Here is a 258,577-nt window from a genome sequence, read left to right on the forward strand (position 1 = left end):
ACATAGGAGGGGTGGGTGCAGAGTCCTCCCAGCAGTGCCCAGACATAGGAGGGGTGGGTGCCTATCACTCCCAGCAGTGCCCAGACACAGGAGGGGTGGGTGCAGAGTCCTCCCAGCAGTGCCCAGACATAGGAGGGGTGGGTGCCTTTCACTCCCAGCAGTGCCCAGACACAGGAGGGGTGGGTGCAGAGTCCTCCCAGCAGTGCCCAGACATAGGAGGGGTGGGTGCAGAGTCCTCCCAGCAGTGCCCAGACATAGGAGGGGTGGGTGCCTATCACTCCCAGCAGTGCCCAGACATAGGAGGGGTGGGTGCAGAGTCCTCCCAGCAGTGCCCAGACATAGGAGGGGTGGGTGCCTATTACTCCCAGCAGTGCCCAGACACAGGAGGGGTGGGTGCAGAGTCCTCCCAGCAGTGCCCAGACATAGGAGGGGTGGGTGCAGAGTCCTCCCAGCAGTGCCCAGACATAGGAGGGGTGGGTGCCTATCACTCCCAGCAGTGCCCAGACACAGGAGGGGTGGGTTCAGAGTCCTCCCAGCAGTGCCCAGACATAGGAGGGGTGGGTGCCTATCACTCCCAGCAGTGCCCAGACACAGGAGGGGTGGGTGCAGAGTCCTCCCAGCAGTGCCCAGACATAGGAGGGGTGGGTGCAGAGTCCTCCCAGCAGTGCCCAGACATAGGAGGGGTGGGTGCCTATTACTCCCAGCAGTGCCCAGACACAGGAGGGGTGGGTGCAGAGTCCTCCCAGCAGTGCCCAGACATAGGAGGGGTGGGTGCAGAGTCCTCCCAGCAGTGCCCAGACATAGGAGGGGTGGGTGCCTATCACTCCCAGCAGTGCCCAGACACAGGAGGGGTGGGTTCAGAGTCCTCCCAGCAGTGCCCAGACATAGGAGGGGTGGGTGCCTATCACTCCCAGCAGTGCCCAGACACAGGAGGGGTGGGTGCAGAGTCCTCCCAGCAGTGCCCAGACATAGGAGGGGTGGGTGCAGAGTCCTCCCAGCAGTGCCCAGACATAGGAGGGGTGGGTGCAGAGTCCTCCCAGCAGTGGACAGAGACATGGTGGTGTGTACACCATCCTACAATTAGCAAAACTCCATGGGTGCATGAAGGCATAAACAAAGTGTGACTATATTGAGAGTGGCATGCCAACACATCACTGACAGCAGTGTCCTACTCCCATGAGGGTGGATGTCCATCCCCCACTGCATGACACACCACATGTGGGTGTGATGACAAATGACACATGCTTACCCACCCCTGGCGCTGGCAGCACAATACACACACTGAGAGCATGCAACAAGACTGTATATTCATGTGCCGCCCAACTAAACTAAGAGACCCAAAGGGAACACACACTGTCACGCACATTCCAGGACTGATAGGAATGTACAGGTGCTGGGGCAGCCAACAAGTTGTTGCCTCCCATGGAAGGAAAAGGGTGGAGTACCCACAGATACAATGCCCACAATTGTCAGTCAGGTGCCCAAATACCCTGCAGAACAAGTAACACATGTGTGCTAGGCTGGGAGTACACACATGCAGAGTGCAGAAAAGGGACCATGTCCACATGAAGCCATGGCAACATACTCCATACACAAGTACAGTGACTACCAAGGATGGCACAGACGATGCAGGCGGAGACATTGCTGAGCAGGCATGGGCAAAGTTTAAGGGATCCCTCACACAGCAAGGAAATGTAGACAGAGCTCAGCACAACAATTGGGAAACACCCTGCAGGGAAGATGTCAGGGTCCACAGAGGAAGGAACACACCTTGGGACAATGTCACCATACAGTAAGAGCTTACATGACCAAAGATTATTTGCAGATACCTTGTGATGGCACACAGATACCAGGGTCCACCCCATGAGCAGCACACTACAACATTTCCCAGACACCTAACACATTATCACCACCCCAAAGCATGGAGCAGCACCACCAACAGCAAGACCAGAAAAGCATTTGTGTGCAAATGAAAACCAAAATGCTTTATTCAGCATAAAAAATTATAGCAAAAGAAATGTCCACTATATACAGGGCCCATAGGCCAGGCCATGTGCGAAGTCCTGGTGGGGGACACTTTGGGACGCGTCTCCCCTAGCTTGCCTGCACAGTTCACTCTTCCATATCATCCACAGAAGGGGGGGCATCATGTGGGGCGGGAAGGACCAGGCACCGCAGGGACAGGAGGGGCAAGGGTAGGTGTTGTGGGTGCAGGGACAGATGACTCCACCACAGGGGGTGGGGCAGCGCCAAAGGTGGTGGTTAGCAGGGCGCTGCACACGGTTGCAAGCTCTACCAGTGTCTCCCCTGCACCCGAATGAACCACAGGCCCCAAGGAGGGGGGGGGGGTGTCGGAGGGATGGGTTGCAGCGCTACTGGGGGAGGGTGTGGACAGGGGGGGGGACTCAACCGCTTGCGGGGTGGTGCCACACTGGGGCTGAGGGACACACTGGCAGTGAATGACTCTTTGTCTGACTGTTGGGCAGGAGAGCTAAGGGAAGTGGTTTTGGAGGAAGTGGGTCGTGAGGACTGCGGACTCCCACTGTGGCTGCGTGGCTGCCGTTTGCCCCCCGACCCAGTGGGTGTGCCTACTTCCCCCTGTGTGTGCGTGACAGGAGGTGTGCGCTTGCCCTTTTTCTGGTGGTGTGCTGCCTGTGTCTGGTGGGGTGCGTGCATGCGGACGTCTGGGTGTGCTTGGGACAGGCATGGGAGTGGGAAGTGTGGATGGTGCAGGGGTAGGGGGGACGGAGCGCTGCAGGAGACACACTGCTGCAGTCAGTGACGAGTCTATGGACCTCAGCAACCTCCGTTGGTCAGACATCGCTGCTGACATGCCCTCCATGTACGACAGCAGTCTGGTGTGGCCATGGAGGACATTAAGCTGCGATGTCTGACCAACCTGCAACTGCCGCAGTATGTCCACAGACTCGGCATTGACGGCAGCAGGGGAGACAGGGGCAGGGGCTGCGGTGCCTGGCAGGAAGGAGACATGTTGGCGCCTAGCATGAACGGAAGTGACCCGAGCAAGTGGGAGGCCGGTGATGGGAATGGAGGGGGCAGCGAGAGATGCAGTGCTGCTTTCAGCTCTGGGAGCAGCCTCCGCCCCCTCTGGGAGCTCAGCCTCGGACCCGTCAGCGTCATAGTCGGTGGTGGGACTGGACAGGTCCTCCGCCTCACTCCCCTCGGCCTCCGTGCCACTCGCTGCGCCAGACTCGCCAGCACTGGTGGCACTGGTGCTGGATCCCTCCTCAAGTTCCGTGCCAGTTTCTCCCTTGGTTTCCCCCGACGATGCTGTGGGCAAGGTGAAGAGACAGGAATAATCAGACACCTGTATACATATGACACATGATTCAAAACTACATAGGTCACAGTGCATAGCATGAAAAACAACATGAGTAACATCTACAATACTACGCACATATGTAGGCCCTGCACCACACAGTTGGTTGACCCACCATGCCACTGGGAAACAATGGAGAGCATGACACAACAGCAAATAACTTGATATCAAATTAGACAGAGGAGCCAGTCTCTGGGGACAGTCGAGCACAGCATCTGGACCACACACCGTTGCCAAAAAAGGGATGAGCAGGAACCATGTCTCCTAACTTTTGGCACATGCTGCTTAGCAAATACATTAAACCATGCCCAACATGACTGGGTCACTGCATGTTGAGTGTATGTGCAGACAATCATCACACACAGGCCAGACCTGGCAAGGAGACATAAGGTTTGGACATGTAGGCCTTTCCTGCACACCCCCCCCCTACCTGAGACAATGTGATTGAGACAGAGGAAGTACTTACACCTCCTACTCGGGGATTACAAACATGCCCTTCAATAAATCCTGAGTGTACACAAAGTACCCCTTGTGCGCCTGTCCACACATATAATTGACAAACAACCATCATCAGATAGTTGTACCAAGACACACAGGCACTGGCCACTGTGAGTATGCACAAGCGAAATTGGGTCACCCTGTACAGTGGACACATGTAGCACACTTTACGTAAATACAAATTAGGCCAGAGTACAATGCCACAGAGCCCAACCTATGCTGAAGACACAGAGAATGTCCACATTGTTGGATGACACACATGATACCTAGGAAAAGGTGCCCCAGGGAACTGTAGTGGCCACACTCCTCCATGGTCCTGTATGGATATGACTGCAACAGAAGCGACCGTCCCTGCACTATGCATATCTCACACTCATGCACATCATGTCTGAGGGCACAACATTGGTCATGCATGCTGTGAGGCAGTACACTTTTAAGACACACTCCTATGTCGGGACTCAGCAGCAGTGCCAACTAACATGGACCCCACAATAACTGAACTGGCCAGGGCACAGGCAAGCTCACAACACATGTAACACACCACCCCCACACATGATGTTGCAAGCATTGGGCACTTGGATTAACTGCCAGCATAGATAATCTTGTGCAAGAGTGACTACCCACTGACCCGGGAACACATGTCAAGGAGGGGAAGGGAGGAAGAAGAGCACGGGTTGACTTTGTGGAACAGTGTTAGAATTGGGAATCTCTAGTTGGCACAGGTATGCACTTGCGACAAGCAGGGACTCTCAATTCTAAGTCAGGATAAGGGGATCACCCTTTCAAATAACCCCTGCTCACCCTTTAGGTAGTGTGGCGCAAGCAGTCAAGACTATTCTCAGGGCGTCATAGGTTAAGCATTTGTGAACACATACAGTAATACAATGACACACCACAAATGGACACCAGTCAAGGTTATATCAAAAATAGTTCTCTTTATATAAGGTTTAGCACAAGACCAGAATAACGAATAAAATGACCACAGTATTATTTTAAAGTTCAATGTTCTTGTAAAAAGGCTTAAAATGCAAAAATGGGCTTCTTTCAGTTAAATCCGCTTCTTTCACATAAATACGCTTCTTTCAAGGCTCTGTACGGTTCGTACCTGGATGTGCGACTCGTTGGCATTCAAAACAAGGAAAGTACGAGTCTAACAATCGTTGCGGACTCAGGGGTCCGTGGCATGCACGCTGCGGTGCGAACAGAACAATGTACCTTGGTTTTGTAGAGTCCGCGACGGACAGTGCGGGACAAGTCGATGGGTCCGGGTCGTAGCTCGGCAGCGTATTCGGATGCTGGTCGGGTCGCGGCGTCGGTACACGGCATTGATACGGGACCTTCAGGGATACGTGGCGGATGACCCGGATCGGCTTGCAGAGTCCGTGGCGTTCGGCGGTTGAGCCGTACCTTCGGTGCGGATAGGCGGCAACACTTCTCGGCGAGCCGTACAGCGTACGGGGAGGATCTGTGTGATGCGGCTTCTCGGCTCTGAGCACGGCATGGTGCAGTACAAACCTAGCAATATTGCTGGTGAACAGCAGTACAAACCTATACATTTTTGAAAACTAGACACCCAGGGGAATCCAGGATGGGGTGACTTGACTGCCTCCCTCCATGGTCTGTTACCCAGAATCCCTTGCAAACGTAAAAAAATGACAAGAAAAACACATTTTCCCCACATTTCTGGGATGGAAAGTTCTGGAATCTGCGTGGATCCACAAATTTCCACCCACCCCGCGTTCCCCAAAGTCCTACGAGAAAAATGGTACCTCACTTGTGCGGGTCGGCCTAGTGCCCACGACAGGAAACGGCGCAAAACGCAACGTGGTCACACCTCCATCTTGCAGTGAAAAATGACCCTTTTTTGGCAAAGTGACTAGCTGTAGTTTTTGAACCCTAGCCCTGCCGGCACCTAGGGAAACCTAGCAAACCTATACATTTTTGAAAACTAGACACCCAGGGGAATCCAGGATGGGGTGACTTGACTGCCTCCCACCATGGTCTGTTACCCAGAATCCCTTGCAAACGTAAAAAAATGACAAAAAAAACACATTTTCCCCACATTTCTGGGATGGAAAGTTCTGGAATCTGCGTGGATCCACAAATTTCCACCCACCCCGCGTTCCCCAAAGTCCTACGAGAAAAATGGTACCTCACTTGTGCGGGTCGGCCTAGTGCCCGCGACAGGAAACGGCGCAAAACGCAACGTGGTCACACCTCCATTTTGCAGTGAAAAATGACCCTTTTTTGGCAAAGTGACTAGCTGTAGTTTTTGAACCCTAGCCCTGCCGGCACCTAGGGAAACCTAGCAAACCTATACATTTTTGAAAACTAGACACCCAGGGGAATCCAGGATGGGGTGACTTGACTGCCTCCCACCATGGTCTGTTACCCAGAATCCCTTGCAAACGTAAAAAAATGACAAAAAAAACACATTTTCCCCACATTTCTGGGATGGAAAGTTCTGGAATCTGCGTGGATCCACAAATTTCCACCCACCCCGCGTTCCCCAAAGTCCTACGAGAAAAATGGTACCTCACTTGTGTGGGTCGGCCTAGTGCCCGCGACAGGAAACGGCGCAAAACGCAACGTGGTCACACCTCCATTTTGCAGTGAAAAATGACCCTTTTTTTGGCAAAGTGACTAGCTGTAGTTTTTGAACCCTAGCCCTGCCGGCACCTAGGGAAACCTAGCAAACCTATACATTTTTGAAAACTAGACACCCAGGGGAATCCAGGATGGGGTGACTTGACTGCCTCCCACCATGGTCTGTTACCCAGAATCCCTTGCAAATGTAAAAAAATGACAAAAAAAACACATTTTCCCCACATTTCTGGGATGGAAAGTTCTGGAATCTGCGTGGATCTACAAATTTCCACCCACCCCGCGTTCCCCAAAGTCCTACGAGAAAAATGGTACCTCACTTTTGCGGGTCGGCCTAGTGCCCGCGACAGGAAACTGCGCAAAACGCAACGTGGTCACACCTCCATTTTGCAGTGAAAAATGACCCTTTTTTGGCAAAGTGACTAGCTGTAGTTTTTGAACCCTAGCCCTGCCGGCACCTAGGGAAACCTAGCAAACCTATACATTTTTGAAAACTAGACACCCAGGGGAATCCAGGATGGGGTGACTTGACTGCCTCCCACCATGGTCTGTTACCCAGAATCCCTTGCAAACGTAAAAAAATGACAAAAAAACCAAATTTTCCCCACATTTCTGGGATGGAAAGTTCTGGAATCTGCGTGGATCCACAAATTTCCACCCACCCCGCGTTCCCCAAAGTCCTACGAGAAAAATGGTACCTCACTTGTGCGGGTAGGCCTAGTGCCCGCAACAGGAAACGGCGCAAAACGCAACGTGGTCACACCTCCATTTTGCAGTGAAAAATGACCCTTTTTTGGCAAAGTGACTAGCTGTAGTTTTTGAACCCTAGCCCTGCCGGCACCTAGGGAAACCTAGCAAACCTATACATTTTTGAAAACTAGACACCCAGGGGAATCCAGGATGGGGTGACTTGACTGCCTCCCACCATGGTCTGTTACCCAGAATCCCTTGCAAACGTAAAAAAATGACAAAAAAAACACATTTTCCCCACTTTTCTGGGATGGAAAGTTCTGGAATCTGCGTGGATCCACAAATTTCCACCCACCCCGCGTTCCCCACAGTCCTACGAGAAAAATGGTACCTCACTTGTGCGGGTCGGCCTAGTGCCCGCGACAGGAAACGGCGCAAAACGCAACGTGGTCACACCTCCATTTTGCAGTGAAAAATGACCCTTTTTTGGCAAAGTGACTAGCTGTAGTTTTTGAACCCTAGCCCTGCCGGCACCCATTGAAACCTAGCAAACCTAAACATTTTTGAAAACGAGACACCCAGGGGAATCCAAGATGGGGTGACTTGACTGCCTCCCACCATGGTCTGTTACCCAGAATCCCTTGCAAACGTAAAAAAATGACAAAAAAAACACATTTTCCCCACATTTCTGGGATGGAAAGTTCTGGAATCTGCGTGGATCCACAAATTTCTACCCACCCCGCGTTCCCCAAAGTCCTACGAGAAAAATGGTACCTCACTTGTGCGGGTCGGCCTAGTGCCCGCGACAGGAAACGGCGCAAAACGCAACGTGGTCACACCTCCATTTTGCAGTGAAAAATGACCCTTTTTTGGCAAAGTGACTAGCTGTAGTTTTTTAACCCTAGCCCTGCCGGCACCTAGGGAAAGCTACCAAACCCAGACATTTCTGAAAACTGGACACCTGGCGGCTTCCAAGGAGGTATGGCTTGCGTGGATCCCCCAACGTTTCCTTACCCAGAATCCCCTGCAAACCTCAATTTTAGCTGAAAAAATTACTTTTTTCACACATTTTGGGGTGGGAAAGTAGTGGCATCACCGGGCTCACACAAATTTACCACCACCCAGCGTTCCCCCAGGTCTCCCGGTAAAAATGGTGCCTCACTTGTGTGGGAGGCCCAAGTACCCGCGGCAGGCAAGGGCCCAAAACGCAGTGAGGCGACATCAAAATGGCCTGTCGCAAAACCACCTGGTTTTGCAAGGGGGGTCACTTAGGTTTTTGGCCCGGTGCTCGGCGGCCATCTAGGGAAACCTACCAAACCCACGCATTTCTGAAAACTAGACACCCGGCGGCTTCCAGGGAGGTATGGCTTGCGTGGATCCCCCAACGTTACCTTACCCAGAATCCCCTGCAAACCTCAATTTTTGCTGAAAAAATCACTTTTTTCACACATTTTGGGGTGGGAAAGTAGTGGCATCACCGGGCTCACACAAATTTACCACCACCCAGCGTTCCCCCAGGTCTCCCAGTAAAAATGGTGCCTCAGCTAAAATTGAGGTTTGCAGGGGATTCTGGGTAATGAAACGTTGGGGGATCCACGCAGGCCATAACTCCCTGGAAGCCCCCGAGTGTATAGTTTTCAGAAATGTATGGGTTTGGTAGGTTTCCCTAGATGGCCGCCGAGCACGGGCCAAAAAGACAGTTGACCCCCTTGCAAAACCAGAACGTTTTGACATTGTTTCTACAACGTGAGAATTTTGGCACAATATTGCATGGACAATGTGACCGATATTTTGAGGTTTGCAGGACATTGAGGATAAAAAACCTTTTTGGAATTCGCAAGAGAGACATCACCATGAACTCCCATGGGTTTACGACAATATCTACAGTTGGGGGGTTATTTTTACATGGAACATACACCTTGGCAGAGAAACTAAAAAGACAAAGAATCCTGCACAGCCACCTATTCCTCAAACGCACACACATACTGGTTGGATTTGGCACGAGGGCGAGTGATGGTTCAGTATATTAAATTTTATTAACAAGAGATTTCACAAAAATGAAATGCACTGTCAATAATTCAATGGAGAAAAAACTGAACCAATGACTCACAGCTCGTGAGCTGTAAAGCCACGGCAAGGCACCAACCGCTTTACAGGCCATTCACACACCTTTCATACGTGATACAAACAAGACCATTCGCACCACCAGGCACAAAAACAACACATTACAAAATTCACAAAAGGGACAAGGTACACCCTGCTTCAGAAAGGCAAATATTACTGCACAGCCATCTAATCCTCAAGCACACACACATACTGGTTGGATTTGGCACGAGAGTGAGTGATGGTTCAGAATATACAATTGTATTAGCAAGTGATTTCACAAAAATGAAATGCACTGTTAATAATTGAAAGGGCGAGAAACTGAACCATTGACTCACAGCTCGTGAGCTATAAAGCCACGACAAGGCACCAACCTCTTTACAGGCCATTCATACACCTTCCATACGCGTGAGACACAAAACCATTCATACCGCCAGCCGCGGGCCCATCACATAACAAAACTCACACCAGCACACAGCGCCATTTAAGGGCCCATCACTTTCACACGCCCACATTCCTGACACAGCAACTACACAAGCAGATGGATTGCGTGGAGTGGCACTCAGCTAGCAGTGTGTGTAGTGACCAGCAGCAAGTCACTACTCACACAGCCAGCCGAGCGCCAGTCCACGCACACCGCTAGCCGAGCACCAGTCCACGCACACCGCTAGCCAAACACCAGTCCACGCACACCGCTAGCAAAGCGCCAGTCTACGCACACCGCCAGCCAAGCACCAGTCCACGCACACCGCCAGCCAAGCACCAGTCCACACACACCGCCAGCCAAGCACCAGTCCACACACACCGCCAGCCAAGCACCAGTCCACGCACACCGCCAGCCAAGCACCAGTCCACGCACACCGCCAGCCAAGCACCAGTCCACGCACACCGCCAGCCAAGCACCAGTCCACGCACACCGCTAGCCAAGCACCAGTCCACGCACACCGCCAGCCAAGCACCAGTCCACGCACACCGCCAGCCAAGCACCAGTCCACGCACACCACCAGCCAAGCACCAGTCCATGCACACCGCCAGCCAAGCACCATTCCACGTACACCACCAAAGAAGTGCCAGTCCACACACACTGCCAACACATTTAGGATTTTTTTAGACAAAAATAAAAACACAAACAAATCACAAATAGATACAAATCTACAAACACAAAATCAGAAACTAAACACATTGCACTAACGCCAACCTTGAAACAGAATCAAATTTTTCAAAGAATACAAACCAATCAGTTACCTTTACCACTCATGATTGCTCCCAAAAATTATTTTGTGTATGGTACGCTCTAAAACAAGCAGGGACACACAGCCCAGGTTTAGATGGACAGTCGGAGCAGTACATACGAGACTCCTTCCGCTTATCTCTTCGCCAACAGACTCTACATCTCCTAGTGGGAAAATCTTTTGCCGGTGTGGGAGGGATGAAATCAGGAAAGTGGCGATCTTTCAATCGAACCACATCCTCCACCACTCCAAATCTAGGAACACTTGCCTGTTCCACAACAACAAGGCTAGCTATCACAGAGTGCTGAAAATGAAGAAATGTCAACTTTGACGCAGGAGAACACTCCTTGAACACAATAAAAGCATTGAACATTGCTAATTCGAAGAAATGGATGGCCAACTTCTTATACCAAACATAAGCCTTCCGAATAGCAGAGTAAGGTTCCAACCTCTGATCTACTCTGTCAACACCACCCATGTGCTTATTGTAGTCTAGAATGCACACAGGTTTGCGTACTTCAGCAACGTGACCCCAAACAGCCACAGGTGAAGTACTCTCATCATGGATGGTAGTCAGCATGTACACATCCCTCCTGTCCACAAATTTTACAGCTAGTAGTTCATCACTATGCAAGGAACTGCACTGCCCCCTCTGAAGTTTTTTGCAAACAAGCTCTTTCGGATAAGCTTTACGGTTAGAGCGGATTGTGCCACATGCAAAAGTGTCCACTTTATACAATTCCTTAAATAATTGCACAGCAGTATAGAAGTTATCAAGGTACAAATGGTGGCCTCTGTTAAACAGTCTCCTAGCAAGATCCCACACAATTTTCTCTGCAACTCCAAAAGTGGACGGACAACCTGGGGGGTCAATAGCAGAATCTCTACCAGTGTACACACGAAAATTAAAAACATATCCTGTCCTACTCTCAGACAACATATACAGCTTAATTCCATAGCGTGCCCTCTTGCTAGGGATGTACTGCCTAAAAACCAAACGGCCCTTGAACAAGACCAAAGACTCATCAATAGATATTTCTTTCCCTGGAGTACAGATCTCAGAAAATCGATCCACAAAGTGATCAAGAACGGGCCGAATCTTAAAAAGACGGTCACAGTCAGGGTGATCTCGTGGCAACGCCATAGAATTATCAACAAAATGTAGCAAAAGTAAATACCGATTACGAGTCATAACTGCAGGAAATATGGCAGTTGCCAACAAGGGGCTAGTAGACCAATATGAAGCCAAGGTTGGCTTCCTTACCACACCCATCAATAAAGTCAAACCCAAAAACTTCTTAATCTCTTCCAGATATGTGGGAGTCCACCGGGTAGCTCTAGACTGGGGCCTAAGTTTGTCGCTGTTGTTCCTCAAAAACTGTTCAGCATACAAATTCGTCTGCTCAACAATCTCACCCAAAAATACATCATCCATAAACAACTGAAAAAACTGTATAGGCAAAAAGTTTTCACAATTCACTGTACACCCTGCATCACCGCTAAAGGCAGGCAACACCGGCTGCACCATGTTTGGATCAACCCAAAGTCCAGCACTTCCAGTAGGAAGCCTAGCAGCCTCAGACTGCAATCCAGATGCCTCTTGCACCATCGGCACAGCAGTTTCCTCCTCTAAGACAGGCACTTCATCCGCACTGAGAGTTGCTTCATCCACACCAAGAGTACCTTCATCTGCACTGAGAGTACCTTCATCATCCGATGATTCCATGTTGAGTGAAAACTCACTGCCAGAGTCTTCCCCTCCCTCCTCTCCCTCAGACGCACTGTCAGTCTCATAATCATGCTCAGAGGAAGATTCAAGAAGCATACCGACCACCTGTTGAGCAGTCATTCTACGGCTAGCCATATTGCTTACTAATAAAGGTAACTTGTCAACAACAACAAACTCTTTGTAAAATAAGTAATAAGCAAAAAGCACCTTTATCAAAAACTCAAATATACTCCAAAACAATACCACTCACTTGCCAGAGGCAGCTAAACTACTCACCACCACCAACTCTGTACAGACACAGTATGGATCAACAATATCCCACTAAAAAAGAAAGAGAAAAGCAATTACACATAAGACTATGCAAAACACATCGCAAAGAATTTCATGCTCAAACCACTAACTAAATATGCCGCCATTATGACATCACTTACAAAAAAATGCATTCAGACATTAAATTATTACTCATTTGGTGTAAATACAACAACAAAAAATTTCTTACCAACACAATGCAACTACACAAAACTGCAGAACAGCCACCGTCGAAAAGCTTTAGACTAGAATAAAAAGAAGAAAAAAAACTTTATTGTAACATATGCATATAATGCTCTAGACCATCACGTACTGCGCAAAATGTATTGCTTGACCCTCCCACTTTCAAAAAGGAAAGATCGATGGCCCAATCCTTTACAAGCAACGCGGCGTGAATCTGGAACTGAGCCTCAGCTCCGGACCACCCCCTCCCTCTTCCCAGTCCTTCAAAACTAACCTCAAAGTTCTCCTCCTGCAAAGACACTTCCAAACTTAATTCACACCCTCTCTATTGTGTGAAGGAAGTCTTTACATTATAGGAAATTCTGTTCTCCATGCCCGTAGAAGTGCCTACCCAGTGTGTTCCTGTGTTTTGCGTGTCTGCCATTTATTGCACTTTTATACCTCTACTTGTACTTTGTACTCTTTTGTAAGTTGACACCACTACAGTACACCTGCTTGTGCTAAGACATCAAGCCTTCTAAGGTCTAGTGGGGCCTTCTACGGTGTAGCATGGGAATGTGCTCCCTCAGTACAGTGGTGTGGTGGACTGGTCATGAATGCAGAACCCGGTTCCCCATTTCCAAATTCAACAGCTCCGGCCATAGTGCCACATCCCCACTGAACGCCATACTTGCCCACTGAGAGAAACTTGCACTGCCTTCAGCTATAACCTAATTGTGCTCGCTATAAACACTTGGATGTGGCTCAATTCAAATTATGCACTTGATAAGAGTAATACACTGCCTAAAAAAAAAAAAAACACTCCTAGGGAATGCAAAGCATGTGCAATGTAAGCAGAAACAACATGGTTACCTAAACGATCTCTCACTAACTATTCAGAAATCAGCGAGGGGTTTCACCGGAAAAGTTATGGACATGACTAGAGGGCCCTGAAGGGAACCGTTTCACTGTCCATTGCTTACATCCTTACAAAACATAAGCAGTATGGTAGACCACATCCATAAAAACAGAACCATGGTGCACATTGTGTTTTCCAATTCACCCATCAACCAGGTATTGCAGTACCTCCAGAAATGGTACACTCTCCCACCCTAGAAACAACAATGCTGTTCAAAGGAAGACGAGAAAACGAAAGTAGCAATACACTGGCAAACTCTGATGCTGGTGTACTTGGATGCAAATGAAATCAATCTGGCCACTTTGCAACCCCTCTGTCTTACTTTATTTCGCCCCCCCTGGGAACAACAATGCTGTTCCAAGTTAGATGAGAAAACGAAAGTAGCAATACACTGGCAAACTCTGATGCTGGTGTACTTGGATGCAAATAAAAACAATCTGGCCACTTGGCAACCCCTCTGTCTTACTTTATTTCGCCCCCCCTGGGAACAACAATACTGTTCAAAGTTAGACGAGAAAACGAAAGTCGCACTGCACTGGCAAACTCTGATGCTGGTGTACTTGGATGCAAATAAAATCAATCTGGCCACTTTGCAATCCCTCTGTCTAACTTTATTTTGCCCCCGGGGAACAACAATGCTGTTCAAAGGAAGACCAGAAAACGAAAGTAGCACTTCACTGGAAAACTATGTGATGCTGGTGTACTTGGATGCACATAACATCAATCTGGCCACTTTGCAACCCCTATGGCTTACTTTATTTCGCCCCCCCTGGGAACAACAATACTGTTCAAAGGAAGACAAAAAAACGAAAGAAGCACATCACTGGCAAACTCTGATGCTGGTGTACTTGGAAGCAAATAAAATCAATCTGGCCACTTTGCAACCCCTCTGTCTTACTTTCTTTCGCCCCCCCCCTTGGTACAACAATACTGTTCAAAGTTACACGAGAAAACGAAAGTCGCACTGCACTGGCAAACTCTGATGCTGGTGTATTTGGATGCAAATAAAATCAATCTGGCCACTTTGCAACCCCTATGGCTGACTTTATTTCGCCCCCCCTGGGAACAACAATGCTGCTCAAAGGAAGACGAGAAAACGAAAGTAGCAATACACTGGCAAACTCTGATGCTGGTGTACTTGGATGCAAATAAAAACAATCTGGCCACTTGGCAACCCCTCTGTCTTACTTTATTTCGCCCCCCCTGGGAACAACAATACTGTTCAAAGTTAGACGAGAAAACGAAAGTCGCACTGCACTGGCAAACTCTGATGCTGGTGTACTTGGATGCAAATAAAATCAATCTGGCCACTTTGCAATCCCTCTGTCTAACTTTATTTTGCCCCCGGGGAACAACAATGCTGTTCAAAGGAAAACCAGAAAACGAAAGTAGCACTTCACTGGAAAACTATGTGATGCTGGTGTACTTGGATGCACATAAAATCAATTTGGCCACTTTGCAACCCCTATGGCTTACTTTATTTCGCCCCCCCTGGGAACAACAATACTGTTCAAAGGAAGACAAAAAAACGAAAGAAGCACATCACTGGCAAACTCTGATGCTCTTGTACTTGGAAGCAAATAAAATCAATCTGGCCACTTTGCAACCCCTCTGTCTTACTTTCTTTCGCCCCCCCTTGGTACAACAATACTGTTCAAAGTTAGACGAGAAAACGAAAGTCGCACTGCACTGGCAAACTCTGATGCTGGTGTACTTGGATGCAAATAAAATCAATCTGGCCACTTTGCAATCCCTCTGTCTAACTTTATTTTGCCCCCAGGGAACAACAATGCTGTTCAAAGGAAAACCAGAAAACGAAAGTAGCACTTCACTGGAAAACTATGTGATGCTGGTGTACTTGGATGCACATAAAATCAATCTGGCCACTTTGCAACCCCTATGGCTTACTTTATTTCGCCCCCCCTGGGAACAACAATACTGTTCAAAGGAAGACAAAAAAACGAAAGAAGCACACCCTTGGTACAACAATGCTGTTCAAAGTTACACGAGAAAACGAAAGTCAAACTGCACTGGCAAACTCTGATGCTGGTGTATTTGGATGCAAATAAAATCAATCTGGCCACTTTGCAACCCCTATGGCTGACTTTATTTCGCCCCCCACCCCCATCCCACGCTAGCAGCACCCATCACAATGAAAACGAGACAAAAACGAAAACGAGCGTTTCTTTTTTGGATCCATTTCACATAGAAGCCCCTGCACTTGGAAGATCCAAGCGCAGGAACAAAGCGGAGCCTACATAAAAACATTTGTACACCCCCCAACATTGTGCCCCCACCCTACCGAACCCACCGATGCAATCATACCCCCTCCCCAGCCCCAAAACTGACCTTTACTCTCCGACGCACAGGAAGCAAATGGCTTCCTGCGCCTCGGAGAGCAAAGGGGAAGCCTCCGGTGACGTCAGCGCGGCTCGCGCGCTGACGTCATTGATGACGCGGGCGGGGGGGCGGGGGGAGGCAGGGGAAAGTCTTCCCCTGCCTCCCCAGTAAAAAAAATAAAATCGACGAATCACGGGGGGAGCGCCAGCGCTTCCCCCAAGGGTGGGTCCCATGACGAGCTGGACTCGTCATGGGCACAGCGCGACTGTGCTCCATGACGAGTCCAGCTCGTCATGGGCACAGAAGGGGTTAAAGATGGCCACCACGTAGGTGCAAGTATGACGTTGTCTTGACGTCTCTAACTTGCCATCAAACATTTGTTTCTATTCTTCACTTCCGGGCGGGGAGTTTAAATAAATCTGTTCGGTGAGTGTTTGGTTTCAACTCGGAATGAAGGAAGCAGAAACGCCACGGGTTACCATGCCATTACGGGTGAGTGAATTAACAACGCGGTAGAAAACACTCGTTTAACGAGTAAAATTGTTTGCGTGTGTTTCGGATCTCTCGTTTGAGAATTAAAATTTTTCTCTCCTCTAGAATAAAGATTTGGAATTTTCTATTGGAACCAATGTTAAATAAATGGAGCCATGAAGCTCGTGATATAATATGCTTTAAAATTATAGAAACGCTGAGGTTTATAGCAATGAGTATGTATCGTGGCATGCCCAAGATGGCCGCCGCATTTGTTCAGCACTGTTATAGAATGACGTTTATTCTGTCTGCTTGCGCTATAAACTTGATGATAACTAGGGTGCACTTTTCAGTCCGCGACACGACATGCCCTAAAAAACCGTAGCAGTGTCTAGGCTCTTATTAATGAGCGTTAGAGACGCAGACCTGTGATACGCCTAAGAAGCTGCCGTATTTGTTTAGTATTCACACAGAAATGATGTTCCCTCCTTTGGTTTGGGCTACAAATACAATGTTGTTTGCACTTTATAACGTTGAACGCACATAATATAATCATTACTAGACTGCACGATTTGTGGACTCCTCCATCATGCACAGTGATCATGTTATATTGTGATGTATTGATGGCGGCTTTAATATATAACCGCTTGTGACATGAACATGCATCTTGTATAATGGTATTTTGTTGCTTGTATCGTCTTGAGTGTCCCTGAGAAAAATAGAATATCGTGTTTTTAAATGAAGAATTGTGCTTTTCTCTATGCCATCATTTAACCGTCGATATTAGGGGACACTAGTATAAAATATGGAACTAGCAATTTTAGAATACGGTTTCTTGGGTTATCTGCTTTTTCCCATAAGAGATCGTGCTTTTAAACGAGAATATATGATAATAACTGTGAAAAAATGATTTCCTTGATCTGTGCTGGTTCTAAGAATTTGACATGAAATTCAATTATGAATAGCACTTGTTGAAGCCATACAACAATGGATATAGATGAAAATGAAGCTTGTTTTTAATGTATACATAATAATTTGATAAACATTTTTTTCATATTGTAAATATTTGTTATTCTAGAAACTGTACACTGCATAGAAGCTTTGGAACTTTGAAAACTCTTGAAACCTGAACTGTAAATTCAATATACGAAATCACGTTTTGTCAGACTGTGAAGGTATGAAGTAAACAATACTTATATTTCTTAGCTCCCTGTTAATATTTGAAGGATGTTTTATTATAATTTTTGATCTATAAGAAAAAAATGCCCATAAGGATATGGTTTTCCATATCAACTTTGTCTTTAAACACATGGACACCTAAGATACGTATGCTCAAATATGATAGCTACATTAGAACAAACAAATAACAAATGTATTTCTCATACGTTATAGACCCTCGTGTTAAATATTATATGTGTGCTTTTTTGTTTAATGTATTGTATTTGTTACTGTATGTTGAAACACAAAGAAATGTTTGAATCCTTTTTAAAACAATTTATTTGTATTCTATTTTTAAATAGCCCTGAAGAAGTCTCTCCAAGAGACGAAACGCGTTGGCTATGGCTAGGATCTCTTGATCTCTGGAACATAAAGAAAATATTTTAAAGGAAAATAAAGAAGAATTACCTCAAGAACAACATATCTTGGATGCTTTATTCATTTGGAAAATCATTGTGATCTCTGACTTTATATATATATTCTATATAGCGCTGAACCATTGTGCATCAAGAGACATCAGATGCTCCCCAGGGGATGGAGCCAGTATTGTGGTGGCAGAGCACAGCCCTATTCAGAGTCAAGGTGCACTCCTCCCACCCATCCTGGTGTAATCTCTCTATTCACCACCTGGCAGCCCCAGCCTGTCTCCTGGAACTTCCCAGCCCTGTCACTCAAGCTACACACAAAGAAGATATCCCCTCCCAGCAGAGGCGGACTGAAATGGTTTAGGCAAGCAAATGCTAACTTTCTAAAAGTAGCATTTGCAAACACAGGATATTAAAATAAACTTTACTAAAAGATGTATTTTATTATTCTGAGTTCAGGCATACTAAACATGAAGTTCTACCATGCTTCCTGAGCCAGCTAGGATTATAGAGTGTTATAATCTAGCAGTCCATTCTGGCCTATGGAGAGCAGGTAGCCTTACAATAGTGAAAAACGAAAATGGCTGTAATTCACTATTAGGACATGCCACACACTTCAGGGCATGTCCTACCTTATCCTTACAATGCACCCTGCCCTAGGGCCTACCATAGGGGTGACTAACATGAAGGGAAGGGAAGGTTTAGGGACTGGCAAGTGGGGACACTTGCCCAGTCAGCATGACAGTACCAGACTGCATGCAGGTTCTGCAATGGCAGACCTTAGACACATTTTACCAGGCTGCTTCTGTGGGTGGCACAACCAGTGCTGCAAGCCCACTAGCAGCATTTGGATATACAAGCCCTTGGCACCCCTGGTGCACTCTACTAGGGACTGATAGTAAACCAAATAAGCCAAACATGGAAGTCAATTCACATAATACATTTTCCCATAGGGAGCACTTGCCCTGTGTCACTGGATGGCAGTGGCACAGGGCCCTGAGCAGCTAACACCAGCACAAAAATACATTGAGGCACAGACAAAAATGGGAGGGTGACCCACGCCAATGGTGCCAGGTCTAGCACGTGTCCCCTCCAGCTGAAATGTGGGGAGAACTAACCTACCCCAGGGAGTTCTCATCACTAAGGCGGAAAAATCTGGAAAGACCATCAGCGTTGGCGTGGTCTATACCGGGGCGATGTTCCACCGTGAAATCCATCCCCTGTAGGCAAATGGACCACCTCAACAACTTAGGATTCTCACCCCTCATCTGCATCAACCACCTGAGGGTCCTGTGGTCTGTTTGAACCCGGAAGTGAGACCCAAACAAGTGGGGTCTTAGCTTCTTCAATGCCCACACCACAGCAAATGCTTCTCGCTCAATCGCACTCCACTTTTGTTCCCGGGGAAGTAACCTCCTACTGATGAAGGCTACGGGTAAGTCAAAGCCCTCCTCAGTGACCTGTGAGAGTACAGCCCCTACACCATGCTCTGAAGCGTCTGTTTGTACCAGGAACTCTTTGGAGAAACAAGGGGCCAGGAGCACGGGCGCCGTGCAAATGGCAGTCTTCAGGGTCTCAAATGCTTTCTGACAGGTGTCAGTCCAGATCACATTCCTGGGCTGCTTCTTAGAAGTCAGCTCTGTCAAGGGGGTAACAATGCTACCATACCCCTTGACAAACCTCCTGTAATACCCAGTGAGTCCTAGGAAGGCCCTCACCTCCGTTTGGGTTTTGGGGGGTTCCCAAGCCAGGATGGTTTCAATTTTGGGTTGCAGGGGTGCCACCTGGCCACTCCCTACTTGGTGCCCCAAGTACACCACAGAACCCTGCCCGATCTGTCACTTGCTTGCCTTGATCGTGAGGCCTGCCTTGCGCAGTGCCATCAACACTTCCCAGAGGTGATGCAGGTGTTCTTCCCATCCGACACTGAACACTGCTGTGTCGTCCAGGTAGGCGGCACCGAATTCCTCCAGCCCAACCAACACCTGGTTGACCAACCTCTGGAAGGGGGCAGGGGTATTCTTCACCCCAAATGGCATCACCCGGAATTGGAAATGCCCATCTGGTGTGGAGAATGCTGATCTCTCTTTTGCCCCGTCGGTCAAGGCGATCTGCCAGTACCCAGACGTTAAATCAAACGTACTGAGGTACTTGGCAGCCCCCAGCCGATCAATGAGCTCATCAGCTCTGGGGATGGGGTGCGCGTCAGTCTTGGTTACTGAATTGAGTCCTCTGTAGTCCACACAGAACCGGAGTTCGGGTGTGGCACCCGGCGCTGCAGCCTTTGGGACCAAGACCACTGGGCTGGCCCAAGGACTGCTGGAAGACTCAACCTCCCCAAGAGCAAGCATCTTTGAGACCTCCTCTTTGATGCAAGCCCTAACCCGGTCAGTTACCCTGTAGGCCTTGTGCCTCACAGGTAAGCTGTCCCCAGTATCCACATCATGGACGCACCAATCTGTGATACTGGGTACCAGGGAGAACAGGTCAGAAAACTGCCCCAGCAGCTGGCGGCAGTCATTCTGTTGTTCCTGGGTCAGGGAGGAAGAGAGGATGACACCATCCACTGACCCATCTTTCTCAGTGGCTTCCAGGAGGTCAGGAAGAGGCTCGCTCTCCTCTTCTGCCCCATCATCTGTTGCCAAGAGCATGCCCACTTCAGACCTCTCTAAGTGGGGCTTAAGGCGGTTGACATGCAGGACCCTCAAGGGGTTCCTGGGAGATTGAAGGTCCACCAAATAGGTAACAGAACTCTTCTTCTCCACAACCTCAAAGGGACCGGTCCACTTGTCCTGGAGCGCACAAGGCTCCACGGGGGCGAAGACCCACACTTTCTGACAAGGCTGAAGCTCGACCAGAGTGGCATTCTGGTCATACCACCGCTTCATCTCCTCCTGGCTGGCTTCCAGATTTGCCTGAGCAAGTGCTCTGAATCACCTAGTCTGGTTCCTGAAGGCCAGCATGTAACTGTATACATTCTGGGGAGGTTTCCTGGGAGATTGCTCCCAGCCTTCCTTGACCAAACTCAGAGGTCCTCTTACTGGGTGACCGTACAGGAGTTCAAAGGGGCTGAACCCTAGAGACTTCTGTGGCACCTCACGGTAAGCAAAGAGAAGGCATGGTAAGAGGACATCCCCCTTACGCCTCATGGGTTCTTCCAGAACCATAATCATACTCTTGAGGGTTCGGTTGAATCTCTCAAGCAACCCGTTTCCTTGAGGGTGGTACGGTGTGGTGAACTTGTAGGTTACCCCACACTCGTGCCAAAGAGATTTCATATTCTTAGATATGAAATTGGTACCTCGGTCAGACACCACCTCTAGAGGGAATCCTACTCGTGAGAAAACTCCCATCAGTGCTCGTCCCACCACGGGGGCCGTCACTGTCCGCAGAGGGATGGCTTCCGGGTACCTGGTAGCATGATCCACCAAGACCAGGATGAACCTGTTGCCCATGGCTGTCCTGGGGTCCAGAGACCCACTATATCAATGCCCACTCGCTGGAATAGGGTACTAACCACCGGGAAGGGTTGGAGAGGAGCCTTCTGCTTCCTTCCACTCTTCCCACTTGTCTGGCAAGTCTGGCAGGTCCTACAGTGAGCATCTGAGCTCCTGTGCATTTGAGGCCAATAGAAGTGGGTGACAAGCCTTTCATAGGTCTTGTCTTGCCCCAAATGCCCTGCCAATGGCACATCGTGAGCCAACCCCAGTAGGAAGGCTCTGAACTTCTGGGGTACCACCAGCGCACGGGCTGACCCAGGTTCAGCAACCTTAGGCTCAGAATGCAGGAGGTCGTTCTCCCAGTAGACTAAATGTGTTCCGGACTGATCACCATCAGCCTGGGTTGCAGCCTGCCGCCGCATACCCACAAGAGAGGGGCACTCTCTCTGCTCCTTGCAGAATTCCTCCCTGGAGGGGCCTTCTTCTTGCTGCCAATGGGTCAGCTCAGGCAGGCCCCCCAGTTCGGCTATCTGTTCCCCTGTAGGCTCCAGGGCATCCCCCTCAGGGTCTGCCTCCTGGACCGTGGGAACTTCAGGAGCCGGATTCCCGTGCCTCCTGTGCCCTCTCTCTAAGGCTGGTTCCTGGGCCTCTCCTTTCTGGCTCCAGAACTTCTTGAGCACCCTGTCTGACTGCCATGGACCGTGTTGTTACGCACGCCCAATCCGGCAGACCCACCATCCTCAGGTGAGCCCTCTTCTCCACCTTTTCCCAAGGGGAGCTCTCCAGGTCATTACCTAACAGACAATCAACAGGCATGGCCGCTCTCACAGCCACTTGCAGAGTACCAGAGACCCCCCCCCCACTCAAAGGGAACCTGAGCCATTGGACACTGACTCTCTGTGTTGTCGGCGTTGACAACACGGCAGAATGCTTGTGGGACAACCTGCTCTTGAGACCCAAGATGTTGCTTGACAGCAGTCACACTGGCTCCTGTATCTCTAAGAGCCCCCACCCTTTGGCCATTTATGGTCACCCACTGCCCATACTTTTGAGTATTGGGGGGCAGTTGGGCCTCAGCGACCATCTAACTGTCTCCTAATGAGACTAGGGTCATCTGTACGGGATCCCCCTCCCCTTGGACATCTACCTCCCTCCCAAAGGCTATACTAGCCATCTGCCTGGGGGGTGGAGCACCAGGGGGTGCTGGTTTACCAAACATGGGGCACTTGGGATCCATGGAATAGTGCCCCAGGTTGTTACACTTGTAACATCTGGGGGGCCCTCTTTGAACAGGGTTACCTGTCGGGGCCCGGTCTGCTTCGGGGGTGGGGGTGGCTGAGAACCTTTCCCTTGGTTCCCCGGGGAATTACTTTGGGGCCCTCTGTAGAACTCCCTCTGTTTACCCTTGTCCCCCCACTCTTCTGCTGGGGTCCCTGACCACCCTTGGCGGGGCCTCCCACGTGACCCTTGTGGACCCTGGTGCTGATCCAGCGGTCCACCTCCTCAGCAAGCTTCCTAGGGTTAGTTAGCTTGCTACCGATCAGGTGCTGGCGTAGCTCAGGAAAACAATTATCAGACAAGTGCTCCCATGCAATTAGATCAAACAGCCCTTGGTAATCATTTACTTTGCTACCCTTCACCCAACCATCTAGCGCTCTGGAAAAAAAAGTCACATATTCTTCGTAAGTGGTACCATGCTTCTTGGTGCATTCCCTAAATCTCTGCCTGTACAATTCAGGAGTTAACCCATACCTTGTCATCAGAGCTTCCTTCATGTGTGGATAGGATGTGGTGACATCAGAGGGGAGATCTAGCAGTGTGTCCCGCCCCTTACTCAGGAACCTTCCCCACAACCCCGCTCCCCAATCTCTCTCAGGGACCCGGTGGGAGGACATGGCTACTTCATAGGCCCTGAACCACTGCCCAATATCATCCTGCTTGTAATACTCTTTCACCACTTCTTTAGGAATGTGCACCCTTGACTCTGTTAAATTGCTGCCACCAGAGGGAGAGCGGTCTAAACTCTTGGCCTTGAGATCCAACTCCCTCATTTTTACCTCATGCTCCATGGCCAGCCTTTGTCTTTCCATTTCCATTTGAAGCTTTGCCATCTCCACTTCATGTGCTCTTGCAGCAATCCTGTCGGCCATCTCCTCTGGCGACAGGCCTCTGCCAGGCTCAGAAGCACCTTCTGGGGGTATCACCTCCAGCACATTCTCTGGGAACTTGGATTCGTACCAGGCCCTAAGCGCCTTTGTATACTGCTCCTTGTTTTTCAATCCAGTTTGGTTAATTCTGTACTTGGAGAGGTATCCTTTCAAAACTTCACTTGTGCACCTCATCAGTGCCTTCTCATCCCAATCTATGTCATCAACCCCAGAGAATATAGAGGTCGCCCTGCCTCCATTGACTGAGCTAGGCATGGTTTCTTAAAGTGGAGATTCTTCATCAAAAACAAAAATCAATACTGTGTGGCTGCGTTATCGGTCTGAACTCACTACGTGGTGTTCACTCAATTACTGTGCATGAATCACAAATGCAAATTCAAATCCTCACCGCTGACCACCAATGTTAGAATTGGGAATCTCTAATTGGCACAGGTATGCACTTGCGACAAGCAGGGACTCTCAATTCTAAGTCAGGATAAGGGGATCACCCTTTCAAATAACCCTTGCTCACCCTTTAGATAGTGTGGCGCAAGCAGTCAAGACTATTCTCAGGGCGTCATAGGTTAAGCATTTGTGAACACATACAGTAATACAATGACACACCACAAATGGACACCAGTCAAGGTTATATCAAAAATAGTTCTCTTTATATAAGGTTTAGCACAAGACCAGAATAACGAATAAAATGACCACAGTATTATTTTAAATGTTCTTGTAAAAAGGCTTAAAATGCAAAAATAGGCTTCTTTCAGTTAATTCTGCTTCTTTCACATAAATACGCTTCTTTCAAGGCTCTGTACGCTTCGTACCTGGATGTGCGACTCGTTGGCATTCAAAACAAGGAAAGTATGAGTCTAACAATCGTTGCGGACTCAGGGGTCCGTGGCATGCACGCTGCGGTGCGAACAGAACAAAGTACCTTGGTTTTGTAGAGTCCGCGACGGACAGTGCGGGACAAGTTGATGGGTCCGGGTCGTAGCTCGGCAGCGTATTCGGATGCTGGTCGGGTCGCGGTGTCGGTGCGCGGCGTTGATACGGGACCTTCAGGGATATGTGGCGGATGGTCCGGATCGGCTTGCAGAGTCCGTGGCGTTCGGCGGTTGAGCCGTACCTTCGGTGCGGATAGGCGGCAACACTTCTCGGCGAGCCGTACACCGTACGGGGAGGATCTGTGTGATGCGGCTTCTCGGCTCTGAGCATGGCACGGTGCAGTACATTTTAGCAGCGTACGGACCGTACCTGCGGGACAACGAAGCTTGTGTCCGAGGTGTACAGGATTAGACAGCCAGGGCTGTACGACTCAAATCGGTGGGGAAGTTTAGGTGCGATGCGGCCGGGAGGGATACAGTGCGTACTAACGCTTTTAAATCAGCGTAGACACACGGTGCCGGGCGGCAAAGACACGGCTCCGCGGCGGATGGGGTACGAGTCATACTGGGGGCCAAATCCAGCAGGAAACAAGCAAGAATTGTCCAGGCAACTCAATTTTGGAAGGCAGGTGAGTCCAATGGTCCTGGGACTCAGTTCAGGGGGCAAGTTCTCTTCCAATCCCTTGGAGATTGTTTAATACAAAGTTGCAAAGTCTCTTTTAGTCCTTTCCTCTCCTTTCTCAGCAAGGCACCAACTGCAGGCCAATCCCCCAGGTTAGGGAAAGTTACTCCTCCTTCAGCTTCTTCCAGGTCCTTCTAGTCAGGCAGAGTTTCTTCGTGGTTCAATCAGGTTCTGATTTCTTAGGAGCAGGGCTCCTACATTTATACCAAGTTTCTTTTGTCTTTACAGGCCAGGGGGCCTTTGCCTAATCTCCGCCCAGTTCTTTTCAGTGAGGAGCACTTTGTTGTTGGGACTCTGGCTTCTTCTTTCAGCAGGCAGGGCAGAGACATCAGACGCTCCCCAGGGGGTGGAGCCAGCATTGTGGTGGCAGAGCACAGCCCTATTCAGAGTCAAGGTGCACTCCTCCCACCCATCCTGGTGTAATCTCTCTATTCACCACCTGGCAGCCACAGCCTGTCTCCTGGAACTTCCCAGCCCTGTCACTCAAGCTACACACAAAGAAGATATCCCCTCCCAGCAGAGGCAGACTGAAATGGTTTAGGCAAGCAAATGCTAACTTTCTAAAAGTAGCATTTGCAAACACAGGATATTAAAATAAACTTTACTAAAAGATGTATTTTATTATTCTGAGTTCAGGCATACTAAACATGGATTTCTACCATGCTTCCTGAGCCTGCTAGGATTATAGAGTGTTATAATCTAGCAGTTCATTCTGGCCTATGGAGAGCAGGTAGCCTTACAATAGTGAAAAACGAAAATGGCTGTAATTCACTATTAGGACATGCCACACACTTCAGGGCATGTCCTACCTTATCCTTACAATGCACCCTGCCCTAGGGCCTACCATAGGGGTGACTAACATGAAGGTAAGGGAAGGTTTAGGGACTGGCAAGTGGGGACACTTGCCCAGTCAGCATGACAGTACCAGACTGCATGCAGGTTCTGTAATGGCAGACCTTAGACACATTTTACCAGGCTGCTTCTGTGGGTGGCACAACCAGTGCTGCAAGCCCACTAGCAGCATTTGGATATACAAGCCCTTGGCACCCCTGGTGCACTCTACTAGGGACTGATAGTAAACCAAATAAGCCAAACATGGAAGTCAATTCACATAATACATTTTCCCATAGGGAGCACTTGCCCTGTGGCACTGGATGGCAGTGGCACAGGGCCCTGAGCAGCTAACACCAGCACAAAAATACATTGAGGCACAGACAAAAATGGGAGGGTGACCCACGCCAATGGTGCCAGGTCTAACAAACAGGATATGCACAGCACATATAAACCCTGGCAGTGTATCCATGCGACTGCGCACTTCCAAAAGCTGGTGACACACAACAAACACACATGTACCTACCCCCTTCCAGCTGCTGCTTCTCCAGTAAGCGCCTATCCAAGTCAGGGAAGACCACCGCCAGCACACGCTTCATGATGTGGGTCAGGCGCCGGCGCCCACGGTTCTTCTTCCCTTCCGGTGAGTCCCCCAGCAGGACCCGGGTAATCCTCCTGGTCCAGCACCGGATATCCTGCCAGCGTTTTCTCACCTGGGCCAGGCGCCGCTTCTGACCCTCCACCGACCTCACGGCCCTGACGGCCTCCTTACAGATCTCCCCCTTGGCATAGGCGCCTACCTGTGAGGATGACAAAGTGAGACAACATCAATACACCTGCTACATGTCACAGAGACACACATTTTAACAATTTGGCTGGTGTGAACAGGGCATAGTATGCAGTCAAGTCATTGCACCTTTGTCATAGGGACATTATCCTCTGGGGAAGGCCAAATTTACTACGTGGCATTGAAAGTACACAGGTGGAATGAGGGGTGCCACACAATCAATGATCCTGGCTCACACTGTGCATCACAAGCTACACCAGGATTATGTGCAGCACCTCAAAGCAGTCACATGCCCCAGGCCACTGACGCAACCTCAGCAGAGTACACAGACACACACAGGCACAGGACAATCACCTGCCATTGGCAACTGCAGGTACAAACCTCACTCTGCACATGTGCCACTTGACTGGGGGGTGTCACAGGTGTTGGGCTAGCCCAGCACGTCAGACACACAGCACTGCTCCCTGCTCACATCAGATGGGTAGGGTATATGCATCCCTCATGCATCTGGGCTGCAACACTCCACATAGACACTCACCCACATGACAGGGGACTTACACACACACCAATGTCCAGGGGACGAACACATAATTTGGACACTCTCACCACAGGTACACTCAACTCACACACCTCTGTGGGTGCAGTCACCTGTCACACTGGGGGGAACGCAGAATCACATCAGGACTGTAGAAACAACATTCCCAAGAAGATTAGCCAGGCTGAATGTGGCATGCACCATGCAGTGATTGTCACAGTCAGCACTATGCAAGTGAGGAGTGCAGACATGCACTACAGCATGCTCTGCATGGGAGACATGAGCCATCCCCCCCTTGGGACCCACTCTAAAGAACATTGCATGTCTGTCACACCTGGACACAATGCCAAAATTGACAGTCACAAAAAAGGGGCACAGTCTAAGCTAGTGGAGTCAGCACTCACCTGCTCCCCTGGTCTCCCATACAGGCTGGGGTACTGTGGGAGGATGACATCCAGCAATACCACATTCTCCTCCAGGGTGAATGGCTGAGCCCTCTCCACAGACCTGGACATGGTGCCAGAGGAATCACAAGCAGCAGCAGTGGTGTGGAATGAAAGGTTGTGCAGGCAAGTGCTCTCTCATGGGACCTGGCTGCCTTATATTGGCCTTGCTGGCCTGTTTCATTTACAGGAGTACAGAGTGATTGGTCAGTCTCATTTGCATCCTATGTTTCCTCCAATCCCTTTAAACCTTCCCCAGTGAGGGTCTTTGCATGATTAAAAAAATTGAGCATGATGTCAAGTCAACAACCACTTGGCAACATTGTATATTGTCTCCAACCGACTTTTGCTGGCCACCTGATGAATAATTTGAACTGAAAACTCGGTCTCCATGACAACCAGCATGCATTTAGGCCCTTATACTTGTCCCTCATGTGTCCCCTATGTAATTTCACTATACACACACAGGTACGGTGCGTTCCACGCCCCTAGGGCACCACTACTCCAGTGATATGGTCCGTACACGCATGTGTAGGGTCCCTATCACTATGGTAGTGTTGCCATAGGCGTATGTCATAGGGATACGGGCCGTACACGCGTGTGTATGGCCCGTATCACTATGGTAGTTTTGCCGTACGCGTACGCCATAGGGATCCGGTCCGTACACGTGTGTGTAGGGGCCGTATCACTATGGTAGTGTTGCCGTAGGCGTACGCCATAGGGATACGGGTCGTACACGCGTGTGTACGGCCCGTATCACTATGGTAGTGTTGCCGTACGCATACGCCATTGGGATACGGTCTGTACACGCGTGTGTAGGGGCCGTATCACTATGGCGTACGCGTACGGCTACACTACCATAGTGATACGGACCCTACACACGCGTGTACGGACCGTATCACTATGGCGTACGCGTACGGCTACACTACCATAGTGATACGGACCCTACACACGCGTGTACGGACCGTATCACCATGGCATACGTGTACGGCTACACTACCATAGTGATACGGACCCTACACACGCGAGTACGGACCGTATCCCCATGGCGTATGCGTACGACTACACTACCATAGTGATACGGACCCTACACACGCCCTCAGAGCGTGTGTACGGTGCGTTTCACAGCTTTCACTGGTGACAGGCGGCACACAGACAGGAATTGAGCTGTCATACTTGGCCAAGGCTGGACATCAAGTCATTGTCAGTGATACGGACCCTACACACGCGTGTATGGACCGTATCACCATGGCGTACGCGTACGGCTACACTACCATAGTGATACGGACCCTACACACGCGTGTACGGACCGTATCACCATGGCGTACGCGTACGGCTACACTACCATAGTGATACGGACCCTACACACGCGTGTACGGACCGTATCACTATGGTGTATGCGCACGACTACACTACCATAGTGATACGGACCCTACACACGCCCTCAGAGCATGTGTACGGTGCGTTTCACAGCTTTCACTGGTGACAGGCGGCACACAGACAGGAATTGAGCTGTCATACTTGGCCAAGGCTGGACATCAAGTCATTGTCAGTGCAGTCCTACATGTCTCGGGACTAGGTGTGTCAGGCTGTGATGTGGCACATATCGCCTCATGTTTGAACCCAATAGATGTGTGATGAGCTGTGTACACATGTCATGTGTGATGGTGCACTATGTGCCACACATCCCTTACACACCTTTGACATGTGTGCATGTAGTACAGACTTGTTGAGCAATGCATCACTGGCATGGCACAGTCACCAACACCCGCAACTGTCCCCTGATGCCAGGTACACTGATAATTACACCTGACATGTAACTACCGGCGTGCCACGATGTGACTATGTCATGTGTGTGTCATGTGTTCCCATAAGGTTGCTGTTGGTGTTCCGTCAAATGCATCTGCAGTTGCTGCATCCAAGATGTGTCTGTGTGTAGATGGGCATGGCACACCATTATGCACACCAGGACACATGTGGAATCAGACGAAACGTGTGTATGTATGCATCGAACATGGACTTGCGAGACAAGGACATATCTGCGTAGTCTCAATGAATGTGTGATCTGTCTTCACATGTACCCCTTCATGGCAAGGTGTGTGGTCTGTCCTTTTTTCAAGGACATGTGACCTGTGCCTCTAGTGTTCCGCAACCTGTCTGTATGATAAACATCCTTATTCTGCACATATGCGGATGTCTGTCACTCCTGTAATGCGTCTGCCTGTTCACTTACACTGGCCAACAGCTAGTTTCATGCCATGTCATGTTGACCTTGAGAATCCACGTTTGTAGCTGGCTCTTGGTAGGAGTGTCACCTGCCTGGCATACGTGTCCAGGATATATTACACAGACCTGACTCTGTATGTAGCATATGTGTATTGGCTGTTGAACATGTGCTCAGTACATTGACATTGTTGTTGTACTGTACTCACTCTTCGTTATCCCTTCCAAATTACTGCAGGGCTCCGCCTCTCCCCCGACCAATGCCAGACTTGGCTGCCCTGAGGGAACGTGACTGTATACGCCGCTACCGCTTCACCCAACGGTTGATTGTGAACTTTGTGGAAATGTGGATTTTCCTGATCAGTTATGTCCCCTATCTTGGACCCCAACGGTTCTATGTGCATGTTACAAACACATGTATGTTCCCTCCAGTTCCAGTTTCGAAGACGCAAACACATGTGCGTCCACCATCAACATGTCCTCTGTCAGATCCGCCATCAATGGGCTGGATATTCAATTCCTAAGTATGAAAGGCCACCGACTTTATATGGCTAAAGTTACTCCATTTTTGCAGTTCAGGCAGAGTAGGCCCGATTCTGTCCTCAAAGCCTTTCCCTGCTCTCTGCCTCTGACAGCATCAGTTTGAGCTCGCATCTGTATCCATGAACTTTGTCCTACTTCCTGTGCAGCTAACGGTGCCTGCCTCGGCCAGTTTCGCCTGCCTGCCAAGAAGCTGTATTTCACCTTCGAATTATCTACTTTGCTCCTCAGCCGATGCATTCCTGTCTAGTAGTTTAGGTAAACATTTCCTTTAGCTCCCAAGCAAAGGGCTCGGTTTTTTCCGTCCTCATGCAAGTAAATCATAGCCCTGTTGCCATGGAAAGTTTCTGCCTCTCGCATCTCATATAGACACTTAGACGCTTGTACACGCACACACACAGTCAGTATAGAATAGATTCTGTCCGAGAGTCCTTCCTTGTGGATAACATAGTTCTTTAAACATAGGATGTTAGATATGATTTGGGATTAGGTTGACTTGACCCCCTAGACTTTTTGTCTCCACATGTAGAGCTAAATGTCAAGTCCCCTTCACCCCCTAGTTACACTTCAATTACACGTCATGCTGCTGCGCGCGCATCTATGCCAAGTATTATCTTATAGATCCACCTATGCACAACATCATGACCAATCATGTTTCTTTTTACTCCTTATTACGCCCATTTTCGGTTACGCACTTACAGTATCGTTTCTCTTATCAATTGTTACGCCTTCTACATTGGTTTCATTGTAATGTATGATCTATAAAAGCAATTTCCTGTCAATAAAGTATGTACTTCACTTCCTGAACCCCCGTGGTGACGGAACCTGAAGGCCGCGACTCGAGTCGGCCATTTTGGAATAAAGCCCATTCAGAAACCTCTTATACCACGGATTCTGCCTCTTATTATTCTGAGCTATTTTATTTTAGATTCCGTATGAAATTCAGTCCAGGTAAAAGAATATTTACCACATAATGGCGCCCGAACAGGGACACTTTCTCATCTCACGCGCCGGCGGTGCGTTGCAGGCCCGGTCTCCTGCCACAGCTGGACGGACCATAACGCGTACCAGCAGGATTTCCTGTAGCTCCCTCCGGTCAAGCGGGGGCGACTGAGGCTGCGATCAACCCAGACGAGGCGGTGAGAAGTGCGAAGTATCCCGACCAGAGCCTAGCTGAGAGAGCAAGATCCGAGGTATACAGAGGCCCACCAGGTTTTCGAAGTCCCGATGTCCAGAGGGTCCGATGTCCGCAGTCATCGAGTCCAGTCCATTCTCCGAGGCCTTCCGTTTCAAGGAGCTACCCGGTGAGTACCATCGCCGGGGAGGCGTGTTGACGCGCACATAGGTTGTGCCGGTCAAGACGGATTTGGGTACACAAATCCGGTCTGCACTGTTTAGCAGTGTATATGTACTGTTTAGCAGTATATCAAGTATTCCGAAGTATCTAGTTATTGTCGAGAATTCTGCTTGGTGATTAGTTATGCAGACTGTCATCATTGTTGGTCATTTTTTTAATAATGTTTTATGTTCAATATTTAATGTGTTAAAATGTCCTGCATATTGTGGTATGAGTGATTGTTCATTATTGTGTTTTTCGTATTAAGTGTGTTCAAGACCAGGTATCAGATCAGTTGTCAATATGCCGCTCTTTTCGAAGTTAAGACAGATTACTACTAGAAAAGGGGTGCTTGAAGAAGCAGTTCCTATTCCTCCTAGGGACACTCCAGGGCACTTTATGTATCACAAGCATGGCTTAGATGCCATATTATTTCTTGATTTATGGGTAGATTACACCAAGGGATTGCCAGAAAGTCAAAGGTGGCCCGCAGCGGGAACCTGGGATGCAGAGTGCATCATGAAAGTCGAGGAAGAATTATGGAAAAGAAAAGTCAGACAGTCACAGAAAGACGCTGTTGAGTTATGGCGTAAAGAATCTCATAGACGTACAGAAAAAGCACGTAGACAAGAAGAGAAGAGTAAAGAAAGTTCAAATAAAGTTCAAGAAAATCTATTAATTGAGGAAGGTATCCGAGTGAAATCAGAACAAGCAGATAGACAAAGAAATGCCCTTATGAATGGTATGTATCCCCTTCTAGCCGAAGGATTACCTAAAGCTGCTCCAGAGATACCGAAAGACTTGCCACCCCCATTATTTCCAATTAAGGTACATCCTAAAGGACATCCCAGAACCGCAGAAGATGTTTTTCTTTCCTCATATCTAGATGACGCAGCTCCCGAGTATGCTAACCCCGCACCACATAGACCGTCTGCCGGGGGGGTTCAACGTCAGGATCAGGTATCTGTCCCTGTGCAACAGCAAGTCCCGACACAAGCTTCGGCAAGCACATCTGTTTCCGCATCTGTCTCCGCAACCGATTCTACAGTGGTGTCCACACCTATAGTTGCTGTGTCACGTTCGACGAATCCATTCACACCCGACGCCCCAGATGGGGCCACGGGAGGTGTTAGCAATACTTCTACGCCACCTAGAATAAATAAACTTGTTTTTCAAGAGTCAGCGCATTCACGTACACCCAAATTCGTAAGTGAACGTGCGCTTAAGGAACTTCTTATAGATTGTAGATATGACCCAGTGGTCGGTAAAGAGGACGAAATGGTCCTGGCATCATTACGCATCAGACGAGCCGCAGGGTATTTAGCGAAGTTACCAGGAATGACTGCGCATCTAGATAAAATATATCATTTTGTTCAAACAGGGCGAGATCCAGAATGTATTAATAGAGCTATGGAATTCCAGAAAGTAGAGATACAGGGGGAACTGTTACGTTTCCTCATAAACTGTGTGATCAGAAATCAAGACCGACCGGGGGTAGACCCGAATGCCATGCTTATTCTTACAAGATGGAGCCAGAATATATCAGAAGGGAGACACGATAAGCAAAATTGTATAATAGCCATGTGCCGAAAGATCCGTAAAGAAATAGAACGTATTCATGAAGAAAGATTGGAAACAGACGAGTTCGAGCAAGATGAAGTGTCCGAATCAGGGGATTCCGTAAGACAGTCAGACGCCATAGCCTATGTAGGTAGAGGAAGATCCTGTAATAATACTAGATGTTTTTCTGATCCAATACACTCTGTATGTCCAAATAATAGCAGAACGTATCCGACGCCAATAATAAATCTGAAGTCTCCTGAACATTTGTTTCAAGCCGCAGATAAAATACTCCGAGAACGAAGGGGTTACCACCTCCTCGATTCCATGGATGAGCAAGAATTAGCCAGATCAGCCGTCCACTGGATTGACAGTCCTGGAAAATACGGTGATGAGACCGTAGCACACACGTTTTTTAACCTCAGTCCAGATGAACAACGTTTAGCTGGAATCTATATGATTCAGCAACTCCTTATATTATATAAGAGCCAACATGCTGATCCTGGTCCTTTACCTGATATATTAACGGAACTACTCACGAATAGATGGAGAGGTTCTAGTAACAAGTTAATTAAAGAAATATTAGTGTCACGTAAACAGTACGTCCTTTTTGTAAGCCCAGATCCTTTCTCACTGCCCAGCAAGGAAAGAATGCCGTATTACATGGATAGACAAAATCCCTTACGAGAAGTGCACCCAATAAAAGGCGAAGACAATCAGTTTCACCGTGTATTTGTATACACACCCATAACAAAAATTGAATTGTTAGAAATGAAGAAAGTAGTACCGAGTCATGACAAAGACCCAGCGGGTTTTCACCGAGAAATTAAAGACATGTTACTGATGGGAGAGTATACCTATCCTGATATTATGACGATATTAAAGGTGCTAATGCCTGCTGGCATTTATGAAAAGCTGAAAGAAAAAGAGTGGGAAGTGGGAGACCAAAAAATAGATTGGACAGCATTAGAAGCAGAGGAAAGGGCCCGAACTGCAGGTTCAGGGCTCGGGGATAAAGTTAAAGCATTACCAGGTTTACTAGTACAAGTACTGCCACGTTTATTAACTACGAAAAAGGAAGATTGGGGTGCAATCTCAGCCTGTAAACAAAAGCATGATGAAGACACAAGTGATTATTATGCCCGATTTGAAAAATGTTTTGGTGTAAATAGTGGTATAAAAGCAAGTAGTGAGTCGTATCCACATTTATTTGTGACAAAATTAGTGGAAAATGCATTGCCTCCAGTGAAGAATAGAATATTGAAATTCGAGAGTACCTGGCAAAGTAACACTCCGTCACAAATGCTACAAATGTTACAGTATCATCACAATAGAATTAGAGATGAACAAGAACACGAACAAAGACGTATGAAGGATACAAAAATGAAAATGCTAGTTTCCCAGACAGTACCAGCGGATGGTCACAAAAAGGGTGTGACACATTCCGGAGATTCAGCAGTTCCTGTAAAAGGAACATGCAATTACTGTAAACAACTAGGCCATTATGTACACGATTGTCAAGTCCTGAAGCGTAATATAGCTATAGGTATTGCAAAAGAAAGACCACGACCACTCAGACAGGATCAGAATGAACAAGGAGCTACGCAGCATGGACAGTCCATGCCAGCTCAGCAACAGTCTATGCCAGCCTCACAACAACCCATACAGTTTGTGCCAGCTGCACCACCGTTGCCCACTACTGCCACACAAACCACAACACGACAAATGTATCAGACTGCACAGTATGAATATCCTGAGTATCAGCGTTACGCATGAACTAGCCTAGAGAGGGAAGTTGACTTACCCCTTATTGAGATTCCTGTAGATCAAGAAGGACCTTATGTACATAGTGAATTATTAGGTCAAGATAGAAAATTCTTACTCGATACAGGGGCAAGTCGAACAACAATAAAGCGTAGTGAAGTTCCAGGGGCACCCCTCTCAGGCTCTCAAAATGTTTCCCTTGGTTTCTCAGGAAAGCCTATTGTTAATGAGGTATCACAGCCACTTCCACTTACGATTGGTCCCTTGACACGAACCACAGATTTATTGCTTACCAAATCTTGTCCAGAAAACCTGTTAGGTATAAAGACATTGAAAGCCCTAGGGGCTATTATCTGTTGTTCTCCGGAAGGAGTAAGATTGTTTTTACGGGATTTTAAAGGTCATTATGTATCCAGAGACATGGATCACCGATTACAGACTTTACCAGCACATCTATGGGCACAAGGCCCTACTGATGTTGGTTGCATGAACATTACACCATACCGAGTCACATTAAAGGCAGGAGTGGTACTACCACGAATGCGACAATACAAGTTACCGCAAGATGCTGTAGTGGCTTTACTGAAAATCATTGACGAGTTAATTGCCCAAGGAGTAGTTGTAGAAACAGACTCCAATGTATGTAATTCACCGATAATTCCGATTCTTAAACGAACGGATCCTACAGCCCCGCCAGTATATCGATTGGTTATTGATTTACGCGAATTAAACAAATGCATTGTGCCACAATTTCCTGTGGTCCCCGATATCTCATCATTATTGACAGCCATTGATTCCGAAGCAACATTCTTTACTGTAATTGATCTCAAGAATGCCTTTTTCAGCGTCCCCATAGATCCGGAAAGCCAATATTTGTTCGGATTCAGTTTAAATGGGCGTAGCTTTAAATTCTCACGCGCACCTCAAGGATTTACAGAAAGCCCCAGCATCTATAGCCAAGCACTGAAACGAGAACTTGACAGTATCCACATGCCAGTTAATACCGCACTGCTTCAATACGTCGATGACCTGCTGATCACCGCCCGAAGCGAACCCGAATGTGAAAAGGCTTCTCTGACAGTTTTACATTTTCTAGCAGACAAGGGGCACAAGGTGTCTCCTTCTAAGCTGCAATTCTGTGTCCAGCGAGTTATTTATCTTGGTCACTCGCTGTCCAAGGAGGGAAGGCAGCTTACACCAGATCGCATTCAGTTAATTGCTAACATGTCAATACCCAAGACACAAAAGGAGGTGCGGGCTTTCATAGGCCTCACTTCATATTGTAGGCAGTGGATCCCTCAGTACGCATTTCTAGCAAAACCACTCATTCAGTTGACAACACAGGAGGCAGCCACATCGACTGTCCTCCCTTGGACCCAGGAACACACACAAGCTTTTGAAAGCTTAAAGAAAGCTCTATGTCAAGCACCTGTTTTAGCGACACCATGTTACAGCAAACATTTTACACTCTTTGTTACAGAACGCGAAGGTACTGCCTTGTCAGTACTCACGCAGGAACAAGCAGGATCACGCAAGCCATGTGCTTATTTTTCCAGTACATTAGATCCCGTAGCTCAGGCTTTGCCTGCGTGCCTGAAATCAGTGGCAGCAACAGCTTTAGCAATCAGACAAAGCGATGCCATAGTGTTAGGACATCCATTGACAGTACAAGTACCACATGCAGTAGAAGTCCTTGTGAACCGAACGCAAACACAACACTTGACCATAGCAAGACTTACCGGTTATGAACTGACATTGTTTCAGCCACACATAGAGATCCGACGTTGTAATACATTGAATCCTGCTACACTTTTACCTGTAATTGGAACAGACCCACTAGCTCATGATTGTGTTGAAGTTATTGAAATAAAGACGAAACCCAGACAAGACTTAACAGACGTTCCATTGTTAGATCCAGACCTGACGTTGTATGTAGATGGATCGTGCATGAGAACAAGTACAGGAGATTTAGTGGCCGCGTATGCAGTCACAACAGACACTGAAGTTATTGAAACAAACTGTATAGATACTTTGTCAGCCCAAGCAGCAGAACTTATTGCTCTAACACAAGCCTGTATTCAAGCCACAAGTAAGAAAGTTAACATATACACTGATTCACGTTATGCATTTGGAGTCGTACATGACTTCGGGGTGCTTTGGCGAGAGAGGGGTTATTTAACTTCTCATGGGACCCATATTCAGCATGGGTCTCTCATTCATGCTTTGTTAGACGCAATCCATCTGCCCACAGCTATATCGATTATGAAATGTAAAGCACACACGAAGGTTACTGATATCATTTCTCAAGGCAATGATTTAGCTGACAGAACAGCTAAACAGACTGCTCAGACTCGCACATCCGACATGACAAAGACAATAGTTCGGACACCAATACAGTGTATGACGATTAAGGATCCCGCACTTGATATAATTGACATACAGTCACATGCCACAACAGAAGAAATAAAGAAATGGACTGAACTAGGAGGGATCCAGACAGATCAGGGATGGGTGACAAAGGAGAAATCTGTATGGTTTCTTCCTGACTCTATGGTCCAAGCCATTATAGCTACAATTCACAGTCCGGCGCATTTAGGAGAGAAAGCCATGCTAGACAGCATTCAACACATTTGGTTTAATAAACATTTACGAACAGCAGCTAAACAAAAAGTCCGTACCTGTATGATATGTTGTCAGTTCAACCCAGGAAAAAGTGTTCCCGTAGAGCAGGGTGGATTTCAGCCTCCTAATCATCCTTTCGAAGCCCTCCAGATGGATTATATCCAGATGGAACGATGTCGAGGATTCAAATATGTTCTTGTAGTTGTCTGCGCTCTTTCCCGATGGACTGAGGCGTACCCAGTATCAGATTACACTGCCCCGACCACTGCCAAGCAGCTAGTTCGAGAATTCTTCCCACGGTACGGTTTACCACGTGTTGTATATTCAGATAACGGCCAGCCTTTCTCATCTGAATTAATGAAACATGTTTCACTTTTGCTGGGATATCAGTGGAAGTTTCATTGTGTCCGACACCCCGAGGCAGCAGGTCTCGTGGAACGACATAATCAAATTTTGAAAATCAGATTGTCAAAAATATGTCAGGAGAAAGGTGTTGACTGGATAGTAGCCTTACCAGTTGCACTATTTTACATAAGAATGGTAGCACACTCTCGAACAGGGCTATCCCCGTATGAGGTGATCTTCGGCAGACCACCGAATATGTGGGGGACGCCTATACCCCGTAAAATAACTGATGTTGATTGTAATATGCTGACAGATTACCTGGCTTCCTTGATGTCTGCACTACAATCTTGTCGTTCACAGGTAGCTGCAGCCTTTCCTGACAACACTGAGGTGAAACCCCATGACGTAATCCCGGGCGATTATGTCCTTGTGAGGAACTTTGACAGAAAGACTCAACTGGAGCCCAGGTGGAAGACACCTAAGCTAGTCCTGTTGACCACAAGGACAGCCGTGAAGATCGAAGGAAGAAAAGGTTGGATCCATTCAAGCCACATCAAGAAATTTCATGGACTTCCTTCAGATATAAACAGTCCTCCTCGTGTGTCTTCACCCATTGACTCAAAGCTACCTTTGGCTGAGGCCAGTAGCACAGACCTTTACAAACTGAAACTTAGACCCAGGCCGTCGGACGATTTGATTGTTTAAGTCCTCTCCTAGGTGAAGCGGTTGAATCTGTCCCGACATGTATCCCTTAGGTCTGAATCATGAACAATCAAGAACAATGTTGAAACGACATGCATACTGTAAAGCACTGCGTAGCCACTGTATAATGACATTATTAATTTTGTTTTTCTTGAGTTTTATAATAATTACTGCAAGTATATTGTTGCATATGTATTATCCTGTTTCTAAACATATTTTCAATATAACTGATGAACATTCTTTTAGTGACCTACCCCCACATGAATTATCCTATAGACTTGCGCTGCGTAATAACACTTTCATTAGTATGTTACATCATTCCCATCAGACTAGTAATGCCACTAATTGTTGGGTGTGTGGCCGACTCCCTCCCTATCAGAATAACAAAGGAGTTCTGCCTTTTTTCCCCCATCCGTTCACACATAATGGCTCCTGTGGAGCATGGTTTAGTTTACTAAATTCCATAGACTCAGACACAGCAGTTTATCAATACCATTGGATATGGGGAAATCTGAATCTAGTTTTATTCAAAGTCTGTTACCCTGATAAGGAGGGTCACCCCAGTAGAACAGGAACTGATCTAGAAAATGAAGTGTATGGATTAGGTAATTTTACACCTAATCTTATGATTCTGAATGTCGAATCCGAAGTTGAACTAATTCTGCCCACTATGTCAGTATTTTCAGTTAAGGGTGAATTATGTGTAAGAAAAGTTGGTTCCATACATATGGGCCATAGCAAATGCGTTACTACAGTAGAATATAGTGATCAAGGTAAATCTTCATTTAGAGCTTCTCGCCATTCCTACTTTATATGTGGTCAGACCGCATATATACGTCTGCCTCTAGATTGGGATGGTACCTGTTACATAGCATTCCTTTTGCCACCTGTTTTCCTAGCTCCTCCTGATTATTATCGAAATGTTCATTTAGTACACAATAGAGAGCGAAGAGATCTCCCAGTTGTCGATTATACTGAGACGGCATGGGACAAGTATGTAGATTTCAATAAAGGTATCTTTCCCTATATAGGTACAATTTCAAATAGTAAGCTGATACGTAGGCTAACCAAGACTCTTGAAGCTGTAGTGAATGAGACTATAGCCGCCCTAGGCAATCTGACAGAGGAGCAATCGGTGATGAGAATTGTTGTTCTTCAGAATCGTCTTGTCCTTGACGTCATCCTGGCCGATAGGGGCGGAGCTTGTAGGGTCATCGGATCCAGCTGCTGCATATTCATACCAGAAAATTCGCCATCTGTATATAAAGCTATAACCCGCCTTCATAAGATTGTGAGCCAGATACACGAGAATCCAGGCACTTGGACGTGGTCCGGGTGGTTTTGGAGTGTGATATCAGCCTGGGGATGGAGAGTTCTGTCCTTCCTAGGTATTGGCCTTCTTATACTATTCAGTTGCTGCTTATGCCTGCAATGTGGACCAGCGATTTGTGGTCTGTGTGCCACATCGTGTATTCCACATCAAGGTTTTCGTTCAAAATCCCGGAAGAAGAAAGAAGAAGAAATGATGCTCCATGAGCAAATCGATGGACTAATGAAGATTGATGTTTCTTGACGGGCAAGTAGGGGACAAGGAGGGAATGTGGAAATGTGGATTTTCCTGATCAGTTATGTCCCCTATCTTGGACCCCAACGGTTCTATGTGCATGTTACAAACACATGTATGTTCCCTCCAGTTCCAGTTTCGAAGACGCAAACACATGTGCGTCCACCATCAACATGTCCTCTGTCAGATACGCCATCAATGGGCTGGATATTCAATTCCTAAGTATGAAAGGCCACCGACTTTATATGGCTAAAGTTACTCCATTTTTGCAGTTCAGGCAGAGTAGGCCCGATTCTGTCCTCAAAGCCTTTCCCTGCTCTCTGCCTCTGACAGCATCAGTTTGAGCTCGCATCTGTATCCATGAACTTTGTCCTACTTCCTGTGCAGCTAACGGTGCCTGCCTCGGCCAGTTTCGCCTGCCTGCCAAGAAGCTGTATTTCACCTTCGAATTATCTACTTTGCTCCTCAGCCGATGCATTCCTGTCTAGTAGTTTAGGTAAACATTTCCTTTAGCTCCCAAGCAAAGGGCTCGGTTTTTTCCGTCCTCATGCAAGTAAATCATAGCCCTGTTGCCATGGAAAGTTTCTGCCTCTCGCATCTCATATAGACACTTAGACGCTTGTACACGCACACACACAGTCAGTATAGAATAGATTCTGTCCGAGAGTCCTTCCTTGTGGATAACATAGTTCTTTAAACATAGGATGTTAGATATGATTTGGGATTAGGTTGACTTGACCCCCTAGACTTTTTGTCTCCACATGTAGAGCTAAATGTCAAGTCCCCTTCACCCCCTAGTTACACGTCAATTACACGTCATGCTGCTGCGCGCGCATCTATGCCAAGTATTATCTTATAGATCCACCTATGCACAACATCATGACCAATCATGTTTCTTTTTACTCCTTATTACGCCCATTTTCGGTTACGCACTTACAGTATCGTTTCTCTTATCAATTGTTACGCCTTCTACATTTGTTTCATTGTAATGTATGATCTATAAAAGCAATTTCCTGTCAATAAAGTATGTACTTCACTTCCTGAACCCCCGTGGTGACGGAACCTGAAGGCCGCGACTCGAGTCGGCCATTTTGGAATAAAGCCCATTCAGAAACCTCTTATACCACGGATTCTGCCTCTTATTATTCTGAGCTATTTTATTTTAGATTCCGTATGAAATTCAGTCCAGGTAAAAGAATATTTACCACAACTTGACAGCAAGGCTGGCACCAAACCTCCAACCACTACACAGGTATCCTACTGCACTGACACCCATGATGAAGGTGATGGCAGCCCTACATTTCTTTGTCACGGGTACGTTTCAAGATACCATAGCTCATGTTGGTGGCATGTCCCAGACCATGTTCAGCCGTGTCCTGCATGATTTTTTAGAGGCCATGTTGGTTCACCTGGATGAGTTTATTCATTTCCCAACTCCTGAGCAGTTGACAGGTGTCAAGGGTGACTTCTATGGCCTGGGAGGGATGCCCCATGTCATTGGGTCTATTGATGGGACACATGTGGCTTTGGTACCACCACAGGCACAGGAGGTAGCCTTTCGCAACCGTAAACACTACCACTCCATGAATGCCCTTGTGGTGTGTCTTGCTAACATGGTGATTTCCCATGTCTGTGCTCGTTTTCCAGGATCAGCACACGATGCCTACATCATGAGGCGTAGCAGGGTACCTGAAATGATGCTGCAGCTGCGCAACGAACGAGCATGTCTTGTTGGTGGGTATACTCTGTTACTCCTGTATTTAGCGTAATCTTTCTGACTTACTGCTTCTCCTGACCCACTTCTGTCCATGATGTTTCCATGTAGGGGACTCTGGCTATCCCAACATGCCATGGCTGATCACGCCTCTCCGCAACCCCAGAACGACTGGCGATCACCGGTACAACAACGCCCATGGGCAGACCAGGCGAGTGATAGAGAGGACCTTTGGCCTCATGAAGAGCCGATTCCAGTGCCTCCACAAGACCGGCGGCGCACTCCCATATGCACCGGTGAAGGTCTGCAAAATCTTCCTCGTGTGCTGCATGCTGCACAACATGGCAATGGAGAAAGCTGTGCCACTCATCCTGGATCCGGATGAGCAGGAACATCCACCCGTGGAGGACGAGGGGCTTGGTGACGAGGCAAGTGATGTTGAGGAGGAGGAGGAAGAGGACATCCGGAGTTGGCTCATACGCAATTTACTTAGTGGTGAGTTGCAGTGTCTGAGTGTGCACGCATTGAGCCTTGTGTGGCATGTAATGCAATGTGTGGGTCCATCTGCATGTATGGCAAGTGAGTCAGAGATGTGTTTGGATGTGTCACTCAAGTGATGGTGTAATAAAAGAATGTCTTTCCTGAGACACTATTTTCACCTAGCATGTTGACAACCTTATACGTGTCGAGTACATGCCCATGCATGCGGATGTGCTTCTTTAGGCTCACTTCTTATGTGTCTCTCATCCCCAGGTATTTGCGCATGCTGTCTGCTGGTGGCATTGTTGTGCTCCTGCTATTCCTCATGAATACAGCAACGTGTGCTGAATCAGCGCAACATGCACGGACATGTCGAAAATTCTCCTTAGGGTAAGGGATGCAGCACGGCTTTTTGGGTGTGCTATTTGTTTGGAATGTGTGTGCACTGCTCCTGTTCATGTTTGGTTACTTTGCATACATGTAGAATCACCATGGGGCACATGACATGGAGCTGGATTCACCTGAATTGATAGTCACACTTGGTGACAGTCATCTGAATTGTGATTGTGGATTGGGATGAAGGCATTAATGTGTGTAACACTGCCCTCAGAAACATACGGGATGCACCGGGTTGACATAGTGTGGGACATCCCCATTAGAGGCTCAATGGTGAATAGCAGCCTCTCCGTGAGCAGCACGGGGTGTTTGCCTCAAACCCGTCACTTGTGTGCCAGTTCTATGGATTACCTGCATCTGTGGTGCAAAGGGGGGTGCCAGTGTAGGTCCCACATGTTCATCCACATGACCTGTGCATCTGTTAATATAGATGCATTTGCCTTCCGGCAAACATGACTAATAAAGGTGTCCCTCAGCCTCCAAGGTGCCTCATCTCTGTCAATGCAGGTCTCTTGCCACTGTGCATGCGGCATGTGTGGCATAGTTATCACAGATTGTGCATATGAGTCTATGTGTAGAGTAGCAAGATGCAAACTGTTTGTCAGGGATTATGATATGTATTGTGCATGATGTACATGGCTGTGTAGGTATTTTGGCATCTCAGTCCCCACAACGGCCACTTTGCTGCATGTGCATCCATTGTCTGTGTGTGTGCCATGTTGAACCAGACACTCCTTCCTTCTCATACACCTTTTGCAGTAGTCCTTTCTGACATGCTTGTGTTTGTGTGCAACTTGTGGCATGGTTTTCAGGACATGGCGCCTGCTGCTGCAGGCCCTGCAGCAAGGGCACACTGAGTTTCTATATTTGCCCTCACACACACGCCTCTAAGACGCACCCCCCTTCCTCCCTCCACCCATTCATTTTGGTGTAATCTGCTTGTGTGTGACAGAGTTGCGGTGGCAAAGGCTGGACCGTCTGCACATGCTACGTGTACATTGCACGTGCCTCATGTCCTTGCATGTGCCACATCACGCTACACCATGATGTTGAGGCCACCCACCAAGCAATGTCCATCAAATACATCTGTTGCATGCACTCAGGCATGCACTCATCGCCCACACAACACCTTTGCATAATGAGTGTGCAACTCCAACTGCCTACACAGCGCTGGCACGCCTTCCAGGCCCTGTCACACCAACCAGGTCATGTCCCTCCCACTCCCCACCGGCTCTGTACCCCAACAAGGCCATGGGAGTGGTACTCCAGGCCTCTGCATGTAGTATGGTGTCGTTGTGGGACACATGACACAGGTATCATGTCTCAGTGTGTCAGTCTACAATGTGTCCAGGATCCCCCTCTACACCATGACATGCGCACTGCATCTCATCATCATCTGGTGTCCCATTGCCAGCCAGGTGCTCCTCACCCTCCCCAAAGACGCAGTCCTTGCCAGTTCTCATATTGAATAATGCATGGTATCCATTGGCAGATGGCTGAACATCGGCCACCTGATGCTGGACTTGTACACGACTGAGGTGTTCATCTGCGGATTGTCCCCTTACAGCTGGGTCAACTGCTTGTGTCCCACCCACAAGGGCCCTGCACAGGCACACAGTGTCCACGCACACGAGCTGGTGTGCATCATGGATTGCTTGCTCACATGTGCTATGCTGATCACCAGCATCTGTACCTCAGGCTTCAGCACACTCTGCATTATGCACAAGATCCACAGTTCGATCCACCTCAAGGCAAGACAGACCATCCCCCAGGTCAACTACAACATCCGTGTCTAATCCTACCCTGCACTCTACGGAGAAGTACGTTGCAACTCCCATGATACTTGTCCACATCCAGGGTGCATCTGCACAGCTCTGCTTCAACATCCGGCAACCCAGCCACATCACCGTCCAACAGAGATAGCTGCAATGGATCACTGTCAGCTGCAGGATGACCTTCACAATCCACACCCACACTCAGGATGCAGCCCACGACCACGACCCCGACACAACCTTGTGGCACTGTCATCCAAGACCCCATTGTGCCATCTCCATGCATCCAACCTTGGCCTGGCCACCACCCTCCACATCCACCTGACTCCAGCATGCAGGACATAGTTCTCCCACCTGGCTACACATACCTGGGACTCCCACCCCAGGACACTCCACATGATCCCTGACCTCTGCGCATGACTGTTGCTCTTCGAAATAGGTCTGTCCGCACAGTTGTGCAGGCACTCCCTCAGCTGGTTGGGCCCATCACGGGTGAGTATGGTGCTCCATGTCTGTATTGGATGATACATTGTGACCCATGTGTGTCCTGTGCCAGACTCAGACCCCAGGGTATGCATGGTTGGAGTTACTTCAAAACTCAGGCATGGTTTGACTTTCCAACACACACATGTTATGGAATAATGCAAAATGACGGCATCATCTTGTGATTGTTATGATTTTTATTAGTGGTGGGGTACGTGTTTGGGGGGATGTGAAGAGGTGCTCGCCGGGTGTCTGTAATCCAAAGTTCACAGGGTGTGTTGGGATCCTTGCCATTGGAAGTCATCAGAGTCCATGCCACAGTCTTTGTCAACATTGGTCAGACAGTGACCAGCAAGTCCATGTGGCAGAGAATGGCATTGGATGAGGTGCTGTTGTTGCGCCAGAGGGCCAGGTGCCAGGCCAGGTGACCTGGGAGATGGTGATGGTCCGCTGACTCTCACGGTCTTTTGCGTGGACGACCCACCTTCCTCCGGGGACCCTCAGAAGCAGGCCGTGACGATGTCTGTGATGCTCCGTCGGACGAATCCTCCTCCTCCTCCTCCCTCCCTGTGGCTGGTGTTGATCTTCGCCTGGTGGCACAGGTAGGGTTGCCCATGTTTTCGGCAATCCGACAGAGTGAACGCCTCATGTCCGTTAGCACCGCCACGAGCTCAGCCCGTCTTGCCTCCATCCGTCCTTGGTGTTGCTGTTGACTGGCATATTGCTCGGCCTGCAGGTTCTTAATCTCATTGAGGGTCTCCACTACCTGGCTGATGCCCCTGGTGTCATGCCGGTATGTGTCCAGGATGTTGCGGACGTGTGACATAACGGGTTCCTCAGCTGTCTGGTCAGGTTCGCGCCTCCGCCATCCTCCACTCCCACCACCCCTGCCCACTTGAGCCTGGCCTGCTGTTGTGGGCATATCAGGTCTCCGGGACCCCTGAGGGATGGCATTTGCGGGGTCGCCTGCCTCCTCCTGGGTGCCCGGAGTACCTTGTCCCTCCTGGTCAGACTGGCTGCGTTGTTGTGTGCGAGCAGGGCTCCTGTGTGTATCCTGGGATGTGGCAGGAATGGGGGTGGTGGTTGGCACAGTTGTACCTGACGCAGGTGCTGCAGGTGCTTGGGCACCAGAGGGGCCAGGTTGGTCGGGGTCATCCACGGTGTAGTGAGAGTCGTCGCTGCTGGTGGGATCATTGTCACGCCGAACCTGGTCCTGTGATTCTTCCCCCACAGTGTTGGGGAGAGATCGACGACGTTGCCCTGTGTGTGAGAGAGAGACAATGTTAATGGTGTTTCATGCGTCATCCATGTTTCATACATATTCAAGTTGGCACAGTTCCTCTGGGTAGTTGGATATGTCTAGCATTCCTCTCACAGTGCACTTGTGGATGGGTATGTTGCGGGGGACAGATTGATATGTACTCCTGGTTATTTGGCCTGTCTAATGAGTGTTGGGATGCTTATTTGGCTATGGATTGGTCTTGTTGTGTCACATATCCATTGTGGGAGTGCCAATTTGCGTTGGCTGCCCCGGGGGTGTGTGCTTGTGTAAGGGGGGGGAGGGTGTGTGACCGGGCATGCTGTTGGGTGTGGTGTGATTTGTCATTGGGTCTACCAGGTGATGTGTCTATCCCCTCATGGTGCATGCTGGCATGACAAAGAATGTGAGTTCCTGTGGTAGGTAGGTGGCATGTGGAGTTGGTGTTTGAGTGTACAGTGGTCACAGGATTGCCTTGTGCTGTCTACAACAGGGCCAAGTGTCATCTACCTTGTCTGTACTTGGCAAGTCCCTGTGCATTGTGCATGGTGCATGGGTATGTCCCTTGGCCACAGCTTTCAACACTTTTCCTATGTGTTATACACCCTTTGTTGTTGCACCATTTTTTAACTCAGTGAGCAGTGTAGCGAGCGTGCGTAGCGAGCGATGCAGAACCGGCTTACGTGTTGCACTGTACGTGGGCAAATGGTGCTTTTTCATATCTATTGGAGAATGCAGGTAGGTAACTTATGCATTTGTGACTGGGTTCTAACAAACACAGTGAGTGGGTATACTGGGTGTTGGGTTAGGTTTGTGCCTGCAGCAAGGATCTACTCGTGCACAGTTTGACACATGGCCCAGTGATTTCCAAACGAAAAAGGGGTGTTTCACGCACTGCCAGACCTTGTCAACATGCACACAGTCCACCTGCTGACGAGCGGACATGCCCACACCACCCAAGGGTGATTTTGTCTCCCTCTGTCTCCCTCTCTCCCTCCCTCTGTCACCCTCCTCCCTCTGTCTGTCTCCCTCTGTCGCCCTCTGTCTCCCTCCCTCTCTCTCCCTCTCCCTCCCTCTGTCTGTCTCCCTCTGTCGCCCTCTGTCTCCCTCCCTCTCTTTCCCTCTCCCTCCGTCTGTCTGTTACCCTCTGTCACCTCAGCCCAGCTTCCTGGGCACACACACTTTGCAGGTCTTTCAAAGGCCATTGGCTTGTTCATGTGGCTTTGTTTAGATTCTCCCGGCCCCCATTGGGCAGAGTGTCTCTGAGTCTGCGCTGCTGCGGTGGTGTGTGCTGACACTCTTTCACAGTGATGCCTCTTCATTAGCTGCTGTTATGTGCAAATTGGGCCTTCATACCCATGTCATCCTGCGACGCGGCCACCATTTGCAGGCGACACAGTACAGTGTCGGGACACACTGTTTGCATAGCTCTGCCCTAGGCCATATGGGCTGAGGGCATTGGTGTCTGCTTCTGAGTTGCACAATGTTTTTTTGGAGGCCCACCCTCCCGGCATCACGGACATCCTGTCTTGTGTTGGTGTTCTGTGTGGCCTGTGACTTGGCATGGCCTTGCTTGGTGCATGGAGCATGGAGCCACTAGTGGCATGTGCGTGTTTTTGGAGTGTGGTTGTGTCCGGTGATGGCTTTGGGGTAGTTGCGTGCATTATTGTGAGTTGGGTTGTTGATGCGGTTCCCCCCATGTGGGGTGAGTTGTTTGTGTACTCACCAGGCTCGGCGACTCCTTCTACTCCATGTACTCCCACCGGCGGCAGCGTGCGCATCACCATCTCCTCCCAGGGATGGTAGTGTACCGGTCTGCGGGGCGGGCCACCTCCAGTGATGTTCCCCTGGTTATATTCGTCAGTCATTTTGCAGCGGACCGTCCTCCGCAGATCGTACCACCTGGCTTGGCATTCATGCCTGGTCCTTCTGATGGGCGCAACAACATTCACCCTCTCGACGATCCTCTGCCACATGGCTGATTTTGCTGCTATGCTGGTCTGTCTGACCAATGTTCCAAAGAGCTGTGGCTCGACTCTGATGATTTCGTTGACAAGGATCTCCAGCTCCGCTGTTGTGAACTTTGGATTCCTGTCTGTGGGCATGGTGTGGGGTGTGGGTGTGGATGGTTGTGGGTGTGTGGGTGTGGTTGTGAAGGTGTGTGTGTGAATGTGATGAGGGGGTGTTTGTGAAGGTGGTTGTGTGAAGGTGTGCAAGTGTAAGGTGTAGTCAAGGTTCAAGTATAGTGCTGTGGGTTGTCTGTGGGGTCTGGCAGCAGTGGGTCTGTTGCAAAGGCTCATGGTTTGTGTGTGTGGGCCCTTTTTATTGGTCCATTTGTGGGTGTGGCTGTGTTTGAACTTTGGGTGGGTGTGTTATAAGGAGTGGTTGTGTTTTGGGCCTCTGTTTACCTGTTTGGCTGTTGCAGGTCAGTGTATTGGATGTATTTGGGCTTGTTGGACGTGTTTTGTGGTGTTGTGCGATTCAAATTGACTCTCCTTGTTGTGTTTTGCAGTGTCCTGGTTCAGTACGTGTGTTTTTCGCGTCTGTGAGGTGCGTACATCGGCCATGTTGTTGTACAGTGCTCACACTTGCTGTGGCTTGGTACGACTCGTACATGCGCAAGGCTGGGTGAGGGTGCTGGTGTAGGGGCCTGGGGTAGGGTGCGTACAGGCATGGGCAGGGTGTAGGGGCCTGGGGGTACATGCCGTACATACGTGAACCGAGGGTACGGCGCGTACATACGGGGGGGCTGGGGGTACGGCGTGTACATACGGGGTGCTGGGGGTACAGTGTGTACCCCCACCCCCGTATGGACGGTGCATACCCCCACCTCCGTATGAACGGTGCGTACCCCCAGCCCCGTATGTAAGCACCGTCCGCCAGCACATACCCCCAGCCCCCCGTATGTATGCGCAGTACCCCCAGCCCCCGTATGTATGTGCCGTACACCCAGCCCCCGTATGTACGTGCTGTACCCCCAGCCCCCCCATATGGACGGTGCGTACCCCCACCCCCCTATGGACGGTGCCTACCCCCACCCCGTAGGTATGGAGCGTACCCCCAACCCTGTAGGTATGCTGCGGACCCCCAGCGCTACGCGCTGGGGGTCCACACCGTACATACGGGGGTGGGGGTATGCTCCGTACCTACGGGGTGGGGTGGGGGTACGCTCCGTACCTACACGGGGTGGGGGTACGCTCCGTACCTACGGGGTGGGGGTACACTCCGTACCTACGGGGGTGGTGGTACGCTCCGTACCTATGGGGGAGGGGTGGGGGTACGCTCCGTACCTACACGGGGTGGGGGTACGCTCCGTACCTACGGGGGGTGGTGGTATGCTCCGTACCTACGGGGGTGGGGTGGGGGTACGCGCCGTACCTACGGGGGTGGGGTGGGGGTACGGCACAGACATGGGGGGGTGCTGGGGTATGGCGCATACGTGGGGGGGGTGGGCTGGGGGGGTGTTCGGTGTGTATGCAGGCACATGTTTGGACGTCTCCATGGTTGCCATGGGAGTTCGCTCCGGACTGTGTTTTTTCCATACGGTTGTGCATTCGGACGGACGGGACGGATCGTACTTGCGCGCTCGGACTTCAGTTTACCGATTCGTACATAATACTGTCCGGGGACGTGTCGGACACTGTTTCCGACCCGAGGACGTGTCGGGGAATTTTCCCAATGCGATTCGTATGGATTTTTTAACATACGAATCGTACTTGCCAGTTTGTACGGGACTTGTACGATTCGTACGTTAAAAAATCCGTATACGATTTGTACGGGGAATATTTTTAACGGATCGGAATCGGCACCCAAATGTCCACAGACTGTTCCCAGACCTGGAGAGCATGGTTGAACATGACTGCATGCGACGGTACCGCATTTCCACTCTATAAATGCTCTTGTGGTTTGTTTGGCGGACATGACCATTTCCCATGTGTGTGCAAGGTTCCCGGGCTCGGCGCACCCTGCCTACATAATGAGGAGTAGTGGCATCCCAACGATGATGGCACAGATGCAGTACCAGCGTTCCTGACTTGTCGGTGTGTACTGACTTCTTAGCATTATGTTGGTTTGCTAAAGTTGATTCGCACCCTATCTCACGCTCAACTAATGTGCAATTGTCTCCCTGTAGGTGACTCCGGATACCCCAACATGCCATGGCTGTGACACCAGCAGAGATGCGCTACAATGAGGCACATGGTCGTACCAGGAGAGTGATTGAGCGGACATTTGGCCTGCTGAAAAGCAGATTCCGCTGCCTGGACAAGACAGGAGGGGCCCTCCCATATGCACCTGCGAAGGTGTGCAGGATCATCATTTTATGATGCATGCTACACAACCTGGCAGTGTGGAAGCGGTTGCCTCTCATCCTGGATGACGATGACCAACCTCCGCCAGCTGTGGAGGATCCTGGTCTGGGGCATGATGCCAGTGATGATGAGGGTGATGGTGATGTTCGGAGCCAGCTGATCCGGAACTTCTTCTCATGAATGTCAGTATACAGACTCAGTCACCCACAGCAGTCACGAACACCTGACCTATGATGATACCCCAACGATCTGATGTCACAAGAGACGCTCGGAGAGGAGTATGTCCCCCTGAGACCCTTGCCCACGCATGGTTGACACCCGGGTAAGCCACTGACGTGGCACTGAGCGGCAGACACTGAGCATCCGCCAGACAGCAGCGGCCTCCACACCTCACCCGGGAGGGACGCCGAGCTCTCAAAAGACTACACCGTTTTGTTTACTGTTAAAATATAAACCACAAGATACCCCCTAAGACTGTATAGTTTACGAGCTCACTCGAGCGTTTGGACGGCGACATGTTGTACAGCCGACCTTTTGGCATTTTTGACTTTGTTGCCATGTTGAGGCTATATGTTTTCCCTTTCTTCCCTATCCCCATGTACTGCTGGAGATCATGGCACTGCACACAAGGCACCAACAATAACCTTGCGGTGGGGGCGAAGCGCTGGACTTGGGGGAACACTGTGCTGGGCGTTCCACCTTGGGAGGGAGCGGGGGACGCTCACACACATGACTGCTATGGCTAGTGTACAAATATGCACCTGGAACGTCAGGGGAATGCACACACCGGCTAGAGGCTTCCACATTTACTCATATTTAAAGCGACATAAAATCAGCATAGCGCTACTCCAAAAAACGCACTTAAACAGGGCTGAGGTACGGGCACTGCACCGCAGATGGCGAGGGCAACTGTATGCCACGGACTATTCCTCATACGCTCGCGGAGCACTGATATGGATCCGCCCTGGGACCCCTTGGGAGGTCACAGATGTTGCAATAGACCGGGAGGGCAGATTTGCCGCTGCACAAGGTAGGCTAGATGGACAGCAAATTGCACTAGTGTCCCTATATTCCCCCAACGTCGATCAGGGCGGCTTCCTGACACGCCTTTCAGCGACTATGGCACCTTGGCATGCAACCTCGTGGATACTGGGGGGCGACTATAATTGCACACTGGACACAACACTGGATCGCTCCTCCCCACCCCCAGCTAACGCCTCCACATGGGGAGCCACGAAAGCACTACTGGAGTGGGCCAAACAGTGGGACCTGCAAGATGTTTGGAGAATACGCAACCCGGGGACACGGGCATATTCCTACTACTCAGGCGCTCATGGCTTGCACGTCCGCCTGGACAGGTTCATGGCGTCTACTGGCCTTCTACCCCACGTAACAGATACACATTACATGGGCCGCACGCACTCAGACCACAACCCACACTTTTTGTCCATATCCTGGGAACAACCGCACCCCCCTGTGCCCACATGGCGCCTGCAACCTGCATTGTTACTGGACGCGACTTTCCGCGGTTCCCTACTCATGTTTGCTGCACAGTACTTTGAAGACAATGCAGGCACGGCGTCCTCCCCTCAGGTGGAATGGGACGCCTTCAAGGTAGTGCTCCGAGGGCACTGTTTGAGAACACAGGGCCACATGAGACACCAACTGGAGAGTGACCTAACTAGGTTGGAGTCTGACTTGCTCGCCAGGGAGGAGGGGGCTATAGAAGGTGATGAGGACCCGTTACACGACGCCCACACAGAACATGCGCACTTATTAGAGCGACTCCGAAACATCAACTATGCTGCACACTCAGCGAGAACACACCACCTAAGCGACAGACCCGGCAAGCTTTTAGCCTGGCTGATTTCCCAAGAAGCCCGTTCAGCCCCAGTGGCAGCCATACGGACAGACAGAGGGGAACTAGTATACACACAACGTCGCATACACGACGCCTTCATCGCCCACTATGAGGTATTGTATCGCTCCCGCCTCCCAGTCCCCCACCCTGATATTGCTGGCTACCTCTCCCCCCTGCAAATGCCACAACTGACTATCGCACAGCAGGATGAACTGGGAGCCTCACTCGCACTGGACGAGCTCCGAGAAGCAATATTTAACCTATCTAATGGCAAATCCCCGGGCCCGGACGGGCTGCCAGCTGAGCTTTACAAGGCTGGCTCGGATATCCTCGTCCCAGAACTTCTGAGAATGTACAACGCGGCGGAAGCAGACGCCGCTTTACCCCCAACGTTAAATGAGGCCACTCTGGTCTCTATCCTCAAACCTGACAAAGATAGCACACGGATGGGCTCTTATCGCCCCCTGGCGCTGCTAAACACGGATTACAAGATACTGGCCTCCGCATTGGCCCGGAGGCTGGCCCCCCATGTGCCCCACCTGGTACACCAGGACCAAAATGGCTTTGTCCCTATACGCCACACTTCTCACAATATCCGACGCCTCTTTCGGGTGCAGGAGTACGCTACTCAGCAATGGCCCAGAGCGGGATGCCTGATACTGGACCTGGAGAAGGCCTTTGACTCGGTCGAGTGGCCGTACCTGAGAGCAGTTACGGAGAAGTACCAACTAGGGGGAGGGTACGAAGCCATGGTCGACCTGCTCTATGACAGACCGACAGTCCGAGTCCGCACGGGCCAGCTCCTTTCAGATGCCATCCGGGTCCGCAGAGGCACTAGACAAGGCTGCCCACTGTCGCCATTGTTGTTTTCCCTGGCCATGGAACCCCTGCCCGCGACTCTCAGGGCACATGGACCGGAATGGGGAATCCCATTAGCGGACGGCTTGCATGCGGTGTCACTGTACGCGGACGACCTATTACTATACGTCAGAGATATAACTGACATCCCCGCCTCCCTTACTGACATTTTCCGCACCTTTGAGGAAGTGTCGGGCCTCAGAGTCAATTGGTCCAAATCGGGGGCCTACCCCTTTAGTCCGGACACGCCTGAATGTGACATCCGTCTGGGCGGGGACAAGCTGCAGTGGTACCCTACTACCTTTCGCTACTTGGGGATACGAATATACAGGAACCCAACAGACATCTTGGAGGGGAACCTCCTCCGAACAATAGCTTCCATCCGAGCGCAAATCGGCTTCTGGAACACCCTACCCCTCAATGTGCCTAGCCGCATTGCGCTGACTAAGATGATTGTGCTGCCTAGACTACTCTATTATTTTGCAAACATACCCACGTATGTTCCCACCAAGCTATTCCGCGATCTAGAGGTGCTGCTGCGCAGCCTCATCTGGAACAAGGGGAGACCACGAGTGGCTCTGACCAAACTATACATGCCCACAGACTCGGGAGGCTTGGCAGTCCCTAACATGGAGCTATACTACCTCTCGGCGCAGATGCAATGGGTGGCGGGATGGCTGAGCGGCAAACACCTCGAGGATACCGCCTCGAACACAGCTGCCTGGACCCACATGCAAATTAACACGCTTGTCCATCCGATCATCCGCACTCAATGCCCCTCCCAGATATACCTGGCGGTGGCGCGCAGGTGTTTCCTGCGGTGCCTTCGTCTCACACGAGCAACTAAGCCATATGCCCCGATCTTACCACTTTTAGGCACACCTGGCCCGACGGGACCGCTTACTGAAGCCCACTTGACTAGCTGGGAGCGTGCAGGGGTGGACACACTGAGTGACCTATACGCGGATGGTGAATTGCTCACCTTCACAAACCTGACTGATAGCACAGCTCTCCCGACGGGGCAGTTCCTACTGCACGCGTCCCTCTTGTGCACGCTTACTACTTCCTGGGGCGACATCACAGAAGAACTCCCGATGCACAGCTTTATACAATACCTGCACGTCATGGGCAACGGCTCGCACATCATACACTGGCTAGCGCAAGCTCTACAGGCACACTCGCAACCATCCACACTACCGCTGAGAGAACAATGGGCGACAGACAGGGGAAGAGATTGGACAGATAAAGAATGGGCATTGATCCTGGCTGGCCCGACCAACATCCCACGTAATCCCCGCTTCAAAATTATACAATACTACATATTGCAACATGCATACCTCACCCCCGACAAGATAAATAGATACTTCTCACTAACGGACGCAGCTTGCCAGTGCTGCTCGCTACCGGGAGCAGACCTCCTACACATGCTGTGGCACTGCCCTGATATACGGGCATATTGGGACGAAATATTGACACTACTCGCGCGCGACACTGACGAGCAACTGCCACACACATGGGAGACATGCATATTAGGATTGTATAAGCGCACAAAAAACAACAAAGTGCAGGCACGCTTCTGGGACATGGGACTCATAACGGCCAAGCGCTTGCTCAGTAAACACTGGAAGGCCACGACCCCCCCGCACACTAGACACTGGAAAGCCTCCTTCATCAACTGGGCACTAGCGGAGAGTACGGTGCTCCTTCGGGAGCAAACCGCGGGACTCCGGAAATTCCCCATCGCCCAGCTTTGGGATGACCACCTTAAAACATTTCAGATGGCCTGCCAGGAACAAGGGATAACCTGAGACTATAGATCTAACCGATCTCTTGATGTCAGTCAGAGACGGCTCTAAGGCTGCAGCGGAGCCAACTCCCTCCCCCCCCACTCGCCTCTGGTGGCCTCTGCTCCCGCCCTAAATGAGACCGACACCAGAGATACATCACCATGCGGATATAACACACCAAACGAACGCTGCTGCCGCGATTCGACGCTACTCACACATCAACTAGCTGGGAACACAAACGAGAAGACATAACCACCTCGCCCCACTCTGCCCTTCTCCCCCCAATGTAGCAGAGCACCCTGCGCACCAAGAAAATAAGTGTGGGCATCGACGCTTTGGATTCACAACCTGACTGGGGGTTCCCCCCCCTCCCGTCCGCTGCTTCCCGCGCACAGTGCACGGCCCCGCCGTGCCCCACTGGATGGCTGCTGACCCCCCGCTGCACCATCTGATGATCTACCCCCCTTCCCCTTGACCCCACCTGAATTTACAACCCTAACCCCTACTCCCCCTACTGCCACACAAGCGTAGGGAACAGTTTGTTTACTGGTCAAGTTCCCTGGACGGACTACTATCTTATCTCGGATAACAGATGATGGGCGCATCGTCTGGACTCCCCGACGCGATACCCTATTAAACACACACCGCTCTCTGGCAGCAGAGATGCGATGGCATACGCGCCCTACAAGGGATGGGTACATCCAGTGCTCTCAGTGAGATCTTGACAAGGGCACATTGAGTTGAATACTGGACATAGCCCCGATCACCAGCGGCTTCAGGGGTGTAGCGATGGGGGGACAGATGTGCGACACGCAGCCCGCACATGGACCCTAACTATAAAGCTGTAGACTAGACTCGCCGAACTTAAGCGTTAGCTTCTATGCCTCAGTGAGCTATACCGAAACACTACTGCCACGCTCCGGCAAGCATTGCGGACACGACGCTGACACAGTGCCGCCCGGGGACCCCCACGCTAATGATTAACCACGCAACTCTCAATAAGGGCTTGGGTGACGACCGCAATGGCCACAATGCTAGCTGGAATACTGCGTTATCTCTGTTACCGACACTAAGAAAAAGGAAAAACATAGACCTGTCATTTATTAAGATAACTACCTAATGACTGTAACAATACCACCATGTACAACGCCGCTGGACCCCCGGGTTACCGGCTGAATGGCTGTGTCATATTATCTGGAAACCTCTGCTTAATGCCTAATCGATTAGCCACCATGGATGGTGAATGTATACTGTATGATGACACAGCTGTGAACAATAAAGGTCTTCCCAAAAAAAAATTTTTTTTTAAAATGAATGTCAGTATACAGGTATGTGTTGTCAAAGTATTGTTTCGGCATGACCTATGTTGGTGGTGCACTGGTGCTGATTGAGTGTGGCTGTATGCTACTTGTCAGTATGCTTGCTGTGATGTGTCCTTTCTGGTAGTTTGTACTCCCAGTGTTTACCTGATTGTTAGGTCTTGTCTGGGTAGTTAGTGTTTTGTTTTGGGCATGTATATTGTTGTTGTCTGCAGTAAATCTGTGTTTTTGATTGTGTTTTCTGTCTGTTCTTCACAGGGTACTTTGGATGCTGTGTGGTGCGGTCTGAACCCCAAGACACAGATCCTTGTTCCAGAGTGCAAGTAATCGTTGTCCCAACCAATGATGTGCCACACACCCCTGGACTTTCATCGTTCACCACATGTTTAATTTTCTGATCACTGTTACGTGAGGTTAACGTGCATCAGTTGTAGAATTCTCACAATGTGAATATTTAATAAAACAGCTCTTTACTTTGAGATGTGCTCCGTGTGTCCACACATCCAACAGTAATTCGCATCCTGTACCTGTGGGCTGCTTGCCAATGACCCAGGATGGGTGTTGTGTGTGCATTCCACTGTATTTCCAGTTGACATCAGTGTTGACGATGAGTTAGGGGCCATGGTGGGTATGTGTTGTGTTGTCCTAGTGGTGTGTCTCCCTCATATGTGTCACATTCACATGACTCACATTACGGTGTTCGCATTGCTGTAATAGTTTGCATGCACAGTGTTCCTTAGCAGCTCATCATCGCCATGGCACAAAGCAAGTAGGAATCACGACAGAGGCAAGTATTGTGTGATTGTGAATTTATTTACAAACACGTGTAAGGATGGTGAACGGATTTTGCAGTGCTGTACAGTGTGATGGTAATCCAAAGTTCTTAGGTGAGTTGATAATCTTGGTAATTGAAATATCCAGAGTAGAATCCACAGTCAATTGTTGCATTGTCACAACTTTAACCCTCCATGTCAAGTGGGTGATTTTGATGTTGGTCGACAAGGTCAGATGTTGTGGGCGCACAGGAAGGTGTGGTCAGGTTGGTGATGATCTGCGGAGGCATGTCAGTATGTCCCTATGCACTGCTGTTAGTTCATCCAATTTGTCCCACTTGGACTCCAACCGGGCCATGTGGGAGTCCAAGCGGGCATAATGGGCAGCCTGCTGTTCTTTGAGTTCCACTACCTGTTCAAACCCTCCGATGCTTACCTGGTACGCATCTATGATGCGTTCCAGGTGTGTCTCATCATGCAGTCCAGCCCCCTCTGCAGGCCGTGTCTTCTGCCTTCCCACCCTCCCACCGGCCCGACCCACATGGGCAGGCCCTGTCGTGGCCGGCCCAGCCGACACTGGGCCCCCTTGAGTGTTAGAGCCGGTGGTGTTGTTCCTTGCTTCCGTGGGGCCCTGTGTACCTGTTCCATTGTTGTTCTGGGGCCTGGGCCTGGGCCTGTCCTTGTCGGCATGGGGACTTTGTCTGGTGTCCAATGTGGCAGGAGTTGTTGAGGAGGGTGCGGATGTTACTGCTGCTGGGGCTGCACAATGGCTCACGCCGGAGGGGCCAGGTCGGTCAAGGTCGTCTTCCGAAGAGGATGTAGAGTGATTCACACCGGGGAGCTCAGTGTCTGCCAGAGTCTGGGACTGAGACTGTTCCTCAGGACCTGCTGTGTCCCCAGCATCACCTGTGTTTGGAGTAAGCCTGGGCAAAGCACTACGCTACGCTCGCGTAGTTTGCAGAGATTGCGCTACTTCGCACTAAGCGAATTGCACGTAGCACAGTGCAAACACACGTAGCGTAGCATAGCATAGTGCCGCGGTGATTTTTTGCTTGCTCGCGGTCCTCAACGTCAAGTTGGCGACCGCGAGCAAGCGAAATGACATCCCGGCGAGACTTTTTCCTCGTTCGCGATCAGAATCATCAAGTTGCCAATCGCTAGCGTGGATACCTATCGTTTTTCAGAGGAATGGGATCAAATAATAGACCAGACGTAAATTACTGATTTTTCATCATATCTCTTTGACCCAGACCAAGATGAACAAGGCAGACAAAGGGAGAATGGGGGATGCGAAAGCAAAGGCAAACAAACAGAATGGGAAAAAACAGTGATGAACCAATGACCTGCATGACTGAGACAGAGTCAGAAATTGTGGACTGGTGGAAGAAAGAGTATGCACGGGGAAATCAAGACTAACTACACAGACAGGCTGCTAAGAAAAACTTTGGGGCCCTGCACTTACCTTTTTCACAAATTAAAGGTCGGTTATTAGTATTTACTATATACTTTATTAACCCACTAATATACTTTGTCACTCTTGCGTTCTGTGTATGGCAAGAAGTAAATAAAGTGCCTGCTCTTATACTTCTAAATATGGCAGGTTTTCTCTCGTTCAGCTGCAGCACAGAGCATGTGCTGCTCAACTCTTGTTTCAAAACACAGTTCACCTTTAGAAATGCTACTAAGAGCAGTATCCTGAAATAGATCCTAAACCAGCAGGGTAGCAGTTCAAAACCACCAGGTGAGGGCCCCAGAGCAGCATTAGCCTGTTTGTTTTATTGCTTAGTCTCCTCTGTTTCAGTCTGCCTGTATTCCTCCTGAGTCTGCCCACTGTCCCTAGTTTGTGTCCACTGCAATCTCACCCTGCCCTCTTTCCCAAACAACCCGTCGTTTTCCCCTCCCAGGTATCCGCACTTCCCCTCAGCCAATTCTAGTTTACATAAGCCTGCCCCTTCTCTGCAACCTGCCCCTTCTTCCTTCAAGTCTGTTTGTTACCACCTTCTTCTCAGCCTGCCTGATTTGAACCAGGCAGCCAGTTCTTCCGAGAGTCTATGTGCTTTCAGTCTGCCCATATTCCAGAGTTTAACCATTTACGTCAGCTTAAATATATCTGCTTTCCTCTCAGCCTACCCATTCTCCCCAGTCTGGCCGTTCTCCCTTGATTTTGTCCACTACTATAACCTAATCATGCCCTCATATGACGTGAGGGTTAATTAATATATTCACCCATGTTTAATAACGTGAACATGTGTTATAAGGCTGCCAGTGAATAGACATCTGGCCTTTTTCGTGCATGGAGGGGAGTGTAGCACCCCAGTGACACTCCTGGGTTCGTGGTAAATGCAGGGGTGCAGACAGGGCACTTCTTAAGACTCCTGTGGTTTGTTGCCTACAACAATCTCACTTCCGTGCGTGTTTCATTCCTGGCATTACACAGCGTATTTTTTCAAGTTTAAAAGTGACCCAATTTGCAAACATGGGCCACTTTTTTAGAAGTATCTGATTCACCGATGGGGCCCAGGTCCACTTTTATTTTGGCGCCCGGGCCTTTAGTCTGTACCAGTCCGACCCTGGGACTTTTGCTCTTACAAGGCCCCCCTCTGATCGGGCATGGCTGGTAACCTCCTCCCATGCCATCGGACATGCGCGGGCCTTGCACTCACCCCACCGGTCTGAGGGCCGGACAAGAAGAGCTGGGACTCACTTCCCGCAGAGGGGGGGACTGGATACACAAAATGAAATCGTTACAAGTGACCAGTTAAGCAAAAGAAAATGTATCGGCTGATGTTGATTTTAAAAAATGTGGGGGCATATTATCAAGAAACGGCGTTAAAATTATCGCCGCTTTAGTGGCAGAAAACTGCCGCTAAAGCGGCGATAATGGGCTTGATAATATGCCCTGGAGAATTCCCATAGAAGCCCATGTTCTGGTGTCAACATAGGCTTTTATTGGAATTCTCTGCGGCATGCACCACAATATCCTTGGTGCAACAACATCAACTGTTGCATGGCTAAATACTTCTAAGGTCCCAAAAGCGAGACCTATTGGCTATGCCAATGCTTGTTATGCTTTGTTACTTTATATGCTGAAATCTCTAAATAAAACATTTTTAAAACTTGCACATTCTGAGCAGTTAACATCACTCTTTATACAAACTAACCTCAGACAGTGGCCCGTACGAGTCTGCAGACCTAAGGCTGAGAGTGACTGAGACCCACGGCGGCGACAGGAGACCTCAGGGGCCTGCTCCGGTGGCATTGGCATCATGATGAGAGGCACAGGCGGTAGTGCACAGCGAGCAGCGGAAGACTGCAAAAGTGAATTTATAAACATAACTTCCGCCCGCTTGCGCCGCCCACTTACTGACATCAATTCTGTCTCAGGCGGCATATAGACAATGTTGCGAATGCCACCACGGTGCTGGAGCCAGAGAGAGCACAGTTGAGCCCAGCCTGGCCGGCGCGACCGGAACCACCTCCCGGAAGATGACACTATATGTTGTACACAAATCATATTTCAACACCCGGGCAGATGACAGTGCAGTTGCACTGAACAGTGAGTGCAGCCCGTCATACACTATGTGCGGCTGCCAGGGAAGCGCCCGGTCTGTGCTCTACTTATGTAAATGAGCGCTAATAGTGGCGCTCCCGACTCAGTGTGCCAGCAACTTCAGGAGGCGCTATGAATGCGAGACTGCATTTTGGTGCGGTGATGCAGACAACCACACCAAAATGCGTTAGTCTAACGCCTGATGCGTGATACTTGACAGGACTGTCTTACATGATGAAATACACTGTAGCAGACAGTGCATAGTTAAGGTGACCAGACATCCTTGTTTTTGGATCGACTGTCCCGGTGTCCCAACACTTTACTTAATTTTAAATAAATGTCCCGGTTTTCGGGACAAGTGTCAGCTCATCCTACAAAACAGAACTGTAAGGGACTCAGCGCCTCTGACGTGTAAAATAACTCACTTAATTTATCTTTTTGATCCAGGCAGCACAGGAGAGGGTCAGCTAAATACGCCCAGCAGAGAGATGGCAAAGTGAGGGGTGGAGGGGGGGGGGGGAGGAGGCAGGGGCACTCAGGGAGAAGGTCCAACCATGACTAATGTTTTGTAAAGGTAGCCTTGTAAATGTGTGCCTATTTATATAAAAACATAGATATAATCACACCTTTACAAGGCTACATTTACTTATGGCCTCTTCCTGCTCTGCCTGAAAGAAAAAGATTAATTACTCTTATTTTCAGACTTCACACACACACTATCGGGACAGCCAGATATTTTGTGATCATTGGCACCCTTTAGACCTACTTCTATGTTTGGCCTGTCCCGGATATTGCTTCTCAAAATCTGGTCACCCTGTGCACAGAGAACATGACCAGAGCTCGGTGCTGTCTCTCAAACTAAGGGGCTTATTTACAACCCACTGTGCGCCACCAGAACATCACCTTTATTGACTTTCCGCCGCCGCAGAGTGGAGTGCCATAACTACGAGGCCACATACAGCAACCCTCTGTGACTTTTCATGGCCTTGTAGATATGGGGGCTTATTTACCAGCCCCTTGCTCCACTGGTACATCACTTTTTTCCCATATGAAAAGTGTGTCACAGCGTCGCCACAAAGGGCTTGTAAATAGTCACAAGTCGCTGTGTTGCCTCACACTATAGTGGGAAGGCGTGCCATGGGCGTTACAGTGGCTGTTCCCATGTAACACCCATAGCATTTGATGAATTCCCAGATTTACAACACTCTGTAAACCTGGGAATGCGTCAAAAGCCTACACCTTCCAGGGGAGACAGAGAGGAGACAAAACATTTCTCCTCATTTTTTCCTCTTTCCACATGTGCAGCAGCACTCATAGAAGGAGGAATTTGCCTCCATTAATTGTTTTCGCGCAGTGAGGTGTGCATCCCTGCACAAAAAAATTAATTCCCACAACGTACACACCCTTGTACCACGGCGCAAGGGTGCCTGCGTTGGCGCATGGCAGCTAATTGTGCGCCAGCACTAGAGAAGAGGCCACGAAGGAGCCATATCTCATAGATGCGGCATATTCCAGCCCTTTTCTTTCGACGTAAGGCAGCGGTGCAAAAAGGCTTGCGGTGCTGCCCTACGCCAAACGTTTGTAACTGAGGCCCTAAGAAAGCATGTGGTGGTCCCGCTTCCTTGAATGAAGGATGCTTTTCAAATGTTTTTCCACGCAGTCCAAACATTCAGGAGTCAGGCATTCTGCACACTCACGCTCACTTATTGACCCTGACGAGGTGCGATTTCTTTATCACTCGTTGACATGTTTAAATAAATCTGTTTTTAGAACATTCATTGAAGAGTATTGTGGTTCTTAATTCAGACCTTGGAGTGGAGAGGACAGCAGGGTAAGGAGCACAAGCCTTGTCTCTTTCAATGTAAGAGACACAGTTTTTTGTGCTTATTTGAGCAAGTTTTCGATCCTTCTGTTTTGAGTAATTGCTGTTTTTACTGGATCGAAATTAAAATGCGCTCAAATACACACGCGGTTGGAGAAAATGGTGGCGTCACATGGAGACCCCTGCCTGGGGGCTCCCGACTCCAACCCCCTGCCAGAGTCAGGGCGCTGCCTTCATTTTCAGTGAATCGGTGATAGCAGCAGGGCTGAGGGTCAGAGAGCTGCCTTCATTTTCGGTGAATCGGTGATAGCAGCAGGGCTGAGGGTCAGAGCGCTGCCTTCATTTTCGGTGAATCGGTGATAGCAGCAGGGCTGAGGGTCAGAGCGCTGCCTTCATTTTTGGTGAATCCGTGACAGCAGCAGGGCTGAGGGTCAGAGCGCTGTCTTCATTTTCAGTGAATCGGTGATAGCAGCAGGGCTGAGGGTCAGAGAGCTGCCTTCATTTTCGGTGAATCGGTGATAGCAGCAGGGGCTGAGGGTCAGAGCGCTGCCTTCATTTTCGGTGAATCGGTGATAGCAGCAGGGCTGAGGGTCAGAGCGCTGCCTTCATTTACAGTGAATTGGTGATAGCAGCAGGGCTGAGGGTCAGAGCGCTGCCTTCATTTTGGGTGAATCGGTGATAGCAGCAGGGCTGAGGGTCAGAGCGCTGCCTTCATTTTGGGTGAATCGGTGATAGCAGCAGGGGCTGAGGGTCAGAGCGCTGCCTTCATTTTCGGTGAATCGGTGATAGCAGCAGGGCTGAGGGTCAGAGAGCTGCCTTCATTTTCGGTGAATCGGTGATAGCAGCAGGGGCTGAGGGTCAGAGCGCTGCCTTCATTTTCGGTGAATCGGTGATAGCAGCAGGGCTGAGGGTCAGAGCGCTGCCTTCATTTACAGTGAATTGGTGATAGCAGCAGGGCTGAGGGTCAGAGAGCTGCCTTCATTTTCAGTGAATCGGTGATAGCAGCAGGGCTGAGGGTCAGAGCGCTGCCTTCATTTTGGGTGAATCGGTGATAGCAGCAGGGCTGAGGGTCAGAGCGCTGCCTTCATTTTGGGTGAATCGGTGATAGCAGCAGGGGCTGAGGGTCAGAGCGCTGCCTTCATTTTGGGTGAATCGGTGATAGCAGCAGGGCTGAGGGTCAGAGAGCTGCCTTCATTTTCGGTGAATCGGTGATAGCAGCAGGGCTGAGGGTCAGAGCGCTGCCTTCATTTTCGGTGAATCGGTGATAGCAGCAGGGCTGAGGGTCAGAGCGCTGCCTTCATTTTCAGTGAATCGGTGATATCAGCAGGGCTGAGGGTCAGAGCGCTGCCTTCATTTTTGGTGAATCGGTGACAGCAGCAGGGCTGAGGGTCAGAGCGCTGCCTTCATTTTCAGTGAATCGGTGATAGCAGCAGGGCTGAGGGTCAGAGAGCTGCCTTCATTTTCGGTGAATCGGTGACAGCAGCAGGGCTGAGGGTCAGAGCGCTGCCTTCATTTTCAGTGAATCGGTGATAGCAGCAGGGCTGAGGGTCAGAGCGCTGCCTTCATTTTCGGTGAATCGGTGATAGCAGCAGGGGCTGAGGGTCAGAGCGCTGCCTTCATTTTCAGTGAATCGGTGATAGCAGCAGGGCTGAGGGTCAGAGCGCTGCCTTCATTTTCGGTGAATCGGTGATAGCAGCAGGGGCTGAGGGTCAGAGCGCTGCCTTCATTTTTGGTGAATCGGTGATAGCAGCAGGGCTGAGGGTGAGAGCGCTGCCTTCATTTTCGGTGAATCGGTGATAGCAGCAGGGCTGAGGGTCAGGGCGCTGCTTTCATTTTCGGTGAATCGGTGATAGCAGCAGGGCTGAGGGTCAGAGCGCTGCCTTCATTTTCGGGGAATCGGTGATAGCAGCAGGGCTGAGGGTCAGAGCGCTGCCTTCATTTTCGGTGAATCGGTGATAGCAGCAGGGGCTGAGGGTCAGAGAGCTGCCTTCATTTTCGGTGAATCGGTGATAGCAGCAGGGGCTGAGGGTCAGAGCGCTGCCTTCAATTTTGGTGAATCAGTGATAGCAGCAGGGCTGAGGGTCAGAGCGCTGCCTTCATTTTCGGTGAATCGGTGATAGCAGCAGGGCTGAGGGTCAGAGCGCTGCCTTCATTTTCAGTGAATCGGTGATAGCAGCAGGGCTGAGGGTCAGAGCGCTGCCTTCATTTTGGGTGAATCGGTGATAGCAGCAGGGCTGAGGGTCAGAGCGCTGCCTTCATTTTCGGTGAATCGGTGATAGCAGCAGGGCTGAGGGTCAGAGAGCTGCCTTCATTTTCGGTGAATCGTTGATTGCAGCAGGGGCTGAGAGTCAGAGAGCTGCCTTCATTTTCAGTGAATCGGTGATAGCAGCAGGGCTGAGGGTCAGAGCGCTGCCTTCATTTTTGGTGAATCGGTGATAGCAGCAGGGCTGAGGGTCAGAGCGCTGCCTTAATTTTCAGTGAATCGGTGATAGCAGCAGGGCTGAGGGTCAGAGCGCTGACTTCATTTTGGGTGAATCGGTGATAGCAGCAGGGCTGAGGGTCAGAGCGCTGCCTTCATTTTCGGCGAATCGGTGATAGCAGCAGGGCTGAGGGTCAGAGAACTGCCTTCATTTTCGGTGAATCGGTGATAGCAGCAGGGGCTGAGGGTCAGAGCGCTGCCTTCATTTTCGGTGAATTGGTGATAGCAGCAGGGCTGAGGGTCAGAGCGCTGCCTTCATTTTCGGTGAATCGGTGATAGCAGCAGGGGCTGAGGGTCAGAGCGCTGCCTTCATTTTCAGTGAATCGGTGATAGCAGCAGGGCTGAGGGTCAGAGCGCTGCCTTCATTTTGGGTGAATCGGTGATAGCAGCAGGGCTGAGGGTCAGAGCACTGCCTTCATTTTGGGTGAATCGGTGATAGCAGCAGGGCTGAGGGTCAGAGAGCTGCCTTCATTTTCGGTGAATCGGTGATAGCAGCAGGGGCTGAGGGTCAGAGAGCTGCCTTCATTTTGGGTGAATCGGTGATAGCAGCAGGGCTGAGGGTCAGAGCGCTGCCTTCATTTTCGGTGAATCGGTGAGAGCAGCAGGGGCTGAGAGTCAGAGAGCTGCCTTCATTTTGGGTGAATCGGTGATAGCAGCAGGGCTGAGGGTCAGAGCGCTGCCTTCATTTTCGGTGAATCGGTGATAGCAGCAGGGCTGAGGGTCAGAGCGCTGCCTTCATTTTCGGTGAATCGGTGATAGCAGCAGGGGCTGAGAGTCAGAGAGCAGCCTTCATTATCGGTGAATCGGTGATAGCAGCAGGGCTGAGGGTCAGAGCCCTGCCTTCATTTTCGGTGAATCGGTGAGAGCAGCAGGGGCTGAGAGTCAGAGAGCTGCCTTCATTTTGGGTGAATCGGTGATAGCAGCAGGGCTGAGGGTCAGAGCGCTGCCTTCATTTTGGGTGAATCGGTGATAGCAGCAGGGCTGAGGGTCAGAGCGCTGCCTTCATTTTGGGTGAATCGGTGATAGCAGCAGGCCTGAGGGTCAGAGCGCTACCTTCATTTTCGGTGACTCGGTGATAGCAGCAGGGCTGAGGGTCAGAGAGCTGCCTTCATTTTCGGTGAATCGGTGATACCAGCAGGGGCTGAGGGTCAGAGCGCTGCCTTCATTTACAGTGAATCGGTGATAGCAGCAGGGCTGAGGGTCAGAGAGCTGCCTTCATTTTCGGTGAATCGGTGAAAGCAGCAGGGGCTGAGGGTCAGAGCGCTGCCTTCATTTTGGGTGAATCGGTGATAGCAGCAGGGCTGAGGGTCAGGGCGCTGCCTTCACTTTCAGTGAATCGGTGATAGCAGCAGGGCTGAGGGCCAGAGCGATGCCTTCATTTTGGGTGATTCGGTGATAGCAGCAGGGCTGAGGGTTAGAGCGCTGCCTTCATTTTCGGTGAATCGGTGATAGCAGCAGGGCTGAGGGTCAGAGAGCTGCCTTCATTTTCGGTGAATCGGTGATAGCAGCAGGGGCTGAGGGTCAGAGCGCTGCCTTCATTTTCAGTGAATCGGTGATAGCAGCAGGGCTGAGGGTCAGAGCGCTGCCTTCATTTTCAGTGAATCGGTGATAGCAGCAGGGCTAAAGGTCAGAGCGCTACCTTCATTTTCAGTGAATCGGTGATAGCAGCAGGGCTGAGGGTCAGAGCGCTGCCTTCATTTTCGGTGAATCGGTGATAGCAGCAGGGCTGAGGGTCAGAGAGCTGCTTTCATTTTCGGTGAATCGGTGATAGCAGCAGGGGCTGAGGGTCAGGGAGCTGCTGGGAAAGCCCGGCAGCAGGAAAAGTGGAGGCTATACTTACAGAGTGAGCTCAGCTTAGCGTCTATGCTGCTAGATCATGCCATGTGTGCAGTGCGGCCACTGTAGGATGCGAGGTGAGGCAGGGTGAGCCACAGGCCACAATAACTTCAGACAAAAGAAACTCACCTATGTCACCTTCTCAAGGGGGCCTGAATGGATTGCAGTGTCACTAACTAACCCGCGAACCTGGAAGCTGCCTGCCTCCTTCCTCAGACTCCAGCCCACCCATGACTGGAAAATAGACCAGAGTTGCTGGGTCTCGGTGGAAGAGGCAGAGCCACCGACACTCCCACTCCTACATTGCCCGGCCCCCCGCTATTGAAATGAATGGAGATCAGTGAGTAGAACTCTATTTCCCCATGGTTGCAGGGCAACGCCCATCTCAGCCCTTTACCAGCCATCCTTGGGACAGGGTGCTGGCGTGGGCTGTGACAAGCCACTTTGGGACATGGTTCAATGCACAGTTGAATCCGAGCAGCTGTGCAAGCTCTGCCGAGTGTAACACCTTTGAGTGTCAATGTCAGGCAGGACCGTAACGTGGGGAAATTGCCGAAAATGCGTTAGTTTAACACAAGATGCGTGGTAATTGGCAGGGCTGATGTTCTCTGTGCACTTCTCTCTACCGACCATGTGTCTCACTGTAATGTGCTAATGCAGCATGCGTGAGAAGAATAAACCTAGACCTTGTTGCAGGGATTCTGCTTATGCGCAGAACTATGCGCAGGAACCCAGGCCCTCAGTGAATTGCGGTGTACCAAAAACTCACCTCAGAACCCAGAACCCCCTATCCGGCCAGCATCAGTGTCCCATTCGTTATCCGAGGTTTAGCTCGGCGGTCCCAATGTATAGACAACCCAGAACAAGCGACTTAGTATATTTCTCAGGAATGGTGGGAATCAGAAACACCTTTTCGTAATTATTCTCGTACCAGTCCACAACAGAATAAACAGAGACACAGGAAAAGTTTAAAGAGTTTATTTTATAAACCTCGTGTCCTAATATGTAGCAGTTTGGCTAACATTAGCAGACTAGCGATTAAAATCAAAACCATCAGTTACAATACCATAGAAAATGAAAGGAGCAATCATACTAAAATGACAGTGGCTCTAGGCCACCTCCTTTTCTCTAACACACTAATAGTATTATTAGACTAATAAAAGGTCTCTTGGCATGAATGGGGAACCCCATACCGTATAGATCAGCTCAGAGAGTTCACATCACAGGATCAGCTATGCTCTGCTCCTAGGAACGCTCTTCTTCCGAATGTATTGAAAACATGTAACACTGCAATATTAAAAGCATTCGCCTTTCAGGTATTTGCAGCTGCGTGCGTGTTATGGCTAAACTAGTGGGCCGATCAACCTGAACTCAACAACATGCACCGTCTAGCGATCCAGACTGTTTCTGTTACACTGTGTACAGACCAAGGTCGCTATTCACTGTTTAAGATGTTAACAACAGACAGTTCTCATGTGAAGCAAAGTCGAATAAGCATTTCTCAATTCTAATAACATGTGACTACAGTGTTGTGTGCAAAAGCAGCAAAAGCGGCAAGATGGCGTTCTAACATCTAACGCGGTTATGCTAACTTAGCGTTGTACATAGGTAGATAACGATCATCACTACACCCTCCCGTGATCGGACCACTAACCACTAGGGGCGCACGTGCAAGAACGCAGAGTTCATCTTTGATAAAACGGAACCAAGGGCATGAACTATAAGTCCATATAAGGGAAGCGAAAAGTTCGAAAGGGAAAAAAAATCAATGGAAAAAGTTAAAACGCAGTAAAAAAACCATGTAGAAGATTACGGAAAAGAAGTACAAAAGTCAATCCATCAATGTATAGGCACAATAAGTTGCAACTGCTTCCAAGAGGAAATCATTGGAACGTTCCGCAAAATTATCTGCCATCCAGTTCAGGATGGGGAAAGAACAGACATGCTCCTCAACCACCGGACCCTCCAGCACCTGGCGAGGACAACAGGGGTGCACCTCAAGGTAACTGTTCGTTAAGAAGTCAATCGCCGCCGCTCCGATGTCCCAATTTCCAAGAACTCCATGCGCTGCAGCACAGGCCATAATCCCGACACCAGAACAGTCCAACTCGTGAGCCACTAAGGGGCTTATAAGCCGATCATAATCCGGATCAGGAGACACCGGGTTTGACAGACACAAATCCAGAGCCCATTGGAACGGACAATCTAGGCAATGAAAGACAGGCTGCACACAAGTAAAGTAGGCAAACCGGAAGGACAATCCATAGGCTACGCTCAGAGTCGCCAGTGGTAAAGCGCCATAGAGTTCAATCATCTGGTTACGAAGATGGTGCAGCCGGGACATGTTGTCGTGCCACGCAAGTTGTGCATCCATAGCGCAAGGCACAGAACAACAACAGTATTCCAGCTACGAGGGCGAGAAGTAAAGGGAGACCTCCGAAGACACTGGAAAAAATAGAATGAAAAAAGGCCGGGATCACTCCAAAAATAGTTTGAAAAGAGGTCACGAGGCCGGAGCCCACGATTTAAAAAAAATGAGCTATGCCACTTGTGGATGAGGCATTAAAGATAGTATTTATCAAGGTCCCAAAATGAAGTCGGAGATCAGTATTCAAAAGCGCTTGCACCTCAGTGCGCGTGTTAGCTACGTGAAGGACAAATGTTTACCGGGACGAAGTCAAAGCGACTTCTTTTTGAGACAATAGAGCCCTTATTCTGCTCATCTTGTTGAACTCTGCTTTCAAGGTTGGAATTGAAGGCCATATGGATACATCCAGCCGCCATGCGGGGGTGGGAAAAGGACGTTATTACAGCAAACTACCCTCTGTGATACAGTCACGATGTAGGGAATTCCCACTAACATCCCACAGCAAGCTTCATTATTTAACAGCAAATAACTACCGTTAGCAAGCAGCGTAAAAGATGGAGTAATAACTGGCACCGGAATCCCTTTCAGGACGCAAGCCAAATTAGGGGCATGCACATTACATGCACCATGCAATTGAATGTGCCTACACACAACAGAGTGATCCGGTGCGGAAGTGCACTCTTCACCTTTCAAGTAAACCTCCTTGCCGTCCCTCACACATCTGTATGTGAAAGGGAGCGACCAGACTTCATGCAGGAAGGCAGTACCCAACTGTTCGTATCTGCCTAAAGCATAATGTTTCATGCACGAACTAAACTTAAACAGGGGAAACGGTAACGTGATCAACCCATGTACTAGCCACACGGCAGAATTCAATTCAGCAACAGAGAAAGGCAAAGGTTCTAATTTTTCAATGTGAAGCAATGAATATGTAGCATCTTTCATGGACATGAATTGCTGTTTCGCAGTCAAATTAAAGGGAAGGAATAAAGATGAAGTATTCATGTAGTCCCAAGGGACTCTCCCTGCCTTCAATGTTTGCAACGTCCACGCAAACTGCATAATAGACCGCAATTGATTTTGACCATGATATAATACAGATAAATCATCCTGCACAATGTCTACCACAGACGAAACAATATTATCTAAAGTATAGATTCTGGAAGACAGGGTGTTAATGCTATTATCTATGACAGCCAATACCTTTTCCATATTTTCTTGATCAATAGCACGTAATCTGGAAGCAGCCTCAATTTGTGACAACTTCCAAACTTCGTTATAAACAGCATACACCCATTGTTTGGGCCTGCCAACTGCAGGACCTTTAACAAAATCATTCAAATCTATTTTGTCATTTAATCGCGCTAAATGGAGTTTAACAGACGCTAAAGTGGAATGTTGCAGCCAAGACTGGCATAACTTCCCTACAGAGTAGGTAGTTACAGTATGAGAAGATTCAAATCGGGGGTCCACAAGAACCTGTGTATACCCCTGCTTCAAATCCAGAAACCTATGTTGACAGGAGTCCGAACTTGTTTGCCGCACCAACCACCCCTTCGGATTCAATTTAGAAATATTGAAGGACGTGTTAGAAACCTGTGTCTGCAACATATCAAGGGATAGATCCGTATGATTACCCCAATTGGGATAAGCACCCAGATCTGGCATGGAGGGAGAATCTAACTTTTTAGACGTAGCCAATCCAAAACAGGTTGTCTGAAAAATTGAGGAATTCAAAAATAACATATGATTCGGGATGAGACAGGCACGATGCAATGCCTCTGTTCCCTGTACTTGCCATCGTTTGGAGCCCCAAACCGATTTAAGATCGAACGTCGCTTTCCACAGATCATACCCGCCAATTGCCAACTCGTCCATAAAGGACTTGGAATACAATAATTTGGTGTGTGTCAGTCTAACTTTAGAAGCAGCCTCAGGCGCAACCTTAAAATAAAAGGAGGCCGGACGGACTACACTAAAATCAGAAAAATAAGTGAATTTTTCCACTAACTTGGCAGAGCTGCCCATCCTATGGGCGGGGCAGTGTTCCCATTGTGTAAAATTCACAACATTTCTAAACGTATTTGCTTTGTGTAGGAAATGCGTGCCATAATGTTGATAACAAAATTGTTCATCATAATTAGCAGTATCTAAATACAAATCCTCAGCATCAAATGCAGCATAATATTTCAAATCAGAAAACAGCGCTTCTATGGCTTGAACATCCCAATCATCTGAGTGAATGTTCTGCTTAACGACATCACCCATAGAAACACAAAATACATTTGGCACATTAATCACTTCAGTGGGGCCATGAATTTGAAATTTAACGGCATCCTAAGCGATCCCATCACATACAGGCCAGGCAGTAATGTTCACAAAAGTCTGGTCCCTCTTCATAATGTGTGATGAGGAGTGTGGGGCCAAAGTTCCATTAATTAGTCGAATTGTAGACCGTTCATTCAGGTAGTGTCCATTGATAAGTCTAAAAAACACTACCACAAAGCCAATGGACATAAACAAAAAAACACATATGAGCACTAGCCAAATGTAAGTCCAAGGGGGAATTAAAAAATGTCTTTTGAACCAGGCCACAAAAATTGAAACCTTGGACGGGGCAATGGAAGTCACTGAACGAGAATCAAAAGAATCTTGTGAGAGGGCAACTGTGGTGGATTGTAAAACAGGCAAGGCAACATCCGCAGGATAATCATACTCAACTTCTTCAAGCACGCCACTAGGTGTTTGTGGCAACAAGGGACCAGTAACGGCATGCATCTCGATGGCAACATCAGGCACTATGTCAGAAGCTCGGGCCACAACAGAATTTCTCAGCATCGAAGGGCAGGAAACCGCCGGAGTCATACTAAGAAGAATCGGCCACTCGTTGTAGTTTGACATTGTCAATCGAAATGTACCTGTTATCCTTTCGACCAGGAAGTGGAGGTAAAATGACAGTTCTTGTACCCTGCACTCCAAGCACTGGAACCGGTGCACGATAAGAGGGGCCGAACTCCTTCTTGTTCTCCACCTTCTCACGGACCAGATCACCAACTCGGGGTAGCCAGCCGACTACCGAAACCTGAACTTCAGCTTCAGATGAGGAGGGTACGTGTTCCTTCGCTAGACTGTTTCTGGCTTCTTGTAAAGTCTGCAATACAGCACAGTGTTCATCTACGTTATAGGGTGCGGCTGACGCCGCCCTGTCTAGACTATCAAGGTCTGGAACAAACATTCGAACACCAAAGAGCATCATGTATGGGGTCCGCCCACCCAGAGACCTTCTAGGGAGATTATTAAGTGCACGTTGCACGTCATATAAGTGGGCAAGCCAGTTCCGGCCAGTACCCAAAACTCTGGCTGTCAAAGATTGCTTTAAGTCACGGTTCATTCGCTCCACTACACTATTGCCCTCAGGCCGGTATGGAGACGAAAATTTGACCTGGACCCCCAAATTTCTCATGGCCTCTTTGTACGCCTTAGAGGCGAACGCCGGACCCTGATCAGAATAAAAGGTACCACACGCAAAACTTCCAACAAAGACACGCAAATCCTTTATGACAGTGCGAGAATCAGCACTCCTTTGTGGCCACACCCACAGAAAACGTGTGCAAGAATCCACTGCAACCAAGATGTATTTGAAAGCAGTATCAGAGGTAAAAGGACCGCAGTGATCTAAATAAACACAACCCAATGGTTTACTAGATATGTACAACCGAGTTTGTGGTGGGCGTGCCGCAGAAGAAGGTTTAATCTGCTGGCAAATGTCACAATTAGGAACATAAGCTCTGGCCTGTTTGTACAAACCGCACCACCAGTAACGTTGTTGTAGCAAAGATACAGTAGCCGCAACGCCGGCATGCGCGGACGCCATGCCCTCGTGGGCTGCTAATATCAAAGATGGTCTGCAGTCCGCGTTGGGAATCAATCTGTCACCAACGTCATTAATCCTCACTAATGGGACTTTATCAGGACTTAAGCGAGAATGGTAACGAGCAGGGAAACCTTTCGGTGGCTTCGTGCCCTGCTCTGTAGCAGCAATAGCTGCCAAGATGTCATAATCGATCTTACTTTTGGATCTTGTAACTGCTGCTACTAAGTATGTTGCCACTGCAGTTTTTGCTGCCTCGTCAGCTAAGCTGTTGCCGACAGCATGGACACCAACTCGTTGGTGACCAAGAGTGTGAATTACATTCACGAGAGGCAGACGGTCTTTAAGATCTGCCACTCGAACCCAAAGCAGTTTATGCTTAATAGTGCTACCTTTGGAATCATGATAGTCATTCTGAGACCAAAAATGCAGATTGTCGTTGTAAGATTGAGCACAATAAAAGGAGTTACTCACAATAAGAGTAGTGACTCGGGGATCAGCAAACTCCAGTGCAAGCACTAGAGCACGAAGCTCCGCCAACTGAGCGGTACAATCACCCAATGACTGCGTGTGCACGGCATCGGACAGGAATTAACCATTTACGAAAGTACCGAGTACAATTGCGCAAGCAGCTGAATAGGCATGCTTAGATCCAGTTGCGGGTTGCGCAGACCCGTCAGTGTATATGACACAATGGTAATCCTCGAGCGGGCGCAGGGACAGAGGAGCCGGATGAACGAATTCATACTGCAAAAACTCCTGAGTCTGAAGTGCCGCGTCAAAGATAAAAGTGACGTCCGACGAGGTAAAGGAAGTGGCCCATTGTATCCACCTTGGATGCAAAGCTTTAGAATTCGGTACACTCGCTTTCGTCACTGCCTCTAGGGCAGGATAGGGTGTTACCACCAACATGCGTTTCCCTTGCGACAGCGCTCGTTCTTTCAGAATCACCATCTGCACCGCTGTCAGAACTTTCTCGACAGCGGAAAAACGCAGCTCAGCAGAAGTGTACAAGTGAGATTTGTAAGCAATGGGGACGGTGTCGCCCTCATTGAACGTTAAGTGTGTGAAACCAACTGCGCCGGGCACGATTCGTATGACCAGGTTAGTGTGGTTATCACGTGTCAGTAAGTACATAGAAGCAAGAAGATCAGCTTGCAATAGCTGCAATATAGCTGAATGCTCAGGCAGCCAACAGGATTTGGAAAAAGTAGGTTGTACCAAGGCGTAAAGCGGCTTGATACGCTGGGCATAATCCGGGATGTAAGTTCGACCGAAATTCAGAAAACCCAGCAGGGATTGCAATTTTTTCAGTGAAGTAGGAGCACGGAGGCATGCGCACTTTTCTAGAAAGTGCGGAGCCAATCCTCGACCTTCATTGTTGAGTTCGTACCCCAAGAACAACACTGTATACTCTGCTATTTGCGACTTCGCAAAATTGAATTTGTAACCGAAGTCTGCAAACAAAACAATAATGCGATCAACGCGCCGAAGATGCGGATCTAACTCGTCATCCGTGAGATAAATGTCATCCACGTACGAGTGCGCATCTGGGTCTATACCCTCTAAGAGGGAGACCACGCGAGCGGCAAAGTCTCCAGGGCTGTTCTTGTAGCCCATTGCTAATCTTTTGAATTGTTTTTGTTTCCCACCAGAGGTGAAAGCCGTCCACTCACTACTAAGAGAGGACAGGTTATGGCTGTAAAAGCCATTGGAAATGTCAAGTGTGGTTTTAAACCTTTTTCTCACGAGACTATCGACGAGAGCCGAACTGTTGGTGTTCTGTACTGCACAGGTCCGGCAATGAGAGTTAAGGTGCCGGTAATCCAAAACTAGGCGGTACGACCCGTCAGGCTTCGTCACAGTAAATAAGGGATTATTCATAGGTGACACACATGTTTCGATTACTCCCTGATATTCCAATTGTTCAAGGATCGATGCTACGTGAGATCTAGCTTCACGACACATGGGGTGTTGGGGTTGTGGTTGGGGCGTAGTCCGCAACGGAATCTCATGTCCGGGGGACAATTTATCCCAGCCAACTTGAGTTCGATATAACGTAGGCGCTTGCATCTGAGCCCATTCCCCGGCATACTTATCAGCTAGGACCTTAGGCATTGTGTGCGCAAAGGACGGGAGGATTACCTCCTCCCCTCTAGGAGCAGCTAAAACGAAAGCCGGGGGCCAATCTGCCTCCGCCAACAGAATATCATAGGTAGTGGTCAGATTACCCCCCAAAAAAACCTGAATTGTGCGTTGTATGTCACCTTCAATGTGCAGGACTATATTACACAGTCTATCAGGGGGAAACACTCGAGTGTCAGCAGTTTCAATATTCACAAATATATCAGTTGCTGTCGCCACCAGATATGAACGCACTTGTCGCACTACTGTAACTTCCGCCGCGCTGTCTAGCAGCGTTAGCGCCCATGTCAGGTTCTGAAGCTGCGTCTGTACCATCTGAGGCATACCTTGCTGTCAGTGCAGCAACTTTTTTCTTCTGAAACGGGGGTCTTTGACGTGCAGAGTCTTCTTGCTTGCTTTTGCCGTCAGCCGGTCGGGACTGCTCACGTGGCTGTGGTGCACCCCGACTTTTGCCACCGCCTCCGCCACCGGACTGTGAAGCCGATGTTTCCTGTGAAGAACGAGGAGAACGTTGGTCAGAAACCTGAAATCGATCAGGTGACTTAATAGTAGCACGATCACGCAGATCATAAGTGCGCTCACTACTTGACTGAACTGGAGAGGCAGGACGTGACCCCTGTGTCTGTTGCTGCTTTTCCTGTTTTTTCGCACTCCAACTTTGTTTTGGAAAATTAGGGCGATCGTCCTTACCAGACGAGTTTGCCTTCGTCTGCTGAATCAAATCCGGATTCTTCACAGTTGGTTTAACACCTAAGGCGCTACGACCAACTTGTCTATAGGCGTTCGCGATAATTTTCGCCAATTCCCTCGGCTTGTCGTCTTCGTTCACTGTCTCTAATTTATTAAGCACTTGGAATTGCATAGCATCTCCTTTGAGGTTACCCATGATCATGGTAGCAACCACATCGAACACACCGACAAGCCGCATTCCCAATTCAATAGCAGCCTCCGCACCATGATTCTCTTGAACACGTTTAATCACGGAGAGCAGTACCGACAGAGACGGAGTGCCAAAGCACTTCGCATATGTCGCTGCAAAGACCTTACCCCAGTTTTCGCAATCTGCCATATCTGGGACTAAGTCTTTAGGCAAAGCAATGGTAAGGATCCTGTGCTTCTCCACAGGAGATGTACGCGGATAAACCGCTTCTATTTGATCAAATTTCTCAGCAAGCCAATAAGGGAAATCATCCCTATTTTGGGGTCGCTTGCCCACCACCGAATTGACCATAACAGGACTAATAACCACCGCGTGGTGGTCCGTCGGTTGTCCCGCAACAGCAGTAGCGACCACCTGCACATTGCGCGACACGTACTGCACTAGAGCCCTATGTACTGTTATAAGGGCAGTGTGCAGTGCACGCAACTGATCCACCGTTACCTGCAGGTAGCGGGGATGAGGCGTAAATCCGGCTAACACCGGCCATGTGGCCCCTGGGATTGACAAAGGGCCCATTCTCGCCGGTGTAACCGCATGTGGAAGGGCGCCATTAAACCAAATGTTATGCTGCCAGGCTGAAATAGGAATTTCTTGAGTCCTATATGGCGTATAGTTGGCTGGTAGTACCGTGGGAGTATAACTGGGGTAAGTATCATCGTCCTCACTTACGGCCAGCAAAGTAACCCAAGAGTAGAACAACTCAAACGGGAACAAAGCATCGGCACTCACTACAAAAATCACAGCCATACCATCGTCTGACACCCCATAGTTCGCCAGATGACGTTTCAGAGGTGCCCGGCTATGAGCCGCAATCTCGACCGCCATTAGGACTCCAACAGTAAATCTACAATAAATCAGTAGCACTAGGGTTCAGATTAAATAACCTTTTTAATGATCAAGCTTGAATGAACCTATTTAGTCGAAACACAGGTAGGTTAAACCGTCACTCCCGTTATCCGGAAACCAGAGTGAGGGTGTCGTGGACTAATACAAGCACTACTAAAGCGTCTCAAATTAATAGACCAAACGTTAGGTGCGCCATGTTGCAGGGATTCTGCTTATGCGCAGAACTATGCGCAGGAACCCAGGCCCTCAGTGAATTGCGGTGTACCAAAAACTCACCTCAGAACCCAGAACCCCCTATCCGGCCAGCATCAGTGTCCCATTCGTTATCCGAGGTTTAGCTCGGCGGTCCCAATGTATAGACAACCCAGAACAAGCGAATTAGTAAATTTCTCAGGAATGGTGGGAATCAGAAACACCTTTTCGTAATTATTCTCGTACCAGTCCACAACAGAATAAACAGAGACACTGGAAAAGTTTAAAGAGTTTATTTTATAAACCTCTTGTCCTAATATGTAGCAGTTTGGCTAACATTAGCAGACAAACGATTAAAATCAAAACCATCAGCATAGTTACAATACCATAGAAAATGAAAGGAGCAATCATACTAAAATGACAGTGGCTCTAGGCCACCTTCCTTTCTCTAACACACTAATAGTATTATTAGACTAATAAAAGGTCTCTTGGCTTGAATGGGGAACCCCATACCGTATAGATCAGCTCAGAGAGTTCACATCACAGGATCAGCTATGCTCTGCTCCTAGGAACGCTCTTCTTCCGAATGTATTGAAAACATGTAACACTGCAATATTAAAAGCATTCGACTTTCAGGTATTTGCAGCTGCGTGCGTGTTATGGCTAAACTAGTGGGCCGATCAACCTGAACTCAACAACATGCACCGTCTAGCGATCCAGACTGTTTCTGTTACACTGTGTACAGACCAAGGTCGCCATTCACTGTTTAAGATGTTAACAACAGACAGTTCTCATGTGAAGCAAAGTCGAGTAAGCATTTCTCAATTCTAATAACATGTGACTACAGTGTTGTGTGCAAAAGCAGCAAAAGCGGCAAGATGGCGTTCTAACATCTAACGCGGTTATGCTAACTTAGCGTTGTATAAAGGTAGATAACGATCATCACTGCAACCTTTTGGCTTTGCCAATGTTTTTTTTTTTAGTGGTGCAATTAGGATATCCTATAAAGGGGGCTGCAAACCTGATAAGAAAGCCCAGATGCGGAGCAGCACCCAGTGCTCGTTAGCGGTATCAGCTCTACAACCTGACAGGCTGGCTTCTTCCACTCTCAACCCCTTCCTCTGCTTTCCTTTCACTTCCTCACCTAGTACTTCCGGAAGCGGCACCATCCGTCAGTGAACTCAGTGGGAGCGTGTACCACCGCCCACCAGCCAACGATAACAAAGTCATTTACAGCATGCAAACACTGAGGGCGGACTAAGTTTAAAATCCAGAAAACCAACAGACAATCCGAGGCTTGGGATTGCAAAAATGAACTAGCATGCACATGAAACAAGGCTCCCTTATACTTACCCACAAAAAGCCATATTTGCATTACTCACACTGACACACAGAGAACAGATGGAAAGCACATGGCTTGTAAGTCCCATACTACAAGTCCAAACCAAATTAAAGCTGGACACTTCTCTGCCATACATATACACCTATGAGCACATACCCTGCTTTTTGCAAAACAGTTAGTGTCAGCTTTTCCCTGGGCCTTTCCAGGTCGGCCAATGTATCCAGACTTCGTAATTCCAGAGTTCTTTTTGTATCTCATCAGCCATATAAACACATCATTTGTTTTGCTGTTTAAAATGTACTTTGATGTGGTGATTTGCTACAGGAATTGTTGTAGACGTATAGGTTACTCCCACAAATACTTGACCAATCATTAGTGATCTTTTTTAGATACGGTCCACATCCTATCTTTTTACCTTCTCCCTTTTTTTTCTCCAATAAATGAACTACGAACCTCATGCAACTGAATGTGGTGATTAATTCTTTTCATAAACCATGAATTATTATTCTCGAGACACAGAGAAGTTCTTTTTTTCTATTTCTTCTAAATATTTTTCCCAATTTTGATTTTATTTAGAGTGAATACGTTTCTCTTCTTCCCTGTAATTTGAGTATTTTTTTTGTATGTTGCGTGTTGGAACATGCACTTTCTGGTTCTCTGAAGCATTCCTCCAGCCCAGTCAATTCCTCTCACTACCCAAGCCCGAGAAGGGAAATACTGCCTGGCACCACAATGTCGTCTGGGGCCAGGTCAAGAGAGGGAAGTTGGTCTGCCGGGCTGAGGGCCAAAAATGGAACAATCGATTAGAGAATGAAGCAGGAGAGCCTCTCAGAAGAAGGAGGAATCCCATCAGGTATACATCGTTTAGAGTCGCACTCCGGGCACAACGTCTGGTGTACGATGATATGGGTCGCACCAGACCCTTTCAGTCACACGCAACGAAGAGTTATAAATTCTATACCTCCCTGGAAATTAGACACAACGCCCATGCATGTTGATATGGGCTGCACCAGACGATTCTGATCACACACACAGGTGCAAGTTTTGCAATGCTTCATGAGGTAGAATGAGGCACTACTACGGGTACACCCTCACCTTCGAGTGAAGCAACCTGTGAATCTGACACTGCACACAATGAGCATGCAGTTGGCGTGTTGCACGACAGAGATGTGGCACAATTGACGAAGTGGGCCACGCAGGATCCCTTAACCAATTAATCTGCTCACCAGCAACAAGTCACTTATGCGTACCGAGGTGCCTATCAGGGCCGGACTGGCTACCGGGTGTTTTGGCATGCTGCCGAGCTTGGTGCTGATTTCGTTGATGGGGACCTGCGTGTGCTGAACGAAATTCATTTTGCTTTGTTTATTTTGAAGCACACGCAGGTCTCCATCAACGAAATTAGCCCCCACCGCAGTGATCTCAGCCCCCAGCTCGGCAGCATGCCAAACGCCCGGTATCCAATCCGGCCCTGGTCCCTATGATGCAGGGCCACACAACTTTGATGCGGGAAAGACTTCTGGGGCTCAGCAAAAGACACTCCGGATTCCAGGCACAATTCTTAGTTTCACGCTCACGCTGTGCTACCATTTGGGATCCAGCAGACGATGTGGACACTTGAGAGGGCATCGCTCTCTAGGTGACACAAGTAGATTGTGTGGTCCCTCATAGGAGACCTTTGATGTCCCTGAGACTTCTGAAAGAACAGGGGACAAACCAACAAGCCCTTGTAGAGCACACTTTAGGGAGCTTCACAGCCGCAGGTAACCTGCCCAGGCCAGTCACTGTTCAGGAAGGGTGCACAGTCTACTTCAAAGGCAGTAATCCTCCTTGTGGCCAACAGGTTCCGCTGGCAGTGTGCACCACGCAGTTCCAGGTTCTCCAGGCCCACGTCCCCACAAGTATATCTGTGCCCTGCTGAAGTACAGCACCAGTAGTTATACTGCAGCGTACCTTTGAATTTGGGATGGTTCAAAGGGTTTGAACCACAGATGTCTCCCCTAAATTTCGCTGCTGTCTGCCATGAATGTAGATCCTAATCTTCAGGGGGGCCATGATCTGGCTCCAGAGACCAAGTGTCGCAACCTCTTCCTCCAATCTATCCCACCAGTCTCTCAAATGACAGAGGTCTGTCATTTGAGTTGCATGTCCAATATTTTATAGCTGTCGCTGGGGAATGTCCAGATGTGCTGCCCACCCCTCCAGTGTGGACTGGAGCCAAGTAAAAAGGCACAAAAAGAGGTTTAGGGCAGAGAAATGCTCAGTTTCCAGAGTTGAGGGGAATGTATGTTAAACAATGGTGAAATCACACTCTGGGGAGGCGAGGGAGTATTGTGATGTGTGACGAGTGGTTATTGTGGCGAGTGTGGAGTGTAGTGGGTCCGGTTTGGGTGCAAGATGTGCTGTTAGAAATGAGGGGAGAGGGAGGTTGCATGTGAGTGTGCGATTTAGATTGAGGGTTTGAATGAGATTTGTGAAGGGAAGTTAATGTGTCAGTAGGATTTTTGTTTTATTTTAGGGAAGTGCATTATGGGTGTTGTAGTATTTGGAATGGGTCGGGATTGAATGACGTGGTTGGATGGTTTAGGATGATTGGGGACACGTGAGTGGGAGTATTGGTTTTATAACGGTTCGTCTGGGAGGGTGATTGTGAGAGCAGTTTTGGGAGAGTCATAGATTAGTTTATCTGTCATATCAAGACAGGCTTGTGTTTTATAAGGTAAAAAGTGGGCACAGATTAGAGAGACGATTATTTTATTCAGGGTGATGTTAGGGACCATTGTGGGTTGGCATTAGTTGGTTGGTTCGATAGGGGTGAGCGTGATTATAGCGTTTTAAAATATTTTGGTTAGCTCTTTATTAGGGGGGTGGGAGGGTAGTAGGGTTTACTGTATTTTGTCGTTGAATAAATAGCACATTTATTTATCGCAATTGGTACAGTTGATCTCGTTATATTTTTCAGAAACCCCAGAAGAAGAGCCTTCGGCTCGAAATGCATTGGGTTGTACTAACAGGGCCTACGTTGGTGTTTATTAAGTCACACGTGCCGTTGTTTAAAAGCCTGGAATGGAAAGCAGTCGCATTTGAAAATGTTCAATAAACATCTAAATGGAATTTTGCTGTCTCCGTGGCATTTATAAGAAAAAGATGGATCAAAACAGTGATTAAAAGGTCAAGTCTTTGAAAAAATATGGATGAAAATAATGTATTGGAAGGGAAAAGGTCCCATTTAAAGCAGTGCGCCAGTTTGGTGTGTCCGTTACGTGCCTTTGAGTTTTCAGTTTCCAGAGGTGGCATTTCTAAGCTATTAATGACAAATCCAGCTTTACATACAGGAGTTTGTTTGTCATTGTGAATCCAATGATAGGAAACATTATGAGGCCGCTCCACTGCACTTCACTATTGCAGCCTGAAGTCATTTCAACCATTCTTCCATGTTAACCTCTGGGAACAGCAAACCTCATAGGAAGTGAAAACATACATGGGTATTCCTCGCTACCTGGGCAGGGAACACACGTGTGTACCTGCCCAGCCTTTCACCTAGTACTTGCCTCACCCCTTAAGACATACCATCCGGGTGCTCTGGTGGTAGTGAACGGTCCTCTCAGGGTGGCTTGTGATTTAGAAAGGCCAGCCTGACTAGAAGCACAATTGCATACACCAGCCTGCAACGGCAGGCTGGACACATGTTTTAAAACATCAGGTAAGCAACATTTCCTAAGGTGTGTAGGAAGGGCATGTGCACTTTCCCATGGCATTTGCAGTGGGAAAGTGCTGAAAGCCCTAATGCCACAACAAGAGAATCGGCAAAACCCAGGAAGAAAAAGCAACACGTTTAGGGAAATGCTACCTGAAGAGTATCAGGACTAACAGAATCAGGAACCAAAAGACCAAAATACATCCTGGCCTTGGGGAGAGGACTCTCCTTCACGGAGAACCATGACACCTTGCGGTGAAAGCCAGAGATCCCTGGAAGCCACAAAGCCGAACACGAGGACCATGTACAAGACAGGCAAGCCAGCCCAAGTGGCAGCAGAGATGAAAAACTACAACCTTGTCCTGCTTGGCATCAGCAAGACCAGATGGACACAGTCCGGAAAAAAAGACTTGCTCCGGAGGATTGCTGCTGTATTCTGGACACAAGGAAGAGAACGCCCCACATACTCAGGGAGTGGCACTGATGCTAATGCCTGCAGCCAACAGAGCTGATTGGATGAAAGGCCACAGTCCCAAAATCATCACACTAACCTCGCAAAAAAAAGATGAACATGAATGTTATCCAGTGCTATGCGCCTGTAAATGAGAGCAAAGAAGAGGAGAAATAGAGGTTTTACAACATTCTCCAGTCCATCTTAGAGAAATGCTTTGAGAGACATATCACCATACTGATGGGTGACCTCAATGCCAAGATTGGAAGCGACAACACTGGATACGATGAAGTCATTGGCAACCATGGCCTTGGTGACATGAACAATAATGGTGAAAGGCTCAGAGATTTTTGTGCCCAGAGCAGTCCGGTGATTGGTGGTAGTGCATTCCCACACAAAAGAATACACAAGGCAACTTGGGTTTTACCAGACCATCCAACTGAGAATCAGATTTACATTTGACAAGAAGTTCCGGAGCTCCCTGCAGGATATGAGATTGATGACGTGGTGTCAAACCATCATCTTGTTGTGGCCAGTCTAAAGCTAAAGCTAAGAAAGCATGGATGGAAATGACAAACCAATGTCAGCAATACAACACCACCATCCTCAAAGATGCACCGCAATGGAGTGAATCATCAATCATCCTCACTAACAAGTTTAAAGTCCTGCAAGAACTAGAGGATGACAGAGACCCAGTAGAAAGTCAGTGGGAGAACATCAAAGAAACAGTGACATCAGCCTGCCAGGAAGTACTGGGCTCCAAGAAACACCAGCATAAAGAATAGATCTTAACTGTGACTCTCCACAAAATGCAAGAGAGAAAGGAAAAGAAAGCTGAAGTCAACACCAGCCAAACAAGAGTAGAAAAAGCGAAAGCTCAAGGTGACTGCACTAAAACAAACAAGGAAGCAAAGATAAACTTACGAGCAGACAATCAAAGGTCCATTGATGGTTTTGCCCCAGACGCCCAGGAAGCAGCAAGCCATAACAAGGAAACTCTCCAGCAGATATAACAAGCCAGAAAGGTCTGTTAAAGACAAAGATGGGAAGACAATCATGGGTAACGAAGGCCAACAACAAAGATGGGTGGAGCACTTTGAAGAACTGCTGAACCAGCTCATGCCGCAGTCTCCACCAGACATACAGACAGCTGACTTGCCAATCAACTGCAACAGACAAACTAAGGAAGAAATATGGTAAGTCATCAAACATCTTAGAATTGGGAAGTCAGCAGGTCTTGACAACATTCCTGCAGAGGCACTGAAGGCAGACACTGAAACATGAGTAGACATGCTATAACCCATGTTTGGAAGGATCCGGGAAGAGGGAAAGGTGCCATCAGACTGAAAGGACGGATATCTCATCAAGATCCCCAAGAAAGGTGACCTGAGTAAATGCACAAACTACAGAGGGATAACTCTGAACAGAATGGAGGAACAAGTTGACGTTCAGTTGCAAATATAGATCCTGCACTGACCAGATTGCAACACTGTGTATCATTATTGAGCAATCAATGGAATTAAACTTCCCCCTCTATGTCAACTTCATTGACTATGAGAATAGGTTGGACTTGGTCCTTTTTTCAGGGTTTTCCCCAAACTTTTTGCCTTCTTCCATATTGTTTCGTACCTGTTTTTGTTAATTTTAGGAATCTGGGTACTTTACCACTGCTAACAAGCGCTAAGTTGCACATGATCTCTGTCTAAATTGTATGGTGATTGGTTTATCCATGATTGGCATATTTGATTTACTAGTCAGTCCCTAGTAAAGTGCACCAGATGTGCCCCGGGCCTGTAAATCAAATGCCACCCACATGAGTAGCCTTGCAAAGCATGTCTTAGACCTCCTACTGCAGTGTATGTGTGTGTAGTATTAAACTGCCATTTCGACCTGGCAAGTGCACCCACTTGCCAGGCCCAAACCTTTCTCTTTTATTACATATAGGTCACCCCTAAGGTAGGCCCTAGGTAGCCTCCAAAATCTCTTGAATGTAACCCACACCATTTCAGAAAGGAACTGCTTGCGAATACATTTTGCCAAATCTAGAGTCATGACAGTGAATTATCGGAAAAAAAGGAAAATCAATTGGCAAATAAATGGACAAGGGCTGGATTTGGTAACTACCTATAAATACCTCAGAGTAATCTTGGACCATAAGAAGTCCTTCAAGCCTCAACTAGAGTCCTTGCGAGGGAAGGGAACCGTGACTTGTTTGGCGATAAAATCTTTAAAGATCAAGCTTCCCGACTTAACGCTTAACCCCTTGCTCCATGTCCTGCGAGCAAAGCTACAGCCGACCCTCACATATGGGAGTGCACCCTTCAAGGAAAGGATGCTGCGCTATTGGATATAGTGATAGCAAACTCATACAGGACAATCTTCAATCTGCCAAGAAACGTTTCTCCAGCGCAATTTCGGCTTGAATTTGGTCTGTTAAAACAAACACTGGAAAGACGGAGTGTGTATGTCACCACCTGGCACAAGATTTGCAGCTCTGAAGTTGGTTCTTTAAACTCAGATTTATGGGAAGAGCTGCTCCGCCATCGAAAATCCTCTGCCAGAGGCTATTTATTTGACTCACTCCAAACCTTGGGACTGTCAGACCTCTGGGGCACCCTTACTGATCTCTTGTCTTTCAAAAAAGTCGCAAATAAATTCAGCACGTATCATTTCCTCTATTGAGGACAAAGAGACATTATCCAAAAGAGCGCACGGCTGGATTACACTCAGCGACTATGCAACACTGCAACCTCAAGTGTATCTTAACATTGGAATTCATCTAAAGACAAAAGAAAAGTTTTTAAAATTACGCCTTGGTGTAGTTCCTGCTGCCCCTCATCTGCCGCCTTGGGAAAGAAAAAATTCCCCCCCACATTGTCGCTTGTGCAAAGCTGGCAAAGAAGATATCATTCATGTAATCTGCATCTGCCCTAAATTAAAGGACCACAGGTACAATTTATTACGTCCATCATTTAAACTACATGGTGTTCGAACATGCAGACAGGCGGTCAAACTGTGCTTTAACCCTACCAAAACAAAATTAAATTGTCGGGTCACAAAGTTTTTGGAACTAGTAGCAAAAAGACAGAAGAGCACGTTGACTGCAGATTAATAAAAGCCAGACCGAATATCTCCGAGACGGTGCCCTGAAGTTATGAACCTTTAAGTACAATGATGGCCATAAACTGACATTAAGTAAATGTTAAAATTTTAGAAGGATGTATAAAATGAATTTTAATCTAACTTTTAGTAATGTTCTAATTGTTTCTAAAGGTTTTAATTAACCATGTACAAATAAAATGATTTACCTTACCTTACCATATCCTAGGTAGCCTCATGGGCAGGGTGCAGTGCATTTAAAAGATAGGACATGTACTGGTGTGTTTTTACAAGTCCTAATAGTGAAAACACCTATTTTAATTGTTCACTATTGCATGGCCTATCTCTCCCATAGGGTAACATGGGAATTACCTTGAATTATCTTTTAAGTGTAATTTCCCATTGGGAGCAAATAGAGATTTGGAGTTTGGTGTCTCTGAACTCACAATTTAAAAAAACATATTTTGGTGAAGTTTGTATTTAAATTGCGTGTTTGCAAATGCCACTTCTAGAAAGTGCGCATTTTCTTGCTTACCCATTCTATACCTCTGCCTGTCTGTAGAATGCACCTCTGGGTTAACTGACAGTTGGGCTCTTGTGCATTAACTCTAGACAGTCACACAAAGCAAGCTGAGGTGTACCTTGGAGATCCTGATGGGCCATCACCAGGCTCATGGGCCTTCTTGAGCTAGAATGGTGGGAGGAGTTGTCACTGATACCTGAATAGGGCTGTGCCTGTTCTCTCACAAAGCTGTCTCCGACCCCCTGTAGTGTGTCTGGAGCCAGGTCAGGGAAAGATAGGGTCCTGTGCACTACAAAGACTTTCCTTTGACGTTTGCCTACTACAAGGGGAGAGGGGAGAGGAGTTGGCCTAACGGCTAGGGCGCTCGACCTCGGACAACTGGGTTCGAGTCTCGGTAACGACGCTGAACATCCTGTGATTCTGGGCAAATCACTTAATCTCCCCGTGCCCAACAAAAAATGAATGTGTGTCCTCATGTAACGTAACTGGAACTGGTGCTATGTAAAGCGCTCTGATACCCGATTGGATTTGGGTCAAGTTCGCGCTATATAAAACTCTGCAAAAAAAAAAAAAGGCAGAAAGGGGTATAAGTATTGGACCACTGGCACTCCAAAATCGGGACACTTCTAGACTGAGGACATTCTGCCAGGAAGAAGACCTGGATGCTGTAGGTGGGACTAGTACACTGTCTGTTGCTCTGTTGTGTTGGCCTGCTGCTTACTGTTTCTATCTTGGGAGTGAAAGGACTGGACTTTGCTTTCTACATCCTGCTTCCAAGGTTCTCAAAGGGCTTGTGTGTGCTTGCCTCCTATTAAGATGTCTCAGGACCATCAAAGACTTCAACCGCCTGGGATCTTCTGCTGAGTGTCCTGACTTGCCATGTGGTGCCAAATACAGTTCCTGGGCCCTTGGAAATAGAAATTGGTGAACTGAAGGAGGAAATCCACACATCAACTCCCAGCGCCTGTTTTCTCAAAGCATTGCTGCAGAAGATTGGCGCATTGCCGCAGCCTGCCCCAAAGCATGATTCCCGATCTGCGCATCAACCACGGCTTTCACCGCAGGCCCCAGCTTGCCATTGCAGCACATCAGAAAAATTGTTGCAGCATGAGTTCCGAGCACGCGTGACTGACATCTTTGACAACTGCTCCGACTCTGACGCAGCACCTGTTCTCGGCTTTGAAATCAATGCAGCACCTGCTTTGCCGCTGTCTCATTGATGCATCACATCTGGATTTTCGAAAAATAATACCCAGGCGCCAATTCTAATTCAATACTGCACACCAATAAGGAACCGAGGCTGCATGTCCGGAAACCGATGCATCACCTCCCCTTCCAGTAAGGAACCGATGCAGCCCCTCCTCTACCAGTAAGGAATCAACACATTACCTCCACTGCCTAGCAATAAGGAACAAACGCAGCACCTCCCCTGTCAGTAAGGAACCAAGGCATCACCTCCCCTGTGGACTAAGGAACCGATGTATCCATTTACTTCCCCAGTGCCTGCATTGTCTCTGATTTTTTATGCATCCAAGGTACTTTGCCCTAAAAGAAATGCATCCATTGATTTCTATGGACAAAACTATCTTAATCTTTTAAAAGTGATACTTTGACTTATGTATGTTGGAGTTTTATTGTTTTAGTCTTGTTTATTCAGATAAATATTGGCTATTTTTCTAAACTGTTGTGGACTCCTTTTGTAATGTTTTCACTGTGCTATTGTGTGTATATGCCAAATGCTTTACACATTGCCTCTGAGATAAGCCTGGATGCTCGTGCCAAGCTACCAAGGGGGTAGAGCAAAGGTTATCTTAGCTGTGTAACTCCCTTACCCTGACTAGAGTGAGGGTCCCTACTTGGACAGGGTGCAAACCCCTGACAACTAGAGACCCCATTTCTAACAGCGTGGACAGAGAGACCCTTTGGAAACTCCTCTGCCACTATGGTGTGCCAGATAAACTTGTAGGAATCATCAAGAACTCTTACAAGGGAATGACTTGCAAGTTAGTCCATGGAGGACAACTCACGAAAGCCTTCCAATTGAGGACCAGATTCCGCCAGGGTTGTTTGCTCTCGCCTTTTCTCTTCCTGCTGTCCATAGACTGGATTATGATGACATTCACAGCGGGAAGAAGAAATGGGATTCAGTGGACATCTTGGATGCAGCTCAATTGTAGGAGAGTAGATCTGCTTCACATGTATACCCCCACTTTTTGCTGGTGTTTCACTGTTTTTCGACTTTAGTCTGGCTGGGAACCTGCTATTTAGAGGCCCAGCCTAGCTGCTTCCTCTCTAAAATGATTCCATGTACGTTAGATTGGATCTGAGGTGCCCTTGTAAGCCCCTAGTATATGGTATACTATGTACCCAGGGCATAGGTACCCCAGAGGCCTACCAGGGGCTGAAGCATGTATTGTGCCACCCCTGGAAAGCCATGCAAAATGACACCACAGGTCTGCTACTGCAGCCTGGGTAAGGTGGTGCATGCACCCCTTACTGAGGTATAGGTTCACTATACCTCACTTATCACTGCACATAGTAACCTATCATTCACCCATATGGCAGGCCTTATCAATCCTGAAGGCAGGGTGCTTGGTTATATGCGAGAGGGTGCCCAGGCATGAGCTGAGCCCCTCTGCAACCTTCATAGTCTCTTCTCCGGGATTGTCAGTGGTGCAGCCTGACCATATATTCTTAAGTGCATTATATCTAAAACAGTTAATGCTAACTTTGGACTGGCTGCACAGAAACATGTCGTGTTTAGTGTCAAACACCTTGGAATCATACCCCCACATCAGTTCTTGATGTGAGGATATGATCCCTCCCTTCTAGAGGGAGAGACATGACAGTACTGGTATACCCGGTAGGAATCTAATAGAGCCCTGGCATCACTAAATGGATGCTGCAGCCACAGACAGGGGTCTGGCCTCCTGCTGCTGACCAAAACTCCGGCAGGGGAGGCCTGGACAATAGGTTTCCTGTCACAGGGAGGTGTAACCACCTCCCAGACAGGCTTATGTGTATTGGGGCTGGGTGGGAGCACTCTCTGAGTGCTTTGAAGTCCTGCACTGGGGGCACATTTGGTGTCCCTGTGCATAGTCCAGCTCAAACCGGTTCAGGGGCTTCCAGCCCCTGCTCTGACGTGAATCTGGACAAAGGAAATGGGTGTAGCCACCCCTCTTTCCAAACGCTCCCATAGGTGGGTCCCAGAGCTAGTCCAACCCCTTCCTTAGGTATAAGTAAGGAACCTCTGTAACCAGAACTTTAGATATCCCTGGACGAAACTCTGAAGTTGAATACTGGAACTTTGATGCCCTACTAACGACTAGAGGACTGAAGAAATCTCCCTTGGGGTCAAGGAGTGACTCCCCTGCTTGGCAGGCACCAATGAAGCATTTTGCAGGACTGCATCTCCGAAGCTCCCGCTGGACTCTGAAGAATTTGCAGCCCAGGAAGAGGATTTCCAGACATCTCAGAGGCCGACCCGAGTGCCCAGCAAAGCAGAGACCCACAGCCCTCGTGAGTAGCGTGGAACCAGAACTCCGGGTCACCGTGCACTTTTGCAAGTGCATTGGCTTCTCGACGTCTCTTGAAGTCGTGCTTGGGGTTTCTTGTAGCCCCCATTTTGTGTTTCCTCTTGAGGTCCCTTCGTGATCCGTGATCCGTGATCCGAGGTCCGTCAAATGGTGGGTCTCTGAGGGGGTAACATTAATTTCCTTGGGCTTCCCTGGTTGCTCCAGACGTGCCCTGACTCCCTACCAAGTGGTGAGTCCCTCAGACCTTGCTGGTCTGCACCGAAGCATCTTTCGCCTTTATGCGTGGGTTGCTGTTGCCAAGGCTTGTTGTGTCCAATGCTGCAGCACTTGACATCCTTTGTGGGACAGCTCGAATCCAGCTCCTGGTTGTCCTCGATGCCTCCTTGTGGGAGCCGGCCTCGTGGCGTGGTCCTATTCCCCCTCGCTAAGCCGCACGAGGTCCCATGCACCTCGGGGCTCCTCCATTTTGGATTATACGTCACTCCACGTGACCACCTGCGTGACCCTGCTTCACCCGGCCTCTGTCCCAGCGAGGCCCGACATCGAGGCGCCAACCCCTGGCCCGGGGGATACCACGTGAACCCTTCCCACTCCCGGCGGAGGGCAGTATCGATGGGACCCCCAACCGTCCTTCCACACCTAGGTGCGATCGCCCCACAGCTCCCTGGGGCCTGGCGCCTCTCCTGCTGGGCGTCTGGCCGCTCCCCACCCGGCCTCTCCGCCCCCTCCGGGCGCTAGGGTCCGGACATCAAAGGGCTCCCGTCCTATATCTGGGGCGACCCGACCACAGGACAACAGTTGTATCCCGGAGTCAAGAGCCCTGCTGATCGGATCGCGGCTGACCCTACGGAAGAAGACTCATCCTGAACCCACACTCTGAGCCCTGCTGACGACGTTGCGGCTCCACTGTGCTTAAAGACCTTCACGAACCTTTGGGGCCCTGCTGACGCTGTCGCGGCCCGATCTTGTTGAACCTTACCATCAGAGCCCAGCTGACCTCGTCGCGGCTCGACCGAAGCGGACCTACCACCGGAGCCCTGCTGACTGTGTCGCGGCTCGACCCAAGCGGAACTACCACCCGAGCCCTGCAGACGCCGTCGCGGCTCCCCACGTCCGAGCTGCTCTGAGACCAGCACTCAAGGTCTTGCGCAGAGCCCTCCCGTACCTGGTTGGTACTAAGACTGTCCCACTACCCTATCCCTCTAACAGACATTGAGACTCTTACTGGATCCCTCGATCCCACTGTAGATATTGAATGTACTACTTCTGATAAAGAACCAAGTCAAGCAACTGATATTGAGTCCTGTGTGGTGGTGTTACTGGGCCTAGTACGATCATAGGAGAAGGACCTCCCCGAAGGGGGCTTCTCAGCTGCGCTCAGCTATACTTTTGCGGTAGGAAGGTGCCCCGGAATAGTCTCCCCGACTCCCCGGTGGTCCTCCCTCCAACACTCCTGGTCCTCATGGCTGAAGAGTCAAGCTTCAACTCCTTCACCTGAAATCACCCGACATCAGTGGGCATCCGCCTATCGCCTTCCTGGTCACTGGCTAGTGACCCAGACTCTGTCCCCTCTGCTTTCAGGTTATTCTCCACTTCGATCCAGGCTTGGATCTCTTCGGACACTTCGCATCTTCCCGGCAGCAGCACTTCTTTGCCAGCTCCCATTGAAATCGACGACGCGACCCGACACCATTTGACACCTATGCACCCGGCTTCCCTGGGTGAGGCAACTCGAGTACTCCGGTGCTCCCGTGGGTATTGGCCCTAGAACTTCCTAAGTCCCAAAGGGTTTGGTCCTGACTGATTTCCAAGTGTCCCTAATCTTTAAAAATCTAACCGTGACTTTCCCCATAGAAGCTAACGGGAGCTCACGGCTGTGTTCTCACACTGCACACGGCCCCAGTGGGTCCCCTGTGTCACTACTTTGGGTGGTTCCTTGGGGTCCCAGCGATTCTACAGGCCCTAGGCCTTGTGTCTAGTTAATTTGTGGTTCTTATACCACTATTTTAGTATATGGTTTTGCTCGCCCCTAGGGCCTGACGTGTATTTGTGCTATTTTACTGTGATTATTGAAGTGTAACTAATGTGTTTTGACCTCTAGTCTCATAAAGACACTAGGAGGATGTGTTTACAAATAAATACATATATTTTATATATATACCTGGTGTGGTTGTCCTTTCATTTGATCATTCAAGAGATTATAGACTGGTAAAACAAGCTGCTTTACATTCCTTCAAGACTTAGCCTTAAGGCTGCTCCCCATAGCTACCACTAGGATAGCTTTCAATAAAGGTTGTCTTTAACCTATAACCAATAAGGGGTTGTTTGGACTGGTACAGGGTGCCCACTATAACTAGTGGACAGCATATACTAGGCCAGCTTCTCAAAGTGGGTACTATCAATTTGTGGGAATGCCCTTTGGTTTGAAGAATGCACCTGTCACTTTCCAAAGGTTGGTGAATCAAGTCCTTACAGGCCTGGAAGACTATAGTGCAGCATATCTAGATGATATTGCTGTCTTTAGCTTCACCTGGGAGGATCACCTGGTCCACCTGAGGAATGTTTTGGAGGCCCTGCAAAAAGCAGGCCTAACTATCAAGGCTACTAAGTGCCAGATAGGGCAGAGTCAGGTTGTGTACCTGGGCCACCTTGTAGGTGGAGGTCAGGTTCAACCATTGCAGAGCAAAATCCAGACCATAATGGACTGGGTTGCTCCCACTACCCAGACTCAGGTGAGAGCCTTCTTAGGCCTGACTGGGTATTACAGAAGATTTGTCAAGTGGTATGGATCAATAGTGACACCCCTGAATGACTTTACCTCTAAGAAAATGCTCAAAAAGTTTCAGTGGACAGTTAGCTGTCAAAAGGCATTTGATGACCTGAAGCAGGCCATGTGCACTGCTCCGAGTCTGCAAAGTCCTGACTACTCCAAAAAGTTCATTGTCCAAACAGATGCATCTGAGTTGGGGGGTAGGGGCTGTACTGTCACAGTTGAATGATGAAGGTCAGGATCAACCAGTAGCTTTCATAAGCAGAAGGTTGATCCACAGAGAGAAACGTTGGTCAGCCATTGAGAGGGAGGCCTTTGCTATGGTTTGGGCTCTGAAGAAGTTGAGGCCTTACTTGTTTGGTACTCACTTCATTGTTCAGACAGACCATAAGCCCCTCTTATGGCTAAAACAGATGAAGGGTGAGAACCCCAAACTTCTCAGGTGGTCCATTTCCCTACAGGGGATGGACTATACGGTGGAACATAGACCTGGAAGTAACCATGCCAATGCAGAAGGACTCTCCAGATATTTCCACTTAGAACATGAAGACTCAACTGGTCAAGGTTAGTTTAATGTCCCTGCGTTTGGGGGGGGGGGGGTTGTGTAGGAGAGTAGGATCTGCTTCACATGCTTACCCCCACTTTTTGCTGGTGTTTCACTGTTTTTCGACTTTAGTCTGGCTGTGGCCCTGCTAATCAGGACCACAGCCTAGCTGCTTCCTCTCTAAATTGATTGCATGTACCTTAGGTACACTCCAGATTGGATTCTGGGGTACCCTTGTGAGTCCCTAGTATATGGTATATTATGTACCCAGGGCATAGGTACCCCAGAGGCCTACCAGGGGCTGAAGCATGTATTGTGCCACCCCGGAATCCATGCAAAATGACACCACAGGTCTGCTACTGCAGCCTGGGTAAGGTGGTGCATGCACCCCTTACTGAGGTATAGGTTCACTATACCTCACCTATCACTGCACATAGTAACCTATCAGTCACCCCTATTGCAGGCCTTATCAATCCTGAAGGCAGGGTGCTTGGTTATATGTGAGAGGGTTCCCAGGCATGAACTGAGCCCCTTTGCAGCCTTCGGAATCTCTTCTCCGGGGTTGTTAGTGGTACAGCCTGACCATATACTCTTAAATGCATTATATCTAAAATGGATAATGCTAACTTTGGACTGGCTGCACGGAAACATGTCGTCTTTAAAAATCTAACTGCGACTTTCCCCATAGAAGCTAATGGGAGCTCGCAGCTGTGTTGTCACACTGCATACGGCCCCCCTGGGTCCCCTGTGTCACTACCTTGGGTGGTTCCTTGGGGCCCCAGTGATTCTACAGGCTCTAGGCCTTGTGTCTAGTTAAGTTATGGTTCTTATACCACTATTTTAGTATATGGTTTGGCTCACCCCTAGGTCCTGACGTGTATTTGTGCTTATTACTGTCATATTTGAAGCGTAACTTATGTGTTTTGACCTCTAGCCTCATAAAGAGACTAGGAGGGTGTGTTTAGAAATAAATACATATATTTTATATATATTCCTGGTGTGGTTGTCTTTCATTTAGGCACTCAAGAGATTATAGATGGTAAAACAAGCTGCTTTTCATTCCTTCAAGACTTAGCCTGAGGGCTGCTCTCCATAGCTACCACTAGGATAGCTTTCAATAAAGGTTGTCTTTAACCTATCACCTCTAAGGGGTTGTTTGGACTGGTACAGGGTGCCCACTATAACTAGTGGACAGCGTATACCAAGCCACCTTCTCACATCAATGACCTGGACTTTGCAGATGACCTGGGGGCATATGTATCAAAAACCGTATTTGCGATTCTCAAATAGCAATTTTTTGAGAATCGCTATTTGAGAATTGCAAAACAGGATGTATTCAAAAATACGCACATATTTTGCGAATTCTTAATATTCCTTAATTGCGATTAGCAAATTGCGAAATCGCAATTAAGGAATACCTTCCCATTCATTCCTATGGGCCAGGAGGCCCATAGGAATGAATGGGAAGTCATTCTCAAATTGCGATTCGCAATTTGCTAATCGCAAATTCAGAATAATTTCAAAGGTGCAAGGGTGTCATAATGACACCCTGATGCACCCCTGAAATGAGCATGTGTGCGCATATGGCGCACATACATGCCATAAGGGCATGAATGTTCGCCACATGGCACCTAGAGAAATGTCAAAAAGTGCATTTTTGAAAGAATTCGCAAAATACCACCAACTTCAAGTTGGTGGTAATTTGCGATTTCTTAAGGAGAAATCGCACAACTTGGGTGCTTGTTACATAGCATTTAAGGAATCGCATATTGCGATTCCTTAAATGCTTACGCAAAATTAAAGAATCGCAAAATTAGCGATTCCTTATTAGTTCGATGCGAAAAAGGCTCATACATCGCGTTTTGCGATTTTGTATTCGCAAACGCTGTTTTCTTGCGAATTGCAGCGTTTGCGAATACAAAATCGCTTGATACATATGCCCCCTGGTCTTATTCTTTCATACCCATCTGAAGATGCAAGAGAAGACCAACAATGTGGCAGCCACATCAGCACAAGTTGGCCTCAACATGCACAGGGAAAAAAACAAGAACCTCAAAGCAAACCCAACCACCACAACTGCAGTCACTCTTGCAGGTGATACACTGGAAGAGGTTGAGGCCTTCACCTAACTGGGCAGTGTCATAGACAAGCATTACGGCACAGAAACCGATGTCAAGGCAAGAATCAGCAAAGCAAAGACTGCCTTCATTCATCTACAGAAAGTCTAGAGCTTCAAGGACCTAAATGCTGGAAACCCAGATCAGGCTTTATAACACCAATGTGAAATCGATCCTACTATATGGAGCAGAAACTTGGAGGACAACAGTGAACTCCACCAACAAAGTCCAGACCTTCATCAGCACCTGTCTGTGGAAAATCCTCCAATTCCTCTGGCTAAACTCCAACGGCAACAACGACCTATGGCAGCAGACTTTTCAACTCCCTGCTCATGAAGAAGTCATGAAAAGACACTAGGGCTGGATAGGTCAAACTATCAACAAGCCCCCATCAAACTCCACCAAGCAAACCCTGGCCAGTAACTCTCAAGGGAAAAGGAACAGAGGACAACCAAGAAACACCTGGTGTCAAGGCCTCGAGTCTGACTACAAAGAGATGGGTTACACCTGGAATCATATTGAACGAAAAGCCCTGGACAGACATGGCTGGAGAATCCTGGTTGATGGGCTGTCCTCCAGAAGGGGTAGTAGGCATAAGTAAGTAAGCAACGCAATGTCTCACAGACATTTACTCCAGTACAACACATACCTGTTCTGATTCTCTCAGTCTCCGACAATATTCCAACGTTTGACTCCGACAGCTCTCAGGTAATTGTTTTTGGCTCTTGGAAGATGTTCTTTCTTTCTCCGTGACTATTATTCATCCTTACCTAAATTCATATTTTCTTAAATCTGAGGTTTGCAGGGGATTCTGGGTAGGAAAATGTTGGGGAACCCATGCAAGCCATACCTCGCTGGACTCCCCCGGGTGTCTAGTTTTCAGAGATGTTTGGATTTGGTAGTTTCCGAAGATTGCTGCCGAGCCCGGGGACAAAAGCCCAGGTGACCCCATTGCAAGATGACCCGGGGGGGGGGGGCAAAAAGCCAACTAGACGCCAGGGTTTTTTTGGGGCAAAGTTGAATTAGGGTGGGGGCTGCAAAAAGCCCACTAGACGCCAATGATTACGCTGGCTTTTTTTATGCGTGGGGGTGGGGGCTGCCCAGAATGGGCATACCAATGCCCCACCCCCAAAAAAATAGCTACAGTGTTTCTGCCCCCTTGGGGGCATATCGGGGCAACCCCATCCCCGATACCCCCCCCCCCCCCAGGGCGGCAGAAAACCGACTAGGAATGGACTTGTTTTTAGCAATGTGCTTATCTGTGGATTTTGGGCCCTAGCTCAGCCGGCACATAGGGAAACCTAGCAAACCTGTACATTTTTTAAATCTAGACACCCAGGGGAATCCAGGATGGGTTGACTTGACTGGCTCTCACCAGGTTCTGTTACCCATAATCCCTTGCAAACCTAAACATTTGTCCAAAAAAACACATTTTCCTCACATTTTGCAGGGGAATCTGGGTAGGGAAACGTTGGGGAATCCACGCAAGTTATACCTCATTGGACTCTCCAGGGTGTCTAGTTTTCAGAAACGTGTGGATTTGGTAGGTTTCCCTAGATGGCGGCGAGCCCAGGGACAAAAAAACAGGTGCCCCCCCAAAACCAGGTATTTTTGTTATAGGTAATTTTGAAGTCTCCACAATACGATTTGGGCCATTTCGTGTTTCAGCCACTTTGCCTACCCACACAAGTGAGGTACCATTTTTATCGGGAGACCTGGTTGAACGCTGGGTGGGAGGAAATTTGTGGATCCACGCAGATTCCAGAACTTTCCCACACAGAAATTTGAGAAAAAAGTGATTTTTTTCAGCTAAAGTTGAGGTTTGCAGGGGATTCTGGGTAGGAAAATGTTCAGGGACCACGCAAGCCATACCTGGCTGGACATCCCTGAGTGTCTAGTTTTCAGAAATGTGTGGGTTTGGTAGGTTTCCCAAGATGACCGCCGAGCCCAGGGTCAAAAACCCAGGTGACTCCCCTTGCAAAACCAGGTTGTTTTGTGATAGGGGATTTTGATGTCTCCTCAATACGTTTTGGGTCCTTAGCTGTCGCGGGTACTTGACCCACCCATGCGAGTGAGGTACCATTTTCATCGGGAGACCTGGGGGAACACTGGGTGGTAGGAAATTTGTGGATCCACGTAGTTTCCAGAACTTTGCCACACAGAAATTTGATTTTTTTCAGCTAAATTTGAGGTTTGCAGGGGATTCTGGGTAGGAAAAGGTTGGGGGACCCACGCAAGCCATACCTTGCTGGACTCCCCCGAGTGTCTAGTTTTCAGAAATGTGTGGGTTTGGTAGGTTTCCTAAGATGGCCGCCGAGCCCTGGGCCAAAAACTTCACTCGCATGGGTGGTTCAAGTACCCGCGACAGGTATGGGCCCAAATAGTATTGAGGAGACATCAAAATGACCCATCACAAAACAACCTGGTTTTGCAAGGGGAGTCACTGCATCGCCCGCAAAGAAATTTGTTTTATTTATTTAAATGTTTACTTACCTCCGTTCATCCATACTCCGGTGTTTACTACCCCCACCCTGCGCCTCCCCCGTCCCGCCTCACTGCCCCACGGAACTCCCTCCACGGGCTGCTACGGTAAGTCTTTCATTATTGGCGTACAGCTTGAAGTCCAACATTATCAAGTACAAAAATGGTTATTTCACAGCATGCGTTGCACATATTCTCTGTAATATAAACAAGCATTGATTAAGTTAAAGCCATTTGCTTTGCTAATGGTATTGTATAGCAAAGCAAATGGCTTTAACTTAATAAAAGGCGTGAACTATTGCATTTTCAATGCTTGTTGTGTCTTCGGATAAACATAGACGGGGTGGTCTTTCCGCATCGAAAGCCTCTTCGTGGCCCTGTTCTTGTTGGGCTGGAAGTTGCCAGGACAGCGTCACTTGGTGACGGTTCCCCAGGGCAGATGGAAGAGAGGAGAAAGGAAACTGAAACTTAGCAGACACTCCTCGGACCTGCTGACACCTCAGGAGTCCCAGTGACCAGAAGAGGAGAGACCGTGCGAGGTGGAGAACCACAGCCCTGCTTCCCACTGTGAAGTGTGCAGAACCACAGCCCTGCTTCCGACTGTCGACAGGTGCAGAACCACAGCCCTGCTTCCGACTGTGGGTGTGCAGAACCACAGCCCTGCTTCCGACTGTGGGGTGTGCAGAACCCCACCCGTGCTTCCGACTATCGACAGGTGCAGAACCACAGCCCTCCTCCCGACTGTGGGTGTGCAGAACCACAGCCCTGCTTCCGACTGTAGGGTGTGCAGAACCCCACCGCTGCTTCCGACTGCGAAGTGTGCAGAACCACAGCCCTGCTTGCGACTGTGGGGTGTGCAGAACCACAGCCCTGCTTCCGACTGTAGGGTGTGCAGAACCCCACCGCTGCTTCCGACTGCGAAGTGTGCAGAACCACAGCCCTGCTTCCGACTGTGGGGTGTGCAGAACCACATCCCTGCTTCCGACTGCGAAGTGTGCAGAAACACATCCCTGCTTCCGACTGCGAAGTGTGCAGAACCACGACCCTACTTCCGACGGTGGGGTGTGCAGAACCACATCCCTGCTTCTGACTGCGAAGTGTGCAGAACCCCACCCCTGCTTCCGACTGTCACCGGTGGAGAACCACAGCCCTGCTTCCGACTGTGGGGTGTGTGCAAAACCACAGCCCAGCTTCCGACTGCGGAGTGTAAGGAACCCCAGCCCTGCTTTCGACTGTGACAGGTGGAGACCCACACCCCTGCGTCCTGCCCCCTTCCAGAAGACAAGCTGCCCTTGGAGCAGGGAAGGGGCTTCACCGCAGCAGAGGTTGGTTGATGTCACGCAGCGGCTTGAGGTGACTGAGGGGCGGGGAGAGGTCTTGTCAGTCCAACTCCTCAATGATGGGGGTAGGTTTTAGAGTGGGGGTATGGAGGGGCGTTATGGAGATGAAGAGAGCCAAGAGAACTGACCGGTCTTGGGGTGGCAGGAGACGGGTGGATGCGGAAAGGCGGTGGAGTTTGTGGTGGTCAGAGGGTGGAGACGGAAGGGGCTGGGATTTTGGGCATGGGGGCTGGGGGTTCAGCAGGTTGGTGGGGGGGGGGGTGAATGGCTGCTTGAGAGATATGGATGACGTGTCGAGAGTCCTAGGGCTGAAGGTTAGATGAAGTAGGGGCGTGGTCAGCTTAGAAGGTTGAAGGCCTCCGAGTCTAGGCGCTAGAAGATAAAGGCCCACCTACGGTGGAGTTGACTGGGTGATCAGAGGTCGGTTGGGGGAAAGGCTGCTGGCAAAAGAACGGAGAGATCCCGATGACGTGTGGGGAGTCCAAGGGCTGAAGGTGGGATGAGGGGTGGGAGACAGGGGCTTCTTGTTGCACGAGTATGGGAGAGTGCTCTGAGGGTTGGATGAAGAACTGGTGTGGTCAGTATGCAAGAGGTGGAAAGCCTGTGAGTCAAGGCGCTAGAAGATGACGGGAGGGCGGTCATAGAGTGTGGCAGGTCGCGGTTGGTTCAAAGGTCGGTGGGCAAAAGATGCTGGTGAGGTCAGCAGCTGGAGGGTAGCTGTGGGCCTTGGAGAACAGGAGGGTGAAGCGCCCAGATTGATTGGGGGGAGGATAAATGCCTAGGCTGGGAGACCGTAGGGTAGAAGGAGTGACAAGCAGGGGGTTGTGGAGGAAGAGGCAGGTGCCACGCGCCTCAATTAGGCGCTATAAGAAGATGTGCCGTGATCAGGTGACTACAGAATGGAATGCATGGGCAGGGGTGGAGCGGGAAGGATGGTGGCCTTGGGCTGAAGGTGGGTGGGGTGGGGTGGAGGGTGGTGGCCGGGGCGAAAGCTTGAAGGGGTGGGAGGGGAGGGTGGTGGCATGGGGTTGAAGGTTGAAGGCGTGTGGTGGAGGGAGGTATCCGGGGGTTGAAGTTTCAAGGGGTGGGGGTAGGGCTGCGGCCTGGGGCTAAAGCTTGAAGGGGTGGGGGAGGGTGGCGGCCTTGGGCTGAAGCTTGAAAGGGTGGGAAGGGATGCTGGTGGCCTGGGGCTGAAGCTTGATGGAGTGGGAGGGGAGGATGGTGGCCTGGGGCTGAAGGTTGAAGGGCTGTGGTAGATGTTTGTGGCCGGGGTTGAATCTTGAAGGGTAGGGAAGGGAGGGTGGTGGCCTGAAGCTTGTAGGGGTGGGGGGGAGGGTGGTGTCCTGGGGCTGAAGCTTGATGGGGTGGGAAGGGATGGTGGTGTCCTGGGGCTGAAGCTTGAAGGGGTGGGAAGGGATGGTGGTGTCCTGGGGCTGAAGCTAGAAGGGGTGGGAGGGGAGGGTGGTGTCCTGGGGCTGAAGCTTGAAGGCGTGGGGTTGAGGGAGGTGCCCGGGGGCTGAAGCTTGAAGGGGTGGGGGAGGTTGGCGGCCTGAAGCTTGTAGGGGTGGGGGAGGGATGGCGGTGGCCTGGGGCTGAAGGTTGAAGGGGTGGGAGGGGAGGGGGGTGGCCTGAAGCTTGTAGGGGTGGGGGGAGTAGGGTGGTGTCCTGGGGATGAAGCTTCAAGGCGTGGGGTGGAGGGCGGTGCCCGGGGGCTGAAGCTTGAAGGGGTGGTGGGAAGGGTGGCGGCCACGGGCTGAAGCTTGAAGGGGTGGGAATGGATGGTGGTATCCTGAGGCTGAAGCTTGAAGGGGTGGGAGGGGATTGTGGTGTCCTGGGGCTGAAGGTTGAAGGGGTAGGTTGGAGCCGGGTGGTGACCAGGGTTGAAGCCTGATGGGGTGGGAGGGGAGGGTGGCGGACTTGGGCTGAAAATTGAGGGGATGGTGGTGCCCGGGGGCTGACGGTTGAAGGGGTGGGGTGGAGGTTGGTTGCCGGGGCTGAAGCTTGAAGGAGTGGGAGGGGAGGGTGGTGGCCTGGGGCTGAAGGATGAAGGGGTGAGATGGAGGGATGGTGCCGGGGGCTGAAGCTTGATGTGGTGTGGGGGGAGGGCTGTGGACTTAGGATGAAGCATGTAGGGGTGGGAAAGGATGGTGGTGGCCAGGGATGCTAGAGGATGGAGGGATGAGAGGATCAGGGGTGCTGGTGGATGAATGAATGAGAGGTTCAGTGGTGCTGGTGGATGGAGAGATGAGATGGTCAGGGGTTCTGGAGTATGAAGGGGAGAGAGGGTCAGGGGTGCTGGTGGATGAATGAATGAGAGGGTCAGGGGTGCTGGAGGATGAAGGGATGAGAGGGTCAGGGGTGCTGGATGATGAAGGGGTGAGAGGGTCAGGGTGCTGGTGGATGAATGAATGAGAGGGTCAGGGTTGCTGGTGGATGGGGAGATGAGATGGTCACGGTTTCTGGAGTATGAAGGAGTGAGAGGGTCAGGGTGCTGGTGGATGAATGAATGAGAGGGTCAGGGGTGCTGGTGGATGGAGAGATGAGATGGTCAGGGGTTCTGGAGTATGAAGGGGTGAGAGGGTCAGGGGTGCTGGAGGATGAAGGGATGAGAGGGTGAGGGGTGCTGGACAATGGCGGGATGAGGGTCAGGGTGCTGGAGGACGAAGGCATGAGAGGGTCAGGGGTGCTGGAGTATGAAGGGATGAGGGGTCAGGAGTGCTGGAGGATGAAGGGATGAGGAGGTCAGGGGTGCTGAAGAATGGAGGGATGAGAGGGTCAGGGGTGCTGGAGGATGGAGGGATGAGAGGGTCAGGGGTCAATCAATCAATCAATCAATCAATCTGGGGTTTGTAAGCGTGCTACTCATCCAAGAGGGTCTCAAGGCGCTGGGTGGGAGGGACGGGGTGGGGGTTGCAGATCCCCTTAGCCAAAAAGCCAGGTTTTGAGGGCCTTTTTGAAGGAGTTCAGGGAGGGGGCGCGCTTGATGACTGCCGGTAGCTCGTTCCATGTCTTGACTGCTATGTGGGAGAAGGATATTCCGCCTGCTCTGGCTCTGTGGATGCGTGGGGTTTCGGCCAGGGCGAGGTTGGCAGATCGGAGGTTTCTTTTGGGTACGTGGAAGTTGACTCTGTCATTGAGGTATTTCGGGCCGTTGTTGTTTAGGCATTTGTAGGCGTGGGTGAGGATCTTGAAGGTGACTCTTTTGTCAACGGGGTGCCAGTGAGTCTACGTAGGTGTTTTGTCTGGTGTGTTTATGCCTGGGGAGGCCTAGGACCAGTCTGGTAGCGGCGTTCTGTATTGTCTGTAGTCTGTGGAGTAGGGATTTGTTGATGCCGGTGTAGAGGGCGTTTCCACAGTCCAGTTTGCTGGTGATGAGTGCGTGGGTGACCGTCTTTCTTGACTCAGGGGGGATCCATTTGAAGGTCTTGCGGAGGATGTGGAGTGTGTTGAAGCAGCTGGATGTGACGGCCTTGACCTGTCGGTTCATGGTGAGTGATGCGTTGAGTACGATGCCAAGTTTTTTTGGCGTGGTCTGTTGGGGTAGGTGGGCTTCTGAGGGCGCTTGGCCACCAGGTGTTGTCCCATGCTGAAGGGTGTTATTCCCAGGATGAGGACTTCTGTTTTCTTGGCGTTGAGTTTCAGGCAGCTGTTGGTCATCCAGACTGCAACGTCTTGCATTCCTTTCTGGAAGCTGAGTTTGGCTTTAGCGGGGTCTTTGGTGATGGAGAGGATGAGCTAGGTGTCATCGGCGTAGGATACGATGTTGAGGTCGTGTTGTCGGATGATGGCCGCAAGGGGTGCCATGTAGATGTTAAAGAGGGTCGGGCTTAAAGATGATCTCTGTGGGACTCCACAGGTGATTTTCGTGGGATCGGAGAGGAAGGACAGCAGTCTGACCCTTTGGCTTTTTCTGGTGAGGAATGATCGGATCCAGTATAGGGCTGCTCCTTGTATGCCGGCGTCGTGTAGTCTTGCGAATAGTGTGCGGTGGGAGACGGTGTTGAAGGCCGCCGATAGGTCGAGTAGGATGAGGGCTGTGGAGTTGTCTTGGTCCAGTAGGGTGCGGATGTCGCCTGTGGTGGCTAGTAGGGTGGTCTCGGTGTTGTGGTTGCTTCGCAATCCGGATTGGGACGTGTCGAGGATGGCGTTCTCTTTGATGAACCGTGTTAGTTCCCTGTTGACTGTTTTCTCTGCAACTTTGGCTGCGAAGGGGAGGAGCGAGATGGGTCGGTAGTTTTTGAGGTCAGTGGGGTCCGCTGTGGGCTTCTTCAGCAGGGGCCTGACTTCGGCGCATTTCCAGTCGTCTGGGAAGGTGCCTGTTTCGAAGCTGGTGTTAATGGCTTGTCGTAGTTCGGGTGCGATGGCAGTCGCGGGTCTATGGTAGGTGTGGGGAGGGCAGGGGTCGGTGGGTGCCCCCGAGTGGATGCCTTTCATGGTCAAGGCGGTGTCTTCGGTCGTGATGGGTGTCCAGTTGTTGATGGTGGGATGGATTGAGTCTTTGGGGGGTGGGGGTCAGGCTGGGGTATCTAGTGGATGGTCGATGAAGTTGTCGTAGAGGTTTTTGATCTTGAGGTGGAAATAGGTTCCAAGCTTGTCACAGAGGTCTTGGGATGGAGTGATGTCTGTGGCTTACCTGCATGGGTTGGTGAATTCTTGAATGACACTGAAAAGTTCCTTGGAGTTGGCCAGGATTTTGTTGTGGATGAAGTTCCTCTTGGTGGCTCTGATCTGGTTGTGGTAGTTAGTCATGGCGTTCTTGTAGGTGGAGTAGTTTTTGGGTGTCTTGGTGTTTCTCCAGTTCTTCTCCAGGCGCCTGCAGGTGGGCCTGGCTTCCTGGAGATCGGTGGCGTACCAGGCGGCTTTCCAGGGGCACTGTTTGCTGGGGTTGCGTAGCGGGGCGAGCTCGTCTGCGCAGTTGGAGATCTAGGTGTGGAGTCCTTTCGCATAGCTGTTAGCATCTGGTGCCCAGGTGTGGTTGCCTCGGCCGAGGGTGGAGTTAAGTTGATCCCAGGTAACCTTGCTCCAGTTCCTCCGCGGTGGGCGCAGGGCAGGTTTGGGTGCTTTGGGTTTGTCGACGGTGAAGTGTACACAGTGGTGGTCAGTCCATGGCGGTTGAGTTGTGTGGCTGAAGTGAACGTTGTTTCCTGTGGCAAAGATGGGGTCGAGGGTGTTTCCTGCTCTGTGTGCTGGTGAGGTAACGAGTTGTTTGAGACTGGTGTCGGCGAGGTTGTCTAGGAGGGTGGGAGAGTTGTGATTTTTGGGGTTGTCGAGGTGGAAGTTCAGGTCTCCAATGAGTGTGTAGTTCAGTGAGGCATTGGCGTGGGGTGCGATAAAGGCGGTGATGGCCAAGAGTGTCCGGGGTCCGGGCGGCCTGTAGGCGAGGGTCCCTCGGAGTGTGGCATTTGAGGTGGTGTGGATCTTGAAGTGCAGGTGTTCAGCGGTGGGGAAGGTTTCGCTGGTGGTGGTGAGGCCACCTCCTTGGTGGTTTTGGCGGTCCTTCCTCTGGATCTTGTATCCGTCCAGGATTGCGTTGTTGATGTCGGGGCGGAGGAGGCGTTGGACCAGGTCTCCGTGAAGAAGGCGATGTCAGGCGAGAGGGAGTCAAGTAGGTTCCAGATTTCTCTGGCGTGTTTGTGCATGGAGCGCACGTTGAGGAGGATGCATTTCAGGGAGTCTCTAGAGCTGGCGTCGGGGGTGTTGGAGGCCAGGATGGTGGCGAAGGTCTGGCGGCAGTGGAGGCACGAGAACTGGCCATGGTTCGTGTTCGGTGCGACATGTTGGCAGTTCCTGAGTCTTCTGTGGTTGAGTGGGAGGAGGGTGGTAGTGTCGTAGCGATGGCTGGTTGGAGCTTTTCATTCCTTCAAGACTTAGCCTGAGGGCTGCTCTCCATAGCTACCACTAGGATAGCTTTCAATAAAGGTTGTCTTTAACCTATCACCTCTAAGGGGTTGTTTGGACTGGTACAGGGTGCCCACTATAACTAGTGGACAGCGTATACCAAGCCACCTTCTCACATCAATGACCTGGACTTTGCAGATGACCTGGGGGCATATGTATCAAAAACCGTATTTGCGATTCTCAAATAGCGATTTTTTGAGAATCACTATTTGAGAATTGCAAAACGGGATGTATTCAAAAATTCGCACATATTTTGCGAATTCTTAATATTCCTTAATTGCGATTAGCAAATTGCGAAATCGCAATTAAGGAATACCTTCCCATTCATTCCTATGGGCCAGGAGGCCCATAGGAATGAATGGGAAGTCATTCTCAAATTGCGATTCGCAATTTGCTAATCGCAAATTCAGAATATTTTCAAAGGTGCAAGGGTGTCATAATGACACCCTGATGCACCCCTGAAATGAGCATGTGTGCGCATATGGCGCACATACATGCCATAAGGGCATGAATGTTCGCCACATGGCACCTAGAAAAATGTCAAAAAGTGCATTTTTGAAAGAATTCGCAAAATACCACCAACTTCAAGTTGGTGGTAATTTGCGATTTCTTAAGGAGAAATCGCACAACTTGGGTGCTTGTTACATAGCATTTAAGGAATCGCATATTGCGATTCCTTAAATGCTTACGCAAAATTAAAGAATCGCAAAATTAGCGATTCCTTATTAGTTCGATGCGAAAAAGGCTCATACATCGCGTTTTGCGATTTTGTATTCGCAAACGCTGTTTTCTTGCGAATTGCAGCGTTTGCGAATACAAAATCGCTTGATACATATGCCCCCTGGTCTTCTTCTTTCATACCCATCTGAAGATGCAAGAGAAGACCAACAATGTGGCAGCCACATCAGCACAAGTTGGCCTCAACATGCACAGGGAAAAAAACAAGAACCTCAAAGCAAACCCAACCACCACAACTGCAGTCACTCTTGCAGGTGATACACTGGAAGAGGTTGAGGCCTTCACCTAACTGGGCAGTGTCATAGACAAGCATTACGGCACAGAAACTGATGTCAAGGCAAGAATCAGCAAAGCAAAGACTGCCTTCATTCATCTACAGAAAGTCTAGAGCTTCAAGGACCTAAATGCTGGAAACCCAGATCAGGCTTTATAACACCAATGTGAAATTGATCCTACTATATGGAGCAGAAACTTGGAGGACAACAGTGACCTCCACCAACAAAGTCCAGACCTTCATCAGCACCTGTCTGTGGAAAATCCTCCAATTCCTCTGGCTAAACTCCAACGGCAACAACGACCTATGGCAGCAGACTTTTCAACTCCCTGCTCATGAAGAAGTCATGAAAAGACACTAGGGCTGGATAGGTCACACTATCAACAAGCCCCCATCAAACTCCACCAAGCAAACCCTGGCCAGTAACTCTCAAGGGAAAAGGAACAGAGGACAACCAAGAAACACCTGGTGTCAAGGCCTCGAGTCTGACTACAAAGAGATGGGTTACACCTGGAATCATATTGAACGAAAAGCCCTGGACAGACATGGCTGGAGAATCCTGGTTGATGGGCTGTCCTCCAGAAGGGGTAGTAGGCATAAGTAAGTAAGCAACGCAATGTCTCACAGACATTTACTCCAGTACAACACATACCTGTTCTGATTCTCTCAGTCTCCGACAATATTCCAACGTTTGACTCCGGCAGCTCTCAGGTAATTGTTTTTGGCTCTTGGAAGATGTTCTTTCTTTCTCCGTGACTATTATTCATCCTTACCTAAATTCATATTTTCTTAAATCTGAGGTTTGCAGGGGATTCTGGGTAGGAAAATGTTGAGGAACCCACGCAAGCCATACCTCGCTGGACTCCCCCGGGTGTCTAGTTTTCAGAGATGTTTGGATTTGGTAGTTTCCAAAGATTGCTGCCGAGCCCGGGGACAAAAGCCCAGGTGACCCCATTGCAAGATGACCCGGGGGGGGGGGGCAAAAAGCCAACTAGACGCCAGGGATTTTTTGGGGCAAATTTGAATTAGGGTGGGGGCTGCCCAAAATGGGCATGCCCATGCCCGTACCCCCTCCCCCACAAAAATGACAGCCTGTCAGCCCCCCCTGGTGGGCAGATGGGGCAGTAGCCCCCAATCTGCCCCACCGGGGGGGCAAAAAGCCCACTAGACGCCAATGATTACGCTGGCTTTTTTTATGCGTGGGGGCGGGGGCTGCCCAGAATGGGCATACCAATGCCCCCACCCCCAAAAAAATAGCCACAGTATTTCTGCCCCCTTGGGGGCATATCGGGGCAACCCCACCCCCAATACCCCCCCCCCCCCCCCAGGGCGGCAGAAAACCGACTAGGGATGGACTTGTTTTTAGCAATGTGCTTACCTGTGGATTTTGGGCCCTAGCTCAGCCGGCACATAGGGAAACCTAGCAAACCTGTACATTTTTTAAAACTAGACACCCAGGGGAATCCAGGATGGGTTGACTTCACTGGCTCTCACCAGGTTCTGTTACCCAGAATCCCTTGCAAACCTAAACATTTGTCCAAAAAAACACATTTTCCTCACATTTTGCAGGGGAATCTGGGTAGGGAAACGTTGGGGAATCCACGCAAGTTATACCTCATTGGACTCTCCAGGGTGTCTAGTTTTCAGAAACGTGTGGATTTGGTAGGTTTCCCTAGATGGCGGCGAGCCCAGGGACAAAAAACCAGGTGCCCCCCCAAAACCAGGTATTTTTGTTATAGGTAATTTTGAAGTCTCCACAATACGATTTGGGCCATTTCGTGTTTCAGCCACTTTGCCTACCCACACATGTAAGGTACCATTTTTATCGGGAGACCTGGTTGAACGCTGGGTGGGAGGAAATTTGTGGATCCACGCAGATTCCAGAACTTTCCCACACAGAAATTTGAGAAAAAAGTGATTTTTTTCAGCTAAAGTTGAGGTTTGCAGGGGATTCTGGGTAGGAAAATGTTCGGGGACCACGCAAGACATACCTGGCTGGACTTCCCTGAGTGTCTAGTTTTCAGAAATGTGTAGGTTTGGTAGGTTTCCCAAGATGACCGCCGAGCCCAGGATCAAAAACCCAGGTGACTCCCCTTGCAAAACCAGGTTGTTTTGTGATAGGGGATTTTGATGTCTCCTCAATAAGTTTTGGGTCCTTACCTGTCGCGGGTACTTGACCCACCCATGCGAGTGAGGTACCATTTTCATCGGGAGACCTGGGGGAACACTGGGTGGTAGGAAATTTGTGGATCCACGTAGTTTCCAGAACTTTGCCACACAGAAATTTGATTTTTTTCAGCTAAATTTGAGGTTTGCAGGGGATTCTGGGTAGGAAAAGGTTGGGGGACCCACGCAAGCCATACCTTGCTGGACTCCCCCGAGTGTCTAGTTTTCAGAAATGTGTGGGTTTGGTAGGTTTCCTAAGATGGCCGCCGAGCCCTGGGCCAAAAACTTCACTCGCATGGGTGGTTCAAGTACCCGCGACAGGTATGGGCCCAAATAGTATTGAGGAGACATCAAAATGACCCATCACAAAACAACCTGGTTTTGCAAGGGGAGTCACTGCATCGCCCGCAAAGAAATTTGTTTTATTTATTTAAATGTTTACTTACCTCCGTTCATCCATACTCCGGTGTTTACTACCCCCACCCTGCGCCTCCCCAGTCCCGCCTCACTGCCCCACGGAACTCCCTCCACGGGCTGCTACGGTAAGTCTTTCATTATTGGCGTACAGCTTGAAGTCCAACATTATCAAGTACAAAAATGGTTATTTCACAGCATGCGTTGCACATATTCTCTGTAATATAAACAAGCATTGATTAAGTTAAAGCCATTTGCTTTGCTAATGGTATTGTATAGCAAAGCAAATGGCTTTAACTTAATAAAAGGCGTGAACTATTGCATTTTCAATGCTTGTTGTGTCTTCGGATAAACATAGACGGGGTGGTCTTTCCGCATCGAAAGCCTCTTCGTGGCCCTGTTCTTGTTGGGCTGGAAGTTGCCAGGACAGCGTCACTTGGTGACGGTTCCCCAGGGCAGATGGAAGAGAGGAGAAAGGAAACTGAAACTTAGCAGACACTCCTCGGACCTGCTGACACCTCACGAGTCCCAGTGACCAGAAGAGGAGAGACCGTGCGAGGTGGAGAACCACAGCCCTGCTTCCCACTGTGAAGTGTGCAGAACCACAGCCCTGCTTCCGACTGTCGACAGGTGCAGAACCACAGCCCTGCTTCCGACTGTAGGGTGTGCAGAACCACAGCCCTGCTTCCGACTGCGAAGTGTGCAGAACCACAGCCCTGCTTCCGACTGTGGGGTGTGCAGAACCACATCCCTGCTTCCGACTGTGGGGTGTGCAGAACCACATCCCTGCTTCCGACTGCGAAGTGTGCAGAAACACATCCCTGCTTCCGACTGTGGGGTGTGCAGAACCACATCCCTGCTTCCGACTGCGAAGTGTGCAGAAACACATCCCTGCTTCCGACTGCGAAGTGTGCAGAACCACGACCCCACTTCCGACGGTGGGGTGTGCAGAACCACATCCCTGCTTCTGACTGCGAAGTGTGCAGAACCCCACCCCTGCTTCCGACTGTGACCGGTGGAGAACCACAGCCCTGCTTCCGACTGTGGGGTGTGTGCAGAACCACAGCCCAGCTTCCGACTGCGGAGTGTGAGGAACCCCAGCCCTGCTTTCGACTGTGACAGGTGGAGACCCACACCCCTGCGTCCTGCCCCCTTCCAGAAGACAAGCTGCCCTTGGAGCAGGGAAGGGGCTCCACCGCAGACAGAGGTTGGTTGATGTCACGCAGCGGCTTGAGGTGACTGAGGGGCGGGGAGAGGTCTTGTCAGTCCAACTCCTCAATGATGGGGGTAGGTTTTAGAGTGGGGGTATGGAGGGGTGTTATGGAGATGAAGAGAGCCAAGAGAACTGACCGGTCTTGGGGTGGCAGGAGACGGGTGGATGCGGAAAGGCGGTGGAGTTTGTGGTGGTCAGAGGGTGGAGACGGAAGGGGCTGGGATTTTGGGCAGGGGGGCTGGGGGTTCAGCAGGTTGGTGGGGGGGGCTGGTGAAAGGCTGCTTGAGAGATCTGGATGACGTGTCGAGAGTCCTAGGGCTGAAGGTTAGATGAAGTAGGGGCGTGGTCAGCTTAGAAGGTTGAAGGCCTCCGAGTCTAGGCGCTAGAAGATAAAGGCCCACCTACGGTGGAGTTGCCTGGGTGATCAGAGGTCGGTTGGGGGAAAGGCTGCTGGCAAAAGAACGGAGAGATCCCGATGACGTGTGGGGAGTCCAAGGGCTGAAGGTGGGATGAGGGGTGGGAGACAGGGGCTTCTTGTTGCACGAGTATGGGAGAGTGGTCTGAGGGTTGGATGAATAACTGGTGTGGTCAGTATGCAAGAGGTGGAAAGCCTGTGAGTCGAGGCGCTAGAAGATGACGGGAGGGCGGTCATAGAATGTGGCAGGTCGCGGGTGGTTCAAAGGTCGGTGGGCAAAGGATGCTGGTGAGGTCAGCAGCTGGAGGGTAGCTGTGGGCCTTGGAGAACAGGAGGGTGAAGCGCCCAGCTTGATTGGGGGGAGGATAAATGCCTAGGCTGGGAGACCGTAGGGTAGAAGGAGTGACAAGCAGGGGGTTGTGGAGGAAGAGGCAGGTGCCACGCGCCTCAATTAGGCGCTATAAGAAGATGTGCCGTGATCAGGTGACTACAGAATGGAATGCAGGGGTGGAGCGGGAAGGATGGTGGCCTTGGGCTGAAGGTGGGTGGGGTGGGGTGGAGGGTGGTGGCCGGGGCGAAAGCTTGAAGGGGTGGGAGGGGAGGGTGGTGGCATGGGGTTGAAGGTTGAAGGCGTGGGGTGGAGGGAGGTATCCGGGGGTTGAAGTTTCAAGGGGTGGGGGTAGGGCTGCGGCCTGGGGCTAAAGCTTGAAGGGGTGGGGGAGGGTGGCGGCCTTGGGCTGAAGCTTGAAGGGGTGGGAAGGGATGCTGGTGGCCTGGGGCTGAAGCTTGATGGAGTGGGAGGGGAGGATGGTGGCCTGGGGCTAAAGGTTGAAGGGCTGTGGTAGAGGTTTGTGGCCGGGGTTGAATCTTGAAGGGTAGGGAAGGGAGGGTGGTGGCCTGAAGCTTGTAGGGGTGGGGGGGAGGGTGGTGTCCTGGGGCTGAAGCTTGATGGGGTGGAAAGGGATGGTGGTGTTCTGGGGCTGAAGCTTGATGGGGTGGGAAGGGATGGTGGTGTCCTGGGGCTGAAGCTTGAAGGGGTGGTGGTGGCCTGAGGCTGAAGCTAGAAGGGGTGGGAGGGGAGTGTGGTGTCCTGGGGCTGAAGCTTGAAGGTGGGGTTGAGGGAGGTGCCCGGGGGCTGAAGCTTGAAGGGGTGGGGGAGGTTGGCGGCCTGAAGCTTGTAGGGGTGGGGGAGGGATGGCGGTGGCCTGGGGCTGAAGGTTGAAGGGGTGGGAGGGGAGGGTGGTGGCCTGAAGCTTGTAGGGGTGGGGGGAGTAGGGTGGTGTCCTGGGGATGAAGCTTCAAGGCGTGGGGTGGAGGGGGGTGCCCGGGGGCTGAAGCTTGAAGGGGTGGGGGGAAGGGTGGCGGCCACGGGCTGAAGCTTGAAGGGGTGGGAATGGATGGTGGTGTCATGAGGCTGAAGCTTGAAGGGGTGGGAAGGGATTGTGGTGTCCTGGGGCTGAAGGTTGAAGGGATAGGTTGGAGCCGGGTGGTGGCCAGGGTTGAAGCCTGATGGGGTGGGAGGGGAGGGTGGCGGACTCGGGCTGAAAATTGAGGGGATGGTGGTGCCTGGGGGCTGAAGGTTGAAGGGGTGGGGTGGAGGGTGGTTGCCGGGGCTGAAGCTTGAAGGAGTGGGAGGGGAGGGGAGGGTGGTGGCCTGGGGCTGAAGGATGAAGGGGTGGGATGGAGGGATGGTGCCGGGGGCTGAAGCTTGATGTGGTGTGGGGGGAGGGCTGTGGACTTAGGATGAAGCATGTAGGGGTGGGAAAGGATGTTGGTGGCCAGGGATGCTAGAGGATGGAGGGATGAGAGGGTCAGGGGTGCTGGTGGATGAATGAATGAGAGGTTCAGTGGTGCTGGTGGATGGAGAGATGAGATGGTCAGGGGTTCTGGAGTATGAAGGGGAGAGAGGGTCAGGGGTGCTGGTGGATGAATGAATGAGAGGGTCAGGGGTGCTGGAGGATAAAGGGATTAGAGGGTCAGGGGTGCTGGATGATGAAGGGGTGAGAGGGTCAGGGTGCTGGTGGATGAATGAATGAGAGGGTCAGGGGTGCTGGTGGATGGGGAGATGAGATGGTCAGGGGTTCTGGAGTATGAAGGAGTGAGAGGGTCAGGGTGCTGGTGGATGAATGAATGAGAGGGTCAGGGGTGCTGGTGGATGGAGAGATGAGATGGTCAGGGGTTCTGGAGTATGAAGGGGTGAGAGGGTCAGGGGTGCTGGAGGATGAAGGGATGAGAGGGTGAGGGGTGCTGGACAATGGCGGGATGAGGGTCAGGGTCCTGGAGGACGAAGGCATGAGAGGGTCAGGGGTGCTGGAGTATGAAGGGATGAGGGGTCAGGAGTGCTGGAGGATGAAGGGATGAGGAGGTCAGGGGTGCTGGTGGATGAAGGGATGAGGAGGTCAGGGGTGCTGAAGAATGGAGGGATGAGAGGGTCAGGGGTGCTGGAGGATGGAGGGATGAGAGGGTCAGGAGTCAATCAATCAATCAATCTGGGGTTTGTAAGCGTGCTACTCATCCAAGAGGGTCTCAAGGCGCTGGGTGGGAGGGACGGGGTGGGGGTTGCAGATCCCCTTAGCTAAAAAGCCAGGTTTTGAGGGCCTTTCTGAAGGAGTTCAGGGAGGGGGCGCGCTTGATGACTGCCGGTAGCTCGTTCCATGTCTTGACTGCTATGTGGGAGAAGGATATTCCGCCTGCTCTGGCTCTGTGGATGCGTGGGGTTTCGGCCAGGGCGAGGTTGGAAGATCGGAGGTTTCTTTTGGGTACGTGGAAGTTGACTCTGTCATTGAGGTATTTCAGGCCGTTGTTGTTTAGGCATTTGTAGGCGTGGGTGAGGATCTTGAAGGTGACTCTTTTGTCAACGGGGTTCCAGTGAGTCTACGTAGGTGTTTTGTCTGGTGTGTTTATGCCGGGGGAGGCCTAGGACCAGTCTGGCAGCGGCGTTCTGTATTGTCTGTAGTCTGTGGAGTAGGGATTTGTTGATGCCGGTGTAGAGGGCGTTTCCGCAGTCCAGTTTGCTGGTGATGAGTGCGTGGGTGACCGTCTTTCTTGACTCAGGGGGGATCCATTTGAAGGTCTTGCGGAGGATGTGGAGTGTGTTGAAGCAGCTGGAGGTGACGGCCTTGACCTGTCGGTTCATGGTGAGTGATGCGTTGAGTACGATGCCAAGTTTTTTTGGCGTGGTCTGTTGGGGTAGGTGGGCTTCTGAGGGCGCTTGGCCAACAGGTGTTGTCCCATGCTGAAGGGTGTTATTCCCAGGATGAAGACTTCTGTTTTCTTGGCGTTGAGTTTCAGGCAGCTGTTGGTCATCCAGACTGCAACGTCTTACATTCCTTTCTGGAAGCTGAGTTTGGCTTTAGCGGGGTCTTTGGTGATGGAGAGGATGAGCTAGGTGTCATCGGCGTAGGATACGATGTTGAGGTCGTGTTGTCGGATGATGGCCGCAAGGGGTGCCATGTAGATGTTAAAGAGGGTCGGGCTTAGAGATGATCTCTGTGGGACTCCACAGGTGATTTTTGTGCTTCGGTGCTGTGGTTGCTTCGCAATCCGGATTGGGACGTGTCGAGGATGGCGTTCTCTTTGATGAACCGTGCTAGTTCCCTGTTGACTGTTTTCTCTGCAACTTTGGCTGCGAAGGGGAGGAGCGAGATGGGTCGGTAGTTTTTGAGGTCAGTGGGGTCCGCTGTGGGCTTCTTCAGCAGGGGCCTGACTTCGGCGCATTTCCAGTCGTCTGGGAAGGTGCCTGTTTCGAAGCTGGTGTTAATGGCTTGTCGTAGTTGGGGTGCAATGGCAGTCGCGGGTCTATGGTAGCTGTGGGGAGGGCAGGGGTCGGTGGGTGCCCCCGAGTGGATGCCTTTCATGGTCAAGGCGGTGTCTTCGGTCGTGATGGGTGTCCAGTTGTTGATGGTGGGATGGATTGAGTCTTTGGGGGGTGGGGGTCAGGCTGGGGTATCTAGTGGATGGTCGATGAAGTTGTCGTAGAGGTTTTTGATCTTGAGGTGGAAATAGGTTCCAAGCTTGTCACAGAGGTCTTGGGATGGAGTGATGTCTGTGGCTTACCTGCATGGGTTGGTGAATTCTTGAATGACACTGAAAAGTTCTTTGGAGTGGGCCAGGATTTTGTTGTGGATGAAGTTCCTCTTGGTGGCTCTGATCTGGTTGTGGTAGTTAGTCATGGCGTTCTTGTAGGTGGAGTAGTTTTTGGGTGTCTTGGTGTTTCTCCAGTTCTTCTCCAGGCGCCTGCAGGTGGGCCTGGCTTCCTGGAGATCGGTGGCGTATCAGGCGGCTTTCCTGGGGCACTGTTTGCTGGGGTTGCGTAGCAGGGCGAGCTCGTCTGCGCAGTTGGAGATCTAGGTGTGGAGTCCTTTCGCATAGCTGTTAGCATCTGGTGCCCAGGTGTGGTTGCCTCGGCCGAGGGTGGAGTTAAGTTGATCCCCGGTAACCTTGCTCCAGTTCCTCCGCGGTGGGCGCAGGGCAGGTTTGGGTGCTTTGGGTTTGTCGACGGTGAAGTGTACGCAGTGGTGGTCAGTCCATGGCGGTTGAGTTGTGTGGCTGAACTGAACGTTGTTTCCTGTGGCAAAGATGGGGTCGAGGGTGTTTCCTGCTCTGTGTGTTGGTGAGGTGACGAGTTGTTTGAGACTGGTGTCGGCGAGGTTGTCTAGGAGGGTGGGAGAGTTGTGATTTTTGGGGTTGTCGAGGTGGAAGTTCAGGTCTCCAATGAGTGTGTAGTTCAGTGAGGCGTTGGCGTGGGGTGCGATAAAGGCGGTGATGGCCAAGAGTGTCCGGGGTCCGGGCGGCCTGTAGGCGAGGGTCCCTCGGAGTGTGGCATTTGAGGTGGTGTGGATCTTGAAGTGCAGGTGTTCAGCGGTGGGGAAGGTTTCGCTGGTGGTGGTGAGGCAGAGGGTGTTCTTGTGGGCGATGGCGAGGCCACCTCCTTGGTGGTTTTGGCGGTCCTTCCTCTGGATCTTGTATCCGTCCAGGATTGCGTTGTTGATGTCGGGGCGGAGGAAGCGTTGGACCAGGTCTCCGTGAAGAAGGCGATGTCGGGCGAGAGGGAGTCGAGTAGGTTCCGAATTTCTCTGGCGTGTTTGTGCATGGAGCGCACGTTGAGGAGGATGCATCTCAGGGAGTCTCTAGAGCTGGCGTCGGGGGTGTTGGAGGCCGGGATGGTGGCGAAGGTCTGGCGGCAGTGGAGGCACGAGAACTGGCCATGGTTCGTGTTCGGTGCGACATGTTGGCAGTTCCTGAGTCTTCTGTGGTTGAGTGGGAGGAGGGTGGTAGTGTCGTAGCGATGGCTGGTTGGAGCTTTTCATTCCTTCAAGACTTAGCCTGAGGGCTGCTCTCCATAGCTACCACTAGGATAGCTTTCAATAAAGGTTGTCTTTAACCTATCACCTATAAGGGGTTGTTTGGACTGGTACAGGGTGCCCACTATAACTAGTGGACAGCGTATACCAAGCCACCTTCTCACATCAATGACCTGGACTTTGCAGATGACCTGGGGGCATATGTATCAAAAACCGTATTTGCGATTCTCAAATAGCGATTTTTTGAGAATCGCTATTTGAGAATTGCAAAACGGGATGTATTCAAAAATTCGCACATATTTTGCGAATTCTTAATATTCCTTAATTGTGATTAGCAAATTGCGAAATCGCAATTAAGGAATACCTTCCCATTCATTCCTATGGGCCAGGAGGACCATAGGAATGAATGGGAAGTCATTCTCAAATTGCGATTCGCAATTTGCTAATCACAAATTCAGAATAATTTCAAAGGTGCAAGGGTGTCATAATGACACCCTGATGCACCCCTGAAATGAGCATGTGTGCGCATATGGCGCACATACATGCCATAAGGGCATGAATGTTCGCCACATGACACCTAGAAAAATGTCAAAAAGTGCATTTTTGAAAGAATTCGCAAAATACCACCAACTTCAAGTTGGTGGTAATTTGCGATTTCTTAAGGAGAAATCACACAACTTGGGTGCTTGTTACATAGCATTTAAGGAATCGCATATTGCGATTCCTTAAATGCTTACGCAAAATTAAAGAATCGCAAAATTAGCGATTCCTTATTAGTTCGATGCGAAAAAGGCTCATACATCGCGTTTTGGGATTTTGTATTCGCAAACGCTGTTTTCTTGCGAATTGCAGCATTTGCGAATACAAAATCGCTTGATACATATGCCCCCTGGTCTTATTCTTTCATACCCATCTGAAGATGCAAGAGAAGACCAACAATGTGGCAGCCACATCAGCACAAGTTGGCCTCAAATCGATCCTACTATATGGAGCAGAAACTTGGAGGACAACAGTGACCTCCACCAACAAAGTCCAGACCTTCATCAGCACCTGTCTGTGGAAAATCCTCCAATTCCTCTGGCTAAACTCCAACGGCAACAACGACCTATGGCAGCAGACTTTTCAACTCCCTGCTCATGAAGAAGTCATGAAAAGACACTAGGGCTGGATAGGTCACACTATCAACAAGCCCCCATCAAACTCCACCAAGCAAACCCTGGCCAGTAACTCTCAAGGGAAAAGGAACAGAGGACAACCAAGAAACACCTGGTGTCAAGGCCTCGAGTCTGACTACAAAGAGATGGGTTACACCTGGAATCATATTGAACGAAAAGCCCTGGACAGACATGGCTGGAGAATCCTGGTTGATGGGCTGTCCTCCAGAAGGGGTAGTAGGCATAAGAAAGTAAGCAACGCAATGTCTCACAGACATTTACTCCAGTACAACACATACCTGTTCTGATTCTCTCAGTCTCCGACAATATTCCAACGTTTGACTCCGGCGGCTCTCAGGTAATTGTTTTTGGCTCTTGGAAGATGTTCTTTCTTTCTCCGTGACTATTATTCATCCTTACCTAAATTCATATTTTCTTAAATCTGAGGTTTGCAGGGGATTCTGGGTAGGAAAATGTTGGGGAACCCACGCAAGCCATACCTCGCTGGACTCCCCCGGGTGTCTAGTTTTCAGAGATGTTTGGATTTGGTAGTTTCCGAAGATTGCTGCCGAGCCCGGGGACAAAAGCCCAGGTGACCCCATTGCAAGGTGACCCGGGGGAGGGGGGGGGGGGCAACTAGACGCCAGGGATTTTTTGGGGAAAATTTGAATTAGGGTGCCCCACAAAATGACAGCCTGTCAGCCCCCCCTGGTGGGCAGATGGGGCAGTAGCCCCCACTCTGCCCCACCGGGGGGGGGGCAAAAAGCCCACTAGACGCCAATGATTATACTGGCTTTTTTTATGCGTGGGGATGGGGGCTGCCCCCTTGGGGGCATATCGGGGCAACCCCACCCCCGATACCCCCCCCCCCCAGGGCAGCAGAAAACCGACTAGGAATGAACTTGTTTTTAGCAATGTGCTTATCTGTGGATTTTGGGCCCTAGCTCAGCCGGCACGTAGGGAAACCTAGCAAACCTGTACATTTTTTAAATCTAGACACCCAGGGGAATCCAGGATGGGTTGACTTGACTGGCTCTCACCAAGTTCTGTTACCCATGATCCCTTGCAAACCTAAACATTTGTCCAAAAAAACACATTTTCCTCACATTTTGCAGGGGAATCTGGGTAGGGAAACGTTGGGGAATCCACGCAAGTTATACCTCATTGGACTCTCCAGGGTGTCTAGTTTTCAGAAACGTGTGGATTTGGTAGGTTTCCCTAGATGGCGGCGAGCCCAGGGACAAAAAACCAGGTGCCCCCCCAAAACCAGGTATTTTTGTTATAGGTAATTTTGAAGTCTCCACAATACGATTTGGGCCATTTCGTGTTTCAGCCATTTTGCCTACCCACACAAGTGAGGTACCATTTTTATCGGGAGACCTGGTTGAACGCTGGGTGGGAGGAAATTTGTGGATCCACGCAGATTCCAGAACTTTCCCACACAGAAATTTGAGAAAAAAGTGATTTTTTTCAGCTAAAGTTGAGGTTTGCAGGGGATTCTGGGTAGGAAAATGTTCGGGGACCACGCAAGACATACCTGGCTGGACTTCCCTGAGTGTCTAGTTTTCAGAAATGTGTGGGTTTGGTAGGTTTCCCAAGATGACCGCCGAGCCCAGGGTCAAAAACCCAGGTGACTCCCCTTGCAAAACCAGGTTGTTTTGTGATAGGGGATTTTGATGTCTCCTCAATAAGTTTTGGGTCCTTACCTGTCGCGGGTACTTGACCCACCCATGCGAGTGAGGTACCATTTTCATCGGGAGACCTGGGGGAACACTGGGTGGTAGGAAATTTGTGGATCCACGTAGATTCCAGAACTTTGCCACACAGAAATTTGATTTTTTTCAGCTAAATTTGAGGTTTGCAGGGGATTCTGGGTAGGAAAAGGTTGGGGGACCCACGCAAGCCATACCTTGCTGGACTCCCCCGAGTGTCTAGTTTTCAGAAATGTGTGGGTTTGGTAGGTTTCCTAAGATGGCCGCCGAGCCCTGGGCCAAAAACCTCACTCGCATGGGTGGTTCAAGTACCCGCGACAGGTATGGGCCCAAATAGTATTGAGGAGACATCAAAATGACCCATCACAAAACAACCTGGTTTTGCAAGGGGAGTCACTGCATCGCCCGCAACGAAATTCGTTTTATTTATTTAAATGTTTACTTACCTCCGTTCATCCATACTCCGGTGTTTACTACCCCCACCCTGCGCCTCCCCCGTCCCGCCTCACTGCCCCACGGAACTCCCTCCACGGGCTGCTACGGTAAGTCTTTCATTATTGGCGTACAGTTTGAAGTCCAACATTATCAAGTACAAAAATGGTTATTTCACAGCATGCGTTGCACATATTCTCTGTAATATAAACAAGCATTGATTAAGTTAAAGCCATTTGCTTTGCTAATGGTATTGTATAACAAAGCAAATGGCTTTAACTTAATAAAAGGCGTGAACTATTGCATTTTCAATGCTTGTTGTGTCTTCGGATAAACATAGACGGGGTGGTCTTTCCGCATCGAAAGCCTCTTCGTGGCCCTGTTCTTGTTGGGCTGGAAGTTGCCAGGACAGCGTCACTTGGTGACGGTTCCCCAGGGCAGATGGAAGAGAGGAGAAAGGAAACTGAAACTTAGCAGACACTCCTCGGACCTGCTGACACCTCACGAGTCCCAGTGACCAGAAGAGGAGAGACCGTGCGAAGTGTGCAGAACCACAGCCCTGCTTCCGACTGTGGGGTGTGCAGAACCACAGCCCTGCTTCCGACTGTAGGGTGTGCAGAACCCCACCGCTGCTACCGACTGCGAAGTGTGCAGAACCACAGCCCTGCTTCCGACTGTGGGGTGTGCAGAACCACATCCCTGCTTCCGACTGCGAAGTGTGCAGAAACACATCCCTGCTTCCGACTGCGAAGTGTGCAGAACCACGACCCTACTTCCGACGGTGGGGTGTGCAGAACCACATCCCTGCTTCTGACTGCGAAGTGTGCAGAACCCCACCCCTGCTTTCGACTGTGACCGGTGGAGAACCACAGCCCTGCTTCCGACTGTGGGGTGTGGGGTGTGTGCAGAACCACAGCCCAGCTTCCGACTGCGGAGTGTGAGGAACCCCAGCCCTGCTTTCCACTGTGACAGGTGGAGACCCCACACCCCTGCGTCCTGCCCCCTTCCAGAAGACAAGCTGCCCTTGGAGCAGGGAAGGGGCTTCACCGCAGACAGAGGTTGGTTGATGTCACGCAGCGGCTTGAGGTGACTGAGGGGCGGGGAGAGGTCTTGTCAGTCCAACTCCTCAATGATGGGGGTAGGTTTTAGAGTGGGGGTATGGAGGGGTGTTATGGAGATGAAGAGAGCCAAGAGAACTGACCGGTCTTGGGGTGGCAGGAGACGGGTGGATGCGGAAAGGCGGTGGAGTTTGTGGTGGTCAGAGGGTGGAGACGGAAGGGGCTGCGATTTTGGGCAGGGGGGCTGGGGGTTCAGCAGGTTGGTGGGGGGGGGGGCTGGTGAAAGGCTGCTTGAGAGATCTGGATGACGTGTCGAGAGTCCTAGGGCTGAAGGTTAGATGAAGTAGGGGCGTGGTCAGCTTAGAAGGTTGAAGGCCTCCGAGTCTAGGCGCTAGAAGATAAAGGCCTACCTACGGTGGAGTTGCCTGGGTGATCAGAGGTCGGTTGGGGGAAAGGCTGCTGGCAAAAGAACGGAGAGATCCCGATGACGTGTGGGGAGTCCAAGGGCTGAAGGTGGGATGAGGGGTGGGAGACAGGGGCTTCTTGTTGCACGAGTATGGGAGAGTGCTCTGAGGGTTGGATGAAGAACTGGTGTGGTCAGTATGCAAGAGGTGGAAAGCCTGTGAGTCGAGGCGCTAGAAGATGACGGGAGGGCGGTCATAGAATGTGGCAGGTCGCGGGTGGTTCAAAGGTCGGTGGGCAAAGGATGCTGGTGAGGTCAGCAGCTGGAGGGTAGCTGTGGGCCTTGGAGAACAGGAGGGTGAAGCGCCCAGCTTGATTGGGGGGAGGATAAATGCCTAGGTTGGGAGACCGTAGGGTAGAAGGAGTGACAAGCAGGGGGTTGTGGAGGAAGAGGCAAGTGCCACGCGCCTCAATTAGGCGCTATAAGAAGATGTGCCGTGATCAGGTGACTACAGAATGGAATGCATGGGCAGGGGTGGAGCGGGAAGGATGGTGGCCTTGGGCTGAAGGTGGGTGGGGTGGGGTGGAGGGTGGTGGCCGGGGCGAAAGCTTGAAGGGGTGGGAGGGGAGGGTGGTGGCATGGGGTTGAAGGTTGAAGGCGTGGGGTGGAGGGAGGTATCCGGGGGTTGAAGTTTCAAGGGGTGGGGGTAGGGCTGCGGCCTGGGGCTAAAGCTTGAAGGGGTGGGGGTGGGGGAGGGTGGCGGCCTTGGGCTGAAGCTTGAAGGGGTGGGAAGGGATGCTGGTGGCCTGGGGCTGAAGCTTGATGGAGTGGGAGGGGAGGATGGTGGCCTGGGGCTGAAGGTTGAAGGGCTGTGGTAGAAGTTTGTGGCCGGGGTTGAATCTTGAAGGGTAGGGAAGGGAGGGTGGTGGCCTGAAGCTTGTAGGGGTGGGGGGAAAGGGTGGTGTCCTGGGGCTGAAGCTTGATGGGGTGGGAAGGGATGGTGGTGTCCTGGGGCTGAAGCTTGATGGGGTGGGAAGGGATGGTGGTGTCCTGGGGCTGAAGCTTGAAGGGGTGGTGGTGTCCTGAGGCTGAAGCTGGAAGGGGTGGGAGGGGAGGGTGGTGTCCTGGGGCTGAAGCTTGAAGGCGTGGGGTTGAGGGAGGTGCCCGGGGGCTGAAGCTTGAAGGGGTGGGGGAGGTTGGCGGCCTGAAGCTTGTAGGGGTGGGGGGAGTAGGGTGGTGTCCTGGGGATGAAGCTTCAAGGCGTGGGGTGGAGGGGGGTGCCCGGGGGCTGAAGCTTGAAGGGGTGGGGGGAAGGGTGGCGGCCACGGGCTGAAGCTTGAAGGGGTGGGAATGGATGGTGGTGTCATGAGGCTGAAGCTTGAAGGGGTGGGAAGGGACTGTGGTGTCCTGGGGCTGAAGGTAGAAGGGGTAGGTTGGAGCCGGGTGGTGGCCAGGGTTGAAGCCTGATGGGGTGGGAGGGGAGGGTGGCGGACTCGGGCTGAAAATTGAGGGGATGGTGGTGCCCGGGGGCTGAAGGTTGAAGGGGTGGAGGGTGGTTGCCGGGGCTGAAGCTTGAAGGAGTGGGAGGGGAGGGTGGTGGCCTGGGGCTGAAGGATGAAGGGGTGGGATGGAGGGATGGTGCCGGGGGCTGAAGCTTGATGTGGTGTGGGGGGAGGGCTGTGGACTTAGGATGAAGCATGTAGGGGTGGGAAAGGATGGTGGTGGCCAGGGATGCTAGAGGATGGAGGGATGAGAGGGTCAGGGGTGCTGGTGGATGAATGAATGAGAGGTTCAGTGGTGCTGGTGGATGGAGAGATGAGATGGTCAGGGGTTCTGGAGTATGAAGGGGAGAGAGGGTCAGGGGTGCTGGTGGATGAATGAATGAGAGGGTCAGGGGTGCTGGAGGATGAAGGGATGAGAGGGTCAGGGGTGCTGGATGATAAAGGGGTGAGAGGGTCAGGGTTCTGGTGGATGAATGAATGAGAGGGTCAGGGGTGCTGGTGGATGGGGAGATGAGATGGTCAGGGGTTCTGGAGTATGAAGGAGTGAGAGGGTCAGGGTGCTGGTGGATGAATGAATGAGAGGGTCAGGGGTGCTGGTGGATGGAGAGATGAGATGGTCAGGGGTTCTGGAGTATGAAGGGGTGAGAGGGTCAGGGGTGCTGGAGGATGAAGGGATGAGAGGGTGAGGGGTGCTGGACAATGGCGGGATGAGGGTCAGGGTGCTGGAGGACGAAGGCATGAGAGGGTCAGGGGTGCTAGAGTATGAAGGGATGAGGGGTCAGGAGTGCTGGAGGATGAAGGGATGAGGAGGTCAGGGGTGCTGGTGGATGAAGGGATGAGGAGGTCAGGGGTGCTGAAGAATGGAGGGATGAGAGGGTCATGGGTGCTGGAGGATGGAGGGATGAGAGGGTCAGGGGCCAATCAATCAATCAATCAATCAATCTGGGGTTTGTAAGCGTGCTACTCATCCAAGAGGGTCTCAAGGCGCTGGGTGGGAGGGACGGGGTGGGGGTTGCAGATCCCCTTAGCCAAAAAGCCAGGTTTTGAGGGCCTTTCTGAAGGAGTTCAGGGAGGGGGCGCGCTTGATGACTGCCGGTAGCTCGTTCCATGTCTTGACTGCTATGTGGGAGAAGGATATTCCGCCTGCTCTGGCTCTGTGGATGCGTGGGGTTTCGGCCAGGGCGAGGTTGGCTGATCGGAGGTTTCTTTTGGGTACGTGGAAGTTGACTCTGTCATTGAGGTATTTCGGGCCGTTGTTGTTTAGGCATTTGTAGGCGTGGGTGAGGATCTTGAAGGTGACTCTTTTGTCAACGGGGTGCCAGTGAGTCTACGTAGGTGTTTTGTCTGGTGTGTTTATGCCTGGGGAGGCCTAGGACCAGTCTGGCAGCGGCGTTCTGTATTGTCTGTAGTCTGTGGAGTAGGGATTTGTTGATGGCGGTGTAGAGGGCGTTTCCACAGTCCAGTTTGCTGGTGATGAGTGCGTGGGTGACCGTCTTTCTTGACTCAGGGGGGATCCATTTGAAGGTCTTGCGGAGGATGTGGAGTGTGTTGAAGCAGCTGGAGGTGACGGCCTCGACCTGTCGGTTCATGGTGAGTGATGCGTTGAGTACGATGCCAAGTTTTTTTGGCGTGGTCAGTTGGGGTAGGTGGGCTTCTGAGGGCGCTTGGCCACCAGGTGTCGTCCCATGCTGAAGGGTGTTATTCCCAGGATGAGGACTTCTGTTTTCTTGGCGTTGAGTTTCAGGCAGCTGTTGGTCATCCAGACTGCAACGTTTTGCATTCCTTTCTGGAAGCTGAGTTTGGCTTTAGCGGGGTCTTTGGTGATGGAGAGGATGAGCTAGGTGTCATCGGCGTAGGATACGATGTTGAGGTCGTGTTGTCGGATGATGGCCGCAAGGGGTGCCATGTAGATGTTATAGAGGGTCGGGCTTAGAGATGATCTCTGTGGGACTCCACAGGTGATTTTCGTGGGATCGGAGAGGTAGGACAGCAGTCTGACCCTTTGGCTTTTTCTGGTGAGGAATGATCGGATCCAGTATAGGGCTGCTCCTTGTATGCCGGCGTCGTGTAGTCTTGCGAATAGTGTGCGGAGGGAGACGGTGTTGAAGGCCGCCGATAGGTCGAGTAGGATGAGGGCTGTGGAGTTGCCTTGGTCCAGTAGGGTGCGGATGTCGTCTGTGGTGGCTAGTAGGGTGGTCTCGGTGCTGTGGTTGCTTCGCAATCCGGATTGGGACGTGTCGAGGATGGCGTTCTCTTTGATGAACCGTGTTAGTTCCCTGTTGACTGTTTTCTCTGCAACTTTGGCTGCGAAGGGGAGGAGCGAGATGGGTCGGTAGTTTTTGAGGTCAGTGGGGTCCGCTGTGGGCTTCTTCAGCAGAGGCCTGACTTCGGCGCATTTCCAGTCGTCTGGGAAGGTGCCTGTTTCGAAGCTGGTGTTAATGGCTTGTCGTAGTTCGGGTGCGATGGCAGTCGCGGGTCTATGGTAGGTGTGGGGAGGGCAGGGGTCGGTGGGTGCCCCCTTTCATGGTCAAGGCGGTGTCTTCGGTCGTGATGGGTGTCCAGTTGTTGATGGTGGGATGGATTGAGTCTTTGGGGGGTGGGGGTCAGGCTGGGGTATCTAGTGGATGGTCGATGAAGTTGTCGTAGAGGTTTTTGATCTTGAGGTGGAAATAGGTTCCAAGCTTGTCACAGAGGTCTTGGGATGGAGTGATGTCTGTGGCTTACCTGCATGGGTTGGTGAATTCTTGAATGACACTGAAAAGTTCCTTGGAGTTGGCCAGGATTTTGTTGTGGATGAAGTTCCTTTTGGTGGCTCTGATCTGGTTGTGGTAGTTAGTCATGGCGTTCTTGTAGGTGGAGTAGTTTTTGGGTGTCTTGGTGTTTCTCCAGTTCTTCTCCAGGCGCCTGCAGGTGGGCCTGGCTTCCTGGAGATCGGTGGCGTACCAGGCGGCTTTCCTGGGGCACTGTTTGCTGGGATTGCATAGCGGGGCGAGCTCGTCTGCGCAGTTGGAGATCTAGGTGTGGAGTCCTTTCGCATAGCTGTTAGCATCTGGTGCCCAGGTGTGGTTGCCTCGGCCGAGGGTGGAGTTAAGTTGATCCCCGGTAACCTTGCTCCAGTTCCTCCGCGGTGGGCGCAGGGCAGGTTTGGGTGCTTTGGGTTTGTCGACGGTGAAGTGTACGCAGTGGTGGTCAGTCCATGGCGGTTGAGTTGTGTGGCTGAAGTGAACGTTGTTTCCTGTGGCAAAGATGGGGTCGAGGGTGTTTCCTGCTCTGTGTGTTGGTGAGGTGATGAGTTGTTTGAGACTGGTGTCGGCGAGGTTGTCTAGGAGGGTGGGAGAGTTGTGATTTTTGGGGTTGTCGAGGTGGAAGTTCAGGTCTCCAATGAGTGTGTAGTTCAGTGAGGCGTTGGCGTGGGGTGCGATAAAGGTGGTGATGGCCAAGAGTGTCCGGGGTCCGGGCGGCCTGTAGGCGAGGGTCCCTCGGAGTGTGGCATTTGAGGTGGTGTGGATCTTGAAGTGCAGGTGTTCAGCGGTGGGGAAGGTTTCGCTGGTGGTGGTGAGGCAGAGGGTGTTCTTGTGGGCGATGGCGAAGCCACCTCCTTGGTGGTTTTGGCGGTCCTTCCTCTGGATCTTGTATCCGTCCAGGATTGCGTTGTTGATGTCGGGGCGGAGGAGGCGTTGGACCAGGTCTCCGTGAAGAAGGCGATGTCGGGCGAGAGGGAGTCGAGTAGGTTCCAGATTTCTCTGGCGTGTTTGTGCATGGAGCGCACGTTGAGGAGGATGCATTTCAGGGAGTCTCTAGAGCTGGCGTCGGGGGGTGTTGGAGGCCGGGATGGTGGCGAAGGTCTGGCGGCAGTGGAGGCACGAGAACTGGCCATGGTTCGTGTTCGGTGCGACATGTAGGCAGTTCCTGAGTCTTCTGTGGTTGAGTGGGAGGAGGGTGGTAGTGTCGTAGCGATGGCTGGTTGGAGGTCCAGGGTTCCTAGCGCTGGTCGCGGTCGGGTCGTGGACGGGGAGGCGGAAGGGACGTGCAGCTAGGAGGCGGGAGCGGGGGCGGGTAGGGGGGAGGTTTGGCGAGAAACGCGACAGGAAAGCAGGAAGGCACAGCGGGGAAAACAGTAATTAAAACAGTAAAGGGAACTTACAGAATTACCAACAGAAACAGAAGGAAAAAGATAAAACCAGGGGGAAAACAGCATTTAAATGACCACAGTAAGGGCACAACAAAAGTCAAACAATACCGGCACAGCAAGGGGCAACGCGGCAACGGGCACCAGCAAGATGCAGTCTCGAACCTTGCCTGGGAGGGACCAGAGGCAGAGCACGGCATCGCAAAGCTGCTGGGGAAGAGCACATCTCTGACCGAGGGTCAGAGGCCTTGCTGGAGGATGAAGGGGTGAGAGGGTCAGGGGTGCTGGAGGATGAAGGGGTGAGAGGGTCAGGGTGCTGGAGGATGAAGGGGGAGAGGGTCAGGGGTGCTGGAGGATGAAGGGATGAGAGGGTCAGAGGTGCTGGAGGATGAAGGGGGAGAGAGTCAGGGGTGCTGGAGGATGAAGGGATGAGAGGGTCAGGAGTGCTGGAGGATGCATGGATGAGAGGGTCAGGGGTGCCGGAGGATGAAGGGATGAGAGGGTTGGGGTGCTGGAGGATGAAGGGATGAGGGGTCAGGGTGCTGGAGGATGAAGGGATGAGAGGGTCAGGGGTGCTGGAGGATGCACGGATGAGAGGGCCAGGGGTGCTGGAGGATGAAGGGATGAGAGGGTCAGGGGTGCTGGAGGATGCATGGATGAGAGGGTCAGGGGTGCTGGAGGATGAAGGGGGAGAGGGTCAGGGTGCTGGAGGATGAAGGGGGAGAGGGTCAGGGGTGCTGGTGGATGAAGGGATGAGAGGGTTGGGGTGCTGGAGGATGAAGGGATGAGGGGATGAGGGGTCAGGGTGCAGTAGGATGAAGGAGTGAGGGGTCAGGGGTCAGGGGTGCTGGAGGATGAAGGGATGAGGGGTCAGGGGTGCTGGAGGATGAAGGGATGAGAGGGTCAGGGGTGCTGGAGGATGCACGGATGAGAGGGTCAGGGGTGCTGGAGGATGAAGGGATGAGAGGGTCAGGGGTGCTGGAGGATGCATGGATGAGAGGGTCAGGGGTGCTGGAGGATGAAGGGGGAGAGGGTCAGGGTGCTGGAGGATGAAGGGGGAGAGGGTCAGGGGTGCTGGCGGATGAAGGGATGAGAGGGTTGGGGTGCTGGAGGATGAAGGGATGAGGGGTCAGGGTGCTGGAGGATGAAGGGATGAGAGGGTCAGGGGTGCTGGAGGATGAAGGGGTGAGGGGTCAGGGGTGCTGGAGGATGACGGGATGAGGGGTTAGGGGTGAGGGAGGATGAAGGGGTGAGAGGGTCAGGGTTGCTGGAGGATGAAGGGATGAGGGGTCAGGGTGCTGGAGGATGAAGGGATGAGAGGGTAAGGGGTGCTGGAGGATGAAGGGATGAAGGGATGAGGGGTCAGGGTGCAGTAGGATGAAGGGGTGAGGGTTCAGGGGTGCTGGAGGATGAAGGGATGAGGGGTCAGGGGTGCTGGAGGATGAAGGGGTGAGAGGGTCAGGGGTGCTGGAGGATGAAGGGATGAGAGGGTCAGGGGTGCTGAAGGGGGAGAGGGTCAGGGGTGCTGGAGGATGAACGGATGAGAGGGTCAGGGGTGCTGGAGGATGAAGGGATGAGGGGTCAGGGTGCAGTAGGATGAAGGGATGAGGGGTCAGGGTGCTGGAGGATGAAGGGATGAGGGGTCAGGGTGCTGTAGGATGAAGGGATGAGGGGTCAGGGTGAGGGAGGATGAAGGGGTGAGATGGTCAGGGGTGCTGGAGGATGAAGGGATGAGGGGTCAGGGTGCTGTGGGATGAAGGGATGAGGGGTCAGGGTGCAGTAGGATGGAGGGATGAGGGGTCACAGTGCAAGGCTTCAAGAAGGTACAGTGGAGGGTCAGTGTGCGGGAAACTGATGGGGCCTCTGGGTGCTGGAAGATGATGTCATGGAGTAAGGCTGAACAATGAAGGAAGACGAGGGTGTGTGATGAAGAGGAAGTGAGAGTCCTGGGGGGTGAAAGGGTAAGAGTCATGGCACTGGACAGTGAAGGGGTAAGGGTCGATGCACAGCACTGAAGAAACTTCACCTTCAACGCCTTGATCCTAACACAATGGAGGTCAAGGTGCTGAAGCATCATGGTCTAAGCACCAAAGGAGTAAGTCATGTTTGTGCAGACATCTCAGCAGAACTGATTTACAGTTTGTTGGTTGCCAAAGCAGAGAGGTGGCATTGGCTGGGTTGGCACAACCCTGTATAGCAACCTTAATTCAGGAGTGGTGCGATAAACTCTTTATACGCTGAGGGTGGGATGGGCAGCAAAGATTGGTGGCCTTCGGACACTGGCATCCTACTGGTGGTGAGTCCCTCATGAGCTCTGATACGGTGATCAGTGGATGAAAGGTGCACCCCGAGTAGGTAATTCAGGGGCAAGAGAGTGGGCGAAGGTGGTTGAACAAATTCAGACTTCCACAGCAGTCTCCCTACTAACAATGGGATGTAAATCGGTAGTGTGTTAATCACTGCTCGCACAAGGCTCATCCCATGTAACATATCTCACATTTTCTCTGCACTCAAGCTTAAAAAATGAAGTGGACTTTCCCCAGAAGGGGCAGTGTGATAGCCAAGAGGAAAGGTGGGCTGGGCAATGCTTCCCAGGAGTCCATCCATCCTTTGAGAAGGTCTCTGGGATCCACATCAGAATTTCATTCTTTCAATTCTTTCTGATACTTTTCGAGCTTGTGCCATCTCGAAACACGCACTTGGTGCTGCCTCGAAGCGCTATGGAACAAGCTTGGATGTTGGGGTTGATCTATAAGCCAGCGGCCATAGGAAGATGTGATGAGGTGGACATCAGGGGCTGCCACTGTGGCTGTTCATGGGAAAAAAGGGAAGGTAGAAGATCCAACCATGTACGTCAGGAGATTCACGAAGCGTTTGGGTTTGCTTTACTATTTTATCGCAAACCGAAGCAGTCTTTTGCTGGGATTTATAAACCAACGCAAATCACATTTTGTGTTGTTTGTAACCCAAAGTAACGCCACTCAGTACCGTCCACTGTCCTGAGTTACTTTGTCATTAAGAATAATGGGGTTGCCCTGTGTCCCTCAGAACCTGGGTATATATAACTATGTGGTTCTGTCGAATGCCACAATTCTGCCAAAAATTGTGAAAAGATGCTATTTATTAAGCATGAATATTAAGGGTCAAGGACTGATCCCAATCAGGCAGATTACGAAAGCTTATATAATTTCCTACAAGCCTCTGCACTGTGTACTTCATATTGTCCATATAACACTACACAAAGAGCAGTTCTTCAATGACGTGTTGTTAGGCTGTCCACAACACACACAGGGGCAGATTTACAGGCTCCTTGCGACATCATTACGACACCTTTGCGTCACTTCTGTGATGCAGCGGCGTCGTAAACAAAACGCCACTATGCGACATATTTGCAACGTGATGCATCTAGGGAGATGCTTCATGCTGTAAAGCCCTGCGCTACATTATACCTGCGTCAGGTATAATGTATGCAGGGTGGGCGGTCCGTCACAAGGAAGCCTCATAAAAGTGACGCAGTGAAATCTATAAGATTTCACTGAGTCACTTTTACGACGCCGCTGCTTCAAACCCTTATGCCTCCTTGTAGCAGGCGTAAGGAGTGATGCAGCACAGCAAGTATAGGCCATCCCTGAGCAGTGCTAGAGTTGCGTCGCGCTTGTGACACAACTCCAGCACTGTGTCACCTTTACGCCGACAGATGCATCACGCATCTGTCTATCCTTGCGCCACAGTGCGCCAAATTGTAAATGCGGAGCATCCATGGTGGCGCAAGGCTATTTTTCCGTCATGCACAATAACTGAGGCATCCCTGTCAAAATATGCAGGGATGTGCCAGTTATAAATCTGCTCCATAATGCGTACAATACAGTAATAAAACTGACATATAGCACATGAAAAATCAAAAATTCACAGTGTTCACATATACAGGTACGTAAATATATAACACACATGTAGTCAAATGTCCACAATTATGAAGGTAAAGATATGCTTCTATTGTGCCTTTTTTATATTAGTAGGATAGCTGACTCAGAACATAAAATATTCACGTCGACGTTTCGACCATCCGATAGCATGGTAATGTTAATAAATCTTAGTGGGTCTTCCTCAGGACTAAAGAGCCAAAAGGACAGCCTAGGGAAAACATATATACCTATTATTAGTGTTGTGCCCTCTGTGTACAGTGATATGAAGAAAGGGGAGGGATGGACCTCTAAATGGTCACTCACCTCCAGTGGGAGAATCCTGGACCACCAAATTTACATCCTATGGAATATCATCCATTTATACTCCATGCCATCATGGTCCCCAGCCAGGGTACACAAAGTGAATAAAATGGGGTAGGTATCGCCCAAAAATCCATATCCCTTAATACACAACACCCTATCAAATGAATTCTGAAAGAAGCATGTTGCGTTACTATTTTATCGGAAACCAAAGTAGTCTTCTGCTGGGATTTGTGAACTAATGCAGATCACATTTTGTGTTGGTTTGTATCCCAAAGTAATGCAACTCAGCACCGTGCTCTGCCTTACGTTACTTTGTGTCAAGGGGGCGATCCATGGTGGTGCATGGGCGTTCCCAGGAAACCACCCATGGTTATTTTATGCAAATCCTCATCTACAAAGAATTGGAGACAGTTATTCACACCAAAATCCCACGCCTCCTTGAGGCAGGCGTAAAGAGGAAACATGTTTCTCCATTTTGCAGGGCACATTCTTAAAGGAATGCCCTAAAGCATAGTTTTAAGCGACATGGCACCCCTTCCCGCACACAATCTATGATGACTGAGAAGTAGACACCCTTGCCATATGGCCCAAGCGTGCCTGCGTTCGCACATGGCAGCCACAAGTGCACCAGCGTATGTAGTGCGCAGAACTGCACCAATTCTAATGACATATGGCACAGGTTTGCACTTTCCCATTCACGCAATGCATCAACTTTACGTGCGTCTCTGCTCTGCTTAAACTCTTTGTAAATATTCCCCCAAGTTCTTAAGGTGCTGATGAGTGATGGGGCGGGTGAGTGGGGTTTAACAGGTTAGTACATAAACTATGGTATAGGATGTAATATAAAGTCCCTATTGATTTTCAGCCAAGTTCCCAGACACCATGTTCAGAGCAGATCAGAGATGGACACCTTCCTGGGGACCGCAAGCTTCGACCCTACGGGTGAGAGGGCAGGAATATGGCGGTAAGTTTTGTTTCACCAGATACCAGCCCAGAGAAATTGGCTGTGTTTCCGTCAATGCAACGGGGCGCTTCCCAAACGACACCCAGAACAAGCGTTTTTTAAGGCCGGACACGGGTCCTATTGCCATGGTGAACTGGGACCTCATGTTGGGCTACCATGACCGCTACATTAAAATGAACAGGGACAATGATGAGGGACGGCTGCATGCGCTGCTCCGGTGGTGTCTGGCAAGCGAGAGGCAACTGCAAGTCACCAACGAAGGAGGATCTGGAAGAGGAGCTACAGGCCACGCGAGGTAAGGAATGTGCATGTAAAGAGAGAAGCTAATGGGAAGGGGATTAGAGAAGTACACCTTGCTTCACTCTTCAGACCAATGACCAGAGGCTTTCTTCTACCAGGAGGTAGGAAAGACAACCCCCCATCCCCACCCCCACATGCTGGCATCACACTATGACCATCACTTCAGGGAATCCCAGACCATCACAGGTCAAAGACGCGAGAGGGGCAGTAGCACCGGTTCCTGCTAACTCCAGCATGCCGCCACACCCAACAACTGCAGCTAGATGGAACCGGGGGGGGGGGGGCTCATTGGGATCAAGGGGCTAATGTCCTCATGGAAGTTCATGTATTCCTAATGCACCAGGCTGGCTAAACTCAACTCCCAGTATGGAGAGCTATTGGGCTATTGTCATGAAGCAAAGCATGCTCTTTCCGCTAATAAATCCAAAGAGATTTTTTCTCTGGTTCATAACTTGGCGATCTCAGATCGCGCCAGTCCTAATCTCATCCCCTCTCAGGCTCTTTGTTCCTTACTTAACGATTATTTCATTGAGAAGATCGTTAAGATCAAATCCAACATCCCTTCTGTATCCCCTCCTTCCTTTTCTCCTGCTCTTCCTGCGCCCTCTTCTTTTCTTGACCTTTTCTCGCCTATTTCTTTGGACTCATTTCTTGCCCTGCTCACTAATATTAAGTCCGGCTCTCCGGCCGACTGTGCCCCGGCACGTATTCTGAGAGTGTTATTCACTAATTGCCCTACTCCTCCCCTTTCCCTTCTCAATGCCTCCCTCTCCCTGGGCTCAGTTCCTTCATCCTTTAAATCCGCTATTGTTTTGCCCATCCTTAAAAAGCCTGGTTTAGATTCCTCCCTTCCTTCAAACTTCAGGCCCATCTCCCTTACCTGGGCAAGATCCTGGAAAGTCACGTCACCTTCTGCCTTTCCACCTATATCGAGGAGAACCACCTTTTGGCTTCCCATCAAGCGGGCTTTCGCCCGGGCCACTCTACGGAGTCGGTGGTCCTCGCAGTTCTTGATGAGCTTAAATCGAAAGCCGATTCCACCCTTCCTCAAGCTTTGGCGCTCCTCGATCTGTCCGCTGCATTTGACACGGTTGACCATTCCATCCTTCTCGACCGTGTCATCGCAGCGGGCATCCGTGTTCCGCTTTCTCCTGGCTCGCGTCCTTTCTTAAGGGACGTTCTCAAGCGGTTCATCTTTCCGGCTTCTCTGCCCCCACCCGTTTGGTTTCCTGTGGGGTCCCTCAAGGTTCTTCTCTTTCCCCTCTTCTCTTCAATCTTTATATCTATCCTCTTATCATTTCTCTTCTCAATCTGGGGGTCTCTGTGTATAATTACGCAGATGACCTCCAGCTCGTCTTTGATCTTTCCTCCTCTTCTTTGTCCCTCTCAAAGTTTCGCTCCACCCTGGTCTTCATTTCTGAGAGGATGAGTTTAAATCATCTTAAACTCAACACGGACAAGACTGAGCTGGTCTTGACAGGTGGTTCATCTAGCCCTTGGTCCTCTGCCTTCTGGCCCCCTACCTTTGGTCCCTCTCCTGCACCTGTCTCTTCTGTTAGGACCTTGGGTATTAGGGTTAGCCAGGACCTTTCTATGCACGCCCAAGTTAGTTCCGTCGTATCTTCTTGCTTTTTATCTCTTCGGCTTATCCGAAAAATTTCTCGCTTTTTTTCCTTTGACGCCCTCAAAATCATCATTACGGCCCTGATCACTTCCCGTCTTGATTACGGGAACAGCCTGTATGTGGGCATACCAGCCTATGAAATACGTCGCCTACAAGCTATCCAGAACCAGGCTGCCCGTCTCATCCTTCACCTCCCCAAAACCCATCATATCACCCCTGTACTCAAGTCCCTTCACTGGCTCCCCGTTGATCAGAGATCCCTCTTTAAATTGGGTTGTTTAGTTTTTCGGGTCTATGCCCGTTCTGCCCCGGCTTTTATCAGTTCTCTTATTTCCTCTCACACCCCCACCCGCACTCTTCGCACCTCCACTTTGGCCCTCCTCAATGTCCCCTGATTCCGCAAGTCCAGAACGGGAGGTACCAGATTTTCTGTCCTGGCCCCCCGTTTCTGGAACAGCCTTCCCCTGTCTAGGCGTTCTATCCCTATCTATTCTCATTTCCGTAAAGCGCTGAAAACCCTTCTGTTCTCTCAGGCGTACTCCTGCTAAATCCCTGGGCTTCTTCTGTGACTGATGGCCAGAGCTCTCAGCGCCAGGAAGCCGCTTGGCCACAGTGCGCTTTACTAAATATTTTTTCATTCATTCATTCATTCATTCATTCATTCATTCATTCATTCATTCATTCATTCATGAAGTCCAAGGACTCTGCCTGCCTTCAGCACTGGGTCCATCCCACACCCTCCCCAGTCATGGTCATGCTGCCTGTGGTCCTGGAGGAGAGGTTTGCAGCAATAGACTTCTTAGTGGGCACAGGGTCCAAATGCAGTCATTGGTTTGCTTGCACACTCAGCATCTGACAACCCCACTCTCACAGTTGTCTGTGTTACCTTCAGATCTAGGAAGTGTCAGGGTCTGACCAGGACTTTAACGATTTGCTGCTCTGTATGCATGTCAGGGAATTTTAGCATCTTCCTTCTACAAACCTAAAATGTATAAGGAAATGCTTCTTTCTAACATGTTAAAACTGAGGAACTAACCCCAGCTGTACTTCTGTCTGTCACACCTGTGAGCCCTCATGCCATGGCGCCACTTCTGCAGTCTCAGGAGTTGTCCCTCTAGCTTTATTTCAGTGAAAGCCAGAGTGTCTAACTCTCTAGGAAGGACACTCACAGCCAATTCCAACATGAGAGTCACATCTGAAAGCTTTATGAGAAGTAACTTCAAGAAATAAAAAAAGTTCAATGTTCTTAATGTTTGTCTTCAAATAAATAAGCAGTTTCTTCAGCTGTCTTTTAAAATGTGTTGGATCCGTTATTTTGCCCCAATTGCTATCTCTCTCCTCTTCTCCGTAGCCTTCTTCCACCCAGCCTCTTCCGCCTCTTTCTTACCTCTCTTATCCCATTTCTCACTTGTGTTCCCCCTCTCTCTCTGTTACACTACTTCTCCCTTCATTACATTACATGCCTCTTTTTGACGTCAGGTCCCCTGGCCTCAGTCTCACTGGTCCTCTGTTGTCTTTCCATTTAGGCTTCTGAACGTTGACTTTGTGGCCCGCCGAGGTCACTTGGCCAGGGTCCTCATCACACCCTACTCGCGACAAGGCTGGAAGATGGCAGTCACCCTGTTCCGCGGGACCTACTTCCTCCTGGGGGAGAGGGACGAAGACCCCCCTTCGGAGACAGCAGAACAATTCAACTTCATGGGACACAAGTTTGAGCACTACTTGACTTCGGGTATAAGAGATTTTCAGATTGATGTCTTAGGTGTCATTAGTTGTGGGTGTTGAGCTGAGAAATATTTACTACATTCTTATTGTCGTTTTGGTTATTTCCTTATGTTCTCCCTGCAGATTAGACCTTTTTCGCCAGCAGAAATTGTATAATCTTTTCACATGCTTTCTGAAGCTTTCTACTGAGACTAGTTTTAATGCTAAGAGCAGAATGTTACTACATACCTCAGGTCTGAGCAGTGTGTGCATTGAAGAGTTGGGAAGCAAACCGCAGCTCTATGGTGAAGCAGGACCACTAACAAGAGGGTGGAAGTAAGAAGCCCATCCAAGTGAGCGGCTGACTAGTTCTTCCCGAGCACTGTCATTTAGTAGATGGTACCGGGTCATACATGGGACTGCAATTTCTGTAGTTCACGGAGAGGAAGTTTCTAGGCAAGTCCCCTGTCTGCACTTTTATCTGTCTCTGATTAATGCTGCAGGAAGGCTAGTGACAATCAGGTGCAGAAACTGTACACTTAATTGTGTGCATGTGTTGTATACTTCTGCTTGAACCCATCCCCATTGCTACCTGCTGTGAGGACCATCACTTTGTACAAAGGCTGTGTCTGGAGAGCAGCCTGAAAATGACACTTGAATGAGAACCAAACCAGTTCTGACGACCTAGATATTAGATCTACATCCTCTGAAAAATGTGTATAAAATTGGGACCCAAACCCCCCCACCACTGTTTTCCAGTCCCATGTTCTTCTTCACAAGGACGGATCCGCTCCACAGAGGACTCAAAGAGCTGCTGTGTTACCAGAACTCATGTCTCCCAGAGGTGAGGGGACATCATCTGAATTCTGTACTTTATGCTGGAGGAGCTGAGGTTCTGCCAGAAGTGCTTAGCAGCCTACCTGCCTGCCTGCTGAGAGAGGAGGGCAGTGCGTCTGACCCTGCATGAGAAGAGACTGCCCAATTTGAGAAACTCAGTGTGTTCCTGGCAGGAGGAGCACCCATGGAAAGCTTTTCCAGAGCGCAAAGCCAAGAGCGCCCTGCGTTGTAAAGGGGTCCCTCTGGTCACTCTGCAGTTTTAGTGTGAGCTGCATTTACAGTGTACCTGAACAATTACCCCCATGATACCCCACAGTCTGTCGAGGGATAAGAGACTGGTGCTGCTGATGCTGTAAGAGAAGGCTGTCGCACTGCCAGAGCAAAAACCCTGGACCAGCCTTGAGGCAACAACTGCCAGAAGACAACATTGCAAGGGATTCAGCACGAAGGCTGTAGCTGCTAGACCAGGAACCCTGGCTGCAGCTGCCTGGGAGAGTTGCCATGGCAGATGACAGGCACGGCCGCAAACACCTACCCCATCAATCGCCCCCAAGAACATTGCAGAGCCAGAGAGGAGAGGAGATGAGTCTCTGCTGTGAAAGCGGGAGAGCGGTTCACTTCCATTGCATAGTCCAAAGTACTTCAAGGGTAGGCAGGTAAACTGTGAGGCTTATCCAGCACCAGGAACCAAACACTCAAATGCTCACAGATGGGTGCTGTGAGAAGTTGGCCTGGTATATGCTCTCCACTAGTTATAGTGGGCACCTTGTACCAGTCCAAACAACCCTTATTGATGATTAGGTTAAATACAACCTTTATTGAAAGCTATCCTAGTGGTAGCTTTGGAGAGCAGCCTTCAGGCTGAATCTCATGGAATATAAAGCAGCTTGGTTTACCAGATTATAACCTCCTAAATGACCAAATGAAAGGAGAACCACACAAGGAATATATAAAATATATGTATTTATTACTAAACACTCTCTACTAACCTCTTCATGAGATTAGACAGCAAGATACACAATATTAAAGCACTAGAACAACAATAAATAGCACAATACACAGTGGGCCCCAGGGGGAGACCAAACCATATATTAAGAAAGTGGCATAAGAATCACAAATTGACTAGACACAGTGTCTAGAGCACGTAGAATCGCTGGTACCCCAAGGAACCACCTACGGTAGTGACACAGGGGACCCACAGGGTACGGTGCAGTGTGAGAACACAGCCGTGAGCTCCGTACATCCTATGGGAAAGTTGCGGTTGGAATTTTAAAGATTAAGGACACGTAGGAGAGGACTTTGAGCAAACCCTTTCAGACTTAGAAGGTTCTAAGGCCAACACCCATGTGAGCATGGGAGTGCTCGTGTTACCTAACCCAGGGAAGCCGGGTGCATAGGTGTCAAATGGTGTCGGGACTCATCGCTGTTTTCAATGGCGAGTTGCTGCAAAGTGCTGCTGCCGTGAAGAAGAAAAGTGTCCGGTGTGATCCAAGCCTGGATCAGAGCTGTGAAGAACCTGAAAGCAGAGGGGACAGAGTCTGGGTCACTTGACAGTTACGAAGGGCATGATAGACGAATGCACACCGATGTCGGGCGTTCCAGGTGCGAAGAGGTGAAGCTTGACTCCACAGCCATGGGGACCAGGAGACATCGATAACAACCACAGTCTGAAGGTGAGCTGTCTCACAAAGGATGTTGAGTGCTGGGGGGTTCGGTGTCCGGATTGGAGACCAACAAGCCTTGGCAACGGCAACCCACGCGGTTGGAGAAAAGATGCTTTGGTGTGGCCCAGTAAGGTCCTGGGGACTCCCCAAGTGATGGAGAGTCAGGGCGCATCTGGAGCAACCAGGTAAGCCCAATTAAAGTTGCAGTTCCCTTCTCAGGGACCCACAAGTCCACGGACCAGGGATCACGATGGGACCTCGAGAGGAATCACTAAATACCAGCCCACGGGTCGCTCATAGAATGTAGGCCAGTAATCACTGCTCGTGGTCTGGACTACAAGTAGCCCAAAGCACAGCTTCAGGGATCGCAAAGAAGCATATGCTGCTGCATATGTGCATGGTGTCCAGGGGTTCGGGTTACACGGTCCCCACGAGGGCTGAGGGTCTCAGGTTTGCTGAGAGCACTGGTCGGCCTCGGGGAAGCTTAGGAACCCACCTCCTGTGTTGGAAAATCTTCAGAGTCTGTCGGGAGCTGCGTAGGTGCAAACTGGTCAGATGCGTTGAGGTGCTGCCTTGCAGGGGAATAACTCCTTTACTCCAAGGGAGAATCTTCAATTGTCCAGCAAAGCATAGATCTTCGAAGGATACTTGGTTTCTGTAGCAGAGTTTTGTCCAGGTAATATCTAAAGTCCTGTAGTCAGGGGTTCCTACTTTATACCCAAGGAAGTGGTGGGACAAACTCTGGGAACCCACCAATGGGAGGGTCAGAACAGAGGGGTGGCTACACCCATGTCCTTTGTCCAGTTTCCCGCCAGAGCAGGGGCTGATAGCCCCTGCAACTGGTTTGAGCTGGACTATGCACAGGGACACCAAATGTGCCCCAGTGCAGACATCAAAGCACTGGAGTGCACCCTCCCAGCCCCAAATACACTAAAGCCTGTCTGGGAGGTGGTCACACCTCCCTGTGACAGGAAACCTATTGTCAAGCTGTCCCCTGCTGGAGTTTCGTCCAGCAGCAGGAGGGCAGACTCGTGTCTGTGGCTGGCAGCATCCATTTTGTGATGCCCGGGTTCTGTTACGCTGGTACCGGGTGTACCGGTGTTGCCATGTTTCTCCCTCTAGTAGAGTGGTATCATACCTCCCCCACCAGTTGTTGGTGGGGACGTGTGAGTCCAAGGTGTTTGACACCAAACACGACATATTTCCATGCAGCTGTTTCAAAGTTAGCATTTACCGCAAGGTTATAATGCATTTAAGAGTATATGGTTGGCTGCATCACAAACAACCCCGGAGAATCTTTTTCCTGCCCATCCGTGCTGCTGACACGCCTTATAGAACCAGTGTTTACTGTTACGGCTTATCTTTGGCTGTCGCTTGCCTACCTTATCGGGTTTCAATTACTGTGGTGTTCGCAATGGGACACACACCTGGTCCAGATTCATTATAGGTGTAGCGGTTTCATTTAGCACACTGGGTCTATCCCTTCTCAGGGGGTGCAACTATTCTCCCATCAAACCTTGATGTGACATATATGCATGAATATCGTGCGTAGGATTGATATTGAACCCTTTTAATACGTATAGTGGCAGAGCTGGACGTTTTCAAAGTGGGACTTATTTTATCTACTCTTTGAGTGATCGTCACCACCTTTCAAAACGGCGCTACTACCTAATACAATATTCTTTTGGATGGGAAAAGCTCTCTTTAAGGGAATCCCAGAACCGAAATAAACTGTGTGGAGAGAGTTTGACTCCACCTATTCCTATTGCCCTGAAGAAGTACCCCAAGGGTACAAAACGCGTCGGCTGTTCCGTGATGAAATGAAAATGAAACAATAAAAGAGAAAGAAAAAAGAATGAATTCAAGAACTCTCTTTACTAGATATGGACGTTAAGATTTTCCTTTTTGACAAAGTTTTTCCGAGTGGTGCACTTGTGCTTTGGTTTTGAATTGTTAAGTTCCTATTGGAATAAGTACTGTGATGGTGGGTACTACTCAGTGTGCATACAGATGCCACATAATATAGAAGGGACACTGCTAAAGGAGTGTAAGGCCAGGTTAGGTGCTGTTAATTTGAAGTGTCCACTGTCAGATCCTTCTTTTTTTAACCCCGGAGAATAGGTTCTGAAGCCTGCAGAAGGGCTCTGCTCATGCATGGGTATCCCTCTCACATAAAACCCAGCACCCTGCCTTCAGGATTGTTAAGGCCTGCCATAGGGGTGACTGATAGGTTTATATGTGCAGTGATATGGATCGATATAGGGAACCTATATCTAAATAAGGGGTGCATACACCACCTTACAAAGGCTGCAGTATTTTTATTTTATTTTATGTAGTTTATAGAGCGCACAGCTACCCCCGAAGGGGTGTCCCGGCGCTAAAAACCTAAGCCTCCAAGGGAGAAGAGGGAGCATAGAGCAAGGAGAAACAGTAGGGTGACTCAGAGTTCGGAGAAGAGCCAGGTTTTGAGTTTGGCTCGGAAGATGGGTTCGGAGGGACAGAATCTCAACTCGATTGGTAAAGAGTTCCACAGTTTAGCAGCAATGACACTGAACCCTCTGCCACCCATTCTAGATAATCTAAAACGGGGCGAGATCAGGAGGCGGAGGTCATTGGATCTCAAGGATCTGGTGGAGCGGGATATCGAGACACGTTTTTTCAGGTAGTTGGGTCCGCGGTCGTTGACGGCTCGATAGGTGAGGGTAAGGACCTTGAACTGGATGCGTCTAGCCACTGGGAGCCAGTGGAGTTCCTTACGATACGCAGAAACAGATTGGCGGTAGGGGATATTACCAATCAGTCTGGCCGCAGCATTCTGGACAATCTGCAGCCGGCCTACCAGATACTGGGGGGCACCAGCATAGAGGCTGTTAGCATAGTCCAGGTGGGACGTGATGAGGGCTTGGGTAACTGTACGGCGGGAATCCAGGGGGAGATAGGGAAGAATTTTTCTGATCATGCGCAACTTCATGAAACAGGCAGAGGTCACTTTATTAACCTGAGTTTTGCATGAAAGGGAGTCATCAAACTGGAAACCCAGATTCCGAGCCGAGTGAACGGGAGAGGGGGCGGGATCAAGCGCCGTGGGCCACCACCAAGAAGAGGGGATGGAAGCTTTCTGATTGAAAAACAGAACCTCCGTTTTGTCTGCATTCAGTCTGAGGTGGTTAGCGGTCATCCAGACACTGATGTTGTTGAGGCACTGGCGGAAGTTGGCGAATGCGGAGTCCGAGTGGTCCCTGAAGGAAAACACCAGCTGAGTGTCGTCAGCATAAGAGACCACCCTGACTCCGTAGGACTCCACAACGTCGGCCAGTGGGGCAAGATAGACGTTGAAGAACAGGGGGCTGAGGGCGGAACCTTGTGGCACCCCGCATGACAGGGGTTTTTTCTCTGACTTGAAGGGCCGCAGAAAAACCCTCTGACTTCTTGTCGAGAGGAAGGACTCGATCCAGCTGAAGGCAGTGCCGCCAATGCCTATCTGTTTAAGTCGGTCAAGGAGGATGGGGTGGGAGACCGTATCGAAAGCTGCGGACAGGTCGAGGAGGACCAGCATGGCCTCCTCGCCCCTGTCCACGCATTCCCGAATGGTTTCGGATACTTCCAACAATGCCGTCTCAGTGCTGAATCCAGCTCTGAATCTGGATTGTGATTCGTGCAGTAGAGAGTGGTTTTCCAAATATTCCGTGAGTTGCAGCTGCACGGCTTTTTCCAGGACTTTGGCGGGTTTAGGGAGAAGGGAGATGGGGCGATAGTTAGCAAAAACAGTGGGATCTGCATCCGCTTTTTTTAGGATGGGAATCACCAAGGCCTCCTTCCAGGTGGTAGGGAAGAAGCCATGGTGGAGGGAGGCATTCCAGATGGAAAGGAAGGAGCAGGCCAGCGAAGGCGCCAGTTCTCCCATGAGTTTCGCAGGGACAGGATCGGAGGGGGCGCCGGATCTGCAATGGGTGAGTAACCCAATAGCATCATCCCGGTTGAGTTTATTAAAAGAGAGAAAGGACGGAGAGTCTGGGGGACTAGTGGGGGAAGGCAGGGGGGCAGGCCCTATGGGAAAGGAGACACAAAGTTTATTGATCTTTTCGAGGAAGTAGTCTGAAAGTCCCTCGCATAGAGCCTGACTCGCGGTGTTCTGAGGAGCCCTGGCCGGAGGATTAATAAAGTCTTTAACAATGTTAAAAAGGGTTTTAGATGAGTTTTTGGCCTTGGTAATTTGAGAGGAAAAGTGATCTTTCATAGCGATTTTTTTTAGTTTGAGGAATTTTTTCAGGGCAGATCTGTATAAAAGTTTGGCTTCAGGGTCGTAGTTTAGTCTCCACTTACGTTCGAGAGCTTTACATCTGCTTTTCTCCTCACGGAGGGGGGTAGAAAACCAGGGAGCGGAGGGTTGCGATCTGGCGGAGGTGATGATTTTCTGAGGAGCAATGGAGTCAACCGCATTGACGAGAGCAGCATTCAGCCTAGAGACATTTTCATCTATATCAGAGGAGAGGTACTCCGTCTGAAAGTGGAACACCGGGTCCAAGGTGGCACATGTAACCTTGTGCCACTTTCTTCCCAACTCCTTCCTAGGGGCCAGGGGGGCAGTTTTTCGTCCGAGAGCAAGAGAGAAGGGGATGAGGTAATGGTCAGTCCAGGTGAGAGGGAGGGGTGGGAGGACAGTAATATTCGAGAAATTGGCGAATATGAGGTCCAAGGTGTGACCAGCCACATGAGTGGGACCTACGACTAATTGTTTGAGATTCAGGCTTTCCATAGTTTCCAACAGATTGTTTGCCTTCACGCAGAGAGGGTTGTCTACGTGGAGGTTAAAATCACCAAGGACTAAGAAATATTGGTGTTTGAGGGATAAATCAGCCAATTGGTGGAAGAGGGCAGTGAGAGAAGGGGAGGTGGCGGTGGGGGGGTTGTAAACTAATGTGCCAGCCAGGATAACTGCCGCGGAGTCCGATATAGAGAAGTACATGGCTTCAATTATACCAATATTAGTAAGTTTGGTAAAGGTCAACTGGAGATAGGATTTGAGGATGACGGCTAGACCGCCTCCAGATTTACCACCAGCCCGGTTCAAGCATTTTATATCATATCCTAGGGGAATGGCCAGATAGAGATCCGGAGAGGAGGAGTCAGTGATCCAGGACTCGGTGAGGAATAAAATATCCCATTCGTCTGAGGAGATAGACATCCAGATGTCATTGGCATGACGGGGGAGAGAGCGGCAATTGATCAAGCCAGCTTTCAGGGTCCGAAGATTAGAGGAGGGTGGCTGTGATGGGGGACGAGAAGGGAGACAAGGTTGGTAGGGCGGGAGAGTGAAGTTGCATTGCGGGCAAAGGAAATGAGCAGACTCAAGGTGGTTTGGGATGCAGCGAGTGATAATCGAGCAAGGGCGGGGGTTTAGTAGGTGTAGTTGGGTGTTGGTCCAACACGTACGGACAGAGTCAGTGGAAAAAGCAGGGGGTCTGGCCCTGGGCCCGGTCCAGGCCCGGACGGGCCCAGACGGGCTTGCCTTTGGCGCGCCTTCGGCGCGCTGACGGCGCGCCCGCTGCGCCCGTCCGCTGCGCTTCCTAGCGAGACACATAATTTATGTCTGTGGAAATGGGCGTCATGGGGGTGTGGCCAGCTGAGGTGGGCGTGTCCGCCGTGGCGCCTCGCCCTCAGTGATGGCGAAATGGATGGTTCGTTGCAGCGCTAGATCCGCTGTTTAAGTGCAAGGGGTGAGTGATTAAAATGAGCAAAGTATCACACAGCAAAGTTTTTAAAATGACAGGTTCACTCCCGGCTTCCGCCTCAGGAGACTCACGATTTAAAGTGACGCGCTTTCCAGCTGCGCGCACTTATAAGGACGAGTAAGGGGGCGTGGCCAGCTGAGGTGGGCGTGTCCGCCGTGGCGCCTCGCCCTCAGTGATGGCGAAATGGATGGTTCGTTGCAACGCTAGATCCGCTGTTTAAGTGCAAGGGGTGAGTGATTAAAATGAGCAAAGTATCACACAGCAAAGTTTTTAAAATGACAGGTTCACTCCCGGCTTCCGCCACAGGAGACTCACGCTTTAAAGTGAAGCGCTTTCCAGCTGCGCGCACTTATAAGGACGAGTAAGGGGGCGTGGCCAGCTGAGGTGGGCGTGTCCGCCGTGGCGCCTCGCCCTCAGTGATGGCGAAATGGATGGTTCGTTGCAGCGCTAGATCCGCTGTTTAAGTGCAAGGGGTGAGTGATTAAAATGAGCAAAGTATCACACAGCAAAGTTTTTAAAATGACAGGTTCACTCCCGGCTTCCGCCTCAGGAGACTCACGATTTAAAGTGACGCGCTTTCCAGCTGCGCGCACTTATAAGGACGAGTAAGGGGGCGTGGCCAGCTGAGGTGGGCGTGTCCGCCGTGGCGCCTCGCCCTCAGTGATGGCGAAATGGATGGTTCGTTGCAGCGCTAGATCCGCTGTTTAAGTGCAAGGGGTGAGTGATTAAAATGAGCAAAGTATCACACAGCAAAGTTTTTAAAATGACAGGTTCACTCCCGGCTTCCTCCTCAGGAGACTCAGTAGCAGACTCAGTAGCAGACCTGTTGTGTTATTTTGAATGGTCTCCCAGGGGTGGCACAATACATGCTGCGCCCCTGAGAGGCCTCTGGGGTACCTATAGTATACCATATACTAGGGACTTATAAGGGTACCCCAGAATCCAATCTGTGGTGTACTTAAAGTACATGCAATCAATTTAGAGAGAAAGCAACTAGGCTGGGGTCCTGGATAGTAGGCTCCGAGCCAGAGTAAGTTGAAAAACAGTGAAGCATCAGCAAAAAGTGGGGGTGTTATCAATGGGGGTCTCTGGTTGGCAGTGGATGGCCACTGTCCAAGCAGGGACCCTTCTTTCTAAGTCAAGTGAAGGGCTGCACCCCTTTGACAACCCCTGCTCCACCCTGTGGTAACGTAGCACAAGCAGTTAGGCTAATCTCAGAGGCAGTGTGTAAAGTGTCTATGAATATACACAGTAATACAGTGAGGAACACTACAAAGGGACACAACACAGGTAGTTATTAAAAATAGTTATCTTTATATATAGGCTTATCACAAGACCAAATAACGAGAAAGCCACAATACTGTATAAAAAGAATTCTCTCTGGATGCTGCAAAAATAGTTCAAATGGGGAATGCAAAGTTCAGTTCAGGGCAATGGTCTCTGCGACCCTTTTACTCACAGTTCTGGGGTGTTGCTGATAGTAATCCACAAAAATGCCTCTACGGCAGGTTAGCGATGTTTTTCCTCACGCTTTTGGTCGCGGCCGCTCGCTAACGGGTGTTAGCGACAATTTCGGGGCCTGCAACCAGGTGGGGCGATGATCAGGCCAGTGAGCCCTCAGCGGCAGCGTTGCAATGATTTTCCTGATGCTCCGCGGCTGTAGTGATAATTTTTAGGCCCGCAAACGTGCGGGGTGATGATCAGGCCAACGAGCCCTCAGCGGCAGCGATGCAATGATTTTCCTTACGCTCCGTGGCTGTAGCTATAATTTTTAGGCCCGCAAACATGCGGGGCGATGATCAGGCCAGCGAGCCCTCAGCAGCAGCGATGCAATGATTTTCCTGACGCTCCGCGGCTGTAGCGATAATTTTTAGGCCCGCAAACGTGCGGCCGATGATCAGGCCAGCGAGTCCTCAGCGGCAGCGATGCGATGATTTTCTTGACGCTCCTCGGCTGCGGCGGCTCGCTAACAGGCCTTAGCGACGATATGCAGTCTACTGGTCCTGAGACTTCAGTCAGGAGGCTAGTTCTCTCTCTAGCCCTTGGGTGATTGTAGGTTCAAGATTAAAAAGTTCTCTTACAGCTCCTTTTCCCTCCTATTTCCAGTCCAACGAAAACTACTGCAGGCCAATCCAGGGAACAGCACACAACACCAGGACAGTCCTCTCCTGCAGCTTCCTTCAGTTCCACAGACAGAGGTTGGTCTTGAGATCCAGGGGCAATACAAATTGTAGGGGTTTCAGCACAGATATTTATACCCCAAAAGTCTTTGTTCACAGAAGCTACAAGTCACTGAACCCAGCCAGAACCACTTCTGCCCAGCCCTGGAGCACTTTGATTACCAGGCTGCATCCTTCCTTTCAGAAAGAGGGGGTCTGCCCTCAGATGCACAATAAAAAGCAAACATGACACAAGAATCATTTTCACCAAATTACAAAAATAGGGTATATTTTAATCTTTTTGTAGACACCTCAATGATAAAAATCCACTAAGGTTTCCAGAAATATGGATTTTTAAATACATACCCACTCTTGCCAACCTACCCTGGGGAGTTCACTCTTCTTTCTTTGGCAGATCCTTTCCTCCTCTTCCTGACAGTCACTCGCACCTCTCCCCAGGGGGCAGCACGCTGTCTTGAGGACACCAGCTGTGTGCAACTGTAAATGGCCCCTGGACAACTAGGGCAACAAAGTGGCAACTTTCTAAAGTTACCATTTGTAAAACACTTTAATTAAATTCAACTTTAGCAAAGCGTCGGGGTTAATGCAACAGTTCCATTGATACCTTGAAGTATGTACTTTAGTAGTCCCATTTGGAACTGAGCCCTGCTGAGTTGTCAGTGTTTAACTCCATACTTGCAAAGGGGACTACTAGCCTTTCTGCAGTAAAATTTACAATGGGGGGTTTTTACTGTCAGGACATGTAAAACGACATGTCCTTCTTTTAAATATAATGCACTCATCAGGCCTGCTTCAGAGGTGACTTACAAATATTAAAAACAGAAGGTTTGTGTTTTTCTATAAGTTTAAACGGCAAAGTCGAGTTAGTAGTTTGAAAACCGCTCCACCAGTCTGCACTGGCAGACGGGGAGTGATGCTTCACTCTCTGTCACACTCGTGATGGCACAATAAGTCCTGCAGTCCACGAGGGACACTTAACTTACAGGCCCTGTGTACCTCTGGCACCAGATACCAGGGACTTATAAGTAAGTTTACTTATGTCAATTGGTGATAAGCCAATCAATCATAAACTTTTGAGGACATGCACTGAAGCTTAGTCAGCAGGGCCCAGTGCACTGCAGAGCCATTACACCAGCGGTAAATCCAGCAGTGTTGGGCAAAAAGCAGGGAGAACCGGCCAGAAAGGGTATTTCTTCACAACTGTTAGTTGACCCAGACCTTCAAGTGTAACAGTCAAGGTTAGAAAGGGTTGTACTAGGCCCAGTTTGCAAAGATATAGTAGGATGGACCCCAGGACTGCAAACAGCCGTAACCACCATGGTTGTGGCCCAGTAGCCATCTACTCTATGGTCTCCCACATGGTATTTGACAGACTCATTTAAACATACAACAGCCCCGCAGAGAATTACCGGTACACCTCTACCAAAAGGACAACAGTCTTCCAGAGACGTACTGGTTCGGCAGCACTAAAAGTGCAACAGTCCTGCTCCGAAGTGCTGGATCAAACACACTTAAAGTGCAACAGCCCTGCTGGGAATCGCAGGATGGGCCCTACTAAAAGTACAGAAGTCCTGCAGAGAAGTGCTTGTTTGGTCCCATTAAAAGTACAAGAGTCCTACTGAGCACTGCAGATGCAGCCTTCCCTTACCTTAAAAGTCCTGCAGAGGAGTGTCACTACTGTCCCCCTAAACATACAGCAGGCCTAATGAGAAATATTGGTCCTGTCATAGTAAAATTATAGCACTTGAGGTGAGAAGTGAGAGTAATGTAGCATTCATGGTAAAGATGTCAAGCTGTCCCAGTGCTAAGTCCATGTTGACATGCGTATATCAGGCATGGACTATTATTATCACCATGACCGACTAGCCCTGGCAAAGCCCTATGGTATCCTGCCACCCACCCACTCCTCATTCCCTGCCCCTCTATACTTGGCCTGAGGATGTTTTTCTGGGGTCATTTCTTTCCCTTCCAGCTCTGTTACAGAGTCCAGAGCTATTTGTGGAATTGCAGTTATTTAAAAAAATAGAAATAAGAACTCAATGACCTTTCCAGTCGAAAAGAAACACTCGTGAAAGCGTGCAAGCCAATGAAAGGAAAGAAGAAATGGAGATCTGCTCTGGAGAACAGGCATGGACAAGTCTGAATCCTGGAGTAACACCTCGTCCGACATTTGGGGTGAGCTACATCAGTGTTACTGGGCATACTCAGTCACCTGCACAGCTACTCCTAGAGCTCTACAGACACCAGAGCTTCAATTCCAACCCATTGGGGAGCAGCCTCGGTGCACAAATGCCTGACCGGCTCGGGTCTCAGACAGCAGATGTAGGGCTCAGGTTAGAGAGAATGCACACCATCAGACTTTATTCTGGTTGCATAAGATCTCCAAGGTTCAGGTAGGAGAGAGCTCATACTTTAAGAACAGAGAGGGAAGGCATCCTTCAGGTTCCAGAGATCTCATGTGAGAGAGACAGCAGAGCTCTGTCTTAGGTGAAACATCTCATAGATTTGGACCAGAGACAGAAGTTGCCCTACAGCTTACAGAAATCTCACAGGTTCAGGACCAGAGGTATCACTCAAGTAAGACAGATCTCATAGGTTCAGAGAAGACAGAGAAGATGCCCTGCAGGTTACAAAGATCTCATGGGCTCAACAGCAGAGCCATCGCTCTGTTAATACAGAGCTCACAGGTTCAGACTAGACAGGGAAGGCGTTGTTCAGGTTAGAACGCTCTCACTGATTCAGAGAGCAGAGCTATCTCTCAATTTAGACAGGTCTCACAAGTTAAGACTAGAGAGGGAAGGTTACAAAGATCTCATGTGAGAGAGACAGCAGAGCTCTGTCTCAGGTGAAACATCTCATAGATTTGGACCAGAGACAGAAGTTGCCCTACAGCTTACAGAAATCTCACAGGTTCAGGACCAGAGGTATCACTCAAGTAAGACAGATCTCATAGGTTCAGAGGAGACAGAGAAGATGCCCTGCAGGTTACAAAGATCTCATGGGCTCAACAGCAGAGCCATCGCTCTGTTAAGACAGAGCTCACAGGTTCAGACTAGACAGGAAAGGTGTTGTTCAGGTTAGAACGCTCTCACTGATTCAGAGAGCAGAGCTATCTCTCAATTTAGACAGGTCTCACAAGTTAAGACTGGAGAGGGAAGGTTACAGAGATCTCTTAAATTCAGACAGCAGAGCTTTCACTCAGGTAAAACATGTCTCCTGGGTTCAGAATGGAGAGGAAGGGTGGTCTTGAGGTTACAGAGAAGGAAGGTGTTGTTAAGGTTGCAGAGATCTCAAATGAGCAACAGCACAGCTCTCGCTTAGGTGAAGCAGTTCTCATAGGTAGCGACTAGAGACAGAAGGTATCCTTTGAGTTGCAAGAGATCTCACAGTTTCAGACAGCAGGGCTATGTCTCAGGTTTTGTAGATATAATTTGAGACACGAATGTCCTCTTAAGTCACAGCGATCTCACAGGTTTAAATAGCAGAGCTGTCTGGTAAGAGAGCTCTCATAGGTTCAGACTAGAGAGGGAAGGTGCCTTGATGTTACAGGGATCTCACAGAATCATACACCACAGATGAGGCGCAGGTTAGACAGATTTCATAGGTTCAGACCACGGCTGAAAGGTTCCAGATATCTCAGAGGCTCAGACAGCAGAACTATGGCTCAGGTAAGACAGATCTCATTTGAGACATTAAAGATGTCCTTCGGGTTACGGTGATCTCACACACTACAGCAGTAGAGGTATCTCACAGGTGAGACAGCTCTCATGTGAGACATGGATGAACTCCCTCAGGGTGCAGAGATCTCACAGGGTCAGACAGCAGAGCTATCACTCGGATTATAAAGATCTCATCTGAGACATGGATGTAGTCCATCAGGGTGCAGAGATCTCACAGACTCACACAGCAGAGCTATCACTCAAGTTAGACAGATCTCATCTGAGACATGGATGAAGTCCCTCAGGGTGCAGAGATCTCCCAGGGTCAGACAGCAGAGCTAAAACTCAGGTAAGACAGGTCTCATCAGAGACATTGATGAAGTCCCTCAGGGTGCAGAGATCTCCCAGGATCAGACAGCAGAGCTATCACTCAAGTTAGACAGATCTCATCTGAGACATGGATGAAGTCCTCCAGGGTGCAGAGATCTCATAGACTCACACAGCAGAGCTATCACTCAGGTTAGACAGATCTCATCTGAGACATGGATGAAGTCCCTCGGGGTGCAGAGATCTCACAAGGCCCGTCAGCAGAGCTGTCACTCAGGTCAGACAGGTCTCATCTGAGACATGGATGAAGTCGCTCGGGGTGCAGAGATCTCAGAATCACACAGCAGAGCTGTTGTTCGGATATGAATTTACCTTGAAAATATGAAAAGACAAGACGCGTTTGGAAAAGCAGGAACAAGTTGGTTTAATTAAACGCAGCTGCGGGAGAGCATCGACAGAGTCACGTTTGAACACAGTCTCAATGTACAGAAGTTTTGGTCGATCAGAAATACAGTTCGTAAGGTGCAATAAAAAGATTTCACATTCTTAGAGTCTAGTCATAAATCATGAATACAACCAATTGAGGGACACAAGTTGTTTTTGGCCTTAGGGAGAGGTAGTGTGGGCCAGTGTGTGTGCCTCAAGATGTCCGGCATGGGGAACGTGTGATCACTACTTGTGGTGTGCATGCTGTATCCTGATAGGCTGAGTGTTCCTAACTCCATGTGGTATCTAATTTTGTGGTATTTTGGGAACGTGTGTCTATGACCAAAAGTGTTTTATTGGGGCCAATTTCCCCGGACCTGTTCGTGATGCAAATGCCTGTCTGTGGGATCGATCAGGGTTTTCCCTGGTTGCGTGATTGTCTTTAGAATGAGTGTAACCCCACTTGTGACCTGTCAATCGGTAGGCCTGGGTTCGGGCCTGTCTGACCACGTATCTCTGACACTGGGTTGATGGAGAGGTCATCTTTGGTGAATTAGACATCAGCGAGTTAGTTATTGTGTGTACATAGAACATGGTGGTCATTGATATCATAGTTACCTACATTCTTATTTATTATTATGCGCACAGTTGTCATAGCCTACATAGTCACCGCTTTTACTACTATTGACGGTGTTATGCATGAATAGTTTGTGGCGTACATCAACATTGCATTTATTTATTTTGTGGTGTACACTGATAATGCATTCACAGAACAGAGCTGTCACTCAGGTTTGAAAGATCTCACCTGATACATGGATGACCTCGGGGTGAAGGGACCTCAGACTCACACAGCAGAGCTATCACTCAGGTTTGAAAGATCTCACCTGAAACATGGATGACCTCGGGGTGCAGAGACCTCAGACTCACACAGCAGAGCTATCACTCAGGTTAGACAGATCTCATATGAGACATTGATGAAGTCGCTCGGGGTGCAGGTATCCCACGGGGTCAGACAGCAGAGCTATCACTCAGGTTAGACAGATCTCGTTTTAGACATGGATGAAGTCCCTCAGGGTGCAGGCATCTCACAGGGTCAGACAACAGAGCTATTACTCAGGTTAGACAGATCTCATCTGAGACATTGATGAAGCCCCTCAGGGTGCAGGTTTCTCACGGGGTCAGACAGCAGAGCTATCACTCAGGTTAGACAGATCTCATCTGAGACATTGATGAAGCCCCTCAGGGTGCAGGTATCTCACGGGGTCCGACAGCAGAGCTATCGCTCAGGTTAGACAGATCTCATCTGAGACATGGATGAAGTCCCTCGGGTGCAGGGATCTCACAGGGTCAGAGAGCAGAGCTATCACTCAGGTTAGACAGATCTCATCTGAGACATGGTTGGAGGCCCTCGGGTACAGGGATCTCACAGGGTCAGGCAGCAGAGTAATCACTCAGGTTAGACAGATCTCATCTGAGACATTGATGAAGTCCCTCAGGGCGCAGGTATCTCACGGGGTCAGGCAGCAGAGCAATCACTCAGGTTAGACAGATCTCATCTGAGACATGGTTGAAGGCCCTCGGGCACAAATATCTCACAGGGTCAGACAGCAGAGCTATCACTCACGTTAGACAGATCTCATCTGAGACATTGGTGAAGCCCCTCAGGGTGCAGGTATCTCATGGGGTCAGACAGCAGAGCTATCACTCAGATTAGACAGATCTCATCTGAGACATTGATGAAGTCCGCCAGGGTGCAGAGATCTCATAGACTCACACAGCAGAGCTATCACTCATGTTAGACAGATCTCGTTTTAGACATGGATGAAGTCCCTCAGGGTGCAGAGATCTCACGGGGTCAGAGAGCAGAGCTATCACTCAGGTTAGACAGATCTCATCTGAGACATGGTTGAAGTCCCTCAGGGTGCAGGGATCTCACGGGGTCAGACAGCAGAGCTATCACTCAGGTTAGACAGATCTCATCTGAGACATGGATGAATGCCTTCGGGTACAGGGATCTCACAGGGTCAGACAGCAGAGCTATCACTCAGGTTAGACAGATCTCATTTGAGACATAGATGAAGGCCCTCGGGTGCAGAGATCTCACAGGGTCAGAGAGCAGAGCTATCACTCAGGTTAGACAGATCTGACCTGAGACATGGATGAAGGCCCTCGAGTACAGGGATCTCACAGGGTCAAACAGCAGAGCTATCACTCAGGTTAGACAGATCTAATTTGAGACATAGATGAAGGTCCTCAGGTGCAGGTGTCTCACAGGGTCAGACAGCAGAGCTATCACTCAGGTTAGACAGATCTCATCTGAGACATGGATGAAGTCCTCCAGGGTACAGAGATCTCATAGACTCACACAGCAGAGCTATCACTCAGGTTAGACAGTTCTCATCTGAGACATGGTTGAAGGCCCTCGGGCACAAATATCTCACAGGGTCAGACAGCAGAGCTATCACTCAGGTTAGACAGATCTCATCTGAGACATTGATGAAGTCCCTCAGGGTGCAGGTATCTCATGGGGTCAGACAGCAGGGCTATCACTCAGGTTAGACAGTTCTCGTCTGAGACATGGTTGAAGGCCCTCAGGCACAGAGATCTCACAGGGTCAGAGAGCAAGGCTCTTTTAAGCTTCATCTATTTTCTTTTGCCATCCTGCTAGCCTACCCCAACACACAGCCTGATCCCTTTGCCGTGCTGGATGACAACCAGGCATTCTTCACTATACTGAAAGCGACCCTGAACAGCCACTCCCTACTCTTCTCTGCTGAGGTGGATGGTCACGATCTCTCCTACCAGAATCAGAGAGCCCCATCGTGCTACGTGGAGCTGAAGACTAGTCACTTTCGAGGGGACACCAGGAAAGTGCCGAGGTAAGGGGCCCGATCAAAAGCCAGAGACCTGGACATTTCTCATATCAAACAAATGACTTGGTCACTCATCACATTGAAGCATAGGTGGTCAGTGACCTGCTCACCCCTCACACTGCAGCCCAGGAGGTCTCCGAAATTGTCACTCATCCCACTGAAACCTAGGAGGTCAGAGACCTGTTCACACATCACACTAAAGCCTAGGAGGTCGTAGACATGGTCACTCATCACATTGAAGCATAGGAGGTTGTAGACATGGTCACTCATCACATTGAAGCATAGGAGGTCGTAGACATGGTCACTCATCACATTGAAGCATAGGAGGTTGTAGACATGGTCACTCATCACATTGAAGCATAGGAGTTCAGTGACCGGGTGAGCCCAGGAGGTTTCTGAGCTATTCACTAATCTCACTGAATCCTAGACCATCAGAGACCTGGTCAATCATCCCACTGAAGCCTAGGAGGTCAGAGACCTGTTTACACATCACACTAAAAGCCTAGGAGGTCGTAGACATGGTCACTCATCACATTGAAGCCTAGGAGGTTGTAGACATGGTCACTCATCACATTGAAGCATAGACCAATAGAGACCGGTTCACTCATCACACTTAAACCTAGGATTTCGTAGACATGGTCACTCATCAAATTGAAGCATAGGAGGTCAGAGACCTGGTCACCCATCACACTGAAGCCTAGGAAGCTAGAAACCTGGTCACTCATTCAACTGAAGCCCAGGAGGTCAGAGACCTGGTCACTCATCCCACTGAAGCCCAGGAGGCGAGAGACACTGGTCTCTAATCACACTGAAGCCTAAGAGGTCAGAGACCTGTTCACCGATCACACTGAAGCCTAGGAGGTTAAAGACCTGGTCACCCATCACAATGAAGCCTAGGAAGATAGAAATCTGGTCAGGTGGTCAGAGACCTGGTCACCCATCACACTGAAGCCTAGGAGGTCAGAGACCTGGTCGCTCATCCCACTGAAGCCCAGGAGGTCAGAGACCTGGTCACCCATCACACTGAAGCCAAGGGAGCTAGAAATCTGGTCAGGAGGTCAGAGACCTGGTCACCCATCACACTGAAGCCTAGGAAGCTAGAAATCTGGTCAGGAGATCAGAGACCTGGTCACCCATCACACTGAAGCCTAGGAAGCTAGAAATCTGGTCAGGAGGTCAGAGATCTGGTCACCCATCACACTGAAGCCTAGGAAGCTAGAAACCCGATAGGTCAGTGACTTGGGCAATACTCAGAGTCCTCATGTATTAAAGCCAAAGAGGTAGGCAACCAGGTATCTGCATGGTAATTAATCTGATCCTTCCTCTTACTGCGAAGCCTGTGGTGACTGCAACAAGCTCCCGCCTCTGCTAACGTCTACGAGGTAAGGGACAGGTCGGTGATATGCGTTGTTTGTGGTTTAATGGCATCAGGGTACAAATATCACGAAAAAGAAATCAGTGATAAGAGATATGGTAGAAAGTAAACTTGTAGCTTAAAGAAAAAGTTTACATACATAGGAAAAGAGAAATTGTTAGGTACAAGGAGGAGGTACAGGGGCTGTTCCCCTAATGTTTATAAAATGTTTTAAAGTGAAAATGAACGGGAGGGGTGCAGGTAAGTAAAGAAGGATGTGAATTCTAATTTATTAAGCTTAATAACACCATTGGGGGTTTCTTGGTGCTAAAGCAATTATCAAGAGAGAAAACGCCATTATGCCAGATTTTACACTAATAGCTAGTTTTTACGGGCTTCCCTGAAGCCCCGAAGGTCGCAAAGCGATGGTACCTGGTCTGAAAATGCCTGGCCCCCAGGGGTGCTCTGCGGGATCTGGGCAAGAAAAGACGAGTAGTAAGTGATTGGTAGAGAGAAGTGATCTAGTTGGACTGTGTGGGATCAGTTTAGTCATACACATTGGCACCAGGACATGGACAGCTTCGTGCACAATGCACAGGAGCTTACGCATAAAGCGGGCTGGGAGTGGAGCCAGTGTAAAGCTATAACCTGGGAGTGATGGATCTGATCCCAGGGACTCTGGGTCTGGGCATTTGGAAGTGGACCAGTCAAAAGCAGGAAAGGGGAATGGTTGACATTGAAAACTGGCAAAGCCAATAGGTTTGACGTTTCTATGGTGAATGCAGAACTAACGCTGCAATGGGTACAATCCTTGAAGGGTACAGCAGCTTTATCACAGTCATGCTGGGTTTACAACCCTGATGCAAAAGCCTAAAGCTTGAGTGAACTATTTCTGAGATTTTAAACATACTCAGCCATTTGATATAATTGACACTCAAGTGCAAGGTAATGACAAGCACAGGCCATGGGGTTCACCTCTCTGTAACAGGCAGACGACTTTCCAATCAGGAACCTTCCCAGGATGTAGTGTATCTGAGTAGTGTGGCAACTAGGGGTGGACAGAACTTGCTGAGTTTCACTCCGCGGAATTCCACAGAGTTACATAATACATAAATACTCCACTACATTCCGTGGAGTTCTGTGTGTGAGTGGAAATCGGTATGCCGCGCTGCTATTGCTGATTGTTAGTTCTGGGAGCTTGTTCCACGCTGTAAAATAAGCGCAAATGGCACCAAAGGGCATGCCAGAGGGCACTGCTTCTTTGCGTCGCTCAAGTAGATTGTCTACTTGAGCGGCAACTTTCCTAATGCGAATGGTTGTAACCGCCCGCGTTGAGAAAATCTCGCTGGGAGATGCAAATTCTCACTCGCGCTCACCAATTTAACACTGGCGAGCCAGCCACGTGCGAGAAAAAACTGCCATGCAGCGGTTGGTGGAGTCTTGCCAGAGGATAAGGCAGAGTGGGAAAAATTCCACGAACTCCACCGTCGGAGCAAGATTTATCTCTCACCCTTAGTGGTAACTGTCGAAATTTAATTCGTAACTGAACATTATCTGCGCCATCTTGCCTCTTTCCCCAGCACCGCACGCAAAAACACACGGCAGCCATTTTAGGCACCATGGCCTCTCTCCCTGCTCATTGCCTATCGCCAGCGCGTCCCTCTGGTGCTGCGAACATCCCCCCACGCGCTGACCACCGCTCTCTCTCATGCACGGGCCATAAAACCTCTCCTCCTGCGCGACTCTGCCTTGGAACCACATCCCCTGCCTGACCAACACCTCCCTTCATCCCTTACATGGTCACACACCCTTTTGATAACCCCCTTCCTCCGTGCCCGATTGTCTGAGCCGATCCCAGGCCATCACCTAGCCCTGCGGATGCAGTTTATTGCTCCCACTGTAAGGAATCACCCCTCTTCAAAGGAGTTACAGTTGATCAAGGCACCCACCCCATGAGACCCGACCAGTCGCACACATTCCGGGAATCGGCGGGATGTCCAGCTGTGTGATAGCCATCTCCTACTGTGGGTGGGGTGGGGACTTCTACTGTAGCTATGTGTGGGAGCGGGCCTGAGGCGGGGACTCCAAGGATGTCCTTTCATGTATCAAAGCAATCTCAGAAATGTGCCATGTATAATAAACATGTAATAAAGTAATAAAATTGTGTATAAGAGACCAGGTCTCAGAGACGCAGAGGGGGCACCTCGAAACGATACCTTGCTGTCCGATCTGACGTGTTCTGCTCCGTCGGAATAAAACCTTTGTTTCCCGCCTTCCAGTCTCCAGCGCCTGCCTCTTTGTTTGATAATTATCGAATGGTATGAGAGGCGATTACCGCCGGGCGATACTTAAAGGTTATCGACTGAAACTGCCTACCTTTTTACAATTGGCGACCCAAACGTGGGGCCCATCAGCGACACGTGGATCCAGCGGGAGAGGTCCTGACGACAGAGTGAACGACTGCAACGATCGGGAAGAGCTCCTGCCCGATAGACCCTCGTCTGGCAGCCGATCATCCGAACTTCACTGGTTCCGAGCAGACCTCTCTCGAGTGATCTACGGTCCTGACTGGGAACCATCAGGAGTGCCGCGGCAATAACGGAGAGTAGAGGATGATCGGGCGCTGGAAGCGGAAGACGAGAAACTGTCCATGCGGTCCGGGTAAGGTCGTGTAACACGACGAATTGCGAAACGATTGTTTGATTGATTGAAAATACTAGTATTGCTTATTTGGTTATTCTTTGAGATATTCGCTGCCTGCAAACGGGGAAGAGTAGAAATACTCCTTCTTCCTTTGCAGACAGTGAAGGGTAGGTAACGCGGACCTTTGTCCCCCTTTGTAATCTGTCGTGCCTATTTATCTCCCCACTGATTGATTGTCCGAACATTGATTGTTTGAAGAATAGTTCTTTTTGAGATATTCTCTGTTTGCAAATAACGTAGAATAGAAATATTCTGTCTGGTCTTTGCAAGTAGTGAAGGATAGGTAGTGCGGACCTTTGTCCACCCTTTGTAATCTGTCATGCCAATCTTCTCCCCACTGATTGGTAGTTGGTTCAGCCCGGACCGCTTATTAGAGATGAACCATCCAGCTCCACTGGAAGGCACCCCTAATAAGGACATGTTCACTAAATATGGACTAGTCGCCGTAGCCTATAGCAAACTATGGCATAAATATACAAAGAAGGACCCCGAAAGTCAGTGGCCACTGATATGATCCTTTGATGATCGTAAAATAGAAACGCTAGAAACAGCTCTTCGCAGTAATAAAACAACGCCCACCATGCTTGATAGTATCGGCATGTGGCGCAAAGAAGCAGCACAACGGAAAAAGAGAGAAGAAGTGAAAGCAGAAAAAGAGTTACGAAAAGCAGCTCACCTTGCCGCTAGAAAGTTAGAAGAAGAAATAAAAGAGAGAGAGGAAGCTAAACTAAAACAAGAGTCTTAAACATCAGGCCAGTGCCCTGTTAGGACCCCCTCTACGCTCTACCCTGAGTTAACTTCCAAACAACGAGCGAACAATGATTTACTATTAGGCCCCCAATTATCTACATGCCCCCTCCATACGCTCCCTCCCAACCTTTAGTACAGCACCCACCATCCCCGAACGCAAGCGAGAGTAGTGCCAGGGCCTCGGTCCTCACGGCCTCCGCGCCGGCCGAACCCCTTGTACTGAACACAACGTTAACGGTAACATTAGAGGACCCTGAGACTAGAAAGAAGGATTCCGCCAGAATGATTCGGCTGACCAAAGGTGAACGAGCCGGAATCGATAAGGTAGTGAGAACATTAGTAGAACGGAAGGAAAGTGAGGAATATGTGACGGATATGTACAATTCATATGCCGATAGCCACAGACGACACTTTGTCGTGCGGTTTTGTTACCACACCCTAAATGCCTATGAGGATAGATACCAGGATAAGGGTCCTGAGAGCTTAGCGACTTTGTATAGAAAAGTTGACATTGGTGATGAGGGCGAGGGCGATGTGACGGACCTCTTCACGCGTACGCTTGAAGTCTTCCGCCACCTCAAAGAACAAAGACAGAAAGCCAAAACAGAAACCCCTGTAGCGACTGAACGCCAGGCAGAAAAAACTGATACCATGATGCCCATCAAGGAAGCCGCCCCCTACTGGGTCTCCCCACGAGGTCAGGGAACACACGATGACATCAACCACCAAGATGCGAAGGGGAGGGTTGTGTATAACTGGGTCTATCAGCCATGGGACCGACAAGACATCCTGACTTTCAGAAAGTCCTTACCCGATTTGAGAAAGAACCCGACTGCCTTTTACACTGAACTAGGCACAGCCTTAGGTTCAACAATAATGACCCTAGCGGACGTCGATTTGTTTTTCGGGTTATGTCTGCCAGCTGATGTGTGGAAGCAAATCCGGAGAGTCGACCACTTTGAGCCGTTCGGATATTCCTGGGTACAACTCGATGCCATAGATAAACAGCGAGACCCTGGACAGAAACCCTTAAAGGCCATATTAGAACTCCCAGACAAGATTGTCCAGAAATTAAAGACCCTGATCCCAGAAAAGAAGGTAGACTGGTCGATAGTAACGGCTTGCCGCCAGAAACCCCAGGAAGACGTATCGGAATACTTCTCACGATTCGAGACAGTGTTTTCCGATTATAGTGGCCAGGACATGACCACTGCAACCGGACATCACCTTTTTGTCCAGAATTATGTTAAGGGTCTTCGCAGGAAGTCTCTCAGAAACTACAGACTAGTGAGAGTAGTTGGGCGGCCTCCAAACCCGCGGCTATCCTTCAGATGGCCCAGTACTACGAACACCAAAAGAACGAGAACGATAGGGCGTCCGAGAGAAAGAAAAAGGACCTGAAGGAAAGAGTAATGATCGCACAGTTGCAAGGGGTGACAATAGGAAGGGAACCTTCCAAGGGAAATTATCAACCGACTGCTCCTAGAAAACTACCCCCTAGAGACCATACACCCGCACCCTATGCTGGACGTAAGGACTTAGATGAGAATCAGTGTGCGTTCTGCAAGGGATTCGGACATTGGAAATCTCAGTGCCCGGTCCTTCTGGAAATGAACAAAAATAGAGAAGCAACAGACGTAGCGAATGGCCCCAGAAATAGAGGACAGGGACGAGGGTACACGAATGACACCAACAACGACAGGCCAGGTAGACCAAACACATTTGACCGTCCCCGACAGAACCAGTACCAACAGTCTGACTACGAGAACACCCATGACTTTGCATAGGACCGCCAGAGGCAAGGGAGGGATCCAGTCGAGCTCTGTGTTGACCAGCAAGGTCCTTACATCACCGCTAAGGTCCTGGGCACGAAGTCTCCATTTTTGGTAGATATTGGGGCGACACGTAGTGCGTTATCTAAACGACTGATTCCAAGGGCACCCTTGTCTGGCTCACATGTAACATCAATAGGTTTTGATGGAACGCCCTCCACTAATCCCTTGTCCACACCGATCTCCTTTGATTTGGAAAATAACACCACTGACACAACATTTCTGCTCTCCTCCAACACCCCCGACGCCATTATGGGTCTTGACTTGCCAAAACATTTCCGAGCTACCATTAGGTGTTCCCCAGACGGAGTTCGAGTCATACTGTATGATAACCCAAATCTGTTCGGGCCTTGTCTCACACGACGTATGTTCTCCATGACAGATGCTGACCTGTCCCTACTCGACACTTTACCCTCGTACCTATGGGCCAAAACTGACTCAGACGTAGGACACATGATGATCGACCCTGTACATATAACTGTTCGACAGGACGCAGTGCTCCCAAAACTTCCACAGTATCGGATATCGCCCGAGGGTGAGAAGGTATTGGTAAAGATTATCCAGTCCCTAGTCGATGCAGGAGTGGTAGAAGAAGTAGTTAGTAATGTTTGTAACAGCCCTATCCTACCCATTGTAAAGAAGCAAGGCGAGGGAGATGAGAAAGCGTACCGCTTCATCATTGACCTACGAGAGGTTAACAAAGTGGTTGTGCCTCAGTATCCCGTAGTCTCAGATATCACCACCATTCTGACCCTGATTCCGTCCACTGCCACCACCTTTTCTGTTATCGATCTCAAGAACGCATTCTTCTCCATCCCCATCCACCCAGACAGCCGCTACCTCTTTAGCTTCACCTTAAAAGCCCGTTCGTACAGATTTTGTAGAGCACCCAAAGGCTACACTGAAAGTCCCAGCATCTATAGCCAGGCCCTCAAGAGACAGCTGGACGCTGTCCAGCTACCGGATGGAGTGGTGTTAATACAGTACGTCGATGATATTCTTTTGGCGGCCGACACCACTCCGCTTGCAGTCACAGCCACCATCCAACTCCTCCACTTCCTCGCGGAGAACGGTCACAAGGTCTCCAGGAAGAAGTTGCAATTCTGCCAACCCCAAGTGACATACCTAGGCCACCTCCTGTCCAAAGACGGGAGGAAGCTTACGCCTGACCGAATTCAGACCATTCTGGAAACCCCTGTTCCCAAAACTCAGTAGCAAGTTCGCTCTCTGGTAGGCCTCACCTCCTTCTGTCGACAGTGGTTGCCAAACTTCAGCCTTATCGTAAAACCTCTGCTTTCCCTGCTGGCTAAAGATGTCCCCTTCCCACTCCCCTGGACCCCCGAATGCCAATCCTCCTTCAAAGAATTGTGAGATGCTCTTTGCTCAGCACCAGTCCTAGGAACCCCAGACTACACTAAGCCTTTCTCCCTCTTCACCCACGAAAGGGAGGGATGCGCGTTGTCTGTTCTAACCCAATCCATAGGCCCCAAGCAACGCCCTTGTGCCTACTTCTCCGCCACTCTTGACCCCGTAGCCAGAGCTTTGCCTGCCTGCCTTCGAGCAGTAGCCCCCGCTGCTGTCTCTATCCGACAAAGTGAGGGGATCGTACTTTCGAACTCCCTCACAGTGTTAGTACCCCATGCGGTTGACACCCTCCTGAACCAGACTAAGACTCAACACCTGACTAGCGCACGACTGACTGGTTACGAACTGACTCTGCTTGCACCCCACATCACACTGAAACGATGTACCACTCTGAACCCAGCCACTCTGTTACCTCTCCCTGACACTGATCCCAATGTGTCCCCTTTACATGACTGTGTGACCCTCACGGACGAACAGACTAGGAGTAGGGTTGACCTCCGAGACACTGCCTTCCCAGACCCTGACGGAGAGCTATGGGTAGACGGCTCTTGCATCAAGCTCCCTGACGGCACCACCTCAGCTGCCTATGCAGTCACCACGGCCCGAACCGTGCTGCAGGCCATCCCCGATGCTTCCAGGGGCCCCAGACACGACATCCAACCCGGTGATTTCGTCCTAGTGCAAAATTACCAGCGCGCAAAGAGTCTGGAGCCCCGGTGGATGGGCCCCTGGCAAGTCTTGATCACCACCCAAACAGCTCTTCGAGTGGAGGGGAAGCGTAACTGGCTGCATGCACATCACTGCAAGAAGATATCCTCGACTCTGACGACAACTGAAAACGTCACCACCCAAGAGGAGCTCCTGGACAAAGACCGACCATTCCTGAGCTGTTACCCTGATACAGAGACACTTGAATTGGCAAAATTTCCCGATCCCACTGTGCCATCCAAAGAAGGGTATAATCTGCGTCGAAAGGAGGGAATTTCGGCTAAGCAGACCACTGACTAAGTTAAATCTCAGAGCGGTAGCCTAAACACAACAAAGGCCTCCAGGAGAGAAGCTAAACGAAGTCTGTGGTTCTGCCCGCTACCGAGTCCTTTGAAGATGATGGAAGCGTCCCATACGAAGATGATGGAAGCAACCGGACGTCCAAAGATCCACTACAAAGACCCAAAGACTGACAAAATGCACAGCTCAAAGACTATTGCATTTTTCATCGCCCTTCTCTTTTGCCTCCTCCTCATGGCCACCTTCTGGATTGTGGAAGAGAGCGCACCCACTCATAAGACATTGCTAACCACTGCTCAGCCTACCACCATGAAAGAACACCATCTGATCACACTTTCACCTCAACTCCGAGAAAGGCGTAAGGAGTTCTGGAATAACTCTTTTGTGCAGTTGCTACACCAACACAATCTTGCTGCTAATGCCACGAGTTGCTGGATCTGTGGATTGCTACCACATGTCACTGGACACTCTATCCCTTTCATCCCTTCGCCTTTCTCTGTCCATGGTTCCTGCCTCGCTTGGTTGATCCTCTTACAAGAGAGTTACAAGGATAATGCCACTTCCAGCAAAACTGTGTCACACTTCTATCATGGGTTCTGGCTGAACAAAACAGGAAGAACTTCTGCTCCCTTTTGCCCTCTGACATCAAACGCCTCTTTTCATATGGACATCCCTGCCAAAGAACGAGTTGAAATGCAGGTGTTCAACAATCCAGCCAGACCCACCTTCTCTTACCTCCGGAAACGAACAGCCGCCACCCTGACAGTGGCCCTGTCTGTCGTCAACGTCTCAGGCCTTGTATGCATCGAAGGCCTGGGAACGCAGTTGGTGGGCCACAGTTCCTGCCACATCACCCGAACATTAGACTCAGTTGATCCACCCTCTTTTGTTACCTCCCCAAACATGTACTTCGTCTGTGGTACTAAGGCCTACACCTGGCTTCCAAAAAGCTGGGGGGGCACCTGTTACATCGCTTTTATCCTCCCTCCGATGTATGTGGCTCCAGCAAACCACCACCGGCAGAAGCGTGCAAGGGACATTGAGCAAGCCGACTCCACCGGAGCACAGTTCCTGGATGCAGTAAAGGGACTTGTTCCACTTTGGGGTCCGATGGCGAACAGCCGTGCCATCCGACACTTGACCCAGGCAGTTGAGACAACAATGAACATTACAGCTGGGATCCTAACCAACAACACCGCCGAGCTTCAGGCCGTCCGCCTGGTGGCTCTTTAGAACCGCCTCGTTCTAGATGTGGTTCTGGCTGACCGTGGAGGAGCATGCCGCATCATTGGATCCAGCTGTTGTACCTACGTACCGGATAACTCACCCTCAGTCTACAAAGCAATTGAACACCTCCACAGACTTTCCTCAGAGGTTCATCAGGAACAAGAAGGATGGTCGCTTGGGAGCTGGTTCTGGGACACTATGAAAAACTGGGGGTGGAGGTTGTTTACGTTTATCCTAATACCAATCGTGATACTATGTGGATGCTGCCTGGGTATTCAATGCTTGCCACCTCTGTGTTCACTTTTTGCAAACTGTATCTGCCCTAAGACTCTGGACTTTGAAGCCGAACGTATGAAAGCTCTGTATGAGGTAGAAATACGTAATATTATGGGGATAGATCCGAACTAACAAGCTGGCGAGATATGTTAAAAGGGAGGACTGTCGAAATTTAATTCGTAACTGAACATTATCTGCGCCATCTTGCCTCTTTCCCCAGCACCGCACGCAAAAACACATGGCAGCCATTTTAGGCACCATGGCCTCTCTCCCTGCTCATTGCCGATCGCCAGCGCGTCCCTCTGGCGCTGCGAACATCCCCCCACGCGCTGACCACCCCCGCTCTCTCATGCACGGGCCATAAAACCTCTCCTCCTGCGCGACTCTGCCTTGGAACCACATCCCGTGCCTGACCAACACCTCCCTTCATCCCTTACATGGTCACACACCCTTTTGACAACCCCCTTCCTCCGTGCCCAATTGTCTGAGCCGATCCCAGGCCATCACCTAGCCCTGCGGATGCAGTTTATTGCTCCCACTGTAAGGAATCACCCCTCTTCGAAGGAGTTACAGTTGATCAAGGCCCCCACCCCATGAGACCGGACCAGTCGCACACATTCCGGGAATCGGCGGGATGTCCAGCTGTGTGATAGCCATCTCCTACTGTCGGTGTGGTGGGGACTTCTACTGTAGCTATGTGTGGGAGCGGGCCTGAGGCGGGGACTCCGAGGATGTCCTTTCATGTATCAAAGCAATCTCAGGAATGTGCCATGTATAATAAACCTGTAATAAAGTAATAAAATTGTGTAAAAGAGACCAGGTCTCAGAGACGCAGAGGGGGCACCTCGAAACGATACCTTGCTGTCCGATCTGACGTGTTCTGCTCCGTCGGAATAAAACCTTTGTTTCCCGCCTTCCAGTCTCCAGCGCCTGCCTCTTTGTTTGATAATTATCGAATGGTATGAGAGGCGATTACCGCCGGGCAATACTTAAAGGTTATCGACTGAAACTGCCTACCTTTTTACATAACTCTTTCGGTGGCTAAGCTTCACATAGACTGGCAGAGTACTCCATGTCAAGTATAAGAGCTCAGAATCTACCACTGAGAAAAGTGATCTCACCCTACAAGACTGTTGTACATCGTCTGTTGCTGAGATCAATCCTCAATGAATGTCGTACTGTATATGTGAGTGCACTGCAGCTTTGTGGCTGTCCTTGAAAGAAATATGGGCAGCTCTGGGATGAGGCACAGGGCCAGGCAGAACGGGGGTGTCTAGAAATATGAACATATAAATATAGGTGATGGGTGTCCACCTCTGAACATTTGTTGAGTTGACTCACTAGCAGTTTATACTTCTCTGACTAGGGAGCGGCCATGTTTACACAGTCCTACAGGATCCATGTTTACCCAGTCCTACAGGATCTGTGTTTACATAGTCCTGCCGGACCCATTTTTACCCAGTCCTACAGGATCCATATTTACACAGTCCTGCAGGATCCATGTTTACACAGTCGTGCAGGACCCATTTTTACCCAGTCCTACAGGATCCATATTTACACAATCTTGCAGGATCCATGTTTACACAGTCGTGCAGGCTCCATGTTTACACAGTCCTGCAGGATCCATGTGTACCCAGTCCTACAGGATCCATGATTACACAGTCGTACAGGATCCATGTTTACACAGTCCTGCAGGATCCATGTTTACACAGTCCTGCAGGATTCATGTTTACACAGTCCTGCAAGATCCATGTTTACACAGTCATGCAGGATCTATGTTTACCCAGTCCTACAGGATCCATGTTTACACAGTCCTACAGGATCCATATTTACCCAGTCATGCATGATCCATGTTTACACAGTCCTGCAGGATCCGTGTGTACCCAGTCCTAGAGGATCCGTGTGTACATAGTCCTGCAGGACCCATTTTTACCCAGTCCTACAGGATCCATATTTACACAATCCTGCAGGATCCATTTTTACAAAGTCGTGCAGGCTCCATGTTTACACAGTCTTGTAGGACCCATGCATACACAGTCCTGCAGGATCCAATTTTACCCAGTCTTGCAGGATCCATTATTATACAGCGCAGAGGGATCCGTGTTTACACAGACCTGTGGGATCCATGTTTACCCAGTCCTGCAGGATCCATATTTACCCAGTCCTGCTGGATCCATGTTTACACAGTCCTGCGGGATCCATGTTTAGCCACTCCTTCGGGATCCATGTTTACACAGTCCTCCGGGATCCATGTTCACCCAGTCCTGCGGGATCTATGTTTAGCAAGTCTTGCAGGGTCCATGTTTACACAGTCCTGCAGGATCCATGTTTACACAGTCCTGCAGGCGCTTGTAAAACTGTTAACCAGCCATAACTCGCACATTCCAGAGCCCCGAGCTACTGTGGTGGTCCGCAAAAGCCTCTATACATTACATTTCCCTACCATCACTGCGCTGTCCAGCCTCTTTCAGCAGCAGGCAGAGAAAATGTCACAACGATGCACTGTGGGCTGCTACTGGCCATTTAATCATGCAGATGCCGTTTGGAAGGTTGTATGATAAAGTGCAGGAGCCCTACGAGAGAAAATAGAACAAGCATTTGCAATGCAATAGGTCTCGCATTTACTAGAGTTTGAGCTATTGGCATTGTAGATGACAATGCCTTTTATTAATGTGTTGGTTCTTGAAACAAATAAATAAAAGGCATTGTCATTTACAATGCCAGTAGCATAAACTCTTGCAAATGCGAGACCTATTGCATTGTAAATGCGAGACCTATTGCATTGTAAATGCGAGACCTATTGCATTGTAAATGCTCGTTTTGTTTGGCACGTGGAGATTAAGTAATTTGCCCAGAATCACAGGATGTTGAGCGTCATTGCCGGGACTAGAACCCGGTTCCCCAGATTTGAGATCGATTGCCTTAGCCGTTAGACCACATCCTCTCCCATGATGTAGGGCCAAATGCCTTACACTTGTTTTGAGTTTGTTAATCATATAACACTGCTTGCTTGGACAACAAGAGTGCTCTGACCTTGCGAAGCTTTTTCATAGTCTGTGAATTGAACAAGATAATTCACAAAACCTCTCAGGAGTCTTACTGCTTAGTTATCTCTGGCCTTAGAATGTCCTTTTGTACAATAGAACGTGGACTGTCTGCAAGTCTTACAGAAGAGATGACCAGGAGCATGCAAAGAGGAGCGCCGTTCTGAAAGTGCATCAGAAAGGAACCTACTATGCTATAAATAGCACAGCTGAAATGTTCCTGGGGTATTCATGTCCATTCGATTCACTGCCATCAGCCCGGCGTGAGCTGTGTGATTACCCTCCTGCCTCAGTGCAGCTGAGACGGGCTGAATCTCAAGAGAGGGCTTCTCCCCTTCCTGCTCCACGTGCAGGACTCGCGCATCAGGCAACATAGAAAAGAGACTCTCAAGGGGCAAGACCTGCTCTGTCTCCTACTCTAGTAGGGAAATGAACCCCTTCACATTTCTCAGAACCACAAGTAGTGTGTTGAAAATTACTTGTAAATATATAACTTTAACTCTGACCTCAATGAGGGATGCATGGATTGTGTTTATATTAAAAGTATGTTGTCATGGTAATAGAAAAAGGACAAGCAGCAAATACTGTCCCTTATAGAAAGGCGTTTGTATGATGTTAAGCTTCCCTTGAAAAGATGTCTGTGAGTATTTTTACCCTCACAAATATGAGATGCAAACCAAATGCCGGTTAATGATATGACTGGACTGTGCTCTGTGACAATGATAATGCCTGCATGTTGCATATGTGTGGCAGTTGTAATAATAACACGAGTTGCAATAAAAAGTTATCACACATTCCTGCCCCAGAGTGCCTCTCACCCTAGCAACATTTAGACTTCAGGGAAGCCACAATAGGCGGAAGACATCCTCTTGCCAAACATTAAAGGCAGCGCTCTCATGGTTATCAAAACCCACTTGGGGGCCACAGAGCAGGCAGAGGCTGCAGGACCACAACTGTGGTAGTTTGGATCATTTGCCTTTGGTGTCCCCTGGCCCATCCTAAAATGTCACAGCAAATGGGGTCAAGCAAATCCTTCCAACCAAGACATCAAAGGCTCTTAAGGGAGGTAGAGTGAGGGTAGGGACTCGGAGCTCAAGAGTCAGCCAGAAGACACGATAAAGTAATTCCCAGGTTACAAAAGAAAGAGTAAAGCAAAGCAAAATACTACACACACTGGTAGGGTTCACGGGCTACATGGATCGGCAATGCTGTGGGCAATAACTGACGCTAACAGAACCCACACCCACCACTGTGTCTTAGTTCAATGTGGCATCAGTTCCCAGCCTCCTACAATGACCACGGTGATGGCTCTCACAGCAGGTGGTGATGAGGCAGGCTCCAAGCAGGAGGATCCCAAAACACGGTCACAATAAAGGTGAAAACTGCACTTGGCTTTCATCAGCCTTCCTGAAGTAGCAATCAGGGAAAGACAAAAGAGCAGGTCCTGCCTAGAAAATTCCCATCTTAAATCTGCTGATGTGCCTCTCTCGCTCTCCATCCACCAAATGGCAGTGTTCCGGAAGGTTAATCAACAGTCTCTTGCTGAAATGTTCCTCATAGAATTTCTAAGGGTAGCCCTGTATCCATCCTCTCACACTCCAGTATCTGAGTCCCCTCCCTTCAGTTCCAGACATGCAAGCCGAATGCAAGTCTTCTGTCTTGGGAAACTGCCTCCATTCTTCCAATCGAACCCAACCATCAACAATGGGTCCCACTGGTACATGCAACATGGAGCCCTGCTACTTTCCACAATTTACATCCCCACACACACATGCATACAGAATGTCATGACAAGGGTCTGGATTGTACAATTATGCAGAACTTTACCTGAGTGGGGCAAGTAGGCAGCCCACCTCCTGAAAATTACAAAAGGTCTGCTCAATTCTGCCAATTCATGAAAATGTGGGTAAGCCTCCACCTCTGCTCCATCCAATAACGCATGACATTAGCAGTGGTCCCCCCCATGTCAGACCATTGGGTGCACCTTGGATGGACTCACCATGCACAGGGTTTGTCCTCAGGACACACGCTAGATTATTTATTTACTGTCACACACACGCTAGATGAACGCACTGGACGAGCCAACAATAACCAGGAGACAAGTATCACATGCAGTTGGATAACTCCAGGCGCACGCCTGTTTCACGTTGCAGGAAATTGTCTGGTCCCAACGCTCATACTAAAGCTCTGATCAAAAAGACAGGTGGGTCCGAAGACACTGGATGACGGGGTGGGTGTGTGGAAGAGCAGATGTCAATAAGAGAGTAGGAGAGACAGAAAGGGGGACCAGGGAGAGAAGGAGGGAGACAGAACAATCCCTTACGTACTGTAATGAAAGGTCTGATATCAGCAGTGGAAGAACATATCAAAGAAACAAGCATTGGCATAGCCAACAGGTCTCACCTTTGGGACCTTATAAGTGTTTAGCCATGCAGCACATTATCTTGGGTGCTGTGCCTCCCTCACCAAAGACAAATGTAGTTTACATGTAAATCTGCGCCAGACATTTTAATGCTTTACCACACATTGAGCATGTATTCCGCATGGTTAATAAGGGAAGCTTTAGAACGTAACTTATTGAGTATAACGTGAAGCCACATAAACCACGCTTAGCCCTTTACAACTTACAAGCATCAAGGTATGAATGCAGTCCTGTCACTGCTTTACACAGCCATCCTCACACAATCACAAAAAACAACCACAAAAACACAGTTGATATGTTCATAGTGTTTAACAGCAGCCAATGCAATACTGCTTTTTACAGTGCACCCTACAATGCAGCGCTTGTCGCATAAACCGTAAATAGAGGTCCAGTACTTTACATCTAGGTAATGTCAAATAACATCTTCTTTCTATGCAGAAAGGCCCCACAACTTGTGAGTCTTTCTTGAAAGTTGTACAAAACTTTTTTTCAAAGGTAACACTGTCTCATTTAACACGCAAGAGTGTACATATTCCCATCAGTTAAGTGCGGAGCAGGTGGCAAAAGTTCTTAGCAACAGAACAAAATCCAGAGAAAGCAAATGCCTCCCGAGCACTTCATATAGTCATTTTGATTGCACAGCTAGCCGAGGCAGCTTTCAGACAGGATTTCGAATCACAAACAAAAAAGGCGTAGTTTTTTAATACAGATTTATATAGCGCCAACTCGACCCAAAGGTATTGGAGCGCTTTACATGAGCAACAGTTACGTTACACAAGGACACATTCAGGCATGGGGAGATTAAGGGGCATATTTGCAACAGGCAGCGATAATTATCGCTGACCTTGTATACCGCATTTTTTTCTATCGCTGGAATATTTCGCCAGGTTAGCGTTGTATTAACAACGCTTAGTGCCATGGCGATGTATATTCCAGCGATAGCGCCCTTTTCCATGGAACATCGCTGGTTTTCCAGCGATGTTCCATGCAAAACGGCGATATGCTTGATGATACGACCCTGTGGTCGTATCACATGAATCCACCTCCCATGTTGGGTATGCCTTAGTCAGGAATTTAACAGACTTTAAATTCTTGCGTTAAGGCATACTTAAAATAATCGCTTCCCCGCATTGTAAATATCGTGAAGCTGCCGTCGCGATATTTACCCATGTTGTTTCCACAGACACGCCTACTTTGCATCTCATTAGCGATGCGAAGTTAGGCGTGCTGGAAATGGGAGCAAAATCAGCAAGACACTAGATAGCGTGTCTTTGCTGATAAGGCGATACAATTATCGCCGCTTTTCAGCCGAAAATGGCCGCAAAAGCGGCGATAATTTTTTATCGTCACATTGTTAATATGCCCCTAAGTGATTTGCACAGAATCACAGGATGTGGACGCGACCGCGAGGCTCTAACCTTGGTTTCCAGCACCAAAGTCAGCAATCTAGCCGTCAGACCACATCCTCTCCCCTTAGGCCTTCTAGAGAGCAGCGGCAAGCAAGGCCAATTCACAGCCTTGGGGGGAGGGGGTTGCAGGTGGGGAAACCTAAAAACATTTAAATGACGGCGCTCAGCTGATTGTGTTTTAGTTGTTGGTAACACCGCCCGTGTTTTGAGAGCCCATAAGAAGAATGGCCTTGCTGCACCATGCGGTGATAAGGAATAAACGTGAAACACTGCCCCAAAGTCGCCATGATGTAGCAAGGTCGCTGGCATGCAGGGCAATCTGGAAGTGCCTTGTTCTCTTACAGAAAGCTTAACGTTGGGAAGTCGGTTATGGGGTGGGGTCTAAATTTATGTGCAAAGAGGGGTCCCATTGCCAATTCATGGCACTGCTGGGTGCGTCAGAGTCAGGCGGAGAGCGCACGCATCTGCCGCCACCAGCTCCCGCACACGCCTCCCACCACACAGGTGACAGAAGCTGACAGAGTGGCACCCCTCACACACAGTAGTATATCAATAGGGGGGAGGGAGAAAGAAGCAGAGGTCCATTCGGCTTCCAGAGGTTAGTACAAAAATATCAGGGTGAGGAAATGGACCACTTGTCCTGTGTACCAGGGTCTATATGGTTTACGTGGTTGGGCATCCTTAAAAAACCCTCATATACGTACACTGGCGTAAGGCGGTATATCTTGATTCTCCGCCGTTGTGTATCGTGATAGCATGATCATTGGGCTTTTTATTGTCCAAATGCTAACCTCCCCATGGAGGAAGACCAACTGGTTGTGCAGTAGTGGTCAGAAATAACGGAACGAGGGCGTGCTCGTGCTCTGTGAACTGTGCTGTTAAAATTCCTGAAGTCAAATCCCGTGTCCTTTATTCTTGGGGTACTTGACAAAGGGAAATTAAAAATGGTGTTCGTGCATGTGAATAAACTTAATTATTAGTTTAATGCACTGGTATGAATCTAGTGTTATCTGGTCAACATGTTTCAGCCCCATGCAGGGTCTAGAGGCTTTCGTCAGGACCAAAAGGTGAAATGGGGGGCTTTAGTAAGCTCTCCACTATTATTCTGGAGGTGGAGATAAGTACTCACCACCTTCGGTTTAAGGAGGTCAGACCGATTGTATTCGCTCCTGTAAAGACAATCAAGGGTTATATGACAGCCTAACGTGATACTATACAATGCTAAAACGATATTCAAGTGCTCTTTAACCTGTTGACATCAATATCATTAATCGATGGTCCGCGATGCTGTCGCGCTTTTTCATTCACTCACTACAGGGTGCACGCTTATTAAAAGAAGGGGGGGGGCTAACCACAGAAGGGTTTTGTGAACGTTATCTCGGTTCTCTTGATGGTATGATTCTTAATTGTATCGAGAAAGGCCGCTGAAGTAGTGCGGTTAGTTTATCGTTAATATTCTCATAATAACTCGTTATCCTGAGGCGAGCCGTGGTTGTTAACTAAGCAGTTTAGTGTGTTGTGTCTCAATATAGGCCTGTCGGGTGATAATAACAAACTGAAGGTTCAGTGCAAAGAAAGCGTAAAACTATGTGTAAAACTACAACTACAACGCCGTTAGTTCACATAGTTTTACGCTTTCTTTGCACTGAACCTTCAGTTTGTTATTATCACCCGACAGGCCTATATTGAGACACAACACACTAAACTGCTTAGTTAACAACCACGGCTCGCCTCATCATAGGATAACGAGTTATTATGAGAATATTAACGATAAACTAACCGCACTACTTCAGCGGCCTTTCTCGATACAATTAAGAATCATACCATCAAGAGAACCGAGATAACGTTCACAAAACCCTTCTGTAGTTAGCCCCCCCTTTCTTTTAATAAGCGTGCACCCTGTAGTGAGTGAATGAAAAAGCGCGACAGCATCGCGGACCATCGATTAATGATATTGATGTCAACAGGTTAAAGAGCACTTGAATATCGTTTTAGCATTGTATAGTATCACGTTAGGCTGTCATATAACCCTTGATTGTCTTTACAGGAGCGGATACAATCGGTCTGACCTCCTTAAACCGAAGGTGGTGAGTACTTATCTCCACCTCCAGAATAATAGTGGAGAGCTTACTAAAGCCCCCCATTTCACCTTTTGGTCCTGACGAAAGCCTCTAGACCCTGCATGGGGCTGAAACATGTTGACCAGATAACACTAGATTCATACCAGTGCATTAAACTAATAATTAAGTTTATTCACATGCACGAACACCATTTTTAATTTCCCTTTGTCAAGTACCCCAAGAATAAAGGACACGGGATTTGACTTCAGGAATTTTAACAGCACAGTTCACAGAGCACGAGCACGCCCTCGTTCCGTTATTTCTGACCACTACTGCACAACCAGTTGGTCTTCCTCCATGGGGAGGTTAGCATTTGGACAATAAAAAGCCCAATGATCATGCTATCACGATACACAACGGCGGAGAATCAAGATATACCGCCTTACGCCAGTGTACGTATATGAGGGTTTTTTAAGGATGCCCAACCACGTAAACCATATAGACCCTGGTACACAGGACAAGTGGTCCATTTCCCCACCCTGATATTTTTGTACCCCTCACACACACACACAGGCCACTGAACCCAGTGGGTGTCTTCCCCCACTAAATACTGACAACCCAGATGAGTACCGCCACCCACACGCACATGCACGGCAGCACTGACTGAACGGCGTGAGCTCCCCACAGAATGAAGGCGCCACAGCTCCGAGTTGACTGACTGCTCTTCCACGCATCAACCAGTGCATCCCAAGGACTGTCCACACAGGACCATACTCTGAGACTCTCCGAGATCCCCCTTTCATATTTAGCTCCCGCTGTACCCCAATAGGGGGATTCTCTAAATTGCGCAACAACATTCAGCGCACTCAAGTTTTCCAGGTCCACTTTGGAGCTCGCAAACAGTTTTTTTATCTGCCTTTTAGGGACTTGCAGTATCCAATCACAGAAACGGGACTTAGTTAGGCATGAACCTCTGAAACGGGCCACCCAACCCGTGCACACCGATTAAATACAAGGGCTGTCCCTACAAATGCATCACCGACTGAACTAGTTCTCACAAACCACCGTAACTGAAACAAGAGGCACGCGTACTTCGGGGGGGCGCAGGAACAAGGGGGCTGAGTCCTCAGTTACCAGGGCATGACTCACTCAAAATATCTGTTAAAGTACACCTAGAAGAAACATCACGGAAATCAAATTGTGTGGTAAATGACACCACCCCTCAAAATAGAGTTCCCTGTCTACTTTTCCAAATATATTTATTTATGGAGGCCCAGCACAGACTCACCCCAGAGTCCGCCTCAATGGGCATTACTGCACTTGGCAGGGTGTGGAACGGCAACTGCCCATTCAGTGCCAGCTGCGCATTTTCCCCTGCTAATAGGGATTTAGAGGTGAGAAGATTAACTACAATTCCAGAGTAACGTGCACGGCCACGCTCGGAACCACACCCGGTGTGGCGGCCCCTGCAGACCTACCTCCGGGAAGAGTCCTTGGGAAACACGTGCAGCAGCGCCGTCTTGCCGCACTGGCTGTCCCACACCACAATGATATTTCACTTCACGTTCTTGTTGGGGTCCATGATCGTTTTGCTGGTGAGTTTTTGGCTTGCTCTTCTTTCCTTCACTGAGGTGAAAGGTTTCCTCAGCTTGTCTCCTTGGGAAATTAAAGGATGAAATGAGTCCGGCATCCCTAACGAACCGGCTTCAAAGCGCTTTCACACGCACAAGATGGTTGTGAACTTAAACACTGCAGCAGTCTTGGACACTAAAGGCGATGCCACCCACGGACCCCGCAGGACTATATGCCTTGTGAGGATACGGATTCTTTAGTTCATTGTGGTCTGTAACAAGGTTTCGCAATAAATCCAGAAAAAAAAAATCCCGATTTTGTTTTTTTAAATCGGAAAATCCACAAACTGGCAAGCAGTTAATTAGGGGCTCATCTTTGGTGGCTTAAACGCAGTTTTTTTTTCTTCCCAAACTTTTATTCAGCAAGTCATTTAGACAAGCACAAAACAAGCGCAGCCGCGAAAGTGAAAGCGACCGCGCAATGTTAAATTAGTAAACTGATCCAGGACCAGCTGCCAGCTTGCGTGCCGCTGCTCGCTCCCGAGACACAAAGGCCATGGGAGTGAACGTTTAGTGGAAAGGTGGGACATGCACCCGTCTTTGGCCATTTGCGTGCTTTCATTATTGAAAGCCAATGGAATGTGTGGGAGGAGTCCGAACCACACGGAGAAGTCTCTGAGAAGTCTGGAGTGATTCCAAGAGGCCCTCTCCTAGAGCAGCGCATGCGCGCTGCACTAGGCACGACCTAAAAACTGTGAGATCGAAATTCTCCTGAGTGGGACAACAAAAGAACAGGGAGGAAAGTCGCTGAATGAGGAGCAGAGAAGTGAGACAGACAACCAAGTTCTGCAGCAATGAGCAGGAGCGGACCAAAAGCCCTCTCAATGTATATGTAATGTATTGGAAACAACAGGTCTAGAAACAACCAGCTGAAGCCGCCAGTAGCCGAGACCTTAAAGGGAATAGGGGTTGAAGTACTCTCCCTAAAATTAATAAAATATATACAAATATTTTTTTTAAAGCAAGGAATTAGAAGGCATACTGCAGAATTCCCAAAAATAAAAACTGCTATGTAAGGAAACACAAGGTAAACTATAGGAGCTTGAAAATAATCGCTGTGAGATTAATCATCTGTACTTCATCTCAAAGTGATTAATACATCTGAACAAACTGGACCCAAGAGGTCATTTTCCTACAAAACCCTATGGAGTCAATGACTTGTCGTTCCTCATGATGAACCCTATGTGGTCAGTGACGTGGACATTCCTTCTCTCCTAGGCTTTGATATACAAGCAATCAAGTCACTTCTAAATTATCAAAGCCTATGAATTCAGTCACCTAGTGCATCCGCATAACGAAACTAATGAGTTCAGTGACTTGGTCAGGCCATGTATAGCAAACCCGGGAGATATGCTGCAAGGTTATTTCTTATCTATTGAAGCATGGGGGTCACTAACCTGGCCCTCCCTCATCTATCAAAGCCTAGAAAGTGGCCTGGTCATCCTTCATGTTGAGGGCTAGGAGTTTTGTGACCATGTGACAGAGCACTGACCATGGATGAGGCCTTGGGCGAGTCCATGATCTCCACACTTCAGGTGACCTTCTTAGTCCCAGGCACGAGTGGTGTTGCGGATGAGACTGGTTGCATGCAGTTGTGCTGCCGATGAGACTGGTTGCATGCAGTGGTGCTGCTAGAGAGACTAGTTGCATGCAGTGGTGCTGCAGATGACACTGGTTGCATGCAGTGGTGTTGCGGATGAGACTGGTTGCATGCAGTTGTGCTGCCGATGAGACTGGTTGCATGCAGTGGTGCTGCTAGTGAGACTAGTTGCATGCAGTGGGGCTGCAGATGACACTGGTTGCATGCAGTGGTGCTGCGGATGAAACTGGTTGCATGCAGTTGTGCTGCCGATGAGACTGGTTGCATGCAGTGGTGCTGCGGGTGAGACTAGTTGCATGTAGTGGTGCTGCAGATGATACTGGTTGCGTGCAGTGGTGGTGCGGATGAGACTGGTTGCATGCAGTTGTACTGCCGATGAGACTGGTCGCATGCAGTGGTGCTGCGGTTGAGACTGCTTTGACGTGTCTTTGCACTCTGGTTTGAATGTGGATCTTTAATCATGGAGGTGCCTGGGTCAACTGAAGCACCACACAACATCGCAATAGAGGCAGACTACGTCATTTCCTTCGGGAAAGGATGTGACATACAAGGGTGGAAACTAATGTCACCGTCCTACCCAGAGGGTAACTAGTCACAGGGTAATCGCATCAGCGGGGTCCTGGAGTGGAAGAACCTACCAGGCCATCTACAGACCTCATAAAGTGTTGCCATGAAGAAGGAGCAGAAGATTGTCTGTACCTTCTTATTCTTAATTGTGTGAAAGTTCTCAGGCGACCAGATATCTGAGACATGTTTGGCCTAAAGCATATACAAATAAAGATAGGAAGGAAGGCCTAACTTCTAAAAACAGAAAAACCATCTAAGTAGTCAAATGTTTCCGGGGATTCGGAGTTCAGATTACTCCTGCTGGGTCCTAGATTGGATCTATTTCCCATATTTTCCTTCTTCGGCTTAAAGAGGGCATTAAAAGATAACTGATGTGTCTTCCTTCCACACTCTCATGTATATTTGTAAATATACACAAGTTGCCTTCTTCTCTAGGGAACTCTTAGCCTCTTATTCACACACTGTCCCACTTCTTTCCTTTCTTCGTGGCAGCGATATGAAGCTCAAGTGGTGGGCGCAATCCTTCCTTGCTGGAATACCCAGACTGATCGTGGGCTTCAAGAGTGATAAACGCAATGTAAACAAATGCGTCATGTTCAACGTCACAGACGCTGGCTTGCAACAGGTGAGTATATTTATGGTCTGTGCACACTGACCTACAATACACACTCCACCTACCATGTCCTTGGTATACCAGCTATTAAATGCCATATTTCACCAGCCAACTCCCTAAGCATCCTTCCCACCTCCCATGAGCTGAGCTTGTGGCCGGTTAAAAGGAAGGCCAAGGTAGGAAAAAGCAACACCTGCCATGCTCCTATCAGAGTTGCATTGAGACTGGTACGTGGGGCCTAAGATCCAAGGAAGTTCAAAAAGAAATCCAAACAATCTGGTGACCACACTCATCCTGCACCCCTGTGTGTCAAGCAAAATCAGATACAAAAATATGGTTTGTTCATAATATTTTAATGTCTGAGCTGAATTGGTTTACCCAGTCCCCTCCCATGGCTTATTTTCATGTATGCGAATAAACTTCCTTAGGATGTTTTTTAAAATTATTTTAGCCAACACTTCTCAGTTATGCATGAGGTGTCATGATAGCCAGGGTCATGTGAGTGGGCAGATGCAGAGACCACCTAACGAGATACTACTGACCCGTCACCATAGGCACTTGCCCATAATTGGTCCAACCAGTCAAAATCCCTAGCTTCAAAGACGATGTCACAGCAAGATGAGTGTGTCAGCACCCGTAGTTTCAGCGGCCACTACCAGCTCTGATCCCCTATGTGCGCTAACTAAAATTATGCTCTTCCTTACGTAGGAGGAAAATAGATAGTCTTGAATAAAACTCAAGTTTTTTAACTGCAGGATGTTCAGAAGAACAGAGTGAGACTGGTGGCTAGGACCACAGCTTTCACCTTGTTACACCAGAATAAAAACCTGCACTGGCCTACAATCCAGTCTAGAATTATCATCAAGGCTTTATTCACTATCCATAAATGCCGGTGTGGCAACACACCTCTCTTTTTAAATCACATCTGCATTGGTATTTACCTGGAAACATCTAGTAATCCTCCTGTGTAGGCCTAAGATTCCTACTTAAAACAGATCAAGATTTGGGGCAGAAAATTCTCAGTCTTTGGACCCACTATTTGGAACTCTCTGTCCCCTCTTTAATACACCTAGACAAATGTATTAACTGTTCACCTCTGCTTGTGTCTAGCTAGGCTCTTTGTTTTTCTATCTTTCCTGCCTCTCTAGCCCTAATTACCTCTCATGGTTAAATGTGTGCACCACAAATATCTGTTGGTGGTTATAACATGAATGGCCAACCAGAAAACCGCATTTTGAGTTGTAAAGTCAATCCATCTATTCCATCCCCGCCCGCCCTTCACAAACGCCATCGTAGACCTCATGACACCTCAGGCTCTTGCATCCCCTGAATACATCCGTCTCGGAGACCTCAACTTCCACTGGTCCACCCAAGTGACCAGAACACCACCTCCCTACTAGAGAGCCTCCCCAACATTGGACTTAAGGAGCTGACAGCTTTGACCCACATAGCTGGACACACGCTCGACCCCATTTTTTCCGCCAGCTGGAACATCACCTACATCTGCACCACTGAACTTCTCTTGACCGACCACCACTGCATGCACCTCGTTTCACCATGCCCACTGCACACCACTGACCTCATCACCACCCCCGGTGCAGCTGGAACAAGACCACAGAGCATGTCTCGTCGACCTCCTAGGCACTCCACTCCACCAGTACCAAAATATGCCAACACCACAGCTCACACCCTGTACCGATGGAGCTCCAACTGTGCCGACACTCCGACACCCTTCAAGAAGACACCAGGCAGGGGGCGTGGCTAACAGCCGACTGGAATGGCCGCACTCTGAAGCAGCTCCACTACCCTCGCCATCTTTCCTCAGATGCAAAACAGCGCCCCTGGAGCTCCGGCGAAAACAACATTGCAGCCCGCTCCTGTGTTCCCGATTGCAGAGGTGAGCAGGCGAGAGCATCGCGGTGAGGAAGCGACCGGAGGGCTCAGGGGCGACCCATCGCTGAACCGGGACCTGCTGTGAGCCACGCGCACACCATCTGGGCATAAGGGAAGGACGCCTACAAGTGGATGGCAGCGCACATTCCCCCCGACCTGCCTACTAATCGAGGCCCCGGCTTGAGGCCTAGTTGCGTGACAGAATCCCCCAGCAGCCCAAGGATCTTCACTGGCCCAGGATACCATCTCACTGGGCCACGTAACTAACCTGCTGCATTGCGGTATTGCCGGGAGCCTAAATAATTGAACGGCGCCCCTGGAGAACTGTAGAAATCAACATGGCGGCCCGCCCCAGTGTGCCCGACTGCAGAGGTGTGAGGGCTAGAGCACAGCGGTAAGGATGCGTCTGGAGGGCTCAGGAGTGACCCATACCTGAATCGGGACCTGCCGGGAGCCACACACAAAGCATCTGGGCGGAGGCGAGGGACGCCTGCACGTAGACTGGGTGGCACACGTTACCCCCCGGCCTACCTACTAATTGAGGCCCCGGCTTGAGGCCTATTGGAGCAAAGCAACCCCCCAGCAGCCCTAGGATCTCCAGTGGCCTAGGATACCACCTCACTGGGCCACGTAACTGACCTGCTGCATTGCAGTGCTACTGGCGGCCTGAACAATTGCGGAAGGCCCAGGTTGAGAGAGGTCCCCAAGAGCTGAGAACTCGGGCCTGCAGGGGCGCAAGAAAGGGGAAGTCGTCGTGGGACGCTAGAATCCACCCTAAATCAAACCCTCAGAATTATATGTTACGAAGGCCTCATTTTGAGGACACGGCCTCTACCTTCGCCTAGAAAGCGCAATGAACTTTTTTCAACAGCCATTTGGAAGTCCTAAAAGCAGAATTCAATAGCGCTCATTTACCGGGGTAGTCCACCGTCTATTTGACCACCGAAAACAGACAGGCCGACGGGGAGGGACACTGTAATTCCCCCTTCCCTGGGCAGGCGGCAGCGAGTACCGATACAAGGACTACACAGTAAGCGCTCATACCCCGCAATGGCCAGTGGCTGGGGACCTAAAATGCAGGCCCAAAAGACGCTAGCTAAATTCACATGGGGGAAAACGTGCGACGATACACACACAGCAGCCAAGGGTGGGGCAAACGACCCTCATCCCAAGTCTCCTCAGTCTGACCCTACCCTCCAGGATGTCATGGAAGCAATTGCGGGAGTTCGGACATCTCTAGAATCACGGATTGACACCGTCAACATCGAGATTTCCCTCATCAGAGCGGACCTGTGCAAAATCGACGACAAAGTGAAAGATGTGGAGGACGCTACAGTTGCATTAACATCTCACACTGATCTCCTTAAACAGCAAGTATCCCAACTCCGAAACCAGCAGGCGAAAATGGAAGGCCTCCTCGACCATTATGAAGGAAGGGCGCGAAGAAACAACATACGCTTACTGGGGGTCCCGGAGCGAGCGGAAGGGCCTGCGGCAGATCTCTTTGTAGAAGACCTGGTAATAAACAAGCTACAGCCAAAACGACTGTCCGATTATTTCTCCATTGAACAGGCCCATCGAGTCCCCGAGGGTAGGCCCAGGCCTGGGGCACCCCCGAGACAAATCATTGCAAGTGTATTTAACTTTCGGGACTGTGATGTGATCCTCCAAACGGCTCGTGCTCGACCGCCCTTACAGCTGGAGAACAGTTCAATCACATTTTTCCCGGACTTCACAACTAAAGTGCAGGCGCAGCGACGCAGCTTCATAGCGGTCAAGAAAGCGCTACGGGTTAAAGGAATCAAATACTCTATGCTCTTCCAGGCGAAGCTCTGGGTTGAATCGGAAGGCAAGACCTGGTTCTTTTTATCCCCAGAAGACACTTGGGACTGGCTGGAGGAATGGCGACGAGCGGGGAAACAAAACAGCGGCAGGCACGACAGGATCAGAGGCGATACACCGAACAACGGGGTCGAGCCTCGTGAGGACTCGGCTCGGGGGAGAACACCTCGTACTCGAAGGGATGAGTGGGTAGGATGTAGGACACTGCTGCCTATTGCAGCCCGAATGACTCTTGGGACCTCGACAAGCAAATGAACGTAGGGTGGGAAACGATGTGTAAAACGGAGGTCCCTAGTTGACTAATGGGGGATGATCACATGTCAAACCACTGTGTGACATGTATCCATCCTTCATTCACGGTGAGGGTGGAAAGGTTGTACACCAGGCACCCACATATGGAAGGGGGTGCGACAGGCACTCTGCCTTGTTGGGGGGTGGGTAGTTTGAAATCCACTGGCAGGGGGGCAGGGAGGGGTGGTGGGGGAGAGGGGTTGTTGGAGGGTTATTGTTTCTGCTATTGTTAGCTGTCACGATGCAAAGAGAATTCTACGTGGTTTGACAAATTGTGACCAATCTCAAGTGATGCCATATATGAGACATGCAGTTGTTCGTTCCTCCATTTCGGATATCCAGCCCCTACTGAAACACATGGATGCCCTGCTTGAACTGGTTCCCCTCCCACCTCGAGGGGGATGTCGAATATGCCCCTTTGATCGCACCATTGTTCCACACTGACTACTATCACAGATACAAAATTGTCCGCCCTGAAGTGGAATGTTAACGGGCTAGGGGACAAAATAAAGAGAGGCGTGGTGTCAGAGTACCTGAAGAGACACGCACCAGATATAGTCCTGCTGCAGGAAACAAATCTCATAGGTAATAGCTGCAAGGCCCTCAGCAGGTGGGGTTACAAATTATTGGTACATGCGGGATTCACTTATGGCTCAAGAGGGACTGGTATCCCAGTGCGCAAGGGCCTAGCTCTTACACCCACTGGTATCTGGGCGGACCCACAGGGCAGATTTGCGGTTCTGAAAGCCACCTGGGAGGGGAAGGCGTTGAATGTGATTTCGGTATATCTCCCTCCCGCACTGGGAAATGAGGCACTTAGCGACTTAGGTAAACTACTATTGGACCTACCGGACGGCACCCTGATAATGGGGGGTGACTTCAACTTGACTATGGACGATACGATAGATAGACATCCCCAACGACCAAATGCTAGACCAAACACCCTCATGGCGGAATTCAGCCAGGCCATGGGACTGGCAGATATATGGCGCTCACTGCAGCCCCACATGACGTATTACACTCATTACTCCAATGCACACAAGAGCATGTCCCGCATAGACTACTTTCTTATACTCCTGACGGATGTGGGTCACCTTCAGAATCCCCGCGGGCTTCCGCGGGGGATCTCGGATCACTCCCCGGTGTGCGTTGAGCTTACCTTCCACCGACAAAAACAGCATAGCTCTATAGTTATAAACTCGTGGCTTCTTAAGATCCCTGAAATAAAAGAACAGCTAGCTGAACAGACAGACCACTACTTCACAGAAAACTTGGGGTCGGTGGAGTCAGCGCAGACAATTTGGGAAGCGTATAAAGTGGTACTGAAAGGCCATGCTCTATCGCTAAAAATGGGCTATATCTGACATCACAATGAACAAATACTCGAGGCCGAGAGCGAATTACAATTCTCGCCCAGTGAGGCCACAGCGCACCTCTTGACTATTAAACATCTTGTGTATAAAACACTAGTGCGAGAAAAGGCAAGGGTGCGACTACATTCCACACTACACAGGGTGTACGAGATGGGGGAAAGAGCGGGTAAGATGCTGGCCTGGCTGGAGCGTAGGGCGCAGGAACATAGATGGGTGCCTGAATTATCCACTGCCATGGGTGCGAAGATATCTGACCCACAGGAAATAGCAGATATGTTTGCGAGTCATCTGGAGAAGGTATACACACCCTCCACTACTTATACGTCATAAGACTCCAGGCAACTACTGATGGACAGTAATTTGCCCTCCTTGTCGGCAACTGAAAAAGCCAACCTGGAGGCTGACATCACAGATGAGGACCTCTGCAAAGCCATTTTTAATATAAAATCGGGGAAAGTGATGTGGCCTAACGGTATTCCAATAGAGTTCCTCAAATCCATGGCAGTGAAAATAGCCCCCCACCTCAACCTTATGTACTCAGAAAGTCTTGAAAATGGCAAACTGCCACCAGATCAAAGATTAGCGTCGATAGTAGTAACCCGAAAGTCAGGGAAGGCGGCAGATTGTTGTGGCTCATATAGACCGATCTCCTTAGTAAACGCAGAGGCTAAGATCCTAGCGAAACTATTGGCCTCGCGCCTAAACGCTGTTCTGCTCTCCCTGGTCCATGCAGGCCAATCTGGTTTCGTGCCCGGACGAAACGCAGCGCTGAATATTCGCCAGGTGAACAATGTAATTGCGAGGCAACCCTGGGTGGAAGAAGACGCAGTGATTATGCCTCCATGGCATTCGACTCTATAGAATCCCCATATCTTTTTGAAGTGCTTGCACGCTTTGGACCTAAGTTTATAGCCTGGGTTCGCTTGCTTTATACTGACCTCCGCGGACAGGTGCAGGTGAATAATCCTACTTCGAGGGAGTTCAAGCTACGCAGGGGAACTAGACAGGGCTGCCCCCTATCCCCTCTGCTGTTCGTGCTTGTTCTTGAGCCGCTGGCGACATGGGTAAGACGAGACGTAGCTTTAAGAGGCCTAAAATGGGACGAGGACACTGAGGACAGAATTATCATTATACGCGCATGATATTTTAATTTACCTAGCTTCCCCATACTCCACGATCCACAATCTGCTCAATATCTTTACCAACTTCGGCAAATACTCTGGATATGCCATCAATTGGGCAAAATCAGTACTTTTTGTTCTTCATGGCCCCACGCTTAGAATACCCAAAGGATGTAATGTAGAGGTGACCAAGACTGGTTTTAGATACCTAGGGATCTTTATCACCCCAGGCCCCAAACCCTTTTATGACAAAAACCTCCTCGCTCCCTTGAAAAGATTTAGAGAAGACGTCAGACATTGGAGATCGTTACCATTGTCATTATTAGGTCGTGCGGCCCTGTTTAAAGTGCTAGCACTGCCAAGGTTCCTTTATGCACTCCATGACCACTTGGGTCCAGTCTCATCAATCCAGATCGGAGATTCCGCTGCGCCGTACAGAGCACGGTGAGGAAGTCTAACAGGACCAGCGGCGGTCGTAGCTTTTCTTGACTCATGGGTCAGAGCCCCCTCTTCACGCCGCCGCTTCCACACGCCCCTTCTCCACGCCGCCGCCTGCGATTGTGGAGAAGTCCGGAGTAACGAGCGTGGTGGGGCTGGGAAATTGGATCGGCGGAGACGGTTGACGGTGGTTCATGAATCTTGTTTCCTGGTTTGCGAGTCCTACGTCCACGCGCATTCAGTGGAGCAGAGTGGGCGGACGGACGGACCAGACAGGGGGAGCAGTGGAGCAGCACACCAGTGTTCCAGTGCACCAGTGCGCCTGTGACACAGCGGGTGACTCAGCGGGTGCGAACCGGACATATAGTTCGGGGACGGAGACATAAAACGGAGACGAAGCAAGAAGGGAGAGTTGAACCAGAGCAGAGAGCGGTGAGTGGGGGCAGAGTGGGAGTGGAGCACAGACTATGCAGCTCAGTGCATGGAGCACCAAGTAGCACTAATGCACCAAATACTCCCTTCCTCCCTAAAACTCCGTACTTTGCTACTGGAAGAAATGCACTTCCTGAAGGCGCTTGGTGTACTGGGCATGGGTACTCTCCCACAGCACTGACATCCTTAGCTGCATATTGCCACTTTATATCTGATACAGAGCGTTTGTCCAGGCTCAGAGGCCCAGAGGTCAGAGGAGGGGAGGTCAAGGCAGTCAATGCAGTAGGAAAACAGGATATTGGCCCTATAGTGCCTGCTGTAACAAACTGCCTGGTGGTCGTGTGGTTGTGTGGCAAAATCAGGGCAACGAATAAAAGGTATCATCAGTACTCCAACGAGTCTACCTAAATTGCGCATTAAACCCGTAACTGGGGATAATGAGATCTGGAAGGATAAGAAATCAAGCAACACAGAAAAAACCTCAAATCAAAGGAAAACTACCAAGAGATTGAAAACCCTTACTAAAAATCTTATAGTTTCAGGGTCCAGCGTTAACGTCTCCCAATTATTCAATATTTGGTGCAATGAATTCTACAGGCAAGTTTACCTTTCTTAAGGACCCAGCAACAATTATTCATGCAACAGAGACAGCGTGGAATTTCTAAGTCCATTACTCCCACAAAAGCAGGGTTCTTCTACGGTAGTGGTTTTAAATACAAATACAGAGTTAAGTCTAACTACAAAAGATGTAGTGGAAACCCTCAATAATAGCCAAAACCCAGCAGGAAAAATGATCAGGGTGAAGACTTAAAAGCAATAATTCCAGTAACAATCCCTGTAAAAAACAGCCACGTGATACATGCTCAAGTTCATACTACAAACTTAACTCACTCTACTCCAAGATTGAAGCACTCGATAAGTACAACAGGATAACCTAAATCCAACGTCGAGTTTGAATAAAGCAAATGAAACAAATGATCTATGGCTTGAATCAATCTTACTAACAAACAATGTAGGGATAACTCAAGCATCAGAAGTCTCAATTAAAAAAAAAATCCCTGACACTCAATACCAGTACAATCCAGTAAAAGATCAAACGGAAAAGGAAAAGCAAGCAATAATTGAAATGTCAAGCCTTCTAGATCAAGCAATTAGTGATGATAATAATCTACTATATGCGCAACAATTTCAAAATGACCAGAGAATAAATCTGGCGGACATTGAAGACAGCGATTGCTTTTTGGGTAGTAGAACACCACCAAAAGAGATAAAAAGGAAAAGTGAAGCGACTACACTAATAACAACAAAAGAAAAAGATATTAAAGAGGAAGATTCAAAAATAAAAATTGAAGATTTTTTAAAAATACATACTGTACTGTTAAACTCTTTGCAAACCTCAGTCAATGCTCTGAATATGCAGTCGGACAAAATGGATATCCAGATTACCTTAATGGATCTAATCGCAGGCCATATAGCTGATATAAATTCAAAGGTCGGAATGCTGATGGACTCTATATTGCAGAAAGGCAAAATTGCTACAAATACAATAGAGGGCTATTCTGTTTGTGGGCCAATAGTGGACAAACTAAGTACTGTACCAGTAATCTTAATGAGTATACTGAATGAAAATAAACTGACTAAAAAGTTGAATGCGGCGTCTGGAATTACACAGCAAGAGATAGCAAAGGCCAGTAGAACGAAGCCGCAGGAAGCACATGTACTAACAAACATACAGGAATCAAAGAGATTTACCCCATTCAATGATCTCAGTGAAGCTGATCAGAAATCATTAAAATTATCAAAATATTCATCAACATCAAGTATCTCAGCTACTAGTAATGTAGACTCTGAGAAAATGATAATACAACAAGATGATCCAGGCAAACTTCAGAATCTTGAACAGACCAAAAGGCAGAAGAAACGTGCTAGGAATGCCAGGAAAAATCAACAATATAAAGGAAGTGTGATCCAAATGGCGAATCGATTCTACCCAATGTTTGCCCCAAAACTCAAGGAGCAAACCTTAATTAATCAGGAGCTTATGGATGAACAAAATTGCTCTGTGGGGAATGCAATGCAAAAGGAACAACCATTTGGAGAAATCAGGGCTGTGAAAAAGGTATGTGAATCACCAGTCAATTCCACAAATAAAGAGCATCTCAGTAGGAACAAAGATCGACCCTGATCAGAGGACGCAGACCCTCACAATGGAAGGTAGCACTGAATATAGTAACCAGCTCAGAACCCATGCAGGCCGACTCACAGTTGGTCAACATACAGTGCCCGCAGTAGTTGAAAAAAAGAAAGAGGAGAAAAAATTGGACGTAGCCCTAATCCATAAACCAAATAATAAACTTTATGTAAAACAACGAGAAGTAGTATTACACAAAGCACCACAGTCAAGTTGGGATTCAAATGAACGGATACTAGTTAAAATAAAGCCATCTAATAGTATCATGATGCAGCAACCATCAGGACTACACCCAATGAATCTGGACCAGTCCACATATCAGTTACCTCATTTAAGTAATCAGGAGCAAATACAGAATGTAAATAATCAGATCATATTCATTCCACAATATCACAAGGTCCTCAGGATTGTTTGAACAGAGGTAATATTCTGAGTTTAATGGCAGCTGTCCCGCCACTGAACCACCTTAACACGACCGATCTTTGTTCTATTGAGTTTATCAACAAGGGAGCAATGAACCAAACAGAGCAAACTCTCTCTACATGGAAGTCATCCGAGTCAGACTCATTAATTTTGAAAGCAGAGCAGCAGTTTAAGGACTGGGGCATAACACTCTTCAAACCTGCAAAGAGATCTTATCCTTTACCTCTGTTATGTGCACCTAACAATCGTGTACATACACAAAGTACAACCTCAGTTTATTCTGTACTAAAAAATCCAAGAGGCGACTCGAGAGGCATTGAGATAGAATCACAAAGGAAAATTGATGTGGTAAATGACGGATCTAGAATGGCTAAGCGAAGAGAATGACATGATAATGACAGCAATTATGAATTCCAGCCAGGTTTAAAACTTTTATCGTGGAATATTGCAGGAGCAAAGAAAGAACTTCAACATAACGCGGCACCGGACGACTGAGGACATTTTGATTTAATCGCCCTTCAAGAAACCTGGCTGATCACGCCGGTACAGGTAGCAGGCTACACACCTTACATCATGTAGAGGCAACAAGAACTCAACGATATGGCAGGCCAAAGGGTGGCCTAGCCGTTTACATCTCTACTGCATTAAATACTGCATCAGTGCAGTTGCCAGCAACAACATCTGACATGAAGCTGATCAGCATTGGGCTGGGGCAGTGCAGTGAAGCAAGTACCATCATTCTTATAAATATGTTTGCACACCCAAGCAATAAGAGGAAAAAGGCACTATTTAGCAAATTAGTTAGGGTAATAACTGAAAAAAGTTTCGAGAACTCCACGTGTGAAATAATCATTACAGGTGATTTTAATTCTAACTTAATATTTACGCCAGATGAAGATGGTCACATAGATGCGGAAAATGAAATCTGGGCTGTGAAAACACAAGCTGCACCATACCTTAGGAGAATCGATCGGCAAGGGCAGAATCTAGTGACAAACTTAGAACACCTTGGTATGAGAGTAAATAATGGAAGAACTCAGAGTGATACTCCTCCAAACTTTACATATTATGGGGTGAAGGAACAGTCCACTATAGACTTTACAATACTTACCCTGCCACTGCTCGCATTAGTAAAGGACTTTTCCATTAAATATACCGTCAAAAGTGATCATTCACATCAGCGACTCAAATTATTAATCCCCCCACCAAGGCTCAGGGAAGCCCGGCCGTCAGTAGGAGTAATATCAACAATTGACCTGAAGCGTATAAGATGGACGACCAATACCCTACTTGATATAGCTGTCAAAGCAAAGGAACTGGTAATAACACACTATCCCAGGAGAGGGTCTCTGTACCCCACTGGGAAACTTTTCAATGATATCTGCTAAATGATGCTCCTACAAGAAATTGTGGCAAGAAAGCACGGCAGATGTCTCTTAAATGTATGTGGAAATAAAGCTTGGAACACAAGGAAAGAATTGAGAGCATTGGTAAAATCTACAAAGGCAAAAACTGTCTCTAACAGTACCTGGGAAAAAATAAAATCTCTTAAAAAACAGTATAAAAAGGAAATTTGGGAGAACAGAAAGATGCAACAGACAATTTCTGGTCTAAGCTGCTTTTTAATGCAAAACAGTCAAATGCAGAGGCATTCTGGGAGCAGGTTAATTGCCTCATGAGACCTGAAAAAAAAATACTTAACGCTGCTTGCCTCTCAGAGCAGGTCTGGATGCAACATTTAATAAGCACCTTTGGGAAGGTGGATACAAAGAGAAAGGAATCTATAAACATCATTAAACATCTCCCAACAAAGGATGAAAATGCAATTTTAGAGCTAATGCCTAGGGACACTATCCAACCGATTTTACATAGTCAAACTGAGCAGATTAAATCACCTTATATTGCTGGTAAGACATCGGGTATATTCTATGATGTAAAAATAACAGCAAACAGCATGATTGAAAACTCCATTTCGCAATTTACAATAGATGACGTTCTTAAAACAATAAGGTTAGGTAGAATGGATGGCTCTCCAGGACCTAATGGCATCCCACAGGCAATCTTCAAATTGGACCCGGATTTCTGGCCTACGCCTTTGATGCATTTATACAATGAGGTGAGCAGCTCTGGTATTTTACCTGAAAGCTGGAGGGCACCATAATCAACCCTGTGTATAAAGGAGGCAATTTGGAAGATCCAGCAAATTATTGACTGATTTCGCCAATGGACTCAGAAGCTAAATATTATGCCTCTCTAATTCTCCGTGATTTGGTACATTGGTCCGAAACAAATAACATAATCCCCATAAATCAGTCTGGATTAAGTAGGGGTTCGGGCACAATTACAAACATCCTAGCTCTAGGTTAATGGCAGATAAGATCATACAACAGGGGAAAAGCCTACATGTATGCTTTGTAGACTTCAAAGCTGCAGTCGATCGTTTAGACAGAGGTATTTTATGGAACAAATTAAGGCAGTGGGGGCTTCCAACGCACACCCTCTGAGCCATAATGCAGTTGTACACAAACACCTGATTCAAGTTAAATTAGCAGATGGCTCTAGACTTACGAGGAAAATACAAACAGAAAATGGCCTGAAACAAGGTTGAGTTTTAGCCCCTCACCTGTTTAACTTATTTATGGCCCATCTTTCCCCCAAGCTGGACCAGGCGAACTTACATCCGCCATGCCTAGGCCTCCTACAATTAATGCATCTATCCTATGCGGACGATATAGTTTTGTTAAATCAAACTAAAGTAGGGCTTCAAAGAGGGATTGACATATTGAGCAATTTCGCGAAGGACAACTTACTAGAAATAAACATAGCGAAAACTAAGGTCATGACAATAAGTCACCGCTTGCAGGTACGACAACAATTCAAACTAGGCAAATTGAACTTGGTGGGAATCACAAATTATAAATACCTCGGAGTAAGTATTAATAGCAGATTTAACTTTAAAACACATAATGATGGTTTAATCAAGAAAGGAAATGGATTGATATATACTTTTTGCTCAATAGCGAAGAGTTTAAGCGGTCCATCGTTCAAACCATTATTGGCTGTTGTGAAAGCGAAGCTCTTGCCGACTTTAGCCTATGCTACTGAAGTTCAATATAGCAAGGGAGCAGCAGTCCTTGAGAGAATGCAAATTAAGGCATATAGAACAGTATTTGCTTTACCGAGAAATTCCTCTCCTGCGCAGATTCGGCTAGAGTTTGGTTTACTGCAGCAACATCTTGCAAGAATGTATGCGACAATAAAACTATGGTATAAAATTCGGTTAGGCTGCCAGAATCCGCTTAATAGTGCCATTTGGGAAGCTCAAGAGAATAATTCACGATCAACTTATCACAAATATTTGCAGTTATCAATAAAGTTAACAAAGGTGTCAGAGTTATGGAACTTGAATCTACCACTCACAACATTTCAACGACAAATAAATAAAGTAGCAAAAAGACACTCGTGGTCGGAGGACAAAATAACATTCAGCAAGCGCTCTCATGCCTGGATGGTACTGCAATCCTATACGATTTTACAACCAGCGGCTTATTTGGACATAACATATTCCGTTCATCTAAAAAGGAAATTGCTAGCAATACGTCTTGGTGCACTACCGACTAATGCTGATCAACCCCTTTGGACATATAGTGGTCCGCCGTCATGTACATTATGTGGTGCTCTGAAGCAGGACTTTGTTCACCTGATCTGTATATGTCCCGTTTTAAAATTAAATCATCTTTTATTGTTAAAAAATCCTTTTAAAGATAGGGGCATACGCACCTGCAGATCTGCTATACTAAAGTGTCTTGATCCATATGACCCGCGACTTAACCGTAGATTGGTAAAATTTTTACTTTAATATGAAAAATTAATTTGAACTGGTATTTTAAATGGTATTTTACTAAAGAGATGAAACCTTTGATACATTGTTTAATTATTGTTTTATCTAAAACGGAACTGGTTTTTCAGCGGACAACCAGTAAGTCTAACATGTATGTACATTGGTGCTAATACTGTCTTGATATGATGTCATCAAAAGCTGTAAACTTTATTAATGGTAATTAATGGTTTTAATATGTACACTATATGTTCCTCTGCAGACTGTTTAATTTTATTGGAATTTTTATGGTTTTAATTAACTTAAACAATAAAGATTCATTCAATCATGCACTCCAAAATTGCCCATACCCTATCCCCGACTCATATTTTGTCAGTGTGGAGGCGGAGGTTCGGACACTGTTGTGGGATGGAGGGATGCCATGTATCACCCTAGGGAAACTGACGAAGAGCTGGTACGACGGAGGCATCGCACTCCCAGACCTATGCCTTTATCATTTGGCATCACAATTAGTGGCAACTAACCATTGGCTATACAGTCCCCCGTCGAACGTGGCATTCCGACTAGAGAGATATCAGACTGGACGTGAGGGGTACTTGGGAACCCTATACACCAAACCCCACAAGGGGAGATACTTGGGACCAATGGCTCACATGACTTCCATTTGGCACTTAGCTAACAATCGCTTGGGATGGCAGGGGAGGTTGACCAAGGCTACACCCCTATGGGCATCTCAGCAACTGGGACTACAATGCTATCAAGCAGGGTTTGATAGGTGGGATACGATAGGAATCTCCACTGTTGGGGACCTTCTACAGAAAGGGAAAATACTCACATTCAAAGAATTACAAGTGAAACACGAACTGGCATCAAAAGAAATTTTCTGATATTTACAAATCCGACATGCGCATAACACAGCCTTAACAGACCTGACGACTATCTCAGATACGTCCCCTCTGGAAGATAGACTTTTGTCTGAGCCCCTCCTGACCAAGGCCATTTCCCTTACATATCGCAAGCTGTGTAATAACCTACCAGACCCCTTCCTTACTCTCAGAGACAAATGCCAATTAGACCTAGGACCACTCGACGATGAGGACTGGCAAACCGCCTTGATGTCCCCTAGAGAGACTGCCATTAACCAACGCTTTCAAATGATCCAACTGAAGGCTCTACACAGAAAATAACTCACCAGTGTGACATTGGCCAAGATAGGGACCCGACTAGATGCGCTTTGCTTGCGTGGCTGTAATGAAGTTGACACATTTTATCATATACTATGGGATTGCCCCTACATACTGTACATTTGGGAACGAGCTACGAATAAGATGCAAGAGGCACTGGGGAATCCACTCGTACGGACACCCCCTCTGGGAATCCTGAACGTTTGGGAAGCAAATGTTCTCACAGACATAGAACAACAATTTACTACCCTGGGGTACACCCTGGTTAAGAGAGCCATCGCAATGAAATGGGGGGGGCCGCTGAAAAGCTGTTGCTAATAGGATGGGTGGCGGAAATGGACAGATGTATGGTAGCTGAAAAAGAAGTCTACAAAACTAGAGGATGCCCTAAGAAGTGGGACAAAAAGTGGGGGGCCTGGAATGTCTATCGGGGGGAACTCTGCATATCGCCAACAGTAGAACTTGAAATGCCGCAAAGAAGAACCACTGAAATGTAATACCTACTTGTGATGTTGGATATACTATAGCGTTTTTCTCTTTCAGAATTCAAACTGTATGTAATGACGATCTGCAAGTGACGATTGTTATATTGCCAATATAAATCTTATGTAAAAAAAAAAAAGAAGACACCAGGCAAGCAACCCTTCAAGAAAGCCAGCTGGTTCACTCCTGCCCTTCACGAGCCCCTTCCGGTCCTAGAAGAGATGGAGGAACAACTAAACCCTGGAAACCCACACCACCTCCTCCTCCAAACCACAAAGAAAAGGGCCCTCTAGGACAGAATAAACGCCAACGCACACAACAGCAAAGAACTCTTCACCATCGTCAAGGGAGGCGCCAGGACCAACAGTGATGTCACAGACATCCCATCCTCCAAGACCTCGGCAACAAACTCAGTACCTTCATCCACCACAAGATCAGGCAGATCTACAACAGCTTTGACACCCAAGACCCTGCCACAATGTCCGTCCACACCGCACACAAACACGCCGCACCCCAACAGATCCTGCTCAACTGGACTCCTCTTACCACAGATGACACACTCAAGACCATGAAAAGCATTCACTCCGGAGCCCCATCGGACCCATGCCAATATTACATCTTCCATAGTGCAGCAGCCTCCATTACCCCCAGGTTCGCCGCACCATCAATTGCTTCACCAAAACCGCCACCTTCCCCAACGACTGGCAACACTCCGAGATCAACCCTCTGCTGAAGGAACCGTCCGCCGACCCAACAGACCTCAAGAACTTCAGACCCATCTCCCTCCTCCACTTTCCAGCCAAGGTCATTGAGAAGGCCATTGACGCCCAACTTTCTGAGTTCATTGAAGAGAACCACATCCTGGTTACCGTCAAATCCGGCTTCCGAAGCAACAACCGCACTGAGACCGCACTCCTCACTGCCAACGATGACATCCGCTCCCTCCTTGACCGGAGCGAAACCACAGCCCTCATCCTACTGGACCTCAGCCCCCGTCAACACCATCTTCTACCACACCCTAATCACAAGACTCCATGATGTTGGCATCCGCGACAAGGCACCATACTGTATCCTCCCCTTTCTGACTCAGCGAGTCAGACTACCCAGTGCCTCTCAGATCCTACAGAGATCAGCTACGGAGTGCCCCAGGGCTCCTCTCTGAGCCCCAACCTCTTCAGCATCTACATGGCTTCCCTTGCAGCCACTGACTCAACATCGTCTCCTATGCTGATGACACACAGCCGATCATCTCCCTCACCAAAGAACCCACAGCTGCCATAACCAACTTTCACAACAGAATGAAGGACGTTGCCACTTGGATACAAGACAGTTACCCCAAGCTCAAATCAAGTACTCATTCTGGGATCCACCCCCTCAGCCTGGGACGACTTCTGGTGGCCCGCCGCACTAGGAAGCCCTCCCACCCCTACGGACCATGCAGGCAACCTCTGCAGCATATGGGACTCCTCGCTCTCTATGAACAGCCAATCCAACTCAGTATCCTCATTCTGTTTCCACACGCTCTGCCTGCTTCGAAAGACTTTCAGGTGGCTCCCCGCAGAATCCAGAAAGATGGTCACCCACTCTATGCCGGCGCCACCCAGAAACAGCTCAGGATATTACTGAATGTGCAAAATGCCACAGCCAGACTGGTCCTTGACATCCCTCGCTGTAGCCACATGACACAATACCTCCGACAACTCCACTGGCTCTCTATCAACAAGAGAACCACCTTCAAGCTACTCACACATGCCTACAAGGCCCTCCAAGACGCGGGACCTGAATAGCTGAACCCCCGCCTTGCTTTCCACACACCCGCCAGACAACTCCGCTCCGCCCAACTCACCCTGGCCTCCGTCCCATGAATCTACAAGAACAGGACAGGAGAAATATCCTTAGCCTACCTCGCCGCCAAGACCTGGAACACTCTACCCTGCCACCTCAGGCAATCAGCGTCGTTGATCTCATGGGTGAGTAGCCACATTTTACAAACCCCTGATTGATTGATTGATTGATGAAGAAATTGCAGCTGGGTATGGACTCTGCAACAGTAGCACAATTGCGAACAAACCTCACAATTAAGAATCTGTATGATTCAGAATTGATAGGTAAATTTAAATGACCCACCAATATTCCAAAAGTGGGATTCTGACATGGGTTTGTTGCTGGGCATTTATTCCCCAGACTGATAGGATTATTTGAGTTCAGGTGGGTTAGGTGAGCTTCTGAATCCCTATTGGCTCACATTCCTCCTTGCGCTGCACTAAAGGTCACGACCACTTCAAGCCTCATTTGGCAACTTAATTTTGAAGTGACCACCTAGTACTCAGTTTAAGCAGCCTAAACCCGGCAGGCATGCAGACATGCTCTCCATGGACCATCCCCTGTTATCTTTTGAGCCCGGTGAAGTACCATGTGCTCACACGCGCTCCGACGCAGTGCACACAATTTCTGTGTGCGTATATGCTGGTTTCTTTCGGCTTTGGTGGAAAATACAGTAAAGACTTTTGGAACCCCACATTACCTCCTATATCAAGGAATTGGCAGTATTTCCCGCTCATTATAATTTTCCTTATAGAAATTCTGAAAGCTATATTCCAGTTGAACAGACATCACAGTTACAATATTGTTACCTGTTCTTTTGACCGACCAGGATTCAGGGACAACTACCTTTCTTCCCCATAGAGGCTTTCAATCACCCCTCTCCTTCATTTCGCTTGTTTCTGGCTCCTCTTTATCTTAGGAGACCTGATGATGGTCCCCCCATCTACTTGAGGGAACGAAACGTCATCAACTACCACTAAGAACCCTCGATAGATTATATTATATTATATATAAATGTGCTGTGCTGTTGTTGTTTTTAAGATACACAACTTTGATCACTGGATTTGTTCAGATGTGTATCACTTTGATGAGAGCACAGAGCACATTCCTTACTACACACCCACTGCGTCGTGACAAAGTAAAAGTTTTTTAAGAAAAGTTCTGTATATATGATGAATTTTAATGAATGATTAAAATAACCATTTGATTCATTTGTGTTGATTGTATTGTTTTCAATTGTGGGACCAGTGTTTCTTGTACATGCGTTTACCCAAGGTCCTCAGTGATCCTTGGGTTCCCTGGTTTACTGCAACTTCCGCCTAATTCCAAAGACAAATGTTTGCAACCCTCCAAACCATTGGGGCCTCGTCCACTGATCTATCACAGGGGATAGGACTGAGACTCTAAAGCATTAGGAGGTCGATGAACCATCACAAAGGGCCGCTTAGTGGAAACATTGTTGGGTGCAGCTGTATGACTGGACTACTAGAGGCTCCTCACTGGTCCAACTCAAAGGGCTACTTGTTTTTTTAAATCGATTCACAACACACACATTTGACAGATATATCAATCATATTTTACCGAATACCTAGCACAATCAGGCTCACAGAGCAATGCGAACCTCACACTTGAGATGAATTAATGTGGTTCCAGTAAATAATTATAGTGTGTATTAGATCTATTTGATGCATGTCCATTGTTTGTTTTTGAAGTGTGTCTGGAGAGAAAGGGCGTCCCTGAGTCAGCATATGTCATTCTTGCAAGTCATCGTCAAGTTTGTTGTCTGTCCTTGTTTATGCCATATGATTCTACTCTACCAGAGTCCATTCCCTAAGGCCAGTTTTTGGCCACGAGATGCATTTATAGTGAAGAGCAGCACCCCTCTTGGCCAACAGCAGAATTAAACCAATTTGTAGCTGATCTTTGTCACCTTAAGCAGCAGAAGCGGAACCAGCAAATATATTTTCTGGACTGGTGTTTTGAAGGGGCCAGACACCTCTTGCATTTCAGATACAATTGCACTCCAATAGTCTACCATCACACTACAAGCCCATATCATATGGAAAAGGGTCAGCTACTTTGCTCGGCTTTGGCATCTAGGACATTATGCAGACCTACCAGTGTATATGCTGATTGAGCTAAGAGTTATATATATTATCTGTCCAGGACATTAACTGGTTAACTGCAAGAGTTGCTTCATGATCCACAGCTGGGACTGCTTCAAGGTCCCACTGTGGGGCCAGTCTGTGGATCCACCATGGGAGAGATTCTCCTAGCAGCCACCACTGAGGGCCACGACATGGAACCACTACTGAGGGCTACTTCATGGAACCATCACGGAGGGCTGCTCCATGGAAGCATCAAACGGACCTCTCCATGGAACCACCACTGAGGGCTGCTCCATGGAACCATCAATGGCCCCACTCCATGGAACCACCGCTGAGGTCTGCTCCATGGGACCACCACTGAGGGCTGCTCCATGGAATCACCACTGAGGTCCGCTCCATGGAACCACCACGGAGGGCTGCGCCATGGAACCATCAATGGCCCCACTCCATGGAACCACCGCTGAGGTCTGCTCCATGGGAACACCACTGAGGGCTGCTTCATGGAACCACCACTGAGGTCTGCTCCATGGAACCACCACTGAGGTCTGCTCCACGAAACAACCACGGAGGGCTGCTCCATGGAACCATCAATAGCCCGCTCCATGGAACCACCACTGGGGTCTGCTCCATGGGACCACCACTGAGGGCTGCTCCATGGGATCACCACTGAGGGCGGCTCCATGGAACCACCACTGAGGGCTACTCAATGGAATTACAACTGGGGCCTCTCCATGAAACCACCACTGAGGTCTGCTCCATGGAACCACCATGGAGGGCTGCTCCATGGAACCATCAATGGCCCCACTCCATGGAACCACCACTGAGGTCTACTCCATGGAACCACCACTGAGGTCTGCTCCATGGGACCACCACTGAGGGCTGCTCCATGGAACCACCACTGAGGTCTGCTCCATGGAACCACAACTGAGGTCTGATCCATGGAACCACCACAGAGGGCTGCTTCATGGAACCATCAATGGGGCCTCTCCATGGAACCACCACTGAGGTCTACTCCATAGAACCACCACTGAGGTCTGCTCCATGGAACCACCACTGAGGGCTGCTCCATGGAACCACCACTGAGGGCTACTCCATGGAATCACCACTGGGGCCTCTCCATGGAACCACCACTGAGGGCTGCTCCATAGAACCACCACAGAGGGCCACTCCATGGAGCCACCATTGGGGCCACTCCATTGAACCACCAATGAGGGCTGCTTCATGGAACCACCACTGAGGGCTGCTCCATGGAACCACCACTGAGGTCTGCTCCATGGAACCACCACTGAGGGCAGCTCCATGGAACCACCACTGAGGGCTGCTCCATGGAACCACCACTGGGGCCACTCCATGGAACCACTACTGAGGGCTGCTTCATGGAACCACCAAGGAGAGCTGCTCCATGAAAGCATCAATGGGGCCTTTCCATGGAACCACCACTGAGGTATGATCCATGAAACCAAACCACCACTAAGGTCTGATCCATGGAACCACCACTGAGGGCTGCTCCATGGAACCACCACTGAGTTCTTCTCCATGGAACCACCACTGAGGGCAGCTCCATGGAACCACCACTGAGGGCTGATCCATAGAACCACCAATGAGGGCTGCTCCATGGAACCACCACTGAGGGCTGCTCCATGGAACCATCACTGAGGGCTACTCCATGGAGCCACCTCTGGGGCCACTCCATGGATTTACCTGGGTGGGAACTCTCCAAGGATTAAGTCCATTGATTCCCTGTTGGTGTACTGGCACTTCATGCTTCTACTGAGCACACTCACTTCAGCCTCACTCTGTCTTCCCTTTGCCAATAACTTCAAATACATTAAAAAGATACCTTTTTGAACATTTGTATTTTGGAAGAGCAAGAGCGCCACTGCAAAATCCATCCCCTTCCAGTCTGCTCAAAAGGCGACCATTACAGATTCTTCTGTATCACTGCGTGCAAACCCTCAACTTTATCATTTCTCCATTTACCAAACACACTCAGCGGACTCTCGGCACAATCTAGCCAGAATCATTCTCAAATAAAGAGAAAACATGGGAGGGGAGAGGAGCCTCTAATGTTATTTCCAAACACTAACCCCATTTCATTCCTTTTACCAAAGTTCCTTTTAAATTCTACCTCCTACGCCTAATCTTCACTCAGAATGTAATGAAAACTTCATAAATGGTTATTAAAGGCATCAAGCACACCAGAAACTACTGAAAACCAGTGAGGTGACGCTGTGACACTGCACAGTAAACACATTTTGAGTGCTTTGGTGGAAAAGACACGTTTTACTTAAATCCTTTCACTACTTGCCTAATGTGGACAACCACAATCAGAACAATAAAAATACAGAACATGTAAGACCTTCCCATCCGCTGCTTCTGAACCTAAAACAGGAAACTCTTCCCCGAAGGCCCGCAAGTAAGTGGGAGCAGATGTGCTTATGGTCCGACTGACCAGCTTCAGAGTTGATGGACTGACTCCCTGAGATAGCAGCTCGCAACCCAAAGACTGATCATCGAAGACCATAACTAGGCACCGTTGGCTCTGAATCTTATAGACACTCCTTTTCAGTCTGCTATGAGTGCTCCCTTTGTCCTGCCATGTTCAAGGGTGATGGGTCTTTGAAGATGAGGTCCACACACTCACAACACTTAGTGGACCAAACGATGAAATAGATTTGTGATAAATGCTATCCTTCCGCTAACATATTACATTCTCTCTTTGATTTCAGACTGCAACACAAGCAATGGTAAGTGAATTTTCATATTAATCTTTGAAGAAAATGTTGTTTTCATTAAATGACTTCCTGTCCTTGTTCAGAACCCCGAGACACAGCTAACTTAATATAATATGGCGATCCTGTTGCAACGGATTGTCGCCTGATCGTCTTTTCAGGGGAATTAGAAGTGAACTGCCAGTGATTACACCACACAGTTTTGAAATATTCCATAGATTCACATGTTCGATATATTCCCTATAGTCAGATTGGGAATCCTGTCTACTAATGGTAAGTACCAGTTAACAATCAGCTATCACAGTCAGGAGAGTAGCCTCTCAACCTTATTATGTGATCCAAGCTCAAGTTAAGGAAGTGGAAAGGTTTTGACCTCAACTCCCCACAAAGGCTGCCACATTTCAAGATTTTAAGGCCAAAGTGAAAAAAGAAACAAATAGGAAGAACCACATAAAAGGAAACTAGGGAGAGTTGCATGTTAATCTATGAAAAATGCCAAAACTGAAGAAAAATTTCTGCATCTGAGTAGATCCCTCGACCTGGATCCTTCATAGATTCACATGCTTGTATGACGACAACGTAGTGCTTAAAAAACATACTTGGACAATAGGAATGAGGCCTAGCTTAGCTGAAAGGTTCTTCATTACTGCTTGCCCTACTGCTGTCTCGGGTTTTGTCTGCACATCACAGCAGTAGTGGCTTGAAAGGGTGGCTGTTGTGGCTCGAGTAACTGCTTAACAAATGTCTATCAAGAGGAAACCTGCAAAGAAATCAGTCGCCATCATGGTCCTCCCTTTTTTCTTATAGATATTATTATTCATTTTCCTGACAATATACTGCCTGCTGCTGTCCGGTCGGTCACTTCTTACTTCGATATTCTTCTGCAGATGCGTCAGCAATAGACACTAATAGGCGATCTGATATACAAAAGTATTTAGATCTATATGAGCGACATTTTGAAGTCTCGAATTGTACTTGGGGACTACTATGTAATGTGACATTTTATGTGAAATGAACTGAGGGCCCTATCGGCCACAGTAGAGTGAAGGTATACAGCTTATTGACAGACCAAAACAACAGTCCCTTGCACATGCCAACAGTATATATTATGTATCATTGACAATAATAAAAAACACTCTTGTTCCTCCGTTGAAACAGTCACTTCAGTTTATTCTTGAGATCCTTAGCCAACACGTGTTTCGTCGCACTCAATTGTTGTGCGCAGCGACTTTGTCAGGGCTCTAATCTCTTTGTATGGATCCTCAGTTCCGGTTATTTGACCCGGAATGGGTTCTAGTACTCCAGTGATATTTGCACAGTATAGGGCAACAGTGATTACTGTGTCCAGGATTTATTGTATTCCAAAATTCTTCCAGCGGGGCTGCCTCCGGCGTGTCCCCAGTAGGACTTTTGCGGACATGCCGGAGACAGCCCTGCTACTGAACAGAGGGTTTGTGTTTAATCCAGCAAAGACTTTGTTGCTGGCAAGAGGAACTCACTCAGCCCCCAAAGAGTGGTTTTACTATACTACATCGTTATTCTTCATGATGGATTTCTGTCTTATACACACACAAGATCCACACAAAAAAAATAATTCTGGAATACACTAAATCTTGGACAGAGTAATCACTGTGGCCTATTTTTATTTTATTTATTTATAGAGTTTTATATAGCTCGAACGTGACCCTTGGGTATCAGAGCACTTCACAGTTACATGAGGTAGGTTTGAGATACAGCTTGTATAGCAGCATTAACATATATATATATATATAATATTCCTGTACATGTCTATCTTCTCGGTTTCAAATAAAAAATTTTGGAACTGATTATTGTACAAGGTGTAAAAGTATTCCTATACAAATGGTTCCGATGTGTCTTTTTTCCGTGATTTCTACATCAAAACAAGTCCCGAGTAGTACAGTACCATTAAAGACTATTCTCAGCTTAACTGGTTTATCTGTCCATACGTTGGTTTTCTGTGTTCGTAACACCTATATCACGATGCTGGTGATGAACAGTCTTGCCTAAGGAAGGAACTTTCTCATTAGGAAGATCTTCACTTCCCTCTTGAATGTTGCCGTGTTTGGAATTTTTCTAGTGTTTGGTGGGAGTTCCAGATTCTGGGGGCTGCTCCAGAGAAAGCTCTGTCATACGGTTTCTTCTTCCGAAAAATGGATGGTTTCAGCAACAGCACTCTGGCACTCCTGGCTGGTCTGCTTCCTCCTGATAGCTCAATTTTCTGGGCTAAGTACCTTGGTGTTTTGTAGTGGAGCGCTTTGTGGGTAATACATGCTAGTTTAAGTTGTATTCTGGCTTCGTATGGTAACCAGTTTAAAGCTTTCAGGTGTGGGGAGATATGGTCGTATTTCCTAGATCCGCTAATAAGTCTTGCGGACGCATTGAGACATGCTTTTAGTGGTGCTGTGGAAATTTTTGATAGACCTGCTAAAGTTGTACATCCATATTAAATCCTTGAAATAACTAAGGACTGGACTGCCAATTTGAGGACCGCCGTAGAAATGAGTGGTTTCACTTTTCTAATATAGTTCAAGTGAAACCGGGCACTTTTTGCCATTGATTTGATGTGGATTTTCATGTCTAGGTTCTTATCCAGCGTGATTCCTAGCGATTTCGCTGAGTCAACTAGAACTCAGTCAACTCTGTCTTTCAGCCCTATACTGTGCAAATATCACTGGAGTACTATAACCCATCCCGGGTCGGAAATACAACCGGAAATGAAGATCCATACAAAGAGATTAGAGCCCTGAAGAAGTCGCTGCGCACAAAAATCAAGTACAACGAAACACGTGTTGGCTAAGGATCTCAAGATAATACTGAAGTGACTGTTTCAACGGAGGAACAAGAGTGTTTTTTATTATTGTCAATGATACATAATATATACTGTTGGCGTGTGAAAGGGACTGTTGGTTTCGTTTATCAGTGGTTATCCACACATTGGGGAGGAGGGTGGCTCTCCCCACCCTTATGCACCGCAATCATAATTGTACACTAGTATATAATCACTGCGTATTTCCCAGGAGCGCCATTACCCTTCACAATCCACCGACTAAGAAGTCCAACTTGTTGACAGAGCTGGAAAGGAGTCTGCACTTTCAGAATGTGAGTTGTCCACAGAACAGCTGTGTCCTTAAAGAATCTTAGGTCTGGCTCCTGAATAGTAAATGCCTTCAACTCTCCAACCCTTATCTTGGAGGTTATCATGAGTAGTAGAGCTCCTTCTGAAGAGAGATATTGAAGGAATGCATCGAGAACTGGTGCAAAAGGGCTTTTCACCAGAGCCCCTGCACTGGGTTCTGTTTCCATGCTGCACCCAGTTCAGCCTCTGGCAGTAGCAGCCCTTCATAAATCCTCACATCTGTGTGGAAAGAGTGATTGCACATTAGGCCTCCTTCGCTGTGGAGATCGCCACTAGTTGCATCCAAATTGAGAAATGTCTAAGTCCCAACTTGACAAGCTGTGAAGAGTATGACAAGAATTGAAGGGGACTGACAGATAAAGGCTCCAGTCCTCGTCCACATAGAGAATCTCTGCGATTTTGACCTGTGAGTCGTGGTCGTGGATTGTGTCTGGACTGCTCTTACTACTGTTATGAGTACCAAATCTGGATCCCCCATGAACCCCCTTCCCCACAAGGTCTGGAAGGCAGACAGCTAGCACCACAGCTCCATCGGACCTGCAGCTAATCCTTGAGCAGCGGGACAGACCCTTCCTGCTGGAAACAGACCTTGGTGACACCTCTGCTGAAGACACCCACCCTTCACCCTCAGTGCCCAAACAATTATCGTCCTATTTCCCTCCTCCCATACCCAGTAAAAATTCTCAAACGCCTGCTCAGTAGAACTCTGTGTACTTTTTTGGAAACTAATCTGAGATTTGAAGATGAGCAATTTGGCTTTCGACCAGGCCATGGGACAGGGACATCACTAGTTGTGGTCTTGGACAAACTTCGAATGCGGGCAGACAGAGGTCAGTCAACTGTTTTGATTTTGCTAGACATGTCTGTTGCATTCGACACGGTCAATCACAAAATTTTACTTAGAAGACTTGCAGAACTTGGGCTGGAGGGCCTTGCTCTTAATTGGCTTCAATCCTATCTGGAGAATAGGCAGCAAGCTGTGTCCCTCCCCCCCTTTCTTTCTAAATTTAGAACGGTTCAGCATGGGGTCCCCCAAGGGTCATCCATTAGCCCGATCCTTTTTAATATTGACTTAAGACCACTGATTCCCATCATTAAATCCTATAACATTAAGCTGGTGAATTATGCAGACGACACGCAGCTCATCCTGTCTCTGGAGGGCAGAGAGTCTACATTACTCAGTGACTTCCACGAATGTATGCAGAAGACTGCTAGTTGGCTCAGGGATAATTTCCTGCAGTTTAATGGTGGGAAAACGGAAATACTGCACTGCACAGTGAAAAAAATCCCTTGCCCACTTCCAGGTAAATTCTGGCCCATCTTGGCAGATACGCCTCCCACACCAGTGGCTGCTGTGCGTAATCTGGGGGTAGTTTTCGACAACAAGCTGAGTATGGAGAAACATGTAAATAAAACAGTTGGAACCTGCTTCTCCCTCATCAAAGCCTTGCGGAAAATCATTCCCATGTTAGCTCTGTCAGCCGGGGCTCTAGTAGTCAGAAGCGTTATCTTGAGCCGGCTGGACTATTGTAACGCCCTGCTTCTCGGTGCACCCAATGTCCTCATCAAGAAACTGCAAAGAATACAAACAATTGCCGCAAAGTTAGCTTTAAAGAGGAGGCGGGATGACTCTGCATCCGCGGCTCTTATCGATCCTCACTGGCTCCCTCTAGCCCAGAGGATCCAGTTCAAAGCATCATGTATTGTGTTCAAGGCCCTTCATGGACTCGGACCTCTGCCATTTCAGGAAAAATATGCCTGGCACTCCCCATCACAAACTCCTCGTTCTTCTACTGCTCACCTGCTCCGCACCACCAGAGCAAGAACTGCCAGATTTGGAGGGAGAGCGTTCAGCTGTGCGGCGGCACAGCTGTGAAACAATCTCCCACCCAATATCAGACAAACAGAGGAGTTCCTTCAGTTTAGCAAAAAACTTAAAACTTACCTCTTCCCCAGGGTGTAGTGCTTGCAGCGCTTGCGGTGGGAAAACTGTGTGCGTGTAGAGCAACCTCTGTCTTTCAGCACCAGGATACACGTGGGGTGATAGAGCGCTTTATAAATTCTGGTTACATTACATTACATTACGTTAAGCAAGAGTCCGGAAGAGGGCCTAGCTCTGCCTCTTCAGTAGGCAGGATGCCAGCTGCAACGATGCTGGGTTATGGTAGAGTATCTGTCTGCGTTCCACGGTTAGAAGTTACCAGTCTGGTTTGATGGCTTTTGAAGTACCTACTGATAGGTGGGATGCTTTCGGGTAGCTATGTGCTCTATAAGTGTTTGTAATAATAATAATAGGTTCTAGAGATCCATGAACCAGAGTTACCAGGTGCTACAGGACAATCGCGTAGGGTTCTTGTTTCATTTCATGATGCAAGGAATCTGGGGGAATGGCAGAACATCCTTCACAAATATTCCATACCAAGCAACTGTGAAGACTTCCCTTCTACTGTCCCGGTGCCTCCACTAACAGGAGAATACTTGACAGGAGACTAGAAAGTTGCAAATAGGTGGTATGGTTGAGTACATCAATGCTCGAACGCCAGATTCAGCGGGCTGTTCTCCAACTTGGGTAATTACATTTTCTCCCGGAATGCGACAGCCATGGAGTTTTGAGGAACAGGTTGACAACACTTTTGAGTCTGACTCAATTCCATAGTTGTTGGGCCTCTTGTAAAGTAGGGGTAACCTGGTACCTTTTCTTTGACGATATAAATAATGCAAATAATATTGCCACTTCTGATCCTACCATCTGTCTTTCAAGCCCATGGGAAAGAAGCATTTGCAATGCAATAGGTCACCATTTGCGAGAGTTTGAGCTATTGGCATTGTAAATGACAATGGCCTTTATTTATGTTTTGAAAACGTGCAAGCGATGCGTAAACACATACTTTGTACTTATAGTTCTTGATGAGAAGCAAGGCTGGCAGTAACTGCACCTCGTTCACTGCCAACCTTGCTTCTTGTAATCAAGGACTATAAGTACAAAGTACATGTTTCCACAGCGCTTGTAGGTTTTCAAAACACATAAATAAAAGGCATTGTCATTTACAATGCCAATAGCTCAAACACTTGCAAATTAGAAACCTATTGCATTGCAAATGCTTGCTAAATACTGTTGACAAAACTAGGCAACTAGTGGATATTCCAATCAAGATTTGCTGTTTGGGTTTAATAAGAATTAGACCACCAATAAAGATATTTTGCTCTACCCCACCAAAGAACACACTGTATCTAAATGTTGAATGGGTTGGCCACAACCATTCTTTGCAGAGATATAATTGAACTGTCATTAAAAGCTCAAGATGGCCAGATGGATGAGCAAAGCCAAAGCCACAGGGGCAGACTTAAAAGAAATGCTATTGGTTTTCTTCCAAACGGCTGCTGCCACAAGATTGCTAAATTAAATTTGCTGCCTAAAAATACTACATACACATGCAGCTCCGAGGCTAGATACAAGTCTGAATGTGTGTGGACGTTCTGCATGAAAATTACATGTGCTGCATATCAAAGTATTCTCTTTTTTTTTTTAAACTACATAGTTGTGCTAAAATAATTAAAGGAAAACTAAACTTTGCCTTTAAGCACAAGGACTATAAATATTACTAGTAGAAAGATGATTTAAAACTACAATCACACCAAGGGATGGGGTTGCCCATTCTTCGGCTACCACTCGTAGGACGTTCTCCCCAGCAGCTAGTGCAAGCTATACAGTAAGGACACAGTAAACGGTCCATTCGTTATGGGAGGTTACAAATGCAGACAAGGCGGTACCAAGGAGGGACAACTAAGCCTATTCACAAATGAAAAGTAACGATTTCACAAAGACAGTAACAGGAGCCAATTAAAAAGAAGGGTGGGAAATGGGCGGGGCTTCTATACCATACCTCAATACAGCATGCCTCGCAGAGCAGTGCATGTACTGCCCAGGCTAGGCCTAAAAATGAATTAAGGAATTGTTCCACAGACCAATGCCCAATCGCGGCCAGTTTCTAAAGATTAGCACCCAGCGCTCTGAGCAAGGTATCTGGCATCAAGTAAAACTGACTTGTTGATGGAATGGATTGCCATTGAAAAGACTCTACGTGGTTTGCCACAACTGAGACTCTTGCGTTAGTCAGTGAATTACCTGAACTTTATCGTCTCAACTTCCTGACACGTCACCCTCCACTAAGCATCCAATTCCTTCTGGACACACAAGTGAAGACGACTGTCTGTGATCAACAGGGTCTTGCACACATGCTCTTTTACTACCCCACACTTCAATCGTACTGGAAAAACATCTTTGATTTCATTATAAATATTCTGGACATTACCGCCTCACCTGAATTCTCTCATATAATACTAGGACAACTTGTCTCAAAACTAACTATGGAAATAGATAAGAATCTCGTAGACTTGATGCTAAAACTGGCCTGTAAATTGATTCTCTCCAAATGGAAGAATTCTAGTGTAGTGTCCTTCTATGTGGCACAGCTGGCTCTCGTTCCTTAGAGGAGCACATAATATCTCCTTACAACTCACACCTTGGCGTTCCCCCAACAGACCTATGTAGGACTTGCTCAACAAAACTATTCCCTTAACCAAACCACCCTAGAATGGTATCTCTCCCACTTCAGCTTGACACAACGATATTCTCTATTGCTCACTCCATCCTATCTTTTACCTCACCGAATGATGCAACTCGAAGGGACAGATAATTAGCTCACTTGCATTACTTTATATGAGAAGTTAACTGCTCAATGTTATTTTCAACTGTGGGCTGTAAAGATGAAGCATATATGATGTAGCAGTCTATTTCTGCTTCTCGCTTTAGCTTTCTATGCTCTTTTCTTCCTGTTTTCTCGTCTTTCCTTTACTCGTGCTCAATCTTGACTCAATAATAATGCACAACCTGTTCCTGTGTTTATCAGTGTCTCATATATTTGATTATGCAAATAACTAATAAAAGTATTTGAACACAAAACAAATGGGGAAAAAGATCACAGTTCTTAATCCAATTGAAACAGAGTTTACAGTGGGTGCGACTCTATGAGGGAGGTTTACGCTGAGGTCATAAAGTATAAACCTGAGAGTTTCACAGATTAGAACCCATGTTTCTAACAGCTGCACCAAGCACAGCACAGTCTGCAGGATCCATAACGTCTCCTTTGCTCAGATTAGCAGGTTAGACGGTTGTCGAGGTAGGCATGTCCCAAAGGGGTTGCTGGCACCACGCATTTCTTAAAGATTCAGGGGCATATTATCAAGGACTGCAGTAAAATTATCCCCACTTTAAGCGGCAGGAAACTGCCGCTAAAGCAGCGATACTGGGCTTGATAATATGCCGCAGAGAATTCCAATAGAAGCCCATGGAATATTTAAGCAGAATCCCCTTGCAAAGTATGGATTCGGCAGATAGCGAATCCCTCGAGACTGTACTGACCAAGGATGAGATTTATTGTGCTTTGAGAAACCTCCCTTCTGGGAAGGCTGCCAGGCCAGACCAGATTCCATTAGAGTTTTATAAAACCTTTGTGGATGTGATTGGATCTGATCTGGTGGATATCAATCGCCGGGCTCAGGAGGATGAGGTGGCACCTGAGTCATGGGCCGGAGCAGATATTATAATTTTTTTGAAAAAGGGCAAAGGACCCAGGGAACCTGGGTCTTATAGGCCAATTACACTGATAAACAGTGATGTTAAAAAAAATTCTAAAGCCATTGCGACCCATTAAATCGAATTATCGGGAAAACAATCCACTCCTGTCAGCATGGGTTCATAGCGGGGAGGGGAACAACGCAACACATTTGTCGGGTAATAACTATGTTTGATGCAACGGAGGTCTCAGGGGACCCTATGGCGGTGATGCTTTTGGATGCTGAGAAAGCATTTGATAGGGTCTCCTGGGACTCCCTCTGGGAGGCTCGTTGATGGTTTGGTTTTGGGAGGGGATTCATCCAAGCCATCCAGATCTTGTATAGAGCACCAATGGCCCGGCTAAGATTAAATGGGTATATAGTGCACCATTTTTGATTAAACGTGGCACAAGGCAGGGCTGAACCTGCTCCCCCCTCCTGTTTGCTATATATATTGATCCCCTAATTCGATTGTTTGAGGCTAATAATGGAATTGAGCCCATTAACAGCCAAGGATTGGAAACAAAAATTCTGGCATATGAGGACGATGTAGCCATCGTTACATCTGATCCCTCAACTGCGCTAGCTGCAGTTGAGAAGGCAGCTCATGATTTTGATAGATTCGCTGGGTATGCCCTAAACATGCAAAAGACGCAGATAGTTAAGAACGGTAAGGTCGATCTGGATGATGGTCTGGTGACAGAGTCAGCTGTTTATTTGGGTATTGATATTACGTCTGAGCTGGGGAAGTTAGTGGCAATAAACATTGAGCCTGTAATCAGGAAGGCTAAATCAGATTTTGATAGATTTAATAATCTACATATGTCTTTGGAGGTTGCTGTAATGTGGTAAAAATGATGTTTTTGCCCAAAATACTTCATTTGTTTCTGGCAATACCCTTAGAATTCGAAAAACGCTGGTTTGTGGCACTTGAGAGCATAGTAAATAGGTTTATTTGGGCACATGGCAAAACTAGGAGGGCTTTCCGGCTTATGTCACTACCTAGGGAGAGGGGAGGCTTTGCAGTCCCTGATTTTAAAGCTTATTACTGGGCTGCTACCCTCCAATATATGAGTAACATAAGCGGCGGGTGCACAATGGATCCCCGGGGTGAAGCAGGGCTACCAGATGTGTATAAGCTATTGCTAGGCGATGATGCGTCTAACTGCTTTATGAAATTTAATGAGTCCAGCTATTACAAGAAAACAAGTTTCAAGACCTTGATGGCAGCTTTTAAAATTTGGGCAGCACTTAAAAAGAAGACGGGTCTTGGGAGAATACATTTTTACACCCAGCTTTATAAAAACCCTGTGCTTCCGGGAATTTTCTCGGACACGATTATGGCAGAGTGGGCGAGGCGGGGTGTCCGGGCAGTTGGGGATTTAGTACGGCCAGACTGAATTCACCAGTTTAGAGATATCCAGGGTGAGTTTGGAATCGAGAAGACACATTTTTTTAAATATTTGCAACTGCGAAGTTTTCTCAGTGGGAAGGTGGGCGGGTTGAATGGCTTTAACAAAGTTAAAATCATGGATGTTGTTAGAGAAGGGAGGAACTGTACTATAAAGAGATTGTATGCCGAACTCGTAGCTCTTAAGCAGGATGATATGGAAAACATGGGAAGAAATGGGTTGAACGACTGGGCATAGAACCGCATAGATTTCTGGATTAATTCGAACTGGGACAGACAGTGGTGTGCTCCGCTGGGCTTCAAGCTCAGCATTATAAGGCAATCTTTTCACTCTACTATACCCGGCTAGGATTGCACAATGGGGGGGTGGGGCAGGTGGGAGTTAGATGACCTCGGTGTGACTCAATGGAGGCCGATATAATCCATATGTTTGCATCCTGCCCACGGCTTGAGATCCTATTAAATTCCATAGAGAAATTTATGGATCAGACCTTAGGCGTGAAAGCTGTGCTAACCCCTGCTTTAATACTCCTCGGGGTAGGCCGCAACGGAGGGCAAGATCCATATTACCGATTCCTCTTCCTGGCTATGGCTGTTGTCTGGATATGCATAGCCTCGGCCTGGTTCATTTCAGCAATGGCTCGCCCGGCTGCTTGCTATGTTTAACTTGGAAAGAGGTATTTATGAGAGAAGGGGCAGAAGAGGGAGACTGTCTGGCAGGCATATTGGGGCTCTTATTCTAAGCTGGAAGGAGGCTCAGGCAACCAATGGTCCTTGATCTATCGTAGCTTTGGGGTGTAATTAGCTATCCGCTAAGTCTTATTTTTTATTTTTCTTTCTGATTTGATTTGACGTTACTGCCTGCCATGGCTAAGATTTATGTTTTTTTTTTAATTCTGTTGGTTTAATTTGTAAATTATGCCTCTTGTGTTCTCCAGTGCTATTTACTTGTATAGCTCAATGTTTCTGTAAATATGAATGAATTCTTTATTATTAGGTAGAACTGAGCATCCCTCATGTCTATAACATCTGTATAACTGTGTGCTGTTATATATAAAAGCATAATATAAATATTTGTTTATAAAAATTTAAAAAAAGAAAGTCAAGGCAGGTGCCCCACCCTTTGAAAGTCAAGGCAGGTGCCCCACCCTTTGAAAGTCCAGGCAGGTGCCCCACCCTTTGAAAGTCAAGGCAGGTGCCCCACCCTTTGAAAGTCAAGGCAGGTGCCCCACCCTTTGAAAGTCAAGGCAGGTGCCCCACCCTTTGAAAGTCAGGGCAGGTGCCCCACCCTTTGAAAGTCAGGGCAGGTGCCCCACCCTATGAAAGTCAAGGCATGCGCCCCACCCTTTGAAAGTCAAGGCAGGTGCCCCACCCTTTGAAAGTCAAGGCAGGTGCCCCACCCTTTGAAAGTCAGGGCAGGTGCCCTACCCTATGAAAGTCAAGGCATGCGCCCCACCCTTTGAAAGTCAAGGCAGGCTCCCCACCCTTTGAAAGTCAAGGCAGGTGCCCCACCCTTTGAAATTCAAGGCAGGTGCCCCACCCTTTGAAAGTCAAGGCCTACAGATGAGGTACTTGTTTCCAAACCCAGCAGCAACACTATTCACAAGGACTGTCACACTGCCCTTGACTCACAGAGGCTCCAGAGCAGAGACACAGGTTCCAGTTCCTTGGGTACATGAACAACAGTCAGGGCATTCCAGACACATGGCTTCATCTCTCTCTGCCTGGAATTCTAAAGGTGAATTGTAAATCCGTGAAGGTGTGTTAAGCTAACACTCCTCGTCACCACCACAGGGTGTTTAATGTGGTCTCCACCAGGCCACTTCTCTTACCCACATCACCTCATGCTGCTCTGCTGAGTCTTGTTGAGCAGACAATAACAAAGGTCCCTTGTGTGCACACAGGAGAACCCAGACTTCTGGAAGCCGGCAGTATGCATGAACTTCCTGGACGCGTTCCTATCGTTTGTGAAGGAGGTGGTGACCGAGGACAACCCCGAGTAAGTATAGGGGTGGATCTGGCACAGACAGAGTACTGTGAAGTTTCAAAATTGGGGTGTACCTGATCTAAACTCCTTGACAAATACATGTCAAGTTGACAATTGTGTGTGAGACTTGTGTGAAAATTGTTCAGCTTTTTAAAAGGTCACCTGCACATGAAAAGATTTGTAAAAAAATGTTTGCCAAACGAAGGGATTTTTTTTTCAGCGAAATCAACACTTGCTGGCAGTACTCTTTCAACAATCAACATTCTTAAATTTAAACTTCAAAGTTTGCGGAAGTAAATCTTCACTAAGTCACATCCATTAGTTTCTACAGACTACATTCTGTGGGGTGATAATGAGCTAGAAGAATGACCCCTCCAGACTGAGACAGCATCTTACATTGGGTAGGCCTGGCACCAAGAGGTCATCTTTCGTCAGACCGCGGTCAGAATTTAACAGTAATAGTTAGTGAGAGCCTCAATGGTAAAAGATATACGTAAATTTGCATTAATCGATGCGGCATCACACAAATGCCTTGCTGGTGTCCCCTAGCCTGTTGTTTGGGCCTAAAAAAAAAGAGTTACGCCATCGTTCATCCAGTTCTCCAGTGATATCTTTTGTAAATAGCCTGAATCCAGAGTAAGTTTAAAACCGCAATAAACAGTCAAGAGACCAAAAACAGTCTTAGTTTAGTAGCACATCCACATCATTTGAAACAAACAACTCTTCAGCCAATGAGATGGGTGCACTGAGCTCTCTACTCCCCCTAGCTGCTACTGTAGGTCAGATTTAATAGCAGCACTACGAAGGATACATGGTACAGGTGGTGAGCTTATACAATATATAGGAAGGAACGAAGATCGCATGCAAGTTTATGAAAGGCACCAACACTGGGGAACTGGGCAAATACTAACAAGGGTCATTAATGAGCAGGACTGAGTCTGAATACCACTCCTTGGCCAACTGTAGAATCTGCTGCTGTGTCCAAGTCCCATAGTGCCGGGGGGTGTGGGTCTGCGTTCCAAGCCTCTGCTCAGCATATGTCAGGAGCAGGACTCTCCACAAAATGCTTTGGTGAGTTGTGTAGTTACCCTCCCTTCTGAGCGGTAGCGTACCTCTCTTTTGACAGTAAGTTATGAAGGCTGAGAGCCAATAAGCAATACCCTGTAGACAGGAGTCAGCCTCTGCCCTGGCACTCAAACGAGATAAGGAGGTGCTCAGACAATGTTATATCCTTTGGTTATTGATGTAAAATTGAAAGCACCCACTGACATCCAGCAAGTGTAGTGCAGTCCACAATCACGTAAGAGGAATGAGAAGAAAGTAGAGCGTTCCTTCTTCCCACATTCTGAAACGAGTCTAACTGAACCAGTGAGTTCAAATGTAAATCCGAGGCTACCTTGAACATGAACCATAGCCTGCTGAGAAAGGCGACAGTGCTTAGTGAAAAGCATGAACTGTTCTTATATTGATGCAAGGATATGGGCTGTTTTGTGAAAGAGACATTTAAGATCCACCCTCATGACAGGCGTGAAGGTTGGAAGCATCAGTTAACGTCCAATGGCACTGTCAGCCATCAGCCCCGGGAACATAGCGCCAGCAGGAGGCAACACTCCCCCCCCCCCCCCCCACAGTAGCATGCATGTTCTACGCATAAATAAAACACACCACACAAATTTTGTTTGGGTAAGAAACTGCTGCAGGTTTATTACATACACCGTTATGTAATATGGTGGGTTGTCTTACCGGCTATCCAAGGGCAGGCAACCATCTGGGCCGCCTGCCTGCCTGATGAGCCAAGCAGCACTGGGGCGAACCCCATCTGTGCTGGCCCTTCGGTGATCCTCTTCCCAGATCACGGTCCCTTATTACTCACGCCCCTTTCAGGGCGGAGCGTAGCAAGGCAAGCCCCCAATTGTTCAGGTCCACAACCGCCCAAAGGACTAACCGGGCGCCGACACGGTTTTCCACGAACCTCCCATGAGGCTCCTGGGTTCTGGCTCTGGGGCCCCCTATGGTGCCGCGCAGAGGTACCCTTCGGTACCCATTTGCTTCCAGATCGCCCTGTAACTCCGCCACAGCTCTGGAGGCAGCCACCGTCGCCGACAGAGCCCCCCACCAAAACAGCTATAGTCTTGGCTGCTAACTCTCTGTCTAGAGCCTCCTGCAAATCAGATGAAAGAGAGCATCCCTACTGGTTATCGATGCCCCATCTATATACCAATAGCCCTTGACGTTAGCTTGGATCAGCTAGTGTCAGGTGAAACAAAAACGCCCTTTATGCCTATGAAGTAGTGCTAAGCACTAATCACCTCACGCCGCAAAGTTCCACTGCGTCACATGACTCAGCCCCGTACCACTCAGAGCGGGACAGTTTCAGACACCCTGGCACACGATGCCCCACCTATTTGCTGATCACACTGACAGCCGCCCCTCTAGCTCCGTGTGTGGCTGGACACATGTGTCTTCCATTCCTAGGACAGCAGCTCACATGTTAGAAGACCGTTCCAACCCCCTCTTGCCAACTAGGCTATACCGGCGAGGGGGAAAGGCTTAACCCTTGCACGGTCCCTTTACTTGCTAAATCCATGCACACAGGGATGTCCAAAACAGGTGTATGAGACAATGAGCACGGCTGCCCTCCAGCACTTGCCCTGCATCCCTTATTCCTTATGGGAATTTCGAACGCTCAGCTCCCTCTGGTGAAGCCCCCTAGGCACACCCGCTTAGAGAATCTGTCTGACTGAGGGCGCACTGTCTGTAATCTAGTGCCTAACACTTGATGTGGGAGGTGCCGCACACTGCCTAGGTCATGGGAACCTAAAGGAGCACCCCATATTCCCTCGGGCGTACCGCTAGATGGGACTGGCTCAACCCAGATGGGGCGTCAGATACACCCCTCTTTACTGGTTTATTGCCACTCGGCACCCTTGTGGTTGCAGCTCTGTGTATTTGTAAAGCGTGCATGCCCCCGGGGCACGGAGCCGCTGACTACCCAGTGTATGTCACCCACTCGCTGATAATTATCTATCGCCAACTGCCCTTACATGGATTGAATGGTTGCTGGATGTTACCCAAGGACTGCAGACTAATGCTCCAACCCAGTTTGACTCCAGAACTGGGGGGGGGGGGGGGGGAGGGGGACCCAAGTAGTGACCATGCTTTTCGTGGTACATCAACCCCAGTGCTTGACTATCCATGTGTTCGTGACCCCAGTCCCAAAAGATGCCCCTTTTATTGTCTGGTTCTAGCCCGCAGAAGGATAACCCGGTAGGGCAGACAAGTCTGTAGAACCAGGGGGAAGTTATGTGCAAATACCTGCCCTTTCCTCAATTTGGGACGCCAAAAGGTTGATAATACCCAGTCACCGTTTGGCACTAACGCAGTGTAACAAAACATAACTGTGCCGCAGCACACTGTTAGCTGACAACTACCACCACCCGCCTGCTGCCCTGGTAGAAGCACGGGTGAATATGTCTTGACAGAAGCTAACCGATACCGACCCTCGGCTGCAGGGGGACGCCCGCACAGTGTACATGGTACCTAATTCTGTATGGTGCCCGCAGGTGTTCCCCCAGAGGGCCCTCGTAGTCAATAGCACAATGCCGTTGCAGTACTTAACAGTGCCTCTTTCTGCGTTGAAGTTTCCTGAGTACGTATAACATTAGACTTTCCCACCCATGGGCTGGTAACCGGTGGGAAAGGCAGACTGGTATTTAGCGGCTTCTGACATTGCCTCCGGATATATACTACAAAACCACAGTACCTACAACACGGCTGTACCCTTGGCTTTACCAATGCTTGTTAGTTGTATAAGCTAACTGAAGCCACAACTCTGTCTTCCTTGCTTAGCATATTGGAAATGCTTCTATCCTGAACTGGTGGGACTGTCACCCTAACGTGTTGAACATTCCATAAATGTCTCCCGTCGTTGGATAGCAAGCTCTACCGCAACTGGGGCCATTGCCCTAATCAACGTCCGTGACAGCCTGACAGGTCACCTGCACGTGACCCAGGTGCCGACAGCGGAAAGCGGGGGCCCTTTGGAAACGGAATACGGCACACAATCCCCGTGTTGGAAACAAAATTGACCTTGCTGAACTGCGAACGAAGCCCAGGCGGAAACAAAGTAACTATCCTTTGCAAAACAGAGTCTGTTCGTAACTTTTGTCCTTACTGGGACACTGGATGAACTATGAGTGACATTTAAAGGACTATAACTGACACTATCTTGCGAGCAAAATCAACAATGGAGATGAGGGAGACATATTGGTATCAGTACTAAACCCTATTACACCAACGAGAAACTTTGAGACCACCAAGGTTTAAGGCACCTTAGTGTGCCTTACCGGGCTGAGGGGCGCCTTGAGCGTTCACATGTTACATAACCCTTGGTGGCACAACGACATTGTTGGCCGAGCGGTAAGTCGTCACTCAATGCAATAAAACCAAACCGATTGCTCCAGCGCACGGCCCCCACAGCGCCTCCCAGACGACACGGGACAAGCCGAAGGTTGTACCGAGCTCTGGGGGCTTAAATCTCAGCACTTAATCCACCACGCGCGTGAAAAATGACACTAGTTAGCACCGTGCAAACTTGCAATCTTGCAAAACAACTACGTAATATGTAACGGGTATTGCGCTACGTGCTCCCAACAGTGCAGTAAGATAACTTGAGTCACAATTCCGCCTTCGCTGTGTAGCATATTGAACATGCCTCCATTCAGAACTGGTGGGACTGTCACCTTGACGTCTTGAACATTGCATGGATTGTCTCCCTACGCTGAGTAGTAAGCTTAACCGCAATTGGGACCATTACACTAATCAACTCCCGCAACCCAGACAGGTCACCTGCACATAAGCCAGGTACCGAAAGCGAGAGCCCTTTTGAAACGGAATAGCGGCGCACAATCCCCGCATTGGAGACAAAATTGACCTCGTTGTACAGCAAAAGAGGCACATGCGGAGACAAACTAACTATTCAAAGCACTATTCAAAGCAAAACAGAGCCTGTCCGTAACTTTTGCCTATGTAGGGGCAAAAGATGAACCATGCTATTTTCAATGACCAAGTCTGTGATGTGAGTATTAGGTGAAAAAGATGAAACCATGCATGCCGAGCCCCGGCCAGAACCGACAACCATTTTACCCGTTGTCATCAATAGCACATTCATCAACAAGACATTACGAAGGGCCACATGCATAACTCCTGGTGGCCCAAGGACCTTGCTGGCCAAGCGTCGAAATCTTCGATCAATGCAATAATACGAAACTGACTTCTCACGGTGCACGCCACCCAGGCGCCAAGCAGGACACAGAGGTTTACACCAAACATCCCAACTCCAAAGAAAAAGGCACCACAAACCTGAATCCCCTGGGCGAGTCACTCACCGAGGCATCGCCGCACCCCCTGTAGAACAGCTAAGATGTGTGTAAAACCAGCCAAAGTCAGACAAAACCATTAGAAGCAGTACTAACCGGGAGCATTGTAGATACGTATCAGATACTAGACAACCTGTCCCTTCTGTCTGAAGCTCGATAATCATTAATAGAATGCCAAGTGACCGAAAAGAGGCATATCAACTGTAACAGCTCCAAGTAGTGCAAAGGCTCTTGCTATAAGAGGGAACCTCAAATAAGGTGCTTTCTTTACCTGCCTTCGCATAATCTGCAGTCATGTGACCTTGGCTTGGCTCGATTTTATCGACAGAATGCCAAGTGACTTGGAAAAGAGGTCTCAAGCCTTAGTGCCAATTACTTACACCGTCAGTAACCTTACTCACAGTGGGCATGTAAGACTGCATTGTCTCACTTAAAGCCGCTCCAGGCAGGTTCCCCAATAATTAGGCCCAGGGCAGCTGGTAGTACTACAGCATATGCTGTAGAATATTAGTAAATGCACTCCTGACCTCAAACCTTCAAGGTGCTGTGTTCCTAAGCGTCAGAGCCCCCCACACGTGCAGGTGAAGGCTGTGCCTTGCCCGGTATTTAGCCGCTATATCATTGCATCCCTATCTTTACTACCAAGGAGCACTGCACCTGCAGCAAGCCCCAACTGTTGTGTTAGTCAATGCTTGTTAGTCGCATACGATAAATAAGCCCCAATTATATTCAATAAATCACTGCCTGCTGCTGTGGTCGTCTCTAAATCGTCAAACAACGCTGACTGGTGGCATGCTGTCACAAGCGCTGGAGTTGACAATTAAGTGAAAGTGCCACGCACCAAGGACCACCCTGTCCAATCTAGCACAGGTGAACTGTCACTTAGTCAAGCGTGCAGGCCACAGTAAAGTGCCCCAGTCGCAAATTTCAATACGAGACAGGCAGTAAAACCGGGGGTAACGTAGGCCTACGCGAAGGGGGAAGGTAACTATATCACCTACAACCCTTCCAGGGGATACCCAATAAACAATGCGAGCATCTGCCTCAACAAAAGTAGCATATAGCATATCAAGAACCCTGAAGGCCACTGTAACTCGATGCCAGCAGTGCCCATTATCCGCTCGGATAGACGGACATACCACCAATCCGACCAGTGCCACCACCCCACGGGCACAGAGGCAGGCCCACGGCCCCTTCAGACGTTGCTGAAATGACACTAGCGCGAAAGGAGAAATAACACAAACCGCGGGACAGTGCCACCCGGTGGCGAAAACGCCTCATTGGGCACTGAAATATACATGACATGGACTAACAATAGGTGTATTCCGTACGTAAGCCTCCCGTGTTGTCGTGATCGTTCACAGGCTCCGGCACTCTGTTGGCAGATGCAGTTCCTGGTAACATCTTCCTGCCCCTCATATGCACAGCCGCCAGCCCCGCCATCCATACAAAAAACACAATGCAAAATCAACCGGGCACAATCAGGGGCAAGGAACACTGCCCCAGTGACACCCGAGCCTGAGTGCCCCCTCTCGCTCAGACCAAGCGTTGCCAACCTCGGCTGCTGTATGTATCCCGCCAGACGCGCGTGGGCTCACCAAGGGGTGCACTGGAAGAGATGTCACCACCCCGCAAGACGTGTGCGTCCTGCATGTGCGCCAAGCCCATTGTCCATGTGCTAAGTCACTGCGCTTTCCCAACCACCCGCGCAGCCACGCGCGAGGCGCAACGAGCGGACAGATTGACCCAGGCACATCCAAACTCAGGGATGCAAAACCAATCAGTATGGGCTGAAACCCACTCTGCCGCGCGACACTTCAAGATTGCCTCCCCTCCTAGAAAATACATCGTACGTTAAATCCGGTAAGTCTGCCAGTGTCAGCTACTCCGGATCCGCCAAGCTCCGACAGGTGAAACATAATCTTGTTCGGGTTCCTCTCCAACAAACGGTGAATTGCTCCGTGTCCAGGACACTGCAGCAAGGGCTTTGTGAGAAGTTGGCCTGATGTATGATGTCACTAGTTCTAGTGTACACCTTATATCAGTCCAAACAACCCTTATGGTGATTGGTTGTAAAGTCAACCTTATAGACCAGCTATCCTAGTGGTAGCATGGACAAGAGCAGTCTTAGGCTAAACTCTGAATGGCATGTGAAGCCAGCAGTGATACCATATATAATCCCTTGAATACCAAATGAAAGGACACCACAACAGATATATATATAAAATAAAGTGTATTTATTCTAGTCAAACCCTCAGCACTCTTTATGAGATTAGAGGTAAGTACAACACAGTCTTATTTATGCATACATTAAGTCACACAGGTAAGTAATACAGTTAGGCCCTAGGGGCCACGCAAACCATATACTAAGTAAGTGGTATAAGGACCACTGTCACGGAAATAGGATAGGCCTAGGCCTAGGGAATCGCTGGGGCTACACTGTACTAGCAATAGTTAGGAAGTGGGAGGCCCACGGGATTCAGGTGCAGAGTGGAAACACTCACGCGTAATGCGTAAAAGTCGATAGAAATAGTAGTTGTTAGCAATTAACAGTTTAAGGACACTTCTGAAGCAGCTAGAGAGTCGAGACTCGGAAACGAGACCCTAGGATAGTCACTACCCTTGTGAGCATTGAAGTACCCAAGTTACCTAGCCCACAGACTGCGGGTGCATAGGTGTGAACTTGCGTCGGGTTTCGTCGTGGACTTCTATGGATGCCTGAAGGAAAGTTGCTGACAGGCAGTCAGTGAAGAGTGTCCGGTGGATCCCAAGGCTGGGATCAAGAAGAGAGGAGACCTGCAAGCAGAAGGGACAGAGTCAAGGTCACTAGCCAGTGACCACGTGGAACCAGGAAGGAACCAGGCGATGTCGTGAAGATTGCAGGTGAAGGTGAAGCTTGTCGCTGCAGCCACGAGGACCAGGGAACGTCGAGGACGACCAGGCCCAGGAGGCGAGCTGTCTCACGAAGGCTCTTGCTGTCGGCGGCGTCGAAGTTGGACTAGGACTCACCAAGCCTTGGCAAGCGGAACCCACGAAGAACGGAGGACTTGCTTCTGGTGCAGACCAGGAAGGTCTGGGGTGCTTCTCTTTGGCAAGGAAGTGGGAGCCAGTCTGGAGGAGCCAAACCAGCAGTGAAGATTTCTGGATGCGTCGTCACAAAGGCCACTAGCCAACGGGCAAGCAACCGGACAGGCGCGTCAAGCAGGAAAATGCAGAAGGGCCCCACGCAGGACTCGTGGAGTGTGGGGGGCTGATCCTTGGTGCAGATGGTGCTTGGGGTTGGGGCTTCTCAATCCCCGGTGCACAACTTCGAGGGTACCTCGGAAGCTGCGCTGGAAGATACTTGCCACTTTTCCCAGGTAGCCGGTCCCACGTCTCTCGTCGCCTCCACGGATCTCAGCTCGGCTGTGGATGTGGATCAGGGTCGGAGAAGTCTGGAAGTCAAGGCTCTGGTCGGGCTCTGCAGTCGGTCCCTCGTAGAACTTCAGCAAAGCAAAGGGTAGTCTCTTGATGGTGCCTGTTTGCACAGGGTAGCCACTCCTTGGCCACAAGGGAGATTCCTCAGTCTTCTTCTTTCGTCGAATGTCGAAGGTCCAGAGTTTCTGTTCAAGTTGCAGGTTCAGGATAATCTAATCTCCTGGGGCCCAGCTACCACTCTTATCCAAATCTGGGGGGCTGAGTTACCTGCTAGGTCACGCCTTATGGGTGGGACCTGGGAGGGGGGTGGTTACACCCCCTTCCCTTTGTCCAGTTGCGCGCCAGGACTGGGGCTGGAGAGCCCCAGCACCGGTTTGAACTGGACTATGCACGGGACACCTTGTGTGCCCCAGGCATGTCTCATTCTTTTCATCCCTCCCTGCCCCAATACACTAAGGCCTGTCTGGGGTGGTGCTCGCACCTCCCAAGGCAGGAAACCTATTGTCCAAGCCTCCCTTGCCGGGATCACTCCCAGCAGCAGGAGGTCAGACTCGTGTCTGTGGCAGCAGCATCCATTTTGTGATGCTGGGGCTCTGGTTAACTTTAACCGGGTAAGTAGGTTACAACATGTCTTCTCCCTCTAGAAGGGAGGGATAATATACTCATCCCCAGAAATGGGATGGGGGTATTATTCCAAAGTGTTAGACACCTTACACGACATGTTTTGATAAAGCCAATCCATAGTTACCATAACCGTTTAAGATTATAAGGCACTTTAAGAGTATATGGTAGGCTCTATCATAGAACAGCTATAAGGACATGGTTCCGAAAGCTGCAGACAGGCTCAGCTCATGCTAGAGCACCATCTCACATGTTACCAAGCACTCTGCCTCCAGGATTGTTAAGGCCTGCCATAGGAGTGGCTGATAGGTACACATGTGTCTATATGTACGTTAGGTATAGGAATACTACACCAAAGCAAGGGGTGATTACACGACCTTGCCCCAGCTGAGTGATCAGCCAGTTGTGTCATAATGGAAGGCCAGGCCAGGGGTGGTATAATACATGCTGCAGCCCCTGGTAGGCCTAGGGTACACCTATGCCCTGGGTACCTAAGATACACTGTACAGGGGCCAATAAGGTGACCCTATCCAAATGGGTTATGCACCTAAAGTACATAGTATCAATTTAGAGAGAGAACAGCAGGGCTGTGGGTCTGATTAGCAGGCCCACAGCCACATCTAAGTCGAAAACCAGTAAAGCAAAAGCAAAAAGTGGGGGTGAACATAGAAAGCAGACCCTACTCTCCTACAGGCTTGTCCATAACCCCCCTCGCATATGGGGGCAGCCGCCTCGCCGTGCGGCTACGATACCCCCAATACTATTGCCCATCCAAGGTGGCCGGCTCAATAGTCGCCGCCCCCCACCCTAGCGAGTGCAAACCACTACTTGACCAGCATGCTCGACATCAATGTGTGCATGCTAATAAACCTATGCCACACCCATTGTGTCCATCACCCTGAACAAGAAGAATGCTATCAAATGTTGTGCCACATACAACAATGCCACCCGCTCGACCATGCATGCCTCAACGGCACTGCGGCCCCACAGCCCTAAGCGCAGCCCAAACGAGATGAGGGGAAGTCCCACAGCCAACCAGGCAGGCTGCGGTCCCAAAACCCGGACATCGCGCGTCCGCGGCACCAGTGGGGGCCCAAGACCGGGCCGACTCAGGGGGCCAAGCATGACCCGGCTGCGTATCCACAAAACACGACCCAGCCCAGCCGGGACACATCTACTGATCGGATGGCGATGCAAGGGGCGCGTCCCTTGTAATCTGGGGAAGTCCTAGTACAAACCATCACAGACTTAGGGGTGAGTGTCACTATGCGTTCCTGGCCGCATGGTACCATCCATTGTGCCCCTTTGGTACCTGGCTGCTTAACAGCTACCAAGCGGTGCCGCGGGGATAGCCAACAATGCAGACACTTCGCAGGGGGAACCGGCCTACCCACTCCGGTGCAGGCGGGCGTCTGGGCCCGTCGGGGCACAGGCACCCTCATGGACTCCTGCTGTGCTCTTATGCCCCCCACCAGCACGCGCCCGCCACATCAAGCCACCCGCTACACATGAGCCTAAAACAACAGGTGACCTTGGATGTTGAACTATACAGTAAAAACCGCGGAGGAGAAGCCTAGCGGCTTGCGTGGTGGGGCTCCCCCCCACCACGCAACTTCCAGCCTACGTGGGCCGAGGCCCCGGTCTGCCACACCGACCCGGAAAGGGAGCACCGCAAAGCTTGCTGCTCCCTTCCCCACAGCACCGCAACAAGTCCTCGAGGCCTGCCGACGGTCAGGAATGAGCTCGCCAGTAGCAGGTAGAAAATGCACTGCACTCGGTAGGAACACTCACCTCTCAACTCCTGCCCATCAAATCTGCAACCTCGGTGCATGCAACACCCAACCCCCACCGATCCAGTAACCAAGCCTGCGCTACACCGGTGACAGCATTAGGACCGAGCTGCAGCCCCCAACCTGCTGCCACCTAACGACCCGACTCGCAGATCGTGTGCGGGTCTCGACAGGGATCAGGGGCAACCGGAGGGAACTTTACTTAACAGAAGTCTGAAACTGAATGCGCCCGTATAACCCGCCCTGAGCTACCGTGCCGCTTCGTGGCGTGTCCCAACAGCTGGACATCTTGCTTGTTTAAAATGGCACTCTGTATGTATGTATTCTAAGTGCATTGTTAAAGAAGAAATGATTGTAAAATAAACACATTTGCCGGAATCAATAAAAATTTGCTTTTAAGTATGCCACATTTATATTTACATTTCTTTTTAAAGCAACAGTGCCGGCCAGTACATTGTGGGAAGCGTTATGCCAAATAATCCATCCAGCGCATTGATAGAGAAATCAACTTGTTCGAGAGTGCGTGTGCGGAAATTAGGGCTTGGATTAGCTGAGGGTGGTAATGGGAAATCTGTCAGAAAGCGTCCCAACAGCCGGACATCAATGGCAGGGGACAATCAACTGCCCCACATGGGCACAAAGCGGAGGAAGGAGTGGATAGGGCGACTCACGCTCCCAGATTCTCCTGCCGCGACTCCCACGAGGGTCGGAGGAAGGCTGCGACCAAAACAGACACCAAAGCAGGGACCGCAGGACACGAGCTCTCGGGCCCAAAACGGCGTTGCCTCCCTGACAACAAAGGCCAAAGTTCTTCCCTGCCCCCAAACTCACCACGCACAACGACAACGATGACCCCCTGCTCCTGGGTACATGAAGGCCCAGGCGTGCTGCAGACGCAGCGTGTCCAGCGGGGAGGGAAGAAGCCACCACAACGCCGACCTACGCGAGACAACCGCGAGTCCAGCAGAGGACAAAATGGCAGCAACTCGGTGCGACCAGACGACGGCGTGTCAAGGGCGCAAAAGAGGAAGGACAGAGGGTGGGGGAGGCCTATATACCCCCCCATTCCTCACGCCCCGGAAATGACGCGCCCTGCACGCCACAGCACCTGGCTGCCAGAGTAGGGGGACTCCGCCTTGAGGGGTCCCCATAATCAGAGGAAGGAGGGTGGGCTGGTGCCTTGCTGGCACTAGAGGCCCACCCTTCTAGGGCACCCTGCGGGCGCCAGGGCGGCTGCAGGTCCTGAAGAATCATTTCATGAACTGTTTAATGATCCTTTAAGAAAAGGATGAGGGGCATTGCTCGACCTTCGAAACTTTGACAGTTGCTGCGAATCGCTCTGCCACTGGTGCATGCTTCAGACCATTCATGGTAAGGCGGGACAGCCAGAGTGGGATCCGGTGAGCCGGCATGGAGAATGGATTTAGACCCTAAGACTTGCACCACACACTATAATGCTTTCACTTTGTCTAGGTTTATGTCTTGGCCAGGGCTCAAGCTTGCACCACTAGTCACCTTCAATCTGTGGAGATATCCATATTTTAGTTGTGCCGGTACCAAGCTGCCGCGCTGAGTGACTTCATTTCATGGTGGAGAACTCCACCGGTGTGTCTGGAAAGAAACTTTGGGTGGATTTTCAGCGGACTTTTGGGATTTCGGAGAGCCCAGCAGGTCAGCGTAACAGAATTAGCACGGCCAACAGGTTCTTTTCCATCTTGTTCCCCAACTATGGTCTAGGAAAGGCCGTTCGAGAGACTAGACGCAATGCTGGGAGACTGGAGGAAGCAACCAATGCCGCAGCCTTGGGTTTGATATCCGATCAGTAAGGAGCCCAGAAGACTATGATCCTAGAGCTTAGAATGACTTTAGATTAAGGGCGCACTTCCAAAGGGGGGTGGGGGTTGTACTGTAGTAGGGTCAGAATGTTGCACTCACTTCTAACTCCTCACTAGGCATCCACAAACAGAGAGAACACATTAGATATAGCATGCAGACAGTACATGAGGTTCAGACTACATCTGGTCTTGGCTGTTACAGATGTTTGGAATTGGGGAATGAACAGGTCGATTTACAGTTATATACATATTCCAGCTCCTGATGCGCTCACTTCCCTGCCTCTTGTGACGGCGAGTCCGCAGGGGGGCGGGGGGTATCGAACCCCTAACTCAACACCACTACAATCCACTGTTCCGATATCCTCGGCTTAATACTCGCAGCGTGTGTTTATTTCATTAAAGGCAGCACGTGACACGTTTCAGAGCTTCTAGCTCCTTGGCCAATGATCACATTACCTTTGCTCCCCTGTGCTTACATCAACAATAGAAGTAGGACTTTCAATATGCTTTGAGTCACCTCTATATTAAATATGGGTTTAAAATGATTTTCACAATATGAGGTTTAACGCAAATGTACCGCAGGTTAATTATGCATGATTAATGTTATAAGATGGACGCCGTGATATCACGCATTAGGTGTGAGCCCCACGCCTTGGTTCACGTCTCACTCTTGTCTTGGCCCTTGGTAGTCGTTTTTCATTTGAAACATTAACTTTTGGTACAATATTCGAACAAGTGACCACGTTGGACTCCTGGTCTTGAGCTTTTTGTAGATTTTCTGTTTGATGCATGCCTCTTATGGCTACATTCAAATGAAATAGGCTTGTCGATTAATCACCCTCAAAAGAAATCAACTGCTGAACACCTTTGAAGTCTACTCAAAGTCACAGCTGTATGAGGGTAGGAAAGGGAATACCTGGTGGGTTGGATAACCAGGTCCTTTTGCATGCGTTCTTTCCTGCTCTTTTTGCCCTTAATTTGTCAAAAAATGAATATTCATGATCTATACAATACTTATATTTTGGGACGTGATTCCACGTCTCCTGGCAAACCTCGTTTCCAGGCCTGAGCTTTGAAAAACTCAGTGCAACCTAGTGCACAAGGCCAATGGATATGACAAGACTACAACTCCCAGCATGCATTCTTCTGAGACTAGAGCCGGTCGTTTCCATCCCTTACAACTTCGAAGAACTAGCCAAAACTGTACAAACAAATATCATTACAATACCGACCTCAGGACAATGAATGAAATGAAATAAAGATTTCTAAAGCGCACTACCCACCCGTAGGTGTCTAGGCACTGACTTCCAGGGGGGTAGTCCAATGTACGGAGAGCACCAGACAACGGAATGTATGGCACAGGAAGCGATAGTAGCTAGTTGTTAAACAGCCAGGTCTTATGGGCCTTGCGAAAGGTCAGCACATTTTTAGGTCTCGCCTGACCCAGCGCATGCGCTGGTCTGGCGAGACTTTTTGAGAGGGCTCCAAAAAGTGCTACCAGGCCAGCCTAGAGCTACAGTTCATGTGCGTGGGTGCGTGTGCCGTGCTTTTCCGCGATTACTTTCACTTTCGCAGCCGCACGGCCGCTTTGATGTTTGATCACGATCGCGATCACTTTGGCGGCCGCACGGCCGCTTGGCATAGCCAATAGGTCTCGCTTTTGGGACCTTATAAGTATTTAGCTATGCAACTGTTGCATGGCTAAACACTAATAAGGTCCCAAAGGCGAGACCTATTGGCTATGCCAATGCTTGTCAGAGGCGCAACTAGAGCCAAATTTCGGGGGGGGCTGAGCAAAAATTTCGGGGGGGGCTGAACTTTAAGCAATTGGCAGAGTGGAGCTGCAGGGGCTCTTAGAAGGGGTGAAACAACAGCCAGGCCTCATTAACATGCAAATGGTCGTTTAAAGACCTGTGAAGTGCTCGGGTGCGGCTGCTTTTTTGCCCGGGAAGGTGTCTCATCCCGGGCTGCAGCACACGACGGGGGGGGGCTGAAGCCCTTTGAGTCCAATGGGTGTTGCGCGCCTGATGCTTGTGTATTATACGTCAAACTTTACCTCACGGAAATTGGTAACATGAAAACAAGTGACATTATATCTGTGCTGGTTTACTTAATTGGTCACATGTAACCTGCATTTTAAGAAATATTATCGAAATATGGCTCCTGTAGTGGAGATTTATGTTTCAAGGCGTACTACTGATAATATGACACGAGTGGCTAAAGCACGTGCTGCTGAGATGTGAGTGTGGCCTCAGTCATCTGTCTGAATCACTAAATTGCTCAGATGGTGACTGATTCTGCAGCATCGAAATCAATGTAAGGTGTGCAATACAGGTGTCTACTTAATGTATGGAACCCAGTCCTGCAAATGCATTGTAGCACATACCCTTGTTCGAACTGAAGGTCACAAGTTACAAACAAGTACAGTGGTTCCGTGAGTTACGCAAACACCCGAACAACTGAATGTAAAATGTAAGGAAGCAGTTTGAATCCTTGTAGATTTCAAATTAATTCTTCTTTATGGCAAGGTTGACAAATCGGTTTAGTTGGGTAGTAACACGCATTAATTTAATGCTAAAAGATGTGTTGTGTGCGTCACAGATCGCTATTGTTAGAGCAGTTACACACAGAGACAATCCTGACCTTCTTAAAGACACACAAAGACCTATTAGACACACATGCAATCTGAGTGGGGGAAATGGGGGGGCGGTAACAGAAGTTATATTTGAAAAGGATAAAACACAGCGGGAACATCATTTTATAAAATTACACGTGCGCGTTAATAATACTCTGTTTCCTGCTCATAAAAATATCCCGATTTATGAAACGGAGCACAATGCTGAGCTGGCAGGGCGGGAGCTGCAAGGCCTGGATATCACTCACTGATACTAGGAGTGCCATCCTTCAAGTCGGTGTACTAGTGGTTAGTGCAGCAGCATACAGACCTATCCAAAACTGGTAGGCTGTAGTAGCAACATGCACAACTGCATCTTTCCTCCTACACCGATTCGTAGCAGCAGCAATACAAAAGGATGTGGCCTAGCAGCTAGAGCGTCGACTTCTAAGTTGGGGAACCGGGTTCGAGTCTCGGCAGGGATGCTCAACAACCTGTGATTCTGGGCAAATGACTTAATCTCACCATGCCTAAAAATGAATGTGTCCGTCTGTAACGTAACTGGTGCTCATGTAAAGTGCACTGATACCTTCAGGTTGAGTTCGCGCTATATAAAGCTCCCGATCCCCCCCCCCCCCCCCCCCACACACACACCCAAAAAATTAAGCAACTAAGAGCGGCTTTTGCAAATTTTGTCACACCAGCTCACTTGTGGTGCACAGTTTGCGAGCCTGGCCACTACAAGACCAGTTTGAGTGTGTACACCCACCTCCCAAACAGAATTTGAAAAAACGTGGCAAAAATAGTGCATTCTATAACACTTTTTTTTAAAACTATATATATTCAAATGTATTAGTTTTTAAAGCATAGCAAAGATGACCTTATGGTGCACCAGGATACCCAGGGAGAACACAAAAATAAGATGTCAAGCATTAAATATGAATTTTAATAGAACATAAGTGTACACGTTCACTGTTAAGCACTGCTAAGAAGCTCAAAGAACAATGAAAGAACATTTCGAGCGATGTTAGCATCCTCCACACCAATAAGCGGCAAGGCAGGTGGAGCCGGTGCAACATTTTTGGACACTTCCCCACAAACTCCTCCTCCACAGATTCCATTGTCCCTCTCTCACATGTATTTCATTTGTTTTCTAGTACCTCATATCAGTATAGGGTGTTGGAAAACTTTACATCACACACACACATACAGAAAATGAATCATACATGTGTAATAAGTGTGTAGAAAATGTTACTTAAGCCAAAGGTGACTACAAGCTGTAGAATTCAAATGACATACATACATACTGGTAAACATTATTATTAATTACATTTTTTTTTAAAGAGTTCATGGTCTGGGGAAGCACACGCTCAGTATTCAAAACGTAACTCAGTTGGCAGGGTTGGCTTAATACTAATAATTTATTTCTACCCAAACTTTTTTGCAACATTAGGATAATGACAGACTAGGGTAAAAACATAACTTTCTAACCAGTAGCATGCCGTTTGCTTGTGGCTCTTTGATGGCAGTTCATAGCTCACAGTACCACATTACGATTTTAACTTATGAACAACAAGTAACAAGAGGATATCTATGACAGAAGTAGTAGCCCACTGAGCTATCCACATAAAATACAGTTCTGCGATCTGCATGGTACACGTTCTTTGTAGCAGGCATGTTAACACTCTGTGCTACTTTAGTTGAGTCAAAACTACCACTAGACAAAACTCTGATACTGCTCCAGTAAGAACATTAATAACCAGAGTTATCTTGACATTTATATGGTTGCCTGAAATCTGCTTAATATAAAAGGTACTGTGCAGTGGGTGCATTTAAACTGATAACAATTAGCAAAAACACCGTGCCCTCCCAGCTCAGGGATAAAATGGCCCCTAGGAACAAAACTGTCCCCTGAGGAGCGAAGCCCGCTCTCACCCTTCCAGCGTCCCAGGGAAATGCCGATGCCTGCAAGGGCAAAACCGGTCCTGGGTTGCTTGTGTTCCGGTTCAGGGAGGAACTGGCTTGGCAGTTCGGGCTGGACTGTACCCACGAGGAGCATGGCCAATACTGATTGGGATATGGCTGGGTCCAAACTGAGGTGGCTTGGTGAGCAAAGGAACAATGGGTTGGAGTGCAACCCTGAGCGATTGCCAGTGGCTCTATTTATTGCTAGCAGCCTCCCATCACCTTTTGAGTGTTTCATGTACCTCCCTAAATGGCATGGGTATGCCCAGAAGTAGGTCCTATCCTTCTTGTTACTGGAACCAATCTATACCCGGCTGATGAGCCCGCAACTAAGGCAAACCCAGTAATGGATTGCTTGGGTTCCGGTTCAGGAAGGAGCTGGCTTGGAAGTTCAGGCTAGACTGCTCCCATAAGGTGCAGGGTCAATGCTGATTTGCATATTATGACTGGGTCCAAACTGAGGTAGCATGGTGAGCAAAGAAACAATGAGTTGGAGTGCTACTCTGAGCGGTTGCCAATGGCTAGACTTATTGCAAGCAGCCTCCCATCACCTTTTGAGTGTTTCCTTTTTAGGTCGAGTCTGGGCAGCACATGTGCTGCTCTCCGAGGCATGCTGTATTCAGGTATGGAATACAAGCTCAGCTCATTTCCCACTCATCTTTTCAATTGGCTCCTGTTACTGTCCTTTTGAAATCGTTGCTTTTGATCGATAAATAGGCTTAGTAGTCTCTCCTTGGTATCGCCTTGTCTGCATTTGTAACCTCCCATGAGAACTGAACTTTTTACTTGTGTTGTCTGCTTTACAGAAGCTGTGAGCACTATTTTCATTAATGATCTAACATTATTCCACTAATAACGTGATTTTCTACAAGGCAGCACGCCGCCCACTTTTATATTTTTAATAGTAATGAATGTGTTTAATTTACAGCCCAGTCCGCTTTAACTATAGCGGTGGTGTTTATTTATTTAATTTACAGCGTGGTCTGCTTTCACTATAGCGGCCACACTTATTTATTTAATTTGCAGCGCGGTCCGCTTTCAGTTTAGCGGCAGCGCTACAGAACCTTTATTTATTTATTTTTTCTTTTTGGGTGAAAGCACCCCGTAACGCAATTTCAGTTTAATGTTGGCCACGTCCTTTTCTTTAGACGCTGCTCACTGTAACCTGAATAGGGGCGAGCAGCGTCTAAAGAAAGGGGCGCAGCCACCATTAAAGTGGTCTCGCATTTGCGAGAGTTTGAGCTATTAGCATTATAAATAACAATGCCTTTTATATGTGTGTTCCTTTTAAAAACACATAAATAAAAGGCATTGTTATTTACAATGCCAACAGCTAACACTCTCGCAAATGCGAGACCTATTGCATTGAAAATGCTTGTTTGTGGTCTGTAGCGTGAGGGGCGTTGAATTCTAGAGCTTGGCAGTGGCTACTGCAAAGCTCTTGCCTCCGCAGGTGGCTCTGGTGAATGTAGGTACAGGAGCGTAACACAGGCCCCCGCATCCCCTGTAGTGCGGGGGGCCCCCAAGCTCCAGGGGGCCCCCTCAGCACTGCACTTCGGCCAGGGGGCTTGTGATAGAGTCCAGAGGGGGCCCCTCCACGTACCTTGCGGGGGGGGGCCTCAATTATCATTACGCCACTGTATAGGTACAACCAGATTGGCCTGGGAGGAGGATCTTAAAGTCCTGGAGGGGATGTAGTGTTGAAAGAGTTGTTTGATAGATTCAGGACCCATAAGATGAAGGGCCTTGAAGGCTATGCAGAGGGATTTGAATATCACCCGCTTTCCGACCGGGAGCCAGATGGCAGCCTCTATACAATTACAAGCCTGAAACACATTTTTCAGGTGTATTGCAAAACACAGTGAATTAAGATATGCCGCAGAACTATCCAGGCTGTTGTTAAACATATTCGTTTTTTTGTTTGTTTTTAATCAAACAGGTAAGCATATTTCTATTTTTACAAGCATGTAAGTGAAATGCTTGTTGCACCTCATGTTGAGTGACAGGACATTTCATCACTGCGGCTCCATTCCCGGGAGTAAGCAGGGTGAAGTGCCACCACGAGGGGGCGCCTCATAGCTGATAGGAGTGATCCGTCCAGCTCACGAGGAATGAAGCAGAGCGCGTGCCCCTCGATTTTCATTCAATCCAAGTCACCCATAGGCCTGAGGGCAGAGGCTGGCTTGCACGCTGCTGCCTGCTGAAAAGAGGCAGAGTGGAGGGCACGCACTTAAACGGATTCGTGCTTATGATGGAAATTGTGTATTTTAGTGTCATTGAATAGTGTTTCTATTTTTACTGGTTTTCCAAGAACGTCTGCGTGGGAACGCTTTGTACCAGAGGCTGCTCGGAAGGCTCGCATTCCTGAGGTGTAACGATAATTGAGGGGGCCCCCCTGCAAGGTACGTGGAGAGGCCTCCTCTGGACTCTATCACAAGCCCCCTGGCCGAAGTGCAGTGCTGAGGGGACCCCCTGGAGTTTGCCCCCCCCCGCACTGCGGGGGGATGGGGGGGCCTGTGTTAAACCCCTGCTCGCATTCCTGAGGTGTAACGATAATTGAGGGGGCCCCCCTGCAAGGTATGTGGAGGGCCCCCCTCTGGACTCAAGGCGCTCCCCGGCCTTAGTGCAGTGCTCAGGGGGCCCTGGAACTTAGGGCCCCCCCGCACTGCGGGGGATGCGGGGGCCTGTGTTACGCCCCTGCTCGCATTGCTGAGGTGTATGTAGCATCAGACACAGGAGGTTTGCAGGATTGTAAAAACAATGCTGTGCACTGTGCCCCCTTTCCACCGGAGGGCACTCCACGCCTGTGCTTTCAAGATGTACAGTGATGCGCCATGACACTGGTCTACGCCATGCTGTCAGCAAGGCACTTGAAACAAGTTTACCTCTTTTTCAAAAAATTATCTTCCCACTGTCACAAAACTGTTAAACTATGCTGCTTGAAGCAGTTCAGTTCCACATGCGGCCTGTATGTAAGCTTCCAAAAGTGAAAGAAAAGCAAATCAAAACGATTTACACGTTTGATGAAAATACGACAAGAAGCAGTACCGCAAAAAACAAAGAAGACGCTGAGATCTAGGGTCTTTACATGAGCCAATCAAAAGTAAGATTCAGGTTTCAGCAAGCACAACATCCACCTACAGGCTTCAGAGTGGAAACAAGTAATAAAAGGGAGCGGAGGAGGAAGTGATAGCAGCAGGGGAGGGGTTTAACCTCTTTTCAACGGAGAGTAGGAGGTATGGTGCTGATATCCAGAGGCAGTGGATTACAGATTTAGGGGCATATCAGCAACAACCGGCGATAATTATCGCTAAGCACACTAAGCGCTAGGATAATTATCGCCGGCTAACGTGGATTTTTATCGCTGAGATAGCGTGCTATTAGCAACGCTTATCTCATTAGCGATAAAAATCCTAGCGCTAACTGCCTAACGTGAGATTATCGCTGGAAACCCAGCGATAATCTCACCAAATGTGGCGTTAGCTTGTTGATAGGGCCCCACAAACTTAGCCATGATATCCACCTTCCACAGGATATCATGGCTAAGTCAGTCCTGAAGAAGGCGTAAGGAAAGTAGCGATAACAGGGGTTATCGCTACCTTTCTTGCCGCTATGCTTCATAGCGTGGGGCTTGATGATAGGAGAAATGTCGCTTAGCGACATTTCTCCTGTCATGTCAGGTCAGGAATGCCCACTTTGCATCTCATTAGAGATGCAAAGCTGGGCGTTAAGAATTCGTGCGCTAATGCAAGGTTTCACGTGTTAGCGTGACCTTGCTAATTAGGCGATAAAATTATCGCCGTTTTTCAGCCAAAAACAGCTGCAAAAGCGGCGATAATTTTCCATCGCCACCTTGTAGATATGCCCCTTGGTTGGAAAGGCCAGAAAATGACTAGTACAGGTATGTATTGTTGGAAAAAGAGATTTCCAGTATGAGAATGTTGGAGCCATCCATTTAGCGAGACCCCCTGAGATCATCAGCTTCCTGGCTCGGAGACTGATCAGACTAAGCATGCATGTGTGTGTGCACATCTGGCCTGAGGAGGCAATCGCAACTCAAGGATTGCAGTGATGTACTTGAAGCGTATGATCCCTGTCATAAGACACATAGCTGTGTGCAAAGTAGCTTTAGTGGGGGCCTGGTGAATTTTTGGAATGTATTAGAGGGTTTTGTTCCCATAGTTTAATCCGAAAAGTACTAGCGCTTGGACAACTTTTGTAAGGTCTTGGTGAAGCAGGAAACGTTTGATGTTCCACTGATAAACCGAGATTCATGCTTGACATTTCTGCCTAAGTTATTCATATGTTTTTGAAGATTAGCCGGTTGACACGCATAAAGCACATTGATTTAGAGCTTTTGATGATGTTGGGACAAAATTCTAAGTTATTTCAAGATTTTATTGCAGTACATTGCAAATTGGTTTATGGTTTAAGTTATATGACCACCAAAGACCTTGATTTAAAATTAAAAACAGAGCTTTGGACTATACCATTTCCAGCTGAAAGGCAATATTTCTCTCCATGTGTTGCCACACCTGGTGTGTCATGCGGTTTCGTGCCTACTTTCCCTCCATGTTAAAGAACAGTAGATGTTTCGGCACCCAGGCCAATGTGCTGCATAGAAGGTACCAAAGACGAGACCGAATGCATTGCAAATGCTTGTTTGTATTTGCCAGGCATCAGACTGGATCCGTAAACTTTTCAGCAGTACCTCTTTGCACCGCTAGGTGGCATGGTTCCGGCCTGGAAATGATGTACAGAGCCTATAAATGTGCCACACCCGCATGCTGACACCAGTTGCTTTGAAGACAGCCTGCGCTGTCAGACACAGAGCCCCAAAAGCACACTGGCGTGACCAGTGAGCGAAGTCCTAGACTTGTGATCTTATTAATGGGTAGAGTCCAACTATTGAACCTGAAGGATGGCAGGGTCAGTGAAAATCTGCGGCTACAGTCTATACCAGAAACAGTGTTACCAGAGGTAAGTGACTTGTTCTTTTGAACCAAAACGTTTTGCAGAACCAAGTGAGCAAAATATCCCACCTGGCAAACCAGACTATTCAGACAATAGTGCTTCATGAAAGTAGGGACAGATGCCCATGTAACCATCTGGCAGATGTCTAGGACAGGGGCTCAACGTTTCAACACAGTGGTAGTGGTCCCCGGTAGAATGAGCGTGCCATCCTTCTGGGGGCTGCCTTTCAGCCAATTCTAGCAGATCTTAATGCAGAGCGCGATCCAGTGCGAGAGGCTTCTCTTCTGCACAGCCTTGTACTTCTCCGCTCCAGCGAACCCCTCAATGAGTTGATCATCCATACCTTGTAAGATCTACGTAGAAGCTAAGTGCTCTCTTAGAGTTCAAGCAGTGAAGTCTATCCTCCTCCTTAGAGGAGTGAGGCAGAGCAGAGAATGCCAGCAGGCTGATGCTTTGACCAACTCGGCACGGCGTGACAACTCTTGGTAGAAAGGATGCCCAACTCTGCAGACCAGTTAGACTGGGAAGAAGGTGGTTTATGGTGGAATGATAGACAGCTTGAAGCACACTTGCATGCCACGCCGATGTTATGACACTGAGGAACACCATCTTGAGGGTGAGGAGCCGCAAGAACAGCTGTGAAGCGGGTCAAATGGAGTGTGCATTAGAAAAGTGAGGGCCAAGTTAAGGTCTAACTGTGGCACGTCAATAGGAGATCGAGGGAAGAAATGCAGCAACCCTTTCAAAAATCTCATAACAACTGGAGACTTTAAGAGGCTTGATCAGACTGAGGCAAAATGCCAAAAGGCACCATTGAACTGTGCCAAGTGAAAGGCCTTGCCCTGCTAGGGACAAAAAAAAACACCAAACATCTGATAACCTGGCGTGAAGCGAGTCTATCTGCTGAGTACTGCACCAAGTCACAAATTTGTCCCAACAACAGGTTTATACAGTTTGTGTTGAGAGCCGCCTGGCTGAAATATGAGATCAAACACCTCTGGAGGAAGGTCAGCCTGATAGGAGGACAGATGGAGTTCTGGATAACATACTCTCCGTACCCAATCTGGGGCCGCAAGGTCGGCTTGGGCCTAATCGGTTCTGATCTTTTTGAGAACTCTGGGCAGGCATGGTATCGGCGGAAAGGAATACAAGAGTCCTGAGTTCCACTTGAGACAAAACGAATCTCAGAGCGAGAGGCACTTTGAAAACTCCAATGCGCAGAAATGCTAACATTGCGCATTCTCTGTGGTGATGAACAGATCGAACCAAGGTTCCCTCCATTCGTGGAAGAGGCCTCACTGCCATTGTGATCCACTGGACACCGACGGCTGCACTTGACTGCCATGACATCTAATGAGCCTGCCAGATGGTTCACCACCAGGAATATCCCTTGGTGGTCCAGCCATTCCCAGAGGAGCAAGGCCCCCTGGTAGAGGATCCTTGACCCCACCCAACCATGTTTGTGCAGAACGGTGCAGTGGTGTTGTCTGTGAGAACATGTACCAGCTTCCCCTTGATGGACGGATTGATGGATAGAACCATAATGGCTTTCAATGCCAAGTGGATGGCCCTCGGCTCTAAAATGAAGATAGTACTGGGCCTTCCCCGGACACCAGACCTTTGCCTCCCCCTGATGGCCATCCCAACCCAGAAGCAATTCATTGGTCACCACCTTCAGTTCTGAGAGGGGTCAGACAATAAAACAATCGCAGTCCTGCAACCACCACTCCAGATCTTTTGCAGTTTCCTCTGAAATATGAACGTGGTCGGAGAAGTCCCCTCCGATTTTAGGCTCACTGAGAGTTTAGATCCCACTGCCGAGCCAGTATATGCCACCTGGCATGCTCAACCAGAAGGATGGCTTTCTGCTGGCCTTGTCCGCTGGGTACCACAGTTGCAAAAGTTTAAGGCGTCACGCTGGAGTTGGATTGGCTGGCACTATGGGGCACATCTACTGAAATCATAAAAGGAGTGGTAGGTCCAATGTGGTTAGTGGGGTGCAGCAGGTGAGCCCAAGAAGCAAGCTGTGGCCCTGCTTATCTTTAACTGCTCTAGAGCGTAGTCTGCCTTGTTCCTAACAGACGAGTGCCATCGAACGGCATGTCCATGAGACAACTGAACATTGGTTGAGACACCGGTGGAACGCAGCCTAGCATGGCAGCACATGGGAACACAGGTGCCAATGGACTGCAGAATGGTGTCCAAGACACAACGAATTGTGAACTTGTCAGCGTCCTGCCCGACCTGAATGGAGTTGGCAAAGACAGGTGTGAGAGCCTCAAGGACACCTGGGAGGACTTGAGCCACAGAATCCCAAAGAGCATGTGAACAGCACCCCAACAGACAGCTAGCATTCACGGACTTGAGTGCCAAAACGGGTGGATGAAAATACTCATTTGCCTAAGGGTTTAACACGTTTTGACACTATCGGGGAGAATAGTTGGGAAGTTGGTCGGGTTAGCTTTTCTTGTGGATATCTGCACCACCAAGCATTTTGGAAGGGGTGCAGGGATAAAAATGCAGGGCCACGCAGGGCAGGGCAGGGCAATGGTATTGGTCAATTTGGCGATGACATGTGGGTGACCGCAAAGTTTGGCCCATGCCCCCAATCAGGTGCTCGATAGGGCCTCAATAAACGGCAGAAGGGGCTAAGAAGAAGTCTGCCCCGACTGGAACACGTCCATCAACACGTTTTCCTCTCCAAGGACTCAGTAGCCCTGTGCATTACCTGGATGCAGGATTCTTCTGCTCACTAGTGTCATTGTCAGAGTCTGTGCCAGAAAGGGAGTTTAAGGTTGTGTTCTCCCTCAAGGAGATGGCAAATCTAAAGGGCAAGCAGCGTCTCAACAGCAGGCAGGCACAACTTCGGCAGAGATTGGACTGGTGCCGACTTGGGAGTCCAAGAGTACAATAGATATCCTCTTGTCTGGCGTTGATTGATTCAGCACCAGTGTCAAAGTCCCTTGAACCAGGCGGACCACAGCACTGGAGCCTGACTGAGCCAGAAGCGCCGTGATGGATTTAGAGAATATCACTGGCGCAGAGGGCATGGCATTGGTGGTACTTCAGCACAAGGGTCTTTTGGCTCATTGGAGCCCAAAGACACACCAGATGGAGTGGACAAGGGTTCAAAGAGTCAGAGTATGGCCTCATGAAATTCTTTGATCTGTTTGGGAGTGGCTGATGGCCCCAGAAACTCAGAACCAGTTGCAGGATCAGCTTGAAAGTCAACAGACTTAGGGAGCGAGATTGAGAACCACGGTGCTGCCCCCAAGCGTTTCAGGTGACTGCGAAAAGGGGCAGAGTCCTGCTTCGATTTCTTAAACTTACTAAAAAATTTGGATTTCAACAAAGATCGGCCTTTGGACCAGCTTTCCACCTCTTAGAGCACAAGCGGGACCATACTTTTGACTTGGATCAGGACTTGGACCAGTCATGTTACTGGGTCTTCTTGAAGTTCATGATTTACAGTTTGCCTCGCAGTCCCAGTTGGCCTTCGGGTTCATCAACGCACGGTCACTGCAGGCCTTAGAGTCTAGACTCTACCCCAGGCAATGCAGACACCTGAAGAGGATCATCAGATATTTGTTTGCAGTCCCTACAGGGCTTACAACTGGTCGTTTTTGTTGGCGACATCCCTAGCACAGTTGAATTTATTTTTTAGCAAAATGTCTCAAGCGAGATGGGGAGAGCTAGGGATCTGCATCTGGTGGCGCAGAAAGAAAGGAACTGACATCCGTGCGTGCATGTAGTGCCTATACAGGCTCGGCACACCATTTCGAAAGCAGGGCAACGCCACCTACAGGCACACAGTGGTACTGCTGAAAAGGTTCAGGATCCTGTCTGATGTCTGGAGAATATTCAAAAGGTGAGGAACCTATGGCTAGAAGTCTCTATCAGATACACCATTCAGCTTGTAGTCCACAGGGCTTTCAGAATCCGCGCGCCAAATCTCTGCCCATCACGTGGAAATGCTAGCTGGCAGTAGTTAACACATTTATAACTTCTAATCCCAACAACTTAGAATCGGGAGTTTGCAAAATTGGTAGGAATGAGCCCGTTCACAGGTCAGTGTATGTGATGAGAAGTTGCAATGCGGTATAAGAGCGTCCATTCCATTTAATGCTATTAGAAATGGTGCACCCCTGCCACTACTAAGACCTAGTAGTGTTTTGTTATCATAGAAAGGAAGGAGTTAAAATCTGTTGACGTGTGCCACTCTTAGCCGCAAACTGAGAGTTTGGAGATCTGAAGTCTCACCACGTGAATGTTTTAATGGTGTCGTTTTTTATCCCAGTGAGTTTCCAGGTTCATGTAGCAGGAGACATCAGTGATACCTGTAATCGTGTAAAATATGTCATCTTGCTTTGGACTCAATAAGGTTGTGCAACAGGATAAGGTCCTCTCATGCTGGCAATGGTGTAAATGTAACGAAGGAAGCCCCCAGAGCAATAAGACCCTATGGATGATATACATGTGGTAATTTAATGAGGATAATAAAACACACACGAAGAATGAGTTCACACTAATGATAGTTCATTTGTAAATGATGCTGGTGTCCTCTAATAAAACTGTATTGTTATTTCTCACAACTGATAAATGATCAAATCATTTGTTTCCTCAGGGTGGTGTACACCTTCAGATGGAACCCTCACGAGGATGTGCACTATTCAGTCAAGAGAGGCCCGGAGCACTGCTTTCTGTTACCAGAGTACCTGCAGTCTGCGACGTCACGAGGACACTGGTAGACGGAGCCCTCTCATCTTGATAGCCACAGACAAAGCCACACTCATGAAAGCCAATATTGCTATTTTTTACAGATGTTACTAGCCTTAAAGCAGATGTGTGCCTGCATTCTACATGTATACGACTCCACAGCGCAAAGCTCAATTACTGGAAGGATAAACTTAGATACTGCATACAACAAGAAGCTATACCTTCTTCAAAGAATCAGTACCACTATACCTTCTTCAAATAATCAGTACCCCTATACCTTCTTCAAAGAATCAGAATCAGTACCCCTATACCTTCTTCAAAGAATCAGTACCCCTATACCTTCTTCAAAGAATCAGTACCACTATACCTTCTTCAAAGAATCAGTACCACTATACCTTCTTCAAAGAATCAGTACCCCTATACCTTCTTCAAAGAATCAGAATCAGTACCCCTATACCTTCTTCAAAGAATCAGTACCACTATACCTTCTTCAAAGAATCAGTACCCCTATACCTTCTTCAAAGAATCAGTACCACTATACCTTCTTCAAACAATCAGTACCACTATACCTTCTTCAAAGAAACAGTACCCCTATACCTTCTTCAAAGAATCAGTACCCCTATACCTTCTTCAAAGAATCAATACCACTATAGCAGTACCATGATATCATCAATGGGGCAACATAACCTGGACCTTAGGTGCATTACCAAAACAAAGGTGGTAAAGACTTTAGGCGTCCAGTCCATAGCTGGCTGGTCTTGTTTTTAATATCTGACACTTTACAACAAAGTATTGCCTCTTCCTCTGCACAACAGGCATCATCCAGTGACTCCTTGAATAATGTACAGCAACAAGGCTTTGTATTGTGTACTGTTCAAACGCTGTCCATGAGGAGGGTATGCAGCTAGAATGTAGCGGCATACCCCCGCATGGCGCTCACAAGCCTGGTTCTGTTTCTTTCATTTACATCAATTGCACTGGCAGCGCAGTGCTTGCATGCTTCAAAGGGCTTGCTACGGATCACCTTCCAATCAAGAGCACATCACCCCTTCTTTAAAATAACACAAAACAAACCTTTATTCCACTCATCCAGGCATCTTTGTGAAATGCATCAGTGCAAAGTCCCTTGCATCCATAAAGAAGGGAAAGGCAGATGCTTTATGCAAGTATGTTATGGAACCCATCTACTCTTGGCTCTTGATTTCAAACACGGTTTTCTTTTTCTCTCCCCATGGATCAAGTCGCAGGTTAATACAGAGGCAGAGCCCCTCGCTCACTTTCTTTACCAAAGGCGGCAAGAAAGCTTTTGGCTAAATATTGTAATTGCATTTATATAGCGCTTACTACCCCTGACGAGGCGTCGAAGCGCTTTTTCAGCGAGTAGCATGCTACTCCAGAACCCATAAGGATTAGTGGTGAATTAGTATAGTGAAATATGAAAGTAATTTGAGTGGTGGATATTAGTCAGTTATTTGGATTGACAAGGATAGCAGAGGGATAGAAGAGGGAGGAAAAGGTTAGCATTTAAAATATGCACTTCATGTGTCCATTTTCTACAGTTCTGTGTGCAGCCTGCCTTATAAAGCGCAGACCCAGAAAGACTGACCTATGTATGCCCACCATGGCTGGTACATAGTATGAAGCTAGCTGGCACTCAATAGAACATTGAGCAGAAGGGCAGGAACCCTTTATAATGATGGACAGTGAGCTAGAGATGGAGGAGTGGCCTTCTAGGTTAATGTTCTGTGAACAAAGGGTTCCATTTCTCTCTGAAATGCAGTAGGGTATGAGCTGCTATGTTGGGGTTGAATCTGAGAACCTTGTAGTTGAAGCCGATGGTCTTCAAGATGAAGGAAGCTTGAACTGATACAGAGAGAGGAGCACCACAGACTCTATAAAAGGTCCATCGCGTCAACATGGGATGACTTTGAAGTCTCATTCAAATCCCAGACCGCAGACAACTAGAGACCCATCTGCGCGATATATAGTCCTCCCTGGTTGTAAACTCAGAGTCCCTCCTCAGCATTCCAAATATCAAACCTTCAACGACCATGGCTGATGACACGCTCCAGTTAGAGACACACCTGCTGATGGTCATAACCATAAGTTGAACTCCATACCCAACCTCCTCCTCCCAAAACATGATAGTGGCATTGCTTCCTGCTCAATTACACAAGACAGACAACAAGTTGGGCTTAGGGTGGGCATCGGGATGTTTATGTGTGCTAATTTTATAACTTAATTTCTTTTGGGCACAAAATTACATTTACTTTGATACATTATTCTGGACATTTTGTCAACTGCAACTATATGCAAAATATACCAACTGATTGGTATGTATTCTCTTTAGCTTATACACTTTGGTGTGTACACAACATATGCGGAATGACATCGATTGGATGATCCATGTCCTTGTTATTTGTATGCCGTAAGAAACAAAACCTAATAAAGTTTGGTTAAAAAAAAAAAAGGACGCTCGAGTTGAATCAAGGGGTGTTTGGCACTCCTGGAGAACAGAAAGTGAAAGAATAAGGTAGGATAATTGGGACCTTGATACCAAACACTTAAGGTAAGCTTTACGTTACTTATCATCATTCAATGTAGGGAATCTGAGGTACAGTTGTGCATCAGCCTACTCACGGTACCCAATGTGGTCTGTGAGTAGAGATGCCACAATCTCTCAACAGAGGCTGAAGATGTGAGGGTAGAGAATGGCAGTGCAGCCCCAGTGTGACCAACCGATTCACCTAGTACAACAAGATCTCTTCCCTCTGGCAGCCAAAGTGGTCTCTGTCTACAGCAAGCAGGGGTGGGTCTTTAGGGACAAGGGGAGCCTTAAAGTTCCTTTAAGCCCCACATAAGCATTAGAAACATTTTTAAACTCTTAATTTACTAGCAGGATGCTGGCCTCTCCTTTTCTTTTATTTTGTTCTGCCTGTCTTTTCAAGATGCAGTTTCCTTTAGCAAAACGTTTATTGTAGTATAAAAGCCCTTACAGAAATCAGTCAAGTGGGAGAATTATGGCTGGCTCTTGGTGCCGTAAACTCAAAGGACCCCAGCAGGGGTTTCCTGTAAGCCTTACAGGTTGAGATGTGTCTCACTGACCAATTCCATGGTTTCTCAAACTGAGCTCAGAACGAGCATTTTAAAGGACAGTATTTAGTGTACCTTGGAAAAGGAATGGGTGTTCTAGAGGGGAACATCTGAAACTACAACTGGTTAGTCACAAACAAGCCGCCCCTGCAGCTCAGGGCAATGTGACTCAGTCATGCCGCAGTTTGGTGTACAAGTTAGACTGTGACATTACAGTGCCAAGTGTGGCTCTGGTACCAAAGAAGAATCCAAAGTAGTGGATTAGGGCACTAGTGTCACCTGCTCACCTGAAGAAAGCATGCACCCAAGCTCCTCTCAGCTAAGGTTACTGGCCATCATAGTTCCTTCTAAGCAGCGTGCATGAGCAGGCGTGCACAATAGGAGTTTCCTCTACGCTTTGCACCTGAGGCAGCGCGCACTTTGATTCTCTGATTGCCATAAAATGCTTCAGTGAAGCATTTGAAGTGAGTCCTCCTTCCTCTCAGCTTAGAAGAGAGGAAGGCATGCAGAGTCGAATAGAAGTGCGGTTTTTACTGATAGGCTTTGTGTCACTTTGTTTGCAGTTCTGCATAGCCACCAGTTGTGCTCCGTTCTATTTATTAGCAGTCACAGCCGGGGGGTCAGAGGGGTATAGGGAGGACAAGGGGTGTTGGTTTAATGGCAGCATTGTGATTGGCTGGGACGCCAACCGCACAGGTTTCTATGGGGAGGCCATTTTCTCCATGAAGGCTGCATGCAGCCTACATGGAGAAAATAAAAAGACACACAATTGATGGATGCAGAACAAATCAAAACATTCACCCCCAGTCAAGAGATCTGGGTTAAATCAATCATTCTTTTGCTCACCATGCCATGGACCTGTTTTGGCAGTTCTGACTGGACAGTTCCCATGAGGCACAGGGTCAAGACTGATTTGCATATGGCCAAGTCTAAACTGGGGTGGCATGGTGAGCAAAAGAATGATGGATTTAACCCAGATCTCCTGACGGGGGGTGAATGTTTTGATTTGTTCTGCATCCTGTCCATCAATTGTGTGCGTTTTACATGGAAAAATGGCAGTGGGCACATGACTGTCAGGGCCCGCAACATTGGGCTAGCCACTCCTCCCCAGCCCTTTTGCAGGACCGCCCATCCGCGCACGCCCAAATAAACCCTTCTGCTTTCTCGCAGTGTGAAGGGGAGCAGTACCATAAAATGGTAGTTTTACCATTTTATGGTACTGTTTCCCACACTGCGAGAAAGCAAGTGGGGCGACTCTCCTCCGCCCACATGGAGGAGCCGCCCCTGTTTATTAGGCACAGGCGGAATAAGCGATTTGAAGACAATCACAGGATGTTGCACTGACGCCGAAAGTGAAACGAAGTACAGCTTTGCCCGTAACACCACATTTCCTCCCCTGCCTGGGGACTGAGCTCTTCATCTATCCCACCCACTAGTCAGCAATTTGTGTGTGTAAGGAGATTAGGCCTGGAGGTGCTGCTGCCAGGTCACTGCAAGCAAACAAGCATCTGCAATGCAATAGGTCTTGCACTTGCGCGAGTTTAAGCTATTGGCATTGTAAACGAGAATGCCTTTTATTTATGTTTTGGTTTTAAAACATAAATAAAAGGCATTGTCCTTTACAATGCCTATAGCTTAAACTCTCGCAAGTGCAAGACCTATTGCATTCCAAATGCTTGAAGGCATCGCTGAGTTGCCCCCTTCTGTATCCCATGGCCACTAAGGAGCTCCCAGTTTGCTACTAGTGAAAAATAAAAAAACAAGTTGGTGGTCACAACTGCGCACGAGGGACTCTACTGCAGTAAGAGAAACTCATTAAAGAAAATAATGCTTACAGACAAAAGTAGACGTACCGTGTAACAACCAAAGTAAAAGGACCAGTCCTCATGGGAGGTTACAAATGAAGACAAGGCCGTACTAAGGAGGGACTAATAACAAATCAGAAGCCAGCATTTACGAAGGACAATGACACAAGCCAATGACAAGTATGGGTGGAGGGACTTCAAGTACATACTCCAATACAGCAGTCTCGCTGAGCAGCACATGCACTGCCCAGGCTCGACCTAAAAAGGTTTCTGCGAGTAGCCTGTGTTGGTAAGGGGATATTGGCGATGACAAGCTGCAACACAGATAATGTGCTGTTAAAACACAGATTTTTTTACATTTTTATTTCGAGACCCTTAAAATTAATGGGAACACCAGCATTAGAGCACGGCCCTAAAAATCCAGCAGAGGGCAAGCAGCCCCAAAGCCTCAAAGTCGGAAGGGCAGGTTTGCTCTTCATTTTTATTTTTTTTATTTTTTATAAAACCTTTATTCAGTAAATCCGGAACACAGCTATTCAGCCGAGCTCTTCATTTCTTGAAGAGTCCACATTTAAGCCAGTGCCATCACGAAAATGTGCTTTAAAATGCTCGGTTTAGAAAACTTGGGTAGATGGGAAAGGGAGGGTGTGAAGAGGGACTCCCCCCTATAGAGACTCTTAAGCGGTAGCTGGTTCCTCTGCATAGCTACACATCCCTCAGTTGTGCACTCCGCTTCCAAAAGTGAGCATGCCAACATTCCGCAGCCGCACATGGGAGGAACAATGAGAGGGAACATTGCTGCCAATGCTTGGTTTTAAAAAGATGCCGCCTTCAGGCTACAATTAAAGCTCATCATGGTTTATATGAGTGTAGCTCTCACTGGCAGAAAACAAACAAACTTTGGCAAAGCCAACATCTTTAGCCTTTGGGATCTATTGGCTTTGTCAATGGTTTTTAGCGATACTGTATAGCATACCAGACCAAAAAAAATAAAAAATAAATAGGAGCCGTGACATGTCTGCCGCTATTGTTTTCTAGGTGCACACAACAAGCATCTGTAAAATTGCTAGTGCTTTTTTCCCCTTTTTATTAACCAAACATAGTTGGATTGGAAAATAATTGTTTTTTTTGTTAAAGTAGAGGGAAACATTTTTTATCTTTTTTTTTGTGTTTTGTAGAAGCACCGTTCTTAGAACCGTCAACCAATCAAATTAGTATTCTGAACAGTTAAACATGGGATTCCAAGGAAAAGTCAAAGCACTGGAAACATATTTACAAGTAAAAGATTTGCACCGCTTACTTCATTCAAAGACTTGAATATTAATCACCATTTACCAACGGCTACACACTTTTGACATTTATGAATTCTGAAATCTGCTTCCAAAGATCCTGTTACGCTCAATGACAAGCGCGCATAGTACAGTATTCAGCATAGTTTTGCTGTAGAAAATATTGGAACTGTGGGGTTAAACTTACTGGCCCATCAGGTGCACACCACTGTGTGCACAATCTGGAGATGACACTGTTCAAAGCACCTTACTGCGGAGGAGCTGATGGAACGGCAGGTGCCACCTCCTGATGGTTATTACCATCTGTGCGCAAATGTAGGTTGTTCATATTTAGCGCAAATCTGGCCGAAAAATGTTTGAGTGCTGTACAGGGTGAACTTTTAAAAACGGTCAGCGTTTGTTAGGAAGATAAGCTGGTCTCGTGAAGAGCAGCTGGGCTAGGGACTTCAGGGGGTCAAGGTGTACAACAGAGAACACATGTGAGTAATCAAGCGGCCGCCTTACACCTTAGTGGGAGTGATGCTTTTGGCCGACTCAGCAATTAAATGTTTCTAGACAACGACAACATGGCAAGTTGCGCTACTACACTCTGGAGTCTCAAGACAGAGACACTGTGTGTTTTATTGGAATAACTGATGCACACCAAAGAAGTGAAAGCATTTACTGAGTTGTTCTACTGAAGGGATTCGTGCAATAATAATCAGTCCCCCCAGAACATGATCCGCAAAGAGATTTTTGGCTGATACCCTCAATTTAGGTAAAAAGTTCCCACCAGCCTAGGCAGACCTCACAAGTGCTTGAGAACGTGCAGGCTCAGAACATAATGATCTGAAACATGGGCAGACTGTAAGCTTCTCCCTCGCTTTGGCTCCTGATAAGCAACCAATTTATGTGCTTAGATGGTTTCAGATACAAGGTAGGAGGGGCATTCTTGGACATCGATAAGAAAAAGCCAAAGAATTAATTATGAAGAGTAATCTGGTGCGCTGCAGTGTCGTGGTTCAATTTCGTGCTATTTAGAAAAGAGCAACTTGGGAAGATGTATGGTCCGATGAGGGAGACCAGACATAAGCCACACACATGTGCGGATGTTTTGATGGTTGGAGTTAAGATGGTATTCACTTCTAGAACCTTTCCACCCTTTCCCTCCCAGGCTCCTGCACCCTCATCGCGCACTCACCTCTATTGTCATTTAATCAGCTGGCATTCTAGAGGGCCAGCTGAACGCTGTCAATTAGAAGTTGGAGTTGACACGTATTTGACTGCGGTGTCCTCCCATCTGGTGTGCTACCTTTCCTGCAATAAATCTGATTCAGTATACTGGTGTCCTAGTCTTTACAGTTTTGGTGACAAGGATGGGGTACAACTGGAACCTTTACACAACGCAGGGGTCATCAACCTACGGAGTGAGTTGCGCCCTTGGTCGTAGCTAGAAAATCTAATGGTAAGTTGCGTCTGTGCATTGACTTATGTGACTTAAATCAGCGCATCCTGGTTGACCAGTATCCGTTGCCCAAGATTGACGAAATGCTGGCTCTCACTAAAAACTTGAGGTGGTTTTCAGCCATTGACCTCGCTGCAGCCTACCACCAGGTATTCCTGCATCCAGACAGTAGAAAGTTTACAATGTTTATTTCACCGTTTGGATGCTTCTCTTGGTGACAGGGAGAAATAAAGATGTATACGACTGGAATTAGTTTAAAGTGTTGAGCACATTACACGATAAAGGTACGACTGCCTAATACAAAAAATGCAAATTTGCTATGAAGCAGGTGACGTACTTGGGTCACCAAATAACACAGGAAGTCACTACGCCCCAAAAAATTAGTTGATGACCATAAGGGACGCTCCTGTGCCCAAAAACAAAGATGAAGTGCGAGCATTCTTGGAGTTGGTGGAATTCTATTCCAAATTTGTGAAGGATTTCTCATCCAAAACAAACATCAGACAACAGTTAAAACTTAAAAATAAGCTTGAATGGACTCCTGTCCAAAAGCTTTTGTTTCTCTTAAAGAGAACATTTGTAATGACCCAATTTAGCAAGTATTGTCACGACTGATGCCACTGGGAGGGGCATTGGAACTGTTCTCAAAAGAACAAATTTGGTACAGAGGATACCATTGATTTTGCCTTGCACTCTGTAATAGAGCGCAAACCACTAGCGTGTGTGCGGGGACTGGAGCATTTCCAACAGTTTGTGCAGGGTAAGAAGGTGTTGCTACGTAGTGATCATAAACCACACGCAAGATTGTTAATGTGGGAGAGTAGGATCTGCACTTATGTTGCCCCCACTTTTTTTTCTGAGGTTTACACTGGTTTCTGGCTATAGTCTGGCTGGGTCCCCTGCTAATCAGGGCCCCAGTCTCTCTGTTATCTCTAAACGACATGGAGTGCATATTAGATGCATTAGTGATTGGATACTGTGGTACCGTATGAGCCCCTAGTATATGGTACCTTGGGTACCTAGGGCATTGGTACTTCATAGGCCTACCAGGGGCTGAAGCTTGTATTATGCCACCCCTGGGAAGCAGACTAATTCTGACACCACAGGCCTGCTACTGCAGCCTGAGTGAGGTAGTGTTGGCACTCCTCACTGAGGTATAGGTTCCCTAGATCTCACCTTACACACACATATAAACATATCAGTCACCCCTAAGGAAGGCCCTATCAATCCTGAGGGCAGGGTGCTTGGTTTAAAATGTGAGGGGGTGCCTTTGCATGAGCAGGGCCCCTCTGCAGCTGGCAAAGTCTATTCTCTGTGGCTGTTTGTGGATGCGGTTAAACCATATACTCTTAAGTGCATTGTTGGACTTGGCCCTTCTGGCAAGTTCACCCCTAGAACTTTTTGCATTTATCCTAGCCTTTTTCCTATGTTGCATTAGTGGTTTTAGGCCTCTAGGCGCTTTTACACTGTGTCCCAGTGGAAAGTGCGTGTGCTCTGTGTATGTTTTAGTGAGACTGACCTGCTCTCCCATAGGAATGCATGGGGGATCTGAGTGACCGTGTTAAGTCCTGATGTGAGAGGAGTGCAGGGTCGAGTTTGGTACGTGCGAACTCGTGAGAGTGAATGCTGCGCAACGATGTGTGCGGCGTTACGGTGTCTAGTGTAGAAGTGCCACTTCTAGAAGCTGGCATGTCTGTGTAATAAATGTGCAGTGACTGTCTGGCTTGTGATTGGCTGGTGTGTCTGGCTCCAGGAGTCAGGATGAGTCTGCCCGGGTGGTGAATGGAGAGATCTGCATGTGATGGCAGGGAGGAGTACACCTGGGACCTGAATAGGGCTGGGTTTTCCCTCCACAATGCTGGCTCCACCCCCTGTGGTGCGTCTGATGTCCCTGGCCTGTCCTGTTAATAGGGAGAGGGGCTGAGCAAAACAAAGTGCTCAGGAACCAGTTGCATCTGGTCCGCCCCTACCCTGCACCTTTGGAGACAAAGGATTCTGTGTATAAAAGAGGGGCTGTGACCCCATAAAAATGTTTGTGTACTTGAATCTACCAGGGGCGTGCAGCTGCTGGGGCTCAGGGGAAGGCTTGCCTCCCTGGGCCCTGCCCTACCCCTGGATGCCTGGAGGACTGCTTCTTGGGACCCTTCTGCCTAGCTGGGGGCTGTTTTGCCCCCCCCGATACCTCCAGGACTTTTAGGACCTTTTGCTTTTCATCAGATCTGCTTTGAACCAAGAAGAATCTCTGCCTGAGGAGGAGGCACCAGGAAGGCTGTACGGAGGAAGACTGTCCCTATCCTGGGGGACTGGCCTGCAGTGGTGACCTTACTGCCAAAGGAGAGAAGAAGAACCCTTTACTAAGACTTGCTCCATTTTTATTTCAAAAACCTTGTGCTTTCAAAACAATCTCCAAGGGCCTGGAAGCGAGCTTGCCCCCTGAACTGAGCCCCAGGACCATTGGGCTCATCCTGACCTTCGCCCGCCTACTGCTGGACTGTGGTGTTCCTTCCCTCGCCGGAGCCGTGACTCTGGTGCTCTTCAGCCCCTCCTTGGGCCGTGACCGGGCTGCTTGGCCGCCCCCGCCTTGGGAAGAGCCTTGCTCGACCCGAGCCGCTCTCTCTACGCCATGCTGGGCTGCCCCCGTCACCTCGCCTGCTGGAGGCCCGCTGTGCACCTTCTTCCCTCCCGCCGGAATCTGCGCTGTGAGCACTCCAAAAGCCTCGGACGGCCCGGACGTGGAAAACGTACCCGGCTGCCTGGCTTCGCTCATCTGCCCACCTGGACACACAACTCCCCCTGTAAGCCCGAAGGATCAGATCTCCCCGTAAAGCTTGGGAGCCCCGGACGCCGCCTCGCCCTTCTGAAGAGCCGCTGGACGCCCCGCACCCGCCTTTACAAAGAAACAAGGTACTGTGACACACGAACTCGACCGCGAGCTCGCATCCGATCCAGGGTCCGCAACGTTTGTTTTCCCTGTCATCCTACACGTTCCACCAGGTCGCCTCACCAGCGCGAAGCGCGCCAAGACCCACAGTTCACCTTGTTGCCCCGCACTAAAGAACTTTCCGCAGTATTAGATATTGTGGCCCAACCTTTCAAACGTTACTGGGTCTTGTAATAAGTCTGCATAAAAGATATATAGATAAAAGCCTTATTTTTATATAAAACCTGCCTGGTGTCCGTTTGTGGTGCATGCAATGTATTTGCTGTGTGTATGATTGCAAATGCTTAACTGTGTACGCCCTGAAGTTTAGCCTTGATTGCTCGCGCCACGCACCTAGAGGGTGAGCAGGGGTTATTCTAAAGAGTCATCCTTCGCCCTGACTAGAAGTAAAGGGTCCCTGTTTGTCGCTGGTACTTACCTGCGCCAACCAGAGCCCCCTCATTTCTAATAAGCATTATAACCTACCGGTAAATGCTAACTTTGGAATGACTGCATCAAAACATGTCGTGTTTGGTGTCAAACAACTTGGAATCGAAACGATAGAAATCTGAAAGAGCCCTGGCATCACAAAATGGATGCCACCAGCACAGACACTGGGCTGCCCTCCTGCTGCTGACTGAAACTCGCAGTGGAGGAGGCACAACAATAGGCATCCTGTCACAGGTAGGTGTCACCACCTTCCAGACAGGATTTAGTGTATTGGGGCTGGGTAGGTGTACTCCTAGAGTGCTTTGAAGTCCTGCACTGGGGGAGCAGTAGGCTCCTCTGTGCATATGCCAGCTCAAACCGGTTCAGGGGCTACCTGTCCCTGCTCTGGCGTGAAACTGGACAAAGGGAAGTGGGTGTAACCACCCCCTACCCTGACCCTCCCAGAGGAGTGGTCATAGAGCTAGTCCCTCCCTTTCCTTTAGTATAAGATAGGGAAACCTTGCCGTTGCAAATCAGATATCCATGGACGACGCTCTACAAGAAGAATCCTGGCCCTTTGATGTTCCACTACCTTTGGAAGACAGAAGAATCTCCCTTGGAGTCAAGGAGTGACTCCCCTGCTTGGCAGGCACCAAAAACTTGAATCAACGGTTGCAAACTTTCCCGCTCACGCCATAGTCCCAAGTCCCTGCAGCCCCAGAAGTGGATTTCCCGACTTCTCGGCGGCCATTGTGAGTCCCCAGCAAAGCGGAGGCGAGTGGAATCCACGAGTTACAAGGAACAGCAATACCCGGGTACCGTGCACTATTGTCGAGTGTAACCCCTTCACGACATTCTACGAACTTGTGCATTGGACCACGTATGGCCCAAGCCTCTAGCAGGATTTCCCTTGAAAATCAGAGGCCTACCTCGTTTCGAGTGACAGTGGGCTCCTGTGAAGTGAATCCTCACAAGGCATCTTTGTAATCCCTTGCCCGTTGGCTTGTGGGTCCCTTGAAGACTTTCTCATCAAACCAAAGGGCTCCCCTGGTTGCCCCAGGCCTGCCCTCACTTACCCTCGCTGGGTGAGTCCCTCAGACCTTGCTGGTCTGCATTGCTGACTTTCTTTATTTTCCACAAGACTTGCTGTTGCCAAGGCTTGTTGGCTCCAATCTGGTTACCGACACCTCAGTAAGCTGCAGACTTTCTGGGACACTCCGAATCCAGCTCCTGGTCATCATCGATGCCTCCTGGACCTCGTGGTTGAAGAGTCAAAACACCCTTGATCATCTGAAATCACCCGACTTCCGTGGGCATCCATCTTCCTGGCCCCAGGAAACTGGCAAGTGACTGAACACTGTCCCTTCTGCTTTCAGGTCTTCTTCATCTTGAATCCAGCCTTGGATTCCACCGGACACTTCTCCAGTCTTCACAAGCAGCAAAACTTCTTCGGCTTTCATTGAAAACGACGACGCAACCCGACACCAAAAGACACCTATGCACCCGGCTTCCCTCGGTGAGGGAACTCGTGTACTCCGGTGCTCCTGTGCGTGTTGGCCCTCAAACTACTTACCTTGTAAGTGACTTGCTTGTAGACTCTCTAGAAGTACCCTAAAACTTTAAAAATCCAACCACGACTTGCTCCATTGAAATCAATAGGGAACCCGCGGCTGTGTTCTCACACTGCATAAAAGATATATAGATAAAAGCCTTATTTTTATATAAAACCTGCCTTTTGTCCATTTGCTTAACGGTGTACGCCCTGAAGTTTAGCCTTGATTGCTCGCGCCACGCACCTAGAGGGTGAGCAGGGGTTATTCCTATGAGTCATCCTTCGCCCTGACTAGAAGTAAAGGGTCCCTGCTTGTCGCTGGTACTTACCTGCACCAACCAGAGCTCCCTCATTTCTAACATGCATTATAACCTACCGGTAAATGCTAACTTTGGAATGACTGCATCAAAACATGTCGTGTTTGGTGTCAAACAACTTGGACCACGTATGGCCCAAGCCTCTAGCAGGATTTCCCTTGAAAATCAGAGGCCTACCTCGTCCCGAGTGACAGTGGGCTCCTGTGAAGTGAATCCTCACAAGGCATCTTTGTAATCCCTTGCCCGTTGGCTTGTGGGTCCCTTGAAGACTTTCTCATCAAACCAAAGGGCTCCCCTGGTTGCCCCAAGCCTGCCCTCACTTACCCTCGCTGGGTGAGTCCCTCAGACCTTGCTGGTCTGCATTGCTGACTTTCTTTATTTTCCACAAGACTTGCTGTTGCCAAGGCTTGTTGGCTCCAATCTGGTTACCGACACCTCAGTAAGCTGCAGACTTTCTGGGACACTCCGAATCCAGCTCCTGGTCATCATCGATGCCTCCTGGACCTCGTGGTTGAAGAGTCAAAACACCCTTGATCACCTGAAATCACCCGACTTCCGTGGGCATCCATCTTCCTGGCCCCAGGAAACTGGCAAGTGACTGAACACTGTCCCTTCTGCTTTCAGGTCTTCTTCATCTTGAATCCAGCCTTGGATTCCACCGGACACTTTCCCAGTCTTCACAAGCAGCAAAACTTCTTCGGCTTTCATTGAAAACGACGACATGACCCGACACCAAAAGACACCTATGCACCCGGCTTCCCTCGGTGAGGGAACTCGTGCACTCCGGTGCTCCTGTGCGTGTTGGCCCTCAAACTACTTACCTTGTAAGTGACTTGCTTGTAGACTCTCTAGAAGTACCCTAAAACTTTAAAAATCCAACCACGACTTGCTCCATTGAAATCAATAGGGAACCCGCGGCTGTGTTCTCACACTGCACGCGTCTCCCGTGGGTCCTTTACTTACCTGCCTTGGGTGGATTAGTGAGGCCCCAGCGCGTCTGAAGGCCCAAGGCCTTGTCCCCTTGCAAGTCGACTTTCCTAAACCTCTTTTTTAGTATATGGTACGCCCCAAGGGCCCCAGCCATATTTGTTCTTAACTTATTGTGAAACGTTGATATCTGCATATGTTCCTGACTTCTTACCTCATAAAGAGATTAGTAGAGGGTGTCTAGTAATAAATACATATATGTGGTATCCTTTTATTTAGTAATTCAAGAGATTAGAAGGTAAAACAAGCTGCTTTACATTCCTCTGAGACTTAGCCTGAAGGCTGCTCTCCACAGCTACCACTAGGATAGCTTTCTCTAGGTTGTCTTAAACCTATCTACCACAAGAGTCGAATTGGACTGGTGCAAGGTGGCCACTATAACTAGTGACAGCATATGCCAGGCCAACTTCTCACAGTTAACCACTAAAGGATTGTACACTGCGTCACCCAGGTTAGCTCGCATGTCAGTGAGACTGTTAGATTTTGACTATGTGGTGCAGTATTTAACAGGTGTTAAGAATGTTGTGGCTGACTTCCTAAGTCGGTTTACTCTTCCTATGTGTGATATTGTTGAGGACATGGGAGAGGAGTTTTGAGTCGCTAATATTGAGGAATTCCTCTGCATTACAAAGGAGGAGTGGAAAAGGGGACTTGAACAGGACGAAAGTCTGCAAGAGGTGAACAAAATGATACAGGGAGATTGGCCTGGAAAGAAAGACATACGTAAGAAACTAAGAATTGGGAATTGAGACACAAATTGTCCTTAGAAGGTGGTCTAGTTTTGAGACAGGGGAAAGTGGTACCCCTGGAAGTATTGAGGGGAAAATCTTAGGGATTTGTCATGAGGGGCACTTACATATCAATAAAACCTAGGCCAGAGTTAAGTATTGGTGGCCTGGTTGCGATTAGCCATTAAAAAGAAAGTAAGAAATTGTGTACAGTGCGAAAATTCAGACAAATCAAAAGTTATGTTCAGGCCAATGTTACACCCGTTGCCTAGTCCAGGTATATCCTGGGAGAGAGTAGGGCTTGATTTGATAGGACCTGTTTGGGGAAGGGTGAACAGGTGTACATCTTTGTACTTATTGATCATTGACCTGAAATAGATATACTCCACAAGACGGATTCAGGGAACATTATCAAGTTCCTTGACAAGGTCTTTAATAGAGAAGGTTTACCCAAGTACATTTTCAGTGACAACGGTCCAAAGCTTACCTCAGATAACTTCAAAAATTACCTTGAAAGGAATGATATTGTACATAAAACGACTTCTGTGTACCATCCTGCTGGTAATGGGGCAGTGGAACGTTTTAACCGGGTGATTAAAGGTATTGTTCAGTTAACTAACAATAATGGATTGGCTTGGAGAATCGAATTATATAAAATGGTATGGGCATATAGAGTAACTTCAGTGAGAGCACAGCTTCAATCAATCAATCAATCAGGGATTTATAGAGTGCACTACCCACCCGTGAGGGTCTCAAGGTGCTGGGGGGGGGTATTCGTGCAGCTCCGGTCATCCGAAAAGCCAGGTCCTGAAGCTCTTCATGAATGCTTGCAGTGTGGGGCTTCATCTGATGCTGAAGGGAGGGTGGGCAGGGGGAGAGTTTGTTCCAGGTCCTTGCTTGCTGCAATGTAGAAGGATCTGCCTACCATTCTGGCCGTGGGGATTTCGGCCAAGGCTAGGTCAGCGGAGCAGAGGTTTCTCTTGGGGGAGTAGGAGGAGATTCATTTGTTGAGGTATTGGGGTGCGGTTTTGTGGAGGGCTTTGTAGGCGAGTGTGAGCAGCTAGGTGGTCACTCTTTTCGAAGGGGAGCCAGTGGAGGTCTCAAAGGTGCTGGGTGATGTGATGTTGGAGGATGCGGAGGACAAGTCTGGCTGCGGTGTTCTGATAGTGTGGTTTTTATGGAGTAGAGAGTTGTTGATTCCGGTAAACAGTCAAAATATCGAGAAAAAAAATATCGACTGGACAGAATATTGAGTTTTTAATATAGAATGGACAGAATATCGAATTGCCAAAATATAGTGGTGAAGAATATCGAAAATCAGGTAAGAAATATCGATTTACATAATATCGAAGTAAGTAATATCGACAGTCATAATTTAGTTGTTAAAAATATCAATTTTTTTTTTTATAATGTTTTAAGTGTTAGTATATGTGTTAAAAGTAAGTATTAATTTTGGAATGTATGTTTGATTATTTTTAAAGTAATGAATTTTATGTTATTTAATTTTTTTTAAATTTAATTCCGTAGTGAGTTGTGGGTTTATAGGGGATTAGGGTGGGAAGTAATTTAATTATAGTAAAATAAATAATAATTTTTAGGAATTATTAATTATTTGTAATTTAATTTTGCGTTTAACTTCTGTAGCGGGTTGTGGGTTTATAGGGGAATAGGGTGGGAAGTAATTTAATTGTTATTAAGTAATTATCAATTGGTAATAACTAATTTATTGTAATTAATTATTAATTGGTAATTAATTTGTAATAATTGGTAATTATTTTATTAATTGGTAATTATGTTAATTGTGCTAATTTATTATTCGGAGCGGGTTGTGGGTTTATAGGGTAATAGGGTGGGAAGTAATTTAATTATAATTAAGTAATTATTGAAAATATTTGTGTATTGATAATTAATTTACTGTTAATTATTAATTGGTATTTTTTATTATCAATTTTTGGTATTGAAAATTAATTGGTTGTTGATTAATTATTAATTGGTAATTTCTATTAATTGTTTAATTGATAATTATGTTAATTGTATTAATTTATTATTTGTAGTGGGTTGTGGGTTTAGAGGGGAATATAGTGGGAAGTAATTTAATTGTAAATAATTAATTTTTGAAATTATTTTTGTATATTGATAATTAATTTATTATTAATTAATTATTAATTTGTATTTATTAATTTTTTGTATTGAAAATTAATTGGTTGTTAAATAATTATTAGTAGGTAATTAATTAAAAAAAATATTTATTGGTATTTATAAATAATTATTAAAGGTTGTGTGATTGGTTAATAATTTTAATACATTTTTTATTACTATTAATAATTAATTTATTTTTAATAAAATATTAAATGATAATTTTTCCTACTATTGCACTCACTGGAGTGGGAATAGTAATTGTTACCCCTACGCTATCCAACGCTTTCCCTACTGTTGCACTCTTTGGAGTGGGAATAGTAATTTGTACCCCTATGTTATCCAATGCTTTCCCTACTGTTGCACTCACTGGAGTGGGAATAGTAGATTTTACCCTCCCGCTATCCAATGCTTTCCCTACTGTTGCACTCTCTGGAGTGGGAATAGTAATTTTTACCCCTACGATATCAAACGCTTTCCCTACTGTGGCACTCTTTGGGGTGGGAATAGTAATTTTTACCCCTACGCCATCTGATGTATTCCCTACTGTTGCATTCACTGGAGTGGGAATAGTAAATTTTGCCCTCCCGCTATCCAACGCTTTCCCTACTGTTGCACTCTCTGGAGTGGGAATAGTAATTTTTACCCCTACGCTATCCAACGCTTTCCCTACTGTTGCAGTCTTTGTAGTGGGAATAGTAATTTTTACCCCTTCGCTAACCAACGCTTTCTCTACTGTTGCACTCTCTGGAGTGGGAATAGTAATTTTTACCCCTACGTTATCCAACGCTTTCCCTACTGTTGCACTCACTGGAGTGGGAATAGTAAATTTTACCCCTACGCTATCCAACGCTTTCCCTACTGTTGCACTCTCTGGAGTGGGAATAGTAATTTTTACCCCTACGCTATCCAATGTTTTCCCTACAGTTGCACTCTCTGGAGTGGGAATAGTAATTTTTACCCTCCCGCTATCCAGCGCTTTCCCTACTGTTGCACTCACTGGAGTGGGAATAGTAATTTTTACCCCTACGCTATCCAATGTTTTCCCTACTGTTGCACTCTCTGGAGTGGGAATAGTATTTTTACCCTCCCGCTATCCATTGCTTTCCCTACTGTTGGACTTACTGGAGTGGTAATAGTAAATTTGACCCGCCCGCTATCCTACGCTAAAAATATAGAATATTTTTTATTAATATTACGTAAATATATATAGGTATTAAATATTTTTTTTAACTTAAATAACTTTACAATTAATAATTAATGTAAGTATTTGTAAGTATGTTTTAGTTAATTATATTTATTATTTCATTAATTTTACATTACTTTTAAGACGTTTTATAAATGCGATATTTTGACCAACTATATTTTTTACAACGATATTTTGGAATCGATATTTTTGTACTTACCTGTTTGTAGATAGGGATTCGATATTTTGGCATTCTATATTTTTTCCCTCGATATTTTTGTAGGTCGATATTCTTCTCCTTGATATTCTGTCAGTGATCCGTTGATTCCGACCTAGAGGGCATTCCCGTAGTCCAGCCTGCTGGTGATGAGTGTGTGGGTGACGGTCATCAGGGGGATCCATTTGAAGGTCTTGCAGAGTGTGTTGAAGCATGTGGAGGATACAGCATTGATCTGTCGATTCTTGGTGAGGGAGGAGTAGATTATGATGTCGAGGTAATGGGCATGGTCCGTGGGAGTGGAAGGGTTGCCAAGGGCGGGGTGCCACCAGGTGTTGTCCCACACGGAGGGGATGCATCCGATTTCTCTGAGTCGTACTTCAGGCAGCTGCTGCTCATCCAGGTTGTCCTTCCTGGAAGTTGCGCCTGGTGATGTCAGGTTCCTTGTGGAGGTAGAGGATGAGCTGGGTGTCAACGGCATAAGATACTATGCTGAGTCTGTGTTCTCTAACGATGGTTGCGAGGGGTGGCCATATAGATGTTGAAGAGCGTGGTGCAGAGGGAGGATCCTTGAGGTACTCCATATCAGATCTCTGTGGGTTCGGAGAGGAAGGGCGGGCGTCTGATTCTTTGAGTTCGGCCAGCGAGGAAGGAGCAGATCCAGTCTAGGACAGTTCCCTGTATGTTGGTGTCATGGAGTCTAGCGGCTAGTTTGCAGTGGGAGACTGTGTCGAAGGCTGGTGAAAGGTCTAGTAGAATGAGGACTGCAGTGTGGCCTTTGGTCGAGGAGTGTGCGGATGTCGTCCGCGGTGGCTAGGAGTGCGGTCTTGGTGCTGTGGTTGCTGCGGAAGCCAGATTAAGATGTGTTGAGGATGTTGTTGGATTCTATGAAGTTCGTTAGCTAGATCTTCTCTGTGACTTTGACGGCGAAGGGGAGGAGGGAGATGGGCCTGTAGTTCTTGAGGTCCGTCGGGTCTGCAGAGGGCTTCTTGAGGAGGGGTTTGACTTCTGCGTGTTTCCTGTCGTCGAGGAACATGCCTATTTCTAGGGTGCAGTTGATAAGTCTGTTGTCGTTCTGGAGCAATGGCAGAGGTGGCCCTGTGGAAAATGTGCGGCAGGCAAAGGGTCAGTGGGTACTCCGGAGTGTATCTCCTCATGGTCTTTTCGGTGACTTTTGTGGTGACCGGGGTCCAGGGGAGGATGGTCGGCTGGGTGGAGTTGCTGGTGGGAGGTGATGCGTCAGTGCCTTGGTTCTGTTTGTCGAAGTAGTCATAGAGAGTCCTGATCTTGTGATTGAAGAAAGAGCTGAGTTTGTTGAAGAGGTCCTGGGACGGAGGGATGGCAGATTTCAAATGGGGGTCTGGTGAATTCTCGTATGATGTTGAAGAGTTCCATGGAGTTGAAGAGGATCCTGTCCTGAATGAAGTTCCTCTTTGTAGATCTGATGAGTTGATGTGGTGCTGTAGTGGCAGTCCTGTATGTGGCGCATGCTTCCGGGGTTTTGCTGTTCCTCCACGCTTTCTCGAGTCGTTGGCTTTCGGTCCATTTGGATTAATGAGAGAAAGAACCCCCATGTCGAAAGACCATGTTGGATGGATGGAATCAGCTAAGAACTGAGTGGTTTCCCGAAAGGGCGAAGGAGAAATTGTTGCATGCCTAGAGTATAAGCAAGGAACTTCACGATTTGAAATACAAGTGTAAGCCAATCACCCTCACTGTTGGTGATTTGGTAAAAGTCAAGCATAGCGGGTTCATTGAGAAAGGGCAGAGACGTTATACCCAGCCTTTGGTTGTGAAGAAAATTCTGTGCAATTCAGCTTTTGCTGAGTAGGAAAAAGGATTGTGAAGCAAACGACACAGATGAGTTATGCACCTCTCATAGACAAGATCAGTGTGTACCAGATGAAGGGGTACACAGTAACCAGTGTAGTGAATGGATGTATGAAGAAGAGTCTGACATAGACAAGGTGGGTGAAGACATACAGTCACATGACTGTGATATATCATTACCCCAAACTCTAGAGGTTGAGCAACAAGAAAGTTCAGCCAACCGAGCCAGCGAGACGGAAGTTGTACAGGTTGATGGTTCCTCAAATCAACCTGTAAGATGGGAGAGTCCGTCTACGGGTAATGTCACAGAAGAAAACAGTATGAGCAGACGAGGTTGCATGATAGTTAAACCAACATGGTTTAAGGATTTTGAGTGCTACTAAATGTGTTTCATTGAGTCATTTGTTCTTCCTATTATTCATAGTGTGGTGGCCAAGGTAGCTTGTAAGCA

At 48.8% G+C, this 258,577-nt stretch overlaps 1 protein-coding gene and 1 pseudogene across 10 annotated transcripts; both read left to right on the plus strand.

The window, feature by feature from the left end:
* Window positions 1-82,732: 82,732 nt before the first annotated feature.
* Window positions 82,733-95,888, plus strand: LOC146805866 (uncharacterized; annotated as a pseudogene).
* Window positions 95,889-98,488: 2,600 nt separating this feature from the next.
* LOC146805867 (decapping and exoribonuclease protein-like) lies at window positions 98,489-240,663 on the plus strand. 10 transcript variants are annotated; one of them, XR_014967926.1, is made up of 10 exons: window positions 98,519-98,793; window positions 98,898-99,336; window positions 131,254-131,647; window positions 134,803-135,008; window positions 152,474-152,684; window positions 176,419-176,551; window positions 198,710-198,727; window positions 210,801-210,895; window positions 238,102-238,604; window positions 238,724-240,663. XR_014967926.1 is itself a non-coding variant. In XM_085623194.1 (9 exons), the coding sequence occupies exons 3-9, from the start codon at window positions 131,271-131,273 to the stop codon at window positions 238,223-238,225; spliced, it is 1,164 nt and encodes a 387-aa protein (XP_085479320.1). In that variant the 5' UTR covers window positions 109,372-109,569; window positions 119,602-120,128; window positions 131,254-131,270; the 3' UTR covers window positions 238,226-240,663. The 10 variants fall into 10 exon arrangements, 4 of the variants coding, with proteins under 4 accessions (XP_085479322.1, XP_085479320.1, XP_085479323.1 ...); XR_014967923.1 differs by having other exon boundaries at window positions 98,522-98,793; window positions 238,102-238,548; window positions 238,640-240,663; XR_014967922.1 differs by lacking the exons at window positions 98,519-98,793; window positions 98,898-99,336 and adding exons at window positions 109,339-109,569; window positions 119,602-120,128.
* The last annotated feature ends 17,914 nt before the right edge of the window (window positions 240,664-258,577 follow it).

This window comes from Triturus cristatus, chromosome 8 (genome assembly GCF_964204655.1).
Source record: "Triturus cristatus chromosome 8, aTriCri1.1, whole genome shotgun sequence".
NCBI classification, from domain to species: domain Eukaryota; kingdom Metazoa; phylum Chordata; class Amphibia; order Caudata; family Salamandridae; genus Triturus; species Triturus cristatus.

Coding starts and splice junctions, on each gene's coding strand:
- LOC146805867 (XM_085623196.1), top strand. CDS start 131,271: ATGTTCAGAGCAGATCAGAGATGGACACCTTCCTGGGGACCGCAAGCT. Junction 135,009..152,473: donor TGAGCACTACTTGACTTCGG/GTATAAGAGATT, acceptor CCATCCTGCTAG/CCTACCCCAACACACAGCCT. Junction 152,685..176,418: donor GACACCAGGAAAGTGCCGAG/GTAAGGGGCCCG, acceptor TCTTCGTGGCAG/CGATATGAAGCTCAAGTGGT.